Source organism: Melozone crissalis, unplaced genomic scaffold (genome assembly GCF_028551555.1).
Source record: "Melozone crissalis strain CALT ecotype California unplaced genomic scaffold, PUWL_Pcris_2 ptg000057l_1, whole genome shotgun sequence".
NCBI classification, from domain to species: domain Eukaryota; kingdom Metazoa; phylum Chordata; class Aves; order Passeriformes; family Passerellidae; genus Melozone; species Melozone crissalis.
Window position 1 is genome coordinate 847,467 of NW_026535835.1, and position 278,193 is coordinate 1,125,659.

A 278,193-nucleotide genomic window follows, 5' to 3' on the forward strand; every position below is an offset into this window, starting at 1 on the left:
CTGTATCCTGAAACAGAGGTATTCTGAAACAAATGCTAACTGTTCCCAGTTAAGGACAGAACTTGGATACTTATCAGCACATGGTACCAGCCCTAATGATTTTCCCAAGATGGCTGGGAATGGGAGCAGTGGAGCTGGGGAAGGCTCCTGCTGTTGGCATCTGCCCCAAGAGGGGAGATTTGTGTCTATACTGCTTCCAGGGAAAGGGAAAACATGCTTTGGGCTCCCCTGGGCTTTCATAACAGCTCTTCAAGGGATGGAGCAGAGGTGTGGAGGTCCCCAGGGACCCCAGTGCTCCACAGCAATAGAGCAAGACCTGGCCCAGTGTCCCCCCCACCTCCCCCCACTGGATTGGCTGTCTTAGGGTATCCCAAAAGTAGCTGGGGCCAGGGCTGAGAGCACAACCCCACAGCAGCCCCAGCATGAGATATTCCCAGCTGGGCTGAGGACATTGAGTGAGGACACTGGGGGCTGCATGGCCCTGCAAAACCACCCAAATATGGCAAACAACTGAACCCAGAGCTTGGCTGGGCTGTGAGTGCCCTTCAAGGAACTCAGACAAGAGGAAAGCAGAGATGTTTCCCCTGGATCCCCAAGGCTGAGCCAGGCTGGATGCTCTGCATGTGATGCCACCCTCACTGCATCTGCAGCTCACAGAATTTTCAAAGAGATTTTCTCAAAGCTGGAGGAAAAAGCCTTATGGAAGCTGCAAAGTCATGAAGAGCAGCAACACAAGATGGCAATATGGGGGTCCAGTGGCACCCAATGCCCTCAAACCCACTCAAGAGAGAGCAAGCTGCCAAAACCTGACAGATGCTGGAAACGCTTTCAGCACACATGGGAATCCCTGGGGCTGGGTCCCAACTCTGCTAGAGGGGTTTGCACCTGGAAACACCAGCTGAGGGCACTGGGAGCCCCTGCTCTGCTTGGGGGGATCCCCTTGGTGACCACATTGCTGGGGAGGTGAGGTACCCCAAATCACCCTGTAAGCAACAGCCGCTTCTTCCATTACCCAGCCAGCAGTGCCAGCACACTGGGGAAGAAAGGAATTTCTGTGTAAATCCCATTTACTGTCGGGTTTCTCACTTCCCACCCGGTAGACAATCCCAGCCCTCAGAGTAGCACTGCATGAAGGGGCAGTTTGATGTATTTTTGGAAGGAGAGGAAAAAAAAAGCCCTGTCTGAAAAGAGCCTCTTTCAGCCAATAATGAAGTGAATATTATATTAAGAGTGAAAACATATTCAGGGGAACTTACAGAGGGAGACAGAAAACCTTTTCATAACACCCTGGCCACAAACACAACTGCCAATTAAAGCGGCTTCGCTCTCCGGCTGGTGCCAACACAAACGAGGGGCCAGGAGCGGAGCGTGGAGCTGGCGCGGTCTGGGGCCGGCTGGGCTCGCCTGCGGCTGGCAGCACCAAGGAGCTCCTGCTTCCATGACTTCCAGGGCCAGCCGTTGGAACAAAAAGATCCGAGTCCCTTGTCCTTACCTGGGGGAACGGGTGCCCAGTGCGGCAAGGGACTCCGGTGCCATGGGGGTCCTTGGTCCTTGTCCCAGCCCAGGGGCTCCAGTGCCATGGGAGTTCCTGGTTCCTGCCCCAGCCCAGAACAGGGTGCCCAGTGACTCAAGGGGCTCCAGAATCCCAGGGAGTCCTCTGCCCCTATACCAATCCAGGGGATCCAGTGCCACAGGGCTCCTTGGTCCCTGCCTGCAGCCTCCTCTCTGCCCTGTCAGCAGCACAGGGATGGTGGCAGGAGCCTGAGCCCCCAAGTCCCCCCCAAGATCAGCAGGATTGCTCCTGGCCCAGGGGAGGGTACTGAGCACCCACCCAGGCTGAGCTGATAGGACCAGCATCCCCACGCATACCAGGAAAGTTTGGGGGGATGCTGCATTTCCCAGTGCAGCACTTTGTGCCTTGGAGGAAACCTGTGACCAGCCTGCATCATAACAGGACGTGCCACAACGTGGAGCACCTTCCAGCACTCCTATTTCACATGTCCTGGATGTCTCAGCACAGGTTTAGCACAGCCATTTCATGTGTTTTGGTTGCTTGCCAGCAGTCTCATCTCACCCTTGCCCTGGCAGAGCACAGCCCACACCAGAGGGGCCACAAGGACACCCATCCACAGTCTCCAGGCTTTCTGCACCAGGTGCCAGTGGAGGAAACAGGCTTGGAGCGGGATCTCACTGCCCTTATGTGCTCTTGGGGGTCAGTGGTGTGCAGGGGAGGACAACATGATGGGAGATGCTCAGGTGACACACAGGGGTTGTGATTCACACTTCGAAGAGGCTTTATCTTTGCAGCCCAAGGATCTGCTGGATTGGCGGGTTGAGGGTGCATGACATTTCAGGTTTGGATTAACAGCCATGCCAGGAAAACTTCACCTGAGATCAGATAATCTTGGAATTGAGCAAACCCAGCACAGCTGCAGAGCTGCAGGTTAACATGTGATAAACCCAAACTGGAAATACAAGACCACTGCTGAGCTGGGACCAACGTTTGGAACAGCTTGTCCAGGGAATACATTGAAGATGTTTGTCAAAAACTATTTCATGGAGGGGGGCAAAGGGAAACATTTTGGCCAAAATTAAAAATTCCAGTAGGAAACTTTTCTCTGATTCAGTGTTTTTTGACTACCACCCTAAAAGCGTGGCTCTCTGTCGAGATTTTTGTCTCTTTTGCTCAAGGACTAGTATTTTGGCTTTAATGCCAAGTCAGGATCCAAACACACCTGATTTTGCCCAGGGGCTAAGAGATTGTATTTCCTCCCTTAATAATGAAAAAGAAGGAAGGAAGGGAGAAAGGAAGGGAGAAAGGAGGGGAATAAAAAGGGGAAAAAAAGGAAAAAAAAATAAAGTAGTTTTTCGACATTATTTGGTAAAGAAAAATGCACTTCAGCAAGATCTACCTCACCGTGGGAAGTCTCCAACAGCAACAAACTGCCTGTCAACAGACTCTGGGTGAAGTACAATTAACCAGCATGGCCTGGGTGGCAGGGAAGGGTGGCTGCTGTTCCTACCGTGTGTGCTGCTAGCAGCAGGACTGGAGTGGCTCTTCCAGAGGCTTGGAAAGCTTCTCACTGTGCCACAGCAGTCACACCCCTCCTACACTTCAGATTTAGCAGATGAAACATCTTTCTCAATGGGGTCTGTCCCCACAGTTTGGGGTCCAGGAGATCTTGCCTTTCCAAGGTCATTAGTGGACAGCCATGTGCCAAGTCTCCACTCGGGGATCCAGCTGCCCACAGTCTTTTGACCCAAGGGCTGGCAGGGAAGTGCCAGCACAGCCCTTTCAGGGAACTCCTGGGAGGCACAGCTGTCCCATTCTAGGAAACTTGCTGTGTTTATGTCTTCAGAACTATCTTATCCCAGGAAGCCCAAAGTTCTCTGCTTCTTGTAGGGAAGAGGCATCAACTCCCACTCAGAGTTACTATGAAATTTACACAGAGAAAGACAGATATCCAGATTTAAAGGCCCTCAGAAAGGAGTCCCAAACACCGCTGGGAAGGAGGCATTGCCATCTAGTGTCAGGCTAAGAAAGGGCTCAGGGAGACACTGGCCCTGCAGCAGGAGCTGAACTGGATAATCCCAGTGGGTCCCTTCAGTTTAGGATATTCCATGCTTCTGCAATTCTTCTCTTAGTGCCAGCCCAACCTCTGCTGACTGGAGATATGGTTTTAGACCCTTCTGCAAAAGAGCAAGGCCAAGAAGATGGACAGATGAGGCCATCTGTGATACATGGATGGCTGGGAAGCCCTGGCTGATATGGCTGTGGAAGTCAGAATCATGGAATAGTTTGGGTTGGGAGGGACCTTAAAGTTCATCTTGTTTCACCCCCTGCCATGGGCAGAGACACCTTTCACTAGAGCAGGGTGCTATTAGCCCCAGCCAACCCAGCCTTGGACACTTCCAGGGATCCAGGGGCAGCCACAGCTGCTCTGGGCACCCTGTGCCAGGGCCTCAATGTTCACAGGGAGGAATTTCTTTGCACTATCCCATCTAACCCTGCCCTCTGTCAGCAGGAAGCCATTGCCCCTTGTCTTGTTACTCCAGCCGCTTGTCCAAAGTCCTTGTCCAGCTCTCTTGGAGCCCCTTTACACAGAGGAATGGGCTCTAAGGTCTTCCTGGAGCCTTCTCCAGGTGAACACTCCCAGGTCTCCCAGCCTGGCTCCAGAGCAGAGGGACTCCAGCTCTCAGAGCATCTCTGACTCTGCATTTATTCAATCCCAGCCACAGCCCCATGTGAGCACACGGAGTTCTGGAGTTTGCTCCAAAGCTGGTATTATTCAGCAATTTTAGATCTAGCATCAACATTTACCGGAACGTTCAGCCAGAACAAAGAGCACAGCAACCAGTCACCCATGAAGGGAGCCAGCTCTACAGACCCCATTCCGAATTCCAGCTCCTTTCAGGCATTAATCACTCTTGCAATCACTTTTATTTGTGCAATACATTGCCACAAGTCCTGCCAGCTTTAATGTTCAAGTTGGTTTACTTCCTCAGAACAAAAATATCAAACATATTTTTTAAGAACAACCTGTGTAAATAGAAAACTTCATGGCATCCTCCTCCCTCTTGAAATTTCCTGAACGCAGCCTGGCATCTATCTGCAAGAGGGAGGACATCAGGAAAGAGTTTTCTTCAAACAGTGTGCATGGGAGAAGAGAAGGAATTTACACAGACCCAGTCCTCTCTTCAACAGCACGGATTTAATTATTCTGGAAACTGCCTCAAAACATAGCAAACAAACCAAACTTCAGGAAAATCAGGTTGTGTATAAACACTGAACCTTCACTTCAGTCTCTTGAAGTAATGCAGTGCTCCTGCCCCTTTTCCCAAAACTTGTATGTGATGCTGAGATCTCCATGTGCCAAAAGGCAGACAGCTGCAACAGTCCTAGGATGACAAAGCATCACAGTCAGTGTTTCCCCAGCATCACCTGCACAGTTTATTGAATGTCAGCTCTCAATGATCCATGGTTACCAGCACAGACCTCCAGTGACCCTGAAAGAAACACCTAGAATTCCACAGATTAGCACAAATAGAACAAACACAGTAAAATCCCCTTAAATCCATTCAACTTCCTCATGAAAGACTTGGAGAAAACAGAGTATTAAGTGACAAGAACTAAAAACAATCCAGGCCCCTCAGGCAAAGCCCCAAAGCACTCCTTGGGCCACCTCCCTTCCTATGCAGGGTCATCCATGCTTCCCATCACTTAGACTTTTCCTGCTGCTGGGAAACTGAAGCCTGGATACTTACTCTGCCTTTGGGAGAAAGGTGAATCTTGTATGACACATAGGAATTTCTTCTCAACCCAGATTTCTATTGTTTTTCCCCATATTTCCCTGCTCCCAGCCCCTTCCTGTTGCAGGACAGGAACACTGGAAGGCTTGGCCATCTGGTTGCATCCCAGCAATGGATCACGGAGCACCCCCAGCACTTTGGGCAATTGTTTACCTCACCCCATCACTTGCAAGTTGGGTCCTTAACAGTCTTGAAGCCCTGGCAAGGGAAATGACAATTTCCACATCCAGCAAAACCTCTTTATTTCATCTCAGCCTCCACCCATACCTCCCCCTTCTTTAGGGTAACCAGAAGGAAATTCATATCTTGGTGCAGCATCAGCTTGGTCTGGGTAAGAACCAGGACTGTTTTGAAGTGGTGATTCCTCCCTCCTCAGCTCTAAATTTGAAAGGGGAGCCTCTGGTTACTGATCAGGACTTGGCTCACCTACCTCACCTTCTAATGTCTTCACTGACCTTGTTGCCAAAAGCTCACCTGCTCCTCCAGTGCCTCTCCCAGGTGGGCTTTCCCTCTGCTCCTACAGAAGCAGCACCTTCCTCTCCCTGATCCTCAGACAGAATCAGCACCTTCCCCTGTGTCTGGTGCCACAGGTCACATCCTGCTCTCCTTGATGTAGCTGCAAGTGGCTCCTCTCAAATACCAACACAGAAAAACTCCTACTGGAAGTAGGAAGTATTTCCCCAATTTGTGAGCACAAAAGACACCAAAATACTGTTGGAACATAAGCCTTATCTCACTCTTATCCACAGGATTACCAGCAGAAGGAAAAACAGAATAAATGAAAACCAAAGAAAATCCTTAGAAACCTTTCCCCACAACAACCCAGTATCTGTCTCCTACAGCAGCTCTGAGTGTCAAAGGATACCACCCAAAAGGTGCATGACCTGCTCACAGCTCAGGAATACCAGGAGCCCAAACCCATTTTTATTCTCTTCCAGCATCTGCATGCCACCACAGCAGACCCAGCCAGCTCAGCTGGGTCCCATTCCTGTTCCCATTCCCAGCACGGAGCCATTCCCATTCCTGTTCCCATTCCCATTCAGCTGCAGTGGCTATTCCAGCACATGTAAATCAAATTAAACTGCTGGTAGCAAAATAGGAAAGCCTGTTCCTTAGAGGATATTGAGTTACAGGCTCCTAACCAGGAGGAAAAAAAAAAAAAAAGAAAAGAAAACCAAACCAAGAACTGTGAGGGAAATAGCTTCTTTACATTCTTTACAGACTAAAAGAGGAAAAGATGAAGCATCACATGATGCTCAAAATCCACACCCCATTCATTATACATCCTTGAAAGGCACCACAGGATCACAGGACAACTGGGGCTTTGAGGAACATCAAGACTCTCCAGCCCACCCCTAATGACTAATCTCCCTCTGATGACCCTGGAGTAGTGGGATCATCAGCCCATGGGCTCAGAGCCACACAGAACCTATGACCAAGGGCCACCCTGCCAGAAAACTGGGCCTGAGTCAGCACAATGTGCCTCCTACAAGGGTTGTCCCAAATTTAAAGTTAAGGATAATAAAAGCATAAATGAGTTGAGGAATTTTTAATACTGTCAGAAACACAGGAATGAGACTTCCAGTCTACCACAAACGGGGAGTTAGTGCACTGACCAAATCCCATGCTACAGCCTTGTTTAATAGGCCCCTTTGTACTGCCAAACCTTCCAAAACTTTGGGGGTACACGAGGTTCCTGACACACAAAGATATCAGCTGTCAGTCCAGGCTGGCAGCACTGTCCAGGAAAAGAGGGAAAGGAAGCCCATAAAGGACACTTCAGCTGATCTTCTCTTTGAAAATGAATTAGAGGGAGAAAAACAAATAATTTCTCCAGTTCACAGCAGAAAGTTCTTTCAACCAGGAGAAGGAAAGAAAGGCTTCAAGTGGTAAAAAGGAATCCTTATTCTTGGATGTGCTACAGTGTTCTCTGTATTGTTCAACTAAAGCACCCTTGCTCCTCCTAAAATACAACTGACCTCCACTCTGCTCCTTGTCAGTCTAATCCCAACCCCACACAGCAGTTCCTCCACATGTTCCCAACAGGAATACTTCAAAGCTGATCACTTGGTGTTCCCACCAGCATTTACCTGGGGTTTGGGGTGTCCAATTTGGAATGAGCCTACAGCTAACTGAAGCTTCTTGTACACCAGGAAAAAAAAAGGATCAGACCAAGAGGTTTCTGGTTTCATGGCTGCTATTTGAAGTAATTAAGTCTTTACATGCAGCTAATTAAAAAAAATATTCAAACTGAAATCCTAAAGCCATTTCAGGGAGTGTTTGATCAGTTTGTCTCTTTCATTTCCACCAAATGGCTCCACAATCAGAAGAGAAGTAGAGGGGAATCACAGGACCCTGCAGACAGAGCAGCTGGATAGGGTTCAATACCAGTGCTGCTCCTGCATGGAGGAGAACAGCTCACTCCAACCAGAGCCCTGCTCCAAGGTTTTTTTCCTTCACTACAGCAGGTTGGCAGCAACTCAGCCATGAAATCCAGCAAGGCACATTCAGATTTCAAAGGTCACACACAAGCCTGTTGGTCTCAGCTATTTTAACTCATCCTTTGGAACTACAAAGCTGATCATCAATTCATAGGGAGTAACACACCAGGTCACGGGTCATTTATAATCATAATTATATCACCTTTACTCTGCATTAAAGCCACAATTAACAGTTAATGCTTAAGTAAGGCTTTACAATTTTTTAAGCTGCTTTTCTGCATAAAAAACTGCAGGTGCATCTTCCCCAGTTCCCCCTTTTCTGCCTCCATCTGTAGAAAGGCTGCAGGGAGGTACCAAACACAGCAGATAAAGTTTCTGTCAAAACATGAGGAAACTGGAAAACTCAGAATTGTGCACTTAACCATGGTTTCTGCCAGTTCAGCCCTCACTGCCCCCATGCCTTGAGGCAGTAGCTCCCAGAGTGCTGCACTTGGACAACCCTCAGTGAGAAGAATGCTCTTCAAGGCAAGTATCCAAGAAATCGGGTTGGTGGTGGCAGTCTGGAAAGCTTTCGCATCGCAGAAAAGTGACCTCAAGCGATATTCATAGAAATGCAGCCTCCCCTCGTAGGGGAAACAGAACATCTCCTCTTCAGTGCTTCTGTTCAGATCTAAATGGGATTCACAACTGAGCACGGAGAAGAAAGGAAGGGAAGTTGTGACTCAGTAGCCAGAAGGATAAAGCACATCCTAACACTGCAGCTCCACATGAGCCTGGCTGGGAAAGCAGATGTTATGTGCACACATCAGCAAAGAGCCAAAACCATGAACAGCAACTGCCTGAGAAGTGCTCTTCACTCAGAGCCTGACCAGTCCCACAGGCACTGACACTCGGGAGAAAAACCACTGCAACCAGGAGGGAACAATCTCATGGACTCCACGAGAGGTTCCTAATGCTGCAGTGCTCTAGAGTGCTAAGATGAAATTCCAGCAGCACCAGTGTGCTCTCAGCAGCTGATAACATTATGTGCTGGGCAATCCACCCTGACACCAGGAGACAGCTATTTACGACACCAGCCTGTCCTGATTTATCTGGGCATGAGGCATTGCCATCCTAGGGAGTTTTCTCTGAGCAGGTGACATGCCTCAGGGAGAAAATTCCCTAATTAGGGACCGTTGATATGCTCTCTGTGGAAGTGGCTCTGCAGTCAGCCATGCCCTCCTCTTTTCTCTGTAAGTGCTCTTTAGGGATGTCCAGCTGTGAGGGCTTCAAGCAGCCACTCCAATGGTGGAGGTGGCTGTGGATATAGTCCCAGAGCATGGCAGCACACAAGCACAGATACCCACCCTTCCCACATCCAAAGTCAGAGTCCTATCACAGATGCCCAAATCCACAGAAGAAAGTGGAAGGAACAGATATGCTGCTCCTCTTTTCTAAAGCCAAGCCACATAAACGTCAATTGCCATCTCAAGATCTGCACTTACACACATTTTTTCCTCTGGACTTTTTTTCCAAGTCAATTTACAAAGATTCTCAGCTCTGCAAAAGATCCACAGTGAGTTCGAAGAGCTGCATGTATGCTAGAGAGACACTCTGTGGCAGGAGGAATTCTCCAGAGATCTGTAACAAGTCCTGACTCCAAAGGCCCTGAATGCTGATGACATGCACTACCATCCTGAACTTAAAGTGATGGAAGGAAGAGCTGTGAAGTCTGCTTAGATCTGGGATAAGACAAGAATACATAAAGCAAAAAGGAAGAACATAAAGCAGAGCTCTTTCCCAAGCATACCTTTAAAAAAAAAAAAAAAAACAAAAAACAAACCCTTAAAACAGCACCCAGCCAAAGCAACAAAAGTTCTTGTTCAGAGAACAAGAGGTCCCGTAAGAGGAACGATTATGGGAAGGTGAAAGAAGTGATGAACTCATCAACACACACTTGTGACTCACGAAGGACTTCACCCAGCAAGTGGGGGCTGAAACTGATCCTCAGAGCAGCTCCCAGTCCTTCAAGTGCTCAGATAACCTCTACGACAATAAATGTTCAGCATTCTATGGAATCAACAGCCCCTGATAAAGCAGGGTGGGCTGCACAAGAGGCACATTAAGGTCATGTCTATCCTTACTGGAAGTAACTCTTGAGCTCTGCAAACCAACTCTCAATAATGCCAAGACACTCCCTGCATCTGAGGCAAAAAGACTTTCCAAAAGCTCATTCCCTAAATATGGAGCCCTTGGGGGGACTTCCTGGTGCTCACAGCCAAAACCATCACCTGCTTGCAAAGTGCTCTGCCACTGTGTCAGACACACCTGCTAGTGCCCAGATGCTGTTCCAGCAGGGATGCAGCCCCCAATTCCATCAGCTGCTCTGTGCTGCTGATGATGAAAAAGACACTCCGATATGGAGCAGCTGAAGGAGCTGGGAAGGGGCTCAGCCTGGAGAAAAGGAGGCTCAGGGGGGCCCTTCTGGCTCGACACAGCTGCCTGAAAGGAGGGGGCAGCCAGGTGGGGGTTGGGCTCTGTCCCTAAGGAACAAGGGACAGAACAAGAGGGAAGAGCCTCAAGCTGTGCCAGGGTAGGTTTAGTTTGGATATTCTTGAAATTTTTTTCACAAGATGGCTGGTCAGGCACTGACCAAACTGCCCAGGTCAGTAGAGTGTCCATCCCTGGAGGGGTTTAAGAGATGTGTAGATGTGACACTTGGGGACATGGGTTAGTGGTGGCCTTGGCAGTGCTGGGGGAACAGGTGGACTCTGATCTTAGAGGGCTTTTCCAACCTTAACAACTCTGTGATTCAGTGATTCCATGCACAAGTGAACAAGGGTGAACAAGGCTTAGGAGCTCACAAGCAGACAAGTGTTTCTCAAAACCACAATGAACACTTATGAGGGCCCTCAGCACTCATCACATTAACCTCAGCTGCTCCTGTATCATCACAGCTACTGCAATGCCCAATTAGAGCATTTAAAACTCTACTCAAGTTTGTTGGTGTTTCACTGCTCACTAAAGCAGAGAGCTGGCAGGTCTCAGGACTCAGACTAGCACAACACCCTCTCATAACCAGGAGAGCACTTCCCCTGGAGGGCATCAGGACAGTAATAAGCATCCATGACCATTAAAAATCCCTGGATTAAAAACTAAGAAAAAAAGGAGAAAGACATCTCTTCTGTTAGTTCAAAGGAAAAGTCTGGAGCCTCTAAAGCAGCAGGACTGGTGCTCAAACAGAGCAAGTTGAGGAGAGAAAGGAGGTCTGAAAAATTATAAGTCAGAGAAAAACTTAGGATAATCATGTGCCTCCTTGCTGCAGGAAGTGAGGGATAGTGACCCTGAGTGCTCTGCAAAGCTAAAACTTCATAAAGAAATTCCCATCTTACACATAGCCAAGTCTGTTTAAACTCTACCTGCATGATAAACCAGCTGTTTTCATGGGAATGGAAAGAGCCCAGCAGCTTTTTCATGTTCTACTGATTTGTAACACCACAATATTTTATATTAGAGCTGCTGGCAAAGGCTCTGAGAAGTAAAACCTCACACAGGGATATCCCCTGGGATCTCAGCCTGGTCTTCCCAGGACTAGTGCCAGGTGACCTTTAACAGGCAGGAGCTGGAGGAGAACAGAATCACAGAAGGTTGGACAAACCCTCTAAGATCAAGTCCAACCATCAATCCAGCACCACCAGGTTCACCACTAAACCGTGTCCTGAAGTTCCACATCCATGCATTTCTGGAACACTTACAGGAAAGGTGACTCCACTACTGCTCTGGGCAGTCTATTCTAATGCTTTACAACCCTTTCCATGAAATTTCCCCAAATATCCAATCTAAATCTGGTACAACTTGAGGCTGTTTCCCCATGTCCTGTCACTTACCACCTGAGAGCAGAGCCCAACCCCACCTGGCCCCAATCTCCTGCCAGCAAAGTTTCCTTTCAGCACTGTAGCCAGGAATCTGCTCCTGCCTCACCTGGGAGCCTTGTGTTTGAGCACAAAAGGAAATTACAGGCTTTAGGCACTTCCTAAATCAGAGAGAACAGCGGAGGGCCCATCTTTGGATAAGGCTGGGGACAAATACTTCACCACAGCCTTGAAGGACAGGCACAGTGGGACACTGGGATATTGCACACGTCTCTGTCCTTTCCATTTCACATCATCTTGTGGTTTCTAAGTCCTGGCCAGTGCTCCCAGCCTAGGCAAAGCCAGCCCAAGTGCATCCAGACCCACACCCAGTGTGTCCCCTACAGGGATCCCTAAAACCAGGCGCCACAGTAATTTCTTCAGTTTCCAGAAGAGATCAGAGCCCAAGATCCTTCCACAGAGGTATCACAGGTACTACTGCAGGCAGGAACTGAAGAAATCCTCAGAAAAAAAGTGCAAAATGCTAGAAGAGGAGAGAGCTGGAAGGAAAACAGAACTCAACAACCTCATTAAAGCCTTTCTTCTTCCTTTGCTTAACAAGGAGAATGCTTAATTAAGTCTTCCTTCAAGCCTTCCCCCTCACCTGGCAAGGCTCAGCAGAAAGCAGAGACTTAACAATTTCCTCTGCAGCACAGGACACCTCAGTGGGACAGGAATTTGCATATTCTAAAGGAGCAGTGAATCGCTGGTTCTCTGTTGTTCAGCCGCAGTGGGGAGGGACAAAATCAGCAGGAGGTACATTTCAGCTCTGCTCAGGAATAAGAGAGAGCAGGAGGGAAAGGAATAAATAGCAACTTGCTCCAAGTCTGGAGCTTTCCCAAGGCAGAAGTTTGATTGTGTTATACACAGACTTCTCAGTTTATTTGCACGTCTCCTGCAGCTTAGTAGGTCAGTTCAACTGGCAACTGCTGCTGATTTTAAGCCCAATTATAGCCACTTCTACCTGGTGACAAAGCCTCAGTTCTGCAGCCAATTCTCACCCATTAATGCCTCCAGAATTGACAGAACTTGCTATTCATGCTAATCACCAGTTTGACCTCACAGTTACTGTTTCCTGTCATAATTTCAGTCTTGTTTGTTTTCACTGGAACATCTCCCTGTGTATTCCCAACTCCTGGGACCACTTCTCCTGTGTGGGGAGCTGAGATACATACAAGCTTTCAACACTGGCTCACCTATAACCAAAAATAAGAGCACAGAGATTCATCCTCCTGGGACAGAACTATCACCAAGGACCCTCTACTAGAATCCAGACATTCTTAGGGAAGTTGTCCCCAGTCCTCATGATTTAGTTCTCTTATGAGAGAGAGTCCACAGCAACACAACAACGGGAAAGTTCTTTTTTTTTTTCTTTTTTCTGATAGGTCTTTCAATCAAAACATAACAAAAAGCTCCAAAAAGCCAGAGGCCTCAGCCGACCATTCTGCAGTTTAGGGAACACCAAGGAGGACTTCAAGCTCTGCACATCCCAGGAAACTGGGCTCTACATACCTGCATCACACAAAGTGAACGGAGACAGGTAAATAAACCAAACCCTCAGAGGGGCCAGCTTGAGACCCAAGAGATTTAGAAGGAACTGCAGCAGGATGGATTTAAAAAGGAGTTTGTGCCTTTGTTTCCCTCTGAGTACTTCCCAATTCCCCCAAGAAGCACCACAAGCAGCCTTGCATTTTGCCAAAGGGAGATCTATTCTGACCCAAAATTCCATTGAAAAAGGTAGGAAATGTGTTCTGAGCAAGATGCTTGTGGCAATTGGAAGAACTGGGCTCTACAGCTGCCAGGGGATACAGAAATCATGGAATAGTCTGGGTTGGAAAGGACCTTAAAACCCATTGGTTTCACTCCCTGCCATGGACAGAGGCATTTTCCACTAGACCAGGGTACTCAGAGCCACATCCAGCCTGGCCTTGAACACTTCCAGAGATGGCGCAGCTCCAGTTTCTCTGAGCAACCTGTGCCAGGCTCTCACCAACCTCACAGGAAAGAATTTCCTCCCTATTTCAAATTTGAATCTTCCCTCTTGAAGTCCTTAAAGCTTAAAGTCATTCTCCTCTGTCCTATCATTACAAAATCTGTTGCAAAAATATCAGGCAGAAGGAAGATGCTCAGATGCATCAAACTGGGTTTGAGTGTAATTATACAAAACAGCCCTGGATTACTTAGTACAGAGAAATGAACTTTGTTCCTGGAACACAGCAGGGTTCAGCAAAGGCATAGCAGTCTCAGCTTGGAAAGAGCTGTGAAGCAAGGGATGGATGCAGCAATGTTCAGGAGGGAAGAGATACTACAACTGAGCCATTCAGGAGCTGGACCACGGGTCAGCTCAGGGCTCCACAAGCACCTGTCAGCTGATATATAGGAAGGTTTTCTATAACTTTTGTGATTCCACTGGTCCATTAACCATGGACTGTAGACAGCATTCCCAGCCCATCTCCTCACTCAGTGTCTAAGAGAACGGATTAAGCTGCCCTGCCAAAGCGCCCCAGTACAGCCTGTACTCTAAACTTAACTGCTACAAAGCTGTTGGAAAACACTAAAGAATGTTCTGCCTCAATTCTGACCAATTCCCAGTGTCTTTGATAGGGAGGAGGAGCTCCTGCTGGAACTGCTTTACTCCTCTCTGAATGTATAATGATGTTTTAAAGCAGCAGCACAACCTTCAGCTTGCACATGGCCCTGCAGGAACTTCCTCCAGCAAAGGACTTCTTTTCCCATGAATGAACAGTAGATTTTTGTTTGGGTCTCAGTGACTTATGTTCATCTGGGAGACTTAGTTTCCTTTTAATACTGCAACAAAAATCAACTTCAAGGAAGCCTGGAAATATTTTTGACTGACAGCTACCCATCAGCTGTGTAAGGTGGGAGAACTCCACACACAGAAGTCAGTGGATAAATTGGCTGATAAGCAGTTCAGCCCAGCACTTAAGCTTGCCTACAGGACAGAATTTTCACCCTTTTCCTCTGCACTTCTCAGTCTCCTCTTACCAAAATCACTGGTTTTACTTACACCAGATGTGTGGAAATCAGCATCTTCACAAGATGCTTTGTGGGAAACGAGAAGCCACACAACCTTCCTGGGGAAGACCTGTCTGGTGCCCCAGCAGATCACTACAATCATCCTGACTCCCACCACAAACCAGGCCCAGGTGATCCCAGACCCCCACAAGAGCTTCCCAGGTCAGACACCACCAGGGATGAGACCCAAGATAGATCCTATATGCTTCCAAACTGCAACTTCCTGAAACGCAGCAAGTGGAAAATCAGGGCCTTTTGCCAACTCTAGAGCCACAGACTTTCTGCACAAGACCCCATCAGTCTTACATCCCCTTTCAGAACTCCTCTCCTGGGGGCAGGCACCTGCTAACACACTTACTAAAGTCTCATCCCAAACCCAGGGCAAGATGACTTGTGCTCTGAGATCACATGCCCAGCTTGGACCAGAGCAAGGAGCAGCGGAAGAGTAAAGGCAAGGAGATGTCCAGATGATGTCCAGATGTCCAAAGAGATAAGGAATCATGTCCAGTCAGGAGAAGGTTGTGCTCCTTTAGGAAGGAGCATTCAATCCAACCTCTTCCTCAAACACTCCCTTAGCTTCCTCACAAGCACAAAGAGACAACCTTAAAACACCAGAGCTGTTGGAAAGGCTGCCAATATTCATTTTCTGCTAGCGAAGAGGTATTGTCTGTATTGCAGGAGAGACAACAGCAGCAAACTGATGGCCCTGAGCTGGGGATGGTTCATGACAGGATTTTGTCATTTTCCAGAATTCTCTCCCTAGGGTTTCCCCCAAAGCAAGAGACCGGAAAAGATTTCTGCTCCTGCTTGCACCTCCCCCTGAAGATTTCAAGGAAAAAAAGATGGATCAAAGAGCCTTTTTGCATTTATAAACCTGTCAATTTTTCTAGAAGATTTAAGGCTTTAAAGAGTTCAAAACATTTACTTGAAGTTTTCTATCCAAACAGACCTCTTTTAATACTTAAAAAAACCCCCAGAAATAAAATATTTAGATTTTTCTGAAGTAAGGCATTCCGACAGCTCCAGACAGAAGTGCTGGAGAGGAGGAGGAAATCCAATTTTTAAGTTTGACAGTAACTTTTCTTTTTTTTCCTTTTCTTTTGACTGGCAGAGAAACAAGACTACAGAGCTATTTCAGCCCCTGGCTCTGACCAGGAATAGCTGGGATGAGCAGCACAGGAAACAGCAAACCAAACTTGCTCAAGTGCCGCCATTTCCAGGTCCCTGTCCCACACATGCTTTGCCTCACAAGAAAGATTCTTCAAGGTGATGATATAGCAGTATTCCACCCCACCATCCTGCCCTTCCTCTCCACACACTCCCACCACTTTCCATTTTGCATCCAAAAGCCTATCCCACAGAAGAGAAGCAAGTTCCCCACCTGAGAACACTACAGGCATGACATGTTTTGGGAGAGTTCAGCCCTTTTCAAAACCTGGTTACCTTGATTTCTTCTCAGCCATAAGAATTGAGAGGGTCAAACATCTGGCAGCACATTTCTTTCTCCACTTTCATATACTCCTTGTAGTATCTGCAAAGTAGAGCACAGGATGGCGTCAGGGGCTGGAGACTGTCTGTGCCACCCTCAGTGTCACAACCTGAAAATAATGTTATTTTCTGGATATAAATAAATTAACACAATGGAAAATTGTGCCAGCAGCACAGACACAGCTCCTCTAAGCCTTTCTTTCTGCAATGTCAAGGAAAGAGAGCTGGAAATGTGATGTCTCACCCCCAGACCTTGGATCTCTGCTTGGGACTAATTAGATCATTTGCCTCCTGTGAGACAGGTGCTCTCTACACTAATCCTGGAAAGAAGGGACAGTGCAGAGGAACCCCACCTGTGTGCTGTGGGATACTTTTGTGAGTCCTTATGCAAGTTCTTTTAGCACCCAGGAGACACTGTCCGACTACCATACAACAGGATATCTACATTGGATATATGATATGGGCAGAGGATGGGAAGGAGACAGCGGGGATTTGTGTCTGGACTAAGTGGATGACAAGCAGATGTATCTCCCTCTGCTCTCTCTTCCTTGCCAGTGTGACAGGATGGCAAAAGCTTCGCAGCCTGCTCCATTTGAACTTTTCCAAGCACAGCATCCTCTGCTCTCTGTGCTCTCACCTCACTGGTAAGGAATCCCTGAGCTGCAGGCTGACTCAGTGTGGGAACACTGTTCCAGGGATCAGTGGCTGCCCACGAGTTCGGCTTTCCTGCATCTACTGCCATATAAGGCCAAAAGCAAAGGGTTTTGTGCAACAAACTAGAACCAGCCTGAGGGAGAGGCTGGCTCAGGTTCTCTCAGCCCCAGCCCTCAGCACCCTTGGGGCCCAGAACCTCAGAGGGTACAAAATCCCAGCACAACAAATCTCTCCTGGTAAGTCTCACACAGAAGTTGCTGACCAACGATGCCCACCTGTAGCTGGCACATTCCCACACCTATGACAGCAGGAAATCCAAGAGCCCTTGTTTGGAGGAACAGATTAATACCAGATATTGGAAGAACCTAAATTCATTCTGGTTTTGATACAATGCAAGCCTTCCAATAGAATTCCTAGATTCAGCAGCAGAATTTGCACCAAATCCACCACAGCTAGTACCAGACACATTCTACATACCTCTCATCCTGGATTCTGCCTGTTGTTCTCCAGGGGATTTTGCCAAGAATCTGTTTCAGCCAGTAAACAGATGCATTCCAAAGCTTTGTTTTAGACAGCAAAAGGGAGCTTGCTGATTACCACACAACATTGCTTTTAACAAAGTACTCAGTAAGGAAGTGAAAAGCCACTAAGAACAAGATTTTGATTCATATTCCATTTCTGAAGCATTTGTCAGATCACACTACAAGTTCTCAGGCAAGGGCAGGCTGGCAACTTTACATATCTAGTCAGAGGTAAGGCCTCATTAACAACACCCAGTAGCACTTGCTTCATATGCTTCACACTAATTCCACTCTTTGTCAGAGGCAAAAGACATCTCCTGCAGTGCTGCCTCCAGCATCAGAAACACATACAGCTGCTGGAGCAAGTTCAGAGGAGGCCATGGAGATGGCTCCAAAGGCTGGAGCCCCTCTGCTCTGAAGACAGGCTGGAAGAGCAAAGGTCTTTACATGGAAAGAACTCCAGAAAGACCTCAGAATCCCTTCCTTTGCCTAAAGGGGCTCCAGGAGAGCTGGAGATGGACTTTAGACAAGGACAACAGGGAATGACTTCCTGCTGCCAGAAGGCAAGGGTAGATGGGATACTGGGAAGAAATTCTTCCCTGTGAGAGTGGGGAGGCCCTGGCACAGGTTGCACAGAAAAGCTGTGGCTGCCCCATCCCTGAAGTGCTAAAGGCCAGGTTGGACAGGGCTTAGAGCACCCTGGTATGGTGAAAAGAGTCTTTGCCCATGACAGTGGAATGAGCTTTAGGACCCCTTCCAACCCAAAGCATTGCATGGTTAAAAGCAAAAAGTACACCAGTTTTAACAGGCAGCAAAGCAGGAACTCCAGGACAAGAGTTTAAGGTGCACTCAATTCTGACACACGCACACTCACTGAACGTGCTGCTCTCTACAGAGCTGGAGCTGACAAAGACAGAAATGTCTTGTTGCTTTCCAGTCACACCACCTAAACACCATTAGCAAAATTTCCCTTTTATCTACCAAAATATTTCAAACAAATCTAAGTGAATACATGAGGCTACTAGAATCAGACCTTCTAGCATTATACATATACTAGCCTCCAAGAGCAGTCAGCCAGATCTAGTTTAGAACTCCCCAATCTCAGTGGACAATTTGGTAGCTCCATACCCAGTGGGAGATCAGGATGAATACAAGAGATTAATTTAAAATTTCCAGACCAGCAGCTAATACTACTTTCAAGCTCTTTGTTCTTTGGAAGTAACAAAACCAATATGCAGACTCAGTGTTATGACAGACTATTTAAAGACAACATGAATACACAGGACAGAACAGCCCTCCACCGACATATTCCCTGGCAAAAGGCACTCAGCCAGACTGGCTTTTCCAGCAGCACCAACCACTCTTTTTAGGTGTTACTGCTGCCTTTCTGCAAGTGCCTGGCACTGACACACAGAAGAGAGTTCATATTCAAGGGCTGCTTTGTGAGCTCCAGAGCTGAGGACAGCATCACTCCTGCCTCAGTACACAGTGCCAGGAGGACAGCATACACTTTTGGGAAAAATCTAATGCTTCTGGCAGTTTCAAAGGAAGAGCATCATGAGGGCATAGACAAGCATTAGTCATGTTTTGGTGGGGTGGGGGCATGACTAAAAGCTGGCAGGATAGTCCTGAACTCAGCCTGTGGGGAAAGGGAGAGTTCATCTTCAGGGCCGTTCATTTATTATCTCCAAGATGGCAAGAAATTCACTTTCAATGAATATTAGTATTGTGCATTGAAGCACATGCAGCTTGCTGAAAATAACCAACACATCTTAAAGGGAATGAAAATCATACTTATTGAGAACATTACCAGCTGGATCATCAGTCAACTGTATTTCACTGGATTTGAGGTATTTTAGTAGCCCCCACATCCCTGTTCTCACCCTGATCTGCTCACAAGTCAGGACACATACACCAAAGAAATACATGGAAAGGGTGGATGCTTTGAGCTCCTCACTTGCAGCTTCTGGGCCTGAAAAATGTTTCAAGCTGTTTTCTCCACATGCGTTTTCCCAAGTCACTTATTAACCCAATAGTTTGGGGTTTTTTTGAGTATTTTAAATATTTTGGAATGGGCATTACAGCCTGTCCAAACACTCTCTCTTCCCCAGGTATAGAAAGGAGGGCTCTCACCTTGCTAACTTCTTCAGCTCATTGTTGATATCACGGTTGAAGGGTTGGATGCACTGAGCTCTGGCCAGGAAATCCCGGGATTTGCTGTACTCCCTCATGTAGAGACAAGCCTATCATGGAAAGAAGTTAGATGCATCACAAGATAAATACAGACCTGCTGCCCTTCTTCAGGCCTCGTGCCAAAACAAACTTTCCTGCAACAGAGAAAAGTAATTCAGGAACACTCCAGGAAAAGCTCCATGTGACACATTTCCAGAGAGCCAGACTTTCCAAAAGGGCAGATGCAGACAAACCACCTTGACTACTGCAGCAGCCCAGAATTCAGAGATTCCCCTCAGCTCATTCTGGGCTCCCTCTACAGCCCGGCCAGGATGTTCCATGATGATTTATTTGCCCACCTGGCCACACCTGAAGAGCGCTTTGGCATTTCCTTGGTCCATCTCCAAGGCCAACTCCCCGTATTTCAAAGCTCGGTCAGCACGTTCCAGTTTCAGGTAAGTGAGTGAGAGATTCAGGAACAGCAGCAGTTTGGAAGCGTTGATCTGGCTCTGCTCTGCCTTACTGGAAGAGCTGCAACCCAGGATGGAGAGTGCCTGAGCAGAGAGGGAAAATCAGCCAGTGCACAACAAATCCATCATGGAAAGTGAGAAATCCATCTCATCCAACAGCTACACCCATATTTCTGGTCACCTAGGTCACTAAAATGTAGTAACAATCAAAACTCTAAATACAGGGCATGGCATTCTCAGCATGACTAGTCATGCTGACCATATGACCACAGGCTTAGAAACTCACCATGGAAAGCAGAAGAATAAAAAAAAAGAACCCAGAACTCAGATTTAATATGGATATCTTACAGGATAAATATGGATATCTTACTGGGAAGAAGGCAAGTCAAATTACTTTAGTTTCAAAAATCCAAGCAAAAGCAACTTTGAATCATCTCTACCTCTGAAAAAATAGCAGATGCCTTCCAGTTTGAGAATAACTGAGCATTTACCCTGCCAGGAGAGGGAGCTAAAGAGGCTCAGACCAGGAAAAAGGATTAGGGGGGATCACCTTCTCACTCTCTACAATTCCTGGACAAGAAGGTGCAGCCAGATAGGGGTCAAGCTCTGCCCACAGGTAGCTGGACAAGACAAACAGCCTCAAGTTGCAGCACAGGAGGTTCAGGTTGGATACTGGGGAAAATTTCTCACTGAAAGCGTTGTGCAGCCCTTGCACAGAGGCTATTCAGGGCAGTGGTGGAATCCCCATCCCCAGAGGGACTTAACAGCCCTGTGGATGCGGCACTTGTGGACGTGGATTAGTGGTGGCCTTGGCAGCTCTGGGAACAGTTGGACTTGGTGGTCTCAGAGAGCTTTTCCAGCCAAAATGATTCCGTGACTATTCCTTAATTTACCACTGCTGCTCACACAAAACCAGGTGTGCAAGCCCTGTTCTGAAGTAACAAACTATACCTGGAAAAATACCATAAAGTTATTTGATCTCTAGCCTGTACCTGTTGTGGTGAGCTAAAATAATCCCTTCTTCCAAAGCTTTCCCAAAGCACACCCCACATTTTCCTGGTGCCATACCCTCTTGTATCTGTCCTTGGCAATCTTGAAGCACTGCTTATAGAAGAAGTAGTTGCCAAACTCTCTTTCTGTGGCTGCCACTTTCAACACCTTTTCCAGAGGAAGTCTATCCCGCTGTTCCTGTGTGAAGAAATATCTGAATTTCAGCTCAAACTAAAGAAAACAGGCAGAGAACTCAGACAGGACAGTCCTGAACAGCTCCTTCCTATTCACAGAGCAGAAGCCAGGTCCCTTACCAAGGCCAGGCCACCACCATGTGGTATCTCCCCAGCCAGGCTGAAACATTACAGTGTTCTTGTGCTGATTATTCCACTAAAGAAGTCAGGAAGCTCCTCAGGCCTAAAGGGGGACTGAAAAAAAGCAGGAATGTGTTCTTAAAACCTGCCCAACTCCTTCAGCACACAGCTGAGTTAACACAAATGCTGACACTGGCACAAAGCTGCTCGAAACATTCCATTGCTCTAATTGCTCTCAGGCCAGCTCTGGGACAGCCTGACACTCCCAAAGACAGCAAACAGCAAAACAAAAATCCCAATAATCATTAAAAAAAAGATAAAAATGGAGGGACAGGTTTTCTTCTGGGTCTGCAAGTTGGAACCAGCTCATAGAGAGGGGTCAGTCAGACAAAATGGGTAGGCAAGGAGGGAGAACAACAAGTCTGGTTTGCTCACAGGGCTTTGGGGGAAAATTTACCTGTGCAGGGGCTGGAGGAGCTCCCCCATTAGCTTCTGCCTCCACTCACTGACCCACAACCACAGCCCAAAGCCCTTGACATGGAAAGGTGAATTAACAATAGCACTGTAACTCACCAGGAAGGAAAGAGGGAGCACTTGGGAGAGGAGCCAAGAGGCAGAGACAAAGGTTGGGGGCTGGTGGGGCACTGGGACACTGCAGACTGAAGAGGATTGTAACAGTCAGCTCCTTACTGTTCCCTGAAGAAATTCCTGGAAGCTGCTGCCCTCTAGTGCAACCATGAGGTTTCTGGTAAAACTAAAAATAAATGGGAGCCATTCCAGCACAGAGGAGCAAACAAAGGCAGATCCCGCCTTCTCCCTCTGCACGGGAGGGCAAACAGAGAGAGACATGGAGAGACACAAAAGGCAGGCATGTGGATCAGAGCAGAGCTGGGAGCCCAGGGACTAGATACTTGCAGCAGCACCCACGTGAACACGTGTAACACAGAAGCCACAGCCACTGTGAGACAGGACAATGGTGGTTCACCCTCCAGATTTCGGTCTCAAGCCTTATTAAAAGAACTCACACAAGTCAACTCAAAGAAGGTGTCGCACTCCTCTGAGTCTATGAAGTCCAACACCTCCACCTTGAAGAGGACCGTGGTGTTTGGGGGGATGGAGGGAGGACAGCCCCGCTGGCCATAGGCGTATTCCGGAGTGAGGACGAAGAGCGCAGCCTCTCCTTTGGTCATGGACAGCAGCCCGATCTCCAGCCCCCACAGGGTGATGTCTGTCACAACGAGGGGTGGGACATTGTGAGCTTCACCAACACCAACACCCTCACACACCAAACAATGACTGCTCCTTAAGCCTGATGGAAAAAAAATCCCTGGGAGCTCCTGTCTCAGCAACTACAACAGCCAGTTGCTCCAGAAAGGATTATCAGGGGTACTGCTGCTGTGGGACTGAGCACGTGGCATTGCAAATCCACAGCGGGATGAATTGGAAGGGGCTTTAGAGATGATCCAGTCCAAGCCCTGCCACAGTCAGGAACACCTTTCCCTAGACCAGCATGCTAAAAGGCCTGTCCAGCCTGGAAAACATCATCTCCTCTCAAGAGACTTAAAACTACCTGAGGGCAGGTGGGAAACACCTCCCTACCATTCCCAGGCAGAGGGTGAGCAGGTCCAGATTCCATCTCCCACGTGAACCAGGAGGATTTTGGACTCCATAAACAAGCGTTAAAGGTTTCAAACAACCCAAAGACACCAAACAGCATTTAAACTGAAATGCTTTAATAAAACCCCAGGGCCCAAAATGCCTTAATACAATCCCAAGCCCCAGGACAAAGTTTGTGGCTCAAACCTACCTTTTCCAAGTTTCATCAGCCTCGGATACTTGCTGTTCCCATTTGAACAGAAGAGCTTATTCCAATTTCCTAGGTACCCAGAGTACCTCACTGTACAGCCCAAAGCGAGGAGTGGGTAGAAAGGAAAAGCAAGAGGTTGATTTCATATCCCATAACAGCAACATCAGGAGCACACTAAGAGTTGTAACCACCCAGTTATCCTGCTTCTCCTTTTCTGTTCTGCTATAGAACGGCAGAGGCAGCAAAACCCCTTCTGTTTTACACCAAAAACCTGGTCACATCCAAGCAGTCAACTGCTGTGTGTTTTAGCATCATTCCCAGACAAAGCAGCTGCTTCACAGTCCTGATCTATTTAAGAGATGTGATTTTGCATTTTTAAGAACTGGAAACTTCAGCCAAGCAAATTAAAATGCCCCAATTATATGCAGAAATATTTAAAAATAATTCCCTAACCAAAGCTGGAGCTCTGGAAAGAGGAACAAGAGGAAAAATGTACCACTACCCCAAGCTCTGCATCTGTAACTACAGTTCTGCCTCAGAAAATACACTGTAATGGGCTCTCTTGACACAGCACCAGGGCCCTGCACTTCAGGAACTGCTTCCAACTTCAAACTTCTCTGTGAGCACAGGTGGGCCCTAGAAATCCTTCATTCCTCAAGGTCAAGATGCCTTTTCATTTAGTGTGTCAGCCACAAGAAGTTAAACAGGGTATCCCAAGTGTTAAAACACTGGTAAGGAGAGGAGACAGTCTCTGAAACAGAGACACGGCACAGTACAATATCAGCATTTTTAAGTCCTTGTTGTGGTTTTTGCCAGCCACCAGCATGTCAACATTACAGCCTTGGGGGATTTTCCGCCACAGGCTCTGCCCTGTTTCCCTCAGCACCCACTTCAGGTCCAGCCACACAGACCAAACCTCACACGGAGACACAGCTGACAGAGATGATCCTCACCAGAGGATCTACACCAGATCCTCACTCCAGCCCACACTTCCACATGGATTTTCATGTTCTTAGTCCTGCTGAACTTAGGCTAAAGGAAACAATTCCTATTTAAAAGCTGCTCAGGAGATGGTTACTGGTGCCTGAACTACCAGTGAATTCAGGCTCAACATTACTGCAGAGCACCCTGAACCTCCCCAGGCAGCCAGGCCGAGCACAGACAGCCTCACTCCAGGACACCAGCCCTGGAGAGACTGCAAGAATCGTGGAATGGTTTGGGTTGGAAAGGACCTTGAAGATCATCCAGTCCAACCTCCTACCCATGAGCAGGGACACCTTCAAGTAGAGCAGGTAGCTTCAGCATGGCCCTTAACATTTGCAGGAATGGGGCAACCTCGGCTTCCTTGGGCATCCTGTGCCAGAGAGTTGGGACATCCCTAACAGGGGTGCCCGGCCCTGCCCACGGGACCTCTCAGGGCCCACAGGAGGCTCCGGAGGCCCCAGGCCCGGCTCTACCTGCCACGGAGGCGGATGGGGGCACGGGCTGCCCGGTGCCGGGGCGCAGCTGCTCCTTGCGCACCCCTCCATCGCCGGTCAGGTCCTGCAGGGGTTGGAGAGACTCCGAGGCCAGAGATAAAGAGGGTGTCGAGGCCGGGGTCGGTGCTGGGGTCGGCGCCAGAGCCCACGCCGGAGCTGAAGCCGGGTCCGGGTCCGGGTCCAGGTCTCGCCCCCCGGCCCCGAGCCCCTCCCGGCCCGCGCCGCCCGCCATCATGACCGCGGCGCCTCCAGCCAATCACGCTCCGAACAGCGGCCCCGGCCCAACGCGCGGCTTTAGAGCCACGCGGGAATGGACATGCGCCTGCGCAGCACCAACGGAAGGCGGAACGGCACGGAGCGCCGCGGTGCACGCTGGGGGATGTAGTCCGCGGTCTGCACTGCCCTACGCATTTCGTTAGAACAAAAACCCCAAACCAACCCAAAACTCAAAACCCAAACCCGACCCCTACAAAAACAGCCGATCAAAAAACCCAACCAAACAACTATACGAAAAAAAACCAAGCAAAAAAACCCCAAAACCCAAACCACAACCCAATCAAACAAAAATCCAAACCAAAGGGAAAACAAAACCAAAACCACCCTCACCACCACCCACTCACCCACCCACCCAACCAACCAACCAACCAACCAACCAACCAACCAACCAATCAAAACCAAAAACCAAAACAAAACAAAAACAAACCACCCCTAAAGCCCAAAACAAACCAAACAAAAAACAAACCAAAACAACAAACAAACCAAAAACCATCACAGGCAAAAAATCCAACGGCTTTGGAACAAGTTGGTAAGTTTGGCCTTCTTCAGGCACTTGAAAGGGTATAAATGCAAAACTAATGAGAATGCAAAATAGTTGCAGAAATAAGCACACATTCTTGAGAATTTTTGAGATCAGTACAAAAGAACATAAACCCAAGTTTTTTATTCACAGAAGGTGGGAGGGAGGGAGGTGCCCACAGCCTGTCCCCAGTCCCCCTTTGGAGAGAAGGTGCTTCATCCTCTGCTTTGCTGCATCTCGAAGACCTTCAGTGCAAGGGTGGCTGACAGCCCCAGGGTGATCCTTCCACCACCACATTCCCGAAGTTGGACATTCCTCAAGGAGAAGCCAGGACCATCCCCAGCTCCCCAGGAGATGCTAAGAGGGAAGCCAGGGGATGGGATCATTATGGGATTTGTATGAGGGATGCTCATAAGCCAAATACATCGATAAACCCAGAGTTATTATATGAGAAACTATATTTTTTCACAATCAGACAAAATAATTCCTTGTGCCTTGCCCCACGCAGTTAGAGCACTGTTTGGTTTCCTTCTGTTTTTTTTCCAAAAGCATGACAGGTTTTCACCACATCACGAAAAAAACCCACCAAAAAAAAAAAAAGAAATTGTAATTAATAGCAAAGTTAACCTAGTGCTTGGCTATTGTGAGATGCAAAGCTGTGCTTCGTGTCAGGTACAAACAGGCGACGTGTGTATTTGTGAATGCGAAATGTGTGGACCCCGACAATGGGAGAGCTGTGAATTCTAATAATAACTGAGGAAATTAAAGCATGGAAAAAGGCCTTTGAACCTATCTTTTGTTTGCAATTAACCCTAGTTGATTCAGAAGCATTGGAATTAAGGTGTTAAAGATGTTGCTTTTTGCTTGCATTTAATCCATAAAAAGCTCTGCAATAATAACATTTTGAAGTATAATTTTAGAATATTACTTGTATCGTTGAAACTACAGCTTTGGAATATATATAAAGGAAACATGCTTATCTCACGCATTATTGAACCAGAGAAAAACAGCTTGAGAAAGGAAGATGAACATCACCTCAAGGATTTATGGTTTCCAAAGGGAAGCTGGACATCACTGTTATGAGATTTAGAGTCTCTGCAATTAAAAGGTGGACACACATCTGGGGAGCTGGACCCCACCAGATGAGATTCGTCTTTCTTCTTTCGGAAACTGGACCGTCACCATCTGGGGATACTCCTTTGAGATACATCCTGAGAAATTAAAATCACAATAGGGTATAGAATTGTGATGTAATAATTTGGAATAAAAATTGCTGATGAGTAAAAGACTGGAAATAGAAACTGCTGAAAAAACCTGATGAGTACCCCTATAAATACCTGTAACCATCAATTATCGGTGTGCAGTTGGAGGGAAAACTTCCCCCACTGTACCCAGTGCTGTATTGCTCATACTTTACCATATTAAATAATAAATTGATTGCTGCTTGAATATTGGCCTAGTCAAGCTTCTTATTCATAACACTATCATTTGGGTCTCTGGGAGGTGTTTCTCTGTGAGCACCTGAGGCTGGTCCCTCTGCTTGTGCTCCTGGGATATCTCGTGGACACCTGAGCTTCCCTCGGTTCAACCACAGCAATGGTGACACCAGCCCCGCTCAGGCACAGCCTCCCCTTTCCCTGGGGAAGCAATCAAGTTCCTCACTTCAAGTTCATTTTCTTCAGTTTCAAGGCCACATGTTTGACTTGCCCAGGAGTCTGGTAGTTCTGTCCCAACTGCAAACAGCAGGAAAGGCAGTGCTGTGAGGCTTACAGCTTGGAAACACACTGCCTTCTGCTCCCTGGGGCTGATGGGAGAGGCTGGGATTTCAGCTCACATCTTTTGGGGCAGAGCATGGAACATGGAGACAAGTTTCAAGGGGGTGAGCTGCGCCTCAGCTTCCCAAATCCAGACCCGTGTCTCCAAGACAAATGTGCTTTTCATGTTTTCCTTCTGCTTCTTAGACGTATCTCTTGAGTGATGCCAGTCTTTCTGAGGATGTCCATGGGCTGAGATAACCCCAAAGAGATCTGTGGGAATTCATACCGGGTCAAGACTGGGATTTTTCAGCGGAAAATCTCTCCTGGCTGTGTCTGAGCCCTGGCACACAGGCAGGACCCCACTGCAGTCTGACATCCCTGCCCAGGCCAAGGTGGGAACAGCTTAGGGGTGACTGCTGACACCTTGGGCAGACCCAGGACACATGTCCAGGTGTGGGCCAGTTGTAGCCACAAAATCATTATGGGTTAAAATCACCATCTGAGACTTTGTTTCGAGTTTTAAGGATGGGTTTGCAACTGTCTGTGCTGCTGATCTTGTTCTTAGAACAGGACTGATCTCCCACCAGTGTTTCCCAGCCCAGACCTTTGTGGGAAGGTGGCAGGATGGCTGAGAGGATGAGCATTGACAAGCTGGAGGAGCAGCTGCTCTGTCCCCTCTGCCTGGGGGTGTTCAAGGAGCCCCTGATGCTGCAGTGTGGGCACTTGTCCTGTCAGCCCAGCATGCTGTCCCTGCCCAGGCTGCTGGAAGGGCAGCTCCTGTGCCCCGTGTGCTGCCAAGTGCATGCAGTCCCCTGGCACCCAGCACTGTGCTGGCCCGTGAGGGCAGAGCCCACCTCAGAGTCTTGCCCAATGCACCCCACAGATGCACAGGCATAGAATCATGGTATGCCTGGGCTTGAAAGGGACCTTAAAGATAATGTCATTCCACCCCCTTTCATGGGCAGGGACATCTTTCACTGTCCCAGGCTGCTTCAAACTCCAGTCAACCTGGCCTTGGGCACTGCCAGGGATGGGCCAGCCCCAGCTTCTTTGGGCATCCTGTGCCAGGGCCTTTTCACCCTCACAGGGAAAAATCTCTTCCATTTATCTAACCTAAATTTCCTCTTTTTCAATTTGAATGCATTTCCTCCTGATCTATCTGTAGGGAAAAGGGGGTCTGGGATCAAGAAGTGGCTCAATATGAGGTATACATCTTGTTCTCTTTATTGCTAATTGGCATGCTCTTATATACCATTGCCAGCTATTCACGTGGCTTAAGCTTATATATTATTGGTTACAAGTGGCTGTTCAGGTGCCCTAACCAGTGCTATGATTGGTACAGGCCAGCTCTTCATGCTCCTGCTTATTTCTGCAATATTTCTGCCTTGTGGTTTACAGATATCCTGCTGGCACATCCTGCTATCATGGTGCAACCAGCCAACTTCCTCTTATCTCGTGGTCCAAGGGCAATTCAAGGACTCTCTGCTAGCTTCAGGCCTGGGTTATGCACCCCCTGCAGAAGCCTGTGTCCTTTCTCCTGCAGCCAAGCCTCTACATCTATCCAGTTCCTGATGAAAAGTTCAGTTCCTGAGCTTCCTTGTAGCCCCCTTCAGATACTGAAACTTTCTCTTTACCAGACTGAACAGTCCCAGCTCTCTCAGCTTATCTCAGTTAAGGCTGTGGCAGAGTTGGCCTCCTGTGGAAACCGTGGTGCTGCACAACAAACTCCATCAGTACAGGAGAGTCCTTTCCTCTAAGGGCATAAAATGTCAGCCTTAACCTCAGCATCCCCATCCCCAGTCTACCACACTGAAACACAGCTTACCTGCCAGGATGTCCCTGCAGGAAAAGTCCGTATGCCTGAAGAGGGTGAGCAGTGAGTGTTCAGGGTCTTTGTGGCTCATCCTTCCAAGAGAGTTTGAGGTGGACGGGTTGGTTGCTGGCTGACACAGGGACCCTCTCTGAGAGAACAGCACAGCCAGAGCCGAGCAGGCAGCTGTGGTGAGAGGCTGCTGGAGAGGGAAATGGGAGTACAACAAGCAGCTGAAGACCTTTGTGCAGGCAGCAGGTCAGCCCTGGTCTTTCCAGCTGCCCAGGGCTGTGAGCTGGCATGGGGGACTGTGTGCCCAGTCTGCTAGGGAGGGACACTGCCCAGGACCAAGGGGAGCAAGGAACCTGAAGGGCTCAGCCACTCTGCACACAGCCCAGCAGTGGCTCCTGAAAACTGCAAACGGTCACCAGGGACCCACTCCTTGGGCCTGTCACCAAAATGCACAACCAGCCTATGCCAGTCAGAAGTCAGGGAATAAAACACCACCACCAAGGTAAATGTTTGCTCCTGCATTCCTGCCAAACTGGGGCTCCTGAATGTGCCTTTCCACAGGTTCAAGTATTGTAGAATTATGGAATATCCTGAGTTGGAAGGGACCTACAGGGATCATCAAGTCCAGCTCCTGGCCCTGCACAGACACCCCAATAATCTCACCTTGAGCCTGAGAGCGTTGAACAGTGCTGCTGGAGCTCTGGCAGCCCCGGGGCTATGAGCATTCCCTGAGGAGTCATTCAGTGCCCCAGCACCCTCTGGAGGAAGAACCTTTTTCTGATATCAAACTAAACCTTCCCTGACAGTGACAGAGCTCGAGCCATTCCCCCAGATCCTGTGACTAGAATGAGATTCTTACACCTTTTGATTGTTCAGGTACAAGATGATTGATCCCCAGCACCCACTGCTAACCCTTCAGACCCTGCAAAGCAGCTCTCGCCTGTTCCCGGATCCAGGTGTCCCTGGAGCTGGTCGTGCTGGAGTGACTGATCCATCGCACCAGATGGCTCAGGGACAGTTTCAAAGCCATGTCCAGGTTGCTGGGACACTGCCTTATGGCTGTTCTGGGCTATCCTTTACCTTCCATATATAGCTTTGAGCTTCCCTGTCTTCCCTGTCTGAGCAGATCCGTCTTTCTCAGAGCAGATCTCTTTCCTGGAGCAGACCCCTCTTTCCAGGGCTGGGCATTCTTTGCTCTGTTTGAGTGCAGCATGAGCACCACCAAAGTCTGCAGCAAATCCCCACCAACCCATCACCCACAGGCTACCACAGGGTCTAACAATCAGTAGTAATGTCAGTGTGCTTCCACACGCAGGGGCCGGATGGGGTGTCCGGGCCTGGTGACCAAGGTCACTGGGGTGGTAGAGGTGGCTGGCATGGCCGGGGTAACCAGGATGGTCAGGGTGATTCGTTGGTCAGGGTGGCTGGGATCACCAGGGTGAACAGGGAGGGCGACGGGGATCACTGGTGTCACTGGGCTGGCCAAAGTCACCGATGATGGGGTGGCCGGGATGATGGGGATGACCGGGGTCATTGGCTGGCCGGGGCGACCAGAGTGGCCGAGGTCATTGTGATGATGGGGTGATCGGGGTGGCCAGGCTGGGATCACTGGGGTGACCGCGTTGGCCGGGTCACTGCGATGATGGCGTAGCCCGGGTGGGCCGGGCCCTTCCGCCCGCGCTGCCCTCCGAGCAGCGCCCGCACGGTGCCCGCCCCGCCCCGCGCCCCCTGCCCGCTCTGCCCCGGGCACCGAGCCCGGAGCGGGGCCGCGCTCGCCCCCTGCGGCCCGGAGGCCCCGGCGGAAGCGGCGCGGGGCGCACATGGCGCTGTACAGCGCGGCGGCCGCGGTGCTGGCGGGGCTGGAGCGCGGCGAGGGCGGCCTGAAGAGCCTCGTGTACAACAGCGGCTTCCCGGTGCGCCCGGAGGGAGCGGGGGTGCGGGGCGGCCGGGGAAGTCGCACCCGGGAGGGCGGGGGGAGCCCGGAGCCCGGAGCCCGGCGCGGGCCCGGCAGCGCTCATCGCTGGCTGCTCCGCAGCATGTCCGGCAGCTGTACGCGCTGGTGTCCGAGACCCTCCGCTACGCGTCGGTGCTGGAGAAGCTGCTGGATGGAGCCGCGCTGCTGCAGGCCGAGAAGAAGCTGCCGCCGCAGCTGGCGAAGGTACGGCCGTCCGCGGAATCCCTGGGCCGCGGGGCCGTGTGCTGCAGCCGCGCCGTCCCGGGTGCGCAGAATCCCCGGGTCGCGGTGTCCCGGAGCCGCGGTGGCCTGGGGCGGCGGGGCCGGGCTCACCTCGTCCCCTCCCCGCAGGTCTTGGTGTATGACCTGCTCTTCGGCAAGGGGCTGAAGTGCGGGGGCCGGTGGAAGGCCCTGGCCCGGCGGCACCGGGCGCGGCTGGAGGCCGAGCTGGCGCGCATGAAGGTGCGGCACAAGGTGAGCCGCAACGAGGACCTGCTGGCCCCGGAGAAGGCGGTAAGCGCCGCAGGTGAGTGGGCTCGGGCTGGGTGGGCACCCTGTGCTGGGAACAGTGGGGTCTGTGTCTGACCTGTCCGGCCCCTTGCAGCCTCCCAGGTCCCACGCTACGTCCGGATCAACACCCTGAAGACTTGTGTGGACGATGTGATCGAGTTCTTCAAGCGCCAGGGATATGCCTATCTGGGCAAGGCAGCCAGGTGAGTGTTTCTTTCTGCTATCCCACCTTTCCCGGAATGTCAGCAAGTGGGATGAGGTCTGGTGGGTTGAAGGGTTGCTGAGCTTGGTGCTCAGAGTGGTTGGGTTGGGGTCTCTGTCACTCCCCACTCTTAGATGCTGCCTATCTTGGTGCTGGTGAGGAGCTGTGGGATGAAGGGATTTCTCAGCCTGGGCTCTGCTGTGAGCAGTGGGATTAGGACTTTGTATTCATGCTCCCTGCGTGTCTTGGACAGTGTGGAGGAGATGAAGGCCCTTTCTGGAAAAAAATTCATGTTGGATCTGCATCTTCCGGAGCTGTTGGTTTTCCCTTCACAGACAGACCTCCATGACAACCTGCTGTATACTTCAGGACACATAATTCTGCAGGACAAGGTGGGGGAACTGGGGAGCAGAAAGTTGCAGGGGCAGGGAAAACTACTGACAGGGATGTAGGGTGAGCTCCTTTCCACAGTGGCTCGGCTTGCTGCAGCATTTAAGTCAAAGCAGAAACTGGGACACCCCTGGTGCTTTGCTTCTGTTCTTTGATGGTTCAAGATGAAATTCTGGGGTGTAAAATCCCTGTGGGAGTTGGGAGGAGCAGGGGGCTGTGGGTTGGGCAAGGCTTTTAGTGGAGCGTGGTGATGGCCTTGGCCCTATGTCATGGTGGTCCTTGTGACTCCACAGCATCGGCCCTGCCTCCTGAGGAGGGGGCAGGTGTTTCTGCCCACCCATCTGATGGTCTTTACCCTCTTGCAGGCCAGCTGCCTCCCTGCCTTCCTCCTTGGCCCTGTTGCTGGCTCCCATGTCATCGATGCCTGTGCTGCCCCTGGGAACAAGACAAGCCACCTGGCTGCCATCCTGAAGAACAAGGGGTGAGGGCAGAGTTGTGTGCAGGGCTGGAGGGAAGGGGGGAGGTGGCCCTGGTCCCCCTGAGCCCACAAGAAGGTGGCAGGAGGAGCTACAACCTGTCATCAGCTCAGGTGAGCTGGTCACTTCTGGGCCACTGGAAGGACCTGAGGGGACATGAAGTCTCATAGGGGTTCACTCCCAGCCCCCAGCCCTGGTCCCGTTCCATACCCCTGCCAGAGGGGAGGCAGCTCTCAAGGTCTGCCTGCCCAGTATTTGAGTGTTCCTGGAGGCCAGGTGGTCTGTTCACGGCTTGTCTTGGGCGCTTGGCTCTGCCTTCAGACAGATCTTTGCCTTTGATGTGGACCCCAAGCGCGTGGCCACCATGAACACACTGCTGACACGGGCAGGGGTCACTGGCTGTCAGCTGGTCCAGCAGGACTTCCTGACCGTGGACCCCAGAGACTGCAAATACAGCAGGGTAACCCACATCCTTCTCGACCCATCCTGCAGTGGCTCAGGTAATGTGTGGGGCCCCAGCTGCTCCCCTGGAACTGGGCTGTGGGTGTGCAAACCCCGGGTGACAGCTCCCATCCCGCAGGGATGGTGACGCGGGGGCCAGGGGAGGAGGTGGCCCCGAGTGCTGAGCGCTTGCAGGCGCTGGCTGGCTTCCAGCGCCGCGTCCTCAGCCATGCCCTGAGCTTCCCAGCTCTCCAGCGCCTGGTCTACTCCACTTGCTCCCTGCACCAGGAAGAGAACGAGGATGTGGTGCAGGCTGTACTGCAGGAGTGGGGCTCGGCCTTCAGGTGGGTCTGGCTTAGGGAGCCTGGGGGGCTGCAGGGCAGGGTTGGTGCTGAGCCCTTTTCCATGCCGCAGGCTGGTGACTGCCTTCCCGTCGTGGCCCTGCCGAGGGCTCGCGGCCTTCTCCGGAGCAGAGAGCTGCCTCCGTGCTTCCCCTGCAGAGACCCTCACCCACGGCTTCTTCGTGGCTGTGCTGGAGCGGTGCAGGGAAGGGGCTGCTGCCCCCAGGTGAGGGGGGCTGTGGGGGCTCTTCTGGGGGGCGCCCTGGGGAGGGTGTTAGGGGGTGTTTGTGGCTCAGGCCGTTTGCTCTTGTCTGCAGCTCCCTGCCTGCAGCAGCCAAGGAGAGCCCGCAGCCAGGAGAGGGAACAGAGCCAGGAGCAGCTCCCAAGAAGAGGAAAAAGAAAAAGCAGCTGGTGAAAGAATAAAACAACATTTTCTGGACAAACCCCTGCACAGCTGTGGCTGTGGGGAACACATACTGGCCTGAACACAAGTCAAGCTCTGTGCTAACTGCAGTCATAGCGAGAATTCTGTAATGCTGGGGACTGAGTGCTGGGACCACCCTGGTGCCAGGAAGGGGCAACTGCTCACCCAGGGCTGCCCCTTGCAGCCAGCCCCTGCCCCAGGTTTGCTCCCAAGGCAATCCCCACTCTGCACCCTGCAAGGCTGGGGTCCTCCAGCTGGATTAAGGGTAGTTTATCATGTTACCTCCTGAAAAAAATTCACTGTAGGGATGAAGCAGATTAAAAGTTTCTCTCTTTTTGCCATTTTTTTCCAGTGTGTTTGTGTAGTCCTGCCCTGAAACTGCCACTGCTCATAGTAGAGGCATAGTGGGAGGGAAAAAGGTGAAATAATAATAATAATAATCCTCTCTTTGAACTGGGGGAAGTAAGGACATGAGCCAGAGGGTGCTCCACCTGAGCCCCACTAGCACCACCCTGCCCTGGGAATCCCAGCCCCAGGAAACACACATGGGCACAGCCAAGTGAACACAGTTCATTTTATTTTAAACCGGAGACATAAGCAGGGAAACAAAAATTGCACCTTCACACTAAAATCCTCATCAGCCACACCAGGAATGATCCAAGTCTTCAGTCAGTTAAAACCCTTCTCCCCAAGCACAAGGGGCTCTCCCAGCAGGGCCTGTGTGGCAGGGAAGGGACAGCCTGGCTCCTCACGGGTGCGTGGGACTACATGGGGCAGCTACCTGGGGGCAGGACCCAGAGTCAGGGTGGTCTCAACCTTGTCCCAGCTCATCCCCATCTTCTCAGAGCTGACCTGGCCAAACCCTGGCACCTCAAGGACGAGGAGCAGGTGCTCTCCTGGCCCAGAATCCTAATGGGCACAGGGAAGGACACCCAAGGTCAGTCTTTGCAGGCAATAGCCCCTTGCCCTCTGCTTCCTCCAACCCCAAGGACACATTTTCCCAGCTTGGCTGCTCTTGGTCCACTGCACCCACAGCCATGTTGGTGGATGATGGCCAGAACATTCCCATCAGGACCTGGAGGTCCTCTATGTCCCCTTACTACAGGGCTGTGTCCCCTCTGTGCCACATAGAGCCCATCAACTGCCCTTTCTGCTGGGAGAGATGTCTTGACCCTGGCACTCAGCACCATAACATCAGAGCTCTTGCTCCCCACCCTCAGAGAAATAATTAAAAACTTTAAAAAATGAACAAAAAAAGGTTTAGTCACATCCACATACGTCACATTTAAAAGGAAGGGGATGATGAACAGTGGGGGGAGCATGGCAGAGCCTGCAGGATGCAGCTGCCTTTCCCAGCACAGTGCATTCCCACAGGCACAGGCAGGGTGGGAATAGCTAAACACTAACGGCTGCAGGGTAGGCAACTTCACTGAACCAAGCTTGAAGGAATTTGAAGGCAATTTAGCTTAAATATAAAAATAAATTTTTATTTTGCTAAAAAATGTTTAAATATTTGTGATTTTTTTATTTTTTTTTTCTTTTTTTTTAATTTAGACCCCAGCAAACACACACACTCACACGGCTCGGAGAGTAAAAACCCAGCAGCAAAGCACTCCTGGGAATGGAGTGCCCATCCCTCACCAGGGACAGGGCAGGGGGTGGCTCTTTGGTGACCCCCAGCTCTGGCAGTCTCTTCCCACAGAAACTCCAAGGCAGGGAAGGGTGGGAATCCCACTCCTGGCTGGATGGAGACAAGTGAAGCAGCACCACAGTTCCTAAGAGCTAGTAAAATCCACTGGGATGAAAAATGAAAAACAACTTGGATTTGGGATGGAGGGGAAAATGCATCTGCTGTGGCCTCCTTCTGTGAGCAATTCCAGAGCCCCCTGAAATGTGGAAGAGAGGAGAAAGAGAGAGGAAAAGGGAGTGGAGAGACTGCCATAGTTGGAATCCCCTGTCCTAGCTGCCTTTTAGTCACGACATAGAAGGGACAACTCCCCAGCACGAGCAGCCACGCAGTGATGCTACTGTCAACACCCAATTAGCCGGGGCACGTCTCCCCCCAAGGACTGGTGCCCCCGAAAAAGAAACTCCAAACAGCAAATCCGGCATAACCAACATGCCGCCACACACACGGTTTAGCTCTTCCTCCAAACTCGATTCAGTGAGTGCAGGGACAGGAGCACGGATAAAGCAGAACTGGGGAGCAGGGTGGGGGCAGCCCACAGCCCCACGAAGCAGCGGAGATGGGAGAGGGGTGGGGGGACCCCCATCCTCACCCCGTGCCTCCAGCGCAGGTCCCAGGCTCTGGCATGTCCTCAGCTGGAGGTAGCAGGACATCAGGTCCCAGGGGTGTCACCCAGCTGCACCCATGCCAGTCAGCTGTGGCACCGAAACAGAGCCAGGCTGGACCTCACCCTGGCTGCAGGCATGGGACCATGTTCACCAGGCCACAGGATGAACAATGGGAAAGATTTTGAGACCTGGTGAAGACGGTGTCTGACAGGAACTCGGAACCACAGCCTGTCGCCAGCCAAGCTCTGAGTGGGACAAGGCCTTGGGGCTGGCTGAGGGCTGGGGAGGGGCATGGAAACAGCTACAAGAAGCAAATGGGGAGAAATGTACACATTATTAAACAAAGCAAAATAAATTGAGGGAAAGAACATTGTGGATATGTACAGAGATTTGTCCAGTCTTGGGTCTGGAACTGTTCAAGTAACAAGAGTTTGGCTTATCCTTGCATGGTATATCCAGTGGGTGTCAGGGACAGGGCCTGGTCCCACCACAGGGACAGCTCCAGTCCAGAGGCCCCCACTCGTGAGCCAGTGGAGCCCAGCAGCACCAGGGCTACTTTTTGCGGGTGTGCTGCCTCCGTGCCTGCAGCCGTTGGCGAGTGCCCATCTTGGATCCTGCCCCGATGGAGAAGGTGGGAGTGGACGAACCTGGAAGCAGAAAGGTTGCTCAGGTTGCTAGCTTTGGAATCAGTGCAATCCTCACCCTGGGAGGAATGGAAGACTTGGCAAGAGTCCAGCATGTACTCCCTGAGCCGTCTCCCAGAGAACACCTGGCCCTACCACTGTCCCCAGCCTAAGGGGACACCGTGACCCACGAGCTCCCCAAGGCTGTAGCATCAACTCCCTCCTTACCAAAGGAAGTGCCGACTCCTCCAAAGCTTGAGGCAGGAGTGCTGGGTGTCCTGAAGGAAAGGGTGCTGCTTCCACTGCCCACAGCTCCAGGGACAGGCGTGCCCTGCCCAAAGGTGGGCACTGAAGCTCCTGGAAAGCAACAGGTCACTGTGAGACAGGGTTAGCAAAGGAGAAAGAGCTTTTGGGAGCTGGTGGCACCCAGAGGAGGCACAAGATGCTCTATGGTTCTTAAGGACTCAGATGACCTCGGCTCCTGCAGGATACTTGGATGGGCAAAGTTGGGGAGCTGGTGCCTTCAGAGGGGCCAATGAGCAGAGTTTAGGGATTCCCCTCCCCAGAGGAGCTGGATCACTACAGGGAGTGATGGGAGTGCCTTCCCTTTGTACAGCAAGGCTCTGCGTAGCAGGAGCACTGGCCTCACCAGGGCTGTGGACCCTGGGCACCTTGGCAAGGTCCATCAGAAATATTCCTGCCCAACTCTAGATCCTCAAGCTGGCCTGTCTGCCCCCATCCCATCCTGGAAATGTTCAAGGCCACGTTGGACAGGGCCAGAGACACTATCTTAAAGGCCCCCTCCAGCATGACCCATTCCACGGCTCCATAATGACTCACCTCCAAATGCAGGCTTGCTGTTGGGAGTGCTGGTCATGGTGAAGGCGAAGGGCGTGCTCTGGCCCTGCGCTCCCAGCGCACTCTGCGGCAGAGATGAGCCGAAGGGCGCTGCTGCCGGGGCTGCCCCACTCTGCCCAGCCCCGAAGCTGAAGGCCACAGCTGGGGACCCACTGCTGAGGCCCGGTGTACCCATCCCAAAGGCGCTGGTGGAGGGGCCTGGCTGGGTGCTGGCCCCAAAAGTGAATGGAGATGGAGTGGTGCCAAAGACACTGGCACCGGTGCTGCTGCTTGTGGTCTGGGTGGTGGCACCAAAGCTGGATGTGGTGGAGGTGGCTGTTCCAAAAGAAAACACGGAGGTGGTGGTCCCAAATGCTGCCTGGGTGCTGCTGGTGCCAAAGGAGCCCTGGGCACTGGTTGTGCCAAAGGCTGGCTGGGCACCGCTGCCAAATGCTGGCTGAGCCACCGACTGTGCTGGGGAGGCTCCGAAATTGAACGAGGGGGTGAAGCTGATGGGGCCAGCAGCAGGCTTGCTGGTGGGCACCTGGCTCTCAGCAGCCCCAGTGCTGAAGGTGAGCTGGCTCCCGGTGCCAGGGTACGGTGGCGGTGGCTTTGCGCTGGCTGAAAAGCTGCCAAAAGCTGAAAGTGAGGAGCCGAATGTCGGTGGCGCTTGAGCTGTGGTGGCTGGGGCAGAGGTGGTCAGTGTAGTGCTCCCAAATATGCTAAAGCCCACGGTGGTGGCAGCAACCGTTGAGTTTGAAGGTACCTGGCCAAAGGCAGGGCCTCCTGGGACACTGCTGGTGGCAGTGACTGCAGCTGGAGGTGCCTTCCCAAACTGGAACACAGGCCCTGAGGGGGTAAAGCTGGTTTCTGTGCTGGGAGCAGAGCTGGAGAGGCCTCCAAACAGGAAGGGCTGTGTTGTGCTGGTGGAGGTGGCAGCAGTGACAGTCACACTAGCAGCAGGGCCAGCGGAAGCAGGCGGGTTCGGTCCAAAGCTGAAGACAGGTTTAATGGTGGCATCCGTGGAGGAACTCTGGGTGGTGGCAGTTGTAGCTGCAGTGGTGAAGATGACGTTGGGAAGACCCGTGATTCCTGCCAGAGCAGCTGTGGAGGCAGTTGTCGGCTCTGAAGCCGGCTGTGCCGCAGGTTTGAAGGCAAAAGGAGAAACTTTTGCTGGAGATGAAGCTGCAGTGATGCTGCCAAAGATGGGCTTGAATATGGAGGATGTGGAGGACGTGGAGGCAGGGCCTGAGCTTACGGGCATGGTGGCTGTGGTGGAAGTGACAGCCGTGCAGACTGCTGCGTTCTCACTCTTTGGCACAGCACCGAAGATGGGTTTGAAGATGGGGGTTGTGGTGGGCACGGCAGTGGCTGGGGTGGGCACAGCAGTGGATGCAGTGGGTGTAGCAGTGGCCGTGGTGGGCACGGTAGCGGCCACAGTCACTGCTGGCTGGCTGGCTGGCGGGGTGTTCAGCATCCCAAACAGGATGCTTGGCTTTTGGAAGGAGGGAGGCTTGCTGGGCGTCTGGCCCAGCTCAGTGAACACAGGAGAGGCCAGGCTGCTGGGGGGTTGCACCACCAGGGCAGTGGGAGCACTGGGGGAAGGTGTGCTCAATACAGGCACAGGCTTGGTGTCAGCAGAGATGGCAGGCAGAGAGCTTGACTCCAATGACACAGCAGGAGCAGATGGCTGTGCAGCTGACGGAGGTGGCTGGGATGCTGCCACAGTTCCAGTGGAATCTGGAAAGGGGAAAGAGCTTATTTATGGACAAGGGGACACCTTTAGAAGCCCACCTTTCGGCCATGGTACTGACCTACGGCTGCAAAGGCTCCCAAAGCTCCCATCATACCTAGCCCTCCATGGTTACCATAGCTTCCAGCACGACCAGGGGCTCAGCATCCCCAAAGGTGTCCCCTCAAGCCCTGAATGCTAGCTCAGCTGCCAGCAGAGCATTTGAACAGATGGTTTTTGTCAGCTGCTTCATGCAGAGACAACGAGGAGTTCCTGCTGCACCTGCCTGACTCTGCTGGCATTCCACTGTGCCAACTCTCCTCCTCCGTCTCACCTGGTGTTGTGGATACAGCCTGGCTGCTCTGCATCTTCTTCAGACTGTCCAGAAGTGAGGAGCTGGCCGGGGCAGGAGCTGTGGAGGCAGGCATAGGCCCAGCAGAGGTCACAACAAACACCGGCGGCTTGGACACAGGCATTGTCTCTGCAGTGGTGCTGGGGACTGCATCTACAGGGAAACAGCAAGATATCAGGACCCACAACTGGCTGTGAGGAACAAACCCTTAGCAGAGTTTTCCAGCAGGTAGGGGAGCTGCACCTACACCCTACAGCCCTGGGCAACCTCACCCAGCACAACAAAGCATGAGCTTTCTTCAGCTGGAAGGCATCAAGAGCACCCCCAGACCCAAGCTTGCTCCTACTCCTCCGCATTTCCAGCCCATCCTTACCAGCCTTATCCTCCAAGACACTGTTGAACCACTGCAGCACTGCCTTCTTCTCTGCATCCAGGTCCTCTGAGGTGACGGAGTAGCCCAGCTGAGGTGGTGGGGGCTGCCAAGAGAGAGCAGCAGCAGCTTAGCTCCTTCCCAGGGAAGCGGGCAGAGCCTCTCTGAAGGCGTGCTGGCGACTGTCTGTGGTGAGCCCTGTGAAGCAGGTGGTCCTGCCGCAGCTACTCGGGTCCCGGACACTGGTGGGCCCCCGGCGTGGCACTGAGGGCATGGCAGGCCCTCCCCAGGCCATTACCTGGTCCGGCAGCAGGCAGCACAACCACGCACAGCCCACCAGACACTGGGGCTGGGGAGAGCGTCACTTCCCACTCGACCAAGGACGGGGCCTCCTTCCTGAGGGCAGGCAGGTCAGTGCGCCCCCAGCCCTGCAGAAATTGCAGTGAGCACATTCTATTGCCAGAGCGGGACCAAAAAAGCTGTGAGACAGCAACATACCAGCACTAGCTGGTCCCCACGGAAAGATGACAGCAATGGGATCTTCCGCTTGCGCTTCCCACTGCTCCCCGAAGCAGATGGTGGGCTCAAGGAATTCTGCTTCTTCCACACCGGTGACTCCACACCTACAGAAGGAGACAAGTTAGGCTGAGCTCTGGGCAGAGAAGTGTTTGGTTGTAGTGATGGGTCTGTCCCTTCTGACCCCACTCTGGGTGGCCCGACTCAGAGGGCAGGGGCATGGTTTTAAGCTGAGGACAAGGTTGTGATACCCTGAAGAGCAGCTTCACGTCCAGGAGGTCTGTGACATGAGGCTGGTGGGCTCTGTGGGGCAGTGGCTCCTTCCAAGCTCCATGGATTGTGCCAACACGCTGCCTTACCCAAACCACATGCCACAGCTGGCACTGTATTATGGGGCCCATCTGCCATGGGCACAGAGGATTTCCTCTCCATTTTAGCTGAGGAAGCATTGGCATAAGCTCAGACTGGAATTCGGTCAGAGTACTACTCATGCCACTGCAGTTTGCGGACCAAGGCTGACACCTGACCCATGCTGGGTTGGGAGCTGGAGCTCGCTCTTGCAAGCCAGTTCCCAGGCATCTGCTAGCACCCCAACACTGTCAGCACTCCCTTGTCACCTGGAAATCCCACTAGGGCAGTCACTGAGGGCAGAAGTGCCACTGCCTTGGGACCAGCACATGCCAAGTTTCCAGGTGACCCCTCAAGCCAATCCCACTGCAGACCTCAACTGCCTCCTGTCCTGCTCTCTTGCTTGCACTGGTGACCTGGGTGCAGTGTCGGGGCACACCTACACTTACCTTTCTCTGTCTGCAGCTCCTTGTCTGATTTCACTGGGGTGGAAGCGTTGGAATGCTGTGACTCTTCTTCCCTGTGTAAGCAGGAGGGACAGTTACGGTCAACCCTGGGCCCAGCCAGCCCTGTCTGCAGGGAGCAGGTTGAGACTGAACAGGCTGAAGACTTGCAGGAGTATCCCTGGTGTTTATCTGCCTCCTGCAAACAGATCTCAAGACAAAAGCTTTGCCCAACTCCAGGCAGAGGAATTGCTTCCTCCTCCAGACTCAGCTTGGTTGAGCCTGTGCACCCTCCACAAGATGAGTCAGCCTCAGGAGGGCAGATGGCAGTCACCGCCCCCTGCAGGTTGGGCCCATCCAGGTGGTTGTGCCAGTTTTACTTCTGACATAAGTTCAGACTCCTCTGATTTCGGAAAGAGGAGAACACAGGCTGTGCTCCAAGGCAGGCACTAAAATACAGATCCTGGGCCTGTCTCCTCCTAATGATCTGGCAATCCTGGCCAGGCCAATGCCACCAAGCACCATCACTACTGTGGCAACCTGTGCCCTTAAATCTCTGACCTTAATGGGGAGTGGGCCAGGGGTGACACAGCTTAGACACACCACAGCATGACAAGGTGACAGGGAGACCAATTGACACAAGTGGGTTTCTACACCACTGTGTGTAGGAGAGGGGCCTGGACTGTCCCAGCTCCAGTGGAAAGTGGGATTTGCATGCTGAGATGGCTGGGAAACACTGCTGTCTTGCTGGCTGGCCATCAGCTCATTACCTGGCTTTCTTGAGAGGCCACTCTGGTGTCTGGGGGCGGGAGGACGCTGGGCTGGACAGAGGGGACACGCTCACACCTCTTCTCTTCCACAGCTGGAATGCAGAGAGATACCAGCAGTAACTTGGCATGGGTCTGGCAGAGAGTACAGGCCCCCTGCTCTCCCACAATAAGCCCCACTGCCCAGGGCCATGGTTGTTGAGCCCAATGAGCTCAGAGCTTCTCCTGCTTCACCACCACTTAAACTCCCCTCCACATTTTAGGGAGCACAAAATCTGGCCACCCTAAGCTGAACCCACATAAGGGAAAAGCAGCCTCCAGGGCCTTTACTGCCCTGACTGAGCCCAGGGAGGGAGTACACTTCTGGGCACTTGCCTTTGTGTGACACAGGTGTGTGACACAGGTGGTCTCTCTCAACTGCTTTGAACACCCTTGTGTGTGGGGCTGCTCTGGCAGGAGGCAGCACCTCCTTGCCAGGGGTTCAAAGCAGATAGATTCCAATGCAAGGGTGAGACTCTCTGCAGTCCCAGCAAACCCTTCTCTCCCTCCGCCTGGAGCAAACCTTTCCCCACACAGACAAAGCTCCAGTAGCCATGGCTATCTGTCCCTGGCACACCTGCAAGCCCAGCCAGGCCACAAGCAGTGCTCCATCACCGTCAGCAGGTGGGAACTGGGTCAGAATGGGAACACATGGCTCCCACACTGCTGATTCCTACTGAAAAGATGTCAGCACATCAACACCATTTTTTCCTTCACCTGGATCTATCCAGTCTAGCAGACTGACCAAGAGGCAGGAGAGAGGAGAAAACAGTCTCTTTCTTGGTTTGGTGTAAAAGCAGCAGTACAGCTCAACCTGGGACTCCTCCAAAAATGAAATAATTGCTGCTTGGCCCACGGCCCACAGCTCACCTGCTCTCTGAGGTGGTGAGACTGCCAGGCTGAGCCACACTGGGTCCAGACACCCTGCCACACCGCTGTCTCCTCACGAGCCCAGAGCTGGGATTACACGGGTGATCCCAAAAGAATGCCAAGATCCAGTGTCCCTACCTGTGAGAGGCCCCGGCTGGAGCTGTAGGAGCTGGCGATGGCATTGCGGATGGAGCTGGGGATCCCGCCGGCGTAGGTGTTGCTGAGGGAGCTCATGGAGGAGGTGCGAGACCTCTTGTTGGAGCAGTCATCTGGGTACTGGGAGATGAGGCCCCTCTTCAGAGAGCCTGGCCTGGAGGGGGATGAAGGTTTGATGAGCTCCTCACCGCTCCTGCCCATTGGTCCTTTTCATACAGGGCAGGTGGAGGAAGGAAATCCTGCTTAGAAACAACTCTCAGCAGCAGCACAGCCTTGCTGTCACAGGTGACAGACTCAAGCCACAGTCACAATCTCTCTTGCTCTGCAAGCAAAACCCAAGCCCACTTTTCCAGATCCCACAGACATTTGCTCCCTCCCATTCCAGGAGCTGCTTTTGGCTGTTGGGCACTTACTTGGGTATAAGAGAAGCAGGGGCACCATTAGCTATCAGTGGCTCAAATGCTGACTGCCCACTTCCACTGCTGTCGTGGCGCCTGTGGGAAGAGAGTGTGAAAGCCTATGACAGTGTGGACGCCTCTCCCAGCCTAGGGAAAGGCAGGCTGAGCACCCAGGGAGAGATCAAACCTTGCTTTTTTCCTGGCACCCAATACTCAGGACAGAGCTTTTCCCCACCTACACCCTGCTGCAGATTTTCTCTGCCCATAGGCCTGTCCTCACTGATTCTCACCCCAAACACCAGGAGCTCATCCAGCTGCCTGCTTGGCACAGTAGTCCCATGTAAAAAAAAATTGCTTAAATCCATTACTCTAAGCCAAAATACTTCTAGAAATGAGCTGCTCAGTTTTTCTGAACAGACTTGAGCTCTGACCTCTTCCTAACCAATGCCTTGGACAGTTCAAGTAAAAAACTGAGTTCTCCTTCCCATTATGATTTCATGAGGATCTGAAGTGTCAAAAGACACCCTGCTGTAAAGTGGAACTGGAGGTGTAGGACAGCCCTGTCACTTGGCCAAAAGCTCCCCTCAAGCCCAGGGCAAGCTGACTCCAAGGCACAGGTGGTCCCACACTCTCCAGCTGACACAGCTCCTTTCTGTCCACCAAGTACACAAAATTTTCTATCCACAACCATTCCTTGTGCTTGCCAAACATTAATGCCTTCAGAATTGGCTTTTGTGGCAGAGCTGTGTATCGACATGTTACAAAAACAGTTTAGAGAAAAATACACTGAACTGATTTTGTCTGCGTACACATTCTGTTGTCCTGATTGGCTCCTGTGGGGCTCAGATCCAATGAACCAAGCATTCAGAGATGGGAATTCAGTGCTGGAAGAGGACAGTGTGCCCTGCTTTACCCTGCTCTGCTCCTTGGGCCACCTACAGCAGCAGCCCCAGGGCAGGACAATGCCCCAGTCTCAGCCCCCATCCCAGCCCAGATGGAAGAGCCTCCATGGACATAACTAGGAAGGACAAGGCAACTTTTGGAGCAAGTCCAGAAAAGAGCAACGAATTCAGTAAGGGGACTAGAGCACCTTCCCTGTGGAAACAGGCTGAGACATCAGGGGCTGCTCAGCCTGAAGCAGAGAAGGTTGTGTGGAGATCCCAGCAGCCTTTCAGGATCTGAAGGGGTTTGCAAGGAAACTGGAGAAGGACTGCATCAAGAAGTGCCATCATAGGACAAGGAGGAAAGGCTTCAAATTGAAAGCAGGGTAATTTAGGCTGGATATACAGAATAAATACTTCACTCTGAGTGGTGATGCCCTGGAACAGGCTGTCCAGACAAAGCGTGGCTGCCTCATCCCTGGAAGTGTTCAAGGCAAGGTTGGACAGGGCTTGGAGCACCCCAGTCTAGTGGAGCATGTCCCTGCCTATTACAGAGGGTGGCACTGGATGACCTTTAAGGTCCCTTCCAACCCAAATCATCCTGTGATTCTAGGAAAAAAAGCAGGAGGGTGGGATAGCAAGACAGTGCTGTGGCTGGGTGGTTAGAAAGGCTTTGGCAGATCATGGTTCTCAGGATTTGCTCCTTGTCCTTCCTATGGACACTGGCAAAAACATAGCACCCTCCCTCCTTCCAACTCGGGGATGGAAGTTGCTGGCCTTGAGTAACAAAAGCAGCAGTGTCTCACTTTCTCTCTTGTTTTACCTCCCACTGCTAGATCAGCTCACAAGGGAAGTGCTTGGAGCTCTCCAAGTGCAATGCTTCCACCTGGTAATCCTATCTCTCCTGGGAGCCTGGGGTTGACGGAAGGACAGAGCCCACAGCAGACACCAACATTTCCCACCATGCTTTCTCAGTCTTCAAACCCCTGTGAGGAGACAAGCCTGTTCCCATCTAGGCTTCCCAAAACACATTCCAGCCAGGCAGGGGAACACACTGGACCCACACCTAAACCACATTCCTTCGACTGCAAAGGAGGACTTTCAGATGCAGCACGAAGGACTGGGTGATGGATGGGGTGTGCTTCCTCTCTGCAGTTAACTTCTCACAGTACTTTTCCAGCCCTGACTCGAGGTCTCATGGGGCCTGGCATACTCTGGGACACATCCCATTGGTCACCTCTGGAGCAAGAATCCCAATTGTGACCTTCCCAACACACTGTCTGCAACTTGAACAGCTCCCTTTTTACCTTCTTTTGGTCTCCTGATCATTCTCAAAAGTCTGGTCCTCCTCCTCCTCCACAGCCCTTTTCCTGCTCTCCCTGATGGCATTCAGCACAGTCTCCTTTGCACATGGGTCAGGGCTGCTGGTGGCTGGGAAGGCCAGAGGCGAGACCAGCTGTTCTAGACTGTGGAACAGAGCACAGTGAGGTGTGAGACAGGCTTGGGTCCCGGTCTGATCCCCCCACAGAAGGGAGGACACAGCTCTGCCCTGCAGCCCTTCCCGGAGGTTTGGACAGCACCATCCCCCCAGGCACATGGCAGCGCTCAGGATGGGATGCTGCTCCCGGGCACAGCACAGGGGACTGAGCGTTCCCCACAGGGTGTCCTGGTCCCCACCGCAGCAGACAAGCGGGCTCCCCCAGGTGTGTCCCGGTCTCCCCCGTACTCACGCTGGGGATCGGGCGATGCTGACGGCTGGCGGGGCGATTCTCACGGTGACGGGGCTGCGGAGCGGCCCGGCCCGGCGGGCCCAAGGCGTGCTGCGGGGGGAGCCGCCCTCCCAGCGGGCGGCGGGCAAGCACAGCGGCACGGCCGGCCGGGCCTCAGGCAGCGGGTACCGGCGGCGCGGGGCCTGCGGCCGGCAGCGCGGCACCCTGTGGGGACAGAGCGCGGTCAGCACCTCCGACGCGGTCTGGGGCTTCCCCGCCCGCTCTACTCCGATCTTCCCCTTGCTTACCCGGGCTGCGGGCGACGCGACGCGGCCCTGGCGGCCGGGCCCCCGTTGGCGGCGGCTTTGCCGGGCGGACGCGGCGCGGGCGGGCCGGGCCGCATGGCACACCAGGCGCCCGCCGCGCCCAGCGCCGCCGCGCCCAGCAGCGCGCCCCGCAGCAGCAGGCAGGCCAAGGCGAGCGCCAGCGCGGCGGCCACGGCCAGCGCGGCCCTCACGGCCCCATCCCGCCCCCCGCCCGGCCCCGCGCCCGCCATCGCCGCGCGCCCGCCGCTCCCGGCGTGCTCTGCGGGGCGGGGGGCGGAGGGCGGGCGGGGCGGGGCTTAACAGAAGGGCGGAAGCTTCCCGAGTGGGCGGAGCTTAGGGTGAGCGCGTACCGCGGAGGCGGGGCTTAGGTGGAGGGACACGCCCGGTAGGCGGGGGCTTCCAGTCCCAGGGCGACGAGTCCTGCCGGCGTGCACGGAGGGACCGGGACACCATGGGCAGGCGGAGCTTAACGAGAGAGGCGGGGCGAGCGGGGCCGGCCCTCTTGCGTCAACGTGGGGGCCGTAGCTCTATGGGGCGGAGCTTCTGGGGAGAGTGGCGCTTCCAGGTTCGCGGGGTAGGCGGGGGCCGAAGTAGGCGGGGCTAAATGGGCGGGAGCACGGCCAGCCCTGTCTCCGCGGGCTCCCGGCATGCTGTGCGCGGCGCGGGCGGGGCTCAGCCCGGGACCCTTCATGGCGCTCCCGTCCTGCCTTCTCGTTCCCCCGCCGGGGGCTCTCCCCTGTCATCCATCTCCCCTGTTCCCACCGGGATCTCTGGGCTTGCCCCAGCCCCATCCCTTCCCCACCGCGTCTCCCCCCACCGAGCTTCCAATCTCCCCATCTCCAATCCACAGTCCTGTTTACCATCCCAATGCCCATGTACTCCCGGTCTCTGTGTTCCTGTCCTGTCTCTAACAACCCCGCAACACCATTCCAGCCTTTGTGTTCCCCCCTCTGCCCCATCCTATGTCTCTCTCCCCACCCTGTGCCCTACAACCCCCCTATACCATTCCAGCCTCTGTGTCCCGCTGTCCCAGTCCCTGTCATATGTCGCCAGTCCCGATCTGACTTTGCGTCCCACGTGCAGGAACCCAGCGACAGGCACATTCCTGCCTCTCCCCAGTCACCACCGTGCCCAGCCTGTCCCCTTGTCCCGGCTGAAGGGTGCCATTGCCACCATCCTGCTCTGGGGACTGTGGGAAATCCTCTCTGGCTGTCTGAGCCCTTGGGCTCCTCAGGAGACACGGCTAACCCTGTGGATATCCCGCCCCACTGCCAGGCAGGGACACCCGCAGGGAAAATGATCGGGACAGTGGCTGCTGGCACAGGGCTTTCTGCATCCCAGGGGTCGAGGTGGCCCCGGCAAGGCTGGAGGAGACTAGGTGCCACCCAGGTGGGTTAACCATGCTTAGGAGGGGACATTCCTCTGAGATCCCTGTCTGTGGACTACGTGGGCTACCTGGCTCTGCTGGGGTGACAGGGTGATCTGCATGGCCTCCCCACTACAGCATCATCCTCCCAGGAAGGGAGGACAAAGCCACTCACGCTCCTCGGGGCTGAGCTGGGACGACATCCTGCTACCCCCCCAGGTAAAAGAGGTGACATGCAGGCTGGCTGTGGGGACATGCAGGTGTGGGACAGTGGGGGCAAAGGCAAGAGGTCATCACCAGAACAACACCTGGGTCACCTCGACACCAAGTGATTTTGGGGGCCACTGAGCACACTGATGAGGGCAGAGCTCACAACCCCCTTGTGACACAGGTCCCCTGTGTCCCCCCTTCAAGCTGCGGGGCTGGGCTGAAGGCTTTATTGAAAAATCCAAAACAAACAACATGGTCATTATCATACAATGACAACCCGAATCGACCTGCCCTGCAGTGAGGGGGCACCCCCACCGTCCCCATCACCAGCTGCCATCACTGGGGACACTGCAGGGACCCTCTGCCCACGCCTGGCTGAGATACAAAAGGGACAAGCAGATTAGGCCGAGAGCAGTGCCGCTGTCCCCAAGCCCCCACTGCCACCGTGACCCCCATGCCGCTCCCGGGCCCCAAGGCCTGAGGTAGTTGGGCGTGCAGGCGAGACTCCCCCAAAAATGCGGGGAGGGTTTTAGGGCTCCCTGCGTCCTGCAGGAACGGGATGGTTGGTATTGCATCCAAGGGGGGCCAGCACGGGCTGAGGACGGGGAAGCAGTAGAAACCCAGGTCCCTCTGGCAGCAGGGCTGGGGGCACACGGGAACAGGGGCTCCCTGCACGCTGGATGGCTGCGTGGAGGGGTGGCAGCTCTGAGGCCATGGCAGTGGCAGGTCCCACTGCTCCAGGTGCCAGCTGGGTGCTGGCGGGGGGCCTTGCTGGGAAAGCACACAGTGACAGCCCAGCCTCTTCCCAAGGGGAGAAAGGCCAAATCCCGTCCTCAGCACCTTGAGTGGAGGGACACTGGCCCCAGCAGGGGCACCAGCAGCACTGTGGGGGATGGGGACATTGCTGCATGGTCTGACCTCACTGTCTCCATGGCAGCGAGATGAGCAGGGGGGCCCAGAGGTGGCTGATGCCCCCTGCCCTCTGAGCCCCCTGCTCAAGGCACAAAGGTTCCCTGGCTGGTGCCAGCTCCATGGCCACCCCTGCCCACAGCCACACTGGCCCTGGTCCCCCTGCACCCAAGAGGGTGGCGATGACACCAGGAGGGCACCTAAGTGAGCAGGGACAGGGAGCTGCTTACTCTGGCTTTGGGGTGCTCTGGTTTTGGGGCACCCTGGCTTCCCCCCAGACCTTCTGTGCTGCTGCCCTAGAGTCACTCCCCCGTCCCCAGGAACTAGGGCTTGTGTGGTGGCACTGTGGTGGCCCCAAAGCCACACCCAGCACCTTGTGGAGGGTTTATTGCTGGCATGAACACAGTGAACTGTCAGGGCAGAGCAGCCCAGCTCAGGGGGATCTGGGAGGCCTTTTGGGGACCTGGAATGAGGGACAGGAGCTCATAGCAGCATCCCTCCTGCTGCTGCCCCTTTCCTAGCTGTTCCTAGCACCCTGTGTCTCCAGCCAGGGTATCCCATGGGAACACCACCTCTCAGCCTGCAGTGGCCAAAGGCACTCAAGTGTCCCGCTGAGGGGGAGCACACTTAGCACCAAGCCCAGCAGCACCCCAAAGGCTGTCCCCCACCTGGTGGCACCCCCGGGGCTGTCAGCATGCTCATTCCCAGGACGGAGGGACATTCATGTCGAGCCAGGGGCTGCATTAAGGCTGGAAAAGCAGCTAGAGGCAAGAGAATCCTGACCGCTCTCACTCAGCCAGAGAAGGCTCTAGGAGTTCCCAGAATCTGTGCAAAAACAAAACTAAAGGGTTAAAGACCCCCGCGTGGACACCTCCCCCCACCCCAGCACTAATAAATACAGGTGCGCTTCATGCCCGCGCCCCAGCCCTGGGGTCTTGCTGGCGGCTCGGCTCTGGTTCTGGAGGCGGCTCCTGGGGGGACACAGGGGATGTGTGCTTCAGGGGGGCTTCTGCACCACTTCCTTGGGGTTCTTCTCAACAGACTGCACCAAGTGGGGTCCCAGGGGTGTTCCCCACAGGGTTCCAGGTGTCCCCTGTGGGCTGCTTCTACCACTGGTGCTAATCTGCAGCTATAAGTGGGAAGACAGGGTCAGGGAGTGCGCTGTCCACTGGCATCCCTCTGCCCCATCCCTCTGGGACCACAAGGCTGCTCTAGTAGCACCTGAACCCCCTGCCTGGGGATGATGTAGATCCCACATGATGGGGTTTTTCCTGTGGAGAGACCCCATAGGACTTGCCCACTATGTGTGCCAACTATCCCCAGGCTTGTGGGGGATGCAGCAAAACCTTCTCATTGCCATGGATGGCAGGCAGGGCTTCTCCATCCCGCCCCACCTTTTCCAGGAGCAGCTGCCCAGCGGGAGCAGGGCTGGCACCACTCACCATCCTCCTCCCAGCCCTCCGCCACGCCAGCCAGCTCGTAGTGCTTCTTGCGCAGCTCCCCCAGCTTCTGCCGCTCCTTCTGCAGCTGGTTCTCCAGCTCCAGCACCCGCACCTGGGGACATGGCCAGGACATGCCCACCCCAGCACAGAGCTGGGCCAAGCACTACCCTTTCACACCCGTTATGCCCCCAACATCAAGTCCAAAGACCACAGAGGTGCATCCCATGAGTGTTCCAATGATGAGTGGACCTGGGGAGGGGATGGAGCTCAGGTGGACACTGCTTGTGCAGACAAGTGAAGGCACAACAATCTGTGTGGGCATCCCAGGCAGGGGAATTCCCCAGAGCTGCCCCATGCCAGGTAGAGGTGGGTGCTGTGGGCAGTACACTGGGGGGCAGGGGTGGCCATGGGCTGCTATGTCACGATGGGAACAGCATCGGGGAAGGATTGAGGACAAAGAGCATGTGACTCCTGGGCAACCCATCTGTTGCCTTCACACCTTGGGCTTCGCCTTTGCTTGTGCTACCTGGGGGCAGCTGGGCATGGTGATTGCAAATTTGATGCCCCACCTCAGGCAGCCCAAGAGAGACTTGACTGGCTGTGTTTCTCAAAACATGGGAATCCCCTACCTGTGAGTCCATCTCCTGACGCTTGATCTGGGTGAGTGTCATGCTGGAGAAGTCCATGCTATCTGTGGAGAATGACACCACCAGCCCCCCTCAAGCTCTGCTCCCCCAGTCAGACTCCCCAGCAGCTCCCATGCTGCTGGCAGGGTCTGGTACCATGGGATATGCAGGGAGGGTGTGATGGGCAGCCATGGGCAGAGACCACAGGGGCACAGCCAACCAAGAGTGGCGAGTGCCAAGAGGAGAGGTTTTGGGGCAGGTTTGTGCTCCAAGCACTAGGACCAGAGAAAACAGCCTCAAGAGGAGGTTTAGGTTGGATAAAAAGGAAAATTTCTTCATGAAAAGGGCTGTTCAGCACTGGTAGAGGCTGCCCAGGGTATAGTGGAGTCACAATTCCTGGAGAGATTTAAAAACCATGTAGATGTGGCACTTGGGGACATGGTTAGTGGTGGGGGAACAGGTAAACTCAATTGTCTTAGAGAGCTTCTCCAACCTTAGTGATTGCATGACTCTAAGATCCCTGAAGCCCAACACTTACCTTTCTCCTCCACTTGAGACCTCCCAGCCTTGGTGGAGGCCACCACACTGGCCGTGGCCTGGTTGACACCCCGGGAGGCTTGCTGGAGCTTGCAGAGGTTGGCGCTGTCTTTGTCTGCCTTCACCTGGCAGGACGGTGAGGAGGGCGTCACACCCCGCCAGGCGAGCAGACCAGCCCCAGGATTTGGGGTGACCACATGGTGCCCCAGCTAGAGGCAAGAGAAGCCTGAACCATGGGAAGGGCAGCAGCCTTGCTCCTACCTTGGAGGCTGCCACCAGCTGAGCGGTGCTGGCCGCGATCTCGCGGGAACAGACCATCAGCTCCTCGAATGTCCCCTTGCCTTGCACTACCAGGTCAGCAGCATCACTGCGGGACAGCAAAGAGGAGCTGGAGCATCATCCTGCCACCCGTGTCCCGTCCCTGTGATGATGGCAGGACTCTGCCATCCTCTCCCTGCTCTGGTGACAGTGGCACTTACACCATGACAGTGGCACCCCAGCCCACTGCCTTGGAAGCAGAGATGAGACCCTCGGTCCAGCGTGAATTCTTGGCATAGAACTCCTTGGGGGATGCTGCACCCTGCCGTTGGTAAAGGCATAATTAGTTACTTATCACCCCCAAACCCCTGCTCTGGGGGGAAAAAGGAGGTCAGGGTGTCATTCAGGTTGTGTGTGGGAGGTGGGAACACTTGGGGGCTGTGGGGTCCCCTGTGTGGGACGGGAGATCAGGGATCACCACGACTCCCCGGGAACCATAACCAGGGTGAGCGCCCCTGGGGTCAGCAAGGAGCTCCTGGCAGCTGGTGGGGAAGTCCCAGCAGGACAACGGTTGGAGCAGCATGTCCCAACAAGTGCATGATGACCTCCGGCTGGACAAGCACCCCCTTGCCCCCACCCCTGTCCCAGCTCACCCGTCCGCTCTCCACGATCTCTCTCTGGAGATCCTTGGAGGCCAGGACCAGGACACGGATGGCCTGCATGAGGCCTGTGCAGGAGCCCAGAATCCTGTGAGACAAACACCACTGAGTGCCCTCTGTGGAGCAGCTGCCCTGCCTGCAGCATCTGTCCCCATCCTGCCTGCCTGGCTCTGTCCAGTGCTCTGATCATCACTCACCTCTCATTAACTTCCAGTTGGACCCCAGTGTCACCAGCCCGTGCCTTGCTCAGCATCTCCTGGTTGAGGGGATAGAGGCTGTACTGAGCCCAGTGTGTCTCCCTGGCCTCTCCAGTGGCCCCAGCAGGCCCCCAGCATCGTGCCTGTGGGCACCTCTCTGCTCGTGGTGACCCTCACCTCAATACGGGCAGATGCGACTTCGATGGCCGCGGCCGTCGCTGCCATCTCCTTGTCCACTAGGTCACCCAGCTCCTCCTGCTTGACGTCCAGACCTCTGGGACGCAGCTCCTGGGGACAAGATGGGATGAAAGAGACCATCCAGGAGCACCACAGTCCCTCTGGCGGTGCCTGCCATGGGGCCTGATCCCATCCCACTAGCCCTGCTGGGCCACCCACCTCCCCAATGGCGCCGATCTGGCCCAGGTAGGCTGTCACCAGGCTGCAGTCAGCACTTGCGACCTTCCCTGGGTCTTGCAGGGCGCTGAGGTAGCTCACAGTCTCACTGCCACACTGCTTGCACAGCTCCAGCAGACCTGCATAGGCAGCATGAGGGGCTGAAGGGGCCACATGTTGGGGGAAGATGTCTGGTTCCTACCCTAGACAGCATCCTGGCTGTGCTGGCCTCTGCCTGCCCTGGTTTCTGCCCACTTCAGCACCCTACTTGCCCCAGCATCCTGCCCACCTTATGCCAGCATCCTGCCATGACCCCTGCTCACCCCAGCCCCTGCTCACCCCAGTGTCCTCTTTGCCCTGGCGCCTTCCCACCTTGACATCTGCTCACCCCAGCCCCTGCTCACACTGATCTCCTGCCCATCTTGGTCCCTGCCCACTGAGTCCCCTGCCCACCCCAGCCCTTGCCCACCCTGACCCCTACCCACCCACCATGTTCACCCCGATCCCCTGCCCATTCTGACCCCTGCTCAGGGGTCATCATCCCCAACCCCTGGCCTGGGGCAGCACTCACGGTCAGCAGGCTCCACAGGGGCCACATGGGAGGTCGCACTGCCCTGCAGGAGGGTGTTGCTGACCAGGTGGGCGAAGAGTGCCAGGTGGGGCAGCAGGGAGCCCACGGCTGCGGCAGGACAGTGGGCACAGGCCTCAGCGCCCATTGCGCTGGCCACCCGCCCCGTGTGGCAGGGCTGTCCCCGTGCCCGGGGCTGCCACCTCTCACCTGCGCCATCCAAAAGGTACTTGCTGTGTGCATCCCTCAGCCGCTCTGCGCACTCGGAGGCTGCCAGCGTCTGGGACAGGAGGCAATCTGCAGGCAGACAGGAGGCAGGGCTCAGCTGGGACCACAGGGAGCAGGCAGCCTGTGATACCACCAATTTGGGAGCAGCAGGGGCATCACCTGCTGAGCCGGTGCAGCTGATATGAGCAGGATCCTCCATGCGAGCCAGGGCATCCTGCACCATGCACTCGGCCTGGCGTGCGGTGCTCTGCAGCAGGGACAGCCGCTCCTCGGCCAGGCGCTGCTGCAGCACCCGCTCCATGCTCTCCTGCTGGGCCAGAGCCGAGCTCAGAGCCCTTGCTGGGCCACCGGGCACTCCCTGCACCTGGCCCACCCAAACCCCCCTGGTCTGGCCAGAAGGGATTGGCAGGACCCTTGTGGTACCTTGTCTCTCAGCTGGGTCTGCAGCATCTCCAGCTCTGTCCTGCTGCTCTCCTGCTCGTGGGTGAGCGTGTCCCGCAGCTGCTGCAGCTCAGCCTGCAGAGCTGCCATCTTGTCCCTGTGCTGCTCTGCTGCTTGGCTCAGCCTGTCCCTCTCCTGCTCCAGGCTGGCAATCCGAGTGTTCTGCTCTGCTCCTGCCTGGTGGGGCATGAAACAGCAGTTAGGGCTGTGCTGAGGATGAACCCTCCAGTTTGGGGACCCATTCTTCATCCAGGCTTGGGCCACCCCAACTGTCCCTGCTGGGTGCAACATGGCCTGCACAAGCACAGCTCCCTACACTAAGCAGCACTGATGATCTTATCTGGTGAAAACCGAGGCTCCTGGGAAGCTTTTTCACTTTTATCAGTGAAAATGCATTTTTATCACAACTGTCACCATCCTGATGGAGGAGTGGATGCAGGGTGCTGCCTCTGCCCCATCCCCATCCTGCTGCCGAGTCTGCCCACCTCATAGTTGGGTGACTGCAATTTCCTGCCAGCTTCTGCCTCCTACAAGCCCAGGCACCCCTGCTGTCTTCCACAGCTCTGTGGGCATGGGTTACCCTCTGGCACATCTTGCAGCGTGATGCTACACTGCTACCTGGACTTACAGCAGAGACAGAGCTGCTGACTGATCCTGTTTTTCCAGGCATTTTTATTCCATGATCCCTGCTGCTGGAGCCCATTACTCCACATACTACCACACTCCGAAGCGTGAAACTCCCCTATGTGACATCAAACCTGCTCAGATGTGGCAAAGATGATGACAGGGAGCTAGTTTTCAGGCCAGTGGTGGGTATCACCTCTCAAATGGTAAAGGCCTAGGTACCCAGCCCAGAAGGGTGCTCTCACCTGTGTGCTGGACTCCAGCGTGCCCTGGAGGACCTGCAACTCTTGTCTGCTGGCTGCCAGCTCTCGCTTCAGTGTCTCCAGCACCTCCGCCTGCTCCTGAGACTGCAGCAAGGGGAGAGGTTGGCGGCACTGGTGCCCCATGGGGAGCCCCTGCTCATCCCTGGTGTGTCCCCCACCATCCCTACTCACCTTCCTCTGTGCCTGCTCGCTCACTCGCTGGAAGGAGTCCTCCAGCTCCTTCTTCTCCCGCTCCACATCCCCCTGGGCCTGCCGGGCCACTGTAATCTGCTTGGTAACCTCCGCATTCTGGCAACATCAGAGAATGAGCTGAGCAGCCGCCGGTATCAGAGGGCACGGCTGGGAGAGGGGATGCTGGGGGGCGGTTTGGGGAGCCCACCTTGCGCAGCAGGTCAGCGTGGTTCTGCACCAGCTCGCTGTACTTCTCCTTCAGTTTGCTGTACCGCTGCTCGTTGGCCTGTGCCCGTCCTGCCATGCACACAGGGACACAGAGCTGAGCACCTGAGACCCCCCTTGCCCGGGGCTCAGCCCCACCCCACGCCAGTGCTGGCACTCCCTGCTCACTCTCAATTTCCGTCAGGCTCCGCTGAGCCTTCTCTGTGTCCTCCCGCTGCTTCTTCAGCTCCTCCAGCTCTGCACGCAGGAACTCACTCTCGTCCTGTGCCTGCTGCTTCAGGTGCTGCTGCTCGGCCAGCTCAGCCTCCAACTCGCTGGCACGGCCACGCAGCTGCACTGCACCCCGTGCGCTCTGCGGGGCGGGTGGCGGCTGATGGTGCTGTTCAGTGCTTGCCAGGACTATTCAATGCCCACTGGTACCATCCAATGCCCACCAGTGCTGGCCAGCAGCCCCCCCCATGGGTATCACCCTGCCGGCCCCCAAGTGCAACTGGGCAAAGCACAAGGATGCTAGGCAGCGGGCCTGAGCCCACCCCCCCGACAGGGATGCAGCCCCCTGGCACACCTGGGGACCCCCTGTACAGGGGAAGCCACTGGGAAGAGGGCAGGACAGAGATCTGGTCACTGTCTTATTCACGCACCTCAGCCTTGAAGTTCTCCAGCTCCTCCTTCAGGGCTGTGATCTCCCCATAAAGCTGCTCAATTAGCCGGTCCCTAGGAAGGAGAGACATGGGATACACTCTCAGTGCCTCGGGGACACAGCCTGGGAGGGGAGGTGTCCCCTGTGTCACCATGGCTGCGATGCCATCCCAGACAGGGAGCTCCTGGTACCATCTTGGCCATTCTGCAGCATCGCCAGGATTGCTTACTTGTCATCCTTGTTCATCCCATTCTGGCTGTTAAAGTTGAAGGGGTCACAGCTGAAGGAGCTGCCAAAGATGTCATCAAACTTGTTGTCAAACAGACTCTGTGGGAAAAGCAGGACAGACCTAGAGTGACCCCACTACCACGTGGGAGTCCTTGTCCCTCTATGTCCCCAGTGTCACTGCCAAGCCAGCCTACGAGCTGCCTGGACACCGGGGCTGGTTCCCCCTGCTTCCAGGACACCGAATGTGACAAACTTGATGAACATGGGCCATCTGTGGTCCATCCCCACTTAACTGCTGGAGAGAGAAGATCCCCAAAGCCATGTCACTGCATGCTCCTTCCTATCCCCACTCAATGCCTGAGGACAACCCTTGGTGGAGAGGAGGGTGAAGACCTAAAGGTCTCCATGGCAATGCTTGAAGACAAATCTCTCCTTTCTCACTGGAGGGCACCACACCACTGAGCAGCACTGGGAGAATTCAGGCTAGCTCAGCCCCAGCAGCACCCAGACAGGACATTCAGCATCCAGATGGGATAAGCAGCACCCAGATGGGACATCCAGCACCCAGACAGTCGCCCAGCACCAACCTATCTCTCTCTAGTGACACTCCCCAGCTCCCAAGGCCATCCCCACTGTCTCAGCCCTCACTGCTGCATGGATTTAGAGAAACACCCCCGGCTCAGAGGCAGAGAGCCCCCACCATCCTCACCTGCGAGGCTGCGTCCATCTCCACCAGGTCTGTGATGGGCTCGCTGTCCGGCGAGGACGCCTCGGCGGGGATCACCACCACAGGGCTGATGTGCTCTGACAGTGCAGAGGCACGCAGGAAATTGGGAGGGTTCTGGGGAGGGAGTGGAGCAGGGCTAAGGTAGAAAGACTGGCACTGCTGCTGGACTGAAGGCACAGTTGGTTAAAATCCTGCCCTGGAGCCCAGCTGGCCATGCCTTGACTCATGAGAATGGAGCCAGGACCCACAGGGATAGAGTCAGGGTGTGGAGGAATAGAATCAGAACTCATAAGGATGGAACCAGGACCCACAGGGATGGAAGCAGGACCCGCAGAGTTGGATCTCAGCAAGGGCAATGGATCAGTGAGAGAGGGGATCCCAGCTTCCAGTCAGAGGGCAGCTACATCCAGTTGGATGCCAGCCAGTGAGGGATAAAAGAATCCTCAAGGCCCAGGAGCCCCACACTGCCACCAGACCTAAGAAGCTGGGAAAGGCAGCAAAAGGCTTTTCTGGGCCTTTTGCCAGTGCCCCCAGTGCTGCCCCTGGGCACAGGGAACATGGGGACTGCAGGGTCTCACCTCTGGCAGCTGCGGGATCTGAATCAGCCGCTTGAAGTACTGCAGGTTGCTGGAGCGGTAGAAAAGGTCCTTGAGCCTGCAAGGAGCAGGGAATGGTTAGAGATGGTTCTTGTTCAACCTGGACAACCTCTTGCCTGGCTCCGGGGGGGTCACCCAGCCACTGTAGTGCTCTAGAAGGGAATGTGATTTGTGCTGCCACCAAACTCAGGGCAGGTCCTGGAAGTCCTCCTGCTGTTGGAGGTTTATCTCATAAATCCCAGGCCTGATGGGCAGGGAGAAGGACCAGGAACTTGAGCGACCTGGTCTAGTGGAATGTGTCCCTGCCCATGGCAGGGGGTAGTACCTGATGACCTACAAAAGTGCCTTCCAACCTAAACCACTTCCTACCTACTCGAAGTTATCAGGAGCAAGGGGGCTTCTTGCCTGGAGCCAACACCCTCACCTTCAGTTCTTGCAGGAGCACCCTCCCCAGAAGCAGGGTACCTCCCTCCAGTTTTGGGGAGGAGGGACAGTGGCCAGCCACACCACTCTTAGCTCCCACCTCTCCCAGTCACCTGAGCATCCCAGTCAGGATCTTGGCACTGTTGATCCCTGTCCCAAGGTTAGTCTCTGTGTGGTCAGAGCATAGTCAGCACTGCTATCTGCTCTTTGAGTTTGTGACCTTGAATCAAGCTGTCTCTCAGCACAATGATATCCTCCCCTGGCACCATGACATCCCCTCCCTGCTCTTGGTGGCCAATTTTTGTTTTGGTTACTCTAAATAATCATGTACCAGAGACCACAGCAAGTCCCTGCTCACCCATTTTTGATCTCAGTGCCTTGGGAGCACTCCCAGAGCACCAATGCTCTGGGTCTGGGCACCTACTTTCGGAACTGCTCCAGGAAGCGATCCCGGTGGCCCTGCAGTGTATCTGCTGGCAGACCTAGAAGAAGCAGAAAGCAGAAATGTCAGCGGGTGTCTTCATGGATCAGGGAACAACCCATCAGCACAGCCACATGGAGACAGCTCTTTCCCAGAGATGGCCACCCTCCTTTGGGGGTCCGACTACTGCACACAGTGTCCTGCTGCAGGAGGGGACCACACCCCACACTCCTCAGGGCAGAGAGAAGTGTGGGCTGGTGGCTGCCACAATTCCAGATCCTGAAGGATATGGCTTTTGCCATGGTGACTCCCTTCACCCCCCAAAAGAGGTGGGGGAAGAGGTGGTAGTAAACAGCCCAGGCTGAGCAGAGTGGGGGACCCAGTGCCTCCCTGTGTGTCCCCCCCATCAAAGGCAGTGGTGCTGGGGACACTCACAGGAGTGGAGCTTGAAGAGCAGCTTGACAGTGTAGTCATAGAGGTGGCTGCAGTCCAGGATCACCTGGATGAGCGGGGCCAGACGGCACTGCCCTGCTGCTGTCACTGACACTGAGCGAGACATGTCCAGAGAGCTGAACACTGCAGGGAAGGAGTGCAGCATCAGATCCAGCAGCAGCAGCACCCCAGGGTGCCACACTGTGTCTGCCAAATCCACAGATGTCATCCAGAACAAGACACCCACTGGCCCTTAGGGACACAGCCTGCCGCCCTGCAGTTTGTGAGCTCAGTGGGAGGCAAAATTCCCACCCAGGTCTCCCACCCAGGCCTGGGAACACTCCAGCCTGGCACCATAGGCCTCCAACCAGGACTGAGCCCCAGCCATGTCCCTGGGCAGAGCTGACACGTGAGCCTGTGCTCTGCCTGTCACTGTTGTCCCACTGGCCACTGGAGTGTGCTGGATGTGCCAGATGGAAGATGCTCCAAAACCAGCTTGGAGCAGCTGAAGACCATCTCATTCCAACACCTTCCACTAGACCAGGGTGCTCTAAACTCTATCCAATCCAGCCTTGAACTCTTCCAGGGATAGGGCAGCCATAGCTTCCCCGGACAACCTGTGCCAGGGTCTCGCCATCCTCACAGCCAAGAATTTCTTCCCAATTTCCCACCTAACCCTGCCCTCTGTCAGTGGGAAGCCATTCCCCCTTGTCCTGTCACTCCATCCCTTGTCTGAAGTCCCTTTGCAGTGCTCTTGGAGCCCCTTTAGGCACTGGAAGAAGCTCTAAGGTCTGCCTGGACCCTTCTGTTCTCCAGCTGGACACCCCCAGCTCTCCCAGCCTGTCTCCAGAGCAGAAGGGCTCCAGCCCTCAGAGCATCTCAGTGGCCTCCTCTGGACTTGCTCCAGTAGCTCCATGTCCTTCCTGTGCTGGGACACCAGGGCTGGAGGCAGCTCTGCAGGTGGGATGTTACTTAAGTGGGGCAGAGGGGCAGAATCGCACCCTCACCTGCTGCCCATGCTGGGGGATCAGCCCAGGGCATGGGGGGTCTTGGAGCACACATGGCTGGGGCATGTTGAACTCCTCATCCTCCAGCACCCCCACGTCCTTCCCAGCAGGGCTGCTCTCCATCCCTCCATCCTTCAGCCTGGATTGATACCAGGGGTTGCCCTGACCCAGGTGCAGCACCTTCCACTTTGCCTTTAACCATAATTCAGGTGAAGTGCCCGTAGAAGAGCTGAGCTGTGATGGCCTCAGCCATCATCCCCGGCCAGAGCCTCATCCAGCTCGGATCAGCCCCACCAAGGGGCTGGACTCCAGCAGATCTCTCACTCCACCATGTCTCAGAGTAATGGAGGCCTTTACCTGTCTGGAAGAGGTTCAGCTCACACTCCAGGTAGTCAAACATCTCCACCGTCAGCTGAAAACTAGGAAACAGGGTTGAGGATGGTTGGGGACTGTCTCCAAGGACACCCATGAGGAAGGGTCCTGTCCCTGCTTGGTCATGCTGCTGGTGGGGTTGGGCAGATCGTGCCACCCACCTGCACCCACTCCCTCCCAGACCTTGCCCTGTCCTGCACTCACAAGTTATTGACATCATTCTCCCCAGCCTCATCAAGCTGCCGGTCAGACATCTGCAGATTTCCAGGGAATCGGGGATTCTGTAGGGAAAACAGAGTCAGGAAAGGGTTCCAGAAAATCTCCTGGTCTGGCCACAGCTCTGGGAGCACCAGGGCTGTGATCCTGCAGCCTCAAAGTCAGCTCGTGGATGAGCCAGGGGAGAGATGTGGGGGAAAAGGGAGGCAGCACAGGGTCTCTGAACCCTGGGTGACCACAGCATCCCTAACCCACAGCATCTGTTCTCTTCCCAGCAAGAAAAGCTGATTCTCCCTGGGCTGAGAAACCTGCCTAGCAGGGAGCAGATAGCGCTGCCAGCAGAGAACTGGACAGGATGGAGTGATATCTGCCCCAGAGGGTACCTGCCCTGGCCTTTTGGGGAAGGTCACATCACACTTCCAAAACAGGGTGATGGGCACAGAAAACACCTCTTTCCAGCAGTTTTCCATCTAGGATAGCTGAGGGAGAATGGAGTGTGTGTCTCCTACTACTTGTAATCCACCAACTCCCAGCCCAGCCCAAGGAGCCCTGGGCCACCAGGAATCCTGCCACCCCTGAAGCATTGGTCCTTGGGCCATTTTTGATGGCCACTGGCAGATTTGGGAATATTTCATGGAGGCAGCAGGATATCAATGCTAGTACCTTGCTGTCACCCCAGTGCCCACCCCTTGCTACAGCCTTGGGGACAGGGAGGCTTACCTTGATGTGAAATTCCATCTTGGTTCTCAGCAGTTTGAGGTAGATGCTGCAGAGCTGACCGTAGCCCTCGCTCAGGTGGCCCTGTGGAGACCCCAAAAAGCTGCTGAGATCCAGGGCAGGCTGTGAAAAAGCCTTCTGCTGCAGAATGACTGACCCCTCCCTTATCTCCCCAAAATCACAGCCAAACCCCCCTCACTAGCACCTGGATCCAGACTGGCTGAACTGAAGGGATTTGGTCAGACCTTCTCATCACCTTCTCTGCATGTTTCAATGCTTCATTTCACTGTCAGAGCCGAGTTTTTTTTGGGTTTTGCCATAAAACAGGAAGGAGGCATTTGATTTTGGTGGAAGGGAACACAGAATGCAACTGAAACCCAGCCCAGGTAGGTGATAGCCACAGGTCAGCCATGGCTGTGCTCTGCTTCCTGGGAGAGGGAATCCCCCAAGCGAACACCCCCCCAGCCTGGCCACGGCACCCCCAGGGTCTCCCCACCATGGCTGGCAGGGTTGGTCACCTACCCACATCCTGCTCATGTCACTCAGCTCATTCTTGTATCGCACAGAGTCTTTCAGGACCTGGGGGAATGATGCTGACAGTCAGCAGGCAGAGCACCAGGACACAGTGTTCCATCCTTGGAACCAGGAACTGGGTGATAAATGGGATGTCTTGATGCATTCCCAACCCTTTATTGCCACCACCAGCCCCGGGTGCCTCCAGCTCCCCAAGGAGGATCCTTGCTGACGGCTCCTGCGCGCGCGCCATTGCAGGCGCTGAGCAGCTTCCCCTGGCACTGCAGATGGCACTGGGGTTTGAGGCACTCTGGGTTTTGGGCAGGGAGGGCTCTGGCACCCAGGACTGACCTGCAGGAGGGCACTGACCCTTTGGGAGAGCTCCAGCACTGATGTACCCATAGGATTTACCCACAGGAGGGCACCAACCCTCCAGGAGGGCTCCAGCTCCAGGCCCTGCTCAGGACTGACCCCTGGGAGCCCAATGACCTCTGGGAGGACTCCAGTCCCCACCCCAGGACAGACCCCCCAGACGGACCCTGACCCTCCAGCACCTCCCATCAGCCGGTGCAGCCCTGCAGGGGAAAGGATTTGGCCCCAGGCTGAGCTGTGGGCACTCACATTGGAATGTCCATCCCGGAGGAGCTTGTGGAAGACATGGCAGAACTTCCAGCAGAGCACGGCGTTGCCGGACAGCGGCAGCCGGTTCACCACTGACCAGAAGGTCTGCGCTCCCTTCTCGTGGTGTGTGCCCAGGATGCACGGTGCCAGTGGTCAAGGAAGCACTCCTCTGCCCTTTGCTGATGGAGAATGGCCACCCAAAGACAGCTGCAGCCAGAGTGGCCAGGCCACCACAGGGAGCTAATGATGACAGGCATTCGCTGTCCCCAAAGCGGCACAAACCACCCTCTCCCTGCCACCAGCCCTGCTCTGGGAGCACCATGGCACGTGCAAGGCTGGGGCTGTGCCTCTGCTGAGCCTTCCCAGGTGCCTGCCTGGGATGCTGGGGATCCACTTTTGGTGGCAGCCTACTGTGGGCACCTTCCCCTCCTGCCTCCTCTTGGGATGGCAGTGCTGGGAGCACCAGCCTGGGACCTACCAACATTCAAAGGCTGTGACAGCAGTAGCAGGGATCCCGTGCCATGCTGGTAAAATATCCAATATTGTTAATAGCCCTCAGCCTCCCCCGTGCCCTGGGCACCTCTCCCCACACACCCTCTTGATGCTGCCCCTTTTCCAGGCAGCCCCAGCCTCGCTCCCACAGTCCCATGGCCAGCTTTGAGAAGGATATTCCTGGCATGTTTCTCCTTGACAGCCACTTCCTGTGCATTAATGGCCTTATTGATGCTGACGGTCTGCAAGAGAGAAGTGATGGGGGGGGTGAGAAGGAAAAGGCTGAGGCTCCCTCACGGTCCCCCCCTTGCTCACTGAGACCCTCCAGCTCTGCAGTGGCTGGGTTCCATCCAGGTCCCCAATCCCTGCTTGTGCCAGATGGATGCTGACCTTTCCCAGATGCCTTTCTGGGATGCAGTTGGCATCCACCAGGTTCAGCTGCTGCCAGGACTCATTTACTCAGGATAATAATGAAGCAATTAAAGCAGTGCCCACAAAGAACCCTCTGCTGCCCTCAGAGTGGTGAGACCGGCAGAGGAGGACAAATTCCTCCCCTGCCTTTGGATCGTGGGCAGCAGCTGGCAGCTCCTACCCCACTTTTGGGGTGCTCAATGGGGAGGACAATTTGGGGGGGCACAAAAAATTGGGCAGTAGGATGGCAAGACCACTGCCAGGGCTGCCTGGCAAAGGTCCTGGCTACTCCATGGATTAGAGGGACAGGAGTGAAACCCACAGGCAGCACTTGCCATGCAGGTGTTGAGGACCTTGGGGAGTCCACGCTGAGGAGCCTTGGCACAGCCAGCCACCATTTATCCTATGGAATGCAGTGGCAGCCACTGGAACAACTTTCCAGGCAGGATTTCTCACTCTACCCCATTTCTGATCCTTCATGGGGACACAAAGATGCCAGCTCAGGTTCATCCTCTCCCCAGGCTCCAACATCACCAAGTGCTTCCTTGGCACCTGCTCCAATGAACATCCTGCTGCCAAGGGAAGGAACCGCCTGGCTCAGCACTGCCAGTAGCAGCTCATTACTGATATAAACCAATTAAAGTTGTGAGATTAATTTCAGTGCCTTTCTCACTACAATCATTGCTGCAACCCTGCTTCCTGGTGCTCTCCTGGTGGCCCCACGTGGCTTCATCTATATGGACTCCAGTGAGTCTGTGCTGAGCAGGGCTGGAGGGGCCCACAGGAGCCCGAAATGTGGTGGAGTACAGCCCAAATCCCCCAGGAAGTCCCTGTGCCACCAAAGCATGTGCCAGCTGGAGCAGGAATGATGACAGCCTGAGACAGACGAGACCCCACCCACAGCTGCAACCCAGCCCTGCACCCCAGCCCAGAGCCAAGCACCCCCTCAGCTGAAACTGTGTCAGAAACTGCAGGGAAGCCACTGCTCTGTGGGGTTTGCAGCCCTATCCCTACTGGCTCTGGGTGGTGACCGTGGAGGTGACCAGTAAGGACCATGGAGGTGACAGAGGAGGTCACCAGCAAGATGCAGGAGGCTCCTGTTGAGGTGTCAGGGGACCCAAATTCTTGTCAGGAAAACCATAAAATTAAATTCAGCATTAAAAAAATGCCAGTCTGGATGACCATGTCCTAGAGGCCTAGAGCAGGATGCCTGCATCTCAACATCCATCTGGGACACGTGTCATGGATCCAGCTCCAGGGGCAGCCTGTCCTCATTCAAAAATCCCAGTCTTCAGCCCCAAAACCCCCAAGACTGTCAGGACAGCTGTGATGAACCAGTTGGCACAGCGACAAGTGCCAGGATAAATGCACATTCCACCTCAGAATGGAGTCCTGGCCCACAAGGAACAAGCCAAATGCAAAGCCAGAGCTGGGGAGCAGAAGCTCATAGCCAGAAGTGGGATGCAGGCCCCACTTTCCCAAAGCTGCTCCTACTGTCCTTGAACGACCAGAACAGGGGTGGTCTCCGGAGGGAAGCTTTGCTGCACCCCTGGGAAAGCTAGAAATGGAGCTCCCAGTTGAACTGCTCCTTCGTGTCAGCTTTTGTCCAAAGGAAGGACACTTTTTTCTAACTAAGGAAGCCCCAGTGACCTCCAAGAGTGAGGGGACACAGTGGGAGGGTGATGGGGGCTGGCAGCCCCTGGTTCCAGGCAGGGACCAGCTGGAGCTTCCATCCCCAAGTTCCTCAACTCCATTTGAAGCACACACATCCATCTGGAAGGCAGAAAGGTTTCGGAGGAAAAGCTGCGTCTCACTTTCTGGGTGTAGCTGTGCACAGCCCACTTTCACACTGCATCCCCAGGAGTGCAGGGCGTGGGTCCCATCCCCAGAGCCACCTGGGGTCTGCCCTAATTGCCATAATCAGCATCTCTAGCAGCGCCCACATCAGCAAACTGGGGGAGCACAGAGCAGTAGCAGGAGACCAAGGCTAGAATTGTCACCTCTGGGGGACAAGTGGGGTCAGGGAGGGTGATTTGGCTGTAAAATTGGGTCAGAGCAGAGGGAAATTCGGGGCTGCCTGGACAGCAAGCCCAGACCCCTTCCCCACAGAGGGTCTTTCACCCTGACTCAGAGATGCCGCTCCCCACCACCATCCCACACCTGCAGCTGATGGAATTTGATTTAATTATGAGCTTCCAACCTATGGAGGTGACTTCTGACCCAGCAGGACACATTTGGGCAGCACAGCCGGCCCTGCTCCAGTTTTGTGAACAGGGCAGGGGACACGGGGCAGCCCCACACCGCACCCTGTTGCTGGGACAGGAAACCCTGGAGTTTCCTCTTGTGCAACGGGCCAGGCAGGAAGCAGGAGGAGTCCAGAGGGGTCTATTGCAGATGGAGATGTGTGAGCGTGACACTGCCATCAGGTCAGCCCTGAAGAGCCACAGGGCCAGGACTGGGCTCAGTGGGGCAGGACGTGGGGCAAGGCTGTGCACGGGGCTCTGCCAGGCTGGGGAGTGGCTCCATGGGTGCTGCAAGGGCTGGGAAGGCTGCAATGGAATGCTGCAAGCACTGTTAGCTTTCCAAGAGTCACTAGAGCAGGGTGAGGAAAGCCCACCGACACGTGCATGGGAAGGCACAGGCCATTTGGGAGAGGAGCAGTCTGGGACTATCTATCCCCAAGCAATGACATCTTTCCAATAGTCTTTTCCTCCCTCTGCAACATCAAGGGGATTCCCAGAAACCTGTGGAAGGTCTACTGCCTGACAGGCCACCATATGGCTTGACAGGCCACCACAGCTTTGTCCCACAGGAATTCCCAACCCCTGATCTGGCCCAGACCTTCTCACACGGAGATGCCACAGCAGGGCAGAGCCATCAACAGCTCCGCACGAGGGTGACCCATGGACCAGCTCTCATGTCACCTCTCCAGGCATGTATCTGCGGACTGCAGACACAGAAGCCCAAAACTCCATGGAGGAAGAGGGTCAGCATGACAGAGGCTTTCTGAGCCCTGACACGCACTTCCCTCTGCCACACGCACCCTCACTCCCCGCCAGCTCTTCCCAGATTGCTCTGTGAATGCAAAATTTCCCATTTGAAGGCAACGAGCCAAGCTTGGCTCAGGAGCAGCACAACGCCTTCCTGTTTCTTTCATTTCCAGAAGGAAACGAGTGTTGATTAAAGAATCCAGAGCTACTGCAAATTATTTGGACAAACTGAGTAAGTCGCAGTGCAAATCCTCTTAGTAATGCTCCCTCATTTCTTCTTAATTCCTTTCTATAAATGGAGAGCCGGGATGGAGTCTACCTCTGGAAAACTGCTCACAAGCCCTGCAGTCACAGGAGCTTCGGAGAAGGGAGCGAGCAGGAAGACCTGACTCCAACAAGCCTGGAAGAAAAATCCATGGGCTTAATTAAAATGCAAATCCCAGTAAAGCAAAGCTTAGCTCAGGCTCTGGAGGGTGTACAGAACATGAGAGCCAGGCAAGCTCTTCCAAGGGCACATCTTAAGCTGCGCCAAGGGAAATGTAAGTTGGATATTAGGAAAAAGTTTTGTACGGAAAGAGTGATAAAGTTCTGGAATGGCTGCCCGGGGAGGTGGTGGAGTCCCCATCCCTGGGTGTGTTTAAAACAAGACTGGATGTGGCACTGGGTGCCAGGGTTTAGTTGAGGTGTTGGGGCATGGGTTTGACTCGATGACCTTGAAGGTCTCTTCCAACCTAGTCATTCTGTGAATCTCTTTAAATATCACCCAAGGAATAGTTTTGTCCAGCAAAATCCTGGAAAAAAGCCAGCTGGGAAACACCTGGGGTAGACAATGCTCCACTGAGGACTGGCAAGAGCTCCTGGGGACAGCTGGGGTGGCTGCGGTCCCCCCGTGCTGGGCACCTGTGGCCTGAAGCAGCAGCAGGAGCAGGAAACAAGCCTGGTTTTGTGCCTGAGAGCAGCTGGAGGGAAAGGGAGGCAGGAAGGCAGGAAAGCAATGCTGGCAGGCCTGGCTGGCCACATGGGATGTAAAACCCAGGGATATATTTCTATGTATTGGACACTATTGGAATACTTCTTCCACTGGAGGCTCTTCCAGAGCATTCCAACTGCCTTTCCACTCAGTCCGATAGGCTTCTTGAGAGCAGGGAGTCAGGAGATGTGAAAAATACCTTCCCACCACTTAATCCAGGCTATTTGGCTGCATCTGCTGCTGAATCCATGAGTGTGGAAAGCAAGTGCTCCTCTCCTGGCTGGCTACATCGTGGAGCTGCTCTGGGGATGAAGCCCTTTGTCCAGGCTGTGTGAGCATATTCCAGAATACGCTGCTGTTCTCCTTACCTCCTGCTCCCTCCAGATGAGAATACCTCCCAAAATGACACAAGCCTCAGATTTTGCAATGCTGAGGCCATAAAATCAACTCTTTTCCTCAAACTAACAACATATTTCAGTGACAGAGACCTCAAAAACTCACTGCATCCACTGGGGTCACTCCCACTGGTGGTGACTTCAGATGTCCCTCTCCAGGAGGAGATGCTGATGCCACCAGCCCAGATGCCAGCAGGAGGAGGATGAAGGTATCCAGAGACAGCCCTGAACCCCAAGTGATACCAGTGCAGGTGTCTGGGGTCACCTTGTCCCACAGTCTGCACATGGAGCACCCCAAAACAGAGTCACCCGAAGATGGCAACAAACCCCATGAGCCACGCTGGAATCCAATGCATCGCCACGATGCTCTTCTGGCAGATACCTTGCTCTGGCATTGCTGCCTCCAGCTCTGCTCTCTCCCCTGAGGCCAGGAGGATGATGACTTCAGATCAATGACACCACCAGCCCTGGCAGCACTCAGCAATGCCTGATAAAGGAGTGTTATGGAGCTCTTCCAGCACAGGTGGGGTTTCCTGGGAAAAAAACACCTAGGCCAGGAAATGGAGTGGTGGTGTGAGGTTCAGAGGTCTCTGACCACAAGCAGACATGCAAGGCGTGAAGCTGACGCCCAGCTTGTAGCATGCCTTTGCCTTGAGGGCTGTAGTGCTGCTATCCCAGCAGCAAAACCAAAATAAAGTTGTAGGATGCCCATTATGTCCATTTGGAACGTGCCTGGACAGCCCACTCCACCAGCTCCCAGTTCCTCCTGAGGGCAGCAGAGGTTGGGATCCACAAGAGGATGCACCCATGAGCTGTGTGCAAGCACTTGACCCACCACTGGCTCTTCCAGAGCCTCCAGTGAGAATTCCAAGTTGCACACCATCAGGAGGGATGGGGTAGGATGAAACAGTGTGATCCAATTGCTCCTCCACCTTGGAGGCAAAGGAAAGAAGGGAATAGCCAGCCAACCAATCTGTGGCGGATCCTAAGAGTCCCAGTGAGACACTCGATGCCAGCAGGGGAGAGCTGGAATGATCACAGGGAGAGTTTGGCTCCCAGAAACGAGAGTTTACCACAGTGATCACATCACTGCCCACCACAAGGAACCAGCACCCGGAGTGGTGGGCAACTAGCTTCCTCCAGCCATAAATAACTTATGTAGTTTAATTACTTGGACACGGAATTTTAAAATCCAGTTAAGGGAACGTGGACTTTTCTTTTACACAGATAAACCTTAGGGGGAAAAATGATGGTAAGAAGAAATTTTGGGGAGAATAGCTGACAAAAAGCAAGGCTACAAAATCCAGATCTCAGAGGGAACAGCTGGGGAAGCTGACACTGTAAAGTTCAGAGCCCAGGCTGCCTGGCACTTCCAGAGCACAACCAGAGCCCATCACAGGGAGCTGGATCTGAGGAGAGGCAGAAATCCAGGGGGACCCCCAGGATCCCCATCCCTCCATTACAACATGCACATTTGCTCATTACTCTTCTCACTTAATTACTGCTCAGGGCAGTCAATCCGTGCCCAGCTGGCTCAGCTGCAGCCAGAGCCTTTCCCATGAGCTGCCCCAATAGCCAGGCTTTTAATTTTAAAAGGGGATTTTATGCAAGGATAATCTCTTCCAGCAGTGGTCATTTCTGTCTGGGGAGGGAGTGTGGCCATGTCCGACAGGGTCAGTCCAGGAAGGTCTACCACCACCTTCAAAAATTCCTGAAACATTCCCAGTCATGCTGACCAGTGTCTTCTGCTTCCCAGCAGATGCAAATATTTAGGCATTTTTTGGAACAGGAAGAGATAAAGGAGGGAGGATGAAGGATTTGGGGAGCAGATGCAAGGATCTCATCCAGATATGCATTTCTATGATCAACTACCACCCAGGACCCACCTTTCTTGAGAAGCATCACCCCAGCAAGAACACAGCAGCTCTTATTGTCCTAGCAGGATATTCTGAAATTAAGCTCAGATCTAGTGTTGGTGGAAATTGTTCCCTGCAATGCTTCTGGGTGAGCAGCAGCTCCCAGGAGCAGGATGGGGCATCCCTCTCCCGTTATCCCCCCAGGATGTCTGGATCTTGCAAGGGTGCCAAGAGCAGCCATGAGCACGTGGACCGAGTGTGGCATCTGAGGGACATGCTGGAGCACCGGGAAAAGCCAAATCCCTCTTCCCAGGAGAGCAGCACAGCGGTGAACATGCTCCCTGTAGGAGCAGTCCCTAAAAACCCACTTCTTGCCTCCAATTTGTTTTCGTTCCTTCTGCCAGGGCGAGGGGCAGTCCCCATGGGCCAGAGGAGCTGTGACACTGGGCACAGGGACACAGGTGCATGGAGATACAGGTGTGTGGGGACACGGGTGCTCCTGGGGCCATGGCAACATGGATGCATGGGGAGTGCTGGTGGGGACACAGATGTATGGGGACACGAACGCTCGTGGGGACACAGGTGCATGGGGACACCAACACTAGTGGGGACACGAACGCTCGTGGGGACACAGATGCACGGGGACACGAACGCTCGTGGGGACGCGGGTGTTGGTGGCACGGCCTGAGCCTGGCCGAGCCGGGGCCTGGGGGAAGCCGCCTCACACGGACGTGCGGGAGCGAGCCCAGCCCGGCCGCAGCCGCACGGGAGGCTTCGCATCCCCACGGATTCGAGCCCCCTACACCCGCCGGCGGGTCCCGCTGCCACACGAACCATCCCCGCTCCCCGTGATGCTCCTCCGGGAACCGCCGGTACCGAGGGGAAAGAACTTCCCCGGGAAGGAGCTTCCCTGGATGCGAACCGTGATTCCAGGAATGAGCCCGGGAGGGGCGCGAGGGTCCCGGGGGGGCGGCCGCGGCCCGGCACTTACCACCTTGCCCAGCTCCATGGCGGGGGCTCGGGGCTCGGGGCGGGCTCAGCGCGGCGCGGCGGCGGCGCCCATGGCGGCGGCCCCGCGGGGCGGCGGCGCTCGAAGCTTCTGCCGGGCGGCGGCGGCGGCGGCGGCGGCGGAGCGGGCGGGGCGGGGGCGCGCTCCCGTGAGGGGCGGCACGGCCGAGGCGGGGGCGCGGCCGCGGCGCTCGGCCGGAATAACAAAGGAGCGCTCGGGGGGCGGGCGGTGCTGCGGGACGCCCCCGAGCGTGCCGCCCCCCGCGCCCGCCCACCCCGGGGCAGCGGCAGAGCGCAGGGGAGGATGATGGCCACAGGGCTCGCGGGTGGGGAGCTTCGCATCCCTCGGCGCGACCCCCGCCCGAAGCCCTGCCCCACTGCCAGATCTGCTGCCCCACCCCTGGCCTCCTGCCCCATCCCCTGCCCCGCTGCCCGACCCCTCTCTTACTCCCTGTCAGACTCCCTACCCCGTTGCCTGCCCCCTCATCCATTCCCTGTCCTGCTCCATCCCCTGCCCCATCTCTGTGCCTGGGGGTGAGGCTACACCGGTGGGTCTGTCTGGCACCTCCGCAGAGTTCCCTTGTTCCAGAGCCTATTTGGCTGCTAGCATCTTGTTTCCAACAACCAGAGCAATTAAACCAGCGTAGTAATAAGCCCTTGGCCAGAGTCACTCCCTCGGGCAGGCAGGAACAGCTCGTTGACCACCATGACCACCCCACCAGGGGACAGGAAAGCATCCAGGCAGGAGGATTTTGGTTTTTCCCAGCTCCCCCTTGTGCTCAAGGAATATTTTCTGATGGGAAGGCACAAAAGAAACCGAAACCATTCTTCTGTCACTCAGTGAATTTCCTAAAAGCAACCCCAAAGCACTGCCAGGGGCCTTGGCTTGCCAGTGGAGGAGATGCTTCAGGGCCCGAAGAACAAAGTGCTGCTGTGGGGCCAGCCCGACCAACACACTAATCCAACACACTAATCCCTCGGGATTACTGCAGTCTAGTCACGGCTCAGCCACTTACTCTGGGATGATGGTTTGGCCTCTCTTAATGAGATAATAGGATCCCACATCCCCAAGCAGACAGAGCCCTACCACGCCTGCACTCTCCCAACACCCAGCTCCACAACCACCCGGTTCATCCCAGGGTTGGGGGAGCTTTTAGGGTGAAATCCAGGTCATGTTTTCATCAGGTGGTTGTGAAAGGCGTGTGAGATCCCTGGGATGGACAGATGGATGGAGCACTGCTCGTCTTGGAGCACACAGCTCACAGGTTTTTTGCTGGACTAAATGTGTTTTGCTAGAGCAGATGGTTTCAAGCAGCAGCCAAGTTCCTTTGGGAGCAGAGTCTGGATGCTGCTCTGAGCCTGGGAATGAGCCCGGATCAGTGCTCTGCAATCAGGGCAGGCACCTGCCCCTGTGAGGGGCACCTGCTCCTGTCACAGGTGCCATCATGGGCCCGGCTTTGTGCCCTTCCCCCAGCGAAGCCCCACAGCGAGTGACTCTCAGCTGTGTTCTCAACATGAAAAGTGAGAGCTTGGATCCTCACTAGCAGCCCACCTCCCAGCATAGTGTTCCCCCAGCTTAAAGGGATTGTGGAATTAATTGATTTCCCCTTAGCTGGGTTTAGCATCGCTCTGAACTCAGTGCCACGACCCCTGCTGCCTGCTGCCCCAGGATATGCTGGAGGTGCAGCCCAGAATTTCCAGGGCAGCATCTCCAAAGTCACCAAGAAGCCAAGCCACAGCTTTCAGAGGCCACAGTGCTGCAATTAGCACTTGGTCATTAAGTATTAATGCCTCATTTGCATGAAGAGACCTTAAGGCAGGTATGCAAAGAGCACAGCCAAAACCAAAGAGGATCTAGACTAAACCCAGTCCCTCCCACATGCACAGGATAGATGGGACTTTCTCTACAATGCCGTCTGCATGAAAAATAGCCTCTGAAATAATAAGTGGGATACATCCAGTTTTTCATAGCTACTGGTGACATGCTGCAATGCCACTGGAACCTGGTTGCAACCATGCCAGACTGCCCACCCCCCACTCACAGGCTTTGTGCTCCCAGCACTCCTGCTCAATCCCCCAAATTAAAATCAGCTGATCATCACTAACCTTATTCTTCCAAATCAAGCTTTCAGACCAGCTGCCCTCTGAACAAAGTGCTCAGCTCAAGGGGAAGGTATCCAGGGCCTCCTGCAGAGCCAGGACAACCAAGTATTTGAGGCCACAGCTGCAGTGTGGTTCCTCATGGCTGAGCTGCTCCAGCTGGCAAAGCCCAGAGCTTGGAGACCACCAGGAGGCACTTTGGGCAAAGCCAGAGAGCTCCAAATCCACCTGGCTTCACAGCATGGGAGGGGCTTCAGCCAGGGAGCAAAAATCAGAGCCAAGGCAGCTCGAGGAGAAAATCTGAAAATTAACTTAAAAGCAATTTTGGGGGGGTCCTCAGAGCAAAGGGAAACCCCAGTTTCAGAGAAGCCAGGAAAGCTGGAAGCACCAAGCAGGAATGACAGCACCCAAGCAATCCAGGGCTCAAGAAAGGCTGGTGCAGCCTATGGGGATAAATCCCACTTCAGGGATCCACTGAGGTGGAAGGAATTTCATGCTCTTCCCAAGGGAGTTCCTTGCTGTAGTTCACTGCATCACTGTGAGGACACAAGGGTGAAGAGGCATTCCTGGCCCCAGGGTGCTCTTGGGTTATTCCCAGGTGCTCTCATGAAGAGCAGGGGATACACAGAGTATCCCAGCCAGATGTGCAAACCCACACACTTCACCCCAGGCTCCAGCAAATCTCTCCAGGGCTGCATCCTATATGAACAATTTGGGATCCACTTGCAGAGGCCCTAGCAAGTCTCTCCAGGTGGGAGGGAATTAGGAGGGATGCACTGATGGGGCTGCTGCACAACTGCAGGGCATCACAGGCACTGCCTCCACCGGGTAGGAGGGAGCCTTTCCCACAGGGAAGAGGGAAGGCAAAGTGAGGGCTGCTTCCCTGAAGAACCAGGGGAGGCAGCTCCTTGCTTCACCCTGTCCTCTGAGGGCCTTCATTCATCATCCTCCAGTCTGATCTGGAGAGCTGCAGGTGCTTCCTCTCCCCCTGGCAGTGCTGAATCTCCCTGGGTGCTTCACTGCAAGTCCCTTTTCCCCACCCTGGAAGCACCCTCCACCCTCCTGCAGCTCTGTGACTCTCCTGCCAGCTTCCAGGATGGGATGTGTGGCTCGATCACGATGGATGAAAAAAGAAGAGACATTCAGCATTTTCCCCCACCTACTGGAGGCTCTGCAAGCAGTTTTTTAAACTCCATTTCAGCAATCACCTCTCATTGAAATGATGGGAATTAGGGTAAAATGTCTCAGCAAGTGTGGCCTTTTGTCATTGCAGCCTAGAGAGGCTCCTCAGAATGCTCCCCAAGGCTTTGGGTTTTACAGCTCTGATTTCTGTTGGAGCAAATCTCTGCCTGAGCTGATGCTCAGGATAAGAGTGGGAAGCCTGGGCCAAGCGGCTCCAGGGAGCATTTACGTGCCTCTCAAAGGTCTCCTTCCCTCTTTTTTCCTCTCCTTCTGTTCATTTTACCAGGTCTAAAAATACTCTACTAAAAACCATCTTCCTCTGCAGCCGCCTCCCTCCTAGATGACTAATAATATCTGTTGCTCCTTCTTGATCTCTCTGTATTTCCCAAGTCTTCCCCAAGGGAAGGAACCAAATCAGGGCTCAACCAACTCCTTGGATTCAGACTCCTAAATTCATTTACCTCAGAGAATGGTATTTTTCCCCATTTCTTCCAGTATAGCAGCAGTTTAAACCACCTCCCCAGCTCACAATACACTAATCCTGCTCCACGGCTTACACCTGCCCAGTGCTGCTGAAGCATTGTTGTGATATGGGAGCTCCAGGATCCTGGCATTTTCAGGCCTCTAGGGAGACTAGCAGGGTCACTGGGAAAACCACCAAGCACTTGGAAAACTATTTATTGTCTGGTTTTTTTTCAGGTTTCAGTTTTTTCCAGCAGCTTTCCAGCCCTGGAGCACTCCCTGTGGTGGCTGGGTTAGGCTGGGTTTGGTGTCTGGTCCTTGGAGCTGGATGACCAGCACTGGCTGTGCAAGGAGCTTCCATTTTAGGAGCAGGGGGTGAATGGTGGGCACTGGGGGTGTTTGGGATAGTGGGACTTAGTGGGGAAAAAAGCCATTGCACCAATGTGGTGACAGCAAGTTTTTTCCCTCTGAGTGGGATGTCAGAACACTGTAACAGGGATTTGCTTTCCTGCACTGTTCCAGGTCTTTTCAAAACAGAGCCAAGACCTGCACCAGGCATGCTCCCTACTGCCAGCACCACATCATGGATTAGTCAGGACGCAGGGATGGAACAGTACTGGCAGGAGCTGGAGGTGTGATGAGCTTCTCCCGACTCAGATACTGCAGTACAGCCAGATCCCTCAGGGCTCAGCCCACTGTGATTTTCCAAAGAGATTCATCAATGAACAAACTTTGGAAAACCCTCATGCTGACACTGCTGATGTAAAAAATGTCCCCAAATGGTCACAGTCTTGGTGAACCTGCTATTTCCAGCCCCAACCCTGCACTGCATGGAGGCAGATTTAAAGGGTATTTGGCTGCTCCAACACTTCTGGAAATCCCCCTGGCCAGCTAATGCCCAAATACCTTTGCAAATCCTTATTTAGGAAAAATATCTGCTTGGGAGCAGTGCTTAAAAAGCTCAAGGCCATTTTCAAATCCATGTAATGCTGTAGTTTCCTGGACATGTGAAAGTGAGAGGAAAAAGCAGATCAGGCTGAAGCAGGCACAGGGCCAGGGCCGTTGGCTGTGCCCAGGGCTGTGCTGGCATGGAGTGCCAGGGGTTATTTCAGCACCAAGCTCCCCCAGCTGCTCACCACAACTAGACCAGCATGGAAAGCAGGGAGGAGAGCAGTCCTTCCACATCCCCCCAGGCAGGAGATCCAGAAGGGCTCCCAGGGCCATGGACAGAGAGGTGTGGGTGAAGCTGCTGCTAGCCCAGCAGGGAGCCAAGCTCCATTATCCCTCCTGCCTTTACAGGAAGCTGCTTGGTTGAGCTGTCAATATAGAGATTTTCTTGAAAAAACACAAACAAACAAACAAAAAAACCCCAACCCCCCTCCCCCCTCCCAAAAAAACCAACCAACCAAACAAAAAAGCCAGGTTCATGGTGCCATTATTGATCATTTGGTATTTTTAGCTCCCTGTTCAATCCATCCTTGTTGGTGTTACAGCAATCACACAGCCCTCTGGAACACGGCTCAGTGGGGCTGCTACAAGGTAAGCAGAAGCTCAGAGAGCAGCAATACAATGCCAACAGGATTAAAAATGCAAGAGGGAAAGAGAGAGGTGGGATGGGATAAGCAACATCCTCCCCCCTTGCTGCTTCCAGCTCCTGACAATGCTGCAAAACCAGAGGCAGATGAAACTCCTGTTTCCTTCCTGGTGTGTAGGGCTGGGAACCCATAGAAAGGATGAGACTGATCTGAGTGGTGCCATCAATGGGCTGGAGGGAAGGGAGGGCCTCAGAGGGAGCCAGACAGGCTGGAGCAGTAGGTCCATGGCAGCCTCATGAGGTTCAGTCAGGCCAAGGCCAAGATCATGGACCTGGGCCAGGGCGATCCCCAGTGCCAGCATAGACTAGGGAGCTCTGCAGGGACCCCAGAAGTCTGGGAGGATAAACACCCTCAGCATCTCTCTCCACCCACGGGGCCATTAACTTCCATCAATGGCCCCCAACATGGTCCTCTCGTCTCTGGTTGCAGGACTTCCATATCCTGGATCCACTGATTCCATAGTGATTCAGTGTATTCTGCCATCATTGATTTCATGGATGGATGGATGGTTGATGGATGGATGATGGATGGATGGATGGATGGATGGATGGATGGATGGATGGATGATGGATGGATGGATGGATGGATGGATGGATGGATGGATGGAGATGACCCTGTAGAGGACTAGGGGATTCTGGTAGGTGACAAATGGGACATGATCCAGCTGTGTGTGCTGGCAGCCCAAAAAGCCAAGCATCTTCTGAGATCCCCCTGGAGCTGCCTGCACCTCTGGGGTCCCAGCACAGGACAATGATGTTAAACTGAAGAAGGATGAGGTCAGGTTAGAGATGGAGAAGGAATGCTCAACCATGAGGGAGGTAAAGGGCTGGCACAGGTGAATCATGCAGTGGGATGTAAACCTGCACACTCCAGCTCTATGTGACAACTTGCTCCCCGTTGCAGATGTCTCCTGGGTCCCCTGCAGCCCCATCCCTACATGCAGGTTATCTGGGAACCCTCCTAGGAACCCCAGGCTGGCTCTTCCTTTGCACACACACATTGCTCTGCTGTGGTGCCACTTCCTTCTCGCCTCACACTGGCACCACAGAGATGAGCCAACGCCCAAAAGAAGGAAGCAGGGTCAGCAAAGAAGAGAGCTGCAGCAGGAACTGGCTCATCCTGCCACATCTGACCCTCAGGGCTCCCTGGGCTCCAGTGGACTGGAGCTCCAATATCACCCACCACCCTGCAAGCCCCAAAGGTTACAGATCTCCCCATCCACGGGGATGTCTACCCCCCAGCCATGAGTCCACCCATCAACAACGCCCAACTTTGTCCTCCTTTCTCTAATTGCAGCCCTTCCATACTTGGATCAGTGTCACCAGTGACTCAGAAGATGGTTGATAAATCACAGAATCCCAGAGGGATTTGGGTTGGAAGGGACCTTAAAGCCCATTTCATTCCAGCCCTGCCACAGGCAGGGACACTTTCCACTGTCCCAGGCTGCTCCAAGCCACGTCCAACCTGGTCTTGGACACTTCCAGGGATGGGGCAGCCACAGCTTCACTGGGCAACCACCCCTGCAAGGAAGAATTCCTCCCTAATACCCAATCCAAACCTACTCTCTTTCAGTCTGAAGCCATAAAACACATCTCCCACTCATTTCCTTTTAAAGTTGCCAAGTTCTGCCCTGGAGACTTCATAAACGGGGAGCTGAGGCTTCACATGAAGCACAGTGCCAAAACACATTCAGTGTCTGCCCTCAGGTGCCTTCCTCCCTCCCCCAAAGCATAGTGAGCCCCTTGTGAATCTCCAAACATTTGCCTTAGGTGATCCCTCCATTGCCCCATCAGAGGAATCACTTTAATTATCTGCTTTTGCTTGCCCCTTGAATTGAGACAGCAGAGCCTGGCAATGCCAAGTGTGGTGCTCAGCTCAGTGCCCAGCCCATAACCACTTCCCAGGAGCTTCCTCCACCTTCTGCTGAGCTTTATATCCCTGTGAACCCTGACAAGGGAGCAGGAGGCTGTGTGCATGCTCCAATACAGGCACACACACCTCAGCATCTCTCACAAGTCCTAAATGTGAGCGGTTTTGTTGCAGATGCGTAGCAAAAGGGGAACAAACTCGCCTGAAGTAAAACCACTGGATGCAATAGGTTGGGAAAGGCCACAGCACGTGTTTTCCCTGCACCAGACCACGTCCTACAAGGCCAGCCCCTGGCCAGCCCCTGCCTGCAGCCCCCTCAGCAGTGCTGGGGCTATGGGGGGGATGTGGGTGCTGGGCCTGCCTCTGGCTAATAGGCAGCAGTCGAGGTATTTATAGGAAATATGCAACATACATCTAGCCTGGGGACACTTTCCAGCCCTGAGCTTGTTCCTATTTATGTGCTGTGTGGTTGCAGGGGGAGGTCAGAGCAGAGCAAGCAATGCTGGCTCACAGCAATGCTGCCTCCTCCTAGTGCTCCCACAGGTTTGGCTTCTTGCTTTGGCACCAGAGGCCACTTCCCAGCTCTCTCCCCCCACTCCATTACCGAGACCCCGTCCAACATCTCGTGTCCCAACCAGCTCCTCCCCAAAAGGCCGTGGAGCCATGGGCTCTGGAGAGCTGTGGGTTTGCAGAGGGGCCAAGAGCTGCTCTCCCTTCCAGCAGACCCAGTTCAGGCCAAGGGGGAAATGTTGGAGCAAATAGGTGCCCAAATGACAGCTAAAAATGACACAGTAAATTCCCTGCCCGGCATCCCCTCATATGCACCAGCGCCAGGATGAAACCCCATGGGTGAACCTTGAGGGCTGAAGTCCCTCTGCTTTGGAGCCAGGCTAGAATACCTTGGGATGTTCACTTGCAGAAGGCTCTAGGGAGACCTTAGAGCCCCTTCCTTTGCCTAAAGGGGCTCCAAGAGAGCTGGAGAAGGACTTTGGACAAAGGCCTGGAGTGACAAGACAAGGGGGAATGGCTTCCCACTACCAGAGGGCAGGGATAGATGGGATATTGGGAAGAAATTCTTCCCTGTGAGCGTGTTGAGGCCCTGCCACTCATTGCCCAGAGAAGCTGTGTCTGCCCCACTCCTGGCAGTGTCCAGGGCCAGGCTGGGTAGAGATTGGAGCAACCTGCTCTAGTGGAAGGTGTCCCTGCCCATGGCAAGGAGTGGGGTGAGATGGTCTTTAAGGTTCCTTTCAACCCAAACCACTCCAGGATGCTCTGGTATGCAAGTTCAAGCATTCCTTGCACTCTTTTAGTAGTCCCTGCTCCCACATCCAACATCTCTGCAGTGCCTGTGGCTGCTCCTGCACAGGTGATGCTCCCGCAAGAGGCCCATAACTGAGAGCACCTGGCAAGCTGCCTGCCCCCTGGTAGAAGGTTCAGAAGAGCCTGGGGAGCTGGCAGGGCTGGAGCAAGGATCTCTGCTGCAACCCGGGTGGAGCCCAAGGTGGAAAAAACCTGACACATAAAGGAAACCGTGTTTCATGTGTAATTGCTGCCTGTGCGAGATGATTGAGGAGGGAATAGCAGGCACGATTCCATGAAAAAGGCTGCAAAATCCCTTCCTGACATATAAATATTTCATTTTCCTTGTGTGGAAGTAAACACCACTGGCTGGAGCACTGCCAGCATACCCTTAGGCTCACCCAGCCCAAGGAGAAGGGTTGCACTGTTCTGCTCCGGCCAGCCCCAGTGCCGAGGCTGGAGGGGCACTAAGAGCATGAAACCCAGCCCTGGGTGTGGAAAACATGCCTGTGCCTACTGGAAGCATTGGGAAAATGGATGGGAGGCACTTGGAACAAGCAGAGATGACAAGAAGCAGCTCTGCCGGGAGCTTTTCTGGCAGCAGGGGATGGCCCCTGTGCTGGGAGCCACTGGTTCCCTGTGGCATGGGGGGCACCCCATGTGTAATTCCACAGTGGAATGGGCTGGGCACGCATGGCTGTGCCTGCCACTCCGTTCCCTGCCTCCTCTGGCCCTTATGAGCAGGATCTTCCACACAAGGATGCAGGTGGGAAGAGGGGCTCTGCACCTCAGGGATGCCCTTGCTAGAGTTCATCAGGGCAGAGGGAAGGGCAGCCCCAGGATTTCCATGTCGTTCCAGGAAAACAGGGGGTTTAATGTGGGAGGGAAATCTCTGCTCTGGAATGCAAATCACAGGAGCACACACAATACCATTGACACCGGCAGAGGCGCATATGGGACACACAAACACGAGGAATTGGCTCTGAGAGACACTAAACAGACCCAATTTCCATCTTTTCCAGCAATTCAGCAGCTGTCAGGCACTGCAAGGTGAGGCCAGCCCAGCCCAGGACACCCTGTGCTCACATCCAGCCCAGTGCCCACCCACCCTGGCACATCCTCCTGCTGGACACACACTGCACAGGGAGGTGACGGGGTTGGGCGCAGTGACACAGGGACACGGCTCCCGGGACACAAAAGCCACGGGAAGGTGATGGATGGCTAAGCCAGGCACCAGCCCCAGCACTGTGGGAACTGCACCCAGTAATGCAGTAGTTTCTTCTGTGGAGAAAATCCTTCGTGCTCCGATGACGTTCAGGGAATCAGGACTTTTTTTTTTTTTTTTTTCACATTTCAAGATAAATTAAGAAAAACGTGCAAGAAATCTGCTGTATGATATTATCAGAAACAACCCAGAGACATCCAGGTCCTGAAACACCCAGGCTGTGGGACCAGCTGGGGATTACTGTGGAAGGAGCTGAGCACCATCCTTCCCTCCAGGGCTGGGAAAGATGGAAATACCCACGGGAAGAAGAAGCAGAAGACTTCAACCATGGCTACACACCCTGTTCATGAGATGCTTGCTATTTCCCCAAGCAGAAATCACAGCACTTCCTGCTGCACCTGGAAAGAAAGAATCCCTTTGTGGTGCTGGGAATGGGTACCCAAAATTTGCTTATTATCCAGTGAAAGGGCCTGACGGACTTTACCCCTCTGATAGGAATCCATAGTTCTTAGTATTCCCACCATGTGAAAATTTTCTTTTTCCTGCTGATGGGAAGAGAAGTTGGATTGCAACTACTCCCAGAGTTAGTAAATGCCACAGAAAAGGAGGGAAAAGGGTTAAAACGATAAAAGATCTAATGGGGACACTGGCTAATTGTCTTTTCCATGTGATGGCTGATTAGAAAAAGGATTGGTTTCAGACTTGATCCCAGATCTATTTTTCCCTGGCATACCCCATTCCCAGCTCACAGAGACGCTGGTGCACACACATGGCACTCTGGAGGCTGACAGACAAGGGGCAGCAGGCAACCAAAGTGGTTCTGTGCTAAAAGAACTCTCAAAGGGGAGACTGCAGCTAGGGTGTGCCCCACATTGGTATCCAGATATTAAGGGATTAATGGAAAAGTCTAGATGTGACACAGTTAATTATACCCTGCTGCTATGGGAGAGAGGAGCCGACCCCAGGATGCTGGGGATGCTGTGCCAGGACAGCTCTGTCCACGTGCCCCTGCCCTAGCATAGCACCACAGCAAAAATCCCAGACAATAATGGGCTGGAAACCACAGGTTTTGTCCAACAATTTCTCCTCTTTCATTTTCTCTGGTTTATTTGTGTCTGTGCTGCTGCCAAAGCTTTGCTTCCCTCCCCATAGGCAGAAATTGCTGGATATTTAGTCTGAGCTCTTTGCTCACCACTCAGAAGCTTTGGCTGGTACCTGATTGCTCCTCCACCCCCCAGACACTACTAATTCCTCAGGGAGCTCTCCTGCCAAACCAGCTGTGTTGAAAGGAAAAATCTGGGGGTTACAGAAAACACAGTCAGGGATGACAGACCCCATTTGCTGGGAAAATCATCCCGAGGGGGCTCAGTGGCTGGTGTGAGGGCACTGGAAATAAGGCAAGGGAGAAAGAGGATCCAGTGTGAATGGAAAAAATGTGGATGGTTCCCAGTTCTCTGCCTGTGGCAATGGGACTCTTCAAATTTGGACATTTCAGCTAAAAAAATAAAAAATCTGGAATGCAGGAGCAGAGAGCAGCCCTATTTCCAGCTGCAACTCCTCCCTGTGTGCTCGGCCTCCAAGACGACTCAGAAATTCAAGGCACTTCTTCTCGAGCTATAAAAAGAGCTGGAGTGGGACTGCAAGAGCCAGGACAACAAACAAGGGAGCAGTTTGCCCTCCTGTTGAGGACATGGGTAAAGCCAGGAGAGGGTCTTGCTCAACCTGCCTCTTGAGGCGCCCCCAAGGAAGGAAAGCTGTGGGGCACAGCAGAAATGCCAGGCTGGATCCCACCCACCAAAATGTTGTCTGTGCCGTGTCCCAAGGCACCCCACCACCTGTCACTCCTCCTGTGTGAGGAGAAGGTCTAGGACTGGCCCCATCCATCACCCCAACACAATTCTGTGTTCCTTGTGCTTGGGAAGGATCAAAGGTACCGTGGTGAGCAGGGACAGAGCATGGAGTGTCCCCTGGGATCACAAGGTGGAAGGAGCTCCACCAAAACACAGCTCCCCTTTCCCCAGGCTGCTGAAAGGGTTAACAGCCCCACCTGCTCCATGAATCCCAGCAGGACAGGAGGGACTGTGTGAGTTCCAGGGGACCATAAAATTCAGCAGACTCAGGAATACCCACCTTTGCCTTCTCCAGACAAGTATTTACCTCTGCAGAAGCAGCCAAACCTTGCAGACTGTTGGAACATTTCATTCCCATTAGTGAAGTGCACAAAACATTCCTGGCTGGAAAAACACCATCAGGTCACTGACTGGGAACAGTACCACCCTAAGAGATGAGTTCTTCAGTGGCTTCACTGACATAGTGCATAAGAAGCACCTCTTCTGGCATAGCCATTCCCAGCCTACACTGACTTCTTCAACACCCAGAAAGTCAAAGTCTTCCTCTGCCAATACTTCAGCATTCCCTTAAGACCTCAGAAGATGTCCTCACACCACTAATTGGTGCTGTGGGACCTTCCTCCTGAGCAGTTCCAAGGGCTGTAGAGCTGGACTGGGTAGTCCATATGGAGCAACCTAAAGCTGGCACACTTGGTAACCATGGTTCAGGATGAGAGGGACAACAGAGGGGACAAGAGGGCATTGCCTCAAGCTGAACCAGGGGAGGTTCAGGTTGGACATCAGAAGGAATTTCTTCACAGAAAGCATCGTCCAGCATTGGAAAGGGCTTCCCAGAGAGGTGGTGGAGTACCCAGCCCTGGAGGTGTCTAAGGAATGACTGGATATGGCATGCAGAGCTCTGGGTTGGGTGACAAAGTAGGAATCAGTCACAGGCTGCACTTGATGACCTTGGAGGTGTTTCCCAATCCAAAGGATTCTGTGATGCCCATGGATCAGCAAGATGAGGGCCAGCATCAGTATGGCATGTTGCCAAGCCCATGGAGATGCCAGAGTGCTGATCCATGCTTTATTCAGTGGGATGCAGAGGTTGCATTTAGTCCATTTAGAGGTAGAATGCAGAGGTTGTGGATGAACTGTGACTCCACCAGGATCAGGCTGGGGATCTAAGGGCCATATCTGGCTTGTGCTGAAGATGCCAATTGCTCTTTTCAGCAGCTACGAGAGCCTTCCTGTGCCCAGGTGCCTGATCCTGGAGAAAGATGTCTCTGCCCACGGCAGGGGATTGGGACCAGAAGATCTTTAAAGATCTTCCAGCCTAACTCTAATGTTTTAGAACAGTCTCTTAGCACAAGGAGCTGCCTTTTCAAACTGCAGAATCTCAGTCCCTTTTTGGTGGACACTGCTCCAGCCTGCCAAGCCTCACCCCAATGGAGAACCTGCCCTAAGGGTTGGTTGTGGCTGTTGCTGTGCGATGACGATGGGACTAGCTCTGGATCTGCTGCAGAATCAGACCCTGGCCACGGCTTCCAACAACATCCTCAGGCCAACACAGGGTGTCAGTCCCAACCATGGGCTGGGCTGGGAATGTCCATCAGCTTTGTCCTGCAGCCTGTGCCCTCCACATGCTCGGCACTCACTCATCAACCCCCTCCTGCCCCTTGGTTGTGCAAGTTTGGTGCTCCAACAAAGAGGTACATTTGTTCCCACCAATGCAGAAAGTACCAGTCCAGGGGCTGGGAACATTGTGGACTGAGGAATCAGGCAGCTCCAGAGTTGCTCTAGCTGTACTCAGCTCATAGGGAGGTTGCCAGACTGGTTTGAGGGTTTGGCCATGAAACTCAGGTTCAAGGGGACCTGGCTTGCCCCAATGTGCCATACTCAAGTCTTGAGGTGAAGAAGATCCTTTGTTGCTTGGCAGTGGAGCAAACTAATAAAACTCTGCTGAGCTGTAGGTACTTTATTCCAAGACTTCCACAGTTTTAGATGCTATTTTTACCTAGTCTGACTGGTAGCCAGCTTTGTGTGTAATATAGGGGTGTTTTCAAGCCAGGTCTTGTAAGCTCTTGGAGATCTATATCACACTCAAGATAGCTCAGCTACTTCAGATGGCATAAAATTAGCAGGATGGCTTCTGTGGCAGTGTTGAAAACAAAAAAGTTTTAATAAAAAGCAAAATAACGAAATTTTTACAAAAAAAAAAACTTAAGACAAAAAGCTCTTACTCCTAATAAAACACCTCATAATAACAATTATTTCTTTTTGTTATCTTCTTTTTCTAATAAATTACTTAAGTGAGACTTTTTCTGTTTCTCAGTTTCTGTCCCATTAACTATCCTTAAGTTTGAAGTAAAGACCCTAAAGCTTTATGAAGTATCTTTTTACCTAATTAAAAAGAAAAACTTTAAAACTTTTTTCCTTTTTTAAAAAACAAAAAATAATTTTATCACTCCATCAACAAAAACCACATTCCTACATGTGTGATGACACTAAATCCCAGTTTAACACTATCAGCCTGTGCCCCTCCCCGGTGGGTGTTCAGTCCTCTTGTGCTAAGTGCTTGCCATGCAGGAAAGAGGAAGCTTCCATCAGAGAAAGGGACCCTTTGGGAGAAGTGGCTTCTTTCAGCAGGGCCAGCCTGGAGACTTGCTGCTTATTGTCACCATTTGTCTCTTTTATTGGAATAAAAGACAGATGTGAGCGGCTCAGCACTCTTGAGAGAGCCTGTGGCATTGTGCTTTATTTGAATTAGTAGATGCTGGTTGGAAAATAGTTTTTTTCCATGTTGTCATGGAAGTGAACAAGAACACAGGGTTTCGTAAGCGCAAACTGCGTTACAAGGTGCTTGGGCCAGAACCCCAGGGAGACCCAGGAATTGGGCCCTCTCCTCCTAAGAGCCCAGAAAACAGGGGATGGCACCAGCGGGGAGAGCTCAGCAGTCATGGCCCACTGGGCCTAAAGAGCACAAGGAAAGTGTGAACTCACACAGCACAGAATGCTGGAGTGGTTTGGGTTGGAGAGGACCTTAAAGATCACCCAGTTCTACCCCCAGCCATGGGCAGGGACACCTTCCACTAGAAAGACGACCAGGCTGCTCCAAGTGCCATCCAACCTGGCCTTAGACACTTCCAGGGATGGGGCAGACACAGCTTCTCTGGGCAACCTGTGCCAAGGCCTCAGCACCCTCACAGCCAGGAATTCTTCCCAGAATCCCATATCCATCCACTCTCTGTCTTTCTGAAGCCATTCCCCCTGTCCTGTCACTCCAGCCCCTTCTCCAAAGTCTCTCTGCAGCTCTCCTGGAGATCCTTTAGGCACTGGAGAGCCTCTAACATCTCCCCAGAGCCTTCTTTTCTCCAGATGAACACTCTCATCTGTCTCAGCCTGTCTCCAGTGCAGAGGGGCTCCAGGCCCCAGCACATCTTTGTGGCTTCCTCTGGACTCACTCCAACAGCTCGACTTTAATTTCTGGAATTGTCCAAAGCCAAGCTGGACTGGACTTGGAGCAACCTGGTCTCTCTCTTGGAGCACCTGCTCTAGGAAGGTGTCCCTGCCCACGGAGGAAGTGGAACAAGTTGAACTTTAGAGGTGCCTTCCAATCCAACCCTCTCAGTGAGTCCATAATAAACTATTCAGTGTCTGTGTACACCTTTGAGAGAATAATTCACCTTTCTACTGTGCACTGGGATCATTTAGTCTGCCCTGTGATTAGCCTGGAACAGCACACCATGTATCCCAGCCATGGGCTGGACTTGCACATCCGGGCTAAAGCACCGGCTGTGCCGCCTATTTCTGCTATTTCCCCTATTTCACCCAGGGAACAGGCTGTCCCCAGAAAGTTTTCTTATTTGGTGACCGCAAAATAAATCAGCCAAGCTGGTGGCAGGGATGAGGGCCAGGATCCAGCCCTACCTCCAGCCCTCACGCTGCTGTATGAGTCCCAGCTGCTGACCCTCTGTCCCAGGTTCAGAGGGTGAAGAGCCAGCAGAGGGTGATGGGATGAGCATGAGCACAGAACCCAGGTGCTGGGCTGGTGCTGCAGTGCCATGTGCCAGACAGTGCTGGAGCAGGTGATGCTCACCCTGGCCACATGGCACGTACATGGGATGATGCAATGGGCTGCAATGGGCACCTTTTCCCCATCCTTGGATTCTCAATCTTTCAGCCAAAATTGTCCCTCGTGCAGCTCCAGCCCCTATTCAGAGGGTTTTTCTCCTGGGAGAGCAAAGCTGGCATGAGTCACCCCCTCCTCATGATGGCAGATGCCCACATCCCACATGCCCTTCCCGACTTGGGTCACGGCCAGGGGCAGCACAGGGCACCACACTCAGTCCAGAGTCCTCTGATAGGGAATTTAGTGAAAACTCTGCTTTCCTGGCTGTTTCTCCTCAGCTCTGCAGATGGATGGAGTTAAACTGGATACATTTCAGAGGGCAAGAAACCCCCTGCACCCCTAGCACAGGACATCCTTGGTGGGGAAGTACATGTTGAATGAGAGGCAAAGGGGTTTTTGGGGCAGCAACATGCCCCAGCATCCCCGTCTTCCAACTCAGCCTCTGGTGCAATTCAGGGCAAGGTCCCCCCTTGCCACCTGGTGGTCCAAAACCATCATGTTTTCCCAGCTACAGAAGCTCCTGGACTCGGTGGCAGTGCTTTCAGCACCAAATCTATTCATCCTCCTGACGCTTAGCTCCTTCTGGAGTCAATCCCCACATTAAAAAACTCAGATATTTCTGCATCTAAAATAGATGTTTCTATATCTAAAAAAAACCTCCTAAACTCCTCCATCCCTGCATGTACTAATGAGAAAAGCAGCCCCATATCTGGTACAAGGCAAACTATTTTCTTTCCCTGGGGATGGAAATAAGTTTCTAAGAGGGACTCTCTGAAAAGAGACGAGATGACTCATTACCTCACTGCTGAAGTTGCATTCAATCCCCAGCACCTCTAGCTCCTAGTAAAAGCCAGGAGACCAAAAGCACGGGGGTTCACACAGCACCAACCCCAGGAGTTCCTTTTCCTGGAGATGAAAGGGCCATGAATGAATTCCCTGCACCACCCACTCCCTCAGGATGGGCTCAGCTGCCATCAGCCCTCACTCCCCACAGTCAGGAGCTATTTTTTCCTGTTCTTGCTAGTGTCAATATGTTTCTTTAAATATCTTTTCAGAGAGGCTGTATATATATAGCCCCACTCTGGTGCTTTGAAAGGAGACTCATTTCCTGTGTAAGAACTGAATTTCTTGGCAAAGCTGCTGGTGGTTGCAGCATCTGAACCACAAAAATTGGGGTTTTTTTCAGTAGTAAATGGTATTTCCTTTGCAACTGTGAGTTGGACCGAGCTGGGTCTGATCTGAAATCAGCTGGGTTGCTGTGTTTGGAAGACACAGGACCATATTCCCACTTATAAGAATGATGGGAAAAAAGGATGAATTGCATTAATGGGGCTGTGATGGCAGTCCAGAGGTGGCACAGCCCATGGCAGGGACACGATGGGCACAAAGCTGCTTTTAACCTGCATTTGGCTGTGAAAAAGTTGGGATCACATATCAAAAGGATTTATTAACTGACACTGAGGGAGGAAAAAAAAATCCATTTTATTTGCACCTAATACTTTTTCTTTTGCATCATCTCTCTGCATCTGGTTTTAGAGAAGGCTCCTCCAGCAGCAAGGTAGGGAGCAAACCAGCTTTGCAGTGCCTGAGGGATGGCTCATACTAAGGACATTAAAACCTTCCTGAGGAGATGTAGCATCAGCTGCATTCAGAGTTTTGCATTTCCCTGACATGGAAATGCCACACTTTCCCACTGGGAAATCCTGAGCAGGAGGGTCTGATATCCCCAGCACCACCCTGGGGACTCTGATGGCAGGAGAGGAGATGTTGCCAGCAATCACTTTCTGCTGCAAATATGTCTTTGCAGGGTAATTTCTGAGTCATCAATTGCTTTTATTGTTGCACACAGTCCTAAGGACCCAGTGTGTAAATGTGCCAGAGGTAGTGGCAGCTGTGGGCAGTCCAAGTGGTCCCTGTTCCCCTTTGCTACTCCCTGAATTTCCCAGAAAAAAAACTGCAGCCAAAGAACCTAAAATGTAAGATGTTTAGATTTTCTGCAGACATTTTAAAGAAGTGTCTCCTCCCAACCCTCACCCTTGTCAGGATGGACCACCCTTGGAATTGTCCCTGTGGCAGGGACCATGCTGGCCATGCAGCCCCATTGGCTGGTACAAAGCTGCAGCAGCCACGAGCTCTGGGAAACAAACATGGAATTTCTGCAGCTCCTCCACAGCCCCAGGCACCGTCCCCACCTCATGTCCTCATCCCTGGGGCACAGCACGGACTCAGGACAGGGCAGCCTGCAGTGGTGTGGGACATGATGGCTCCTGATGGAGCACAGCTGGGCACTGGAGCAGTGCTCAGGATGGGGGACACAAGAGAATTATTTGGCTCCTTTGCAGCCCAGGAGATGATAACACACCACCACAATATGCTGCCTCCCTTCCACCCAAAACCCACAGGGCAGGGACAAGGACAAAAGATGGACAGGGCATGTCCTGCTGCAACTTCAAGGGCACTTCTCTCAATTTTGATGTCAGAGCATTTTTGCCCCATCCAGTGATGGGTTTACAAAAAGAAGGAACAGGTTGGTGCAGGAAGAGCTGAGCTGTGTAAGGATCTTTCCACACCTCCAGCCTTCCAGGAGTCAGCTGCTGCTTTGCTTGGGAATGTCATGTACCACCTCTGGGAGTCTGCAGTTGCACCTGCACTGATGCCCTGCTGGGAATGAAGGGAAATATCCCATGGCAGTCCAAAACATCAGTGAAGGAGCAGGAGAGCCTGGGACATCACCCCTGGAGCATCATCCCTGCCCTGCCCAAGTCCTGTGTCCTTCCATCTCTGATTTCACCCTCAACACTTCAGCTCATCTGATTGTTGAACATCCAGTCTTTGCCAACTGGTTAAGCACAGAAGGAATTTCAATCCTTGGCTCCATGATGGCACAAGGATATCTGCTGTGGACAATTACAGCGTGGAAAGAGGAAGAAGGAGTGAAGGTCCCAAGGAGGGAAGATCCCAAGCACTACGCCAAACGAAGAAGACCTTTCCTGCAGAGCTCCAGCTCCAGGACATGCCCCTTAATCCAACCAGGAGAACTTGGAGGGAACGCAAACATTAGACACCATATGAAACACAAACATTTATCTTAAAATATGGCAGAATTTTCACTTTCTGTGTTTTTTCTCCTCTGTTGGTGACCTTTGCTGTGCCCAAAGATTTGTGCCGAGGTTGAGGTGATGAATGGTGAATCACCACGTGAAATACCAGCAAAGGGGGAACAGTCACTGCAACACTCATACTCCCATGGCAGGGCTGCACCCAGCTCATCCTGATGGCAGCAGAACTGCAAGATTTGGTGTTCCCATTGCTCAAATTCCTAAGAAAACCATCAGCATTAACAGAAAAGGAAGACTGGAGTCCTTGGCTGTGTCTTGTTCTCCCTGAGCTCCTCTTGCCCAGCAGGCAGCAAGGACAGCATGAAAGGAACAGCACATCTGGGCATGTCCTCAGGTTTCCCACATTTTCATTCCCAGGAAAATCAAGATACTTGAACAACTGTAGGAGCAGAAGAGACGCCACCAGGAAATTTATTCCTGTTTGTCTGCAAGCCAACAGATGAAGGTTGTCAGGGCAGAGTCGCTGTGCAATGTAATGACCATCATGGAAGCTTTCCACCATCAAAATATCCCCTCACCATGGAAGCACTCCAGCACCTGTTTACCACCACCACAGGAACATCCCACCACCACAGGAACATCCCACCACCAGACCTCCCCACTACTGGGGTGTCCTACCACCACCACAGCTTCGTAGGGTGCTCTTGTTCTTCCAGACTGAGCTCAGACCACAGAAATTGGGTGCTGCCAACCCAAGCAGGTGTTCCTCAGGCTCCCCAAAGACCCATTTGGACACACTTTCTGCCTGTTTGGGCCCTTTTAGCCCAAAATAGGCTTTGCAATGCATGTGCTGCTGCCCTGAGACAGCCAGGATTGGCAGGGAGGGAAGGTATCTGTACCTGCTGAAAACACAGGGAAATTTTTCATTTTAAAGCCATTAAACAGATGAAAGTTTTCTTAAAAGAAGTCACTTTCAAAAAGAAAAAACCCCAAACCCACAAAGTTTTTCTTAAAAAAACCTCAGAAAGAAGAAGTTGGACAAAAACTGTAGGACGAAGACCTAAGGGGTGCCTGGCAAGTTCTCTAAACTGCAGAGAGAGAATTATGGGAAAAAAACCAAAAAACACGAGGAAAAGAAAATGAGTTAGAAAGGGAATTGCGTGGAGCTGAAGCACAGAAGAAGGAAAAGCCAGACAAGGCCATGCTGTGTCATCAGTCTGGAAATCGGATGAGGAAGATGAAATCCAGCTCGTAGCGATGTGGGGAGCGGCGCAGCCCCACCGCCCCCTCCACTCGGCCCCTCCCGGGAAACCACGAGTGCAGGGGGAGCCTGGAAGAGCTCCAGGCCCACGGGGCTGCTGCTGACACAAGGAGCCAGCAGGTTCCAGGATCAAACCAGTTCCATTCCTACCTTCAGCAGCATGAGTAAATAATTGATGTCTGAGGTAACATGAGCAGGAAGGTGAGCAGAGCCCTGCACACGATCCTGCATCCAACTTCAAAGCCTGGTGGGTTTTCTTCCTGCAAAACCTCCTCAGACATGATCCCTGATGTTTATTCCATCCCTAAGCCATCTCTCATGTGCTGTTCCCACTCTGGGCTCATCTGGTCCCACTTCTACAAGTCTGCTCTCACTGGTCCCACTTCTACCCTTGCTTCTGCCTCAGTTTCCCTTCCTCTCCTGCAGTAGGTCTGGACAGCTCTGCTTCACTGGTACTTTCCATCCCTGGTCATGGAGCACGGCCAAGCTGTCCCTATCTCCCTCTGCTGCCATCCCTCTTCACTTCCCCCATGCCTTGTCCAGGCGTATCCCCAGCTGCTCCAAGCACATCCTTTCCCCAAATCACCAGCTTTTTCCACCAAAGCACTCCTGCCACCCCTCCAGCTTGGCTGCCACCTTTCCTTTGTGCAGGACACCAATCCATCACCTACAATCTGAGTGAAGGGCCCCATCCAGATACTCTGGATGCTGCTGAGGAGCAAATTCTGTCTGCCTTTCAACATATCAGTGCCTCTTCCCAGGAGCCACCTGCAGGGACAGACCCTGTCCACACCTGGGGTCCCTGAGTGACACCAGTGCAGAACCCAGTGGGGTGACTGGCCAAAGAGCCACTCCATGTCCCCTCCAGCCAGTGAAGACACAGGCTATGCGTGCCCAGGATGGTTCCAAGGACAGGGTGGCACTGTCTTGGGCATGATGCCCGCCTGTGGCTGGGCTTGGAGACCCAGCAGCTCAGGCCAGCGGGTGAGTGTTCCCCAGCCCCGCTGGTGGGGCGGCCAGGCTGAGCGGACACTGCTGGGCTGGGGCACCCCGGGTGCCACCGCACCCTGATGTCCCCGGGTGTTCTTCTAAGGCCAGGATTCAGCCCCAGCCACGGGGCCCGGGGGCTCCCCATCCCTATCCCCCCATTGCGACCCACGGCCCCCCCGGGAGGGTGGGGCCAGCCCCGCCCCGCCCCGCCCCGCCCCGCCCCGCCCCGCCCGTCAATCTCCTCCCACCTGGCCGGCCCTGCCCACTGGCGGCAGCCCAGCCCGCCCGGCCCGGCCGCGCCCACCCGCCCAAGCTCCGCCCCCTGTGCCAGCACCAACCCGCTGGGCAACGGGAGCTGTCCCCGCCCCGGCTCACCTGGCTGACCCCGCCCGCCCGGCACAGCCGCGCCCCGCTGTACCCACCCCAGGTACCCGGCGGGCCGTTCCCATCGCACCGCGCCCCAGCCTGGCCCGGCCCCCTCAGCTGCCACCTTCCATTCCTCGCCGCTCGCATCCCCCGCCCCGCCCTGTCCCGCCCGCACCTGGGCGCGCTCGAAGCTCTCCCGCTCCGCCTCCAGGCCGCCGCCGCCCGCCCGCCGGCTCAGCACCTTGGGCAGCGGGTTGGACACCTGCTTCATAGTGCTGCTCACGCGGTCCATGGCTGCCCCGGGCCCGCCACCGCCCCGGCCCCGCCGTCCCGCGCAGCGCCGCCGCCGCGCGGGCCCCGCGCCATTGGCCCGCCCACCTGCCACTCACGCTGAGGCACGCCCCGCGGGCGCCACCCTTCCACCCGCAGCTCCGCCCGCAGGTCCGATTCCTCGCTCTCATTGGTTCCCGGCGTCGCCCCTGGGGAGGAGCGGCCGGGAGACCCAGCCCCTGCGTGGCAACCGCCAAGCTCATTGGTTTATCTGGGCGCCAGTCAACGCTAGCTCCCGTCCCCCAAGAGTCCCCTGCCCATTGCTCCGCCTTAAGGGGCCGCGCTCTTAGCACCGCCCACCCAAGCTCTGCGGCCACGCCTTCGCGCGGTCCCCTGCTGTAATTGGCTCAAGACCCTGCCGCTCAGACGTCGGTGTCCCGCCCCGCCCCTCACCGGTGCGGGGCGCGGCGCCCCCTGGCGGCGCTGGCGATGCCGCTGATGCCGGGCCCTCGGGGAGATCGGGCCGCGCTCGGGGCTCGCCGGGAAGGGCTCGGCCGTGTACGGGGCACCGCCGCGGGGTCCGCCGGGCCCGGGCCGCCGCTGTCCAACGGCTCTGAGCCGCGGCAGAGCCATTCGGGTCCGCAGGCCGCGGGGGTCCTTACAGGTTGTCCGTGCGGCCTGCGAGGCTGCGGCCCCTCAGCCGAGGCTAGAGTGTGACCACGGGGGTGACCCGGCACCGCTGTCCCCTCCCTGCTGCCCGTCTCAGGTGCAGCCCGGCCCCTCTCGGAGCTGAGCCCCGGGCAGTGGCACTCGGGGTGTTCGTGGCTTCCCAGCCCTGCCTGGGGCCGGCGGTGGGGAGGCGGCTCCCCCGGCAGCCTGCGGAAGGGCTGTGTGAGGCATTGCCTTGGTGGAACCGGGCTGTGGGTGGGAGCTCTGGAGGGGGGTGCTGCAGGCACAGCTGGCAGAGCCCAGCAGGAAGAGTGTAGCATTGACAGAGGGGCAAAATGAGGTTGCAGGTGTCTGAAAAAGAAGAGAGCAGAGGTGACAGAAGGATTTTGCTTCCCCTGAACAGCTGGACTGTGTTTTATTATAACCTGAACCGAGCCTGTGTCTCTGGTGCTGTCACTTGGATCAGAGATTTTTGTAGAATTAGACTGGATATTGGGAAGGAGTTCTTGGCTGTAAGGGTGGTTGAAGCCCTGGCACAGGTTGCCCAGAGAAGCTGTGGCTGCCCCATCCTGAATATTCAGGCCACATTGCACGGGGCTTGGAGCAAGCTGGTGTAGTAGAAGGTGTGCCCATGGCAGGGGGTGGAACAGGATTGTTGGAAACGATACAACTTCTAAGTTTTTAAACTAACTTTTTTTTAATCAGGGGTTTTGTTCATCTTTGCCCAGGAAGGAAATGGAAGTTTCTTTTCAAGAGACTGTTCCCTGGGCAAGACCCGATGAGCTTAACATCTCGAGGGACTGGGAGCCACCAGAGGATGCACAAGAGGTAAGCGACTATTAATGAACATCCACACCTGAACATCCTTCCTGGTGTGTTGGAGACACTTGGTCTGGAAAAAGATCATAAGAGAAGAAAGAGGACCTGATTAGCAGCTAAGGTGAAGGGATCAATAACCAATAGGAAACCAAATTCTAAGATCTGTGTAACTTGGGACCAATAAACATTGAACCAATTAATCTCTCTGAGTTTTGACTGTATAAGTATGTGAAAAGTCTAGAAAAGAGACGTGTGATGGAATTATTTTCTTTGCACAACCCAGTGTGTGGATGAAATTACTTCTGTTGCACAATCTGGCCAGAATATCATCCTGGACAGAATAAAATAATGCTTGAGTTCTCTAACATTAAAATTTGTTGGAAAGGTTGTGTTTTTCCTGCTGTTTCAGTGACAGGATGAGCTTTAAGTTTCTTCCAACCCAAACCATTCTGGGATTCTCTCAACCTGGTGAATTGATGACTCCTGTAATTTTGACCAGGACTACCATCCTATTCCAGAGGTGAATTTCTCACTTGGAACATTTCTGCAATACTGGGAGAAATTACTTTTTTTTTTTTTTTTGTGAAGAGACTGAAAACTGAATCCCCAGGTACGGCAAATGGGCTGTGCTGGGGTTGTGCCAGCTGGGTTCCTGTATCCTTAAAAGCAGATCATAACAAATCAATGACTTTGCTCCAGGTGGGGAGGAGCTGTGCTGGGATGATGGGGCAATCTGGAAACAGCTTTTTAGCATGTGGGCTGTCAGGGGCTCTTGTATAAGCAATTCTCCCAGCATATCTCTCTATTGTGGCTTTTCAGCTGAAATAATTGCCACACCAGGACCTTCCTGGAGCTGCCCAGCAGGGTATGTGACAGGCTGTTTGCATCACAGGCCTTCCCAGTTCCTGTGCATTGGATATCAAATCCCAGCTGATGGGAAATGGCCTGCATAGAGCAGCAAGGCCGTTCCTCCCACTGTGGCTTGTCTCGACTGCCTGTCTGCATTGTCCTTAATGTGCTTTCTGGAAACCTGCCTCCTTCCTTGGGGCTGCTCCCAGGGGAGGTTTAATGGGTTTGATTCATCCACTGTTGCAGCAAGATGATTAATAATTGAAGAAATTACGTCATTCCTGAATAGAGATGGAGGAAAGGAAGAGCAAAGGAGAGCACTGGACAAAGGACAGCGATATCCTTGTGACCTCTGCCACCCTCCACCTCGCTCGGAACATCCTGCTCCTGGAGCCCATGGCAAGGGACCACTAGGCTGAGGCCTGCTGTAGCTACGCCCTCCTACTGAAGAGCAGAGCCACAACCTCTTCTTCCCTAGCCAGGGCTCAGTGCTGACTCTGGGACCTGGGCAGGAGCAGAGGATGGTGCTTGGATATGGGACAGAACAGGCTGATTCTACTGGCTGCTCCTGCCTCCCCCAGGAATGGGCTGTAACAGGATGGAACTGGGATCCAGCCCATGAGCGGCTGGTCAGACCACCCTGGGCTGGCCCATTCATGCAGCATCACTGCTGGAATGTGCTGTGGGGCTTTGCAGGGATTTGAGAGGCTCCTTTGCAGTGGGAGAGGATGCCTTGTTTTCAGGTAGTTGAGAGGGGAAGGCACAGAGCTGTTCTTGTGAAGTGTCTGTTCCTCTGTCTCAGGTTCCACGGGGAGATAATGGGGAAGGGCTGAAACTGAGCAGGGTATGGAGGTAGAGCAGGTTGGGCTCTTCCTCCCCAGCAGGTCATTTTGGAAGCCATGGCTGGGGTTCACCTGCTCTGAATGCTCTGTCCTCACTCCTGTCCAAGAGGCTGGACTGAAGGGTGATGGCAGAGCCCTTCATAGGAGTGTCTGGCCTGTATGGGGACAGACATTGTCTGGACATGGAGAGGACAATGTGTGCCCTCTCTTTTTTCTTGCTGAGCAGTATGTGGCACCCATCAAGTGCTGCACAGGCCAGGCAGGTGGGACTGGAGCTCATCCTTGCCCTGTTGCAGGGCTCTGTAGGGCAGTTTCCTTTTCCTGCTCCATGCCCAGAGGCTCCTGTCCACAGGACCCTAAAGGGTCTGCTCCCATTCTGTCAGGACATTCTTAACCCAAAGGGGAAGGACGAGTGGCAGGAGAGGGGCCAGAAGGGACTGTAGGGGCTATGGGCCCTGTCCAGGGCTCAGGGATGCTCCTTTTGCAGGGGCTGGGAGCTGGAGTCTGTTTTTACAATTCCCTCCCCAGCCAGAGCTGGAGAGTCCCAGGGTACTGCTGCAACACACATCATCCTCCCGTGGCCTGGCCTGGCCTCAGGGAGAGCACAGATCCCCCTTGTTTCAACAGGAAAACAGAATCACAGAGCTCCACAATCCTTCCTCTGTTATCTCGCTGGCTGTGCCAGAGTGGGCTGTGCTAAGATCCTGCTGTTTCACCCTTGGAGGTGGGAAAAATGGATCCCAAATGGATCCCCTTCAGTAGGCCCTTTACACATTCCAAGGCACACCATCCTGATCGCACCCAAGCAGACGAGCAATTCCTGGGGCCATGTCTTGAAAGGGCAGTGGCTATGTCAGGCCTTCCATAAACCAAATCCTGCAGCCCCAGATGCAGCTCTGCCCTGGTGATGGGATAATTTGCTCAGACTCTGGGATAAAAACTTGTGAGCCAAAGTACCCAGCTGGAAAGGGCAGGGTAGTGGCGCAGACCCAGCAGGAGGGTCCTTGGGGAGCAAAGATTGTGCCAGGAGGAGCAGGCGTGGGAGCATGGGGAGAATTTTCATCTTTTGATCCCATGTTTTGAATGCTTTGGCAAACAGATGTTGCTGCTGAGTCTTTGCTTGTGCTCCCAAAGAGACCCTGGGCTGCTATGTGGGGCAGGGACAGTCTTGGTGCAGTGTTGCGGTGTGTCCAATAGTTTCCAATAGTGCAGGACCTGGGAGAGCATTGGAGAGCATTGGAGTCTTGGGAGAGCATTGCAGGTGAACAGTCTGGGACTGGGAGAGGGTCTTGGAGAGGACTGCTTGGCTAAGGTGCTTGAGGTCCAGTGGGGCCCTCACCTCTGTCCTGTCTAGGCTTCCTACTTGCCCAGGTTACAAGGAGGGCTGTAACCCCAAAACATCATCTGCTGTGTTTTCTGCACAGAAGCCTCAGCAACTGCCTCTGCTTGCCCAAGAATTCAAAAGCAAAGCTGAAGAGGTTTCCAGATGGATCTGCAGGAGAAGACCTGAACTCCACAGGGACACTGGGCTGCAGGGGCAAATGCTTAGGTGAGAAACCAGCTCATGAGCAGGACCTGGAGGTGGGAAGTGTTTTTGCCACTTGCTGGACAGTGTCCCCTTGGCATGGCCAGCAGGTCCAGCTGGAGCACCCCACCAAGCCCAGGTCTCTTCCAAGGCAGGATGTGGCAAGCCTGATTTCACAGAATCAATTGGTTGGAAAAGACGTCTGAGATCATCAAGTCCAACCATGACTGAATGCCGATTAGACCATGGCACTGAGTGTCACATCCAGTCATCTCCAGAGATGATGACTCCACCACCTCCCTGGGCAGCCCATTCCAACGTCTGATAACCCTTTCTGTGAATAAATTCTTCCTAATTCTTCCTTTATTTCTGTATTGGGAGCTTTGGCTGCCAGAGTTGGATTACTGAGGAAAGGATTTCTGTGTGAGACTTGGGGTGTGCAGAGTTGAGTATGGGAACTGTGTGCTCATTGCAGAGCAGTCTTGGGAGAGCACAAGGCAGGTACTGCAGCAGGGCATGAGCATGAATGTGGAGAGCCAGTATATCCCTGTCTTCCCTTTATGATACAGGAAACATTCTGGCTCCCTACAACTCCCTGGCAGGAGGGTGAAGTGGGGGTGGGAGTCAGGCTCTGCTCCTAGGGAACGAGTGATATGACAAGGGGAAACACCTCAAGTTGAACCAAGAGAGGCTCAGGATGGATATTAAGGAAAATTTCTTCACTGAAAGAGTGGTCAAGCATTGGAATGGGCTGCCCAGGGCAGTGGTGGAGTCACCATCCCTGGAGTGATTTAACAGAAATAGAGATGTGATGCTTAGGGCTACACATCTCTAGTTAGTGGTGGCCTTGGCAGTGCTGTACTCAATGATGTTAGAGGTCTTTTCCAGCCTGAATGACTCCATGATTTCTATGTTTTTCCATGATCCAACATCGACCAGTACTCTTGTCAAATGTTGTTCTCAGGATTCCTGCAACTCTATGGCCTAACTTGGAGATGTCCCCTGTACCTCCAGCTGCTGACAACAGGCGGCAGAGTGTGCAAGGACAATGCAGCTGTCACTCTGGTTACAACAAAACCCAACACCAAATGGTTTTTTTTTCCTTTCTCTGAACTGTGGCTAAACCTGTCATGTTGTGCTGCAGCTGCTGGACAAGTCCTGATCTGCTCCAGGCCAGTTGCTGCTCAGTACTGAGGACATTGTTGGGGAAACAAAGGAGTTGTGGCAGAGGCATCATTTGGCTGTCCTGGGAAGTACCACCACATTTCTGTGAGGGTCACATTCCAACATGGCATCCAGCCACATCCTGCTCTTTTAGACTCCTGGTCACAAAGTGAAGCTTTTATAGGTGCCCCAAATTTGTCTTGGAAAATTGCATGGACTGCAGCAATTTATTTCTGCCTTGTTGTGTGCTTAGAAACTGTTGGAGTCTTTCTGCTGACATTTACCAAAAATATTTCTCTGGAGGCATATCCTGGTGTGCCTGTAGATTTCTGCCCAGGGATTTCAATGCAATTTCGTAAGCTGCTGTGTAGCCCTGATGGTTTTGTTGGACCAATTGTCCTGGAGAATCAAAGATGAGCAGTCACAGAGGATGTAGACTAAGGATCCATCTACATCAGCCTTGATACCTCTAGATGTGGTCACAGCAGACCCCTTGAAGAGACCGATCAATATTTGTACTGCACCCTGGAGTGTGCTCCCAGCTTCCAACCATTCTCATTTTCCAAATCTTCTCAAGCTTATCACCCTGAAATCCAAGCTCAGACTCAAGAAAATGTCCTTGTCCTCACCATGTCCCTTGGCAAGGAGCTCCTCATGTGAAGAGCTGCCTCCTTCTGTTCCTTTTGAACCTTCCTCTTGCCCACTCCATTGAATAATCCGTGGCTCCTGCTCTGGGGCAGCGAGTATTTGCGTTATCTCTCTTTCTAGGCCACTTATCATCTTGCAGACTTCAATGTGGAAAGTCTCAATTCTTCTTGAAAATACTTCTTCTCATCTGAGATCTTGCTTGGAGCTGCACCACCCTGGGATCTCTGGCCCCAGTCATTTTCTTTCTGTTTCCAACTGGTTTGCTCACAGTTAAATCCAGTTTCCCACATTAGTGACCCAGCAGTTCCCAGGAGCACTGTGATAAAGTGATCCCCCAGACATGGTCCAGCCAGGAGGTAGTGTGGTGGAGCAGGCTACCCTCAGGGCTGAGCAGAGGTTTCCTCCCACATCCCCAACCTGTCCTGGTGATGGATCCAAACATACTGTGTTTGGTTTCTATCTATAGCTGAAGCACACCATAAGACGGAGGTTTTATAGACTCCATAAATAGCCACTATTTAGGATGAATAATATGGAGGAGGTTTTAGAAATCAAAATATTTAGAGGTTTGCATTATTTTCTTGGTAGGAAGGAGCAAGAATACAGAATCAGAAGGAACAAAGTTGAGGAAAACAGTGAATAGGGGAAATAACAGAGGTGTCGAAACCTCCAAAAAATCCTTTTGGTTGAATGGAAGCAGGAAATACAGCAAGGTGTATCTGAAAGGAGAGAGAATTCATTGACAATGTTGAGGCACAATGGTTATATTCCTGCTATAAAATACTGATTTTTCAAAACAAATCTTGACATTTCGATCAAACCTGTAGCTGAATGTTGTGGAACATCCCAAACACTCAACTAAAGCTGCTCTGAGCTGGGCTGTGTTTGTGTGAGCCATCAGCGAGGAGGCTCCAGCTCATTCCTCAGTCTGTTCTCCTCCTCTCAGTTTTATTCTGGTCCCTGTGTGGAGATGTGTCAGAACGGTGTAGGGTTGGTCTCAATGGGAATTTGTGCAAGTTTGTTTCTGAATGTATTGGCAGAAATGGAAAGAGCAGGGGATGGAAGGAGTAGATGTTGGTGACACCTGATCTTGGAGGACTTTTCCAACATTAATTATTCTGTCGTTCTGTGATTCTGTGACTCACACTGAGCAGTTTATTAGCACTGCTCAGAGAAGACTGTGACAGGTTTAGAGGTTGCCACTGACAGTAACTGACCGCAAAAATGTTGGAGTCTCTTGACCTCCCTCCCCACTTCAGCCATATTTATAATATTTTCTTGGGAAAAGATAAAAGTTACAGTTGATGTCATTTACAGATTCGGTGGGATTTGATTGAATTTAGTTAGTAGCATAAATAGAGGTGAGAAACATAATATGTATTTCTGAGTTAAGCAAAGTTCAGCTTTTGGTTTCTATCTAGATCATTCCTTTGACTTAGTTCTCATTAGCTGCATTGTTTTCCATGGAGTCCATCCACAACACTGCTGTGTCACTCCATCTTTTGTTTTATATTTGCTTTGATTTCAACAGAGAATTACTGCAGTGCCTCTGTGTTGCTCCATCCTTTGTTCCATGTGTCCCTTGGAGTGGCACACCAAGCTCCATCAGCATTCCTGCTTCTAAGGTATGCAGGCAGTTTGTCCCTGTCCTTGCACTCTTTATTGCTTAGCTTTGGCTTTCGGTCTCCTCACACCTTTGTCCCACTCTGTGCAGTGTGGGGGAGAGTGGATCCATGATGGTGGTAGGACTTCAGGCCCTTGGAGGTACCAGGTTTCATCCCAGTATCTGAATGGGCTTTGGAACAGAGAACAAGGCAAGTCATGGAGCAGGAAGGATCCCAGAAGAATCCTGCATTCGTCAGCTGTTTGGAGCAGGATATTCTGAGTCTTCTTCACAAGTAAAACCTCAGCCGTGAATCTGACTGTCTCAACTGACTCTCATTCTGGGAGTTTGGCCCCTTAGCAGGAGCTGGGATGAAAGCAAGCCAATCCATGGAGAAAGAGCTTCAGAGAAGAGAACAGGTGTGCCCAAGCTGGGGACTGGGCTGTGATGGCTGCAGAGAATCCATGGGCTGTATGGAGCCTGCCTGCCTGCCGTGGGAAGGGGCAGGTATGTCTCTGCTAAGGAAGTGTCTTTCCAGGAACCCAGCAACATGCCCTGTGCTCCCAGGGCTCAGGGGCAGGTCCTCCTCAGCTGCCCACTCCCCAGGCTTGTAGCTGCATCTCCCTAGCACCAAGGCATCATGTATGGTGTCACCCAGGCTCAGTTTTGTTCATGCTTAGTACAGGGTGTTGTAGTGAGAGAAAAAGCTTTGTGTAAAACAAACCCTGCCATGGCACAGCACCCTGCACCCTCCAATAAGTGTGCCTCACTTTTCCATGGAGTTCAGTCTCCTGAGATGTGCTGATTATCTATCACATGCCCTGGAGCACTTGGGAGCCCCAGGCCTGCAATCCACCCTTCCAGGCAATATCTTAATTTCCCTTTGATTTCCTCTTCTGGCTTCCTACAAGGAAACCCACTTTGGGTGGGGGATTCTATTATGTGATCATCCTCCTCCATAGAGGAGCAAGACGCCTTTTGTTACTGGACCATGAGGAAAGGCAGCCTGCTCCTGTGGCTTTCCCATTGTGGCTGTGGTTGCCCAGCACCCAGACACATTTCCTAGCACCGTGGAGACTTCGCTCTTCCTCCACTCTCTTGAGGCTTTGTCCACAAACCTTTGCCTGGAAAACAGCAGAGCCCTTCTGGAGGGATGTAACATTTCCAACAGTTTTTCTGACAGTGCAGAGACACCATTCCCATCCTTAGCAACATGTGCTAAATCAACCAGTCTTTTCTCTGTGTATGTTTGGCAGCTGGGACAATGACAGAGGAGTGTCAGGAGGATGCTAGTGCTACACTGCTGGAATCAAATAACCATCTTTGTCAGCTTTGCTTTGCTAACATAGTCATCAGCTCCTAAAGTTCACTGTGGGCATCAGTGGCCAATTCCCATGTGCATGAAGAACTGAATACTATTTTAGCTGTCACTAGTATTTGAGAAGTTGTGATGTAGCAGAACTGGTTCCCCAAAGACTTGTTGCAAGGGATGCTCAAGGACATAAGAGGAGCCCAGATCTGGAATTGCACCGTGCTCCACCCTCTGCTCTGCACATTTATGCACCAATGGCCTCCAGAGTCCCATGGAGGAAGCCCCCAGTGCAAGTGGGACCCAGCATGGCTGGGTGGCCACATGGGTGGTCAGCCTGACTCTCAGACTTTCCCCGCTCTAGTTGCTGTGGCAGAGGTGAGATCTCCTGTTTGTCCATTATGCAGATGTTCTGGGAAACAAGGGTGTGACAACCATGGTTGACCTTCATCCACTGCCGTGACTTCTAGGCAAGAGGTCCACCTACTGATCTTCCAAATTACCAATTCTACGTTTTCTGCAGAACCCTTAGGTCACGGGAAATGAAATGACAGGTCATATCCTGTTCTGTGTCCACTCATGGTATCTGATGGTATCGTACCCTGTGCCATGTCAGGACACTGCTGTCATCAGGGCTCTGGACGGTTTCCTCTGCAAGGCTGTGTGGTATCCTTGACACTGCACTTTTTCCATTGTGTCATGGCTTTCAGCAATGTTTCCATCCTTGGTTGCTGTCTGCCTATATAAGAGGGCAGAACCCAGGGATCCCACACCAGGAACAGTGAGGGACACTCTGCGACAGTCCAGCCTCACTCCTACAATTCACCTCTACCCAAGAGGACCATGAAGACCTTCACAGCAGCCCTTTCTGTACTTTTTGTGGTTGTCTTCTGCTACCAGGCCACCTCCTCTCCAAGTGAGTCCAATCTCTCCTCTCCAAGGAGCTGTCTCCTCTTTCTGTGTGCTGTATAAGGTCTAGTAATGCTTGGCAGCTCTCTCTTACTAGCATCTGCTGTAGGAAAAGAGAAGCCTGTCTTACCTTGGCTCCCTGATGGGAAGATGGCTATGGTGGGAGCCCACTGTGGGAGCAGCACTTCCTCCAGCGGGAATCTTCTCATCTTCTCACCCTACTTCTCCCCACTGGCACTTTTCCTGGTCTGATGTAACAGAAAACTTCTCTTCCAGTTTCTCTCCACTCTGGTCCCTGCTGTGTTGTGTACAACCTTGGACCATTGCCCTTGAGCCATGTGAAGAATTATGTGCCCACGGGGGGCCACTGCTCCAAGCCAGCTGTGATGTAAGTACATCTTCTGCCCTGCTTGTCCTGACAGTGTGGCGGAACCCCACATCATACTTCATCCTGACATGGAAAAGCACTGGGCAAGGCTCTCCCATGTGAGAACTGCCTGGGAACATGTCAGAGGGCAATCCCACATCCTAGACAGCGAGTTTGTGAACCTCCTTATTAGATTTGAGCTAATAGAGCTTTTGCTGGTCACTCCCCTCACCCCAGATAGGGGGACCTAGCCAGGACGGTGTCCCAGATGTAGAGATGCTGGGGACAAAGCAGTTTAAGTGCAGAGAGCAGGACACCTGTAAGGACATGGAGTCACTCCCACCCCATTTCCCTAGGGCGGTTTTGCAGCCTGTAGAGGTGTCTGGTGGGTGTCACTGTTGGCGTGGAGCAGGTGGTCTCACTCTTCTCTCCGTCTTCCTTTCCTTTGCCTCTCCTCACTGGATTTCCTTTTCCAGATTTACCACAATCAAGAACAAGCTGGTCTGTGCCCACCCTGATGAGAAGTGGGTCAAGGACATAATGAATCAATTAAAGGACAAGAAGCACAGTGGATAAGCAATACCCTGCTCTCTCCAAGCACCACTTCTGCAGGAATGTGCTCTCATGGACACCTCCAAGACATAATCTATTTTCTCATTGCCTGGGAATTTGGCAGGGTATTCAACTCAGTGTTTAGCTCTTTTATGGAAGCCTGTGCAATGCCGGTCTTAATTTATTTGACATTTTCAGTGAAACTTTTAATTCTCCATTGTACTGAAGGTGTTGAAGTTATTTTTGTATAATAAAAAGGAGCAAAACTTGCAACTTCTCCCAGTGGTTCTTGGGATGCTCCACGGAGACTGGGGTGTGTAGCAATGGTTGGAAGGGGGTCAGGGTTGACACTCGAAGGTCTGTGGGTGATGGGGTGACACCTGGCTGTCCCCCAGCCTCTCTGTGCATGCAAGGGAGAGCACTTCTCATCCTGCCTGTCCCGCCTGCCTCCTTGCCGCGGCACATTTCCAAACTCCTGGCTCTTTGCAGTGGGTGGGTATCACGGGGGATGTTTTGGCACAATTGTTGGTGGGGCAAGTGGTCCTTTACCTCGGCCAACATCTCTGGTCAGCGGGCAGGTGCCTCAGGGGCTCCTCGGGCTGCTGAGCTCAGCCATCACCAGACCCAACCCCATCTCCACCACCGTCCCGGCCCGGGGCTGTCTCTGGCCACGGGTTAGTTCCGGTGCTTCCAAATGTGTCCCGCTCTCCCCGCGGGGTTTTTCTCTGGCTTTGCCCCGCCGGGCTGGAGGCAGTCCCAGCCTTTGGGGCTGGCTGCAGCTGTCCCGGCCGGTGCCAGCTCCTCCCCCCGGCAGCACGGAGGCTCCGGGGCCGGTACTATCCGGTAGCGAGGCCGGCTCGTCCGGCAGGCTTTCATGGCACTGCCCGTTCTTCCTCTCCGTGGGGCTGTGCCGGCCATGCCTGCCTGGGAGCCCGCCTTTGCTGGCTGACGAGGGCCGAGGGAAGCGCCCGTGGAGACCAGCGGGCCACCATGGCGCTGGCAGGTGCTCTGGAGCGGCTGCAGGAGGAGGCCATCTGCCCCATCTGCCTGGAGTACATGAGCGAGCCGGTCAGCATCGACTGCGGCCACAACTTCTGCCGAGGCTGCATCGCCAAGCACTGCCAGGACAAGGGGCTGTGGGCCGACGGGCCCTTCTCCTGCCCGCAGTGCCGGGCCTCCTGCCACCGCAGCGGCTTCCGACCCAACCGGCAGCTGGCCAACATCGTGGAGAGCATCCGCCAGCTGGGGCTGCGGGGCGGCCTGGGGCCCGAGCTGGAGCCGGGGACCCCCCTGTGCCCCCAGCACGACGAGCGGCTGAAGCTGTTCTGCGAGGAGGACGAGGAGCCCATCTGCGTGGTGTGTCGGGAGTCGCTGCAGCACCGCCCGCACACCGTGTACCCCATCGAGGAGGCGGCGCACGTCTACAAGGTACGGCAGGGTGAGGCACCGGGCCCCTGCCCTGCCCGAGGCGCTCTGGCACGGGGCTGTGCGGCCACCGGGACCCCAGCAAGCTCAGTGGCATCGCTGGCAAAGCAGAAGGAGGGGTAGCGCAGACGGTCACCTCCCCCCCCAGCTGCCCTCGCTGCAGGGATAAAGCTAGACCTGCCTTATCTTCCAAATTGTTGGTGGAGCTAGGCTCACACCGTCCATCCAGCTCAGGGACGCAGCCTGGCTCCCTGCCCATTCACAACCCCTGGAGAAGCTGAGCTGGTGGGTCCCAGAGGACATTTTGCCCCGGTGGAAGGATGCTGGCACCCAAATCACACATCCCAGCTATGATCCTGACAGTGCCACCATCCACCCTTCACCCCAGCGTTGAAAGAGGGCTGTCGCTTTGGTCTCCAGAACCTTAATAGTGAGGAAAAACACAGGGGAAATCTGCGGAGCATGGGGAGGGTTAACACTGAGCTGAGTGAAGAGCGCAGCTGCTTTGTTTGGGTGCCAGTGCCTGGCACCGCCTGGCACTGGGTCAGTGTCTCCCCCCACCAGGCAGGGGAGACCCAGCCAACTTGCAGTGCTCAGTGGGTGCTGTTGGGGTGAGTTGAGCCCATTTTTTCTCTTTCCAGGTCAAACTCCAGAAATCCCTGGAGAGTCTTTTAAAGGAAGTGGAGGAGGTGAAGAAGCATGAGTCAGCAGAAAGGATGAAAACCCAGGAGTGCAAGGCAGGTGCCTGTCTTAATTCTTAAAGAATGAGCTTCAGAGATATCAGGATTTAAGAAAAAAACACCCTGAATGATCTTGTCTGGGGATACAGATTTATCATTGTCTCCAGGCTGTGTTCTGCTGTCACATGTATGAGCAATGCTGGAAGCCAGGCTCAGTAGCTGTGTGCAGCTCTATAAAAAGATTTGCAAGGAGCAGCATGCCAGATTCCCTGGAATAATGAGAAATTTATGCTGGTTAACAATTAGACATGGGCTATTTTTTATTGCCTTTAGTTTTACAACATGTGCTTCAGTTCCAAGCCAGACGTGAGCTGTGTGGTGAGCTCCACTCCACAGCAACAGGAACCAGAAGTGTTTTCATAAGAAAAAAAAACCACTGAATTATTGCAACTCTATCCCACTCCAGACAGTTCTGGGAAGAACAGACACCAGCAAACAGCTGGACTTCAAATCTCTTAGAGTGAAAGATGGAAAGTAAAAGTAAATGCAGAAAAGGAAATGAAACTGCTGGATGAGTTATCCAGCCCTGATTTTGAGCAGATGGTTAATCAGCTCTGGCAGGGAAGACAGGTTTCTCTGAATTCCCCTAGTTTTTCGCTCAGCTCCCTTGCCTGTGGCAGTCCAGACAAATGGTGGTGGGTTTCAAGGATGTCCCTATGAGCCCTCTGTCCCCACGGGGGGAGAAGGACAGAGACTGTGAGAGCTGTGTCACTGTCCTCCCATCTGCCTGAGTCACGGCTCAGGGTCGTGGCTCAGCTGCCTCCAGTTTCCTTTGGTTGTGCTTTTATAGCAAAAAGAACAAAGATTCCCCTGTGAGTGGTAGGGGGAAGAAGCTGTCCTGGCTTATCAAGTCTTCATGACTCAGGTTCAAGTACTTGGATGGGGAAAAAAAAGAAGTTAAATTTCCTTTCCTTTATCTTCTTAATTCTGAGATTTCCTGACCCAAGCCCACTGCAGAGTTTTTCTGCAGCTCCAGGTTTCCAGCCAGCTTTTAGGGATGAGGTGAAAAGCCCTAAGGCACTGGCAGACCATGCCAATTGCTGGTTCTTCACCTTGTAGTGAAACCTGGGGAGCCTTCTGGGCTCTGCCTTTCCATCCTCCACAGCCCCAGGGCTTCCTTTACATGGCAGATAGAGAGAGGATATGAGGGAACTGTCTTAAACTAAGAAAGGAGAGATTTAGTTTGGTTATAAGGAAGAAATTCCTCCATGTGAGAGTGCTGAAGCCATGGCTTCTTGCCCAAAGAAGCTTTGACTGCCCCATTCCTGAAAATGTCAAAGGCCAGGCTGCATTGGGCTTGGAGCAACCTTGTCTAGTGCAAGGTGTCCCTGCCCATGGCAGGGGGTGGAAGCAGATGGTCTTAAAGATCCCTTCCAGCTGAAACCATTCCATGATTTTGTGACTGTTCTACCTCTTGCTCTTAACTGGGGATTTTCCCAGCATTGTCCACCTGCCCAAGCTGTTTATTAGCCTGGATTTGGCTGGAGGTTTGAGTTGTAATAAAAACCTACCCTGACACCTGAGGGCACCTCCTTGCAGCCCAACACACCCCAGACCTCTGGGGTCCAGCTGAGCAGAAATGCCCCAGGCAAATTCCTGCTGCTGATAAACCAAGGATGCACAGCAGGAATTACAGTGAGGTGGAAGCACAAGTTTGCCTCTGGCTGTTTTTGAATTCATGCACTTTTCACAAAAATGCAGTATTTTCCCAGGGCCTGATGCCGGGCGTGGATGCCGGAGCATCTGGCTCTGTCTTGGCTGCCTGGATAACGTTCACCCCATGAATCTTCTTATCCCAAGGAGACAGTAAAGAAAAAGCGGGAGAGGATTGTGAGTGAGTTTGGGAAGCTGCATCGGCTGCTGGCTGATGAGGAGAAGCTACTGCTCCAGAAGCTGGAGGAGGAAGAGAAGCAGATTCTGCTGCTGATCAATGAAAACTTGGCCAGGCTGGTGGAGGAGAAGTGCTTGCTGGAGGAGCTGATCCTGGAGATAAAAGGGAAGAGCCAGCAGCCAGCTGATGGGCTGCTCAAGGTTAGGCTTTGCCACCAGCACCACTAACTCAGCCCTGGTGCCTTTGTCACCTGGGTGGGTGGCTTGGCCCAGACAAACCCAGAGTCGTTTTTGTCTTCTTCTAGGACATGAAAAGCATCCTGAGTAGGTGGGTGATTTTTCCTGATAGGTGCCATCATTATTCCTGGTAGGTACCATGATTATTCCTGGCAGGTACCCGTGGTTATTCTTGGCAGGTACCATGGCTGTTCCTCCTACTGTCCTGGATGCCTCCAGGCTTTGAGGCAGATGTTTGCATCTGTTCCACAACAGCCACCCCATCCTCCCTGCCCAGCATCTGCTTTGGTCCTCCTGGGGTAGACGCAGGAGGGACTGAGACAATCCCTCAGAGGTTTTCCAGGGGCCCAGAGCCAGGGCCTTGCATGGCTTGTGACATGAGCTGCATCCCCTCCTAAGGGATGTGCTGCCCAGTGGCTTTGTTCCTTCCTTCCCCAGGCCTGGCATTGCTGCTCCCTGTATCATTTAGTTCTGATCTCATTTGGATTGCCAATATGCAAGTAATTATCCCTAGTGCTCTTCCCAGCCAGAGCTCCAGGGAGGCAAAGGGCAGCACAAGGGCATTGAGCCCCTTCCCAGCTGGAGAGGGGCCATGGTGCAGGCTGTGGATACAGCCTAAGGGCATCCCTTCCTTCTCAGGTGTGAAGGGGTAAAATTCCAGTCCCCCAAGGCTGTGTCTGTGACCCTGAAGGAAAACTACAGCATTCCTGAGCGCTGCCTGGGCATGAGGGACATGCTGAAGAAGTTCAAAGGTGAGGGCGCAGCTCCTGGCACATTTGGGTTCTGGTTTTCCCCAGTACCCTGGGGCACAGGGAGGTTTTTCTAATAAGCTTTGTCCAGCCGCTCCAGGTTTGTGCACTGATGAGTTCAGGATGGTTTCATGGTGGGAAGACCTTTGTTGTGGTCTTGGATGGATTATGAGGGGACCCTGAAGCCCAGGATGTCCCTCGGGGGTTTCAAGCGCCATGCTGCCCATGACGTCTGGCTTTCAGACCTCTTTCTGAAGCTGTGGAATGGCCCTCCTTGGCTTGGCTCTGCAGCCTGACACCAAGTATTTTGATGAGGCTCATTTTCTATGTTACATTTCCCCACTGGCAGGCAGTGCTGGGAGCTGTGCAAAACCACGAGCAAATAATTGTGGGATGGTTTGGGAGAGCTCAGCATTCAGGTCATAGGCACCTGTTTGTGTCTGTGCCTGCAGATGCCTGAAGCCTTGTCCATCCTTCCATCCTTCTCTCTGTTCAGTGGACGTGATTCTGGACCCAGAGACAGCACACCCAGACCTCTCTGTGTCTGAGGACCGCAAGAGCGTCCGGCGTGGGAGCAAGAAGCTGCTCCTGTCGCTCTTTGACAGCCCCAGGAGGTTCGGCAGCGCCCCGGCCGTGCTGGGCAGCCCCGGCTTCTTCTCGGGCCGCCACTACTGGGAGGTGCAGGTGGGAGACAAGCCCGAGTGGGGCCTGGGGCTGTGCCGGGAGGCGGCCGGCCGCAAAGGCTCTGTGCTCTTCTCCCCCAACAATGGTTACTGGGTGCTGCGGCTGCAAAACGGGGGCACCTACGAGGCCCTGACCGTGCCCGTGTCCCCCGTGCCCCTGAGCGTGAGGCCCCGGCGCATCGGGATTTTCCTGGACTACGAGGCGGGAGAGATCTCCTTCTACAACGTCAGCGACCGCTCCCACATTTACACCTTCACTGACAAGTTCTCAGGCAATCTCCGGCCTCTCTTTTTCTTGGGTGCCTTTTTGGGGGGCAGAAATGCAGAGCCCTTGGTGATCTCCTGGGTCAGGGACCCACAGGGGACCGGATGCGTCATCTTGTGAGAGTGGCTGCCCTGGTTTGTCACTGGTGGGCAGAGACCTGGGAGCCCAACCAGCTTCTCCTGGTGAGTGGGGCAGCACTAGGGGAAAACCTCAGTGCCCTGGTGAATGTCCTGACAGGATTCTCACATAGTTCTGGCTGCTGGGCTGACCTGCCATGCGTGACACCCACTGTGTGCCATGTATTGGGAAGGCACTTTGCAGCAGGAATGTGCCATAACCCTCTGTGCCACTAGTGGGGACAGGGGAGTCCCCTGATCACTGATGTCCTGATACTCATCTCACAGGCTGCTGGAGCAGTGTGTGTGCTCAGCCTGCCATGTAGTGCTGACTTTGTTGTGAATTGTATTGGAATAAAATAATAAAGGCTTGATTTGGGGAACCTTGTGTGGTTAATGGTACGACTGCTGCTACTCTGAAATATCTCATAAGGTAAAGGGTGCTGCTGGACCTGATCCTCTCCAGCCCAGAGGATCCTTGAGAGATCCCATTGTGGCATCTGTGGGACACAGCAGCACTCTCCAGGCAGGGATTTGGGAGTGGCAGATGCCTGTGTGGTGGCTTCACCCCAACCTTGTGGTACTGGGGCCTGGGGTGAAGAGAGAGGACATCTGTTTGGATGTGGGTGGTCCCTGTGCTGCTGTCTCTGGTCCCCTGCTCAGGAGATCCCTCCAGGTCTGTCAGCTCCAGCCCCTCCACCCCCCTCAAAACCCCATGAGTGGGAAAGCTCCAAGTGTGGGGAGTTGCCCATCGCAGGGCAGGAGTACTTCAGGGCTGCAAGATCCAGGGAAAGAAAAATAGCCCAAAGTCTGTCTTCAGTGTTCACCCTTGGTCTGTCCATCCCCTGGTACATCCCTTCTCCTCCAAGGCTCTTGCCAGGCTGCCAGTGTGTCACTGGAGGAAAAGCTCGTCTGAACCTGAGTGGAGCCGTGGTCTCTTTGCACAGGGCCAGGAGGAGGAGACACTGCCCTGGGTGCACAAGGCACTGCCCCATGGCACATGGGGTGCCAGCAGTGCCACCAGCCCTGGACTACCAGCTGGAGTAGCTATGCAGTGTGTCCTTCAGACAGGAATCAAGATGCTGCCTAATTTGAAGTCCGATTCAATGCAAATAAAATGAGATTTGGTAAAATGTAATCTGAAATGCTCAGCACAATTTATCATAGAGTCCTGGACTGGTTTGGGTTGGAAAGGACTTTAAAGCTCATGTTGTTCCACCCCCTGCCATGAGCAGGGACACCTTGCACTATCCCAGGTTGTTCCAAGCCCTGTCCAACCTGGCCTTGGACCTTCCCAGGGCTGGGGCAGCGACAGCTTCCCTGGGCAACCTGTGCCAGGGCCTGCCCACCCTCAGAGGGAAGAACTCTTTCCCATATCCCATCTAACCCTGCCCTCTGGCACTGGGCAGACATTCCCCCTTGTCCTGCCACTCCAGGCCCTTGTAAATTGTCTCTCTCCAATTCTCTGCAGATGTCCTGGATGATGCTTTAGGAGTCTTCTAGTGAATAAATTGTCTGGACTGGGAGAGCAGTTCCCCTTGACTGAGTTTTGCTGTGTTTTGGGGAGTCCCACACTCCTTCAGGATCTTTCTTTTGGTGGCTACACAACAGAGAGAACAGACTAGTGAGACAAACTCAGCCACAGCTTTGCCACACCCCAGGGAGGAGAAGGATGATAGGTCCCAGTGAGTCCTGCAGTGCACTGACACCCTGAAGATATTACATGGAGATTATGATCTTACAGTCACTCCATGGAGAAGTTTATGGAGCCTGAGGAGATAAGAAAGGACATAAACTTCAAGGCCTTAACAAAGAGCTGAAAGCAGAGGCAGTTGGTGGAGGGAGTGGTGAGGACAGCCACAGAAAGCTGTTGTGCAGGGAAGGAACCAGGGTAAATGTCACTGAACCAGGAGTGGGAGGAGGTGATGGAATAGAAACTGTCCAGAGCAACCTGATCCTGGCAGGGGATGGACAAGTGGCACTTGCTGCAGGCCTGGGTGGGTAAAGAGTTTCCAGAAGGAGCAGAAGGAAGTGCAACAATTCAGAGATCTTGCAAGCAGGGGAAGAAATGAATGAGTAGAAAGGATGTGAGCTCACCCCAATGCAGCATCCAAAGTGTTTCTAGCAATCATGAATCTGCCTCCCCCGAGAAGGACAGTGGAGGTCAAAGGTATGAGCTAGTTCTGAGTAGGCGCCCAGATTGTCCATCTGGTGGACTCTGCATCACGTGCTTCTAAGGAACTGCTTGGGAGCTCCCTGCTCCCTGAAACTGATCCTGGGGTGATTTGCAAGCAGGATTTCTCTCTGAGCCATGGCAAGTGGAGTTTGTCCCTGTCCTCGATGGCAGTGCATTGATGTCTGGCTGTGGCCTCCACACAGACCTTGTCCTGCAAGGGCCAGATCCTGCTCAGCCTCGTCCGGAGGGAATGGCTGCACAGCACAGCAGAGAATCACAGAATCATGGAATTGTTCAGGTTGGGAAACACCTCTAAGGTCATGGAGTCCATCCATTACCCCAGCCAAGGACTGTTCTGCTCAAGGGGTGTGGTTTGGCTGAAGGCAGGAATCCCTTGAGATACCAAACCCGGCAGAGGGACCATGGATTGGGTGTTACTGTTTTTCTGAGCAATCGGTAGATTAAAGTAGCACTTTAGGCATTGGCTCCCGGGGCAGTTTCCTCACTCCCAGGCACTGGCAGTGTCCCTTGTTATGATTCAGCACAGTTAACAGACCTGCAGATTTAGAAATGTGCTTTCTTAAAAATGTTGCACCCTTCTCTTCTAGAAGAAAATGCTTCATCATCTCAGAGGGATGTGAGTCATCGTCTGCGTCTTTCTAAGAACTCAGCAGAAATGTTCTTTTGGGTTTTCCTGGCCACTTCTGCCTTTTGTCACCCATCACAGGGAAGGCAACAGCCAGGCACAATTTCTTCTGTAATACTTAAGTGTCTTCCTTAGCCCTGGGAGTCTGGGATATTGCACCACTTTAGGAACACTACTTTTGTATGCAGCTTACAAACCCATCCCCTTTTACATTACATTTTTGGATTCTGGTGCCTCAGAAGTGGCACACCCCCTGCTCAGGGTGTCTCTGGGAAGAGCTGTTCTGGAGACTGAGCCTCCCGTCCCTGTGGCAAACCAGGGCCCTGGGGATGGGGAGGAAGGTACAGAATTGGCACTTCTGGATGCATTTTGCCTTCAGAGTGTCTAATTCCTCTCTGAAAAGTGGAGATGTAAAAGCTCAGACCATGAACATTGACTGGCTTCAATCCACACCCCATCAGCACAGCCCTGCTCCTCCTTCTGTGAGAATCTGGACTCCAGCCTCCAATTCCTCTGGTATTTGGTGTGGCTCAAAATGCCTACAGACACACTAGAGTGACGTAAACAGCAAATATGGAGACATATGCACATATAATAATAATATTCTTATCATAGTAATGATTGAATTTTTGTTCACAGCTAGGCTTGCCCAGGACTTTTGTCAAAAAAAAAAAAAAAAAAGACCAACAAAAAAGAACTTTACCAAACAAACCAACCTCCACAAAACCAAAAAAAGAGAATTATTTTTATATACATTGTACAAAACATTCAGTAAATTCCACACTCTGATTTCAGGATGGATAGTTTACAAATTCCAAACCCCTTTAACAACATTGTTCTTGTTTTGATCTGAATCCAGAGAAAGTTCTGCAGAAAACCACCGTCCTCTTGGTCCCAACTCCACTTTTCTCTTCATCTGTTAAGCTTAAGGATCCCTTCCAGTTCAGCATGTTCTGTGATTCAGGTGTCCACCTGCTTGAGCACCCCATGAGAGTGTTCATGGGAGGGATGAGCACCACAATTGCCTGAGCCCCGGGCATGAACTTCCTGGGGAGACAAAGCTCTTTACCATGAGGGTGGGCAGGCCCTGGCACAGGGTGCCCAGAGCAGCTTTGCTGCCCCAGCCCTGGCAGGGTCCAAGGCCAGGCTGGATGGGGCTTGAAGCAAGCTGGGATAGTGGAAGGCTGTGGCAGCAGCTCTGTGGCCACAGAGAGCAGCACAGCTGGCCCAGGCATTGTGCTGGGAAAGGCTGTGGGAAGATCAGAGAAAAGAATGATAAATAATTCTTATCTTCACTTGCTGCCCCTGTTGTTGTGAACATGTGGAATGTGTTATGGAGGTTTGTCTACCAAAGGGTGGTTTCTTGATTGGCCAATGGTGATGGTGTTTGAAGGACCAGTTGGGTCCACCTGCATTGTAACTGTCTATAAAAGCAATGGGTTTCTTAATGAGTATAGTTTAATAAAGTGATTGATCAGCCTTCTGTGAATCATGGACTCAATGCTAATTATTAACCAGGCTGGGGGCCTGCAATGACAGAAGGTGTCCCTGCCCATGGCAGGGGGTGACACAGGATGAGCTTTGAGGTCCCTTCAAACTGAAGCTATTCCGTGATTTTATGATTCCATGATTCTGTGACCCAAGGATTGCATGGTGTGAGGGTGCCCCTGCATGCTTCAGCTCTAGCAGCAAAATCAGCCTCAAGCAGCTGCACAACCACAAATACATCCGGGGCCCATGGCAGGGTGACCCCTGGGTGAGGATCTAAGCTGATGGTGCCATGGGTAGTGCAGCCCTTGCTGCTCCTGAGCCACTCCTCATGCTCTGCAGAAGGTGCTCATTCTCACCTCTCTGCTGGGGGTGTGCAGCTGCAGCTCCTCACGCTTTTCTGAGCTGTCACACGCAGGCGGGTGCAAGAGCAAGAAAGGCATGAGTAATTCTGGGCTCCTGCAGGCTCCCAGAACAGCAGTGAGGAGCCAGCTGAGGTACCCCGGGGTGGAGGGGGAGGGCTGTGGGAGGCTGGAATGGCCCTGGGTGCTTTGGGACACTGCCCAAGGCAGACAGCCTGTGTGCCGCATTGCCCGGCTGGATGGCACTCACTGCATCACCCTGTGCCCTTCCCCGAGGAACCTGGGGCTGTGGGACTGCCCCCAGTGCCACAGAGGCAGGCAGGGCTTGTGTCCAAGAGGGACTGTGGAGGCTCAAGTGATTTTGGATAATCCCATCACAGCTCTTCCCCCTCTTGTCTCCTGTTCCTGCTGTTCCCTGGATGAGGGCAGCTCTGGGCACTAGGCTTTGTGCCAATCTCAGTCCTCAGGGTGAATCTATCCAGCAGCACCCAGGGTGGCTGGTACTCAGTGGCCAAGATGAGCCTGCCTGGGGTGTGCAGGGTCTGGTGAGTGCAGGCTTTCACCAAAGCCAGCCCCTTCACATGCTGGTGGCAATGTCCGTCTAAACCTCCCAGCCATGGGCTCCCTGCTCTCCCAGCAGCGTCTCAGGGAAGGGGGCTCTGGTCCTGCTCTCTACCTCACTTCCCTCCTGTCAGGGTGCTATTTTAAGCTGGATGCTGTCAGCACTGGGGTGGGATGACAGATGGGATCCACAGGGCCCCGTGGGCTGAGGAGCCGGGGGCTGCAGCTCCCCGAGTGAGGAGTGATGTGTTCCTTCCTCCCTCAGACACACCCATGGCCCCCTGATCCCTCAGCCCCCCCCGATCCTCCTCTCTCTGCTCACCACCCACCCTCTGATCAAGGTCCCCCTCCCCAGGGCTGCCTCTGCCCTGCTGGCCTGTGTCCCACTGGTGTTCGTGTTTGAAACCCCAAATCCAGCATGGGAACACAGTGTGTTAAACTGAGCATTGTTCCGTGGAGTGCACCAGAGATCCAGGCAGGAGGAACTCAAATACTCTTTGCTGATCCAGCAGATCCTGTCCAGAGCTGATCAGAGCGTCCCAAACACCATCAGTGGTGTGGGAAATGCCATTAAGGACGTGGGAAATACCTTCACTGAGGGGAGCTCCATTTCCTTCAGCTCCAGGGGGGCACCAGGGGAGATGTTTCCTTGCAGGGGCAGGTCCTGCCCTGGGCTGGGGTCTGCCATGGTCATCTCTGGACAGGCATCTCCAGAGATGAGAAGGTTTTGGAGTCAAAGTATTACTAAGGGAATATTTGCCAAGCTTCATGTCCCAGATAAATGAGAGCTTAATGAAATAATTCTAAAATTCTTGCAGTGAAACATATTTTTTCCACCCTTGTGTCTGGAAATAACTGGTCCATTTTATCTGTGGCTCTCAGAAAGCTTTCCCTAAAACAGCCAATATGTTAAACTTCAGCCCCTAAAGGTAATATATTGATTGATTGTAATGGGGCCAGAAATGGAATTTAATGAGCTTCCAATTGTCATAATGAATGGAAATTAAATACCTTAGAGAAGGCTTAAGACAAGTTACCTGAATGTAATCCCTGTCTTTCTCACAACTCCTCCTTCATGGCTTTTCTTGTTACTATTTTGCAAAATAAGATGTTCAGACACAGAAAGCTTGTAGGAGTTTTGACAATGTGGAAAAGGAAATAAAGAAGCTGCTGTCACTATTTTAATTTCAGCTATTGTCACCCCAAAGGATTGTAACAGAGGCAAACACAGAAGATTCTTACAAAAATATTTATTTATTGGCATCTGAATTTAATTTTATGTAAAAAATATAGTTACTTAAATACAGAAATTATAATCTGAGTCTACAGGCAAAAAAAAACCAACCAAAAACATATTAAATAAATTTTTTTTTTATCTCAGAGTTATTGCACCTGATCCCTCCCCTATAAAAAAATTAAATAGCACAACATTAAGTTGTGTTTTGGAATGTTTTCAGTTTCTCAGCTAGCTCTAAGTGACATTGAAGCCCTTCCAGTGGACCCCAGCTGGTGACGCCTGTCCCTCCCGGCAGTGGGGACGTGGAGCAGCTGGCTCTGCGCAGGGGCTCAGTCCAGCTCCAGCTCGTTCACGTACTGCTGGACCCAGTCCTCCCTGGGGTTGGCACAGACCTCCCGGCCCTTCCTGGTGATGAACCTGTGGGGCGCAAGGAGGTCAGGTTTTGGTGGGAGAGCACTGAATGGAGGATCACAGGATCATAGAGTTATGGAATGGTTTGCTTTGGAAGGCACCCTAAAGCTTATTCAGTTCCACCCCCTGCCATGGGCACGGACATCTTCCACTAGGTTGTTTCAAGCCCATCCAACCCGGCCTTGGATACTTCCAGGGCCAGGACAAGAGCCCTGCCCAAGTCCTGCCTCTCCCAAAGATGAGCAGCTCCATGCCTTGCCCATCCTATCCGGCAGCCGCCAGTTTTATCTGCAAAGGGGTAGAGCAGGAGCAGCATATGGCTTTTGTGCTCCAAGCATCACCTTGTTCTTCTTGTCTATCCCAGCTTTCCTTCCCTGTCTTTGGAAAAGGGCCTTTCCCTGCCTGGCTCCTCAGCCCCAAACCACCCTGCCCCGGAGGAGGGACTCACACGACAGCAGGCTGGGAGCACTGGCTGTTGGTTTCGTAGTAATCCTTCACAAAGGTGCGGGGCAGCTGCCGCGAGACGTAGGAGAAGCAGCAGGAGGTTGGTGGGTCGGAGCCAACTGTGAAGGGCAAAGACAGTCATGAGCAGCGGCAAGGGATGGGGGACAAGGCAGGGAGCTGGGATTACCCATCCCTGGGTCTAGGGGGCAGGGATTATGTGGAGGAGGAAGAGAAAAGATGGGGTCTTTTTTCTTCTTCCTTCAGTTATTTCCCTGTTGGGTTCACCCGGAGCTGGCATTGACACAGCCCATGCCACCAGGCAACACCTCCCAGCCCAAACCTGGCCAGCCCTAGCCTTCCTCAGGGTGCCCACATTTGATCCCTGTAGCAGGGGTGGGGGGCATGGCTGTGCTTTTACCCTAAAAAGGGTAGCAAACCTTTAGCTTTTATGCTAATGGTCTTTGAGCTCTTCTTGTCCCATAACCCTGGAGCACCTGCCAGAAGATGCTGGGACAGAGGGAGGGACCCTGAGTGGAATTGCTATCAGAAGGGGCTGTCCCAGCAGGACATCTCTCCTGTCCCCACTTAGGGAAGGTGAGAAGACCCTGGACTTACGTGGAGCAGCAGAGGTCTGGCAGCAGAAGGCAACGATGAGGATGGTGAGGGCAACCACAAACACCTTCATGTTGCTGGAGAAGTGGTGGCCGGAGCTGGAGCAGGCAAGGGTAGCTTGGAAGCCTCTTTGCTGTCTGATGCTGAGACCATCAGCAGCCCCTCAATTTATGGAGCGAGAGGCGTGTGCAGAGCTTGCGTAGGCATGGTGGAATTTCCACCAGAGTCCACTTGTGCTGCAGTCCCGTGATGGAACAGGGCAGCCCCAGCTCCGGAAGAGTGAAGCTCCCTGCTCGATTCAGTGCCTCCCCAGTGACACAGGATATGAAACAGTCACTGTGGCTATTTCTGCTTCTCTCATGCCTGTCCCTTAGTAAGAAGTTCCTCTGTGGAGGTTCCTGCATTTGTTAAGTCTCCTGTTACCCAACCTTCCTGGCAGCTTGGAGGAGAGAGTGTATCCATGAAAGAACTGTGCTGGAGGGCCCAGAAGCATTAGTGGGATGAGGCTGGTTAGGGAGAAAGAGACTGAAGTCTCCTTTACCAAGGATTCTCCCATATTTGCAAAGCCCCTGGTGTCCCAGGAGCAGGAGGTGGGAGCTGTCACCAGTGTCCTGCAGGTGCTGCCATGGCTGGAGGTGCCTCAGGGCATGTCCTGCAGCTGTGACAGCACTGCAGGCACTGGCATAGGGGGTGGTGGGCATGAAAGAGGAATCTGAGAAGCTGAAACTCTCAAGTTTCCTCCTTAATTTAAAGGAAAGGAGTGCTGAGATGGGCTACTTGTTATCTCCTGGAACTGCCTGATGTACCCCAGGTCCTATAAGGAGACATTAAATTGCAATTTAATCAAACCGTTGCTTTTTTAAAATAAAGATTATACAGTTACATTTCAAGAGTTACTGGTAGTCTGGGGATGCAGAGAGCTGGAAGAAGTGTGGATATTTGTAACCCTGAAGATGAGGCAGAAAGAGTTCCAGGAGCAGGGTGAGGAAGGAAACGGTGATTGTGAAAAAGAAGAGCAGATTAACTGTGTGGTGAGAGCATGGACAGAAACCAGGATGGTGGGAAGAAAAGGTTATCCTGTCTGAGCTGATGAGGGAAAATGACCACAGACTGGAGAAGCAGTACAGTGTGTCAGAGAGAGGAGCAGCTCTGTGAAGGCTGGGCAAGGGCTGAGACAGGGATGGGTCACTGGGAAGAAGCCAGCAGCCTCCACACAGAGAGCCATGGAGCTCTGACAGACTCCTGAGGAGGAGAGGGAAGGCTGGGCAGGGAGGCCATGAGTGCTCTGGGAAGAGCTGAGGGCTGTCCAGCTGTAGTGAGATGTTCTCAGAAGGATTTCCTGTTCTCTAGAGGAAAGCAGACATTCCTGGGGAAGGTCTCCATTTTGTGATTTGGGGTGGTGCTGTTTTGATAGACACTTCCTAAATAACAGTGGAAGGTTTATAATGTAAATGGAGCAATCCAACCTCACCCTGGCACCTCTGCACTCCCCCCAGCAGCGCTGGGTACTGACTCATCCTCTTTCTATTAAAGGTTTCCAGTTACTGCCCCAGGAACTTTCTGTAAATAACCTGGTGTTTTCTCAATATCCTTCAGCTCTCCACCAGCCGTGCTGAGTTAGCTCCGTGCTCCAGGTGGACAGGGAGGGCTCCAGAGGACCAGGCACAGGAGATGCGCCAGACTTGTCCCCAGCCTCAGGGAGGCTCCTGCTCGGAGCTGTGTCTCTCAGTCAGGCTGGGGAGGGCAGATCTACCCCATGAAGCAGATATGGCTCTTGCCAAGCTGAACATCCCCTTCCATAGCTGATCTGGCCCATTTCCACATTTCCCTTTGCAGAGAGGCACCTTGCAGGCTCACTCATCAGTCTATATCCCATTGCCTCACTCTGTTTGTCATCTTGCTTGTCTCCAAACATCCTGGGAGGAAGAGGAGAGTCTGCCTCCACATGCAGGGTGCCCAGCCAGGCAGGAGGTGGGACCCTGGTGTTCCGAGGGACCCAGCTGGGCCAGGAGGGAGGGAGCATCAGCTCCCCTGGATCCTGTCTGGCTGCTCAGGGAACAGAACTCGTACATGGATGTAGGAGCGTGGTTTGCCTCTGAGCTGTCCCCTCTGACTGTGCCCTCAAGCATCTGTGGGCTGCTCCTGGAGATCCGGAGCCTCCAGCCAAGCGCTCCCTGAGGTGCACAGTGCCAAAATGTGGAGAATGTTCTAATAAAATATGAGTTTCATGAAAACAGAAGAATTAGTTTGGGATCTGATTTGAATATTCTAATGTTTTCAATGAGAGAGTTTTCCTTTCAGGCAGCTGGACACCTCTGTGCCTTAATCCCTTTGTCAGCAAGCACATACCAATTATTTTAGACTCTCAGGGGCTATTTTGAAATTAATAAAAGCAAAAAAATTCCTAAGTCAGTTTAGGATCAGCTTAGTTTAGGTAATGTGTCTTATAGGGGACTGGGAAGGGCTGAAACTTTTCTACTGCTGAGAGCCAAAAATAACCCCAAAGCCAAATTGCTTGGTTTCTAGGAATCTAATTCTTCCTTAGAAATCTGATAAAAGATCCTGCTCTGCCAGCTCATGGCCAGCTGGATGGAGGTGGGAGGTTACAGTCATGCCAGTGATGCCTGGGATGCAACATCCTCCTAAAAAATGTTTTCTTACCCATTTCCCACATTCCAATGATGATGAAAAGAGAAAGTCATCTCTTCCAGCTCTTACCCCTTTTAGGAAGGGAGGTTGAGTGTGTCTCAGATGAGGAACCATCTTCCCTGGAAGTTGCCTTGAGACATGAAGATGGCCATGGAAGAGTGGGGAAAAATGGGCTGGAGCATCTCTGGGGGGATTAATTTAATTACACAGCAAAGTGGTGGTGTAATGAGGAATTTTCCCATGAAGTGGTTTCAGAATTCCTGACCCAGCAGGCAGTGCTTGGAGTCAGTGGGATCTGCCATCTGGAGGAGTCTGGTTGATGTTGCCCTGTTTTACAGAGGGATATGATTGAGGTTTTCTACAAGTCCCCCAAAAAATCCCAGGAGAAAGTGCTAAGTAAAGCAAATGCCCAAAATAAGTTCTGTCAGAAATAGGGAAATTCTCTGTCTTGAATGAAAGGAGAACCTGGAAAAAAACTGGTGAGACTGGGTGATGTAAGTTGCTATTTATAGCAGGGTTTAATGCTGAGGAATTGGGATTCACTCAGAAAAGGAAGTCATTAAAGATGTCCTGAGTTCAGAAATTGCCCCTAAGCCAAGGTCCACCAGCCCCTGCAGCAGCTCCATCCTGCCCTGCTCCAGCTCCAGCACTGATGGCATTCCACCAGCATCCAGAAATTTCACCCCCGCCATCCTTGACACTGCTGGAGAAATGTTGGAATTTTTCAGATGATGTCACATCCTGGAACTGACTGCAGTAAGGGGCTGTGCCTGTGGGAGTGCCTGGGGAGCATCTGTCTCCAGTGTGGGGGCTCCAGGGGAGCCGCCTCGGCTGCTCACCTCTGGCTGGTGCACAGAAAACACTTGGTTTCCCCTAAGTCATGTCAGGACAGGAAGCTGGTCATAGCTGAAAAGAAATGTGTATCTTGTAAAGGTCCCATTCTTACTCCAACAAAGGCATTTTACAAAATAAAATATTCTAGGGAATATATTACAGCGACCTGAGGAGGTCTCCAGGGTGAGAGAAGGATGAGAATCTTGTTTCATGATCAGAAGGCTGGATTTATTGATATATGATATAAAATACATTATAACTATACTAAAAAGAATAAAGAGAGAAGTTGCAGAGCTGCTAAGCTAAGAATAGCATAGAAAAGAATCTAAAGCAAAGGTCTGTGTCCAGGGAATCTTTCCCCGAGCTTGCTCCTGTGATTGGCCCTTAATTGTACACATGGAACATGAACCAATCACAGGTGCATCCTATTGCATTCCACAGCAGCTGATAACAATTGTTTACATTCTTCTTCTGGGGCCTCAGCTTCCCAGAAGATGCACAAATCCCAAAGAAAGGATTTCTGTGAAAAAATGTCTGTGACAGGAATACTCTGCTTTCTAATGGCTGATGCCTCTGATTTTTCCTGGCCTTTCTTTTGAAGCAGAGCAAACCAAAGAAGATGAACTGTACAGTATTTCAAAGAAAATTAAGGTGAAATAAAAAAAAGGTCTTTGCTCCACAACCCTCTCCATTCTTGGCATGAAAAGAAAAGAAATAAACAGGGAAAACCGGAGGTTTTGCAATTTTTGAGCCTTAGGGAGGTGACTGTGGGGCTGTGTCCCTGGTTCACCCTGACTGCTGGCTCCAGGGGCTGGGACATACCCAACACACCCCCTTCAGCATCCCTCAAACCCCAAATGTCTGGGATGAGCAGAAAAAGTGTCTCTGCTGGGGCTGCATCCTCTGCCCACCTTGCTCAGATCATTGTTGAGTCCCCCAGAAAAAAGCAGAGAGGGCCTGGCTGAAAATTCAGAGCTCTGCTGGGATGGAAGCTAGAAAATGGTAGAGTTAGAATGGATATGAGGAAGGAATTCTTCTTTGTGAGGGTGGGCAGGCCCTGGCACAGGGTGCCCAGAGCAGCTGTGGCTGCCCCTGGATCCCTGGCAGTGCCCAAGGCCAGGCTGGACGTTGGGAGCACCTGGGACAGTGGGAGGGGTGCCTGGGGTGGAACAAGGTGCTCTTTAAGGTCCCTTCCAACTCAAACCACTCTTTGATTCTATGAATGCCAAACCCACTTTTGATGAACCCAGTGGGCCTTGCCTGCTTGTTATATGCAAGGAAAAATAAAAATAAACAAGACACAAATAGTTTTCATTTTCATTGTTGCTCCTGCTGTGCAGCATTCTAGGCATTTTTGGGTGGGATGGGTGAAGGTGGCCCCAGGGATGTCTGGCTGATCCCCACAGGTTATAACCACAACCTCCCCTAAGAGCAGGGATAACCTTCAAACTTGTGTCAGGGCTGTTGCTGCAGCTGGAGGACATCCCTGATCATAGAATCATGGAATCATTTAGGCTGTAAAAGCCCTCTGAGGTCATTGAGTCCAACCATCCTCCAAGCATTACCAGAGCCACCAGTAATGCAGGTCCCCAGTGCCACATCCACACATCTGTTAAACCCCCCCAGGGCTGGGGACTGATGGCCCCTGGCCTCCCTTGCCCGGTGCTGGCCGCCCTCTGCAGGGTCCTGGCAGGGCTGTGTCACTGTGGGGAGCTGTGAGCCCCAGTCCCACAGCGAGGTGTGAGCTCTGCAGCTGCCAGTGAGCAGCCGTGCTCAGGCCCTGCTCTTTACTGGCATCACGATTCACTCAGAGCTGTCAAACCACTTCCCACGTGTGGGCTGTTTGATGGTAGGGGCGCTCAGCAGTGTTTCTCTGAAGTGCAGGTCCTATCCTCCCTAATATGGAGGGTTTTTCCACCCCAGCTGGGTTGGTGCCCTTCAAAGGGGATATTGTCCAGCTGGCCCAGCTGGCATGGGATGTGCCTGGCACCCGCATCCCTGGGAGAGAGGGGAGGGTTTGGGGAGTTTTGGCACTGCTTACTGATTGTGCTGCAGCTCCACAGCCTCTCCTGCATCCCTTCATGGCCCTGCAGCCTCCCCCTGTGGGCCCCTGCATCCTTCCACAACCCCCACGGCCTCTCCTGCATCCCCCCAGCACCTCCACAGCCACAGCATCCCCATCCCTCCATTGCCCCAGGGTTCCTGCATCCCATGGGCACCACGCAGGGATGTGCAGCCACTCCTTGGGGCTTGGTGGGTCAGTCTGTGAGTGGGAGTAGAGGGACCTGGGCTCAGTCAGGGATCACCTGAGGGACAGTCCTTTGACCCCCTTTGACACCTCACCTCTGCCCCAGCTGAAGCCACCAGCATCTCCCAAATGGATCATCCCCCTCCCCAGAGCTTGCATCCACTTGTGGACCTACAGAAAGAGAGAAAAGGCTACAGGAAGTAACAGGAGTGGAATAATAATCCTTCCTGTGCTCCAAGGTCCTTCAGTGCCAGGGCTGGGATAGTGCAGCCCCCACGGGTGAGCTGTGCCCCAGGGGAGAGCCCTCACTATCACCCATGGGAAAAGTACCCCCATTCCCCTGCCCTGGCTTCTTGGCTTTGTGACCTGTGTCTCTAGGCAAGGGCAGGATTTCAGGGCAGCTTGAAGGAGTTTGAAAGCTTCTGGGCTAATTCTTGTCACTGTTTATACCCCAGGGTGAAGACTCAGCAGCCCCATGACAGCCTTTCCTACACGTTTCTCCTTTGAATAATTTTAGCTTTCTATTTCTACCCTGCTTGCACCAAAACAAACCTCATACCCCAGTCGAGTGAGGCAAAAGTGGTAAACAATGGCTTTTTTCCAGGAATAATAAAGGAAACTTGGGAGGGGTCAGCTAATGACACTTAAACTGCAGGAACTGCAATAGCTGAGAGCTCTGGGATTTGCCAGAGAAGCGAAAACCAGTGGACAGAGCAGAAAACCGAAACCAGAAACCAGAAGCTGGGCCCAGAGGTCAGCAAGGGCGGCTGGTTTGGGCCGGCCGTGCCGAGCTCCAGGGTGGCAGCCGGTGACCCACAGCAGAGCCCTGGGGCGGGGGCACGGCGAGGGCAGGAGCTGCCCCTGTCCCGGAGCCTTCCCGGCATTCCGGGCAGCGACATTCCAGCTGACAGAGCGGCTCTGAGGCACCCGCTGGTGACATAACCTCCTCCTCCTCCTCCTCCTCACATTCCGTTGTGCTTTCTTTCCTCTCAGAGCTTCCAGGTGAGAGACAGAGCTGCAGGTCCCATGGCAGCCACCACACCTCCCCATCCCTCTGTGCCCCATGCACATCATCAGCCTCATGGCTGGTGCCTTGCAGGCAGCAGCTGGTGAGCAGAAGGTGCGAAGTTGCCATGAGCAAAGCTGTCACCTGCTGGTGACGGGGTGGTGCCAGCCACAGGGCGCCTTTCTGCAGCCACAGCCTTTGTCACTGCTCCGTTCGGCGCTGGCGTTTGTCACACCCGAATGTGACTTGCAGGAACAGAGGAACATAAAACTCCCACTGTTGGTTTCTGAATGAATTATTTCCGTGGCAATAAGCCATAATTTGGGGTTTTTTCAGCAGCAATTCAGCCGCAGGCTGGAGCCACTTCTTGTTCTGTGCCGAGCTGATCAGACTTGCCAAGGGAGCAAAGAGCTGATCGTGCCAGACTTGCTTCTGGCAAAATCCACCACCTTCCCTGATATCCTTGTCAGGACTTAAAGAGACTTTGCTCCCTCTAAAAGCACATCCTTGGCCTCTCTGGTAAGGTCCCTGCCAGGATGAGGATGTGCCACAACCAGCAGCACCAGGGATGTCATGCAGGACCAGAGGGAAAGGAGGGATGCAAAACCAACCCTCCCCATGGAATAAGCATGGGAAGGAGCAGACCAGTCTAAGGAACCTCCAAGCTTCTCCTTTCAGTCCCTGCCAGGGAGACAAGCCAGCTGGTGAAGGACAGTGCCTCCATTGCTCTCATGTGCAGCTCCAGGGTAGCCAAGCAGGGGGTTTAGAGTTCTGGGAGAGAAAATCCAGGCTCAGGAACACAACCAGAGAGGCCTGAGTAGCCTCTCTGCAGTGGGGGGTGACAGAATGTGGCAGGAGATCAGAAGCCCAGGTTAGCCCTCTTCCTGCTCCCCAGGCAGCTGCCCTGAGCTGTTGGCCTGCTGAGACTTGGTCTCTCCCACGTCAGGCTGGTTGTCCCCCACTTTCATCTCACCTCTTTAGCCAGGAAATCCGTCTTCTACCCAATGCATCTCTTGGACGGAGTGGCTGAGGCTGGCAAAATGTCTCAGGAGTGACAAACCCCTTCTGCTAGGGAACTCCCTGCTCTCAGGTGAAATCCTGCCCTTTGGGATGCCTGTGACTGCTAAGGGCAAAGTGATAACGGGTGGATTAGTGAAGCAGCAGTGAGAGAGGCTGAGAATGGGCTCGACACTGTCCTTGGAGGGTTGTGATCTATTGCACAAAGCTGGAGCCAGTCAGCAGCAGGGAAACCCAGGGATCGACACTGGCTAGTCCTTAATATGTTTGTCCTGGCCGATGGGACAAAGGTCACCCTCAGCGAGCTGGCAGGTGAATACACACAGCTGGGAGGGTGGCTTGTCACGTGAGAGGGACATGCTGCCATCATAGAATCATGGAATGTTTTGGGATGAAAGAGACCTTAAAACCCACACAGGTCTGTCCCCCCTGCCATGGGCAGGGACACTTTCCACTGTCCCAGGCTGCTCCAAGTCCTGTCCAACCTGGCCTTGGGCACTTCCAGGGAGGGGGCAGCCACTGCTTCTCCCTGGAAGCAAGCTGCTCCAGGGTCTCACTACCCTCACAGAGAAGAATTTCTTGCTAATATTTAATCTCCCTTTTTTTTTTTTTGTTTTTTTTTCAGTTTAAAGCTGTTCCCTCTTGTCTTATCACTTTTGGCCTGTGTGAAATCCATGGAGACCTCATCAGGATGGAGAACCTCATGAAGCTCAAAAAGAAGTGCCAAGTCCTGACCCTGTGAAGGAACATCCCCAGGCATCAGTACATGGCAGTGCTGACCAGCAGGACCTGGGGCTCCTGGTGGGCACCAGGCTGGACATGAGCAGCAATATTCCCTTGCCACCAAAATTCCATCAGGCTCCTGGGCTGCATGAGGAGGAACATTGACAGCAGGTTGAAGGAGGGGACCCTTCCCCTGTACTAAGCATTGGCGAGTCTGTTCCTCAAGAGCTGAGTCCAGTTCTGGACTCCCCAGGATTAGAGATGTATGGACATACTGAGACAGTCCAGCAAAGGGCCATGGAGATGAAAAAGAGACAGTAGCATTTTTCCAGGGAGGAGATGCTGGTACAGTTCAGGATGGAGAGGGCTCAGAGGATTCTTACCAATGTGTGTGGAGCAAAGTAGATGCAGCCCAACTCTCAGTGGTGGCCACTAACAGGACAAGAGACAACAAGAAATTCTAATTAAACACCAGATAAAGCTTTATTGCACTCTGAAGCAGGCTGTCCAGAGAGGCTGTGGAGTCTCATGGCCCACGGGACACGGTCCTGGGCAGCATCTCCAGGGACTGGGCCGGATGAATTCCAGCCCTGCGGCTGTGGGGAGGCAGGCTGAGTGCTGTGGGTGGCACAGAGCCCTCAGTGCAGCCACCCCTGAGCTCTGGGACAGCAGCTCAGCAGTCTCTGGCAAACATCCAGCTCACAACGGCACGAGAGCACTTCTGTGCTGCCTGCTGGGGTTTTTTCCAGAGCTGCGTAATCCTAGGCAAACATTGTCTTTCCCTACATAGCCTCATAGGGAAAACCTCCTCTGGAGTCCAGTGGGACCATTATCCTTTTTGTGGCCAGGTCACTTGGCACATTTTAGTTTCCTTTTCATTTGAATAAAGCAAAAATGAATGCTGAGTCACTTGGCATTGTGAGGGACCATATTCCATTCGACCTCGCTTTTTTCTGTTCCCTCTAATTCCCTTCAACTGTTTCACTTTCGTGTCATCCTTTATCATCATCCTGGAATTTCCATTTCGGCTGCTCCCAGCTGCCTCCAGGACTCCCTTTTAAAAGAGGGCTGAATCCAGCTGTTGCACACTGAGCCGCATCGTTCAGAGCTTCTGCTCCTGCCCTGACAGCCCTCACCCGACGGAAAGATGAAGGTCTCTGCAGCTGGATTGGCTCTTCTCCTCATTTCAGCCTCCTTCTCCCAAACTTTCTCTGGACCAGGTGAGTCCTGCTTTTTCATTGGTGAAGGGAGAACAGATATGAACCTTCCATATTATTTCTCCATTAAGCTCCCATGACAGATAAGTGGGAATTTTTCAGCATTTTTGCCATTCTTCACTCTGCCCAGAGATCAACTGCATGTAGGAACCCTGGAATCAGAAAATCCTCCATCCGTCCATCTATCCATCCATCCATCCATCCATCCATCCATCCATCCATCCATCCATCCATCCAACCTGGGCTCAAAGTACTTATTCCTGGTTAGAATTGAGAGATTTCAGCCTCTGCCCTGGGGCTGGAGGAGTTGTGGAAGTGAAGCTCTGAGCAATGGCAGAGTGAGAATCTCACAGCACCTTGATACTGCTTGGGGCATTGGACCAGATGATCCCCAATGTCCATTTCAACCTTAATTATTCTGTAATTTCTCACTACCTTCCCTGCCAGCACAGGTCCCAGAGCTCACATTGTCTTCCTTTGCCCCTTCTAGCTGGACTGGAGATCCCAACCTGCTGTTTCACATACAGCCAGCACAAGCTGCCACGGAGGCTCATCCAGCACCATTACAGCACCAGCAGCAACTGCCCCCAGCCAGGCATCGTGTGAGTGCCAGCTTGGGACGGGGACAGCACTGGGGGTGAGGGTGACCAGCTCTGCACTGCAGGGGCTGTAGGAGCAGAGCAGGGAGAGGGGAACACCGAGGAGAAGGGGCTCTCACAGGGATTGCTGGGGATGCTCGTGGGGGGGTTCCCAGGGATGCTCCTGGGAAGGGATGTGGGAAGGGATGGAGTGGGGAGCATCGCTGCCAGCTGCTGCCCTCAGCATCAGCACAGGGGAAATCTTCTTGCAATGCTCAGAGCTGGGATCCAGGCTCTCCTGGGAAGCAGGTGTGAGCAGAGCTCTAACATGTCCCATCCCTGTTCCACAGGTTTGTCACAAAGGAAGGCCGCCAGGTCTGTGCCAATCCTGAAAACAACTGGGTCCGAAGCTACCTGAGAATTTTGGGGCAGAACTGAGCGAAGCAGTGTGGCAAGAGTAGCTACTGCCATGGACAAGTCATGTTATCCTGAGCTCCGGCCATGGAGCAGGACCTTGGGACAAGAGGAGCCACAGGAGCATCTGCAGGTGTCCCCAAGGGACTGCTGGAAGGGCACCTTGTGTTGGGGGCTGCTGCTCATCCTTGCTTGCACAGACCAGGCTTCAGCCTCATCCCTCTGCCCAACCCCAGGCCCGTGGAACTGCACCTTGGCTGTTGGATTATTTGAAGTTATTTAAGAAATCATCATGTGGGGCCATCAGTCCTTTTTTTTTTTATGTGAATAATTATATTATTTATAGGGGGGTGACAGGGAAGGTATTTCTAGGAGGGTGATCCAATGTTGGATGATGGGAAACCCTGGTTTATACATGTCAACCCGTGATTCCGGAGAATAAAGAATTTGGAGAAAACCTTTGCTTTTTCCCTTTTACGTGCCTCTGTGTGGTGTTCACCAGCACACACAGAACAAACCTCTGAGCCATCCGAGCCTCTACAGGACACGTGAAGATGGGAAATGGTTTGAGGCAAACCCATAAAGTTTCCATACTGCAGACTCAGGAACAGCCTCCAAAACCTCATTCCCCCCCAGCACACACCCCCAGTCCCCACATCCTCTACAGAATTAGAAGTGTTTATACCCACATGGGGGACTTTTGCATTCATGAATCTGCTCTCTACACTTCCAGGCACGTCGCACACATTTGCTGCTCCCAGCCCCACACACCCCACATCAAACTGATACTTGGGTGTGCAGCATTGAGACCAGCAGTGCTGGAGAGGGACAGGGACCCCACCTTTCATTCTGACCACCCCAATGAAGGTTGTTCCTCACTTTCCCACCTGTAGAACAGGGGGAAAGGTCCAGCTCTTGCTGTAGGGGTAAAACAACCAGCAGATTGTTCAGTTGTTCTGCAGTTGTTCTCCGGATGCAGCTTTCCATGGGAACATGAATGGGAAGGAGCAGGAAAGGCACGGTGCTGGGCACACCTTGTCCATGGAGATCATGCTCAGAGTTCCTTGACATCTGCACTCCGTGAAGAAATCCCAAAAGGATTTGGGTATAAAGGAACTTAAAGCTCATCTCATTCCACCCCTCCTGTGGGCAGGGACTCCTTCTACTGGACCCTCATGGTCCAAGCCCTGTCCAACCTGGCCTTGGACACTTCCAGGGCTGGGGCAGCCACAGCTGCTCTGGGTGCCCGGGCCTCACCACCCTCACAGGGGAGAATTTCTTCCCAATGCCCATTCTAAACAGACCTCCTTCAGTGTAATACCACTCCTCTTTGACCTACAGCAGCAGGCTCTGCTAAAAGTTTTGTTCCCATTCTTCTTACAGACCCTCTTCCACTGCCCCCACAGCATAGTCCAGAGCTGGCCTAGCCTTGCCCACATCTTATTCTTCCTAAAGCAAAAAAACAAGCTTTCTCTTAGTGTTTATTTTTTTCCCCTGCAGTTATAGGTCAGATTTGGCAACTCTGAGGCTGGGAAAGCACCTCTGTATTGTCTTGTGATTTCTCTCTAGTCTTGTGTTTTCTGGGCAGGAAAGCTGGCTGTAGTCAAGAGGGTGATGAACACCCAAGGAGCAGCATCCCAGGCAAGGGCAGCCCAGCCCAGGAGCATTCTGTGCCCCAGGATTTGGTGCTGGGGCCATACATGGAGAGGTGCAAATCTGCAGGGGGTGTATCCTGAGTGTGGCTGCCTCACTGTGCTGTGAAACCGTGGGGCAGAGTGGTTGGTGGATGGACAGGAGCAGGTGAAGATCCCAGGAATGGGGTGCTGGATGTCTCCCCTACCCCTGAGGACATCCCAACCCCAAGTTTGGCACTGCAGAGCAATACAGGAGCCCCAAATTGTCCCTGCTCTGAGACTGAGCTGAGGGAGGATGGAGGATGGATGTTTTCGAGAAAGGGAAGCTGAGGGGAGTACTGGGGTTTATCCCATGCCCAGGATGCGGGGACAGGCTGGAGAGGCTGGATCATCCAGTGCTGCAGCTGCCTCCCCTCAGGACAGTCCCTGGCTGTGTGCCCAGGCACTTGTGGGAATTTCCCTCTCAAGCCTTTCTGGTTTCAGTTTCCTGTTGCTGGACTTAGGGAATGTTTCCTTCCCTGCCTGCAGCGGCAGAAGGCATCTGGAGATCAGAAGACCTTCATGGTCCCATGGGCAAAACACTGGATAGCCTGGTTTTCTCTGGCCTTTTTGAGAGCATGAACCCTGTGGCTGTTCCCTCTCTCCCAGCTTCACTTGAAGAAGCCCTGGGAGGAGAAAGGTGCCAGGGACACCCTCAGTCCCAGTGCCCACCTTTTCTCCCGGCTGGTCACTGCTCCCAAACCCATAATGAACATCCTGGCATGGCATCTCCCTGCTACTCCTGGAGAACTGATAGCTGGATCTTGGTCTCACATCTCAGCCTCTGCAATTTCTGTCTTTTCAACTTGCACTGGCCACTTCGTCCAAGAATCCTTTCTCCTAAACCCACCCATTTATACATCCCATTCTTGGTGCTGCCCTGTGGAAAGTGGGGGCTGGATGGATCAGGCTGAGTACAAACATGGTCTGTGTATCTGCCCAAGTCCTGGTGGGAAGTCGAAGGTCTCTCTGCTTGAGCCTTGTTCCTCTCCTTGTTTCTGCTTTTCTTTCCCAATCCTGCTCTGCTCCAGTTGAGTCCACCCACCCAGACCCACAGAATCACTAAGGCTGGAAAAGACCTCCAGGATGGTGGCTCCAGCCATTCCCCAGCACTGCCAAGACCACCCACGTCCCTAAGTGCCACATCCACACATCTGTTCAATTCCTCCAGGGATGGAGACTCTGCCCCTGCCCTGGGCAGAGGTGATGGTGAGCAAGGAGAAGTCAGGAGACGACCTGAGCATCTGCAGAGCACTGTGGCACCAGCGGGGCTTGGGGCTGCTTTACAGACAGTTTACTCACACTGGTTTTCCGTCCCTCATAACCAGTTCTGAGGGACACAGCCCGAATTGTTCCCATCCTCTGCAGAGCTCCAGCAGGGAGGTGGGACCAGCAGTCTCATTTTCTGCCCACAAAGTTACCCGACAGTTTTAAGTGTCAACCGCAGGCTGATAAAATGCTTTTGTTGGTTTTACTTTGTGCTTTTTAAAACAAAATCTTGTTTCCTGCCCCAGGAAGCTGCAGAACAACAGTGAATTGGTGCTTGTCTTGCAATAAACATTAACAGAGCATCCCAAGAGTTTACCCTGGCTCAGGCTACATTCCAAGGGAGCCTGTGCCAGGGATGTAGTCCTGGCCATCCCCCTTTCCTCTCACCACAGGGACACCCCTGAATCCCCACCCTGAGATTTCCAGGCATTTCTTTGCCAAATCTGCAGTGGCACAGCCCCACTAGCTCCCAGCCTTAGCTATTATGTGATGGGGGAAAGGGCTGGGAAGAAGTTCTGGCTCCACGTAAGTGCAGGGACTGGGAAGGGCTGGGAGGTGCTGGGGCTGGTGCTGCTGTGGTGCTGGGATCAGGGAGGCCAAGCAGAAGGGAAGGCTTTTAGGACTAAGAAGGCTGGGGCACTTCCAGCTGAGAAGTTGGGTTTTTCCCCTACATCCCCAAAAATAGTTTTAGTGGGGTCCCCGTTATCCAAACAGCAGGGGAACAACCAGTGATGACACAGAGAGAAAACAGCTTTATTCATTGGCACCAGCACAAAACAGCAATTTGAGAATAAGGCTGAACACTGTGGTTCCACAACAAGCATCCTGTAAGTAACCAGGGTACCACTTCCTTCTCTAGGGACAGATCTTACTCACAGCATCTATTGCACCGTTACAAAATTCAGTAGGAAAATTAATCCTGGGCTCATAAAACAGCACTCAGAGCTAATTCCAACCCACCGATATCTCTGGGATGAAATGCCCCTCCCATTCTAGCAGTGGAGGCACAAGGTGGGGCTCAGTTTAGCCACATCACACAGCAGGGCACCCCAAGATGGGTCTGCAAGGCCAAGAGGTCTTCAGCATCATGTCTGCCCAAAGTGTAGCTGAATTATTGTGGACAAATGACACCTTTGCAAGGCAAAACAAACTTCCAGGGTCCTAAGGTGGCTCAGCAGGTCCTGGTGCTTGGCAGTAGCATTTCTAGGTCTGTGCCAAACTCTCCTGGGTGGTCTGGCAGGACTTCTCAGCTTCCAGTGCTCACTGCAGCTCCAGGCTGTTCACGTATTCCTTCACCCACCTGGCATCAGGGTTAGCACAGATCTCCCGCTTCTTCCTGGTCACAAACCTGGCAAGTCATGAGTTCAGGGGGAAAAGGGGCATCAGGGACTGGGGTCCTGTTATTGGGTCATCTCTCACAAACTCTCAAGCATCCTTGAGCTGCAGAGTGTGCTAAAACCCAGGGGGAGATCAGGGTCCCTTGGGAGACCCTGCCATGCTCAGATATCTGTCCCCTTGTCCTGTGCACAGGGTGAGCCCGGGTGCAGTGTGGAATGTTGTGTGCATTGAGTTCATCAAGCTCTGGAAGGCCCTGCTGTCTCCTTCCCATGCCTTACTCCCAGCATCAGGACAGTCCAAGCAGAGCAAGGGACATTTATTTCTCAGCTGAGGAGGGTGCACATGGGACCTGGGTGGCTGCTCCCTTCCCCAGGTGTGGTGCCTCACAGCATCCTGGCCCTGTTGGATGTGGAGCCAGGAGCCCGGAGGCTGGCAGAGCCTCCCCTCAGGGCCCGGGCTGGTACTTACACGACTGCTGGCTGGGAGCACTTGCTGCTGGTGTAGAAATACTCCTGCACATGACTCTGAGGCAGCTTTCGTGAGATGTAGCTGAAGCAGCACAAACCCATGTCAGACCCCACTGGAAGAGATCAGGAAATCCAGCCTGAGACCATTACTCAATAAATTGTACTTTCCTGGCTGAGAGCACAGCCAACCACCTCCTTAATCAGCTGAATTGTCCCTTCTCCTCCTGTTTTCCCTAAAAATCAGCAAGAAATTGCTGTGAACAGAGAAACTTGATAAAAAAAATATTGCTCGGATTGTTTGTTAAATGTTTTGCAATAACATCCAGGGTAAAAAATCGCTATTGTTACCCTCCACTCCTAAGGGCCAGCAAGAAAATGAGGGGAGAGGAAACCTGAAAACTTTTATACCAGTAAAATTCATCCCTAAAATAAAAGGATATTATAAAGGAAGACCAGTTGAAATAAATCAGGAGAAGTTTTTCAAACAGGTTTCCAACATTTGCAGCTGACTTTTGTGAGTTCTGCTCCAAATTACAGGCAGTCAGAGCAAAAGTCCACCCCAGGAGAGCAGAGGGATGCTGTACTCACATGGAGCAGGAAGGGCCTGAGAAAAGAGGTGAGCAACCAGGATGATGGAGAGGCAGAGTGTGGAGATGTTCATCCTGGACAGGGATAAGCAGAGGCAGGATCAGAGCAGGTTCCTCCTGTGCCTTTTGTGAGGTGCTGGCTTAGTCCTTGCTCTTTATAGGGACAGTGGCCAGTCAGTCAGAATTGAAAGCAAACGTGGAATTTCCAAAACATAATAGAGCTGATGTCATGGCACCTTTGCCTCAGAAATACTGAAAAAAAAAAAAAAAAAAAAGAAACAGCTGACTGAGGAAGTAGCAGAATAGCCTTTGTGTGAAGGGAGGTAAGTGTGAGCAAATCAGCCTCCAGTGACCAAGACAGGATATGAAACCACCCTTGAGCAGCAGGTTCACATGCATCATCCAAAACAACTCGGCTTATCAAAGTCACCTCAGCATCCCCACAAAAGCACCAGGAGGACCCAGCTCAGTCTCATCTTCAAGGAACCAGGTCTGGGGGTTAGAGGTGCTCAGAACCTCAAATGGAAGGTGCAGGGTCCACCAAGGGGTCCCTTCTCCAGTGCTGGGTCTGGGAAGTGTCCAGGGTGGATACAGGGGTCAGTGAGGGCAGCGTGGACAGCAGGAACACTCAGTCTGGAGACTGGCTGTAGGTCCAGGTTGGCAGCCTTGGCACCATCGAGCACAGAATTCTCAGTGCTGTGCTTCCAGTGTGGGGCTGTGCCCTCCAAACCCCTCCCAACAATCCCAGCAGGGGCTGGGCTGGACTGGGAGTCCTGCCTGGATGGGCTAACTCTGCAAAGAGCATCTTCTCCAAGCGCCAGTGGGTTTGTTCAAGGTGGGATGCAGAGGGCAGAGCAGGAGCTTTCCCAGCCCAGGGAGCTGAGAGGGACCAAGAGACCCCAGCCCTTGGTGCCCACCTGCAGTCATGGAGGTTACGGCAGGGACTGCACAGAGGCCCCTGGCACTGCCCTGGCCCTGACATGACGGGTTCCCCAGGATGTTCCAGGGAGCATTTCCCTTTTTCCATCTCTCTACTTTGTGACTGGCCCCCATTTTGCCAGCTCACAGCCTGTGGTTCCTCTGGATGTTTCCCAGCCCAGCTGCTGCTCACAAGGTGCCACGAGCTCGTGTTTCCCAGATTTCCTCACTGACCCTCATGCCCAGGGCTGCAGAGAAGGGCTGCTCTGCTGCCATTCTCCTTCTCCCCCCCTGGCCTCATGGGTCTGTGGGGGCACTCAGAACCTTCCCAGTGTCCCCTCCACCACAATGCCCCATGGTGGGGACCAGGGCTGCAGGAGGGTCTCCAGGGCTGTGCCAGGGACCCTGCTGGGGTGGGCAGGAGCCCATGTTTTTTCCCAGTCATCCTCCCAGGAGGCATCCAGGTGCTGTCCTGAGGACCCTGAGGACTCTTCATGAGCAGGAGCTGGAGCTGAACCAAGTGCCTGACATCATGGGGTTGTCACAGACACTTAGTGCTGGCATTTTGGGGCAGCACAGCAATGTGCTGCAGGTATTCAGGCTTTGCAAAGGACACAACCTCAGCTGGAATTTGCCAAGGGACTCTTCCTGTCAGAGATGGGGAGACGGATTATTTATGGCTACTGCCATATTGTATTCCAGAATTGGTCTGGCTAATTGATGTGAGCATTTCTTATGCCCCAGATCCATGTAGGGTGTAAAGTAAGGCAGTGGGACTCACCCTCATCTTCTCAGCACAACAACAACTGCATTTTGTGCTGAGCCTCATCCCCACTGCCCCAAGGCTGATCCTGGGGCTGGGATTTCTCTTTCCAAGGAGCAGTGCCTGTAGAAATATCTATTTTCATGTCCCCCACCTGCCTTGCCACATGGCCCTGCAAAGGGCTCCAAAAAGCAGCTGCCGTGCTGTGTCACCTCCCTGTCACCTGTGGCAGGTGGCAGAGATGGAGACTGTCCTGCCTTGGGGTGTGCAAATGAACTGTTTGGTGTTCCCAGATCTGCTGCCAGGTGAAGGAACTGTTACTGCCTGTGACATGATGTGTGACAGGGCCAGATCAAGATCTCAGAAACCACAGAAAGATTCTGATCTCCCAACCGCAAGGCAGCCAGAGCTCACGCTCTGTCATGGCTGGTAAAGGCAACCGCAACCATGACATCTGACTATTGCTCTCACAGCGAGGTGTGACTTCTCAGCCCTGCACAGCCTCCCCCTTCCCTGCCCCAGACATGCCCAAGGACTGGCACAGTCCTATAGGATCGTCACATAACCCAGCCTCGCCCCTCGCTCGGGGGCTTTGCCCTGTGCAGGGTTTCTGAAGGTGCATTCTGCAGCCCTGGCCCTCAGAGCAGAGATGTCAGAGGTTTGGAAAGATGCCAAGTCATTTGTTGTAGCCCCATCCTTTCTCCAGGCCACATTCCCCAAAGCTGCCTTCCTTTGCCTTCTCCTCCATGAAGGGCAGCTCCCCAAGGAAAGGTGTTGGCAAAGGTGGCAGCTGGGATCCACCCGGCTCTGCCGAGGAACCTGGGGGGAGATGGTGGCACCACAGGGACCGGGGCTGGGGGATGCCCAGAGCCCCCCTGGGACCCTCTGACCAGGCCATGGAAGGGCTGTGGAGGGGCACCACGGTGGGGTCAGGCCTCAGATATAGACGGGAGCTGCACTGGCCATTTTTTGGAGCTGCATGGCACAAGGCAAAGCACGGGGAGGTTTCTGCAATCTGTGTGCCTCGATACCTGAAAACCAGGGAGGTTTTCTCTCTGTCCATTCACCTCCCCTCCCAACCACACGCGAGCATCCAAGGACCGCTGGGCCCTCTGCTGTCCTCCACGGGAAGCGTTCCTGGAGCCCTCCCACTCCCCTCCGCCTCAGCCCCGGGTCACCCCTCAGCCGAGGAGCCCTGGAGAGGCCCCCATGCTCCCCTCGCGGGGTCTCCTCCCTGCACACAGCCCAGCAACTCCATCCCCTGTGTCAGTACTCCTTCCCCTTGAATCAGAGCCCCGCTGTGCTGGCAGCTGCAGGCACAGGTGACACTTGTACTTTCTCCTGGAGCCCTGGGCTCTCCCTTGTGCTTTTTGTCCTGGGCGGGGGTCTGCAGCTCTGCAATGCCCTGTCTTTGCTGGTAGTAAATCCTTGGGGAGTGGGGGGACCATTTCCTGCCCCTCTCCATCTCCCTGTTCATCAGGAAGCCACTTTTTGTGCCCCTTCCGTGGGACAAAGGAAGACAGAAGTCTCTACTCCCCCTAATGACTCTGTAAAAGAGAATCAATTACTGGTTACCTGCTCTTCACAGCTCCAGATTAGGTTCCAAAAGCTGGCCCCAACCAGCTGTTTTCTCAAGACAAACAGGATGACGAGGTTACTGTAAAACTGGCAGGAATGGGGCTCCAGACACACTCCCTGCCCAGCACCAGGGCTCAGATCATTTTCCCTTGCCCGGGAAAGGCCGTGCTGACACTCAGCCTGTCCCTGCACTGCTGTTCTCCCAGGTGACTCTGGGGAAGCTCGGGCTGTGCACTGGGGGTCAGTATTGTTGTGTCCATGACACTGTGCCCAGGGTGGTGTGTGTCACATGAGCCTGGCAGTGCACAGGGGGCAATGATCCAGTAGCAGCAGGAAAACCTCCCTGGTGAACCTCCAGAGGATGCTACACTTTTTTCTGAACCATGTGCTGTCACTGCCTTCCCCAAACCTGCCTTCAGGGGTGGTCAGTCATGGCACTACCATCTCCTGCTTCCCTGGCCTACAGAGGTGGGGTCCCCCTGCACAGAGGGGCTTCCCAAAGCCACAGGCATCCCTGCCAATTCTCCCAGAAAGGCTGTGACATCCATCCTCTCTGGTGCTCTCCTTTAACTGCGGGGAGCAAGTGTCCCTGTCCCTTCACGGCTTGGTTGATGCCAGCAGCAGGTCATCCTAGTGCTGGCCACTCATCTCTGGTGGTCACCAAGGAGTGACCCTGGTGGTCCCATGGTCAGGGTTTGGCACTCTCGCTGCTGCGGCCTGGGTTCAATTCCCAGCCAGGGAAGGGGTTCCTGCAGCCACCACAGGTCCCAGTCTTTTCCTGGGTGGCTGTGCTGTCCTGGAACAGCTCCTGGAGCTCAGTTCAGGGTTCAAAAGCTCCCAGTGTGTGGGGCTGGGTCAGGGTGGCACGGATTTTGGGGGGTGGCAGCAGCCTCCCGTCCTCGCAGCGCCATCAGGCAGCAGCTGCCAGTGGGGCAATGCCCCTGTGGTGGGGTGTAGGGAGCAGGGTGTGACAGGGATGTGGGGGCTCACAGCCAATGCCCCCATGCTGACCCGGGGAGGGGTTTTACACTGTCTGATGCAATACTGGGCACTGGGGTGGTTTATGTCCCCTTCTAACGCCATGGCCACGGCTCGGCCCCATTCCTCCCAAATCTCCCAAATGCTTTGTTGTGCCAGTCAGGAATCGTTGGAAGGGAGGGAATTGGCATGATAAACAACATTACCCTGCCCCTCCAGGATCTGCTTCTTATCAGCCTTTGCCCTTATCTCTTTAAAACATTTGACGCATTAGTCTCTGGCTGTCAGTGCCACAATAAATCCCCGGGCTGTAACAAAGTTCAGTCTGTCACTGCAGAGGGATGGCTGTAGGGAGCAGGGTGATGGGCTTTTGGGAGCAGGGGGACACGGCTGCAGGGAGCTGGGCAAAGGGTGGCAGAAGGCAGGGGACACATTTATAGAAAGCAAGGTGACACCTCTGTAGGGAGCAGGGTGACAGCAGGTGGAAAGCAGGGTGACACATCCACAGGAAACAGTATCACACAGCTGTTGGGAGCAGGGTGACAAGGCTGTATGGGGAGGGGACATGCTGTTGCAGGATTTCTTCCTGTGATAAGAAGAGCTGCAGGGCTGCTCCTCTGAACACCCTCCTGACCACCTCCTAAAGGTAAAGAGTCCCTGGAGATCGGGGCCAGAGGCAGGATGGGAGCACAGGGTCCCCTCGAGGGAGTGTGACTGCCCTGTGTCTGTCTGTCCCTCCTGGGGCCAGGGGCACAGGGACTGACAGTAAAACTCCTTCTGTGAGCAGGACTTGAACCCATGTGGGGAAACCCCAGAGGATTTCAAGCCCATTTTAAGCCTTCACCACTCAGCCATCACAGCAGCTTGCCCAGGCTGTATCTGCAGAGCCTCTGGCTGAAACCCTGCCCAGGGGCACAGCAGGACCTGCTCCCATCCTGGACATGGATGCTGCCATCCCTGCTTCACATCCAGCCCAGGGACTGCTGATCATGCTGCCACCTGCCCTGCACAGAGCACCCCAGCACTGCTGGGAATGGGAGCTGGGCACTGGCCACGGCCTCAGGGGAGATGGCACGGGGGATGGACATGGTGGGAGGTCTGTGTCCTGTCTTATCTCCTTGTATCCAACAGGAAACTTGTCCCAGGACAACTGCTCCAAATCTCCTTTTGTAGCCTGGAAATATCCCAGCCTTCTCCACCCCCTCTTCCCTCAATGTCCCTTTTTTGCCTCTGTGACAACATGTCCAGATGTGGCTCTTGGAGGCAGCCTGAGCCATGGACCTGGCAGGTTCTGTCCTGCAGCTGGGAGGAGATGTTCCAGGCTTCTGTGGTTCTCACCAGGTTTCTGCCTGCATTTGGGCTTTTGGAACAGGGGATTTGGAGAAAGGAGGAAAAGGTGGCTGTCAAGAGGAAATGATTGCTGAGCAAGGTTTGGTAGTGACCTGGCCTCTCCTTTGGAGCATAAATCCAATTTGGAGGGCAGTCCTAGAAGCACTGTCCTTGGTTTGGGTGGGAGCTGGCTTTGGTGACTCATCCTGAGACATCCAAAGCCCTCCCTGAGTTCCTGGAGTTATGTCCAAGAGCTGTACAAGAGCTTCCCTGTGTCACTGGCACTCCATGCCCCTCACATGGGGATTTATCAGCAGAGACTTGCACATTACCAGATCCCAAAATGGAGTCTGGAGTGGTCCACCATGATATCGAAAGGATGGGAGGGTCCAGACCACAGTGGAAGGACCTGGAGATGACCAAAGTGGGAGCAGAGGGTCCTGGAGAGCAGTGGCACCCTGTCAGAGGAGGTTGAAGGAGACTGGACCTGAAGAAAAGAGGTCTGAGTGGGTTAAGGAGGTTGAAAGGTGTGGTCTGGAGAGCTCCAGCAGAAGCATCTGGGGGAGACTGGAGGACACCATGGTGCCCAACTGTTTTTGCAGCCTGGCTGGACTCACACTTTGGTTGCACTGATCGGAATTGCCCCAATATTCCTCTGAGTCTTTCATCTTATTGACTTTTTTCTTTATCTAATCTTGTGTCGTTGGCAGTGAACAGCTATTTTCAACTACAATTCTTGTCATATTTACAGACAAAACAATCTTGCCTGGTTAAAAGAACAGGATGTGTTTACAGAAAAGTCTGAGTTCAACAGAAGAGCTGACAGCTCTTCTCTTGTAACAAATGGCACTTTGCAGTATTATGCAATAGAGAAAACCACAGGGTGTGTCATGAGACAGAGCTTCTAAATCAAGGAAATGTTCAGACTCTCATTTTCACCCTTTAATCTTCCAAGTTTCAGAAAACAGTGACAGCCCTGCCTGAGTATCGACTTTGCTGGACACAGCACACAGCTCTCACCATTCCTGAGGACAGGGAATGGCCTCAAGCTGTGCCAGGGCAGGTTTAGGTTGATATTAACAAACATTCCTTCACTGAAAGGGTGGTCAGGCACTAGAACAAGTTGCCCAGTGCAGTGGTGGAATCACCATCCCTGGAATTGCTCAAAAAGCACTCACATGTCTCTTGGGCACATGGGTTAGTGGGTGGCCTTGCCAGTGCTGGAGGAATGGTTGGATTCGATTGTCTCAAAGGGCTTTTCCAATCTAAATGATTTTGTGATTCCTTGATTCACTGTTCCCTCCCATCCCTTGATGCAATGTTAAAGATGCTGCTCTCACCATGAACTGGTGTGTCACTGGTTGCAATGTGTGGGTATAGGATGATCCAGAGGAGCCTTGGAATGCCAGGGAAGCCCTGCAAGCTCTGGCTATACAGACATTCCCTCATAGGGTTAAACGTTGAATCAAGACACAAAATCTGTGATCCTTTTTTGCTTCTATTCACATATTCAGCCTCTTAAGAATTTAAGCTGCAGTCCAGAAAAAATCATCCATGGCTGTGGATGACTCCCATATTTCCCAGCTGTGGGGCACAATGAAAACTGCAGCGGGACCTAAAGGCTCTTCCACTCTCTTGCTAAACATCTGGAGTGTTTGAAGCCATGTGTTCTCCTAGGGTGTTCTCCAGGCTTTCCAGGGGCCTGACAGCTGCTTCTGCTGTTCCCATATTTCCAGATAAGATAGGAACTGATTCCAGAGCAGGAAGACCCATGGAAAATGGAGAAACCATTCTCCTGCATTCTGTCTTTACTCCTGCCAGCCCCATCTCCAGAGGAGCCATCTCCCACCTTCCTGCCTGAGCATGGCATCACAGTCTGGAAGAGAAGAGGAAGGGATGGAAGAAAGGTTTGCTAAAGGATGGGGCAGGAAGAAGTTTGGTTCCTGAGGGGGAGCTGAAGGTTTTATTCAGGGAGTTTGGTCCACGGGAAGGGAAACAAAGCTTCAGCCCCTGGGGAAGGATTGTTGTTCTTGTGGAAGAAGTGTTCTAGCTGCTGCTCAGCACTGGGGTCCCATTTAGGCCCTGCAAGATAAGCATTTTCTGTGCATGGATGTGCTGTAGCTTGTTTTGGTGTCTGTGGTGGGTGGGTCCTACCACTGCTCTGGAAAGTCACAGGTGCCTCTTCAAGGCTTTCCAGCCCTGGGCACTGCGCCTCCTGCTTGAGGGAGGTCTCGAAGGAGCCCCCAAGCAGCCTGTCCTCACTGGTGTCTCCCCAGACCCTTGGGCTCACCTGGAGCACCTCCCAGGGCCATGAAGTATCTCCATGGCAGGTGGGGAGATGCACCAAGGAGGCTTCATAGCCTTGGGTGTTGAGTCTTTAAAGGAGAGCTTCCAGAAGAGATGACAATGTCACCCCTGGGCATCACACAGCTGAAGATACCCCTGAACACCTCTGTGGTGCCACCTCTTGAACATCCCTGGCTGTTGCTGTCACTTATCCATACAAGGTTAAAGTTCCCTCTTGGATTTCAGCCTTTCTATTTTTAAAGCTGGACAATCTCATTTTATTAAACATCACCACTATGCTGCTGGGAAGTTTTTCTCCTCTAGTTGCCCTACAATTTCTGTGCTGTAACCTATTACTCCTCACTTTTATCTGTGTTATTCTGCTCACTACATCCCTTTATAAGCACTGCCCTTCATCTATTGGAGCAGAAGATGCACTGGATACAGTTACGTAAACCTGTGCCCTGGACAAGGACAGATTGGCTTGTACGGGCTATCTGCTCTCAGTTTGTAAATAAATCCACGGTTTGAAATATAGGAAAAATACACCATTGGTGGGTGAAGAGGAAACTTTGTACATTTGAAGTTGTACCCAATTTAAGTCTTTAATCATTATTAAACTTGAGGCCTCATGGTTCACACCTAGGATTTAAATGTGTCTCTGTCACCTAAGGCCAGGTCAAATGGGGCTTGGAGCAATCTGGTCTAGTAGAAAGTGTACCTGTGCATGGGATGGGGTGGAATGAGATGACCTTTAAGGTTCCTTCCATCTCAAACCAGTCTGGGATTCTGTGATTCTATGATTTCTATGAAAACAAAGCTGAAGGAACTTGCAGGAATATCAGAGGTGTCAAATGAGAAAGGGTAGAATGTTGCCTTTTGCTGTTGGGATGGGAGTTAGGAATGCAGTAATAAGCTCCTTCTTTCGTTTCTGTTGCTGGAGTTTAAGGAACATTTGTTCCTACAGCTACTTTTTTAGCAAACAACACCAATGGTTTACATAGCTCTGGGGTGAAGATCTGCATCCTGAACAGGACCAAGAAATAATGCTAGCAATACCAAGAGTCTGAGAGAAAAGAAATCTGCATCTTCTCAAGATAAAGGAGATCTGCTGCTTGGTCAAATAAGTAATGGGTAATTATTACCCTGGTTACCTGATGTCTTGTAAACTGCTGAATGTACATTGGTCTTGGTGAGCAGGATCCCCTGGGTTTTCTGGAGGCTCCAAAGATTGCACTGGAGCACTACAAACCCCAGCTGGAGGTGACAGGGGAGTGCTCACCTTGGGAGCTGCCCTTGGGCCAGCAATGGACGGGATGTGAGCGCGGCCTTTGCCTCGCAGGGCGCTGGGGCCAGGGCAGCAGCACGGGGCTGCCTGCCCTCCAGGGCCTGTGTCCTCCAGGGTGGACAGTGCTCCTGGCCAAGGGCAGTGAGATGTAAAGGAAGATTCCTTGTCTGGCCTGGCCATTCCTTGCCTTCGGCCTGGCAGTCTCACTGGCACCCCCTGAGCTGGGACTGAGGGCCCTTCCCGGCAGTGGCACCAGCGACCCTGCCAGGCTCCCACACCCCTCACCAGCTCAGCCCCAGTTCCCCACAGCAGAGTCACTAATGCCTGGATGCTCAAGATGATTTAATCTTGGTGTAACAACAGAATAACAGCATGAGTTGGTGCCTCTGAGCAGGGATCCAAACAAAGGAAGCCCAGGCCTTTAAACTCCCCCAGTGCAAGCAAGGACAGTCTGCAGCCATCAGCTCCAGCCCTGTCTCTGTGCCTCTCACCCGGCTCTGCACGGGTCCCTGCTCCCCGGCTGGTGCCACTGGGACTGCCTGGGTAGGCAGACAGGGAAGGTTCCTTAGGAGTCACTATGGAAAAGATACTTGTCACAAACACAAAGAAAGTAGCAAAGCCACCCAGCAGGTACCTGGACTTCTGCCTATGCACGTTTTGCAAGGAAAGCTGGATAGATAACGTGGAGCACCTAGTAGGGTGACCACAGTCCCTCTGGTACTGGGGGCCACCTGCTTTAGATTCAGATTTCTCTTTAGGGGAGAAATATTGACTTTGCATTTTCAGTTTCTGAAAATCTGGCCATCATATTTCTTTTTTTTTCTTTTTTCCCCCTGACAGATTTACAACAACATATTTTTGGTAGCAGTTTCCTTTATCATATATGCTTTTCTTTTATTTATTTTGGTTAATAGGAGCTGTGAAAATATTTGAACAGTAGGAAGGATTGGCTCCCTAATCCTGGGAGGTTTAAAAGGCTGATTGATGGCAAGAAAATTCAGCATTGTCTTTTGTTATCAGCGTCACCAATGTTCAAAGGATTAAATTATTTCTACAACCTTGGTCCACTGAAGTACAGTCCTTTTCCCTCCTGCATATCATGGAATCATGGAATGATTTCTGTTGGAAGGGACCCTAATGTTCCTCCCATTCTGCCCCTGCCGTGGCAGGGACACCTCCCACTGTCCCAGGCTGCTCCCAGCCCTGTCCAGCCTGGCCTTGGGCACTGCCAGGGATCCAGGGGCAGCCCCAGCTGCTCTGGGCACCCTGTGCCAGGGCCTGCCCACCCTCACAGGGAGGAATTTCCTCCTAACCCTCTGTCATAATTCACATTGAAATGAATGACATCACTTGGCCCAAGACTGTGTTCCTTTCTGAGCATTGGCACATCTATAACTTTGGGATTGTCCATACTTCTGTCCATGTAATTTTGCTGGAGACAGCTTGACCCTACTCTGTACTACTGCCTCATTCCTTGTCCACTTTGTGTCATCCCTAATAATCAGCAATAATTTTATAGGAATTTCCAAATCCCTGATGGGACACAACTTTGTTTTGCCTGGACACAAATAGTGGCAGGCCCACCATTCACACATGCTGCATGTGAACCTTGGGATGCCCCACAAATGCATTGGCAAAATGATCCATTTCTGTCTTCCCAAACCTTCACAAATTCAACCAACAAGGAAAAAGAAGCCAAATTCCACCATGGTCTTTAACCGTCATAAAGTTAAGCTGACCTCTTTCACGTGCAGGAAAGAAATATGTGTCTTCATTCCTTTCTAAACTGATTTTTCAAGAAGGAAATCAGAAGGAATGGAGAAGTGTACACTTTCTAGATCCTTCCAGGAAAGCAAACCAGCAGATATTTCCTCTTGGCTCAATCTGGTCCCATTTTTTTGGCCACACCCATCTTAGACCCGGGAAATTTCTGCCCTGGTGCAGGTGTATAAAGAACTGACTTCTCTCCCAGCCCTGCCAGTGCTGCAGAGATGGCAGGTAAGATCAGTGCATTTTCATTCTATATCTGCATTTGATATTTCTGTTGTGGATATTGGTGCATTCCACAGGTGCATTGAGAATGCATTGGTGCATTCTCCTCCCAAGGAGATGGGAGGCAGAGCAGAGTGTTGGGACCTGGTGGTGCTTCATTCCTCCTTCTGCCCTGATGTGTATTTAATTTATTGTGAGAAGTGAGCAAAGACAGCCTGATTTATTTCTCGTGCAGAAAATTCCTGCAATACATATTTGCAAGGAATAAGCAGCTTTCAATCCCCAGGAACATGATCCAAAAATTCTCATGGATTGTAAATGCAAGATAACTTCTCCCACTGTAAGAAATCTATTAGTTCTTCCAAATTTTGTCTTTGTCCTGTTCTTAACAATTTGAAAGTTGACTAAATTACTTAAATCTATTTACAACCTTTGGGCTAAAAATCTCCTTTCAGGGAAGGTGCTGTGCCACAGTGAGAGATACTGATTTTATTCCTGGATCCTGAAAAAGATATTGAAACCAAACATCTCAATCTGCTCTGAGCCCTCAATGAAGCCCTGCCCATTGAGGATTTATGTTGCATTTCTCCCTAGGCACAAATCCAAGGATGACTCTCCTGGGATCCCTCATCACTCTCTGTGCAGTTGGAGCAATGGGCTCCTCGGGCAATAGTAGGTTCCTGTTTGTCCTTTGGCTGCTGCTGTACTGGAAAGGGTGTGAATCAAAACTCAGCTGGAGTTCCCAATTAGACACAGCTCCAATAAAAAACTGAAATATCCTATAGATGGATCCACTAAAAATGAAGTTGATACCTGAGAGATTCGGCTAAGGAAACTCCCTATTTAACCAACAGCTCATCTGAGCAAATCATAATTTTATGACAGGAAACTTGGGGCAGAGACTGTATCTTTGATTTCTTCTGTGCACTTTCCCTGGGGAAAGGTCTGGAGCCCCAGGAGCAGCTGAGGGAGCTGAGAAAGCTCCTTTTCCCAGCCTGGAGCAAAGGAGGCTCAGGGGGCCCTTGTGGCTCTGCACAGCTCCTGACAGGAGGGGACAGCCAGGTGCTCTGCTCCAGGGAACACGGACAGGAGGAGAGGACATGGCATCAAATTGTGCCAGAGATTTAGATTGGATATTGGGGAAAATTTCTTCAAGGAAAGGATTGGGAAGCATTGAAACAGGCTTTCCACAGCAGTGATGGTGTCACCATCCCTGAAAATGTTAAAAAAACTTTGGTATGTGGCAGCTTGGGGACACAGTTTGGTTGAAAACAAAGCTTTTGGTGTATAATTGAGTATCCTACATTTCTGCTTCTTCTTCTTTTATTTTGTGGAGCAGAGGTCTCAGAGGTGCTGTCAGATTCATCTCTCCAGAGCATCATTACTGAGGCCAGGCAGTTGGTAGATGCTACATATTTACAGGCCCGAAAAAGGTGAGTTCTTCCTGCATGACAGCCCAAATATTTTAAGGTAGCAAGATTAAAGACATGTGTGTTTTTTCTGTTTTCCAATGCATATTTATGATGGAGAAGCCTTAGCACCAGAGATCTCTTTGTCATGGCAAAAGGATCCCTCCGATCCTTTTGCCCAGTTTGGCTGGATTCTGGTCCCAGAACCACCAACCATGACCTCCAAGTATTGTTTCCTCACCTACACTGCCATAAGCACCTCTCACTCGTCCATAATGGTTCAGACATGCTGGACAGTGTGAGACCTCTCCTGGCAGCAGGAGTTCTGCCCCTCTTCAGAAGGACACCCTGCCCCAGACAGATGTCAGTGGAAGTCAAACCCCACGGATTCTCTGTGATTGTTCCAAAAGGCTGATCTGGCAGTGGGATGATTTTGGAAGGCATCTCTCTCTACTCATCCTACAAAAGTAGCAAGACAGAACCTTGAGACCAGAAAGAGATGGAACAGTGTGGGATCTCAGTCTCTCAGAACTGGGGTGCAGGGTGAACAAGACCCCCCCTGGGGGGCTCGGGAGTCCTGGAATGCTGCCAGAAATGTCTGGTGGCTGGACTTTGATCCCACATGGGAGATGACATCAGTATGAGGACGGGAGGATTTCACTGGGGTGAATGGTGAAGGGACAAGTTAATTGGAGTGTGAGATACAGGGCTTAAGATTTCTGTACAGGGGGGTCTAGAGAAGTAAGATGGAGAAATTGGGGCGTGCCCTTCTCCTTCTTCTTCTTCCTCTAGACCTCCATCTTCTGTGGTGATGTTGGCACTCCGGGATTGGACCTTACTAGGGGAACACTGGTTAATAAGGGCAGAGGGTATTGGAGAAAAATGATAAATATTGTATACGTAACTCCGGGTATAAAGATAGGTGACCGCCCCAGGGGCTTTCAGTGTGTGCCCATGGCTGACTGCTGAGCAGAACTCTGTCAGGCCAAGAGAAAATCTTTTAGATAAGCAATTAATAAACACCGAGACCGAGAACAAATCCGAAGCTTCCTCTCGTCCTTTCGAACCCGGGGGCCCAAGGCCATCTTTGGGCTTTTCCCCAGACCATCTGAACAGCCCAGAAATCCCACAGAACAGGAGCAAGGTTGTCCCTCTGTTCACAGAATACACCTTGCAACATAATACATGTAAAATTTTATCCAGACATAGTTAATTGATCTGGATTTCCACATGATAGAACAAAGTTTATTGTGACAAGGAAGTATGACTGCAAACTTGAAGTAGGGGATTACAGTGCTTTGCTTGCCAAAACCATCTGAGCTGACATGCTAACGTGCAGACAGCCGGTCCTACTGGGCAGGGCCTGCGTGTGACCCTGCAGTGGTGTCACAGATAATTACACCCAGTCCAGCATGACAGAACAGCGCTGATTTCAGAGAAGAACTCTTTCATAGAACTCTTCTATGTTCAGCTTAAAGAGAAAACTGGAGGAGAAGATTGTTAACCCGATGGATTTCCTGAAGCACCTAAAGGACCCCATAGGAAGAACCAGATCTGCAGTCCGTGCCGCTGATTATTTGGAAACTACTTTGAAACTTCTCAAAAGGAACCTGCATCTCTCTGGAGAACAGAGTTTCAATGTCACAGGTAATGTGATTTAGACCAAAATGTCTTACAAAGAGCAGGAAATGTGCCACAGCAGGTAGCAGGGAGCAGCTCTGCCATGGCCCAAATAACCAGGGATGAAACCCTTCCCCAACAGGAGAATAGATTTGAAGGTTTCTCAGAGACAGAGCAGACACCCAGGTGTTTTATTCATCATCTTGGAGAGTGCATCTCTCCTATCCTTGTAAAACCAGCTTAACAATACCTGTAACAAACCTGGGACAAAGCCCACTGGAGACTGTAATCCCTGAAAACCCTCCATCTTCCACTTCTGCTCTGCACACCTAGGTCGTACCACTCTGCAAACTCATAGTTTTGCTCCCAGCTGGGGTAAAACCTTCCTGGTGATGATGCTGTCCACACTCCCCTGAAAAATTGCTTTATGCCCACCCAGTTTCCCTAGTCCAGAGGGGAAGGCTGATCCACAAAAGGATTTAGGCACCAAATTAATAATTCCAATCCAGATGTCTTATATCCACAGCTCCAATTCAGTGGGCTCAAATGTTGACCTAGAACACTGAGAAGCTGAAACAACAAAAGAAGAGTAGGATCAGATGTCACTCTACAGGGTTTTTCTTGCAGACCTGCTGAGCAGGAGACAGAAGGAGATGATTTCCAAGGGCACTGGCTGTGACTATCAGACTCGTTCCATTAAATGCCCAGAGAGGGACTTTTACCGGACCATCACTGGGGAGTGCAACAACAGGTAGGATTTCTGTGTGGACAAGGTGAGTCTCTTTATTCTGACCCAGGGTAGGTGATTTGTGAAAGTGCCTTTCGAAAGGGCAAGAAGACTGAAATGCTCAGTTTAATGAGCCTATAACAGAGGATTCATTTCTACCTGTGCCTGTCAGGAAAAATATGTAACTTCTTTAAAATCTCTTTAAAACTTCTTTAAAAAAAGATTTGTGCCCACTTGCCCTTTAGATGCTGCTTTAGATGAAGGAAAGGATCTTGGGGTGGGGGCAGGTAAGAAGTTAGGAAAATTTTGAGGCTATGACTCAGCCTCTCATTTTGCTGGAGGCTACAGGAAATCATCCCTCCACTCTTCTGTAGGGACAATACTAATTTCCCCAGCTGATTTAGATTATAATATTCAGCTGTTGATGTATCTCTGTGATGAGTAAGGGTGGCAATCAAATAAGACTTTAATTCTTGGTCCTTCCAACTTTGTTTATTGTACATCGTTTATCTGAGAAAATTAGTTCTTCAGGGGTTTTTTTGCACAATTTTCCTCCAGGTTCAAAGCTGGGATCATTTATTTCCTGTTGTGCTTTTTAATTATTTTTTTTTTACCAGAAAATGACCAAATTTCTACACTGACAATAACAGTCAAGGCTCCTTGTCCTGCTGTGTCAGTGCCAGACCCCAAATCTGAGTTGGACTTGCATCCATTGTGCACCTGGCATGAAACAGATGTGCCAGATGTGATGACACAGCACAGCTCTGCAGTGGTGTGCGGGGAGCTCACACTCACTGGGGTTTTCCAGTCTGCTGCCCTGGAACCCGGAGCCTCCACCCCTACAGGGACAGCATTGTCTGTCTGCCCAGGAAGGGTATGGAGCCTCTTCCACCGGGGACATTCCAGAACTGTCTAGACACAGCCCTGTGCCATGTGGTCTGAGCTGACCCTGCCTGAGCAGGGACATGGGACCAGTGACTCCATTGTGGTCTGTTCCAGCTGACCCATTGTGGGGTTTTGTGTCCATGCTGATTTGAGGCCCAGGGTAGGCTTGTCCTTGACCTTGTTGGGCTGTCAGAGAGAAGGAGGGAGGCTTGAGGAATCCCTGTGGTGTTAATATTTTCCCAAGGATCTTGCTCAGCTTGAGGTGCACACCATGAAAATAATTTGCTTTCAAGGACAGTAATAACAATCAGAACAAGACCCTGGTGGTTCTGAGTCCTTAATATTTGATGGAATTGCTTCAGCTCTGGCACAGTCATTTTCCTAGGACATGCTTTTATTTCACAGCACATTGCTGTGAGCACTAGCTGCTTGTCTCCTTTTCCAGTGCAGAATCATAGAATCATTTAGGTTGGAAAAGGCGCCCAGGACCATCAAGCCCAACCTTTGACTCATTCCCACCTTATCAACTAGACCAGAACCCTGAGTGCCACATCATATAGACGTTGCCTGAGTTTTGTGCCCACAGGGCCACAGATCATTGGCTCAATCAGAATTCTTTTTCTTCTCAACACAAAATGCTGACTTTAGTAATTCAAACTTTTCAGAGCAGTGCAAGGCAACAACACAATGGCCACAGCTGCAGGCTGAAAGGGTCTGTGCAAAAACTTCCCCAAGGGGCAGCCTTGGCACAGATCCCCACAGAAGTGGAGAATCTTCATCTTTGCAAGCTTCCAGCCCCCAGCTGGACAAGACGTGGCCACCCTCACCATGCTGATGGCGCTGCTGTGAGTCTGATTTTGAGAGGGCAGTGAAGACAGAGGTGGTAGAGAGATTTAAATGCCAGGTAAAATTAATGCAGGTTTAACTGACAGACACAATAAATAGAGTGACAAAAAACGCCTTTTTTTAAAAAGTTTATTTTTCTCCACAGTCATAACCTTGGTACAATTTGCATTTTGGTGTTTTGCCAGTCTCATCCCTGTTACCAGCGTGTTCAGGCAAGGAATAAAGGGCTGTGAAATGTTGGTCTGTGCAAGGCTGCTGATGTTTGAAAAAATAACAGAAGTTGTTTTTCTGGTGATGCTGCAGAAATCACTCCCACCTGGGGTCCTCCAACCGCGCCTTCGTGCGCTGGCTCCCAGCCGTGTACGAAGATGGAGTGTCTGTTCCCAGAGGAGCAAGTGAAGGAAAGCGCTACAATGGATTCCCACTCCCGCTGGTGAGAGTTGTTATCCTAATCCAGCCATGAGGAAGGACACTGCCCTCAGTGCACCCATCAGGAAGGAAGCAGTGGCAATATCTGAAGTGTAAATTGCTTGATCTTAGGCAGCTTTTCCACAACTGAGTTATTGCTCAGGTTAATATTTTTTGTTGGAGACAGACATGAGAAAAAGGTTATGGACGCTTTCCTAAGCAGTCTCCAAAGTGTACATCCCAAGGATTGCTGCAGCCTGTGCTCAAGAACACCAGGTTTGTATAAAATACAAGGCTTGGGAGCTCCTCAGCCATGTCCTTGACTTTCTGGTGTTCGCAAACAAGTTTCAGCTGGAACGGGCTTTCCATGAAGCCAGGTTTGGTTGAAGGACTGTGTAGTCTAGTTTTACACTTGATTGGATGGAGCTGAGGAATGACATGGAGCTGTGTAATGCCATAACTCTTAGTAATTTATCTAAAATAATCTTGTGCATAATCTACCACTACCTGAAAGAACTAGTTGTGGGTTGGCCTCTTCTCCAAGGGAACAAGTGACAGGACAAGAGGAAATAGCTTCAAATTGTACTAGAGGAGGTTTAGGATATTAGGAAAGATGTGTCCAATGACATAGTGGTTAAGCATTGGAGCAGGATTTCCAGGGTAGTGGAGGAGTCAATCCCTGAAGGTGTTCAAAAACGGGTAGACGTGGTAATTCTCCATATGGTTTAGAGGGAGTGAGGATAATCGGTCAAAGGTTGATGATCTCAGAGGTCTTTTCTGACCTTCATGATTCTGTGATTCCAAGATGTCTCAGTGGGAGTTCAAGTGAGAGGCAACCCCTCCACCATGGCAGAGACAGTCACATTTTCATTTTGGTTTCCTGCAGGTTCGAAAAGTATCCAATGAGATTGCTCACACGGCTAACGAGAACATCACTGCAGACCGGCAGCTCTCGCTGGTCTTCATGCAATGGGGCCAGTGGGTCAACCACGACATAGACTTGGCCCCTGCCAGTGGGGAAGGAGCCAGCCTGGAGCTCCAGTGCCACACCAGCTGTGCCTTCAAGCCCCCCTGCTTCCCCATTAAGGTACCCTGACTCTCACCCGTCCCACCCCCTCTTACAGCAGCAAAAATGAAACCACTTTGGAAACCACTCAGGGCTTTCTGAGGCATCACTTGGCTTGTTCACTTTAGTTCCCCCCTGATGACCCGCGGGCACTGAGCCCTGACACCTGCATGCCGTTCGTGCAGTCGGCCTCCGCGTGCAGCCCCGGCGCGTTCCGGCGGGAGCAGCTCAACGCTGCCACGTCCTTCATCGACGCCAGCACCGTCTACGGCAGCGACGACGCCCTGGCCAGGAGCCTGAGGAACCTCAGCAGCCAGCTGGGCCTCATGGCCGTGAACCAGCTCTTCTGGGACGCGGGGCTGGAGCTGCTGCCCTTCGAGAACACGACGCACAGCGTTTGTGCGCTCACCAACAGGAGCGCCAACATCCCCTGCTTTAAAGCAGGTAAGGTGCAGCTGGGGGGGTTTCAGTGGGTCATGATGTTATGAATATGAACAAGGCCAAAGTTTCTCCACAGAAAGAGGTTCTCGTTTATTAAAATAGCTACAAGGAACGGAGTGCCCAGGATAAGCCCAGGCACCCACACAGCGAGCCAAAAACGAAACAGTGCGCTCACCCCAAGTGCACTGGGTTCTCCCAAACAAAAAGTATCCAAAAAGAAAAAGAACCCTGACCCATCTGACCGCCCCACATTTATAGTCCCCCTCGAGTCCAGGATTGGTGCATTTTGGATCCCCATGACGATTGGTCCATTTCCAGGCTTCTCATTGGTCTTTACCGCCGTTCATTCTGGACCAATCGTTTCTGCAGGGCTTCGAATGATTGGTCAGATGTTCCATCCAATCTCTCTTCGACCTTGCCTTGCCCCATCAGACCCCTGTTTCACCAAACCCTGGACCCTTCTAGCACATTCTAATAAGCCCCTCCCCTTTAACATAATACAAATAATATAACATAATTAATAAAATATAATTGAACTATATCCTATTTTAACTTAACTTAACTTTTACCTATAACAATGAAGTCAAAAAGGGACAAATATCTCTGTATGGAATCCTTGTAGGTCCCTTCCAACAGAGGATATTCTGTGATTCTGTGATATTTGAATGAGGCGCTTCAAGACATGACTACGTAAGGGAATCCTCCCCCCAGTTAGAAAAGAAAAATAATCAAGCAATAGTCGATTAATAAACATAAACATTATATTAACTTCCCAAAAAATTATAGCAATTTGTTCTTCCTTAATAGTCTTTTCAAAAACATGAGAAATTTTCACCAGAATAGCCACCAGTGTTTAAAACTCCTCTGAAGCTTTTTTTCATCCACCTAGAGTTCACCATTCACTTGAATGCCAATTGTCAGGTTGTCAGTGCTGACTGAGAAAGCTGGGGCTGTTCAGCCTGGAGAAGAGTGGGTTGTGTGGAGACCTCACAGCACCCTCCCGGATCTGGAGGGACTACAGGGAGCCTGGAGAGGGACTGCATTAGTAACTGTAGTGGGAGGACAAAGGGGTATGGCTTCACATTGAAAGAGAATAGATTAAATTAGATATACAGAAGAAATTCTTCCCTGTGAGGGTGGTGAAGCCTTGGCAAAAGTTGCCCAGAGCAGCTGTGGCTGCCCCATCCCTGGAAGTGTCCAGGGTGAGGCTGAATGGGGCTTGGAGCAACCTGGGGTACTGGAAGGTTGAAATGGGATGGGCTTTAAAGTCCCTTCCACTCTGTGATTCTATGATTCAGTTTTCACCCCAATCAAGACTAACAACTAAACACTCTTAAGAAATCTAGTTAATCAATTAAATAACTAACCCACTCTACATCAGAAGAAAAGTCTAGACTAGTATGAAATTAAAAAAAACTAAAGACAAACACAGAACTTATTCAAATTTGAAGTGATCCATCACAGGAATAACATTTAAAAAACATTATAAATATGAAGCTTGCAAAATCAATCATAAGGGTACAGAGTGTTCTCATTTCCTCATTCTCTGCCTGTGAGAAGGGCTCCTTGCTGAGTGAGGAGATGCTCAGTGCTTCTTCCATCATCTCACAGAGGGTCTTCAGTGAGTGCCCTCCAGTTTTCATAGAATCACAGAAGGGTTTGGCATGGAAGAGAACTTAGAGACCATCTTGTTCCACCTCCTGTCATGGGCAGGGACACCTTTCACTGTCCCAGGTTGCTCCAAGCCCCATCCAGCCTGGCCTTGTGCACCTCCAGGGATGGGGCAGACACAGCATTATTGCCAGAAACATCACCACTTGTTACTTGACTGTCCTAACACAAAAACTTGCTGCTGAAATTGAAAGCAATGTACAAAATTCATAAAATATTTTCATTTTAGGTGACAAACGGGTGACAGAAAACCTGGGACTCTCTGCAATGCACACTCTCTTTGTCCGAGAGCACAATCACCTGGCTAGGGAGCTGAGGAAATTAAATCCTCACTGGGATGGGGAAAAGCTTTACCAGGAGAGTCGAAAGATTGTGATTGCCATAAACCAGGTACTGATTACTCTTAACTGTTTATCATCCACAAACTTAGAAATGGTTTTTCCGTCAGGCAAAAGGATGAAAATGTTTTGCCAAATCAGTGGAGTTATTTGTGGAAGTTGGAAACTGTGAATGAGGACAGTCCATCTGAGACAGCATGGATATCCAGAGCTTTTTTATGAGCCATGCTACTGATCTATCAATTATATATTATATTATTATATTAATGCATAAATTAATTATTAGGTAAAATAATTTCACATTTTAAAATAATTTCTATCCATTATACCAAACTTATTCCATTGCTACAGCTCTTTTTTCTGAAGATTTTAATGAATTCTGCTGCAGAGTGTCCATGTTCATTCTCTGCAGTTGACTTCTGATCCCATTTCTGTTGCAGCTGCTGGTAACTTGCTGTGCTATTGTGGTTTTTCAGATCATAACATACAGAGATTACCTCCCACTCCTGCTGGCTGAGGAGACCAGCAGGTGGATCCCTTTGTACAGTGGTTACAATGAAAAGGTGGATCCGAGGGCCTCAAATGTTTTCTCCCTGGCTTTCCGATTCGGCCACACGTCTGTGCAGCCTTTTGTGTCTCGTTTGAATGAGAGCTTTCAGCCTTTGTGCTCCTCCTCCCACGTCCCTCTGCATTTGACCTTCTGTGCTCCATGGAGAATTGTAATGGAAGGTAAGAACACGGAGCAGTGGTTCTGGTCTGGTCCTGGGGTGGAGATCAGCTGGTCATGCACACGGAATCACAGAATCCCAGAATCATTTAGGTTGGAAAAGATTTACAAGACCATCAAGTCCAACCTGTGACCCCCGCCTTGTCACCCAGCCCAGAGCCCTGAGCAGCATTTCAGTCACTCCTTGGACCCCTCCCTCCCAACTCAGCAAGACACGACAGTGGAGCGTTGGACATCCACTCGGACGGTGCAGCTGCTCCCGTGCTCCAGGAGGCAGGAGACTCCCTGTGCCAAATGTCCATCCACCAAAGTCAATGCCAATCAAAGCTCTTATATCCCCCTATAACCAGGAGACATGGACAGAGGGTGATGCATCCAGTTTAACTGAACTAAAGCAGCATCATTCCTTCCTAGAGGTGCCCATCCCTCTTCCTTGCTCTTACTGGCGTTATGGGGTCCTGCTATTACACAGCTGAGATCTCCAGATAAGTCTTTCTGAGGAAGACTGAGATCTCTTCCAAAATGGGTTAACTAGTCATGAGAAATATAATTACAGTAGTGCAGCCAATTTTCCTGGTTTTGCTCATACTGTCTCCTTAATTGTTATGAAAAAGATGTGGACTGTCAGACATTATGCTATCACTACATTTAATGTTCTAATAAATGTCTGTCAACTAATAGTGAATTACAAGCAAAATTCATTGCAAAACCTAAAACCTTGGACAGACCCCGAAGCACCAGGACATAATGGAGCCTGGCAGGCTGAGGAGCAGACTTAGAAAGGGACTGGTGGATGGCAAGTGGATTTAGGAGTGTGGAAGGAAAGCTAAGGGATGGGGGGGGATAAGGAATTTAGTTACTATGTGGGGCTTTATTTACTGGCACCTGCAGACATGTACAGGTTCATACAGGTAGCCCTGTGAGGGTGCCCAGAGCAGCTGTGGCTGCCCCAGCCCTGGAAGTGTCCAGGGCCAGGCTGGACAGGGCTTGGAGCAACCAAGCTGGGACAGTGGAAGGTGTTCCTGCCCATGGCACGGGTGGAATGAGAGGGGCTTTAAGGTCCTTTCCAACCCAAACCACTGTGTGATTCTATGATTCTGTGATTCCATATACATATGGTGAAATGAAAATGTGAAGCTGAAAACCCCACCCAGCCCATAGTAGACTGTTTCAGCTGCATGAAAGAGATCACCAAAGCTGCACCTTGGCACAAAAAATCTTTCCTTGCTTTGAAATGGCTGCAGGAGGCATCGACCCCCTGATCCGAGGCATGGTTGTGGACCATGCAAAACTGATGAAACAGAACCAGCTGCTCATTGAGGAGCTCCAGGACCACCTCTTTGAACAGACAGAGGTGATGGGTCTGGATCTAGGAGCCATGAACATGCAACGGGGGAGAGACCATGGCCTTCCAGGTAAGGAGACACAAGTCCACACCTCCTGTGAATAAGACCTTTTTTCCTTGTTCTGCTTATTCCATGAATGAATTAAGCTTTTTCTATACTAATGGGAAGAACCCATTGATTTGAGGGTGAAGGATGGACAGACAGTCAAGCTCAGGGAATAAGAGGTTTCTGTATGATAAAAATCTTTTTGTAAGACATACGACAAGGAGAAAAGGCTTAGAAATCAAAGATGATATTGGGGATAATGTAAGAAAGTGGGTGAGAGACTGAACGTAGAGACACAAGTGACCAAATTAGGCTTTCACATGGGCTTGGACACCTGCCCTGTGATTTGTTGTTTGCCCACAACCTTGTCTTGTGTCCCAGACAAGCCAGAGTCCTGAGCAGAAGCGACTTGCACCCACACGTGGGACTGCCCGAGGTGCTAGAGAAGAACAGGTGCTTTTGGATTAAACACAACCAAATTTCTTCTTTTCTAAGAATTTGATCCTAGAAATTTTGCCTCCCAAAGCTGCAAGGACTGATGCATTCACCCACAGCAGTAGAAAGATTTAACCAACAGGATGAGGTGTAGTCACAAAGATGACCCAAACTGTTTGTTTAGTGTACATATGAGAAAATATTTGAAAATGTGACATTTGTTGGGACTGCCCAGACAATAGTGCCTTCCAGATCCTTTAATACAATGAGAAGAAGCAGGCAGTTCTCATGGGCCAAGAAAGGTGCTGTGGAGATGTGGTGGTGAGTCCTGGTCATCTGCTGCTCCTGCTTTTGCAGGTTACAATGCCTGGAGGGGCTTCTGTGGGCTATCCCAACCCCAAACTGTAGAAGAACTATCTGAGGTACTGGGCAATCCCAAACTGGCCAAGAAGTTCATGAATGTGTATGGGACACCGCACAATATTGACCTGTGGATTGGGGCAGTTGCAGAGCCCGTGGTTCCCCAGGGCAGAGTGGGGCCCCTCCTGTCCTGCATTATTGGCACCCAGTTCAGGAACCTGCGAGATGGGGACAGGTGAGAGATACATTCCTGTGGCGTTTTTTAGGGGGTAAATGCTAACATTTCCTGTGACACACTAATCCAACCCATTCACAGCACTCCAGGGAGTGCTCCCAGCCAGGCTCATCCCTTAATTTCAGCCCAGTTGCCAAAGGACTGTTTTTGTCAGCCTGTTTCTCTAGATTCATGTGGCTGGGGAGTACCAGCTCCAGATCATGGGGGATCTGCTGTGGCCTCTGCCTGAGGTTTTTTTTGCTCTCAGGGCATAAATCCCTGCATCCCAGCAGTCTGGTGATGCTGTGTGGAAGAGGCAGGCTCTCTGTACTGGCAGAACCCAGATCTGCCTACACTGGAGATGCCTTTTCTAAAGTGGTGTTCCTAGGGAAAATGGATTAATGACCATTCAGACTCACCTTGGTCAGGTTCTCAGCAAGTAGCCAGAGATTATAAACTGCTTCTGAAAATTTCATTGCAGATTCTGGTGGGAAAACCCAGGAGTTTTCACTCCACAACAGTTGCAAGCATTGAGAAAAATCTCAGTGTCAAGGGTGATCTGTGACAATACTCATATCAAAAAGATACCCAGGGATGTGTTCAAGATCAACACTTATCCTGAGGACTTCACTGATTGCCAAGAGATTGATGTGCTCGACCTCTCATCCTGGAAAGATGAGCCTGAGAGTGCCACAAAAGGTACCAGTGGTCTAAGACCTGTCAAAAATAATAAATGCACTATTAGGTCTTTTCCACACCTAAAAAATTGAAAGAATTAAGGTTTCCACAATGATTCTACCCCCAAAAGACGATGACTGTCCTTTTAGCTACACTCAGACAGCACTGGAGGCAGAGGTGCTGTTAACTGGTTTTCCAGGCAATCCATCACTTTCATCACACCTTATTCCCTGCCTCTTCCTTTCAAGCAGATGGGAAATCCCTCAAAATCCAGACTGTTCTGGACCTTGGGAATGTGTCCTCTAAAGACCTTATTTCATAGTCATTTCTGACAGGAAAGGTGTTGATGAAAAAGCAACTAGAATTAGCCAACCTGCTCCCAAGTCTTACTGTGCTGCTCCAAGCTCCTGCTCTCTCCTCATCTTCCCCAAACCTTTAAATCAGTTTAAGGTATATCTGGAGTAGTTTTGATACTGTATGGCCTCACACACCAATAGCTGAACAAAGCTGATCAAAGGTGTGCCACAGTAAAACAATGTCTTTGTCAGAGATGTGGACACTCAGGGTCCTACTAAAACACTCTTGACTATGGGTCTCCCAACTGAAATGATGTGGAGAGGCTTGAAGAATGCACTGTACTGGATTGGATTATTTTTCCTTCTGACAACCCATTTATAGATGATCACAATACCTAGGGATCACCTACACTGTCCTTCTGCAAGGCACAGACAACAAAGCATCTCCATGCAGTTCCTGTATTGAGTTTGAGTAACTATTTGAGGGAAACACTGTTGTTTAAGACAGATATTTGCACTTAAAGGCTAAATCATGGTGGCTTCACCTCATTCTTTAGGATATGAGTCCAGCTTACCTTCCCTCTATACAACAGAGTTTTTTTCATTTCTTTTTTTATCATATTTTTATGGTCACTAAAATGTGCTGAGCTGCTTCCAGTGGCTCTTTTCTCATCAGGCTTGGGGGAAGTCAAAGTGTTTGTGTAACCCAGAGAGAGTTAAATTCCAGGGCTAACAGCAGTTGTTAGAAGTTTAACCTTTTGAAATGTCAAGAAATTCTCCCAAACCACTCATTCTAAGGCTGGAAGGACCACAATGTCTCAGAGGCGCAAGGATACAGGGATGAGAAAAAGGTGGAAAAAACTAGTAGTGTATCCAGGAAAGACTTTGTGCCTCTCAGCAGCTTTTTCTTGCTTTATTTTTCTTGCTTTTTATTTTCTTGCTTTATTTTTCTTGTAGTTTCTAATCCTACTCATCAGACCAGCGTTGGAAACCCCTGATGGTGGCACTGAGCTGCTCCTGGGAAACTCCTGCCTGGACATCACGCTCCAGTGGCTGCTGCTGACTGAACATCAGCACATGGTTTCCCAGAGGGAAGCTCAAGACTATGCATTCTGTTTTATTTACTGTAATGTGATTTTTAAAAAAATATAATTTCTTTGAAAAAAACTTCCAGTAATGTAAGTCTTCAGATGAAAGGGCAATGATATTTTATTTTCTGTTGCCCTAAAGAATTGATCAGAGGCTTTCTGACTCTCTAAAAGTGTAATTATGACAAGATTTTTTACTTTCCATCCTGAATGGGCGTCAAACCTGCATGCTGGCATGCTTGCATTGCAAAATCAAACTCCTTATCCTTTTACCTGCTCAGAAATTAGCACATTCATGTAATCTTCACCAAAACTTTTCCAATCTCCTGGTTTTGCACAAGAGAAGGAGCTGTTTAGGCTGCTTCTAATCAGCAGTGAGATTTCAGCATTTGAAGTCACTGAAGCATGGCAGGTGCATCTTGAAGCTTTGAAACAAGTTTTATTAAAATCCTGCAGTGAATCTGTGTGGTTTGGGTATTCTGGGCAGTAATAAAACACATCCTTGTGCACTCACCTACAGTTGGCATCAATGACAGGCTGGGGACAGAGGGGTTGGAAATCCTTCTATCAGAAAAGGGCCTGGGGGAGCTGGTTGACAGTGGCTGAACAAGATCCCAAGTGTGTCCAGGTGGGCAAGAGCCCAATGGCACCTGGGCTGTGCCAGACACACTGTGACCAGCATGACCAGGGCAGTGCCTGTCCCCATCTGGCACTGCTGAGACCTCACCTCAAATTCTGCGTTCAGTTTTGGGCCTCTCACTGCAGAGAGGACATTGAGGGGCTGGAGCATGGCCATGGCAGGGAATGAAGCTGGGAAAGGTCTGGAGCCCCAGGAGGGGCTGAGGGAGCTGGGCAGGGGCTCAGCCTGGAGCAAAGGAGGCTCAGGGGGCCCTTGTGGCTCTGCACAGCTCCTGACAGGAGGGGACAGCCGGGGGGGTCGGGCTGTGCTCCAGGGAACAGGGACAGGAGCAGAGGGAACGGCCTCAGGCTGGGCCAGGGCAGCTCAGGGGGGACAGCAGCAGGAATTTCCCCATGGAAAGGGGGCTCAGCACTGCCAGGGGCTGCCCAGGGAGGTCTGGAGTGCCCATCCCTGGAGGGGTCCAAGGAAGGGCTGGAGGTGGCACTCAGAGCTCTGGGCTGGTTGAGAAGGTGAGGATCAGTCACAGGTTTGACTCCATTGATCCTAGAGGGCTTTTCCAACCTTAATGATTCTGTGAATATGTGTGTGATTCTGTGTAAGTCACAACTGTGCCCAAAACAGTCTTTGGCTATGGTTCATAGCAGCACAAAAAAAGCAAATCACATCGTGGCTGGTGGGCATCCTCTGACAGAGAAAACAGAAGGTTGGACTCAGAAATCAGGAGCTGCAGTTCCCAGTGTGTGTTTGAAAGATATAAAGATTGTGCTAAAAGTCATGAGGTTATCATAGAATCATCACAGAATTGCAGAATCAGTAAGGCTGGAAAAGCACTCCAAGATCATCGAGTCCATTAACCCAGCACAGCCAGGTCAACAGCTAAACCATGTCCCTAAGCACCAGATACACACATCTTTTGAACAGTTCCAGGGAATAGAACAGGGAACAGTTCCAGTTCCATCTGGGTATAGCAAGGATATTAGGCAGCATACTCCTGCAATTTGCCTCTGGTTTCTGAGCCCCCAGACATGTCCCTCTTGCACTTTGAAGATGTGCTCAGCCCTGAAAGCAAAATCTTCCACAGCTTAAAAGGAAAGCTAAATATGCCAAAGAAACCACCAAGCCCTGTAGACACATGTAAGGTCTTTAATTCCCCTCTCCCAAAGCTGCCTTGGTTTCTGTCTCTCATGGCAGAGGCACCTCTCAAATCCTCCCCATGGAAGAAGAAGAAAACAGCACCATCTCCTGAGTGTATTCCAGGGCAATGTGGGCAAACCTCAAACCCCAGAACAGCCACTTCCCAGGCAGCATGGTCACAGGCTTAGGATCAGTGCTTCCACCTTGTTGGATCTGAACAGGGAAAGGTGGTTATAAGCAGGCAGCAATGATGACAGGAAGGGCCCAGCTCTGCCTGGGGTCCAGCTGGTGGGACATTCTCAGCAATATGATTACACAGAAATGTCCAGCTGTCCACTGTGTGTCTGTCTCACTGGGTGGCAGCGAGAGTGGTGTTCTCTAGGAGGAACTAAGAACATTCCCGTTGGAAGCTTCTCTTCTTGGTGAAGAAGGCTCTTCTTTACCTGTCTCTGGTTTGTCAGTGTTGCAATCCACAATTGTCTCTGTTGCCAGACCTTCCTGTGGTTGTCATGGCCTCCCCTCCACTGCAGCACACACAGCTGGAGCTGGAAGATGGGATTGCTAATGGGAAGCTCCATTGGTCATTCCCGATATGCCCTGGTAGGCAGAGAGCATGGAGTCACGGACCTGCTCCGTCAGCTTGGGAACATCGTCTGGGCCCAGGCCCAGCGTCTCCACTTCGGGCAGGATCTGGATGATCATCTTTCCTGGAAGAACATGAGATGGAGAAAAAAAACCCCACGAGTGGTATGGATGAGCCAGAGGCAGCACAGCAGGAGGGTTGGTGCCAACCAAGGAAATGCTCTCATTCCCACCCCAGTGGTGTGGGAGCCCAGTCACATCCCAAATGTACACAGCAAAAACCCAGCCTGGGCTTTTCCCATCCACTGAGAGCATACAAATCATAAATATGGAAAGAGGTGAATCTCTCCTCCAACACAATGCAGTATAGGATGGGTTTCATATAGGATAGGTTTTCACAGTGTCTGTTCATATAGGATAGGTCACAGAGTCTGTCTAGATCATGAGCAAAGAGAAGATGTTTAATACAACACATCCAAACTGGCTGTGCTCTCTCTATGTATACCAAATCTAGCATGGTCCCTCCTTCTAGAAACACACTTTGGGATGGGAGAAATTGTGGCCAGGATTCCATGGTATGTTAGATTTCTCTGGGGAAGCACCTAAGCAATGGACTGGTGTAAACTGGAAGAACATACTGGGGAGCTGCCACCATGCTCTTCTGTTCTGGCACCGAGAGTTCCCACTTTGGGCCAGTGGAGACAAGACAGTGCCTGCACAGACAGGAACCTGGGGATCTGGGGAGAGCCTGTGATGTGTTATAATGTTCTTGCATGGCTTAACACGTGTGCCTGGAAAGAGATCCAGCAGTCCTGTCAGCAGAACTGTGGGAAGGAGGCAAAACAAGCGTAGAGAACTTCACAAAAGAAAATGGTTTGTCATGTTGGATGGGGCTTGGAGCAATCTGGTCTAGTGGAAGATGGTAAGGTGTGGAATGAAATGAGCATCAAGTCCCTTCCAACATAAACCCTTTTGTGATTACATGATTCTGTGTTACCTGCCTGCACACCTTACACCCAAAGCCAGGCTGGTACTTCACTTCACTTGCTCCTGCTAAAAGATCAGAGTGATGACAAGGCTGTGCTAAAAATTCAGGTCTCTTGGGAGCAGACTGCCAGCAAGCACCAGACACGTTCCATGAATGACAGTGTCCAACACAGGCACAGAGCCAGGCCTTCAGTGCAGCCAGAGCACTGCAGCACAGGGAGCTGTCCTGACCCACGGAGCTGCTCGGCTTGCAGGAATCTTGACCACCATCTTCAGAATCAGCTCTGGCAAAACTTCCAGATGGGAAAAGTGGAAAAGTACAAGGATTCTTTCTTCAGCAGTTCAGGTCCTGACTGTTTAACAGCCATTTGGAAAATGGCTCAGAGATCTGCTGATAGTGGAATTAGCTAACCATGAATTTCCAGGGTGACTGAAGTTGTATAGAAGCAAATATACATGTGGCTGCAGAAAGTCTTTCTTAAATACCTCAGGAAATTCTTGGAATCTCCATCCTTGGAGTAAATACATTTTCTGGACTGGTCACAAAGCTAACTCATCTGTCTTTAGACCTGGCCTTGCTTAAAGCAAAATGTTCAGCTTCTTCCAAGATCCCTCTGCCCGAGGTTATCCTCTGATTTCCCAGAGCATGGATGTGAAGGAAAAGGAGGAGTCTGGCAGAATCCCTGGTCATGGTCCTATTGACTCTCAAGTGGGGGAACACTTCCAGATCGAAAAGACTTTTGCGTGTGAACAGGGAGAGGATAAACCCAGCAGATGAAAGATGACCGGAAACGCAATTCCATATTTATCATTTGCACCACTCTGTCTTTCCAGGTGTCTGCCTGCCAGGGAATGACTACACCCAGGCCCAACAATGGGAGGAATGAGAATTTCAGATATAGATCCTCCCCTTAAGGAACACCAGGGATGGCCTGGGAAAGAGTGGCAAGTGGCAGAAGTCCATTTTAAGATGGGTGGTAGCTAAGGGAGAGAAGGAACATGATGGGTTACTTTTCTCTGTTGGTATTTGTACCATATTTTTCTGCATTTTCCTTCTGAAGTCCAAGACCTGTGTTATTTTTCCCCCTAAAATTTTATCAGTGGCCAGTTGAAATTTTTGTTACTATAAATGTTTCCTAGCTCTCCATGCACCTGCAGATCCAAGGGCAGTCGGGGGGGGGGGGGGTCAGGGGCAGGACTCTGCTGCTTCTCCAAGTTCTCTTGGACAGGTATTGGACAAGCAGTGAGAAATCCAAGGGGAGAGGAAAAAGTGATGCCTGAAATGTCCCATTTCACCCCAAGAAGACAGAAACTGCTGTTTTCTGGGTGCCATCTCCATATTAAATGTGGTCCTCTGCCCACCCTAGTCATGGCTCTAAGGACTGAGCTTACATGACCACTCCATTCTTTGCCCCAGGTCATCCTCACCTGGTGTAAATTTCTTCTCCTTCTGGTTGTAGAAGTTGTTGTAGGACGACAACACTACAGGAATAATGGGGACCTGGAGGGGAGGCAGTCTACAGTGAATATGCACATCTCCTTATCCTTTCTCCAAAATTCAACTAATGTTTTCAGGGCAATTCTGCACCTTGTTGATAATTATCACCATCAGTGTCACAGCAGACACTCAGAGGATTATTTGAATATTTAGATCATTTAACTGTATCATCCCATGTCCTTGCCACTGGATTTTGAATTTTCATCTCTGCATTTAGGCCAACAACAGTGGATTGTCAAATTTCTATCTGCAGAGGCCAGCTCAGCAGAAACTTCCCTATGGAAGTCCAGGGCTCTTGTCAAGGTCCCCCCACTTTTATCCCAAGCTGTAACAGAGGTTTTTCACTTGTCTCTCTGTTTCTGAAACAGACCCCTCCTGTGCCACCTGCAAACCCCGAGGGCTTCTGGATATGTACACAATCCATAGGGAAGCCAGGGACCAGTACCCTGGTTTGCTGGTGGACCACAGGAGGCAAATCACACTCCAGGGGCAGAAGGAAGGTGGGTCTCACCTGGGCTTTCACAGCCAGCTGGAAGGCCCCACGTTTGAAGGGCAACATGGAGCCACCATGGTTGCGAGTTCCTTCAGGGAAGATCAAGACACGCAACTGCAGGAAGGAGAAGACATTAGGGCAGAAGGACCTCCAGGTACAATTCTAAGCCACTGCAGAGGGTCGGTGCCCTGGGGCTCATCTCTGTACCCCTGACCTCCCTTAATGGGCACAGAGCACACTGATGCTCTCACTCTGTTCTGCTCAGTGCCCAGCCCAGAGACAAAGATCTCTTTCCACCCACATTCAGATTCCTGTTTTCCAGTGGCTCCTCATTGGACTCCTCCCCACTCACATTGTCCTTGTGCAGGGAGTGTGCCACCTCTGTCAGGGTGCCAATGGACTCTTCCCTCCTCTTGCGGTCAATGAAGATGACCCCTGAGAGCCAGCAGGCCAGGCCGAACGTGCCCATGTACAGGATCTCCTTCTTTGCAATGGGCACACAGCGCCTGGGCAGTATCTCCATCATCACTGCAAGGGGACAGCCAGAGCAGAACAAATCATCACCTGCACTCAGGACTCCTCTAGATTCTGGGCAACAGCCCTCTGCTCTAGGGAGTGCCATGCCTGAAGCTTCATAGAATCCCTGGGGAATTTTGGGGTGCTCCCGACCATCCACTCAGGACTGGCACTGAAGGAGAGCAGCTATGAGAGGGCTGTGGTCAGCTGAGAGCCTTGTCCCCATTCCCTTGGAGAGGGTGAAGCTGATGTAGCTTGAAAATGCCTCTGGTACCCTGGAGACCAGCCCTGGCTTGGGGCTGGCTGGTGAAGGGCTCTGTAGCAGCCACTCCTGCCCTTCTGCCTGCCTGGAGCAGGAGGCAGGATCACCACATACCCAGGATGTCAAGGGAGGTCTGGTGATTCAGCACCAGGACAAAAGGTTTCTTTGTCCTGAGGTTCTCCTTGCCCTTCACCACTATCTGAATGCCAAAGATGTATTTGAGTGGCATGGTCAATATGCGCAAAAACCTGGAAAAGAGGAGTGGAAATTAGCCAAAGAGATGTTGAAATTTGGGACCAAACTTTGCATCCAAGCCAGCCCACCTCACACTCTGCTTCTGCTGGTTTCCCACTGACATGCATTTGACCATGACTTGGAGAACAATTAGTGTCCCTCTGCAGCTAATTATTTAATTACAGAAGACAAATACACCTTGCAGGTTTCCCTCAAGCCACATGACCCACAAATGACCCAGCAACTACAGCTTCAGAAGTTCCACAGATCAACCAAATATTAGATAATGCCCAGATTCACAGCACACCTTCGCACTCTGCTTTTCTCCCCACCTTGCTGGTTTGGGAATAGGGCTGCAGTAAACATGTGCCTAACCTTGCTGGCTGTGGAAAGAGAGGGATTTGCCTTTAGATGACATTAGCCTGCAATATTGGAGTCTTATTTGAAGAGATATTGCTAAAATAATATAAAAATAATCAGGCACCAAAGTTAAGAGGTAAACAAAATTTCTCAAAGCAAAAGGCTGATGCTCAGTTTGGAGATATGAATTCCCTCTGAAGCATAAATGGAATAGCAAGTCCTGCTTCTGCAGTACTTCAGGAGGGTTCAAGCACTGTGGTACCATGTAGCAGAGTCATCTTTTTATCCTCACTCAGCCCAGGTTCCTGATTGCCACCACTGATCACTCCTGCTCATGCAGTCTCCAGGTGAGAGCACATCTTAGAGAGTCTGAATAGAATCTGGAGAGATAGGATGGGCAGCTATGGGATGGGCTGGGGGACCGCCAGACCTGGGACACCAGGCTGTCACTGAGCTGATGGGAACACCAGTGCCCATGCAGGGGCCAGCACTGCACCATGGTGATGTCTCAGGTGTGCACTGGCCCAGAGTAGAAAATGGGAAGAGCCCCTGGCGTGGCTTTCACAACACAAGTTAGTAATAGAGTGCTTAGCCATGGGGAAGAGGGAAATATAGCTCCAAAGACCAGATGAGAGAGCTCTAGTAAAAACAGCAATATGTATTCCATCCAGGTTGTTGGCATTACCTGCTTTGGCAAATCTATGTCACCTTTTACATCCTTTCTTTCCCTAATTTGTTATTATTTTTATCAACCCCAAACCACTATTAAAACCCACACCCCTTCTCTGAATTACAGAGTCTCTCATCTCCCCAGAACATTACAAAACTGATCCCTCCCCTCCCCAGCACACCCCCAGGACCCTCCAAATCAAAGCACTGGACAGAGTGGACTCTATCCATGCTCAGGGCAGAAACGAGCCACAGACAACTTACATCATGTTTTCCACGTTACGTCCACGAGGAATACTGAGGATGGCAACTGCAATGCCTATGGTGAAGAGCCACAACTTATAAAAGGTCGCCTTGCAGAAGAATCTGAATGCAGGTTTCACCTGGTAGAGGACTAAAAAGGCAATGAGTAGACAGGTAAAGGGGTAGTGAAGGAAGAAAAGCTCCATCCTTCCAGCCCAGAGCGTGTTGAGCAGAGCAGTGAATGAGTCACAAGCAGCTGGTGATGTAGAGCAGAGGTGAGACTCCCTCCATCAGCTGTGTGTGGGTGGTGCAAAGCTGGAATGAGGTTTGGGAGTGAGGCACAGCCAGGCTGTGCTCTCTGCACTCACCGTGGGAAGCTGGTTTAGCAACTGCACTGCAAGAGCTCCGGGAGGGCTGGACGGCAACAGGGCAAACACACCAGCAAAGCTGTCTGTGTGCAGGGGCTGGCAGCGCTTGGAGAGCCCCTTCAGGGGGCTCTGGGAATAGAAACCCGGAGGAATTGTAAGAAAATCTTTAGTGGGGAAGAGCAGGATGTATTGGACAGCACAAACCCTGCCCAGAGAAGCTGTGGCCGCCTCATCTCTGGAAATGTCAAAGACCAGGTTGGGGCAAGGAGCAACCCGGGATAGTGGAGGATAGTGGAAGGTGTCCCTGCCCATGGCATGGGTGGAACTAGATGATATTTAAGTCCATTCCAGCCCAAACTGTTCCATGATTCCATGATTCTATGACTCCAGGCTGTCTCACTTTGTGCAAACATTGGTCTTCACCAAGCAAGATGGCTGCAAGGTGTCCAGGAAATCAGAAATCAGTATTTTCAGGGGAGAAAAACAGTCATCTGAGCAGTCAGACCCTGCTCTATGCATCTAGGCACTGGAGGGACCAAACTGAGCAGCTGGACATTCCACATGCACAGTGGGAAAAGTGGGAAAAGTGCCACAAGTCTAGAGAAAAAAAAAAGCAAGAGCAGTGACTCCCAATGTTTTCCTGACAAGAGGCAGATGCATGTTCAGACAGCATCTGCATAAGCAAGGAGTAAATCAGGAAAATACAGGTATAACCTGGGACAGCTCCAACTGCATTTCATCTCCTAAAACAACTGCATGAAAAGGAACTTTGCAATAGCCAGAATGACTGGGCTGAAAAACAAATGTTTCATGATTTATCATCTGCACACCAGGCTTTGCTCTAGGAGCTGGCACTTGAAAGGAGCAATAATTCTCAATTCCAGCCAGGTCTGAGAGCTGCAGATTCTCAAAAGGGAATAGCCCAAGGACCCATAAAACCACAATGACCATCGCCTAAAACCGAAAAAACAAAGTCAAATCCTTCACATCAGTAAAATGGGCAAGACTCAGTGATATTTCCTGAAGAAACTGAGGAAAGACATAATAATATAGAAAGACATTGCCTGTGCTCCCTGTTCCTCTGTCTTAGCCATGGACCCTTCTTCTCCTGATTTTCATTGGAAAACTGAAGAGAGGTGACTGCAGCCTCTCCTCTCAGCTCTCCCAAGGCTTCCCTGCAACCACAGGAGAGGCAGCCAAAGCAAAGAGCTTCTCCACAGCCTCTGAACTGTCCCTGCACCAGCACATGGACACTACAAGAGCCCCATGTGTGCACACTGGGACCCTCTGAACTGGTGCTTGGAGAGACCAGGTCCCTGGGGGAGCCAGTGCTTAGAGAAAAACCATGGCTTCTTTCAGCTTCTCCAAGGTTTGATCCAGAAAACAGTTCCCTTTCTATGTCTGTCAACCTTTCCTGTATCTCATCTGCACAAAACTGTGGCCTTTTGCAACTGGGAGGAGGTTGATTTGATGCACAACTGGTTCATCCTGACCTACCAGAAAGAGGTTCCTAAAATGTAATGCCAGTGAAAGGAGTGGAATGGCTGTCTTGCACTAATGGCAGTGGTTTCCAAAGCAGGGTGCTGTTGTGAGGCTCCTGCTGTAGAAGAAACCTTTGACACAACTCTGCACATAGAAACCCACCCATAATGTCAGGTACAAGGAAGTCTGCAAGTTCACAACAGCTCACAGACCACTGAAAAGGTTTATTTTAAGTCACTGTCAGCAATTTTCAATGACTTCACAGGAACACTGAGGTTGGAAAATACCTCCAAGATCACTGAACCCACCGTGTGCCTGATCCCCACCTTGTCCCCAGCCCAGAGCACCGAGTGCCACCTCCAGCCCTTCCCTGGGCACCTCCAGGGATGGGGACTCCAAACCTCCCTGTGCAGCTGTGCCAGTGCTGAGCCCCCTTTCCATGGGGAAATTCCTGCTGCTGTCCCCCCTGAGCTGCCCTGGCCCAGCCTGAGGCCGTTCCCTCTGCTCCTGTCCCTGTTCCCTGGGAGCAGAGCCCAAATTCCCCCTGGCTCCCCCCTCCTGTCAGGAGCTGTGCAGAGTAAGGAGGTTTTTGATTCCAACAGCTGGTAATTGTCTCTGATGAGCACGGAGAAAGCCAAGGACGTTCCCAATTCACCATGGACAGACACGCAGCTCAGATCTAACACAACATTCAGGCTCCAAACCCACAGATAGCAAAGTCTGCAGCTGTAATTTTCTCCTGTTGCAAGGATCCCCAGCACCTGGATCCATCCTGCTCCCATTTCAGAAGAAGTCAGCTCTAGCCTAACCTGCAAGGTGTTTTCAGAAACTGCAGCTCCAACGAAGATCCTAGTCTCCAGACCAAGTGTGTCCATGCCCAGCTGACTCCTTTCTGCCCTGGGTCTTTGCACCTTTTCCAGGACCTGGCTTAATTTAAGTGAATCTCAGATAGGGAGATGAGGGACTTGCTCACGGCGTGAGCTTTTGTCACTGAATTTTAATGACTCTCCCGCTCCCCAGATCTGCTCAGCCACACATTGGCCAGAAGAGAGAGGGGAGGCAGGGAAAGTGATCCTTTTTGGGAAAATGTGGTGGGAAAAGGCCAAGAAAATTGTCTTGTTCACCATATGAAGGCTCAGAAGAGGATGGACTGTTGTCAGCACATGAATGTATGAGACAGAGGAGTTGGTGAAGCTGAAGATCACAATGACTTCCAAATGCAAAGCAATGGGTCCAACACAAAATATGAGGACTGGATTTTGAAATGGGAGTGATTCCCACTGAAAATTGCTGGCATAAATACCTACTCTGAAACAGACTGGAACAAGCAGAGGGGCAGACACCAACCTCTTGTGTCTGGTAACCAAGGCCAGGACCCAAGGGAACAGCTGGAGCTGTGTTGGGGGCTTTAGCTGGATATCAGGAAAGGTTCTTCCCCCAGAGGGTGCTGGGGCACTGAACAGGCTCCTCAGGGAATGGACATGGCCCCAAGGCTGCCAGAGCTCCAGGGCAATGCTCTCTGGCACAGGAGTCTGTGCAGAGCCAGAAGTTGGACTTTGCAACTCAGAATATTCCATGTTTCTATGATAAGTTATCAAAGGGCAGTGTTTGGTCTGGCCAAGGACAGCAGCCTCCAAAGTGTGAACAGGTCAAAGGGAATTCATTCCTTACTCCTCACTTAGAGGCATTAAGGTTGATACTAAAACCTTCAGAGGGATTCCAGGGTAAAGATATTAGACAAAGGTCATCAAGACTGAGGAAACTGCTTAGGATGCTCTGGCTGCAGCTCCACAACGAATCCATATAACCCTCAGTTTTACAAGGCACAGATTCCCTTCAGAGACCAATTTATGAGCAAAGGCATGGCTGGAAGTGCTTGTAATGACAAGAGAAGAGGTTTTACAAGAAAAGGTGTTCTGGCTCATCAAGATTTCTGTGGTATCAAGACAGGTCTGACAGAAAAGAATGCAACAGCATGGAACAGCCTGGGCTGCAGGACTTGCATACATAGGATAGCTTGGAGCCCAGCCAGGTGAACTCTGGCTAGGAAGTACAACAGTTTACCACTGTAAATCACAGGAAGGACTGTAAATCATGGAGAAGGACATCAGGAGGTTTGCAGGTCAACCAGCTACTCACAGCAGGGTTAACTGAAAATCCAGGGAGTTTGCTCAAGGCCTAGATACTTTGGAAGAGTACCCAAGATTGGAGATCCCAAGATTTCTCTCATCCCTGTGTCTGCATCACATCACTATCACAGGGAATAATGTTTGTCTTTGTCTGAAGGTTACTTCCTTTGGTGTAACCTGCATCTGTTACCTCTTGTCCTTTCCCTGTGAGCCCCTTCACAGCTACTCCTTAGAGAGACATAAATCACTCCCCCTCTCATTCTTCAGACTGAGCAGATCCAGCTTTCTCAGCCTGTCTCTGCACCCCACTGACCACCTTGGCGGGCATCCACTGAGGAATAATGTAGTTGGCACTGGGAGAAGGACCTGACAGGATGAACTTGGGACGGACATCCAGCTGGGGGAGGCTGCTGGTGAGAAAGAAAGTGAATGAGGCCTCAGCAGAGCTGGGAGGGAGAGATGCCGTCCTGAAACCAGCAGCAGAGGTTGATCAAGGCAAACCATCCCATCCCAGCTCCTGCAGGAGGTAGCCCCCACCTCAGGAGCTCCACATGCCAGGCACCCTGTGTCTGGTACAGTCCCCATGTTGCTGTACCAGCATTGTATATCTTTGATCAAGTTGATAAATAAGTCAAATTGTCCAAATTTCAGCTTGGCTAGAAAGAAAAAATCATCTGTCTGTGCTCAGTGCACACAGAGGGGCTGCAGGTGCTTTTGAGCCAGTCACATCCTGCCCCAGAGGGGAACTGCTGAATTTGACAGGTATTGAATGATACTCTGTCCCAGGTGGGCTGAGCAGACACACAGCTATGCCACAATTAGACAACCAGGATGGCAAACCAGAGCTGGAGACACTGGGACACCCCAGCCAGTACCTCCCACCCATCAGTGCTGACTTTCACACAGGAGTTGGGGTCAGAGGCTTCAGCAAGAAATACCTTCTTTCATGAACAACACACAGCTTCTGGAACTGCCCTTTCCCAATATTCCCACAGAAAACCTACCACCATCCCCCACTCACGTATGGTTGCTGCACCTTTTATGAAATGTAAAGAACATTTTGGCCTCAGCCCAAAATTGCAATTTATTAAGCAAAACTAGGAATATAGCAGATTACAGAGGAAGGAGAAAGTGGGTTTGATCCCTTTCAGGAAAAGGCAAAAAGCTGGATTGAAATCAGAATAGTTACTACTTTCTTGTATGTTCAGATTGTTTTTATCTTTGCCAGCTGTACAGGCCAGTGCTGAGTCACTCTGGCTCATGCCAGGCCTCAGGAATAATTTGTCACAGGTTTCTGTCACATCAGAGGATGTTTTGGGCATTCTGGACTATGAGAAATAATAGTGAGAAAACTCTCACCCATATGGCAAATTTCTTCCTTCCATATTGGAGCAAAACCTGACACAGGGGATTTTAGGACAGTGTGTTTGGGGTGCAGGACAGCTATTTCTTCTTCTGTCAGAGGCATCCTACCATTAGTACATTTTCTCTGAAAACTGATGAATTTATTTCTTTCAAACAAAAAAATTGGAGAACAAAAAATCTACTGTTGTTCCAATGCCTTGATCTGTCTTTGGGGGTTGAAAATTTTAAAAGAAAGGTCGAAAACATGTTTGATGGTAAATCTTGGTGAAGCATTGTGTGGTTCCATGGCCTAAGCCAGCAGCTGGTGTGACTTGGGATCAGCCTCTGGACAACTCATTTCACTTGGCTTTGTGATACTGAGTGATTTCACAGATCTGGGATATCCCTTCACTAAGTTCTTTTATTCCTGGGCTGCATCCCACTTCAGGCTTCATGCAAATCAAGCTGAGCAAATGACAGAACTGTGCCCAAACATTGCAGGCAGTGAAAGCATAAACACAGTAAAAATTAATAATCCACCTCAGCAGCTTCCCAAGTCTGGACATCTGGGAAATCCTCAGCATTCAGCATTTAAAGTCACCAGAATCTTTTTCTAGAGGAGATAAAAAGCATTGTGTTAATAGATAAGAACCTGCCATATCTCCCTGATACCTTGTGGAATTTGTTTCCACAGTTTAGGCTGGAAAGGAGGGATCAAAATTTGGTATTATGAGAGTGTGGCAGGACCTGACTGTCAGGGGAAAGCAAGGATGTTTTGCTTGGAAAATACACAGGAACAGCTTGCACTTCTCCAGGGAGAGCCACTCTTCCCTACATCTACTTCCCAGGGATTTCAGGGAGCATTTTGGAAGAAGTTAGATCTTAAGAATTTCACAAATCTTAAAGGCACGTAAGAGAAATAGTGTAAAAATAGGTGACAACTGTACAAGCAGAGATCAAAACCAGAAGCCCTTCTATAGACTGGGAATTCATTTTCAAATGCTGAGTTGCTTTTGGCCTTACAAGGATGTGCTGACAAACAGCATCTTGACTGACAGACAGACAGACAGAGCACCCTTCCCAGTGTGGGCATTGTTTCCCATGGAGTAAACCCTGGCATCACTAGTGAAGAACTAAATGGAAAGTCTATTAATCAGAAAAAAGTCCCAGAATTCCAGAACGGTTCAGGCTGGGCGGGGTCCCAGAGGGTCCCTGGTGGCACCTCCGTGCTCAGGCAGGGCCATCCCAGAGCACAGGGCACAGCATTGTGTGCACAGGGCTCTGCAGGATCCCCAGTGCTGAGGGAGACTCCAGCCCCTCCCTGGGCAGCCTGCTCAGGGCTGGGCACTGCCCAGGGCACAAGTTGTGCCTCCTGGGCAGGGGCAGTGCTGGGCTCAGGCCCTGCCCGTGGCTCTGGTGCCGCTGCTGGGCCTGGAGCAGAGCCTGGGCCCTGCTCTGCCCCTCCCTGCACACAGGGACAGCCAGGCCTGAGGGCCCCTCTCAGCTGGGGCTCCTCTCCAGCCTGAGCAGCCCCAGCTCCCTCAGCCTTTCCTTGTTAGAAAAAAAATCTCAGAATAGGGCACTTGGCTTGCTCTGCCAGAAAATCTGCATTTTGTAGGAGCCACTCTAAGTACACCTAGTGAACTGGAGCATCTAAAGCTGTGCCTGGCACACAGGTCCAGCTCCATGTTAGGGAGCTCAGTTTTAAACCACAGGGTCTGGCTTTCACAGGTGTCTGCAGGCATGACCTGCTGCGGTTTGCAGATCGTACCTTGCTCCTCGGTGCTCTTTGACTTCCAGGGTCTGAGGTCCAGCTTTGGGATCTGACTGCAGCTCACAAAGCCATGGGGGTATCTGTTAGCCTGGAAGATATTCCTTGATACTTTAGTGATGTGGGTATTGTCACATATTATTCGTGACAAGGAGATTTTGGCCAGTGAACGGCGCTGGCAAGGAGTGAAAACTCCGGGGTTCTGCCACCAAAACCTGAAGGAGAAAGAAGACACAACAGATTTTTGCCTTCTGCCTTCTTCACACTGATGACTCCACAATATTAATTCCCATTAACACTAATTTCTTCTGCCAAGAACAAATTTGAATTTATATTATTTAAATCAAGAGCCCTGACTCGACAATTGGATAATTGTCAGTCTCACAACCTGAAGGTCATGAGTTTGATGCTCCATTTATCGTCGGCCGGGGTCTGAGCACAAATCACAAACAGGATGGGACTGCTGGGGACGGCATCTCAAGCTGTTGTATTTTCTAGCATCAGTCTCATTACATGGTGATGACAATGGGAAGATGCCAGCAGCAGACAAAGAACTTAAGGTTACAACTTACTTTAGAAGTTTTTTGACCAATCACACAAAGCAAAAGCAGATTGACAGCAGTTCTATCCAATCGCTATAAACACATGTACCTGTGGTTAAAACAATGCTCGCTTCTTTCGAATAAAAGACCTGCTTGTAAGCCTTAAGAGACAATGCACAGAGCTCCATTATTAAGGTTAGAACTTCCTAACATCTGGCTAGATGTACTTTGCTGTAGCTTAATGAGTTATTCTATTCAAGCGTTAATACACAGACCATTGTTCTATTTGTCCTTACTTTTCTACTTCTCATATAATTTTTCTGCGATATAGAAAATCCTAGTAGACAAATCCTATGACTACTGCTTAGCTCCAATCACAGTTCTGCTGTCTCTGAGGTCTGCCTTTTGCAGCTTTCCCAAAACCCTCTGATTTTAAGATTCCCACAATTACCTTGCTTTTCTTTTGGCCATGGACAGGTAACAAAGCTGCAATTTAATTAATTGTCCTCAGATGAGGCACAGGTACCCTCTTTCAAATAGGAAAGTTTGCACAGACTGTACACAGGCTGTGGCCACAGCCAAATGAGTGTCATGTTGGAACAAGCCCTGTAATTATTCAATTTTTTAGAAAAGGGTTTGTTTCCAGCCATAAGAACAGGATTTCTAGATGTGCAACAGACTGACCCTAAGTTCCTCATCCTGGAGTTTCAGCTTGTACTAAGTCTTTCTCAGCAGAAGTGTTTCCCAGAAACATGGGTTGTGATCCCATTTTCAGGCAATATTGCTGGCAGGTACAGGGATCTTGCTTCAGAATTCCAGCATAAAATGGGGAATGTAACTCACTGCTGCACCTGAAGCCCCTGAGCAACCTCAAGGAGGAGGAGGAGGAGCTCAGGTGTGTTGAAACCTCAGCACTGCAGAAGTGATTTTGGCTGACAAGAAAACCCCAACCCACCACATCCATCACAAGCAAAGATCAAACACTGCCACGTATCAGAGCTGAGGGTTCCAGTTCAGAACTGGGGGAGGGAAGAAGAAATAGTGAGATAGCACTTTGCTGGGAAGGGATCTCAGCCCAGGACCACAACCATCCGACAGGGAATAAGAACATGACTACAAAAAGAATGAAACTTTTGAAGGAGTATTAAAAAATAAGCAACAAACAACCGGAGTAGTTTTCAGATCTGTGTGAAGAAATCTGCATAAACTCCAGCCTCCCTGTGCTCTGGGGTTGGGACACCCAGCTCTCCTCTCACCTGTCCCCATCACGAATGTTCCTGAACTGGGTGCCAATGAGACAGGCCATGAGAGGCCCCACCCGGCCTCCTTTCACAAAGGGCTCTGCAAGGGCCCCAATCCAGATGTCAATATTCTTTGGTGTCCCATAGAGCTTCAGGAATTTCCTTGCCAGGTTCTGATTCCTCAACACGTGCCCGAGTGACTCCACTCCAGAGGGCTGTGAGAGCCCACAGAATTTTCTCCAGGACTTGTAACCTGCAAGCAGTTGAATGTCAGAGCAGATAGAGCAGTGATGCACTACCTCCCCGAAAAGATTTTTCCCTCTCCTTCTCAAAACTGGGACACCAGTAAAGCACCAAAATGTTTAAAACATTTTTCTATATTTCTGTTAAAGCTACTGCCTTCCCACTCCTCCAGAGCCAGCTCCCCCTGCCTGTTTTTGGAGTGCCACATATTTGCAGGTGGGAGCTGTACCACCACCATCCACCTCCACTCAGCAGGGATGCAACTGATGCTGACTTCACTGAAAGAGAACCTGGACAAATTTTGATGGCCCCTCTCTCTGTACAACAGGAGAATGACCAAGTCCTTCTCCACAGCTCGTCCCTGTCCAGCCATGAGGACAAGCCACCCACTCCACACAGCCCAAGTTACTTCAGCCACCAGACTTTGCCAGTCGGACTATTTTTTCTGGACTGTAAACAGCCAAAAATCCACTGTGCCACAAGTGGTGCATAATTCTGCATCTTGGTGGAGGAGATGAGATGATGCTGCAGCAAACACCTCTGCTGTAAGCAGGATGTCATGGAATCACGGAACAATTTGGATTGGAAGGGATAATAAAGTTCATCTCATTCCACCCACTGCCATGAGCAGGGACACCTTCCACTATCCCAGGTGGCTCCAAGCCCTGTTCAGCCTGGCCTTGAGCACTTGCAGGATTGGAGCTCCCACAGCTTCTCTGGGCAACCTGTGCCAGGGTCTCACCAACCTGACAGGAAAAATTTTTCCTGATATCCATTCCAAACCTACTGTCTTATGTCTAAAAATCATGGAGCATTGGGAGCAAAAGGCACAGCATATGGTGCCTAGATGACACTACTATCAAACAATTCCAGGACACTGAGAATTTGCTCAATCAGAAAATTAATTAGGGAGGGATTTTGACCTTGCTATGCCATCACCACCTTCGTGGATGTCTAATATAAAGGGGTGCAGAGCTCATAGGTGGGTTGAGACCTAAAGCTAAGCCCAAATTCACTAGAAACACATGTCACTCCCACCATGTCAGGTCTGGAAACCCAGGATTTGTGGTTCTGATCAGGTCTGCATGATGGTGTTTCTCAATAAAGCATGGAAAAATCACAACCTTATGTTGTGGCCAAGGCAGAGCAATCCTGTGAGCTGATGATGCCTCTGGATGTACTGCAAAGCCTCTGACTGGGCTTAAAACCCATGGATCCAGCTCAGTTTTCATCCCAGTTTCAAACAGGAGCCCTATTGCATCTCTCAGGATGTTGCTTACACAGCAGCTCTGGGCTCTTACCTCAGCATAATGACACTGTTGTGTAAGGACCCACTAAGGAGCCAGCTCTGAAGTGCTATCAACAATCTATTTCTCAAGACCATCTTGCAATGCCATTACACTGGTTTTGCACCTTGAAGAGCCCTGAGAGTGGTTCTGACCATGCTTAGTTGTTTTTTTTTTCCTCTGGGACACAGATTTAGTAAAGAAATTATGAAGAGATTTTCTTTACATATTGGAAACTGCTCATCCAGTCATGCGTGGCTGGGCTGGACCCTACAGATGGTTGCAGAGAAGTCACAGGGGACTTACAGCCCTAATTCCACTCCTGAAAACTTGTTGCAGAATTATTTTACCATTTTTTTCACTTGGACAATAGAAACACGTCAATCACTGAACACCAAGCTCTGGTCTGTGCAATGAGCTATGTTCTGCCTCCATGTCTCTCATGCAGGTTCAGCCAGGCTTTGCCTTCAGTGCTCAACCTCCACCCACTTACCTGTGGTGGTTCAGAAACAAGGAAAAAGTTTGGGAAAGAGCATCATAGAATCACTGAATATCCTGCACTGGGAGAGATACATAAGGATTACTGAATCCAACTCCTGAGTGATTTCAGCCAAGCATGGGTTGGAGAAGCTTCTCAATGTTTAATCACAAAAATGCCTGATTTCCATTTGTTTTTCTTTGTAAGCTCTGCTCCCACAGCTGACTTACCTGGAAGGCCATGATCTCGGCTGCGCTGCATGTTGAGTGCAGCTAAATCAAACCCAATCCTCTCGACCTGCTCAAAGAGCCGGTCCCGGAGCTCGCCCACCACCATCTGCTGCTGCGTCATCAGCTTGGCCTGGTTGGCCATGAGGCTCCGGAGATAGGGATCAATCCCACCTGCAGAGGTGGCACAGGGAAACTGGGATCAATTCCACCTGAAGCAGGGACATGTGAGCAGTGCAGGGAGGACAGTGTGTGGCTAAGAGGCCCCAGAGAGGGGAGCACAGCTCATATTTAATTATAAGCTACTACATGAGAATCAGTTTCCCTGCACTTTAAAGGATTAAGAAGAAAATACTTTGAATAATGTTCTTCAAGGCCACAGCAATGAAGTGATCAGACCACTTTGGAACATGATGGGCTGCCCTCATCTACAGGGGACAGCTCTGTTGGGACAACTCTGGCTGGTAGTGTTTTGTGTTAATACATTGAACACAAAACACTTTTAAATTTGGCTGAAGCAGAAGTTCATCCAGAGAAGGCAAAAAAGACAAATGAAATAAACCCACACTGCAGAAAAGGATTTACCTTCTTGAATGATTCTCCAAACAGCAAAGAAGGAGGTTCTGAGCTGAATTTCAGGAGTTATGGGTCTGTAATATTCATCTAGGCGGCCAACAGTTGGAGGGATTGAGGCATGAGCAAAGCGAAAAGCCAAGGTGAAGACATTGGATATCCGAGGATCCACAGACTCATTGTAGCCCCGGTAGCGAGGAATGAGCCTGTGGAACTTGGATCCCAACAGGAGAGGCAGGTAGTCCCTGTAAGTTATGATCTAGGGGGAAACAAGGAAAGGGTGAACTGTTAATGTCTTGGCCATCAGTTTCTGTGGAAGCAAAGATGATTTTCATGTTCCCTCTGTCACAGCACTCTGGCAGGTCAGAGCAACATAATAATAGGTTGGACTCAATGATCTCAGAAGTCTTTTCTAATCTAATTGGTTCTGTGATTTTGTGAAGATAAAAGCCTGCCAAATCCTCCCAATATTGGCTCCTTGTAACCACACCACTCCCATCAGGCAGGCAGAACTGCACCCTTCGTGCCTCAGATAGCAAAGATAACATTGGCAGATAACGGGGGTAGCACCACCCACAGGCAGCTCCCTGAGTCCTCCCACAGCAGAGATTTCCAGTCGTGCTCTCTTGTCTCTCTGGGATATTGAGGAGGCAGCACAATATAATTTAAAAAAGAAAAATCAAATTCTGTGTCAGTAGGAGAAAATGGACTAATTGTCTGAATACTGCATGAAGATGGAACCATTGATGTAAACACAATGATGGAGATGATGCTTTTTGGACAATCCTTTGAATGTTTGCCTTGCCCAACATGTTTTTTCAACAATACAATAATATTTAAATGGGCAGCATTTAAACATAAACATTTTGATATTCCTGTTTTTTATTTTTGTTAAACCAGCTCAGAAGACAGGCTTCAAAGGAGGTGCAGTGCCTTTGAAACCCCATGTCCCTTTCTCTCATAGGATCCAGGCTTTCTTGCCAGCTGTAAAACCTCATCTGGCTTTGAGGCCATTCCTGCTTGAAACTGGAGGCTGGACAAGGGACTTTGGGAGGGCTCTCCCAAGCACAGAGGTGCTTGTGTGACCCCAGGATCCCATTCAGGGTCAAGTCTGGAGTAGTGTGTCAAGCTAGTCAAGATTGTGTGGGGTGGTCAAAGGGTGCAACCCTGTCCCAAGGAGACACCATGATTGGCTCCACCAGCACATGGGGCTTCTTCATAGAATCCCAGAATGATCTGGATTGGAAAGGACCTTTAAGATCATTCCCATAGGCAGGGAATCATCGAGAGGAAGGGATTCACAACCTGAGGAATTTTAATCCAAATTTCCAGGACCGTTTTTTTCAGGTACAAAACAGCGGTTAGAAAAGCTTTTCCTCTGACTTTTCTGTCTGTTCCTCAAACAAAAATGTGCCATTAAAAACCTCATCAAGCACTTTGTAAATTTAACAGTAGAGGTACATAAAACATTCAGGGGCCCCCTCTGTGCTTGTCATTTCAGGTATCTCTGTGTGATTTTGCTTTGGTCAAAAGGGGCTGGAGGAAAGAATTTGGTCCTCTCACCCCTGAATCCTGCACCCTTTGGCCACCCTGCACGAGCAAAATCTAACACGTGAACCCTGTGAGACTGCGGGCAGAGCCAGGACAGGTGGGATGATGGCTGGTACCTGGATCATGGCTCCCAGGATCTTTCGTGCCTCCTGGTAGAGCTTCTCATCATTCCAGTGGGGGTTGAGGCTCCTCAGCTTTCCAGCCAGGCGGTTGTGCTCCCGCACAAAGAGCGTGTGCATGCAGGCCAGCTCCAGCATCTCACTGGCACGGGTGTCACCTGGGAGGGGCACACATGACACTGGAGCGGGAAAGTCACATTGGGAAGCACACACAGAGGAATTTTTAGATGTCTCAATATTTGTGTTGTGAAGAAAGTGGGTAAGAAACACAGAGGAGGAGAGGGAAACCGAGGATCAGACAGCACCAGACAAAAGCTGAATTTCTGCTGAGGCAACAAAAGCCAGGTGTTGTCCTGGCTGTGCTGAGAATAACAGAGAGCTGGGGAAAGTTTCAGTGAAGGGCTGGGAGCATTAACTTAAAAAGTTAAATACAAGTAGGTGTTCTCCAGGCTCCCATATCAGAGATGTTTGGTCTCACGGCTCGAGAGAGAAATGCAAATGGGCAAAGGGAAGTCAAGATGGCCAAGGAAGCTCTGAAACTCAGCAGGTCTCCTTCAAACCAGCTGAAACTGTCGCCAAAGCAAGGTGAAAGTCACAAACAGGCTCTCTGGGGAGTAAAAGGAAAAGCAAAATGAGTCAACTTGGAGGAATAAAAAACAAACAGCATCACAATAAAATATCAAATCCTTCTTCAAACATCTGGGGCAGGAAATGCAAGAGCAAGCAGGTGATGAGAGCATTGGCAAGCACTCAGAGAAAAGTAAACATGTCACATTTAGTCCCCTTGTCCCACAGCAAATGGAGGCATTTGCTCCTGCACTTGGCACAGAGCCCTTTTCATCCACTCTCAAAGGCTGCCTGTGAGGGACTGCGGAAGGAGGAACAAATGCAGCACTGTGAGGTTTCCCTGAGCAGAATGCATCCAGACAGAGCTTCCAACAGAGCTCTGGGAGGAAACGTTGAGCCCTGGGAGGCAACTGCTCGTGTAAAACTCGCCCAGTTCTCAGGGACCGGAAAAGTCACAAATAAGACACTGAATTTTCAAAGGCGCTTCTGATACAGCCTGAACTGATAAACTTTCCCATAAAAGAACTGATGGGTCTGTTCCAGCCACGGAACAGGAACTGCTCCTTGCTGAGAGTCTGCAGGGGCCAGAAGCCCCTCCTGGGAATTATCTGATGCTCCTGCCCACTCTGCTTCTCACTGAGCACCTGCCTTTGGCCACAGGTCCTGCATGGCTCTCACCAAGGAGAGACCTGCACAGAACTGGGAGACCAGGTGAACGCATGGAACAACGTGTGGGACAGGTGGAATGCTGTGGGAGCCTGGAGGGAGAGTGAAACACCATGATCTTTAAAGGAGAGATCTGATGGATTCCAAGGACCATGGGGATGTTCAGAGGAACTTTGGCCAGATATGAAAGGGGCCAAGGGAATAGAAAGCAACTCCACAGCTGATGAGACCTGTTGTGCCCTGAAGCTTTCTCCAGCACTGCCACAAGCATCCTGGTGTGGCCAGAGCCAGCAAGAGTCAGTTGAGAAGTCCTGCTCTCCAAAAGAAATAGGCCATGGAGACACTAATTCATGAGGTATATGAGAAGCATCCCTCTCTGGGGTCCCACAGGCTTGTGGAAAGTGCTCCAATACTCCCTCAGCCTTCACAGTGGTGGGAACACACCTTAAAAGGCCATCTTGGTCAGGTATTGGCCTCATCCTCATTCCAGCTGGGATCCGAGCTCCTCTCAAAGTGCAGCAGGGACATGCAAATGTTTCCTGCTGTGGTCCAGTACAGTAGTTGCACATCTGTTCCCATCCTGGTGGGATGGAGACAGCCATGGAAGGACAAGGACAGACCAACCATTGCCTCCAGGCCAGGCTGCCATTGCTGTGCCTGCTTGGGCACTCTGGGCCCTGCACCACAGCTGCTGAGCATGGATGAGACGCCTTCACTCCAGGTTTATCCTCACAAACAAGACTTGCAGAGGGTGAAGACCTTCCTCCTACCTAGCACAGCCTGTCCCAGTCTTTCATGATTTGCTCCATTCCATTTTCTATTTAAATAAGAAAAACAAACAACTGAAGAAGTGAGCTGGAGATGGTGGAATTGCCTGCTCTAGATTCCAGGTTTGGGGTGCAAGCACCCAACTCACCTGCAAGAAAACAAGGGATCCGAGCCGGCCCGCTGGCCTTGAGGCAGGGCTCCTTCCTCATGGGGCCGAAGGGCATGTAGGCCCTGCCCCTGTCGGTGAAGTTGCGGTTCACAGCCAGGAGGCCGCTCTGGCTGCCGCGGTCCCGCAGCCGCTCGGCCAGGGCGGGCTCGCTGCCGTACACGACACTGCCGTCCAGGAAGGAGGTGAGGGCGTTGATCTGCTCCCGCACCGCCCGGGCCCGCGGGCAGGCCGCCGCCGAGCGGAAGAAAGGGAGGCAATCCCTCCTGTTGGTGATCCGGGGGTCGTTGGGTGGGATCTGCAGATGGAGAAAAGGAAAATTCATGGAGATGGAGCCAGGCAGGAGCCCTCTCACAGGGCATAAGGGTCAGATTGACAGCAGAGAGGCTGCTTTAGGAGCCCAAGTCCCAAACAGCCTGGAGCCTAAAGTCCTATGGATTCCTAAAGACTTTCCCCTGAAAATAAGTATATTGGATTGCATCTTTAACGCTCAGTTTTCTTATCTCCCTATCTACACCACACAGAATTGTCATCCAGTATTTGTGACCCCTCCTTCCAGCACTCTCAAATGTATGTCAGGGAAACACTCAGTGATGTTCCATCCCATCACAGTTTTCATTCAGAGGAATTAGGAGGACATGTAGAAGCCAGAGCTGTAGCAGAACTTTAAAGGTGGGAGAGCAGGGCTGCAGGAGGGACATGGACAGGGTTTGGTGAAAAGGAGGCTCAGGGGGCCCTTGTGGCTCTGCACAGCTCCTGACAGGAGGGGACAGCCGGGGGAACAGGGACAGGAGCAGAGGGAACGGCCTCAGGCTGGGCCAGGGCAGCTCAGGGGGGACAGCAGCAGGAATTTCCCCATGGAAAGGGGGCTCAGCACTGCCAGGGGCTGCCCAGGGAGGTCTGGAGTGCCCATCCCTGGAGGTGCCCAAGGAAGGGCTGGAGGTGGCACTCGGTGCTCTGGGCTGGGGACAAGGTGGGGGTGAGGCACAGCTTGGACTGGATGATCCTGGAGGGCTTTTCCAACCCCAATGCTTCTGTGATCTGCTGGAGCAGGGACCAGGATGTGACTTCTGATAATGCCACAGGCACTGCTGGGAGATCTCAGCACTCCCTTGTCCTGTGCAAAGAACACTGAAGCCCCGTGGATTTTCTGGGGTGTTGACACTCCCCAGTGTCTGTCTGTGACATTTCCTGTTTTCCTGGCATCAACTGTGCTACCTTTGCACAACAGCTCCAAAGAAAATCCACCTTGCTGAGGGAGATGGCCAAATGCCTGGAAACCTGGCAAGTCTGTGCCTGTGCCTGAACCCAGGGCCTGCCCCTGGAACACAGCACTGCCACCACACAGAGTGCTCTGACCTCCTTGGCCTGTTCTGGGAGGATATTCCTCCATGGCCAAGGAGCGTGAGAGCCACCAACATCTGGTTGGAAAGCAGATTCCCTCTCCCTTCCTCCCCTGGAAGAAGGAGGCTGCCTGTACCTGGATGGGAAAGCAGGGAGGCTCCTTGGCACAGCTGGTGTCACAGTCTGTCCCACCACTGAAGGGGACTCTGGCTGGGGTTTCTGGGCTGAAATCCAGGTCGTGGTCAATAAACTGGCCCCACTGCATGAACATGAGGGATCTCTGCTGGTCCATCCGCAGCAGCTCTGGGGGGAAGCGGACAATCTCGTTGGACACTTGTCGGACCTGCAGGGGTGGAGGCAGAACACAGTGGTGGGAAATGACGTGTGTGAATGGGTGCACCCAGCTACGGGGTCAGCAGCAAAAATTCCCAGGGCACTTCTTGTGCTTTGCAGACAAAAAACCCCAAATTTGTCTGTGCAGGAAGGTGTCATGATCACCAAGTGCCCTTCGCTGAGCACAGTGCTGTTCTGGCTCTAGGCAGGATTCTGAACCTCCAGGCCAAGACTGTCCCTTGATGGAATTGGGGCAATAGCTAAGCAGGCCTGGGAAAGGGAGACAAAACAAATTTTAAAATATATATTTTTTTTTTAATAGAAGTGTAGAAAAAACAGCCCCAGGGAATTTCTGAAAATTATCTTGAAGTCCTCCTCCCTTCTCATCCCTTACTCAGCAATCACAGTTCTCCCACCTCCATGTATTACTGCAGAAAAAGTGGACACAGTGCTGTGGAAGGAGGTTAGGAAGTACAAGAAATCCATGAACACAACCCCAGCTCCTCCTCATCAGAGCTGTTGCACCAAGCTCAAGTGACCAAAAGCCACCTTACAGTGTCCCTGCTCACATCCAGGTGCCATGAGAGCCACAACCCCTGCACTTCACCCACACAGGGACCCCCACATAGCATTTCTGGTCACACATTTTTTGTTCTGGGGATTCCCTGGCTCACTTTATCCTCTGGCATAATTGCTTTTCAGAAACAACTGCCACAGACCAAATAAAAAAATGTAAGTAAAATAATTTGGCTTAAATGCACTCAATTTAAAAGAACATATTGTGTAATTTTGTATTCCTCCTGTGATTCTGCAGCAATCAGATTAATTTTCCTTTGCTTTTCCTGAAGACATGGGACTTAGAAAGCATTCCTAATAGATCCGCCTGGATATCCTCAGACCATCACCCTGCAGCTGGTGAATCTAAGCCCCTCTCACCTGATCCACAATTCCAGGTAGTGGATGAGCACTTTGATGCCTGCACTCTGTCCTAGAACTGACAATCCCTATGTCTGACACTGTGTTCTGAGACTGTTACAAACTTTACCAGTGGAAGGGGGAACCCAGAGAAACGTTTTCCTTCCGTCCACCCGCGAGGCACCGACACGCCATCCTCATATTCCGCTGGCAGCCACCTGGCCAGGGCTCTGTTGGAAGCTCCTAGGGATGGGTTCCTCCTGTCAGAGGCAATGGAAAAACAGCAAACAGTTGGAGCCAAGAGCTTTTGGATATGGAGAAACATGGACCTTGGAATGGGAGCACACCATGGTTGGGGAACTGCTGCAGCTCTGTAGGTTTGTTGCTATCAGTAAACCTCAGGATTAATAACAACAACAACAACAATCATAGAATTGTTTAGGTTGGAAAAGACCTTTAATAATCTGCTCCAACTCTCAGTTTCTCCCAGGCAAGAACTCAGGTGCCCCTGATGTCATCCAGCCTGAAAAAAGGCCCTCGGACTGTGGCTGGAAAACAAAGTTGGAAGCTGAACACCATGGAAAAGGGGAGGAGCCTTTGAATGGAATTACCTATGGTCTTGAACATAAATTGGGGGGTTTAGACTGTGAGGTTATTGTGCTGGGTGATTTTTTAAAGGTCATTAATGAAGAGTCCCTGCCCATTGCAGGGGGTTGAACTAGATGACCTTTAAACCTTTTCAAAATCACTTCCAATGCAAACAATTCTGTAACTCTATGATTGTTGTTTGATTAGATGTCCTAGAGTGACTTTATGATGCTCGTGTCCCCATTAACCTGTTTAGCCCAGAAATAAGTTTTGCACCTTTCAGATTGGTTCTGAGAGCGAAGTGGTGGGGAGAGAAGCAGCAGCAGTTTGTTTTCAGACACTGCACTCGCTCCTCCACATTCCTGCTCCTGGACTGTTGTCTGCAGCACAGAGAGACACTGGCACAACTGCTTTTTAGTCAGTTTTTAGCTAGCTGAGGCAGAGAAGTTCTCTGATCTGTAGTTTTTCTTTTTCTTTGGAGCTGTTCAAACCTGCTCTGGCCTGAACACCGAGGGGAGCACCGGCAGCTCCACCTGAGGCCCACTAGGCCGGGCCTGGCCTGCGACATTTCCAGCACTGACCAGAGCCTGAGTGAGCTGAGCTGCAACCCGGGGAGGGACTTTCTCAGTTTGTCATCTCTTTTGGAGCAGCAAGGGGTTCTATTGTTTAATATTGTTTTTTTGGTTTGTTTTTTTTTTTTTTTTTTTTTTTTTTTTTTTTTTTTTTTGTGCTGGTGAATGCTTTGCCTGTTAAATTAAGGGGAGGGGCAGCTTGAATCTGCTTTCTAGAGGAACCCCTTTGGAGGTTCTCTCCCAAATTTTCTCTAAACCAGGACAAACACACCATTAAATCCTTAATCAGAGTAGTAACGTACCTTCTTTGGAGTGCATGTCCAAAGTGTGTTCTGTGGTGGCCTCTCACCCACAGGGGGTATAGCACTGCCCCAGGCAGTGGAGAAACAGAGCACAGCTGAGCCCACTTTCCCCAGGCCTTCAGGTCTGGATCAGGTGTAATGGACCCATCCTTATTCCCCCCCCTGAAGTGGAAGGAGGCAGGAAGGTCTCTCCTTTGTTCTTATACAATCCCCTGAAGGCTAAAGCACCCTGGAGCAGGCAGAGCTGGCTGAGCTCCTTCCTCTGCCTCAGCTGCTTCCAGGAGCTTCCCAGCTCTGTTTTTACAGGGAATGTTTCTGAACTGTCCCTGTCAAACACCCCATGCTCAGCAATTTCCCATGTCTCCCACATTCCCATTCCAGCCATAGGAGGTGCTCTCCCAGCCTATATGCCCAGATTTCCTCCCACACAGAGTGGAGCAAAGAGATGGCTGGATTATGCCCAGTGTGGATTTAGGTCAGGAAACCCTTGGAGACCCTGCCTAGGGGCAGGGCTAGACAAAGAGTCTGTCCCCAACACGGAGCTCCTCCTGTTTTGGCAAAGAGCTGGTTCAGGTACAACACCAGGAACCTTCCCAACAGGACTGGAATTAACAGCTCCACACATTACTAGGAAATACTAGAGTGTGAAACTCCAAAACAAGGTGCCTGTGTGAATCTTCCCTGGAGAAGAGCGTCTACTTCTACTTATGGAGGATGCCTGACATCCATCTATAGAAAAATTTAGGTTAACCACCAGCCCAGATCACTGAGTGCCACATGCAGTCCTTCCTTGGACACCTCCAGGAATGGGGACTCCACCAGCCCCCTGAGCAATTCTAATACCTGACCACCCTTTCCAGGAAGAAATTCCCCTTGATGTCCAACCTGAGCCTCCCCTGGTGCAATTGAGTCCATTTCTTCTCCTCCTGTCCCATCCATCCATCCATCCATCCATCCATCCATCCTCCTGCTGACACAGCCCCTCACCTGTTGTTGCACTCTCCAGTAATGGTTCTGTAGCCAGAAGATGCACAATTTATTTTCTTATCCTGCTGGTCACATCCAGTGGCCTTGAAAATCACCTCCACCTGAGCTGGAGTCAGCAAGTCTGGCAAGGAATAAGGGAGAAAAAATCCATGCAGGAACACCGGCCCTGCAAAGGTTTTCCTGTACCTAGTACCTGTGCCTAGCACCATCTGCACAACCACAGTGTGCTGCCGTTTAACTCTTCCTGCTCGAAGACATGCCAAGGATGTTCTTTGAGCAGCAGATGCTTTTACTGGTTTGGAATGCATCAAACCCAGCAAAGCTATGGTCAGATCTTATGTGTAATCACATGTTAGGCTCATGCAGCAGCAGAATGGTTTTCTAGTATTGGCTCTCCTCTCCTCTCCTCTCCCTTTCTATCCCCCATAAAATGCAGTCACAGCTATCCTAGGGGCTGTTACAAGTTTTTCCCCTTGGAAGCAGCTCCCAGTGTGAGTCACCTACTCGGAGCTGCCTGGAAAAGAACCGTCCTGTGGCTGGGCTCACCGAGGGCATTGTGTTTTGCTGTGCACATTTCCCTTTGTAGGGAAGTTAAGTGGCAGAGTTTAACAAGAAAGGTCTTACAGAATCACAGAATTATGGAATGGTTTGGGTTGGAGAGACCTTAAAGACCATCTTGCTCCAACTCCCTTCCCTTGGGAAGGATAGGGACACCTTCCCAAGTTGCTGCAGCCTGGCCTCGGACACTTCCAAGAGGCAGCCACAGCTTCTCTGGACAGCCTGTGCCAAGGCCTCAGCACACTCTCAGCCAGCAATTTCTTCCTGACATAATCCAAATCTCTCCTTTCTTATTTTAAAACCATTCCCTCTTTTCCTGTCACTATCTACCCGTGTAAAAAGTCCCTCCCTCTTTTTTATAAGCCTTTTTAGGAAGGGGCTCTGATATCTCCCCAGAGCTTTCTCTTCTCCAGGCTCACCCTCAGCTCTCCCAGGGAAGATGCTCCTTCTTGGCTTTTGCTGCTCACTCCATGTCCCAGCGCTTTGAGGTTTCCTGGTCACTGCTGCCACCAACAGTCTGGGTCACAGCATGGTTTAAAAAGCCACTGGGCAGGTGGGTGAGAGGCGGCAGCCAGGGGGCCCTGGCAGGGCTCTGTAGTGGCACTGGAGCATCAGTCCTGGATGGAGAGGCTGGAGCTTTGCACAGCCAGTTCTGCCATCACCTTCCAACCCATCCTGTCCCAGAGCAAAGCCAGGGCACCCCATGATGTGCCCTATCCTGCCAGTGCTTTACTGTAACGTTGGTAAAGTGTTTGAGGCCAGGCTAGATGAGGCTTGGAGCAGTCTGGAACAGTGGAAGGTGTCCCTACCCATGGCAGGGGTGGCACTGAATGGGCTTCAAGGTCCCTTCCCATCCAAACCATTCCATAATCCCCATATGTATATGGCAGGAGTCCTCCGTGTGTGTCCCTGAGCTGCTCCTTTCACTGACCCTGATCTGCCTCCTCTCAGCAGCCTGGCCTTGCCTGACTCCATCTCACAGAGGATGTTGCTCCTCCAGATACACGCTGAAATGTCCTCTCACATCTCCCCATTCTCTATTTGGACAGTGTTGTGTCTGAGATGTGACTGCAGTGCTGTCTGAGGTCTGGCTGAAGAACTGCCCTCCTTGGGGCCAAGCTGCTGGGAGCCATCTCTGGGTTGCTCATTCCCTGCTCAAGCAGCAGAATATCCACCAAAGCCTTCCAGGCTTTGACCAATTGGAACTTGAACCTCCACACAGCAGAAGGAACCAGGGAAGTGCACAAAACACTTTCACTAACTGAAAAACCTCCAAATAATATTTAAAATGAAAAAAGAGCACAGAAAAATAACTCAGCTTTGCTTCAGTGCAGCCACACGGGAAAGATTTGTCACAGCTCACCACAACCCCCTTTCCTTCACTCCTCCCAAGCCCCAGGGACCAAGCCCTGTGTCTTCCTCCTCTGCCTTCCTCCCAGCAGAGGGGGATCCTACCTGTAACGTTGAAGTCCCCCCTCACAGCCCCTTGCATTCTCTCTTTGAGCAGGCTCAGGGTGGTCTGCAGGTAATCTGCTGCCCGGACAGCCTCTCGTGTCCCTCCCACGGGCTGCTTGAAATATCTCAGGAGCTCTGCTGGGGTCAAGGCATTGTTCTGCAGGCTCTTCTTTATGCTGCAAGGGACAGGAAACCAAAATCTGAAACGGAGCAGGGGCAGGGATGCTGCAGTTGCACACCTGAGCATCAGGCACAGCATGTCCTAAGTCTGAGCTGTTGGGGAGAGTCACTGTGAGAGGCCAGGGCTGCTCCTGGCACCCTCCACAGAGCAGCAGAGAGACCTGCAGGAAGGGAGGGAGCTCCTGAAACTGCCCAGCTCCACCTGCCAGAAGGCAAATGACACCCATGAGGCACCAAACCCCCCTCAGCTGTTATCCACATCATCAATATCTCTCACTGTCTGGAGGCCTCAAATGTCTCCAGGCCGCCCTGTCCTAAGGCTGCTGGAGCTTCCTCTCAGCTGGAGGAGTCCCCAAGCCAGGGAGGGGATTCAGAATGTGGCTGCTGGCAGACAACAGGTATGGGCTGGTAGGAAGCTGGACACTCCCAAAGCATGGCTGGGAGCCCCACAAAATGTCCTCACTGCAGCACCCAGCTGTTTGCTGCATCCCTTGGAGGGAATCACTGGAAATATGCAGGAGCCTGTTATGGTCTCAACTGAGAGCCCTGAGGGGTGCAACAGAGCCCAGCAATACCATCAGGTGCCGCTGTGAAGATGGGGAGGCCCTGGCACAGGGTGCCAAGAGGAGCTGGAAGTGTCCAAGACCAGGCTGGATGGGGCTTGGAGCACCCTGAGATAGTGGGAGGTGTCCCTGCCCATGGCTGGGGCTGGAAAGAGATGAGCTTTAAGATCTCCTCCAACCCAAACCGTCCAGGATTCTGCAATTCTTTGAAAACCGAGACAGAGGGGGTCACATTCCCAGTGACCTGACAGACTGCTGTAAAATCAGGGTGAGCAGCCAAAAGCTGGATGAGAACCCACTGTGCTCCCAGGGCTCCCCACCCCACTGTCGCTGGGCTGCGGGGAGCAGGAGAGGCAGGGGAAGCTGCAGGAGAGGGCAGGGACAGGGACAGGGGACTGGGACAGGGATGGGACAGGGACAGGGGACAGGGGATAGGGGACAGGGGATAGGGGACAGGGGACAGGGACGCGCCACCCCAGCCCGGCTCTTACCGCTCCCGTGTGCGCCTGTAGGCAGCATCCACCAGGTGCCGGGCCTCAGCCACGCTGCTGAGCAGGGCCGTGTCCGACAGCTGCAGCGGCACATCTGGGCAGGGACAGGGAGGAGCAGAGGTGAGGGTGCCGGCAGGAGCATCCCTGCGCCTCCTGCACCGGGGAATTACACACAGCAGCGCTGGAGGCAATGCTGCTCGCTCTCCAGAGATCTGCATGTAAACGTATCCCTCAGGGGAGTTTGAGAGTCTCTCCTGGGCATGAAGAGAATCCCTCCATCCGTGGAGGCTTCAAACAGCCCCAAACAGTGAGAGGTGCAGGCACCATCTGTGCTGCCCTTCCCCAGCAGAGCATTGAACAGGGTGCCCAGAGCAGCTGTGGCTGTCCCAACCCCTGGCAGTGCCTGGATGGGGCTTGGAGCAGCCTGGAATAGTGAAAAGTGTCCCTGCCCATGGCAGGAGGGAATGGGATGAACTCTGAGCTCCCTTCCAACCCAAACCATGCTGGGATTCTCTGATTCTATGAGCAGGGAAACACCCCACATCTTTCCCCAGTCCTTCCTGCAACCTCCTGCCATTTTCACTACTCCCCTTCCTGCCCTGCCGGAGCTCCCAAAATGAATTTCATCTCTCATCTGCTGGCTGTGGGTCACAGAAAGGAAGGGGACAGGCCCCAAGGGCTTCTCTGAGTGACAGCACTTTCCTACAGCTTCTGGGAAAGAGGAAAACTTCAGAAAATAGTAGAAAGGGATAAACATCTCCCAAATCTCTCCAGTTTCTTTTAAATACCTTCCCAGATCAGCCCAGAGCTCACCTCTTGGACAATCCTGATGAGAAAAATTACTGCCTGGACCACCATTTGAGGCAAATGAAAAGCCAGGCATGTGCTTTTCATAAGGATTTGACATTGTAAATTAACAGATGGAGGTCTCCATATATTTTGGAGCAGTGATTCAGGGCTGGAAGAGGGAGAGTAAATGCCCCATCCCTACACTCCACAGGCCCTGGCAGCCTCTCAGGTGCTGGCACAGGGAGGGAGATCCTGGTTCCATGGGCATGGACAAGTGCTGGGAACTGATCTCCTTTACCTGATTTCAAGGAATCAGGCAGAATCTGGACTGGTAAAACCCTGAACGAGGCACAGGAGGTACAAACTGTGCCCCTTCTGGCACCTTTTCAGGGCTGTGCTGCTGAATGACAGTCTATTCCAGACACAGCCTGATCTTTCCCCCTCAGAAAATCCCCTGATCTGCAAACCCTGAGGGAAGGACAATACCGTAGGAAGAGGATACAGATGCCTGGAACAGGCTGAGGATCACCAGCAGCCCCAGGAAGGTTTCTGCCTTCATTCCTGCAAAGAAATGTAGGTGAAGACGACCAAGAACATATGGATGCATCAGGAAGGTCCGTGCCAAGGTGGAGGGTGGCACAGGAGCTCATGGAGCATCCCTTGCCCAATGCAACGCTTCTAGGAGGGAGTGCACTGCCCCAGAGCTCTGTCAGTGCCATGTGGAAAAGGAGCAGCCTCCTGTCCCAGGGATGCCAGCACTGCTGGGAACTGGGAATGTGCTGCTTGGGACCTCGGGGGCACCACAAAGGGACCAGAACCTGCTGCCAGCACAGCACCCAGAGGGTGCAAGGGAGAGCTGCTGGGGAAGAGGAAAGAGCCAGGATAGCACAGCAGGTCCTCTACACCGCTGCTTCTCTGCCTTTAGATTCCAAGAGTCCTCCTTGCAAGTAGTCATGCCACATACAATGTCACATAAAAACATATAAGGACTGTATTCTCTTTATTCCTGATTAGCCTGGGATTGAGGATATTCATATTAAAAGTTACACCAAAAATTTGGAGGAAATAACACTTCAATATTTAGAATGTTGCTACAATAATCACTATGAGTGAACTGTTTGTGTTCCTCAATAGAACCAGAGTGAAGCCAGCCATGAGCTGGGTATCATTCTATCCCCATAATTATAAAATATGGCATTTATATTTGTGTTTTAATGAGAATTTATTCCGTTATTACCTATCTGTTCCTCTAACATGGGCTGCAAAAGGAGTGGGAAGTATTTAATAGCCATTTAATAGATGTTTGGCATGTTTTTCCCAAAGCTGACCCACTCACCTCCCAGGGCTGCTCCAAGCAATCAGCTCCCAGAATGAGCCCAGAGCTGTGGGCTGAGCAGCCACCGTGAAGCTGCCCCAAAGGCACCCGGACTGCCTGGCTGAAGGCAAAGGCATCCGGACTGCCCGGCTCAAAGGCACCCAGCCTGCCCGGCTCGGCCCCGTCCCTGTGCAGCCGCCCTGGCCGCAGCCACCGCCCCCGCTCCCGGCGCTTCCCCGCTGCGCTCCCGCCGTTCCCGGCGCCGGCCGAGGGTGGGAGCAGCGGGAGCCGCCGCGCTCAGCCCCAGAGCTCAGCCCCAGAGCTCAGCCCCCGGCTCAGCCCCAGAGCTCAGCCCCAGAGCTCAGCCCCAGAGCTCAGCCCCCGGCTCAGCCCCAGGGCTCAGCCCCAGGGCTCAGCCCCCGGCTCAGCCCCAGAGCTCAGCCCCAGAGCTCAGCCCCCGGCTCAGCCCCAGGGCTCAGCCCCAGAGCTCAGCCCCCGGCTCAGCCCCAGGGCTCAGCCCCAGAGCTCAGCCCCAGTCTCAGCCCCCGGCTCAGCCCCAGGCTCAGCCCCAGAGCTCAGCCCCAGGCTCAGCCCCCGGCTCAGCCCCAGAGCTCAGCCCCAGAGCTCAGCCCCCGGCTCAGCCCCAGAGCTCAGCCCCAGTCTCAGCCCCAGTCTCAGCCCCAGAGCTCAGCCCCCGGCTCAGCCCCAGAGCTCAGCCCCAGGCTCAGCCCCAGGCTCAGTCCCAGGGCTCAGCCCCAGAGCTCAGCCCCAGTCTCAGCCCCCGGCTCAGCCCCAGGCTCAGCCCCAGAGCTCAGCCCCAGTCTCAGCCCCAGAGCTCAGCCCCCGGCTCAGCCCCAGGCTCAGCCCCAGAGCTCAGCCCCCGGCTCAGCCCCAGAGCTCAGCCCCCGCCTCAGCCCCCAGCTCAGCCCCAGCTCCCCGGTGCCGCCCCCGGCACAGGAACAAACCCTCCGCAAGAGCAAAGCGCCGGTGCCCGGGCCAGGCTCCCACCTGCGATCCGCCGCCTCTGCCCGGCCCGCGGCCCCTCCGCGCCCGCTTTTATCGGCCCGGCCTTATCAGCAGCGGCTGCCCCGGGCACTCCCCTGGCGTGGGGGCCCGGCCAGGCCAGCGCCCACCTCACCTGCCACCCTCTGCCCGCCGGGAGGCTCCTTTGCTCGCAGCCGGATACACAGCCTGATGCTTCGCCGGAGCTTTCCCGGGACTTTTGAAGGTGATGTGACCACTTCATGGTGGTTCGAGAGCCCTGAGCCCTGCTGGGCGCGCCTTCCAGGGACAACGTTCCTTTCCCCGTGCTGCTCTTCATCCTCTGCCGCTTTTAAAGGTCAAAGCAAGGATTTCACATCCACCCCCAGAGACACCTGCAGTGCCCAGCACTGCCCATCCCTCCTCCGGACGGGCTCTGCCCCACATCCCCCGGGGCTCCACGGGAGCTGCTCCTTCCTCCTGCCCAGGAGAAGGCCCTGGGATGATGGTTTGAACAGGCATCACCCTCCAGCTGCCGGTCTGGAGCATCTGGTCTGCCCCAAGTGCCACTGCACCAGGAGCTCAGCTGGCAAAACATCTCCCCTGCCACGGGCAAAGCCCCTCTCCCTGTCCCAGAGCAAAAGCACCTGATGGACAAATGCTGACAGGGCATGCTGCTGGATCAGTGAGGGATGTGTTTGAGCATGGAAGTGCACTGTGCATTGCAGTTGTGTTTGCCCTCATGGATCAGAATTCCTTGGATCAGCAGCACAGACTGGGAGCAACCAAGTTCCTGCCAGGGCTCCCCAGGGCTGGTTGGATGAAGGTCTTCACCTCGACTGTCCTGCATAGACACCCCAGGACCGCCAGTGGCTGCAGAATGGTCCAGGTGGTGCAGTGCCTCTGGCAGTGACTCTGCAGGTGTGTCCATCCCCAAAGCTGGGATCCACCATCCCCAAAACTGCCTCCATGTAAGTGGAGCCATGAACTGATGATGGTCCTGGTCCTTTAATACTTTAAAGAAAATCAGCAAAACAAATTACAAATCTTGCAGTGAGGCCCAGTGAGGCTGGTCCTGTTTGCAGACTGGTTTTGACAACCTGGAGGGAACCCACCTGAGCCCAGGAGAAAGCTGGGTTTGGTCAGCCTGGAGGGAAGAAGGCTCTGGAAGCCTTACTCTTGACTTGGACTGTCTCATGGAAGGGCTGCAGAGCAGACAGAGCTGTTCAGAGTGCCAGGGATGGGACAAGAGGCAATGACACCTGGTACTGCCAAGAAAATTCCCAACAGATGTACAAAACCACCCAGGAGAGTGGTGAGTGCTAGGACAGGACCCAGAGCAGGGGGGGGCCTGCATCCCTGGGGACAATGCTTCCTTAAATGAGACCCCGAGCCTTCAGGGAACCCTAACCCAAGAGACTCAGGAGGTCTCCAGCCCACCCCTTTCAGAGTGTGACACAGAAGCAGAACATCTGCCCGAGGTCCCAACTTCAGCACCAGCTCCAGCACCAGAACCAGCTCCAGTACCAGAAACAGATCCAGCAGTAGCTCCAGAACCAGCAGTTTGCACAACAGAGACCACAGCACAGCTCTTGTGCAAAGGGGCAGAGATGGTGGATTTGCAAAGCTCTGAGTCCCTCCCCTGCTGCATCAGCACCAGATAGAGGAGGAGGATGAGGACATTTCAGAGGCTGTGGACAGTTAGTGCATGACAGTGCCGGGAAATGTGTTTCACAATGAGGAACTTAATTCAGAGAGTCACAGAAGGGTTGGGCTTGGGACAGACCTTACAGGCCATCTTGTTCTACTCCCTGCTTTTGGTAGGGAAACCTTGCACCATCCCAGGCTGCTCCAAGCCCTGTCCAACCTGGCCTTGGACACTGCCAGGGCTCAGGGAGCCACAGCTGCTCTGGGCACCCTGTGCCAGGGAAGCCATTTCTTGCTCACAGGGAACAATTCCTCCCCAGTATTCCAACCATCCCTGCCCTCTGGCAGTGGGAAGTCATTCCCCCTTGTCCTGTCACTCCACACCCCTATCCAAAGTCCCTCTCCAACTCCCCTGGAGCCCCTTCAGGCCCTGCCAGGGGCTCTGAGCTCTCCCTGGAGCCTTCTCCTCTCCAGGTGAGCTCCCCCAGCTCTCCCAGCCTGGCTCCAGAGCAGAGGGGCTCCAGGCCAGGAGCAGCTCCATGGCCTTCTATGGACTCGTTCCAGCAGCTCCAGGTCCTTCTGCAGTTTGCCACAGGGCTGGGGCAGCTCTGCAGGTGGGGTCTCACCTGAGCAAGGCAGAGGGGCAGAATCTCCCCTTCCCCTTCTGCCCAGAGTGGGACATCAGCCCAGGGCATGGGGGGTTTCTGACAAACGTGGCTGGGGCACATCCATGGCAGGGGTTTGGAACCCGATGACCTTAATGTCCCTCCTAGCGCTGGCCATTCCATGATTTTGTGTTGAGCTTCTCATCCACCAGCACGTCCAAGTCCTTCTCAAGGCAGCTTTCCTTCCATCCATCCATCCATCCATCCATCCATCCATCCATCCATCCTCTTCCCAGCCTGTGCTTGGACTTAAGATTGCCCCAACTCCATGTAGGACCTTTTACTTGGCCTGGTTAAGTGTCATGAGTTTTGCACAGCTCCACCTCTCCAGGCTGTCCAGATTGTTTTCATGGATGCCCAGTCCCTGCCCTGCAGTGTGTGAGGAGGGCACCTCCCACCAACACAGCTTGGTGTCACCAGGACACTGCCCAGCTGCCCATGAGCATCTTTATCACTGGGAAAGATGTTAAACACACACACTCCTACATCAACCCCTGAGAGACACCACACCAAACTGCTCTCAAAAAAAAAAAATTGTTCTCCAACTGCTTCAGAAACCATGGAAGTGGTGGGTTGCAGGATGCTTTGCCTCTTGAGTGTTTACTTTCCTTGGGGACTGTGACCCTGCTCCCAGATCAGGGTGAATGGGAAAGGCCACGGGCCTGGCTGAGCCCTCCAGCGAGCACCAGCATCAAACCCCTGCACTCAGTACATGCTGCTTGTCTGGAGAATGGAAACAGGAATGTGTTGGTGCCACAGCAGTTCCCCCGGGCAGAGAGGTGCCATCCACACCTGGGCCGTGGCACAGGATGAGAGGCAGAGGATGCAAAGCAGAACATCTGGATTATATCTTTATTTTGCCCCTTTTTTTTGTTTATTGTCGTTTTTCATGTTTATCTATAACAGCTTAAAGATCTTAATCTTAAAATCTTTTTCATGGAGACTTCTCTGAGCTTTGCTGTACAGCCTGTCTGGTGTTGGGGAACGAGCTGAACTAGGGAGACTGCTGAATGCTGGCTCTGGGCCTATCCCAGCAAAATTTACAGGAGGTAGAGACACAACACACACGTCGTGGTCCCAGAGACTCAGCTGGGTGGGGAGGATGGAAGCAGCAGGAGCAAGGGAGCCAGGCAGGCACTGGCTCCACTGGGCCTCTGGCTCTGGGCCCACCCCAGAATGTTCCAGTGGCTGCTTTTCAGCCTGAAAGTTTTGTTCTTCAATTCACCCCCAGAGGAACTGATAAAAGCAATGACAGTTTCTTTCAAAAGACCTTCAACAACTCACTTAAGAAACTCTGGTTGGTGAATTCAGTTAGAACAGCAACGACTTCCTCCATGGGGGGACAGGCTGCAGATAAAGCTCTGGGTTGCTGATGAGTTTCATCACTGAGGCTGCTCCAGAAGCTGCGGAAACTCCAGCAGAGCTGCAGCACCTCATCCTTTCAAAGCTCTGCTGTGTCCTTGCCCTGACTCCCATCCACCACAGGACACTGTGCCTTACTGTGCTATCAGGATCCTCATGGAATATTTCTCTCTAGGGAGCAGCAGCTTCCCAAACAAGTCCCTCCTGTCAGGGGAACCCTGCAGAATCCCCCCAAATTCCCGCAGTGACTTCTGGCACCTTGGCTGGATTCTCAGAGGCTGCAGGTGCAGGCCCACACCCCTGACAGAGCTGGGAGTGCAGGGATCCAGCCCAGGCACTCTGGGCAGCCTCATGCCCACAGCCCTCCCTGGTGCCCTGCATCCCCAGGGCTGCCACCTCAGCCCCTGCCCTCACCTCACACCTGCAGCATCCACAGCCCCATCTGTCCCTCTGAGAGGTGACACAGAAGGTGCACAACACCCTCAAAGTGCATGGGGTTGGTATAATTTCCTCACCCACCCCCCCAAAGAAGCATCACTGAATCTTTGTCTTTTTTAAGGAAAATGTATTTTTGTGAAAATAGAATTTATTGTCATAAAATTTGATATTAAATAAAAACATACCATACCACCACCACCACTCACGGCCGCTGTGCTGGCACCACTCACGGAGCTCACGGAACTGCCCTGCTCAGAACAAGGACCCACTGGAACATGCAGAGAAAGAAACACGGGGAGGGACAGAAACCATGGCATACAAAACCCTCCGTGCTTGGACAGGGCAGCATCTCAACTGCAGGAACACATCCTCTCCTACAGGAACAGTGCAAGCTGCCCAGCCCCAGCGCTGCTCTCCCAGCACTGGCTCAGGAGCAGCTCACAGACACAGCTCAACGGAACCGTGGAGAGGCAGATGGACAAATAAATAAATAAATAGGTAGATAAATTAATCAATTGATAAATAAATTGATAAATAAATCATAAGGCGGAGTCCCCAGCCAGTGCATGGTCAAGGTGAACCAGGCAAGAGCAGCTGACAGCAGCCCAGCCCCACCAGGGCATCGCTCCTTCCTCCCGGCGATCCTCGTGCTGGAAGCTGACTGAGGCAGTGTGGGATGCTCCGAGGCACAGCTGCATATTTACAGGGTTACAGTACAAATAAGAACTCACTCATCAGCCCAGAGACAGCGAAAGGAAGTCACAGGAACAGAAAAGTGCAAATTTTCTTTGCAGGAAGTGAAGGAGTTGACACAACCTCCTTTGGAGCAGAGAAATACCAAGGTATGGAGTACAAGGGATCTCTCCTAAGGGGCTGGGGCTTTGCTGGGAAAAGCCAGTTAGCTAACTTACAGCCAGAATATAATCATTAAATTAAAATATTTACAGGGAACCAGTGCACCAAGGGCTGCATGGAGCAGGACATGCTGGATCCCAGAGCTAAGCCCTCACACCTCACGCTTTTGCCCCAGGGGCTCTCAGCTCCCACGCTCTCCAGTTTTCTCTATTCAACACATACTTCTTCCCTACGAAAATAATCAGCTTATTGCAGAGGGCTTCTCCGGAACTCTCGGTCTCTGGGGCTGTGTTGGCAGCCTGGATGGAATAAACAAACCCCTTGTCAGTTTTTTTTATTGGACCCAAGTCTTTTGAAGAGATTTTTCCCTTTGAAGAAGAAGCCTCTCTTCTTTTTCCTCTGCCCAGGTGCATCACTGCAGGCGAGGAGGGCCAGCGGTGCCTGCTCTGGCCTCTGCTCGCCTGGGACAAGGCAGGAAGGTGCAGGCAGAGGAGGAGATGGAGAGGAGTCGCTCTGATCAACACACCCATCTGCATTTAGCTAGGTGGGAAAGAGAGAACACAAAAGACAAAAGCACAAGTTAGAGCTGCTGAAGATCACACCAACATAAACCTCAGCCAGAGAACATGGCCTTCTCCCCTCTATGCAGGTCCACTCAGGAAGTTTCCAGTGGATTTAAATTTTTACTTACAACTCAAACCCTTCCTTAGCTAAGAATTCCTGAAATTCCTGAACTTTGGGCTAAGAACAGGACAGCACAAAAGACCCACTAAGTACATGGTGAAAGATGCTGCTCCACAGCTAAGTAAGTGAAGCAGCTCCTGAGAGCATGGATGGGGACAGGTACTGATGAGTCCACGAGTCCTCAGCCATGGAGCCTGCTGGGCTCCAGCACACTCTGGGACAGAAACCAGGACATTAACAAAGCCAAATTTCCTAAGAGCAAGTGCTCTGCAAGACCTCCACAAGATCAAGGAGACTGGCTAAGCCCTGAGGCTTCTCAATAGCAGCCATGGTAGTAAAAGGAATTGAGGGTCCTGCAAGGCTGCTCAGCATCCAGCAGATCTAGAGGCAGGAGGGGCAGAAAGCCAAGTCTGGTGCTCTGCAGTGGCACCAATGGAGCGGGACAAGGAGAAGCCTTGGAGCAAGTGGCACACAGGAATGTTCCTGAGTGTTTGAGATGGTTAATTGGGACCCACCAGTCTCAAACAGTGCTGTTTCCTTTGGAAATCACAATGTGCCCTAGTCCTGGGCTCTGTTTCCTCTTCACAAAGCACTGAGAGATCAGTTCCTGTCAGCAGCCTTCCTTCCATAACCTCCTCTCGCTAGGCTTGGCTGTCCAGACAGTGACAATTACAATCTGGCAGGTCAACCTTTCCCAACAGGCTGTGAAGCTCCCCAGGGAAGAGGCTCTGGGTTTCTGAGGCCTAGGAAAGCCTTAACCTCACTGCCTTCTCTTCCACACAGCTTTCACAAACCAGCTGCTTCCAAGCTCCAGCTGTACATCCTGTCTTGGCATTCCCCAAAACACAAGGTGAGAGTGGCTGGACCTGTGCCAGGGAAGAGGAACATCACACCCTCAGCATCCCTCTACCTGGGTCTCACTGAGTCCCTCACAGGTCTGCAGGAGCCAAAGCCCCCAGAGGGAATGTGAGATGGTGACAGTGCCAGCAGGACTCTCTGCCTGAGTGGAAGCACTCCTGAAGATCAGACTCCAGCCAGGAACTGTGTGCAGATCTCAGCAGCAGCCCCTGGGCAGGACTGGATGTGCCTGGTCCTGGTCCCACTCTCTGTGCAGGGCAAGCAGCTGAATGAGGCAGAAGCAGAGCCCAGAGCACTGCTGCCCCACTCCAGCACAGCCACGCTCATGCCCTGTGGGGACTTTATTTAAAGCTTCCCAAGGTGGAAAGTCAAAGCAGCTCTGCTCTGGCACCCTAGTGCTGGTTCAGCACCCACCTCCTTTGGGACCAGTGGCTGTGCCCTCTCCTCCCTCACAGGTGGGAGCTGTGCTGGTCGGGGCTGCTGCAGGCAGGAAGCACCTCTGGCCCAGGACGAGCACAAACCTCTGCTCTGGGTGAGACTCAGCACCTACAACACCCATGGAGTCAGTCCTGAGTGGGCAGAGCACTGGGAGCTCCATCCTGGAGTGAATTTGTGACCCCTTCAACTCCACAAAGCTGAGAGTCAACTTCTGCCTCACAGCAATCACTCAGCTGTGCCAGTGCCATCAGACTCTCCCTTGCCTGAATTACAGGACAGAGCTGGAACTCCTCTCTGCCTCTCCCCATGATAGTAACCAATCCCACAGCTGACTTTTCCTGAGCTCACACTCTGTTCACCTGAAGATGTGGCTTTCCAAGGCACTCCAGGTGTGCAGCACTGTGCCCTAAGGCCAGCTGCTGCCCAGGACATGCTGCAGGATGTCACACATGCTGATGGATGGCCCAGGCTGGCCTTTAGGAAAGCTGCACTCTGCCTGGAAGGACCACTCCAACCAATGATGCAGCAACAGCTGCAACCTCTGTCTGTCCTGGCAGCTCCACTGTGCAAAGAACAGCACTTGGTGCTGATAAGCCCAGGGTTAGTCCAGTCTGAGGAGTCCAGGAGCAAATCCACATAAATCCAGATGAACCATATGCAGCCAGAAATGCAAGATTTATGGAGGCAAAGAGAAAAGAAAGCCAAGTGGGCTAAATTGGAGCCCACTCTCTCAGCTGGGAGCAAAAGAATCCCCAAGTTCTACTCCAGAAACTGTGATTTGTGCAACAAAGAATCCCTTGGATAAAATGCCCAAAAGCACTGGGCTAGCATCAGAAGAGGCTCACCAACACTTAGGGAGTGATGCAGGAGGGATGTAAAGGCCCCTGTGCAGCCAGGGCAGTGAAGGCTCTGTCCATGCACCATTGGAAAACACTTTTTTGGTAAAGATGGAACAGTTTCAGGACAGACCTGAAGTGGCCCCACAAACAATTTCTCCTCTTCTCAGAGGTCTCTATGTGGCATGAAAGCAACAGAACCAGCTCACAGATTCATGTGGTAAGAGAAAAATCATACAAAAATTGGGGGTTCTTCTCTAAGAGAAACAAAGGAAAAACTGCTCTGTCAAAATTCTCATACAAGATAAACACAAGAGTGATATCAGTTTTCAGGGATGGTTTTAGTACTCTCTCAGGTGTTACTGATTAACACAATTTCTGAAAAACAAACATTTGAAACTAAGGAAAACAAAGACTGCTCCCACTGGTCCCCAAAATGAGGGGTCTCACCCACCCAGCCCCAGAACAATTATCCACACAAGGTTGGTTTTAGGGCCTCAGTGTTACTATTTTCTTAAATGGATGGTGGGCAGGGGTTTTTCAAGACTATTCTCAGGAAGGAGTAAAATCCAGAGGGGAAAAAACCCCAGGCTGAACATGAAGTGAGCTCAGACTGAGGAGGGCCTTGCAAAGGCCAAACAACGCTTTGGCTGTTGATTGGAACAGAAGGGCCAAGCTGAGTTACCAAAGCAGCTCCTTCCCAAACCTGAATATCCAGCAAAATCCCATCCTGGTCCCCAAAACCACCAGATAATTGTTCCAGCCAACTGCACGTCATGTGCTGAATGGTTTGTCTTTTCCACAGAACCCAGGTGGCAGTGAAAGGTCCGACATCAGACCTGAAGGTGGATTTGCCACCACAGCCCCAAACCAGCCTGCCAAATACAAACAAGAATAGAAGCCAACTGCAGGTGCAGGAGCCCTTGAGGTGCTGGGCTGGGTGGGAGGTTGAAGGTCTCACACACTTACATGGTTGCTCTCTCTATGTATCACTCATATCTATCACTGGACTCTTCTCTTCCTCATTCTCTGAAGAAAAGAACCGTCCCGGGTGCGTAACACAGGCAGAAATAAATACATGAAATCAGTTAGAATCAAACACTTTCTGAAGGTGCTTTACAATCAGTCTTTGACAGAAACCACATGTTAGCAATGGAAAAATATTCCATCAACAGAACAGTGTTAAAGCAGCTGCTCTGAGCCGGTAAGCATTGAGTGTTTTGGGCCCTGGCTGTGACCAGAACTTCTTGGATCCTCCCCTTTATGCTGTTTTTGTTTGTTTATTCTAATCCCCAAATGTTGTCAGTTTGTAAGTTCAATTGCTTCACCTTTTCAGTTGCCAGCATTTTAAGATTTATTCAGAAATAATTAAAAATGATCCACCTTCCCCAGTTCAATTTGGAAATAAATTGTCCTTATTCTCAGGCCTTTGGTAGGGCAGCAGGGAGAAGGGAAGTGTGAAGAACAGGTAAGGTAGGAACATCACATCCAAGAAATTACAAGTGATTTAAAAATCACTCATGGAGAAGCTTCTGTTGCAACTGGAACAAGCTGTAACCAAGCCCAAAGCTCTGCCATGGTACACACACATCCCCCCTGAGGTGCCAGGGCTCAGGCTGGGACTGGGAATTTGCAGGGAGCCTGCTCTGCTAACAGCAAGTTGAACAAGCAAGTTTTCCTTAACTCCATGGGGTGAAAGTGCTACAGGAATTTGGAAAGGCTCAGGCATGACTGTATCACTGGGAGAGTTTATTCCAGCTCAGGGATGGATATGGAATATGTCTGTTGTATAAGAGGTATTTCTTTCTTCTGCCTTTCCCATGAGGTTTTCTGCCCACAGGTTGGGATGCTGTGATTGGTGTGACAGCCAAAACCACTGTGGGGTCAGGTTCTGTCTTTTCAGGAATCATTAAACACACTTAAATGCAGTTAATTAATTCTACTTTGTCTCTGAGGAGGGTGAATATACCACTTTTAACAGGGGGCAAACGTGCCCTTCTTGTTTGGAAGCTTTTTAGACAGGTCTGGATTGCAAAGCACAAATGGGAGGAGTGCTGGGGGTGCTGAGCCAGGATCCCCTGGGACAGGTGTCCAGGAGAAGCAGGGAGGCAGCAGGACAGGAGCCAGGCTGGCACAATGCAGAAGCAGCCACAGTCATGCCTAGAGAGCTCAAGCTGATTCCCACTAAAATAAAATTGGTTTAATCATAATTATCTGAATTTTCCAGTCCTCCAACTACAGAGAACAGCAGATCATGGATCAGGAGAGTAACAAAACTACCAAACCCAACAGGTTCCTGCTCTGTGCACCCAAAAGTCAGAGCCAGTGTAAGGGGAGGCTCTCTTGGATCTCAGGCACAAAGGACTAGAGACAAATGGAAAGGTTTGAAGGGCAGGCAAACCTGAAACCTGTCTATTTTATATGGGTTGTCTTTAACACACCTGAAAGGTGCTTGTATTTAACAAAATGTCATGAAACATAGGAAAAGGTGTATGTTTGGCCCACATACCCTTCAGCATGCAAGGGTATGTGGGCCAAAGTGCTGTGCAGGGCATCAGTCACCCACTGAACTCAGCAGCAGAGAACACAGAGGAAAGTGGGTTTGGCTTTGCAAACACTTCACACCTGCCAGTGGCAGACAAAGTTACCTGAACTCTCCCTGGTCCCTGGGAGGATGTGGGCTGGGGCTAGAATAACAACCCCTGGAATCTGAAACAGGCCCTGTAGCTGCTAGTTGATGCCAGAGGGAAGATCTGCACTAAATTACACTTAGAATTCCACCTTTATTTTACTGGTTGAGGTCTCCTTTGGCACCCTCTATTTCAACAGATGAGTCATTTGGTAAGAGTAAATAACTTTGAGAGGGAAACTGAAGAAAGAATCCCACTCTGCATCCTTGTTAACCCCCAGGGAGGTTACCCTAGCAGTAACAGCTGATTAACCCGCGATTCCCCAGCAAGGACCAGTGTCCCCAGCAGGACAGGACCCCAGAGAGCTGCTGAGGTCAGCAGATGATCCAACAAACTGCCCACAAACCTCACTGTCTGAGCCAGGCTGCTCTGCCTGAAAAGACATCAAGGCTGGAGTGCAAATCCTGTACCCACAAAGCCTGGAATGCCAGGAAGCAAGGGATAGGGCTGAGGTGAAGGAAGACCAGGCAGCATTTGAAGATAGAGATATAGATACAGAGAACAGGAAGAGCTGAGCATGAAAAAAAGCCCAAGAAATTCTGCAGAGAGCAGAAAGCTGGGATGGCACCAGTGGGGAATTCAACAAAGCAGGATTCAGGGATTTAGGGCCACCTACTTCCCTAGGGATGGCTCAAAGCCAACCTGCTCTGACACCACATGACAGTGCCAACAACCTCCCAAGAAGGACTGAAGGTTGAGCCCATGTGAGGTGGGACCAAGCTGGGCCCCTCCTGCCTCCCTCTCCACAGTGAGACAGCACTGGGGATCCAGGAATGACAAAGGAGCTGCTGCACTTTCAGCCTCAGCCCCTGACATGACCCCAGTCTCCCACTTAAGCCTTTATTCCAAGAGTCTCAGCAATACAATGCAAGGGGTTAATTTAACCTTTGAATTCTTTGACTCTGGGGAATGCTTTTGAAACCATAGGATCCATCCCCTAGATCTGCTTGGGAAACTCCTCAGTGTGTTCTGAATTTATCCAGAAGCACCTCAGCCTGGATTAAGATATATCTAACTTGGGGTGGATGGAAAAACATTGGTGTTTGGGTGTTGCTAATTCCAGAACTCACTGGCATGGATACAGTAATATTTAAGGAATTTCATGTGGCTGGGGAGCTGTTTGAACCTTTCCTTCCAGCAGAATTTTCCCACTGACCTTTCAGTGGATCTAAACAATTTGCTGGTAGGATTTGAATACTCCTTGAGCACACTGAGGCCCCAGCAGGGGTTGTTTTGTGTCACTTTCTGCACTACAAGTAAGTCCTTGGGAAGAGCTCCTGGCACTCCCTTGGGATGAACAGGCTGCATGCAGTGAGTTCAGTGATCCCATGGGTGCTGCATGCCATGCAATGCCCAGGCTGCAGCCACAGCCAGCCTGGCTGGCAGTGCCATGCAGTCACACATCTCACCTGGCTCTCAGCACTCAGTGGAGAGGCTTCTTTCTCTTTGGAATGGAATTCCTTGGCCGTGCTGCCATCCAAAGGAACAGCTTCCAGGAAGTTGGACGGGACAAGCCCTCTCTGTTGGTTCAGCTCTCCCTGCAAGATCAACATTCAATTCTCACATCAGCTTTCCTAGAGACATAAATAACAACTTGAGGTGCAGTGCCCTGCAGAGAAGGTTGGGCTGTAGGCTGAGACAAGTCCAGAACACACCCACATAGGGAGGATCCTCAGAAAATTCCAGAACTCACATCCTTGCTTAGTTGTGGAACAATTCAGAGCACAGAAACACAGAAGAGAGTAAAGGAAGGAGAGATGACAGCAAGTTGTGACAAAGGTTATTTATACAAACTCAAAATCTCCACTACCATACTGCAATGTGACTGTGCCACAGGTGCCCTAGAGGCCTTTGATTTGCCCTGGTATTTACCGATGTCTTTAAAGAATGAGGCAGTACTACAGTGTCCTGTAGGCACTGCATCCATGATCACAGAGGCCCAGAGCTGCAGTATGGTACTCCTACAAATATTTATCCAGTTCAACAGGAGGTGGTTGGGTGAGACAAAACACACCCCAGCGTTGCTGCTTGTCCAACACTATAAAAGGATCAAACAAAACATTCTCAGTGATGCCCTCAGACTTAACGTGGAGCTCAACCTTAAGTGAGATGTGTGAAGGCACAGTGTTTCCCATGCAGGAAAAGGTGGATGATCCAAGGGCCAAGGCTCAAGTTTGGCACACAGCTGGAGGGCAGGCACAGCCCCAGGAACGTGTGTGCTAACTTGGATCACCATTCCAGCCTCTGACCCAAGTGTCCAAGTGCCTGGTGGAATGTTAGCTCAGAGCTGGTGCTGGTTCAGCAGGTGTGTGCATGGAAAAATGCAGGCAAGGCTTTGGGAAACCTGCTGGCAATTGATACCAAAAAATAAACTCAGAACCACTGGGATGTTTAAAGACCACAGTGATGCTCTCAGGGCTGGAGCCCCTCTGCTCTGGAGCCAGGCTGGGATACCCTGGGACTCCCCTGGACGAGAAAAGGTTCCAAGGGAGACCTCAGAGCCCCTTCCAGGGCCTAAAGGAGCTCCAGGAGAGCTGGAGACAGACTGGGGACAAGGGACAGAGACAGGACAAGGGACAATGGCTTCCCACTGCCAGAGGGCAGGAATAGATGGGATACTGGGAAGGAATTCCTGGCTGTGAGTGTGCTGAGGCCGTGGTACAGGGTGCCCAGAGCAGCTGTGGCTACCCCTGGATCCATGGAAGCATCCAAGGCCAGGCTGGACAGGGCTTGGAGCAACCTGGGACAGTAGAACTTGTCCCTGCCCATGGCAGGGGGTGGAACAGGATGAGCTTTAAGGTCCCTTGCCCAAACCATTCCAAGACTCTGTAATAATGGATTTACAGCAGGAGAAATGATCTCTAGAAACAGGCTTCCCTGCACTAAGTAGAGAGGGGTTTATGTTTTTCTCAAGAGCAGGATATGTTGTGCCCTGATTTCTGCTACCCTGCCACTCCATGAACTCCAACAATTTCCAGTGTAACCACAGGACCTTCCCAAGCCCTGCACTTACATAGTAGAATCCATCATCATCCATGGACCCAAAGACAGTGATAATGTCCCCAGCACTGAAGGTCAGCTCAGCCTGCAAAGAGCCAGAGAACAGAGGTGACAGGAGAAGCAGTGCCTGGAATCACTCACCAGGAACACAGGCTCCCCTCAGCTTCCTGCCCAAACTCACTCCAGGGGAGGGAGCCCACGGTGTTTGGTCCTGCAGGACCAGATGCAGGAGGGAAACTGAAGTGGATAACTCTGGAATTCATTGCTAGGGAAGCATTTCATAAATTTAGACAAGAGCAAAGCCCATTTTAAAACCAATTGTAATAAGGTTTCAAAATAGTACCTACCACCTGCTCTGGAAAGGTGCACTGAGGACAGGCTCAGCAAGCACCAGGAATACTGTCAATTTCTTTAAATATAATTACAAATCCTCCTCCCTTGGATGAGCCTGTTTTGTATGCAGCACTTAGGGACTAGTCACTAGCAGGAATGCATACAAACAGGGTGGTTTAGCCTGGACACGGAACAGGAGCACAGCACACAGTGACCCTTTGCTGTCACACCCTCTGTTCTGTCAGACACCACAGCACACGCTCCATGGGGCATAAGGCTAAAGAAAAAGGTGTCACCAGTCTCTTTTAATGGAAAAAGCTGCCCAGTGGAGGCTCCAAACAGGCTGAGTCCCACTTAAGACACTCTGGCACTTCACAAGTGTCAGCTGGAAGGGATCTACTTCCAATACATTTACAATAATATATCCCTAGTCCTCAATTTAATCTCTTGAGGCTGCAGGTTGCTCCTGTGGAGTATCTCCCACAGAACTCTACCAGCTTGTTTCAGAAATGTAAGCTCTTGTCCAAAAGAGTTCTACAAGAGCAAATCACTGCAAAAAGCACAGTCACCTCCTCAGTGACAAGGGTTCAAAAGTGTTGGGTGGCTGGATACATGCTCACATTGTGTCTCTCCCAAGATATTCCACCATCCTAAAACACTCTGTCCTCAGCTGTGTCTCTCTGGGCAGGAGACACAGCTTGGGAGGCAAGCATTCCCTGAGCTGTGCCCTCTGTTGGCCAGACGCTCCTTCGTGGGTGAAGGGAAAGGATGGGAATCCAAACCCCATGTTTATGTTTGCTCAGAGAGCAAACACAGCTTGGAGGAACAGAGAACAGATCATGTGCTCATCTCTTTTTGCAGAAAGGATTCTGCATTGCCACCTTTCTACCTGGAACTGATTTATCCACAAAATGACTGTTTGGATTGTATCCTTCCCTGTTTAGATTATACCCCTTCCCATCCCTGGAAGTGTCCAAGGCCAGGCTGGAAGGAGCAGCCTGGTCTAGTGGAAGGTGTCCCTGCTCATGCTAGGGGGTGGGATGAGATGGGCTTTAAGACCTCCTCCAACCCATCCCATTCCATGATTCTGTGATTCTATATGTAGGAATTGTTTGAAAAGAAGAACTTTGCAAACTAGTATATTAAACTGGAGCTAAATCTTTTTGCTTGAACAAAGAACTACACAGATTGTTAACACTGAAGTCATGCTCAAATTAAGTGTCAAAAGTGCTTTCAAACACTTAGGCAGGTTTTTCCTTTTCCTAGAGTGTTTCCTGGATCAGTTGCTACCAGTAGGAGCTGCTTCCTCCTGCCCCAGATCTGCTCAGTCCTGTCTGATCACTAAAGGATGCAATGAATACTCACACAGTTTCACTGAGACTCTGGTTGGACCAAAGTGCTGCATGTCTTGAGAGAGAAGGAAAAAAGAGACAGGAAGAAGAAACCTCTGAAAAGGGGGGAGCAGCTGGTGGTTACCTCCACATCCGTGTTAGGAGAGCTCTCCTTTGGGTTGTAGTCAAAGGCAGCCACCATCCTGCGAGGAGTCAGCAGCTCTGCTTCAATGTCTTTATGTTTCTGCCCTGCAGGAGAAAAATAAAATATTCTTAGATGGAAATACTAGGACAAAATCCCAAATCACAGCAACTCCTTCACCATTCTTATAGTGGTCTGTGCAAAAAGGGGGGAACTGAGTGGAGAGAGACTTTATAGCCATTTGGTAAAACAGTTTTCTGATCTTCTTCATTGCCTCATAAGCACAAAAGTGGGGGCATCCATCCATCCCCTCATCCTGGTGCTGTTTATATGTACAGGAATGTTTTATTTTACATTTTCTATTTACTCACACACACACACAGAGGACAGCTGTCTCTTTACAGTGTCTTGAAACGACATTTCTCCTCCCACTACACAATGTTCTGCTATTAAGCTACAAAATTTATCCTCCAAGAGCCAGGAACCAGCACACAGGGAAGTCCAGGCCTTGCCATCCCAAATCTCCTGCCTGCTCAAACCCATTACCTACAGACCTGCCCTGAGCCTACCAAAGCCAAGTCTGGTGCTACAGAAAACACACGTTCGTGGATTTAAACTCTCCTTTGGGTCAGCACCAGATGGGCTGGAAAGGGTTTGCACACTTGGCTTCTCTGGATATAAACAGATGATGCACCTCAGAAGAGGGAGCACCCTCTCAGTGTCTCTTGGATCACAGCATGTGATGAGTGAGAGACTGCCCTGCTCCTCCCACAGCAAAACAACTGGTGCTCTCCCCCTGCTCACCCAAACCATTCTGCACCCGCCACTAAACAAAAAGAACTAAAACCTTTTTGTTACAGTGCTCAGAAGCAGCACCACAGGGTGTCACACTGGCCCTTGACCACAAAACACATCTGTAATTCTATCATGCATTACCTACTCCCCAGTAAAAGCACTTCTCACCTGGCTGAGACTTGCATTCCTGTTTGTCCAGCCCTGCTGGAGGAAGAAAATGCCTCATCAGTAAGAGCTCATCTCCAACAGTGACCACATGGCACAACTGATAAACAGCAAAAAAGAGCACCAATACAGCAAACAACAGAAGCAAACTGTTCATGCAACTCAAAGTCTACACCAGTAACCAGGACTCAGGAACGTAACAAGAAGCACAGGTCAAGCTCCAAACTATGAAAGACATCACTGTTGTTAAAAACTTAACACCAGCACAGGGATGGGCTCTCTTTCCACTTCCTAGCAGTCATATAAACATCTGAGGGTCCTGAAAGCAAGTAGTAAAAATTCAATGCAGTCTGTAATCCTACAGCAAAAACCAAAGAGGAAGCAGTGGGTGACACAGACCTTTCTTGGAGCGTCTGGGCTTTGGAGGAGGGACAGTTTGGCGGCGTGGAGGTGGAGAAAATGTGCCATTTCCTTAATAAAAACACCAAAAAAGCAAATAAATAGACAAGAGAAACAGACGGTGAATGGAAAGTGAGAAGCATCTTGAATAGTGAACAGGGGACAGAGATGACATGCCTCCCCTGGGAGGCTGACAACAGGATTTCTGTGGCCAAAGCCCTCTGGGCTTCATATGTGGACTCAGATGAGCTGTGATCCACATCCCAAATACACAGAGAAATTCACAATGTACTTACACCTTTTAGGCACTCCACAGCTCAGAGCACACAGACTTTGCTGCTCCTTAGCTTTCAGAAGCAGCACCATAAGGACAAAATAAAACCTTGTACTATTAACACCTAGCTAAAGCTTCTGCACTGAGCAGGGTCAGGACAGGATGAAATCCCAAATGAACCTGAGGAGTGCCCAGACCAACCCCTCCAAGGCATTTCCTTAGTTACAAGGGTGTAACAGCCTTATTATGGCAGCAGGGAAACAGCAGAGGTACAGTCAGCCCAACTGCCAAGGAATCAAAGAACCACTACAGTTAGAAAAAGATCATCAGGCCCAACCTACACCCGCTGCCCCCTCCTGTCAGGGAGTTGTGCAGAGCCAGAAGATCCCCTCTGAGCCTCCTTTTCTCCCACCTGAGCCTTTTTCCCAGCTCCCTCAGCTGCTCCTGGGGCTCTCTGTTCCCTTTCCTGGACGTGCTCCAGCCCCTCAGTGTCCTTACCAAGAGGGGCCCAGAACTGCCCCTAGGATCTGAGGTGTGTCCCCACCAGTGCCAAACCTACAGTCCCTCCCTCCACACACAACTTACTGACTACCACCACCACCTTCCTCAAAACTTTCAAACCTGTCATGTTTAATGAAGTCTCAGAACTATTAAAATCCTTTACTCTTCCAAGACTATGCAGTGGGGCAGGGCAGAGTATCCCTTGTGTATCCACTGAGAGACACAGGCCACCATAGGCATCCAGCCATCTCTGGCATGCACACAAGAGAAAGAGTATGGATGTGAAAAACACCTTACTCAAATCTCCTCTCCTCAGACATGGGAGAGACCGAATATGTTTGTCCTTTAAAAACATATTCAAGAAATCACACAGTGAAAACATCAGGCTCCTTCAGTCCCTGTGCTGCTCAGCACCAACTTTCCAGGGACTAACATTTAGGAGCTGAGCACTGTCAGTCCCTCCGAATTATGGAATGGTTTGGGTGAGAAAGGACCTTAAGGGTCTGTTAGAGTCTCCCTCCACAGAAATAAGAACAAGTTGGATTTCTCCTTTTTTTTTTTTTTTCCCTTGAGTTTTCTTATTTTTAAGTTGATTTGGGCTTTTTTCCCAGCTCAGGCAATGTCAGGGCTTACCTTTGCCATGACCAACACTTGTGCTATTTTTCACTGCTGAACTGGCAGGGAAACAGGGACCAGCCAAAGCAGGAATATCCTGGTGTTTTAACAAGTGGAGCAGATCCAACAACTGGCACTGGCAATAGGGTGCACAGAGGAGTGCATGACGAGAGGTGGCAGGCATGAGGGAGAGGCACAGGGACACTGGGATTCCCAGCAGGGGCAGCTCACAGCCCTGAGCCTGGCTCAGCCTGAGCTGCACATCCCAGGGCTGCTCCCTCTCCTCTCTGAGTCCATGAGAGGGAAGGAACAGGAAAGCCTCTGCAGGGCACAAGGCACTGACCACATACTTCAGGGGGTGAGTAAGGAGGAACCCAACCACCAGATCTGCTCTTTGTATACTCCTGCCTGCCTATCTTGCTGTCTCACACCTTTCCTCCCCCTTTCACATCTCCAGTCCCAAGTCACAGATTCTCTCACCCAAGTGCAGGGTCATCCCAAGAGTTCCATTCACAAACAAAACAAAGGAGGGAACAGAGTGAAAACTCTTATTCACATACTTCAGCTGCTCTTCAAATGCTTCTGTTTCCCTGTCCCTAGCAAGGTTCAGCCGCACTTTGTGCTGAATTCACACACCTCAAGCCCAGGAGCAGCTGCAAATGCTGGAGCCAGGGATGAACTGAGAGCTCAGAACACCCACATCCAGCCAGATGCCCCTGCTAAGGAGCAGCCACTAAATCAGGCTGCAGATCCAGGGACAGCCCTCCAGATGGGTTTGGTGGCTGCACTGGCCACACATGATAGCAGGACTGAGCTTCCAACATTGCAGCAAAGAGCCACAGGAGCATGGCACACACATACACACACATAATACCTGGGCTCTCCGTGTCCGCAGGCAGGAATCCCTGCTTTAGCAGCTGCTGCTTGAGCTCACTACTCTCCACAGGGACTTCTGACACCATGTTGCATGGAATGTATCCCTCCCTTCCAGCACATTCTCCCCTGTAAAAACCATCAGCATCCTTGTCTCCACAAACCTGCAAAGGGAAATAGACTGTTTATGCTGCAGGGACTGAGCTAAACAGAGAAAGAATCATGGAATATCCTGAGTTGGAAGGTGTCGGAGAATGACTTAAAGAAAAGGCCATGAGACATACAATTGAGAGAAAAGTATAGGGGAAAAGTAAAGCAGTTTCTAACAGTTCTCAGCCTTCTGATTTGTATAAACAATTAGACTCTCTCAGGCATCATTCTATAAACAATGGAGTTCTCAGATTGTCTTCCCATAATAAGCAGAACACCGTCTCTGGGAAGGCCTGCCATCCTGAGAACAGATGTAGAAGTTTTGGGAACACTGGTTTCTGTTTTAGTTTCTGGTTTCTGTTTTGGTTTCTGTTTTTAATAAACAATTGTAGGTATTCTAAAACAAGAGGAGTGGTTAGAAGTTTCTCTGTTAGCCTATCATGAAATTGGATTACAGAATATGCATGAAGTTCGTTAACTTTGTTATTTAAGGTGATTGATTGATCAATAAAGTTGGAGTTCGATGCATTACCAGGATGGTCGTTCTCCCCTTCACTTCAATAGGAAGGGACCCACAAGGATCATCCATCCAGTCCAGCCCCTGTCCCTGCACAGACATCCCAACAATCCCACCCTGTGCATCCCTGGGAGCAGTGTCCAAAGGCTCCTGGAGCTCTGGCAGCCTCGGGGCCCTGCCCATTCCCTAGGGAGCCTGGGCAGTGCCCAGCACCCTCTGGGGGAAGAACCTTTCCCTGAGATCCAACCTAACCCTCCCTGACACAGCTCCAGTCATTCCATAAGGTCACCAGAGAAAAAATATGAGCATCTGCCCCTCTACTTCCCCCATGAGGAAACTGCAGACCTCCCACTCTGTCTCCTCCCCTGGAACACCAGACAGATCTACAGAGTAGGAGATGTTCACTAAGTTCTTACTTTCAGGATCTGCCCCTCCTTAAATGGGAGCTCCTCTTCTGCTGCATCAGGGTTAGGGGACATGGAGACAGGATCGTAGTCAAAGAGAGCCACAAAGATCCGAATGCCATCGTCTTTGCCAGAGCTCTCAGGAGCAGTGCTCCTTGGAAGGCCTGTGCACAGGGGGAACACAGCAGAGAGAACATCAGCCCTGCCCCAGCAGTGCATGGGCCAGGCACTGCCTGCCAGCCTCTCCCCAGCCATTTCCAGGACCTTCCATCTCTCCTGCTGCCCACCTCTCTCCCCGTTCCTGCTCACCTGGACTAGAGAGCAAAGGTTTCTGCATTTGGCTTCTTCTCTCACTCCTGCTCCGTCTTCGGCTAGGAGCCTGCCAGGCGCCTGTGCCCGGCGGCTCTGGGCCCCTGGAATCTTTATGACTGGGTGCCTGCAATTGGAACCAGCAGAGAATTAGTAGCAGCCTCTGCCTTCCAACTCCCTGAACAGCGCTCAGCCCAAACGCACTCCACAAAGAGCAGTGCATCCAAATGCAACATTCCTCTTCAGGGACACTCTAGAGCTGGAAAGACCAAGGGAGTTGGAAAACAGAACTGAGGACAGGCAGGCACTCTGCCAGGCACCAGTGACGATCCCCTTGGAGAGGGTGAAGATGCAGGAAAGGGCATTTCAAGGGGAGGCAATGACATTACAGTCAGCATCTACACAAAGCTTTCACCAATCAGCTTATTGCACCAGGGATTTTCACTTGGGTCCCACAGCCTCCTGCCGCGGGGAGGAAGACCCAGCGTGAAAAGGAATACTGCATCGGTGACACTTGGTCAGGGAGCAGGAAAAGCAGAAGCAGCTACTACAAGAAAAGCCATGGAGCAGCACAGAACTACAGAATCTCTCAGATATCCTTCCAGGCAATCCTAGAGGAGGGTTCTTTCTCTGGACAACACTGAACAAAGCAAGATACAGGCAGGCCAGGGAAGCAGAGGGAAGCCAGCACCACTGCAAGCTGCTTCAAAGCCAGAATAGGAAAAGTCACCCAACCCTTTTGTGCAAGGAGGTGCTACGTATCCCCTTCGAAGAATGTTCGAGCCTCCTTCTCCAGCCAGGTGACTTACAGTCCAGCTCCCAGCCCTGCTCCTCAGAACTGCTCTCACACCTTGCAGCTTCCTTCTCCCGGCAGAAGAATCGTAGGTGCCAGCTCGGAGACCCGGCCCACTCCATACCCTGCTCTTCCATCATCTCCAGCCTGGTCAGGTCCCTTCTGCCACCCAGGTGGGCAACCTCAGACTGACTGGAGCAATCACTCCAGTCCCCCTGGCAGCTCTGGGACCTCTCTGGCCACAGCCTGCTCTCCAGGGAGGATGCACACGTTGAATCCTGCTCATCTTCGGAGTCATACTCGATGTCTATTTCCAGGCTCCTGGGGCTGGGGCAGTGCGTTGCTATCACGGCTGGTTCTGCCCCCCCTGATCCCACTGCTCTTGGGGCTTTTTTCCGTAAGGTGCCTTGCCTGGCCCGGCTGTACAAATCCAACCCCTCCTTTCCACCAGCACTGCTGACAACATTCAGCTCCTCCCTGAGACTGGGAGCTCTGTATAACCCGCTCCCCATCTGGCTGCAGCTGCCCAGCAGACGACTGCAGTGCTCTGTTAGATCACTCTGTCTCTTCCTACTTATCTCAGGCCGACTCCGGATCTTCTCCCGATAATTATTTCCCTTCTTCTTGTTCCAAGAGGGACTTGTCCCAGTCCCAGACTTTGGATCATTCTCCTGATAGCCCCAGTTCCAGTGTGCCTTCTTCTGACTGCAAGACAGCTGGCCAAAGGCAGGATTTGCACGGTCAGCCTCCACTCTGCTCTCCCTAGCACTGTGCACCCCCTGAGGAGTCTGAGCAGAGACCTTCATGGAGGTGTTACTCCCATCTTCCTTTAGAAATGGCTCCTTACTGTTGGGTGGTTTCTCTGTTCTTCCTGAATGGTAGGTTTGTGTTTCCAAGGAGTCTTGAGGGTCTGTCTTTTCTTCTGTAACACCCTTCTCATCCTCATCTTCATCCTCATCCTCAGTCACTTCAGGGATGCTGAACAACTTCTTGCTGTGGTTCTTCTGAAGCGGGAGCTCCAGGATCCTCTCCAGAATCTCCTCATCGCTGTCAGTATCACAAAGATCCATCTGTACCCAGACCCCGAGAAAAGCCACAGCCAGGACAAGCAAAGGAAAAAAGAGAGGAAATAAACATTAAAACAAGAGGCAAAGTGACCCTGATACCCTCCCAGCAGAGCAGGATGGAGCTGTGGCTGCAGCAAAGCAAGGGCAGGGGGCAGAGGGAGTGATGGATCTTCTGGCAAAAGCAATCAGATGAACCAGCAATGCGGCAGGAAGCGAGGAAGGCAAATGCATGGAAGAGCTCCCTCCCAGCCTCTCCTGTACACACACAGCTCTACCTGCAGCACCTCTCATCCCACCACAGCAACGATTCCTCTCAGCTTGGCACCTTTGGCAGGGATGGGGGCAGGAGAGGCACCATCCCTCCACAGCAAAGCTGAGTGGGCTCTTCTGTCCACAGGGCTCGCCCACAGAGCCATGGGTCCCCCTTAGCTGTCCTCTCCCTGGAGCACAGGGAATGGCCCTGTAGGACACCCCTTGGAGATGTTGCTGCCTGGGCCCTTCTCATCTCCTAGCAAAGTGCAGCCCTACTGCAGGTTCCTGTCTGCAAATCCAGGAGCAGAGTTCCCACAAGAACAAAGGAAAACCCTTTACCTCAGAGGGCCACACAGATGTGAGTTTCACCTGCAGATGAGTGAGAGCCTACCAGGTTACAGAAAATTTTGGGGAAAACACTGCTGAATTTTAAAATTTGTTGTGGACCAACTGTAGAATTTACAGGTTTATTTCTTATCACATTAACAGTAACATAAAAGGTAAAATCCCCAGGTGCATTATGCCATTTTGGTATGAAGAGATACCTCTGGAGGTCTCTTGTTCACCTTCCCTGACAAGTTATATTATTAATGTGTTCCGAAGGCATTTACAAATAGATTACACAAAGCATGTGCAGCTACTTTAAACTACAGCCATATGCAGGTCTGTTCAGAGATAATTAAAAACTGAACCAGAGTGAGCAAAAAACAAAGGCAGTTGCAAGCTGTCTACTGATAGTTCCAATCTCTATAGCTTTTTCCAAGCAAAACTTGGTCTTGAATTATATTTAGAATTGGTTGAAGGGGCCTTGAGGTCTCCAGTTTAGTCTCCTAATTACAGCAGGACTGTTGCCAATAATAAATTCATGTCTTTGCTTAGATGAGGTTTGAAAACACCAAAGAATGGAGATCCTGAACCTTCTGGGGACTGATCCCAAGGCTGCGCTGTCCTCTACGGTAAGAGGCTTGAACACATCTCCAACATGAACATCCCAAACAGCAGCTCATGATTTCTGCCTCCTTTAATGCATCATCTCCCAGAAACAAGACTACTTTGGCTCTCATCCTTTTAACCATTATGCAAATAGGTGGGTACAAAATCTCCCACTCAACTCCTCTAGATCAAAAACCCCTCAAATTTTCTCAAACTCTCCTTACAGAACATTGCTCAAGGCTCTTGCCTTGTTAGCACCAATTAGGAATATGGAGAATTCATAAATACACCAAAAAAAAAAGTTCAGTAAGACTTCTTTTAGCTGTTTGCAAAGTTGTGGCTTCTGCTTTTGAGTTTTAATATAATAAATGGTTTCAGTGATTAAACAACTTGTTTGAGGATAAACATTTTTAAAGCACCACCCCTCTGTGTTTTCATCCTCTGGATCCTGGAAGAGTTGGCTGAGCAGTCTTAAGGTAACAGAAAATGTAGTTAAAATGCAGAATCCTAGAAAACAGCCCTATTCCAGTCCAATCCCCTTCAATCCATAAGGCAGTAATGGGAGGTCTGTGCCCCAAAACTTCCTGCCCCTCACATCCTCTCCCAATTCAGCATCTTGTCACCCTCACTCTGTTACTGCCAGCACAGAAAATAATCACTTTATCCAGTCAATAAAACACCCAGGGGAAAAAAAAAATAGACAAAGAATAGAGCATTCTTGATTGCTCTTATTTCCTTCTTTCTCTTTCCAGGAAACTTGTTTTTCTTCCATTTTTTCCCAGTCCAATCCCAACAACTGGAAGCCCTTCCAAAACCTTGAGAGGCAGCCCCAGCCCTTCCAGCCACCAGGCTCTCCTGGGGCTCCTGATGTGCTTCACTGCAGGTTCAATCCCTCACCTGGGAAGCAGAAGACCCTTCAGAAGGAGAAAAGGAAATTTAATTCAGAGTCACTACATTGTCTGCTACCATTCAGTGCTCACCAGCCCCATCCCTACAGACCAGCAGCCACACAGGGCACCATCAACTACAGATGTTCTCTGGTCATGTGAAAAACCAAAGAGAAGGTGCTTTCATGCCATCCAGGCATATCACATTTCCTGCAAAGCTTTTTAATTTTCCAGTCTCTCACCCTCAGTGTTTTTCCTCGTGGATATTCATGCCAACTGCTGTAATCTGTATGGTTACATACCAGTTCCAGGCCATGCAGTTGGAATCACATTCCCACAGGTGCATTCAGACCAGATTTAATTCTTTGAGCATGAATTAAGCTGGACACTTACAGCTCAGCTCAGGTAGGATTTCATCCCTTGCAGCATTTGAACTACAAAGCCACAACTCTCCTCCTACATGCCATCCCTGGCAACAGAAAGCATCAAGACCTAAGCCAAATAATCACAGAATCAAGGACCATCCTGAGCTGGAAGGGATGCACAAGGATTGAGGCCAGCTCCTGGCCCTGCATATGACACCCCAAAAACCACACCCTGTGCCTGAGAGCGTTGCCTGCTCCTTGTTTACTGTCTGTGTTAAGAACTCAAATCACCCCCCATTGATTTTAAACACCACATCACACTGTGTGTTTTTCCAACTAATTAAACCCTGGCTCCATTTATTACAAACAAACACCCTTCCCTCTCCCAAAGAACCTGTGTTTTTACTACCTTGAGCCAACACTGGGAGTAAAAGCAGAGCAGCAGGACCTTGGGAAAGGCTCAGCCCAGCCCCTCCTCCTGTGAGCTGATGGCATGGGATGGCTGTACCGGCGCTCCCCGCAAGCAGCACTCAGAACAGGTTACCTTTTCCCCATTCTCCTGGGAACATGGCTCTCTCTGGTCCCATTTCTTCTCTTCCAGAGCTTCAGAAGACAGCTCATCTTCCTCCTCCTCTTCCAAAATATCTGAAAGGTCAGAACTCCGGTTGTGCTCACTGAAAAGGGTCAACTGTCGGCGGCCCATTTCTGACAGTTTTTCTTCTTGCTGTTGAAAAGCAAAACACATTTTCTCAGTTCCCCCAGACTCTATTTCAGCAACAAAGGAGCATTTTTCCTTTCTCTGAGCACACACACAGCTCAGGTGTGGTAGGAAAGAAAGGAGGCAGCACCCAAGGGAGTGACTGGCACATTTGGACACACACAACCATCAGCCTCACTTCAAAGCCTGCAGAACAGCACTGTCTAAGGCTGGAAAACTCAGAAGGCCAAGTACAGTTCACATCCCTCCATGGACACAAGCCAAGGTTAAACAAACCTCTCTATTCACTCTGGACATTTCTTTCTTCACCTCCTTGCCAGGAGACAACCTCAGAAAGTCCTGGCAGCTGCTCCCATCTTGGAAGGTGCCCTGCATTTCCCCAGCCTGGCTGGGGGAGGACGGAGGCTCTGGGCTCAGATGCTTCTCTGCCTCTCTCTCCATGTCAGCACTGGGACCTTTGGGTGCCTCCTGCACAGAGCACACGTGGCAGGTTTCTGTTTGGAGCTTCACCCCACTGTCCGTCGGGCTTCCCTGCTCCGCTGCTTTCGTTCTTGGTTGCTCCATCTGGGAAACAAACCAACAGTGAAAGGGGAGGTGTCTCAGACTACTTATGCACCAAAATGGAGTCTTATCACCCCAAACTCTTTGACCCTTTGACATGTTCTTTGCTCTAGGCATATGAGTATTTTGGCAGGCAACTTGCAGCTTGGGAATCTTGGCCAGGCCTGGAACAAAGCCCGCCCTGTCCTCAGGTGCCAGGTGACACATGGTGCCCCCAGTGCTGCAGCTCAGCAAGGCCCACAAGGGCATGGAGAGTAACAAGTTTCAGGGCTGCAAGAAGAGCCCAAGCTATACAACAAGGCTATTTCCCACAGTCATCTGCCAGAGGAATGGCCTAGACATCAGCACATTGGGTTGAACTGGAGATGAGAACACTACTCCAGGATTTCCTGGGGCGTGAAGAAAAGGAGAATTAATGAAGAACAATAAACACAGAGAGTGCAACAAGTTTCTGATTAGATCACCTAATGAGAATTAAAGAAAATCTTTATCTGTATTCCAACCAGTCCAAGAAAACCTCTGGGAGATGGAGGAATGGAACTCCAGAAACAAGAAAGATTAAGGCAGGTGGGCCTTATCAATCACCTCTTTTTCTTACTCTGACCAAGGGAACCTCCCTGCATTTTGCAGTGGAGCAAAACCTTGTCCTTATGTACCAGGCACTATGAAAACACTGAAGGATCAGACCCCAGGGACATTGAGACATTGCAGTGTCAAGCTTCTCAATGTCCCCTGGACAAAAGCCAGGCAGGTCCTGATCTCATGTCTAATCTCACAGCTCAGATTTCCTGCCCTGATTCCCTTTACTGACAGCCAAGTGAAGAGACACACCTCAAGTGAGAAAGATGATTTGCATCCTGGGAGCACTCATTTCACTCCTCTCCACAAAGGAGGCAAAGCAACCACCACAAGTGCAGCCATCTACACCAGACACCTGAATGTCCAGAGGCAACATTGCTGGGAACACGTGAAGTGCAGTAAGAGTCTCACAAAAAAACAAGGAAATCTGGGCTGGTACTGAATCCACTGGCTGAGATATCACTCTCACAGAAATCTCCTGGCACACCACAAACATCTGAATCTGGGACAAATCCACCATGACACTCCTCATCCCTGGAAGTGTTCAAGACCAGGCTGGATGAGGCTAGGAGCAGCCTGGCCTAGTGGAAGGTGTCCCTGTCAGGCACCAGATGATCTATAATGTGCCTTGAAACCCCATGATTCCATGAAATGTGGGTAAATGAATCCAGCAGTTGACCCAAGGTACTGTGAGCTGCAAATGATCAGGCACTGACCTCTGAAATTTTGGACTCAACATCTCAGTTCTTCTGGGTACTGAGCTGGCCTTTGGGCTTGGGCCCATCATGCTGCTCTTGCTTCAGCAATTTGCAGAAGTCTCAGCCCAACTCTGACCCTTCACAAGGTCACACTGCCATGATTAATAAAGTTGTGCTAAATTTAACAGTTTGAAGCACTCCTATGAGTTCTGATGTTAAAAGTCAGAATGGGAAATAGATCCTTTTCCCTGATGTAATACATCCCACAACAGGAGGGCCCACTTCCCCATCGTCACAGAACAATCATTCACCATCATTATACAGCTCTCAGACATCCTCACCACTGTCCTAAAAGAACTCTGAAAGCACACACTCACCCCACTGGGAATTTCACTCACCCACTGGGAACCCTAAATAGCCAGTGTCAGAACAGTTTGCCAGTTCTGCAGCCATGGCTGCCTTGCTCTACCACTGTCTCGTACAAACCCACCAGACTGGAGAAGGTCCCTTCAAGTCAGGGAGCACAGCAATGCCAGACTAACATGGGAACATCCTTTTAACCTTTTAACTCTGCAAAATTTCCTTTTCTCACTCTGTTCCTCATATGCTAGCAAACAGAATCAAGAGGTGAGCTGCATCTTCCAGGTACACAACAGCAGCCAAAACTCTGACAGTTTGCCACTGCTGGATGATGGCGCAGAGGTGACGCTGTGTCACAGAAAGGTGCTCAGTGGCATTTTGTCCCACTCCCCAAAAAGGATCCACTGCCCTTCCCTGCACACCTGGCACTGGGCAGGAGATGTAAGCACTTACCTGCACCTCCATCCCTCCACCCAGCTGTTGCACTCCCTGTTTCTGGGAAGGCCCAGGCTCCGTGCCAGGCCCTGGGAGCACTGTGCCAGCCTGTTGGGGAGGCACACTCAGGCATGTCTTGTCTCCTTCAATGTCCAAGCCCTGCGGGGAAGTGCCTGGAGCCTGCACCGAGGAAGCACCACAGGAGGGGAGGTGTGCTGGGGAAGAGGCTTCTTCTGTCAGAGGCTGTGCTGAGCCAGCAGGGCTGGAGGAGGGATCAGTCAATTTGGCATCTGAGCTCTCAGCAGGCATTTTCTGTTGGAGCGTGTGCTGTGGGCTGCGGGGAGGCAGCAAGGCCCTGGGGGCCCAGCGGGGCAGTCTGGGGGGGACAGTGGTGCACACAGAGGAAGGGCAGTGGGAGGATTGCAGCAGGACCGAAGAAATCTGGGCTGGAACTGAATCCACGGACTCCCCGTACTGAGACATCGTCCTCACAGAAACCTCACGGCACACCTGGAACATCTGAAGCTGGGACAAGTCCACCAGGACACTCCCAGCAGTCGGAGAAGTAACTTCTATCACCTGTAAGCAAAAGAAGAGGAAGGAATTATTTATTGTGCACAGCTCAGCCCTTCAATTCCCAACCCAAAGTTGATAGAACCCACAGTTCTGGAGAGCAGCTGTGCACAATTCCCACCCTTCTGCACACTATCTGGGAAGAATGAATGTTAAAGAGAAATTTGAGAAACTGAACAGTCTACAAAATATGAATATATCCTCTCCTACTCCAGATTTTAACCCTCCTTGTTTCCTAAGCTTTAAGGAGCTTTTCCCTTTTTTAGGCTGCTCTTTCAACCACCTTCCCAGACTCTTCCTTTTGTTCACCTGTGAAGAGGAAAAAGCATTTCCACAACAAAAGAGCAATTATCCAACACAGCATCATTCTGTTTTGCACTGTGCTCCTCAAACAACATCATGTGTGCATAAGACCACAGGACATTTTCAATACAGAATGTCCTTGGATGTACTGTATCAGTAACAGTACTGAACAAACAGAACCCTGGGGTGTTTGTATGTTAAAATGACAGAATGGTTTGGTTTGGAAGGAACTTTAAAAACCATCTCATTCCAGCCCCCGCCACGGGCAGGGACACCTTCCACTTGGAGCACCCAGGATGCTCCAAGCCCCGTCCAACCTGGCCTTGGACACCACCAGGGCTGGGGCAGTCAAAGCTTCTCTGGACAATTTGTGCCTGGGCGTCTTTACCCTCACAGGGAACAGTTTCTTCCCAGTATCCCAGCTAACCCTGACTTCTGGCTGTGGGAAGCCATTCCCTGTGTCCTGTCCCTCCATCCCTTGCCCTCAGTCCTTCTCCAGCTCTCCTGAAGCCCCTTTAGGCCCTGGAACAAGCTCTGAGATCCCCCTGGAGCCTTCTCTTCTCCAGGTGAACACCCTCAGCTCTCCCAGCCTGGCTCCAGAGCAGAGGGGCTCCAACCCTTGAAGCATCTCCATGGCCTCGTCTGACTCGCTCCAGCAGCTCCACATCCCTCTGATGTTGGGGGCCCCAGAGCTGGAGGCAGCTCTGCAGGTGGGGTCTCACCTAAGCATGGCAGAGGGGCAGATTCCCCCCCCCCCACACTCTTCTGCCCATGCTGTGAGGATGCCAACTTTATGCTGGAGCACTACACCTCAGTCCTCACATTTGCAAGAAAGCCCCAGTGGTGGCTGTGTACTTGTCCTTGTGCTCTGTCCACACCCTGGGGACTGTTTGCCAAAGGATCAGGCCAGTGCCTGGGCTGAGCAGAGGAGGCTGTTTTGCTGCTGGAGGGTCCTGCTCCAGGAGCACCTCCAAAACCCAGACAGATGTCTTTTGCAGTGTGCATCACACAGCCCAAGCAGCGTCCCTTCTCTGATGTCACTCCTTTCTGGGCCAAGGACTGCCACTGCCTTTTCAAGACCCTTCTTGGATCAAGCTTTCCATGTCTTAAGGTCTGATACCTCATGCTCCCCCTGCAACAGCCCCAGCCCCCTGCACAGCCAGTACCTTCTGCCCATCTGCGTACACGGCATAGCCAGTGACCCGCACCCCATTGGAAGATCCTTCAGCATCAATGGTGACAGGTAACCAGCTGATAACCAGGATACCTGGAGAGGGACCAGCTTCCACCTGGACATCCAAAGGAGCATCAGGTGTGCCTGTGAGAGACCAAACACAATTTCCTCTTGCTTATCTGGCTACAGCATAAATCTCAATCCTGGTTAGAAGCAAAGAGCAAACTCCCAACCAGACTTGCCCCTGCAGAACTGAACTACAACAGCCAGGCCAGTATTGGGAAATGTCAGACAGAACCAGAGAAAATAAGGTGCTCTTGTTCCGTGAAAGCTTTAATGCACAGAAAACAGAACTTTGCAAAAGTAGCTGAGGCCAAGATGCAGCAATCCTAGGATCAAAGTCATGGTAAACCATCTCTTCCCTGCCCAACCAGCACAGAGGATGTCTTCCCAGAGCAAATGAAAACAAAAGGGCTAATCAAATTTTAAAATAAAGTAAGAAAAACATTAAGACAAAACAGTGCAGCACCTCAGGCTTTGGGGACCTAATCAACCTTGCTTCCCTCTGTCCTATGGCTTCCCAGCAAAGGGCCAGCTAAGCACAGTCTCTCCATGTGCAGAGGCCTCAGTACCTGCTAGAGGGGTAGTGAAGTGTATCACGGCTGAGTCCTGCTCCTGCCCCTTGGGCACCTCTTCCCAAGGACTTTTCATGGGCCGGGCCTCCAGCATGGCCACGTACTGGGTGCTGGGCTGCAGGTTGCGGAAGGTGTACCAGTACACGCCCGGCTTGGTGACATCGCACTCCTGCCCATTGAGATACACCCCGTGGCTGTAGTTGCTGTTGCAGGGAAGCCACGTGACCTCTGCTGACGTGGCTGTGACGCTTCTGACTTTCAGCATCGTCGGTGCCATGCCAAAATCCTGCCCCACAAAGAAAGTGCAGCGCAGTTTATCCGAGCTGCCGTGCTCCGTCACCGTCTGCACGGACACGCGGTAAGCCCTGCTGTGTAAATCCAGCTTCTCTATCACTGCTTTGGTCTGAAGGCCACTCTTCACGTTCTGACGTAGCTCTTCATCCACATAGATGTTGTAGCTTTGTATGTCTGGGCAGCCAGCTGGCAAAAGAGGTGGTTCCCAGCCTACAACTATGCTTCTGGCAAGCTGCTTGATAAGAGTCAGTTTTCTTGGGTAAGGCACTGCTGTGTGACTAACGGGCTCCTCCTGGTCTCCTTCTGCTCTGCTGGCCAACGGACTGGCGCTACTCTCTTCAATGGAAAACTCACTCTTATCTCCACTGCTGGTGCTTGTACTGACCAAACTTTTCTCCTGGTATGAGCTATGGGTGAGATCATTCAGCTCCGGAGGCAGAAACATCATGAGGTCATCATCTGAAACTCGCTCAACAAAATTGGAGGGGACCAGCCCTCGCCGGCCATCCATCAGCTCCCCTAAACAAAAAACAGGACACCTGTTACCACTGCTCCTGCCATTGACCTTCCAACTCAGCTGCCAGAACTATGGGACAACATCTTTGCCAGGGTACAACAGCTCAGCAGTCAAGAGTGGAAAAGATCTCGGGGAGGTTATTCCTGGCAATGCTTCCTGATTTCCTAGGGCTTCCCTTGTTAGGTCCCACAGGACACAGTGAGGAAATTCACTGCTTCACACATCTCAAAACCAACTAAGTAAAAAGTTGGGTTGTGTAACTAGCTAAAGGCTTTCTCCTTCTTCATTATCCCATTCCTCCTCATCACAGCTCTTTCACTAACTTTTTTAGCCTTCCCAAACTACCCAGCTGGATGATTTTACGTCTTCTCCCAGCCATACAGATTTGGTGTTTGCAGTATTTCCTCCAGAAAGTCCATCTTCCCAGCTCTGTATTCAGCTCTGGCCTTCCTTTTAGCTCCCTTCTTTCTTAATTAACTCCTCCACTAAAGATGTCCCAAAAAGACTTGTGGGGACAACATAAACAGCACTTGGTCTGTGCAAACCCATCAAACCACAGATGAGCAGCACACAGGGACTGCACTGCCTTCTCCCTTCCAAACTCTACCTACAGCAAATCAAGTGAAAGCAGGGAAAGCAGAAAAGGTTAGTAAAGAATAATCTTTTTAAACAATAAACAAACAAATAAATGATAAGCTTGGGAATAGAAAGAAAGAAAAATGAGGCAGAGCAGTCACAGAGGAAGCAGTGCAACACACATGCATTTGTCTCAGCTCTTGCAAAGCACCTCAGGAAATCAGTAATTTATCACTCCTCAAGCAAGTGCCTCCACAAAAAAACCTCAACACAAATTTACAGCCCACAAATCTTGGTTTCAATTCCATCCACCTTTTAGTCAACCAGGATCATGTTTGCAAAGGGACCAGAACAGCAACACTGTGTAACACCAGCAAAGGTCACAATTGTAGTCTGGGTTGATTAATGTATCCCCTCTTTGCCAAAAGAGCACGAGGCAATGGAGCCCATTACCTGCTGCAGTCCCTGGCTCACTACAGGCACTGGAAAGAGGGAAACAGCCCATCTGCAAAAGAGGCTGAACATGTTCCTCTCCATGGTGAGGGAGGAACCATATGGGAGCTGAAACCATTGGGGATGAAACCTGGAACTTGCTGAAAGTAGTGGCAAAATTTCCACTGAAATCAATAGACAAAGATTTCATGGCTTAGACTTAATTTATTCATATCATAAATAAAGCAGTTTCCAACAAGATCTGCTCACCCAACAAACTAACTTTGGGTAGAAACCCTTTACCTTGAGGTCTCAAGATTTGCTAAATTTCTCTCTCATTTTCTGGAGAGAAACCAATGCTCCATAGCAGTTCGGTCACATTTCATTTTACTAAAACACACCTTCAAAGAAGCCATCTTCATCCATGTCTCCATAGATGTAAATATATTCTCCAGCAGTCAGTGGAAGTTCTGCCTCTGGATTTTCATTAGGTCCATCAAAAGGATTGTAGCTGAAATATTTACAATTGGAAGACTTAATTTGCATAGGAACCTTCCCAGCAACACCTTACAGCTGTGATGCTGATAAGCTTTCAATTCATTGGGAATGTCTCCACTTTGGCAAGCAGCAAAACCCACAGACACAGGTTTACATGTAAACTGTAGTTTACATATGAAAATATTTAATAACAGGTAATTTCTGAGGAGCAGAAGAGATGACTTGTTACATCCAAAGAAACAGGGATATAAGGATGCTGAAGGGACTGGAGCATCTCTCTGAGGACAGGCTGAGGGAGCTGGGCCTATTCAGCCTGGAGAAAAGTCAACAGAAAGGGGATTTTATCAATGCACAGGTATATTTGGGGTGGGTGTCAAGAGGAGGGGGCCAGATGCTTTCCACTGGTGCCCAGCAACAGGACAAGGGGTAGTGGGCACAAACAAAGAGGAAATTTCACCAGAACCTGAGGAAAAACTTTTTTGAGGTTGAGCAAACACTGAAAAAGGCTGCACAAAGAGGCTGTGGTGTCTCCTCCTGCTCTAACCTCACATTTTAAACAGCACTCCAAAAACTTCACCAGCAAGAAAATTAGACATAAATTGGTGATATGGCTTGGACTCTAGGCAGTTCTAACCTGCCTACCCAGGGATCCTCAGACTAATCAGAGAGTCTCATTTCACAGGAAAATGCCTCATGAAAAATCTTTATCTTTACAAACACCTACTGCCAATTCCTGTTCTTTACCCCTTAAAAGGGTTTTCATCATGCCAAAGCAATGTTTATCTCTCTGTGATCTGACTGAGACCTTATGGGCCCAAGACTTGCATGAAGACACAGACCACATCTGATGTGCTCCTCACAAGCACAGAACCATCCCTGTTCTCTTCCTCCCAATGGAAAAGCTGAAGGACAGGTAATACACTGAACTGCAGCAAGGTGGGCTTGACCATGATGGCTCAGTGAATGGCAACAAACAAAACATCTGCCTTTTTTTTTTCTCTTTAAAAATTACAGCCAGAAGCATTTTGGCCAAAAATTTCATAAATTCTAAGTTGAAATTTTCTTAATTGTTGAAACAAGATTTCTTGGAGAAGAATTCTTACACTATTCTGAAAAAACCAGACAATTCAATGAATATGTCAGTTGAACTAATTTTCAACAGAGACCAATATTTAAAGTTTCACACAGTGCTGTTCACTGAACAGCTACTGAGCTTAATGTGCTTTTGTTGAGCTAAGCCTGGATTGTGCAGGAAGTTACAGGTCTCAAATCATTCAATCATGGAATGGTTTGAGTTGGAAGGCACCCAAAATCTCATCTCATTCCACTCCCTGCCATGGGCAGGGACACCTCCCACTGTCCCAGGCTGCTCCAAGCCCTGTCCAGCCTGGCCTTGGGCACTGCCAGGGATCCAGGGGCAGCCACAGCTGCTCTGGGCACCCAGGGCCTGCCCACCCTCACAGGGAACAATTCCATTCCAATATCCCAACCATCCCTGCCCTCTGGCAGTGGGAGCCATTCCCTTGTCCTGTCACTCCAGGTATTTGTCCCCTGTCCCTCTCCAGCTCCCCTGGAGCCCCTTTAGGCCCTGGAAAGAGCTCTAAGGTCTCCCCAGAGCCTTCTCTTCCTCAGGCTAGACACTCTCAGCTCTTCCAGTGTGAAAATCCCATGGAGAAATAAGATAAAAGGTCTAACCTATGATTATCCACTCCTAACAGTGTGAATCCTAGAGAAGATTGTGAAGTAGGGAACTGTGGATAACTGTGTAACTTCACAGAGCACAGGCAATGAGCACTCAGTACCTGTATCGAGCTAAGAACACCTGGAGCTTTGCAGGGCCTTGGCTGCTTGGCTCTGGCATGAGGGAGATGCTGTCAACATCCAGTTCTTCCATTTCACTCGCAGTGTCCACCTAAAAATGTTAAAGATGAGGAGTAAAAGAATACTCAGAGTGTTTGTACATAGTGAACACATCCTCTAATCTCATGGCTGGTGTCAGTCTGGCTCCTGGGCTAAGGACCATCTCTAAGAATGACTTTTTGACTTTTTAGGTGAGGAAGTAGTAATAAGAGGCAACAGCCCCAAGTTGGAGCTTCAGAGCTTCCAGTCAGACATCAACAAAAACTCCTTGCCCAGGTGGGTGATACAGCCTTGGGAACAGTTCCAAAGACTGGGAGGATCTCTATTCTTGAAGAACCCGTAGCCTGAGCTCAGCAGAGCCATGGTCACACTGATCTAAAGCTGGTGACAATCCCACCGGAGCAGGAGATTTGACTAGAGGCTCTGGAAACCTCTTCCACCCCACACATCCATAATTCAGTATATTGGTTTCTTGCTACCTCTAAATGGTAGCTGTGCCTGTATGCAACAGAAATGTCAACCTGAACAAAGGAGCTCTGTTGGATGTTGGGGTCTTTAACTGCTTCTGTCCTCTCCAATACCTGTAAATTTTCTGTAGGATGTCTATGTACTTTAGACAGAGCTTTGATTGAAACTTTTGGTTTTAGCTGACTCTGCTAACAGCACATGCTGAATGAAAGTCAGGGCAGGAAGCCCCCATTCCTGTTACAACCTCTCCCTTTCTAGCCAGCAGCTCCTTCTGCACTTCCTAAGCTGAAGGCTGCACCTTCAGGGCTTTTGGTGCATACTGGCAAAGTACCTTTGGGAAATTTCCCTCAGTTGTTTTGATCCCGGTGAAATGTTGGGATTTTACATCCAGTGGCAAGGGGTTATGTAATGCAACCCTTCTTGAGGCAGTGCACTCCCAGGGGTTTGTGTGAACTTGTGCCAATGAACCAATTCAAGCTGCCTTTTTAAAACAGACCTCAAGGCAAACGTATTTTTGATGAAGACCCATTGCAGGCACCAGAACACTGTCGCGGACATCTTTTGTGAAAAATCTTTTCTTAGGATTTTTCTCACTTCTGAGAAGCTGTGGCCTCGGAGACAAATGTAAACAATGCTGTAGAATGTATCAGGTAAATCCATGATGGGTCTCCTGTAGATGTTTAGATTTACTGACCAGTCACGGCAGAGCTGGCTCTCACTCTCTGTCTGAGCCAGCTGCCTTTGTTGTCATTCTTTCTTTTCTATTCTTAGCTTAGCTAAGTTCTGAGGAAACCTTTTCCTTTCCTTTTCTTTTTAGTATAGTTATAATGTAATATATATGTATCATAAAATAATAAATCAAGCCTTCTGAACATGAAGTCAACATTCTCGTCTCTCCTCTCATCCAAAAACCCCTGTGAACACAGTCACAGAACACAAAGTATTTTTTTTTAACACATGAAGAGCCAATCTCAGGAGGAGTTCAGAGCATCTTTTCAAGGTACTGTACTCCTTGTAATGCAATCCTACCCCATGTCCTTGGAGAACAAAAATCTGTAACACCCAAATGAAGGGGCTTAGCCTGGAATGTTCCCACAGTTATGTGCTGTGGAAGGCAAACACTTCAGGCACTGGCTCTTTTCCAAGGGTCCCACACTGACCTCTGCAGCCATCTATCTCTCCAGGGAGGCAGGCTGGCTTCCAAGCTTTTTCTTGAATTAAAAAGTAGGCTTTTTTCCTGCTATAGAATTGCTAACAGTCCCATACCTGTTCCTCCCCAGGTGTGACCTTCACTTTGTCTCTGAACGTGGCACTTCCTTGACCTCTTACACACTGGGAGGCTCTGCCTGGCACTGAAGCAGCCCTTTGTTGTGGCTGTCCTGAGCTGAGCACCTCAGCACTTCAGTAGCTTTAGTACTCAGGAAAAAAAGAGCAAAAGGTGCCTCTCAGGCCATCACACCCAGCCCTGCTCACAGCACTTCTCTGCCCTAAAGTCTGCCCCCTCCAGTGATGCACAGGAGAGAGCATCAACCCCTGCTCAAGGGAACCCCACACCACCACAAAAGGGCTCCTGGGGAGAAGAAGCAACAACCATCAAGGAGATGTTGGTGACACAAACATGAAAAGCCTGTTAGCTCCATCCCTCTTAGCACACTCTCATGGTTTCTTTCACCAATATCTTTGTAACTAAAAACACCACACAAGAAGTTTGAGTTCCTCATTCACAGCTCAAGGCGAAAAATAGTCTGGACACAGTTTCTCCTCATGCTAAAAATTCTAGTTTGTAGCCTTTGTATGTCTTAGTGGCAGCTGAGATGCCACAAGGAAGCTTAGCAAGAGCTACTTCACATATCCCATCCCATTCCTCCAAGCTCCCAGGCACTGTCTATCCAGCTGTTTCCTTCATGGAACACAGCAATACATTCAAATAAGCATTAAAGATATGACATCTGAACTAATTTCAGTATTTTCCTATCGTTTTCCTCCTGTTTATTCTATTTTCTTCAGGCAGCCAGAAGGGAATAAATGCAACTTTACTGGTGCTCTCAGCAATGCATGTATTCCCTTCTGGCTGGAAAGCACAGGCAGCAGAGGGGACTCCCATACTGACCTCTGGAGTTGGGCAGGATTTTGGGCTGTTCTGCATGGATTCAGATTTTGAAGAGCTGGACTGAGACTCCCCTTTCTTGGATTGTTTCTGAGCACTGCTGGGAGCAGCTGGGGAGCCCATGGTGGTGCTTGGCCCTCGCTGCGACAGCTCCAGCTCCTCACTCCCTTCATTGTGAACCTTCTTTGTGCTCTGATGGGGGAGCAACCCAGGAACAGCTGACTCTGCAACAAAATCAGCTCTCCATTAGTTACAGCCACAGGCAGGATACAGGATCAGCAATGAGCACCCCAGGGAGCAGCCCAAGTCTCTCCAAATGTGCCTCGTTCAACAGACTGGACACCTCAGCTCTCCCTGGCCACAGACATGCCAACTTCTCTTTACAAAATGAACCAAAAGTATTTACAGTAGGGACAGAGATGCCAAAATTACACTAAATATTTGCATTAACTCCTTTAGCCCTTTTCATTTACATAGATATCAACCCATTGGTCAAAGGCCTCTCAGGCTGTCCAGCAATTACCCTTCTCCCAGCGGGGCTGCGGGGTGGAGCTGCACAGAGCAAGGGGCAGCTCTGAAGTCACCAGGGTGGAGGTGAGAAGGTCGATTTTTCCTGTTTGAAGTCGGAATTGTTGGAGTTCCTGTGACAGGAGGCTGAATTGCTCTGTTTGGCTGCGACACTGGTCCTCCAGATCCTTCACCCGGGCCTGCCAGGAGAGAACGAGGTTAGGAACAAACCCCTGACAAAACACTGAGGTTCCAAACAGCATTTGCCTTTGCTGCACCTTTTCCCAGATTCCAAGGAGCTAAAGGATGCTTTTAAATGCCCTGCCTAGGAACAGTCTTTGGAAACTGGCAGCCTCACACCTCTACTTATTTTAGAAAAGCTGAGGCTCATCATCTCTGAGGATGCTGACTACAAACTCCATTAGCACTTATCCCTAAAATTCTGCATTTGAACTTCAATATCCTCTCTCAGCCCTGCACAAGACCAGATGAGATACGTCAGAGATAAATAAACCTTAAAAATATTCAAAAGGCTTTGCATGGTTTTTGGAGCATTAAAATCCTGTCTCCAAACCCAGTTTCGTCCATCACTCCAGAGGCCCCAGCAAGCTCCCAAAACCTTAATGTGACTTCCCCACCATTCCAGGCAGGACTGCCAACTGTCCCTCTGGACCTTGGCACTAGGAAGGGCAGAGAGCACGTGGGCCCATGTTACAGAACTCTCCCTTGATGTGGGAAGCACTTTTCCCCCTGGTCCTACAGAGCTGATTTACTCCAGGGAAACACATGCTGAGGGCAAGGAAGCTACAACTCAGCAAGATGAGGTGCCAAGGAACCTTGGGAAACACTATGGAGAGGGAGGGACACATTCCTGCTAGAGAACCATTTGTATTTTCCCATATTCTCTTTTTACCATCCCTAGAACTTCCCCTTACTAAACACTGCTGATTCCTGGCTGTCTACACATCCCCACGTTCCCCCAGGTTGAAGGCAGATTAATTCCCAGGTGATTCCAACTGCTCCTTTCCCTCCTCTCACTGTTTCTTGTAGGTAAGAAGCACCAAAAGAGATGACTGCACTGCACTCTTCAAAATCTTCCATTCTACCAAATGTATATGAAGTGTTTTTTCTCCTTTCAACTCAAAAAATAAATGATGCCTTGAAATATTATGTGAGTCAGAAAGCCCAAGATTTTAAGCAGCTCTAAAAATAACATTTCTGACCTGGATAAAGCTCTCTCTGTGGTCTCAGAGTAACACAAAACCTTTGTAGCCACTCCCTAAGGATTTAGGAGGGTCATGCATTTTTATTTGACTGTGACATATCTGTTTTAGGCATTTCAGTTTATTACTTGTTCCCTCCACAAGTCTAAAGGTGCTCTCATGCTCTAAGGAAAGCCTGGTGAAGTCTCTCAAGTTTGGCAAGAGCTATCTCTGAACTGAATTCAGATGCCAGGAACAACTTCCAGAAGTGCCTGTGTTATCCACTTGCTCAGAGTCAACTCCCTGTTTACTAAGTCATGGTGCACAGGATTCCTCTGCCTATATGAGTGTTTGAATTTACTTACAGTTTGGATTTTTCTCACAAAGACTTCTCCCCTACAACATTACATCTCAACAGAGAAAAGAAACCCTCAACAGTAAGAACAGTTGCACTGCATCAAAGGAGGGCTTCTTCAAGTCCAACATCCATCCCTGATCCCACCTTGGGACAGAGCCTACAACAACAGACAGGTTCAGAATGACTGCAGGACCAGAGGGGGATTTCCTGTCTTCTCTGCCAGCAGATGCATCTGGATATTGTGTTTAATAGTATCATAATAGTACCCTGTCCTGTAAATTCATAAACCACAGTCTAAATCCATTTATACTGGTGGCCAAGCCAATAACCTGGATCATTCAGTTTAATTCTAAGACACCTAATTAGTCAAGTGTCTTTTCAATCTGTTACTCCAAACAACATACAAACATGCTTTAAGTACTACTGCCACATCATACACAAGGTGTACTTCTAGTAGCTACTTTGTAGGGGACTGCAGGGCAGCTGGGAAGCAGCAGGTTTCCAGGACAGTGCTGGGAGACAGGAAGATGAGGCCCAAGGACATGGCCAGGAGGTTCAGGGAACCAGCAGGAATCAAGCTCCAGACATAGAAAAGACTTCTGTGTCTGTGCCCAACCCAAAATGGGGAGAAAGAGGAGTCTCCCACAACAGGGACTGGACTTCCAGAAGAGGCTGCAAGAGAAGGAGCAGAGCTATGTGGGGTCAGTTTAACCACCAACTCAGGAACTGATTCTCCCCACCCAACCACCACCACTTCAGCCCCATCCTCTAAGACACTCTCATTAATGGCAGGTCTGTTCCACTTCTCCAGCTCATGCTCTCCTTTCAGATGTGCCTTGCTCCCCTTCTCCATATCTTCTGCTATTACTTTTCAGATCAGAGAATTCCCATTTTGCTAGAAGGGAATTCTGCAGTTGTGCAGTCCAAGCTCTTGCTAAAAGCAGGGCTGATGCCAAAGGAATTAAAGGAACATCCACAACTCCACATCAGTGTGGGTGCAACTTCTACAGGATGTGAGCATAACCCAATAAAGTCCTTTCCTGAGAATTCCCACCACTTTGCTGCTTTTTTGACAAACTTGTGGCTGGCATTTTTTTTTAAAATCCCCTACCTCTAACCCTGCACCTCCTGTGCCAGCAAGGAATTATGAGCCCACCACCGGGCATGTTTAGTCTCTACTCTCTCCTCCACGTGCCTTTGCACACCTGCATTTTATCTCCCCACTCCTCCTGAGATTTCTGCCAGATGGGAAGGTTTTAAAGAAGTTTTCTATCAGCTACAAACCCTAGCACTTCTGTACCAGCCTTCTTTCGAAACCACCTGTGAACAGGCCAGCTAGCACAGCTCCCAGGCTGGAATTTCATTAGTACCACCTCTTCTGGGAAAACTTTTATCCACAATCTCTACTTCCCATCTTCCACTCAGTTACAAAGCCAGCAGGACCCATCTTCTCCATGATGCTCATTTGCAATGTTGTCACCACTGCTTTTGGAATTTGAAGGAAACACTTCACTCTTGTACTGCAAAGACACTTAAATGTGGAGAAGGAGCACAGTTGGGCAATTCTAAAAATCTGAAAGTGCCAAAAAAAGTAAGCTCCTAATTCTAATTTTCTAATTGGTCAAGAAAGCAAGGCACTTAAAGAGAAACACAGCTGCCCCATCATACTCATAGTGGGAGCTCCTTTAATTACACTTATTTCTTGGCAGTAACACTCTTGCAATCTTTTCCAGAGTATAGTTAAAACAAGAATACCAAGCAACTGTCAAAGTCAGAACAGATGGAAAAACGTCCTGTTTGACAGCATCAGAGCAGTACCTGCATGCAATCCAAAGTACTCTGGGAGCAAGAAGAAAAGCAAAAAGAGATATCAAACCACATCAGCAGTTACACTACAACACTCTGCCGAAGATAATCCAACCCTCAGTCTGAATGAAATTGTTTTCTCACCAAATTACAGTGTCTGCCTTGTTCCATACTGAGATTCCCACCTCATTCCCAGAAGCTAAATCCTACACACTAAATGCATGAATAAGATAACCAGCGCTTTTTGAGGGCCTCCAAATCCCAGTGTGCTTTGAGATAAATGACAATATACTTAGAGTGGCTGCTAAATTTCAAGGCCCCTTTTCCCAGCACATTGTACCCACTCAAAAATGAATGGAATGGATATTTTGTACTCAGATCTTTCCCCAGGTCTGAGATCATGGAGTTCTGGGAGTGAAAGCACAGCTCAGAGCCTGGCTGTGACAGGCTCTTAAGCAGCTGACAGCCTGCTCAGTCCTGCATCCTGCTCCTAGGTCAGGGAAAGCAAGCAAAGTTGAGCTCTGGTCCCCTCATTTCGCACCAAAACTGGATTCCTGGAAGGAGGCTGTCTCCTTTTGTACCTATGCAGTGCCAAAGGCAGTTGAAATCTTGTCTCATGTACTTTGGAACCACTGAACTCCCTCATTCCCATGACCTTAACCCTCAAGCTTTTCTTCCTAAGCTGAGAGGGTGCTTTTCTCCATGGCATTTCTCCACACAGCCCATTGCATTCTCCTTACCCCTGTCACTGCTTTATCCCAGAACTACAGAACACCTAAGGCTGAAGGAGATCTCCTGGAGCACTGGCATCACCTGATACAAGCCCTCAGCTCAGAGCAGGGTTGGCTGCCGAGAGCTCTGTCCAGTTCTGAACATCTCCAGGGGCAGAGACTCCCCTTATGACAATCATGGGACAGAACTCTTCAAACAGGAAAATGGACTACACTCATTCTTCATTTATATCACATCAAAAAGCAATTCAAGCACATGTGAAAATGACAATAGATAGCAAAGACATCTCAAACCCCCTAATTATGCCATACATTGATGTTCTGGAATAACTATGATTATAGTTAAGTAATTTAAATGACTGTTGCTCTGCATTAAACTGGCTTTTAATGACAGTTCCTCTTTCTTTGTACTACTTTACAAATTCAAGATCAGGTTGAATCAGGCTCTGAGAAACCTGGTCTAGTTGAAGGTGTCCCTGCCTATGGCAGGAGGTAGAACTGCATGAACTTCAAGGTCCCTTCCAACCCAAACCATTTGATGATTCTGTGATCTCTGTACTAGTAACATGAAAGCAAGAACATTTAACTGGTAAGGCCCTTGCAGAAGAACATTACCTTCAAACCCAGAACAAGAGGACTGTCTGTTTCTTCCTTTGCACAGGAAGATGTCTGGTTCAAACCTAATTGAGTTAGTTTAGAAAACGTTTGGCAAACATCATAGAATCATCAAATTCCAGAACAGCTTGGAGGGGACCTTAAAGCTCATCTTGTTCCATGGGCAGGGACACTTTTCACTATTCCAGGTTGTTCCAATGGCCTTGAAACAGAACCACAGTAACCCTCCCTCTCCCTAAAAGCTGCTCAGAACCCAGCTAAACACCAGGTCATGCAGAGCAGCACCCGTATCAGCTGATCCTATCCTTGCAGCCAAATGCAGAGGTCCCCAAAGGGGTGTGGCAAGGGCACAAGATGTAATGTCACATCCCCCGATACTCACCCAACCTATAACACTTCAATCCTGCTCAGCAGAAGCCCAGCACTCTTGGGCTCTACTGGCCAGGCCCCATCCAAAGCTGGTGCTATTTGCAGTCATGGAGCAATCTCCACCAAGGATTATTCCCACCTGCATCAACAGTCCTGGGCTTCCAAAAGCCACAGAGCTGCACAGCAGTGGGCACAGGGAGGTCACTCTGACAGCCCTGACTGTTTGTCACCACTGGAGACAGGAGCACAGCCCCAAGAGATCCTACTGTCTGGGGGTACAGCAAGGCAACCTGCTCACCTCAGATGTTTCAGTGCTCAGAAAACCTCTGAGAGAGCAGAAGATGCTCCCCTTGCCATACACCCAACCCAACCCTCCAATAGTCACTAAATTGTCACATCAAGTTCCAGGGTTTGGCACTGTGCCTTTGCAGCCCCAGGAATCCAATGTTTTCTCCAAAGTCACCCTTACAGACAATGAGCTCATGCCCATCAACCCCAAAGCAGTGCTCAGCACATCTCCAGGCTGCACCAGTACACTGTCAGCCACCAGGCAAAGCACATTCCCAGTGTGCAATCAGAGCAAATGGAACAAGGCTTCACCACTCTTTATGCTCAGGTTTTCCTGCTTTTACCTAATAAACTTTTCTTATTTTTCCTTAATAAAACAAATAGAGCACACATACACAAGAGAAATTTTGAATCTCACGGACACAAGTATTCTCCTTTCACATGATGCTGGAAAATGGAACAGGCAGATCTGAGTTTGATTACTAAATGTACCCCTAAGAGTTTTTAGGCACAATCTGAATGAGGTAACCAATCTAATGACTGAGCAGGCTAGGATATAATTCCCTGAACTTTAACCAAAATATTACTTTCACTGCAGCAACATGCTGCATCCAATCAAGCACTACAATATTTTGCAGAACAAAACCCAGGGCATCCAAACTGATATTATAAATAATCAGCCACTAATCCCTCCTGTTTCTTTTGTCTTACCTCTAGAAGCTGTACTGCTCCCTCATGTTCCCTTCTTGCCTCTGCCTGCGCCTAAGGAAAAATAAGGAAGGGAGTAAATCAGAAAGCAGCCAACTTGAGTTCACTTCTACTGTTATCCTATCTTGGCAGTCCATTGTAGACTGGAGCACAGGTCTGGTGCCCCAGGAGCAGCTGAGGGAGCTGGGAAAGGGCTCAGCCTGGAGAAAAGGAGGCTCAGGGGGGCCCTTCTGGCTCTGCAAAACTCCCTGACAGGAGGGGACAGCTGGGCTCTGCTCCCAGAGAGCAAGGGACAGCACAAGGGGAAATGGCATCAAGTTGTGCCAGGGCAGGGTCAGGTTGAATACTGAGAAAATTTCTTCACAGTCCCTGGCACAGACCACCCAGCACACTGCTGAAGTCACCATCCCTGGGGCAGTTTTAACCGCTGTGTAGATGTGGCTCTGGGGAACAGGAGTCAGTAGATGCCTTTCAGTGCTGGGGGAAGAGATGAACTCGGTCCTGGAGGGCTTTTCCGAACTTAATGATTCCATGATTTTATGATTTAAATCACTGTACAGTCTGGAAACATCTCTGGGCTCCGGACATAGAGCAGTGAGAGGTCAGAACTGACACTCATAAGCAAAGCCCTCTATTGGAATATGATCCCAATATTACCAGGCAGATTGTGCCTGGGCTTTGTCTGACCCTTGCTGCTGGGCCAAAGGTGGCAGCTGTGGTGTTTCACCTCAGAGACACTTTTGGCTGGCTGGATGTTGCAGCTGGGCACTGAAACAAGTCCAGGCTTGTAGAAACTCAGTTTACCTTTGGTGGAAAGGCTTCACGCTAGGGTGAAGAGGAAAAGGAGACGGATTCTGCAGAGGGTTTAATCCAGAGTTTTATTCCATGGTCACAGACATCTGAATCTTGGTAACAGCTCCAACAGAATACTGACCACATGGTCCTGGCTCAATTTAAGCCCAGGAACAGAGGGAGGGGAAGGGACAAGTGAGCACCAACCAGGTGGGAGGAGGACGGTCTCAGGGGACGAGGGACACACAGACAGGCCAATGACCCCAGGCCTGAATTGCATCCTTTGAACTTGACCAACCACACGATGGCCTTGCTGGAATGTTTAAGACTGATTGACAGCCCAGCAGGGGGCGAGGGGGAAGGGGAAGAGAGGTATTGCCACATCTGGGAAGGGACTGGGAAGTTTAAAACAGGAAATTGCAACACACTGCAACAGCCCTCCACTTTGCTCAGGTACCAGAGTTCACCTGGACTCAGACACGTACCCTGTAAACTCACATCTACCTCCCCCATGCACACCTCCAAAGGAAACAAGGTGCAGGATTCCATTCAGAGAGAAAATTGTCCCCATCCCACAGCACACACCTGCTGCAACCGCCGGACCTCCTCCTGCTTCTCCTGCAGGACTAGCAGAGCTTCCTTGTGCTCCACCTCCAGCTGCTGCCTCCGCTCTGCCACATTTCTCATGTGCTGCAGGAGAAGACACACACACCTGAGGGGTGACACTACTGAAACCCTGCCCTGTGTTCTACCAATGGCCACAAAGCCAAACCAGGGCCTGTATTTCATGTCATCACTGCACAAAGAAAGAAATTCCCATCACAAGGCAGAGCAACATTGTCAGAGAAAACCCTCAAATCAGTGATATCCACCTTATCTCCCACCCAAATCCCTGAAGCTCCCTTTCCAAAGCATCTCTGTCCACTTTGGAAAGCCATGTTTCAGGATCCTGTGGAAGCAGAATTCCCAGTGAAAGCAGAGAGACAAAAGAATGGTCAGAAAAGGCAAACAGACAACCTGTGCCATTCAAAGGAAGCAGCAGGTATTTGGACAGTCCTTCCAGCCATGTGGATGCTACTGACCTTCAGCACCTGCTCTAGATTCTCCAGCTTGGTTTGGAGTCCTTGATTCGTCTGAATTACTGAATCCCGTTCCTTAGTCACTAAAACAACCTGCAGCTTCAGGTCAGCATTCTCAGATTCAACCTGAAAAAGGATTTTCAGTGAGCACAAGCAGCCATAGGTGTTCCTTGTAAAAATAACAGAGACCAGTTTATTTCTGTGCTTTCTGCTGGCAATGACACCAAAATCAGGAACCTCCTCTGCCTCAGGTTTTCACTTAAATATATGAGCATTTGTACCAGGCCTCAATGTGTAACAATTTATTTGCACACTGCTTCTCTCCCTAGATTCACCCTCCTTTTGCAAGGAGGAAGAGACTGGGATAGGAACAGGCATCATAATGAAGAGATAAAAAAACAAGCACAAGGTCTATAAGCATTTTTAATCCCACACTGTAGGATTAGACACAGAGAACAGGACAGAAAACTCAGTAGCCTGCTGAAATCATCTTTGCCTCCTTCACTTACCACAAGGAACTTTTGGTTCCAGGGTGTACTAGGGCTTGACAACTACCAGCAATGCAAGGAAAGAAACATTTCCACTTACAGCTGTTACTAAATATGTAGGAATCCTTATTCATGGTGGTAAATTGACACATGGGACTGACAAATGACTTTCTAACTCTTGTGCATTAGATTTGTTCAGAGAAGAAGCTGAGAACAGAAGCCCAGATCAGCACACAACCATTACTGACCTGGAAACTTAAGAACAGCATGTTCTTCTCAGCAGTTTTGCAGAAGCCAATGCTGCCAACCTGACAAAAATACTGCTTTTACCTGTCCTGCCCACCCAGCCTTCTCATTCAGCTGCAAGTTCTCTTCAGCCAGTCGTGCATTTTCACTCTGTACCTCCTGCAGCTGGATCTCCTGTCCAGAAAGAGCAGGAATTACACCAAGGCCCTCTGACTAATTCCCCCAGATTCTCCTGCAGAGCAGCTCCATTGCTCCTGTTTTCTGATGGTGCAGGATGCTGGTGGGATGCTGCTCAAGGTCTGGGAAGCAACAGTGAGCAGCACTGCACAAACAGAACCCAGGGCTGGATGATGGGGTTGATCTGGATGACCTTTAAGGTCTCTTTCAACTCAAATCAGTCTTTGATCTCTTGAGCAAAGCAAAGCAGAAACAGAAGGGAGAAATCCACATGTTCTGCTATGAGCTGCAAAACTTCCCTGGAATTAAACAGGATTTCAGCCAACAAAAAGCACAAGAAAAAGACAGTGGGATGGTGTTGTTACCATTTCAATACCTATCTGGAGTGCCTGTGAAAATGGTTTAAGTATTTCCCCAAATTAGCAAAGGCCATGGAATTTCATACAGTGATTTGTGTAGCTGTATTCAGCTACACAAAGTCTTTATTTAGCTGAAAGACTAAATAAACAATCCCAGTCTTAAGGGCTGGAGCCCCAAATTTGTGACACTGTTCAAATGAACAGAAACATTGGTGATTCCTTATTAAGAATAACTGAAGAGAATCCAAGAGAGGCACACAACAACTTAGCTCCTCTTCTCTCATTATGCTCATAAACTAGGCAACAAGAACACTTACTAGTTCTTTGCATCTTTTATGCTTTTTCCTCACTTCATGCTCAAGGTTTTCACATTTTTTGCGTTTTTTCTTGAGTTCAGCTTCCTGCACAAAACAAGCAGAAGTAGATCAGGAAGCCCACACTCTTATAATGCATATGAAATTCAAGCCCAGCCTCTCAGACCCAGTGCTGCATTAGTTACTTTTATTTTCTTACGAAAATCTCTTTGTGACAAAGTTAAACAATGTAGAACCCAAGGGAGATTTTTCTGAAAGTTAGGAAAATCAAAAGGAAAACCCCACTATTCCGCTCTTCCCTGAACCTTCCATCTGGAAATAATTCTGCTCCCACATGCATGGACTGTTCCTGTTTATACAGAACAGTAGAGAGGACAAGGTGTGGGGGACAAAACAACAGATTTTCTGTATAAAATTTTCATCTTTAAACACCAGCTGTGCTATTTTAGCTCCTATTCTAATTCCAGTGACACCTAACAGAGCACAGACATCCTCTTGATCTGTAGCTACTCACTACACATGGACAGGAGCTGCTAAACCTCCCTGTGCACTGTCTTAATTGCTGGAATAATTCACAAGGGGCACATTCCTCATCCACATCTGTCCCCAGTTCAGGTAAGTCTAAACCAAACACAGCACAGAACCTACAGGCATGTTTCCCTCCCATCTGAGTGTGACATATTCCCCTGCCCATCTGAGTGTGACATATTCCCCTGCCAGCCCGGACCTGGCACCCAGCAACACTCTGCATGCACATGGCCTGTGTTTTTCTTCCAGTTCCCCAAGCTTCCCACTTTTGCAGGGCAGCTGCACCTAAAAGGACCTCAGCCCCCAAAATCTCTACCTGGACTGCACATATGAAACCCCCAACAAAAATAAGAAAGTAGCACACTCCTTCCCCCAAACCAGGCTCACAACTCACCAGCTGCTGTATCTGTTTGCTGCTCTCCTGGTTTGTTACTGCATTTTTGGGAGGAAAATTTTCATGTCCTTCAGATGCAGGTCCCAGTGGTTGCACACCTGGTTCCACCTGAAAGCAGAAGAGATGCCAGAAAGCTCAGGGACATCCTGAGACTATAGAGCATGCTAAGGGAAGAGGGACTTTCCTGGCAGTACCACCCAGGAGAACAGCACTCCACAGGAACTCCTGATCTCAGAGCCGCACCACTTGACATGGAGAAAGCTGGACAGCCCACCAGGGATCTCTGTGCTGGCAATCTCCTGGAGCCCAGTGCCAACCAGCCCAGCTTGACTGGAGCATCTCTGAGGAACAGTGGGCTCCTGGAAGCTCTGAGATCCAAGCTCCCATTTGTGCCTCACCTAATGACCCAATGAGAGGCAGCAGCAACACCTTTCATGGCCCTCCCCAAAGCAACACAGAGGGGAGAAGGGAGGACACAGCCCATAAAGGGCAGAAATAAGCGGAGATGTCAGAATCTAAGGGCAGGGAAGAGCAGACAAACTCTAGCAACAAATGCAGCATCCCACCTCTGCTGTAGCTGGGAAGGGCTAAAATGGCAGCAGTGCCATGGCTTTTGTGCACCACTAAACCAGATGAAAGGAGACACTTTCTATACACATTTGTACACAAGTTTCTAACAAAATGCCTTTTCATTTGGGTCACAGACAAACACACGTTAATCCTCTGAATTTTTCCTCTTGGCTGATACTTGACTTGACATTGTCTGCCTAGAATAAGCCCTGACTGCAGGGCAAGGACTGAGACACACAGATGAAAAAGGGTCTTGATAAGGTTTTAAACATTAACTGTGAAGTTATTTTTGATAAACAGATTTTAGGGACAGATCTTTATGAACATCAAAGCAAACCTGTACTGTGAGGAAGCAGCAGGACTTTATGAATCCATCTCAGCCTTAGCTTTAGCTGACCTCTCCTCAGACATGGGATTCCTCATTTCACTCTGAACACCTTCAGTGCTGAGGGATCCATGGGATGAGGTCTGAGCTCCCTGTACACCCAGCCATTAGGGCAGTGTCTAAGCACTATACCTAGGATGTGGTTTTTAACCTGTTTTTGACTTGAGAAACATAGGTTTTATCTCCATCTATATTTCATGGCTCTTATGCTGAAAAACTGAGAGCCCCAAGAGCTCATCACTCTCAAGCCCAGGCTACCAAGGATTCCTCATTTTTTGCTAAAAAAAACCAAATCTGAAATCACCTTCTATGTGAACCTTGTTCCCTATCATCCATGAAATAAGGTTCACTGCAGAGTCCAACAGTCTGTGCATCCACCAACACATGGAAATCCTGGGATCTTCCACCCAACCCACGGCACCTCAAGGGCCCCAGTGCTTGGAAGCTTTCAGGTCTGCTGTGAAACCCATATTTAACTGTGCAATAGCCCTGTGGAAATATTTCTGAGACTTTTTTTGCTTTTCAGTCACCTTTCTCATACTAAGTACCAAACTTGTATTTCAGAGAATCCCAGAATCACTGAGTTTGGAAAAGACCTCCAAGTCCATCCAGTCCAAGCTGTGCCCAATCCCCACCTTGTCCCCAGCCCAGAGCACTGAGTGCCACATCCAGCCCTTCCTTGGACTTCTCTGAGGATGGGGACTCCAGACCTCCCCTGGCAGTGCTGAGCCCCCTTTCCATGGGGAAATTCCTGCTGCTGTCCCCCCTGAGCTGCCCTGGCCCAGCCTGAGGCCGTTCCCTCTGCTCCTGTCCCTGTTCCCTGGAGCACAGCCCGACCCCCCCGGCTGTGCCCTCCTGTCAGGAGCTGTGCAGAGCCACAAGGGCCCCCTGAGCCTCCTTTGCTCCAGGCTGAGCCCCTGCCCAGCTCCCTCAGCTGCTCCTGGGGCTCCAGCCTGGGGTGCTCCATATTACAGGGTTCAGCCAAGGGACGGGCAATAGCCTCCTCCCTTCATCAGTACTGTCAGATTTACCCTTGCTGACTTATTTGTCAGCCAGAAAATCTTCTGGCAGTGAGGACAGGCTCTTCTGAGTCAGAGAAACAAAACACATGCATGACAAAAGCCATCTTGTCTGACAAAACCTGCAGGATCAGGTGAAAATCAAGGTATAGAAGGGTCATTCAAGGAAGGTAAGGGCAGGGCAGAGGGAAAGAAAATATCTGTGCATCCCTCTTCATCACAGCCAAATCTGGGGGGAAATGTGGGCTGAAATCTCAAACTATGAAGAACAAGGCTGAGAACCTCTCTGAAAGTGAACTGTCTATAAGAACTACGGAAGCTAAGAAAATAAATAGTAACAAACCACCAAGATTATGTAGCATTGACCCCAGGGTTTAAAACCCCCTTTGGCATGAACTGAATCAGTCCATGCAGCAAGTCACTTCTCCAACATTGCCTCAACACAAAATATCTGGAAGATGGCAAATGCCATGCTTCAAGAGTATTCCAGAGTCTTAAGCATATTGCAGTAGACATCTGTACAAAGACAGACCAGTACATTTGACACCATTTCTGGGCAAATTGATAGAAACTGCAAAAAAATGCAAATACTTTAAAAAATCCAAACAAATTACATTGCGGCAGGGGGAAACATATTCACAGATGTATAAAGAGGTTTTTTTTAAAGATGTCAGCAAGTAAGTGGGTGAGGGAGACCCAGTAGGAACCTGCTTGGGTGCTCAGAAGACATTCAGCTGCAGTCCTTCAGCAGGTGTCTGCAGACATGAGCCAGCACAGGGCAAGGGGAGGGTTTCTCTTGGCTAAATATTCAGTAACAATAAGAGGGAGGAATAAGAGAGAGCAGGAACTGTGCTCTGCAAGCACTGATGCAGCAGAGACAGTGATGAGGGCCTCATGACACTGAGTGATTACAGAGACTAATGACGGTTTAATAAAGAGTGCTTAGACAAAAAGGTAAAGAGATCTTCTGGGAAAGGGAAAGAAAACTTCATTATGCTGTCATATAAATCAATGCCACAGTCCGGGATGCTGCTGCACGCTGCTTCCCCAACACCAAACTGACAGAAAACACACAAAGGAGGGAGACAAAGATGATGAACACTGAATAACGGAAGAGGCTGGAAAGAAACAAACAAACAAAAAACAAACAAAAAACCCCAAAAAAATAAAAAACAAAAAACCCCAACACAACAACAGCTGAAGAAGAGGGATTTATAAATCCAGGAGTGACTTGGAGAAGACGGACAAGGAATTAATATTCAGTGCATCTGCTGTAAGAGCCGGGGGCAATAAACGAGAGCAGCTGGCGGGAAGGTGGGAGGAAGATGCGCAGCCCGATCTCCCACCGGGGGATATGGGATTGTATCACACTGAAAACACGGCAGGAAACCGGCAGAGCCCCTGGGAGCCACATCCTCCGGAGCCCGGGCTCGGGCACCCCTGACCCGCCGCCCCGGGGACTGCGGAGCACAACGGCACCCGCGGCCCGGCCCCGCGGAGGGCCCGGCCCGACGGGCCGCGCTCGGCGAAGCCGCTCCCCGGCGGGGCCCCGGAGCCGCCCGGCGCAGCCCGGCCTTACCTGGCGGCGGCGCAGCCCCGTCCGAGCCCCCGCGGCACGCCCGGCCCAGCGCAGCCCCGCTGGGGCCCGGCCCGGCCTTACCTGGCGGCTGCGCGGCCGCGGCGGGGGCGGCGCCCTGAGGCTGCCCCGGATCTGCCGGGCTGAACCACTGCGGGCGGAGGGGCCGCGGCGCCGGGCCAGGCCCTGTGCGGTGGTGACAGCCTCCGGAGCTGCCTCCGGCTGGGGCCCCGATGCTGGACCGAGCCCAGAGGAGGCCCCGGAGCTGCTCCAAGGGCCGGAGCCCCTCTGCTCTGGAGCCAGGCTGGGAAAGCTGGGGGTGCTCACCTCCAGAAGGCTCCAGGGAGACAAGGGATGGAAGGACAGGACACAGGGAATGGTTCCCACTGCCAGAGGGCAGGCATGGATGGGATGTTGGGAAGGAATTCCTGCCTGGGAGGGGTGGGAGGCCCTGGCACAGGTTGCCCAGTGAAGCTGTGGCTGCCCCATCCCAGAAGGCATCCAAGGCCAGGTTGGACAGGGCTTGGAGCAACTTGGGATAGTGGAAGGTGTCGCTGCCCATGGCAGGGGGTGGAATGAGATGCACTTTTAAGATCCCTCCAATCCAAACCATTCTATGATTATCTAAAGAAGAAACATTACCTGCTTTCCTAGGCTGAAAAACACAGCATGGGAGCCCTGTGCTAGGGAAAAGGAGCAGGACTGAGCTCCTGGCATGGCTCAGCATTCCGGTGCTGGTGTGGGCTGCCAGCAGCATCCACATTCCTCCTCACCCTGAGACCTGGTGCTGGAATGTGTCCCTTTGGAAACCAGCACTGCACCTATTTGCATTGGATATGAACCACAGCCCTCACCTTCTCCAAGTGAAGTTCCCTAAGAACAGCAATTAACTGAGTCATTAAATAGCCAGACTTTCCGATCGCTGACCCACTCGTCTCACCTCCCTGCGAGCTCTCCCTCCCAGCACTGAGTCTCCCAAGGCCTCCTTCGGTTGAGGTGCATCTTTGAGGCAGGAATTGGTTGGTCCTGGACGTGCGGCAGCACTGGGCATGGCACTGCCTGAGCTCATTTTGGAGGAACGCAGACACTCCTTGAAATTCTTGAGCGCGATCTGCCTCTGGAGCCGCAGCACCTCTCGCTGGGATTCCCGCAGCAGGCGGTCGAACTCGATGATGTTCAGGCAGCGAGGGTCATCCTGTGGGAAACCAACCATGGCACACCATGGCACTGACAAGCTCCAAAAGGTGGGACATCTCACATTTAACATGCAAACTCCAAAAGAGGAGAGACTGGGAAAACCCGGCCTCAACCCACCCAGGTTGTGTGGCACACACGCACGGCTGATTCCTGGGTCTCCAAAGCCTCAAAACTTGCTTTACATCCTTTATGCAAAAATGTTATTCCTTGTCAAGATGAAACCTGGTCTGTAATGCTCCTGCAGCTCTCCCAGCATGATGTGCAGGGCTTTTCCAAGCATGGGCCATCTCATCACATGCCAGCAGGGAGCGTGGCAGGACAATGTAATTTCACAGCCCAGCCAAACCAGAGCTCTTGCTGTTTTCTTTACTCCTTGGTGTGGGTGCTGGCAAGCACTTGGCTTTGAGAGGTTGCAGGAATGAAGAACATCTGGGATTTGGTCAGTTCTTTCTCAGGATAATATTTGGTTTCCTAACATTCTTGATTTCTCTCAAGATAGTACGTGTGATGGACACCTGTCTATAGCACAAAGGGTCACTCCCATCCACACACGACCCAAACACAGCAGCTTTTGAAAGGAACTAGCACAATCTGACTCTCATAAAACTGGGGAGAATATGTCACCAGCTTGTTTGATTCTTCAAAGGTTTCCTGATTTCAGGAAGCTGAAGAAACGTGTCCCTGCATGTCCAGACGTACAAAATCAGGTTATGAAAAACCTGTCTTTAAAAATCTGCTGCTGAGGAGACATTGTTCATTCCCCTGGTAAGCTCCTAAACCAGAGAGTTCCAGACATAACTGGTATCCAGAACAAATTTAATCTGCTTCCCTGTTTGATTCTTCTTTGCTCTAAAAATAGTGTGTGCTTTATAAATTCAATTTGTGGAGAGAACCATGGTTACTCTCACGCTGCAATGGGGAAACTGAGGCAGCATTAATGGGAACTGATTATAGATTCAAGAAGTGAGCAGCTGGGCCCCCTCTCTGCCAGCTCCATGTTCAGGCTATCAGGGTAGTAGTTCTTTAAACAAAATTGGCTGGGGCTATGTATAAAATCTCCCTTCCCCCACCACAAAAAGGCAGCTATTCCCAACAGACGGCCTCTGAAGCCTGGGGGAATAAGGGAGTAGAAAAAAGCTGAGTCTTCCCCTCGGTTTCTATTATACCAATCCCCTGCAGCTGTTCCCCTCAGTCCTGCACTTCCAAGAACCCATGCTGTAAGAAATTGCAGCCTGGATTTAGCTGGAGCTGGGTTTGGTTGGAAGCAGATCACGGAGTATGATCTCAGGAAATTATTTTATTCCATCCTAAGATCCCTGGCTTTGCAAAACAAGGCCAATGCATTTGCAGCCCAGGGTGCAAGTTGTGAGTTCTGCTGCTGCCAGGGAACTGAGTGTATCCGTTTCATAGCTACTGAAAAATTTCTACTGATTTAAATACCCAAGATTAAAATTGATTTGGTTACAAACTCTTGAGTGTGCACATCATATCTCTGCATAAAACACCCTTCATTGGCATAATGCATTTTGCATGCTGCAGACAGATTAGGGGAATTTGGAATTTTAAGTAGCTGGAAATTAAAATTTAATGAGCGGTTTGCCTGGAAGAGAAATGGGAAAAACTAGATGAGACAGAATGATCTATATTGCTCTCTTTTCTGTGGATTCCCTGCTCAGGCATCAATGTCCTGGTTGCTGGTGCCACAGACAGGGTCAGCAGGGACAGGGTGTTCACCCAGGTCAGCCTAGGAAGGCAATGACTGAATTTGTCAGCCCTGGGAGTTGCATCCATGTGCTTTGCCTTGGCCAGGAATGAATCTTGCTCACCCATTTCTGTCGCATTCCTTTGGAATCTGTCACACCTGTCCCTAGCAGGTTCAGGTTGCCCAGCACACTCTGCTGGGAAAATCAGAGTGCTTTGAAAAGGGTCTGTTCCCCTTTCTGTGGGGACCTGAGCTGAGAAATCAAAGGAATAGGAAGGAAACTTCTTGCTGACACTGTAGAACACAGAAAGACCTGGATAGGTTTGTCCTTTGGTTTAATGCCAGGAAAGATCAATGGGGCAGCTCTGTACAAACACCAAATACACCCCATTGTTCTAATCCTGACTAGATCTACATTAGGGAAAGATTGAGAATCCACCTTCAAATCTGTAGTTAAACTGAACATATGGGGAGGTCAGGGACAAAAATAAAGCTATTTTCAGTGAGGAAGTATTTGTCACCTAAATGCCACTTAAGGAGGACAGGTAGAAGTGCAAGGGTTCAGCTCAGCTGGGGGCAGGGAGATAGGGTGTCACTTGACCACATTTGCATTAGCAAAACGGGGAAACCAGCATAGGCCCAAATGTTACTGAGATCCTTTGGAGATCTGAACTGACCTAAACTGCAAGCATCCATTTTGGAATTCAAAGATGCAACTCAGATGCAACTTAGAACAGGTTGCTTTAGTCACCTTGAGTGGGAACAACCTCACTCAGCTCCAGCTCCCTGCAGAAGCTCCTTTCAGAACTGTCACAGAGAAGAGCTCTGACCAGTCCTAGATCTTGGGATGAGCTGAATTACCACTTTATCCCACCATTTATATTGGCATGGCCTGTGCTGGTACTGAGGGGAATGCAGATCACCAGCTCAGGAGCAGACACTAGCACTGCAGATGGTTTCATGAACACCCAGCCCTGCCTGGTGATTTGTAGCCATCATAATAAACATGTCAGGAGGCACTGAGTTATCCCCAGTCCCGTGGTGGCTGTGACCCCTCACAAAGCTGCAGCTCAAAGCTTGAGATCTAGACTGGTTTTTGGGAATGTGCTTCTCAAAGAACCACTTTGAAAGGAGGCCTTGCTTCTACAGCTTGCTTGCAGCTCAGCCCTTTGAAAAGTCACCCTGTGTCTGTGGCTTCTTGGGGGTTTCCAGAGAAGGAGTTTTAGTCACTGCTGGAAATGGCAGCTCAGATCCATGAACTGATGGAGAGACAAGCAGGGTGTCCCCCAATGCACTCTTCTGGAGAGATATGGACAGTCTGTGCCACACACTCCCCCAAGTGTCCCCACTCAGCTTACACATCAAATCCCCTCCCCTGTTTTCAGCCTCCACTTGAGACCAACTCCCCCCCACCACTTCCCAGAGCTTGGTTTCCATCACCGCTGTTGCGCTTGCGCCCAGTGGAGTGATGTCCCACAAAGTGTCTCACCTTCCCTGCCAGGAGTTTAGCCTGCAGTTCCCGGCATTCCTGCTGCAGAGCTTCAATCTGCTTGTCTTTTGCCAGGAGAGCACTGGCTTGCTCTGTCAGGTCCTTGGCACGCTGGCGGGCAAATGCCTTTTTGCACAGTTCCAGGCTGGAGCCCTTCAGAGGCATCGGAGCCGTTACCTGCACCAGAGAGCAGTGAGGTGTGTTCGTGTGTGATAACCATCACCCCATCACCCTTTGGTGTTCCTTAACCACCACCCCATCACCCTTTGGTGTTCCTTAACCACCACCCCATCACCCAGCACAGGGAGCACTGTCAAAAAATGCAGCCTGGCCCCACAGGACAGACAAACAGACAGAGGAGCGGGACAGACCTATGGAAAAGTAGAAAAGGAAAGGCTGGATGGAGAAGTGGCTCAAAGAATAGGTGGGAAGGACAAGGTACTCAATAGGTACAGCCAGCATGGGGGCTGCAGGCAGGGCAGAAGTGGGTAGGGGAAGGAGAGAAAACCAGGATGAGGTAAAAAAGACAAGAGAAGACAGCAGAGGAGGGGAGAATGGTAAGAAAGATGAGCATGGGATCAAATATAGCATGGGATCAAGGGCAGAGGTGGCCAAACCAGGAAGAGAAACAGATTCTATGGGTTTCTAGTAGGAAAGAGCTTCTGCATGGGTGGGCAGAAGATAGAGGGAGAGGCAGAGGCTAAAGAAAGCCCAGCCAGGGCCAGTGCAGCCAGGGAGGACTGGGAGAAAAGCAGGACTGGAGGAAAAGTAGTTGAGGTTCACATGTTCCCTGGGAGGGAGGAAAGCATAAGAGGGGGATGGCAGTGTGTTTAGGGAGAGCGGGGCAGGCAGGGACAGGCAGATGGCTGAGTAAAGGCTCTGCCCAGGCAGAGTCCCTGGGATGTCCCCATCCCTGGAGTTGGCTTTCCCACTGGGTACCAGCACCACAGACTTGGAGGAAGGCGCAGCTCAAGCCCTCTGTTCATCCTAGCCTTATGGGCAGTGAGGATACATCCAGTTCCTGGGTTTATCCAACCCTGCCTCTCTCTGCCCTTTTTCATCTGCACAAAGCCTGACAGTCTGGGAAGGGGATCCTCTGCTGCCAGATCAGGCACACAGAATCCTCTGTGCAAAGTTTTCTTCCCCAGGTCTTCCCAAGCATCTCATGCATGTGCAGAAGCTGTGTGACCATGGCTCCACAGGACCTGGGTACCAAGCACAGGAGGGACCTGGTGCCAAATTAACCCCAGCTCCTCAGGGCCCCTTCTCTGGCCGTACCTCCAGCCCACTCTCCAAAAGGCACAGCCAAGTAGTCAGTTGTCCAGGACTTGCACAGGCCCTAAACTGCCCCCACCCCAAAGTTTCACTGGGGAAACAAATAAAACAACATTTGTATAGGTGCTGGAGGATCTGCATAGTATGTCAAATGGTTTCTCTCAACATAGTATCTGACAACTCCATCTGTTGCCCTGCAAGTACCAAAACCCTGTGACAGACGAGTGACACAGTGCCTGGGGACAGAGAGGGCAGCAGTGCCAGGAAATCCCCCTACCTTTTCTCCAGCACAGCTTTCACTTCCTCCTTTCTACCCCAAATGGCTTGAATTCCCTATCACAATCCCTGCTTTCCTTCAGGAAGGTGTGGCCAAGATCCCATACCCTACAGCCACCTCCCACTGCTGCTGCACCATGTCACACACCCAGGGATCACAACAAGCTGCTGTTGGGTTGGAAAAGGCAGAAGCCCTGTGGCTTGCGCAGCATTTCCAGCGAGGTGTAGATGGGACAGAGCTGCCTCTCACCCCTTCCTGTTTTGCTTCACCGCACTCCTTTTCTAATTCAAATCCTTCCTGTTTCTTTTTGATGAAGTCAGATGAAATATTTTCATGACTTGCCCAAAGAAAGCTGAGTTAATTACCTTAAACTATGACCTTACAGTAAGAAACGAAGCAGGAAGAAATTCCTCAAACCAGCCCCCAAGAGGAGTAGAGAAGCTGGCGATAGCTGGGGTTGGTGATTCTTGCTCTGCTATGACATGCAAAGCATGTTTGCTGTAGGTTTAGGAAAAAGGGAAAGGAAAGGCCTTTCTAGCTCAATGGAAGCAGAAAACCAAAGGTCCTGGTGGTGAGGTGCTCCCCCAGCCCAGGTGCCAGCACCCACCACTTTGAGGTTTGCCTCCTGGAGCTTCCGGGCCCTCTCCTCCAGGCGCTTGGCGATCACTGCCAGCTCCGCGTTCTTCCTCTTCAGGTGCTTCACCTTCTCCTCTGTCTGGGGGAAGCAGCTCCTGCGCTGGAGAGCAGAAGGACAGCTTGGAGGTGAAGCCTTTGCTCAGGAGCCAACATCTTGGCCTCTACCTGACCTATGGAGAGCACAGAGGCCTTTTCCTGGCCAGGGCTTGGCCTGTTCTCCTGGAACTATCCCAACCATTGAACACCAATCTCTGTTGCCTCTCCAGTCCCTGAAAACTGTGCTTTCCTGGTATTTTTGTTAATGTAACCTCTTAGTCCCCATAAGATGCCCTTCACCCCACCCCAGACCATCCCACATGGTCCCTCTCCATTTCACATCTCTGTTGCAGGCCCTGCTAGGACTCAACGTGACTCCAGCATCAGGGTATCCTGGCCACCCACCCTTTGGGCTTTCTCTTCCAGAGTCTTCTCAGTTTATTTCCTCAGGATTATTGGACTCAACACATTCCTGAGGATTTGTACTGCACCACCACAGCAAGCTTATCTGTGTCCTTTCTGTCTTGACACCAAAGCATGAGCAGGAGAAGGTAACAAAGGACTTTATGATATTTGCAAAGCAAATTTCCCTTTTCTTCCTATTGATTCTGTTCACTCTTAATCCCTTTTTATTTGTTATCTGTCTGTTCCAATAAGCTGCCTCTTGCCAATGGCTCCTTCTCCCAAGGTCAAACCCACATGTGTTATGCTGTCTTTTCACATCAGCAGAAACGTCAGGTTGACTGATCCTCACGATTATTTCCCTCCCTGCCCCTGTGAGAGTGCACCATGGGTGCTTGGGCTGGGTGGCTGAGGCTGATTTTTGAGAGTCAAAATTTGACACACAGGCTTGTGCTTCACTAAAATACAGATGACTGACAAGGGGTAACTCCTTGGGGTGCAGGTCATGCTGAATTTATGCTTTTAGTGTAAGAAAATTATCTAAAATAAGCATTTTGAATGGGGTGATATGAATCTGAAATGCTGAGCAATCAAATTTACCCAGCATGGCTGGGCTGCACCCCCACACTGCAGGACTGGGGTGCAGCTCTCCAGGGAGGATGCAGGAGAGGAATATCCCCTTTTTCCTGAGAGTCCTGGCTAGCCCACCTGGGGAGTCAGGGATGAGGGCGGGGGCAGAAGTCAGACGGCCCAGGCTGTGGCAGCCTGGCTCGGCTTTGGGGTGCAGCTGAGGACGACCTTGGTGCTGGGCTCTCATGGGAGCAGGGGGCAGTGCTGCACTGTCACCCACAGACAAGGCTGAGTGAATCAGTATTTCTGCTTTTCCAGTTAAAGAGGAAACAGGAGTGACTTCCCCTCCTCAGCCCAGCCCTGCTCAGCACTGCAGGGAAAGCTCCAGCTCCAGCTAACGGCTGCAGCATGAAGGCACCCAGGGGACTCATAGCACCAGACCTTCTTTGTCCTCTGGCCCTGTCCAGATTATCCCATGAGCTCAAGAAGCATTTGGATAATAGTCCTGCACATGGTGTGACTCTTGGGGATGGCTCTGTGCAGGGCCAGGAGCTGGACTCGATGATTCTTGTGGGTGCCTTCCCATCCAGCATGTTCTGTGATTCTGTGATCTCTTAGAGTTGGCAGCAGACAGCAGCTCTCTGTGTCCAGCAGCACTCCCTCCCCACAGAGCATCCCATGCCAGCATCTCCTGCTCACCAGCAAGCTGTTCTCCTCGGCCAGGCTGGAGCAGCGGTGCCGCAGGTCCTCCAGCGCACTCAGGAGCTTTGTGTTCTGGCTCACAAGGAAGCTGTAGTCAGCCCCACTCTGCAAAACAGTATGGAAAGGCAAGACAGGGCTTCACTGCCTGGGGCAGCTCCTGCAGGGCCACAGGGCTTCACCTGCCTGAGGCACATCCTGCAGGGCCACAGGGATTCACTGCCTGGGGCAGCTCCTGCAGGGCCACAGGGATTCACTGCCTGGGGCAGCTCCTGCAGGGCCACAGGGCTTCACCAGGGGCAGTGGCAGAGGGGCCGCAGCCTCACACCAGCCCCAGCCCTGTGGTGAGCCTGGCCTGGCTGTGCCAGTGGCTGCCAGGGTCAGGGTGCTGGTGCCAAAGGGTGGGATGTGGGGGCTGATTTTAAGAGGAGGCAAGGAGCTGCATGTCCACTGGGGGACAACTGGCCCTTGAGGCCACCCTGAGGGTGACAGCTGCCATCTCCATAGCTTTAAGAATTCTTTCAACTTCCAGCCAGGAAAAAAGCCCAGACCCTTCTGTTGCCCTGAGCCATGGCACCATCCAAACTGGCTCAGGTGAAACTCGAGCAGAGCCAGCAAGACCCAGGCAGGCAGAATGCAACCCCTGGCACCCCAGGAATGTGTGCTTCTCCCCACGGCTAAAGGATGCAGTGGCCTCCAGTACCACATGGCTTTGGAGGCAACCAGACTTCCTCGCCCTCTTCTCCACACCAGCACTCGTGTTTGGCCCAGGAGCCAGACCCCAGATCATCCTCTCTGTGTCAGCCTTGGCTCCAAAAGAAGGTGACATGCAAGATTCTTTGCGAACACCACTTTCATTTTGCCGCCTCAAAAGCAGCAGCAGCAGCAGCAGCTCTGCCAGGACCTGTATATAGAATTTTGTGGTTGCTGCTTCCTGCCCAGAGCAGCTCGCCACACGCTCTCTACCAGAGCCAGCTCCCAGCAAAGATTTCTGGGCCTTAGCAAAGCTCAGAGCCGAGCTGCTGCTTCACAGCTGCCACATGGCCGTGCCTTAGGAAGGTCCAGCAGGTTTTCCCAGCAGCCAGGCAGGTCTTGCAAGACCCACTCCAAGAGCCCAACAAGTCTCTGCTGAATGGCCGCGACCTTCTCAGTGCACATAGCTCTCTGCCCTGCAGTTTTCCAGCCAAAGCTACTGGGGAAACATCTGTCACTCCCAAAGGAATGCTGCCCAAGCTTTCTTGGTAGCAAGACCTCAGACCGGAGTTCAGCTCTAGGAGGTCTGAGACTGGCTAACTTTGGAACAATTCTGGTTTCTCCATTGTGTCCATTGTAGAGACAGGGCAGGAGACCAGTGCCACAAAGTCCTTCCCACTGAATTCCCCAGCGTGGTGCCATGTTCATGGCTCTCCCAACCTCTCACACCTGTATGGAAATGCCTTGACAAAGCAGGGAGGGAAAACACAGCTGAAAGAGGTTGAAAACAACAACTACCAAAAAAAAAAAAAAAAAAAAAATCAGAAGACAACACCCAGCCCTTCCCATCAGCCTCACGTGGTGTCCCCAGTCCCATCAACCACTTGAGACACCAGGATATGACATGCCACAAGCTGACAGACTTTTGACAGAGTGGTTTGTAGATGCCCACCCTCCCCACAGATATCTCAGGTTTGTGAAAACTGGAGTGAAATGCCCCATAGAAGGAGACTGTACTGCTACCCACAGGTTGCAAAGCAAGAATACATCTTCCTCTATCTGTTCCTAGAGACACCACCCTGCAGCACTTGGGTGCCCTCTCCTGCTCTCCAACAACTTTGGGCCACTTCCAGAGATGATTAGGCCCAGGAACAAAGGAAATCCCTGAACCCAGCATCACAGGGATGCCAGGAAGTTCCCCTGGGAGCCACGTGCAACACCACTGTGCCCAGTACCAGCTCCTGCAACATCAGTCCTATCCCTGTAGCTTTACAGGTACAGTGAGGTGTCCCAGAGACCATTTCTTCCATCACCAGCTCCATGAACAACAAAGCACTTCCTCGGCCTGGGAATCCACACAGGGGGCGCTGCAGATGACAAAGAGGACAAAACAGGGCAGGTTCATGAAGAGAGGGGTCCTACCAGGATCTCCTGTCCTGTGCATGCCAGCTCCTCAGGCTGGTCCCCTGCTGCCACCCCCAGAGCCAAGCAGGCAGCCCTGCAATGAAGTCAAAGTGCATTATTTCCATCTCTTTGCCACAGCCAAGAGACCTCAAAATTCTTGTCTGTGGTTGCCCTGAGACAGGGCGAGCACCATGAGCCAGCAGCCTCAGTGCTGGGATGGGAGCAGGAGAGCTTTTGAGGAGGAGCTGATGTGTTCCTGCCTCCCCCACCAGCCGGCCAGGACTTCTGACATCAGCAGCATGGGGCTTCAGTAGGGGACAATCAGCACCTCCAGCACAGCATGAGGATATTTTGGGGAAATTTGACTTTAGTCAAATTTCTGCATTTGAAATCCCATTTCTGCAGCCATAAACCATTTCATTAGGGCAAGATAGAAGGGCTCATAACCCCTCACCCCCACCGTGCCAGGCTGTCCCCAGCTCAGCCCAGGTTTCGTGTCACGACTCCAAAGCCCATGACGTGGCAAAGGCTGGCATGTGCCTTCCCATTCTGTGGATGTGGCAGCCTCCCCAGGCAAAGTGCCACGGAGCAGTGTGGCTGTGTGCTCCAGGCTGGGGCCAGGCACGGGGCCAAGTGTCCCCTGTGCCAGCACGTCCCTCTGCGGCCGCAGCTCCTTGGGGCTTTGCCCAGAGAGGCACAAGGGACAGCAGCAGCAAGAAGACATGGAGGCAGGAGATCCTTGCTGTGCCAGGACGTCTGTCCCGCGCGGGGACCTCACTGCCACAAAAGCTGTGCCAAACCTTCCTGCTGGCTCTGAGCCAGCGCTGGCTGCGTCAGCTGAGCCCTCCTCCAAGACCACGGAGAGCCTGGAACCGAAGGGCTGTCTAGACGTCATCCCACTCTCATTAAACATTCATTTCCTATAATGAAATGGCTTTTAATTTATCAACCGCTCTGCAGTTCCTTGAGGATCCCGCGCTGCACGGCGCAGCCTCGCTGCTGCCTGCACTCAGGGCTCCCATGGTGCCTTTCATGGGGAGCTGGAAGAAATCATTAGGTAGGAGAGACACAGAGGCTCCCCCCAAAGTGACTCATCCAGATGAAGACATACAGAAGTGTCAGCAGGAGCTGGAATCCAAATGCATTCCTTGGTCAAGGAGGTTTTGTATGAGCCAAGGCAGAGCTGACACCATGGGGCAGCAGAGAGGGTCTCTGGGCAGCCACATTCCCCAGATCAGAAGCATCCTTGGCCACTAAAAAATTAACCTAAAAATTAACACAAGTGACATGGTCTTTTGCCAGAGGGAAAGTTTCTAAAATGAGAGGAAGGCAGGAGCAGAACAGCAGGGATGCTGAGGGAGGAGAGCAGCAGGCATGTGGCTTTGAAGCCTGCGTTTAATCTGTCATCTCTTTTGGCAGGTAGAGCCCAAAGTTTCTCCAAGATGCATTGAAAACAGCAAAGAAAGAAAAGCCTCAGCATGGCAGCTGCCAGAAAACTGCTGCTTTTTCACCTGAAAGCTTCAAATGGACTGGAGAGCTGCAGCAGCTTTTGCAGGGAGAGGTGCCCAGCCAGGATGTTAAATGGGTCATGCAGGCAAAATCCCTCTGGAGCACATGCATTCAGCACAGCCCTTGAAGTCCTGCAGAAAACTTGCAGGAGGCCATTGGGGGACAGTAAATCAGGCAGGCACTGCCTGCAGCCACGCTCTGCAATGCGGCTGGGGCAGCGCTGGCACCGCAGCACGGCCTGGCACCCACCCGCCCAGGGCTGCCCAGCCAGCCCCGGGGAACAGCCAGAGTCTAAACCCAGCCAGGCTCTGAAATCCCTGCTGAAAGCCAGACAGGGAGGAGGAATTTACCAGGTAGCCCCATGAACAGGAGGTCTCAGGTGGCCTTAGGAAACAGGCAGGCACACAGCTGATTTGAAAACATACCTAATTTGAGGGTGTAGAAACCACGCACAATTTAAAGGTGTACAAACCACTGACAATTTCAAGATGTCCTGATTTCTCCATCTGCAGCCGATTCAGGGTCCAGTTCCTAGGTTTGCTGTGCAGGAGCCATCTCTGAATAAAACCCCCCTCTGCAGACACCTTGCAGAGTGACCCAGGTGAAGTCCCCAAGCCTCCACCATGCCAAAGCCCTTTAGCTGTTCATTCCACCTGACTTTAGTAATTAATTCCCTTAACTTCTCAATCCTCTTCACTTGGAAATGAAGCCTGTCATTGCCAATCCATTTTCTTCTCTTCCAGACAGTTTCAAGGGAATCAGCCACCTCACAGGACAAAATTATTTTCCACAGGCTGCTCTTTTGCAGTGCTCTCACTGCATGTCAAAAGCAAGACAAAAATAGCCTCACCTCTTGTTGGGTCAGCGAGCAGAGCCAGCCCAGAGCTGCAGCACAGCGAGCAGCCAGCACATCCCCACCCAGGGAACAGGGACAGTGCTGCAAAGCCATGGGAGAAGTAAGAGACATGCCTGGGATGAAGCTTGATTATCCTGCCACTCTGGCAGGCAGTGTGTCCCACTGTGCTTGTCCTGCTTCCTTCCTGCATTTTGCACCGTTCCTGGTTTCAGACACAAACATCTCTGTTGTGCCTTTGCCTTTAGGGCACTTCCCCACAGCCCTGTGTGCTGCCAGCTCCCCTTTCCATCAGTCAGCATTTTCTCCTGCTGCCCATCCCTCTTCCAGACTACTACTTGCCCTTATTTATGTGACTTCCTCATTTATCTGATTTTTATCACCCCATGTAACAAATTCATGGAAGAAAAAATCCATCCAAGGCTATTAACTTCAAAAATCCTGCCTCCAGCATGAGGAGTGCTGGAGCCATGAATTGGAAGATATTGAGGGAATATTCAGGGGAGCAGTCACTATACATTTGCTGTTTCTCTGCATTTCCCCAGGCATCCTCTCCTGCACACCCTCTGACCACTGCCAGCTCTTCAGATGCTTCTGACTGGATGTTTAAAATGAGATGCAGCTGAAATTGGAGTCTTGAAAAACCAGGTTTTCTCTATCTTAAAACCCTCTCTGGAAGCACCAATATGAATCCCAGGAACACAAATTGAGCTATTCCAGGAGAATAATCAGCTCAATAGGCCTGATGGACCTGGCTCACTGTCCTTTGATGAGCTCAGCTTCTCCAGCCTCCCAACCAGGGAGAAATTAATGTTCCTGCAAAACTGAGACAGGGAAGAGTGTGAATGGAAAAAAAACTCCCAAGGCAGAGGATCAGCTCTCCAAAATCCAAGGCTGCAGCTGGGTCCAGAGTGCAATGCGACAATTCCTCACGTTTGACAGCAAATCCAAAAGGCATGAGGATTTGCAAGGAGATGAGAGAAAATGACACTGAAATACCTCATGGCTGCTGGGAAGGTGGTTCTGAAATGCTCCTGAGGTGCTGCACATGTGATTCTTCATCCTTCACCATCAGACAGAAAAAAGGGCAGGGAATTGTGAGGAATGAGGGTTTGGAGAAGTCATGGGCAGCACTGGCAAGGGACAGGTGCTCCTCAGGGTGCAGGTTCTCATCTGGCTGGACACTGCTGGTGTTGCCAGTTCTTTTGTGTGGCCAGTTTGCTCCTGGTCGTGCTCTCCAGTGGCTATGGAGACGTGTCCCTGCTTCCAGATGGCCATGACCCACCTGAAGCAGAGGCATGACAAGGTCTGTGTGGCCCTGGACAGGCTTTCCCCAGCTGTGACCCAGCTCTCTCCGTGTTAAGCACAGTGTTTTGCAATCCCAGTCTGTGTGCAGCCACAAACTGCAGCTGATCCATCAGATAACCTGCAGCAGCACCGGGTTGTGCAACACTCCGCAAGTACAGGAACATCACCCTCCTACTCTTGGGCCACTGTGCGACCCCTGGCCATCCCTGTGGTCCCCTGCAGGGTCTTTGCCCCCTACACACCTTGTAAGAAAGATATCTGCATTTTGTAAGGTGAAAAAGAGGTACAAAGCCTGTTCTCCCGACTACCCTTTAAACACTGGTGTACAAGTGTCTCCCTTGTCTCTTACCAGCTTCCAGAAAGATTTGGCCAAGCTCCACTCTTGGTAAAGCAGGACTGTGCTCATCCCCACTGCACTCAGGGGATGTTGCTGTTTCACTGCCCGCCTGGGGAACATGTGGAACACAGGCTGTGCACCACAAAACCTGGTCAGGCTACAACATTCTGAAGCCAAGACAGCCAAGCTGTCTTTTTCCCCCACTGCAGAATTTTCTGGGTACTGCTGAACAAATAATTGAATCTGCAGAGAAGTAGCTCATGCAACACTATTTCCACTATATTAAAAAAACTCAAAATGTAGAAGATGTGGGAAGCAATGTGTGAAAAACTTCAGTGAAAACACAGAAAGACTTCGCAACCTCCGCTGCTGTGTACTCATGCACATTGCAAATTATTTGAGCTAAAACATGGGTACTGGCTTACTATAAGACATTTTTGTTGCTTAGCTCTAAGCAGAGGTCAGTCTGCAGCTCCCAGCACTGCAGGCTCAAGCCCAGACCAGCCTGAGGTCTTTGCTAAGCATCTGGACTCTTTCTGGATGCCATGGGTCAGATAATTCTATTTTGTGAACATGAAAAATACCCCAAAGCCCCTGGTGAAGAATGATAAAATTTTGTTCTTTCCAGGTTTGGTGTTTGATGGCTGGAGTAGGGAAGATTGTTCTCTGATATCTCATCTTTCCTGTAACAGAAACTCTAATCCAGAGAAACACTCCCAAGAAAGGCATGAGGAGACTTCTGCCTTCACCCTGGGAAGCCCCTGAGCTGCAGCTCAGTCAATCCCCTGCCCATACAGAAGAGCCACAGCCCTCTAAGAGGATCATGGCTTGCAAAGTCAACACCAACTCTCCTCACCACAGAGCCTCAGCAGCAACATCCTGATCACAGGTGTGCTTTGATTAAGTGAAATACTTGATTCCTCAACATATGCAGCTCTGAAGAGGTGTATTTGCTCTTCCACCTCGCAGAGTACATCAGGGAGCCAAGGGGCAGATTTTGTATGTACAAGTCAGTTTTTGCCCAGAAATCTGCACTGCAGTGTCTCACCCTCTTCTTCCCATTTTCCAAATCACTGGAAGCTTCCCAGGGGCCAAGAACACATTTTATTTTGGGTCACATTGGCTAAAATCCTGCTCCAGTTGCCCAGGCTATGGCATGATTACATAGGAAGGAATTGTTCCCTGTGAGGGTGGGCAGGCCCTGGCACAGGTGCCCAGAGCAGCTGGGGCTGCCCCTGGATCCCTGGCAGTGCCCAAGGCCAGGCTGGACATTGGGAGCAGCCTGGAACAGTGGGGTGGGACTGGATAAGCTTTAAGGGTCAACCCAACCACTTTGGGATTTTGTGACTCGAGGTTGGGATCAGTGTTCTTGCTCACCTTGGTCATGGTCTGGCAATGGCCAACAGCAAGATGGTGTGACAGCCCTGTCCCAAATCCAGTTGATCTCCACCAGCCCAGAGGAGCCAAGGACACAGCAAGGAAGCACTGCTCGGTGTCACTCACCCTCCACATCCCACACAAGTGACCTGGCCAAACCATTTGGACATGTCTTTGCACACAAGGCATGAGCTTAATCAAAAAAAGAGCTAAAATGAGCATAGTGTCACTTTGCCTTGTTTTCCATTCATTCCTACAAATAGAGAGGCACTGGCTCTTCCTGGCAGGCAGCTGCCTGAGATGGCCATGCATCCATAGTGCTGCAGCAAACAGCACTAAGGCATTTGCATGAGGCTGTGCACTGCCAAGCCAAGGAAAATTAATTTACTCAGATTTTGAGCATGATGGAATACAGGCTTTTAATTGGCATTGCAAGAGGTGGCAAGAACCAGCTCCATGGCCCAAGTTCTCCTGTCCTACTGCCATCTTTCATCCTGCTGACCTCCCCTTCCCAGTCAAGGGTGCAGCTCTACACACCCTCAGACACTAAATGAACAGCTTTCCAGCTTTGCCAATGAAAAATTTGAAGCTCTTGAAAGACCACAAATTCCTGCAAAAGGCACTGAGCTTATCATTAAATGCAGCTTGACCTGAGCACTTGATGTGGAGGATATTTACCAGTATTTTACAATTCTTCCTGTGTCTCTGCTTTGTTTTATTAGGCCCCACTGGGACCAACACATTTTTGGTGGTGTTTTTTTTTTTTGGTTTTTTGGGGTTTTTTTTTGCAGCTATTTAAATTCTTACTCACTGGAAGGCTTCTTGAGTTAAGCATTTTCAATTGGGCTTACAGATTTATTGAATATTCTCAGCTCCACATGACCTCAAGGGAAGCTGAGGCTAAGATTTTAAGAAATTCAAATCCAAAGCAACCTCTTGTGATTGAGAAGAAATCACAGGAACCAGTTCAGAGCACCCTAACTGTGCCCCTTGCCTGTGTGGTTCTGGGATGGGAACAGGGAATGGTCAGCTGCTGAGCTCATCCCTTCCATGAGTGATCTGGGGAGCTTGGAGAGATGAGTAATCTGGAAGGGAAGGATGCAGGGAATATGCAGAAAGTGAACAGCTTTGATCCTCTTCCCTTGTCCAGTGTAGGGCACCAGGAGGGAGCCTTCCCTTCAGCAACCCACTCCCAAATTCTGAATTCTCCCTAATTCCCAACTCTGAATTTTCCAGGGCCAAAGCAGATCCTGCTGGAGCAGCAACCCCTGGGAGATGCAGGCAACTGAGCTCTTGTGGGAAGTGCTCTAAAATCCATCTGACAGCATTCTGGGAGCTTTCCAATTTCCAGACAGACTGTATCTGTGCCACTTTAACCCCATTCTTCCTACACAGACAATGTTTTTCTCCTCTGATATTCATTATTTGGATTGGGATCCCACCCCTGCAGTGCCTGGAGATTCTCAGCAGCAAAGTAATTTCTTATGTCTCATGTCCACACAGAAATTTTGGGAAGCAGGACCAGAGCAATTCCAAAGGCCTAGGAAGAAGGATACACTTGTGATAACCCCCAGACAGCATTATTCAGTGGGGCCATGGTGGGACACACTGCTCTGCCGAGGAGCCTGCAGTGCCTTGCAGAAGGTAGGGACATGTGACAAATGGATGGAGAGATGTGAGCACAAACCTCAACAAGGAAAACTCCCACCAGGCTGTGAAGAATATTTCTCTGGTGGGATCCCAGCCCCTGGAGATATTCAACACTTGCCTGGTCAGGGCATGATCAGCCTCTTCCATCTCTGGAGCCTTCTAGGGGCTGGATGGGAGGCTCCAGGTGTGTCCCCTCATCCCACCTCCCAAACTCCAGAGTTCCTCTGCCATCTGCCTGATGGGAGAAGGGCAACAGCTCCACACTCTGCACTCAGGAGAGACGCAGGCAAGGACACCAAGATTAACTTGACCTACAGACAGTCTTAATGCCTCTCTGAATGCCTCTCCACAGCCTGGCCCCCAGGGAATGGCTGAGCAGTGGTGCCAGAAGCTGGGACACACAGCAAGAGCTTCATCATAAAATCAACATCTTTAATCAACTCTGTCAGCAATGAGCCCTCAGGAGGCTCTTCCCCACACCAGGAGAGGACTCCCTGGAGGCAGCTGTCCTGTTCACACAATGCAGCTCTGACATCCCAAGGACACACGTCCTAGAGGAAGCTCGGCTCTGGCAGCGCAACACACAGGGCGTGTCCCAGCCTGGCCAGGAGCAGCCAAGCTTTGGAAGGGAACTGTGCAAGCCTGAGTTGGCCCAAGCTCTAACAGAGCACCTTGTCCTGCGGTTGGAGGGTTGCTGCCCCACAGCCCAGCAGCACCAGCACTGGGGACAGCAGCACTGAGCTCCCTCCTGGGGCTGAACTGGAAGCCTTTCAGATCCCTAAAGCCACTTGACTCCAGGAGAAACTGCTGGATTTTTTTTTTCCTAGGAAAACACAAGGTAACCTTTCTGGATATCAACATCAATATTAAAGATGGTACTGCCATGGCACCACCAGCACCACCCCAATGACATCACAGTGCCACTGTGGCACTGCCATGATGCAGCAGAGTAACACCGGTCCCACAGCACCATCAGTCTGGCACCAGAGCACATCCCAGCACCACCAGTCCCACCACAGTACATGGTTACCTGATGGTACTACTATGGTGCTGCCAGAATGCCATGGGAAGGCTCCCACCCAGCCAGGAGCCTCCAGGATGGCAGGAAAACACTCAGTGCAGCCCAAGGACCAAGGCAAACTGGATGGCAGGTGCTCAGCAGTCACCTCCACAGAGACCAATGGGGGGGACCCACTGCAGGGATCAGCAAGAACCAGTGCACTGCTCCCACCACACAGGTGCAGTTCAGCTGCTGGAGCACCCACAAACACCCCTCTGCACCAGCCACCTGCCCTCCTTCCAACCCCAGCCTTCCCACCCGGGCTCCCACCAGGACAGAGCACCCACTCCCTCCCTTGCCAGCCGGCTCTCCCAAAGGAAAGTGCTCCAGGACACACTGGGCAGGGCTTGTGCCAAGCTGGTCTAGTGGAACGAGATGGCCTGTAAGGTCCCTTCCAACCCAAACCACTCCAGGATTCTCTGAAGACAGTAAGTCTGGCACAACTGACTGGACTCCTGGGATACAAAAGAGGGGTGGGAGCAGAAATCCATCCCATTCTGCTGCCCCATATTTTGACTGTGGCACTTTTGGCACAGCCAGGGCTGGGGTCAGAGTCCGACCAAGGTTCAATGTGGTTTTTCCCTATTATCACAATAAACTGCCTTTCAGAACAGACCCTTTACAAACTGGGCTGCCGTGAAATCATGTTCTCCCCCGGAGGGTTTCCAGGGGCGCCGTTCCTCCCGAGGCTGCTCCAGGTTGCTCTCCAGCTGGGCTCAGCAGCACAGCCCAGCCTTGCTCAAAACACCCCTGCTGAACCCCGACCAGCACTGGGCAGCTCCTCTCCCCTGCGCTCAATAAGAAAAAGTCAAGAGCCATTTTCTCCCCTATTTTAAAAGCACCACAGAGCTTCCCCAGATTCCAGGAGACCCCAAGAAGATGGCTGATGTTCCCCATGGGAAAGGGTGGCAAGCTGTCCTAAACAGGGTGAGCTGATGAACTTCTGTGACCCAGATCAAGGCGGTGAGATCCTGAGGAAGCCTTTTGGGCTGTTTTTAGGGAGATGCTGCAGGGCCGGGCATTGCACTGCCCCGAGGTGCCTGGGTGCTCCTGCAGGGGCTGGTTACTCTTGCAGTGGAGGTGCCCCAAGCCCTCCAGGGCTCCCCAGAGAGGAGAGGGGATGCTCTGGAAGAGGGCGGCACTGAATCATGTCCCTGACACTGCCTGCAGAGCCATTGATGCTGCCGGAACGGGAACATGCTGCAAGGATGGCTCAGCCTCGGCTGGTGCAGGGCTGTGCCTGTTCCAGGTGGGCTCCGGCAAGACCCCGCACCAGCTCCAGCGTCTTCCAGGGCAGACGCAGCTGGAAATCCCTGCTGAAGGGCAGCAAAGCCTCCTTTCTCTGGCGCGGGTGTGTGGCAGCGGCTGTGGCAGGTGCCGGCCCCACGGGGATGGTTTTGGGGATGGCTCAGCCGCAGCCCCGCGCCCCCAATTCCCCGTTCCCGTCTCGTACCGAGGTGACATCCTCCCGCGTCTCCCCCAGGATGAGCAAACACAGCCCGACCCCCGCCTTACCTTGGGGGCTCTGTCTGTCCGCTCCATCGCTCGCAGCGGCCTGACGAGCTCCGGTGCGGAGTGAACCCGCTGCGCGTCCGGCGGAGGGACGCGGGGGGTTCCCGAGGACTCTTCCCGGGGCTGGGGTGCTCCGTCCTGCTCCGAGCCCGGGGACAGCTGGCAGCCGGCCGTGTCACCCCCCGCGCCTTCACGCGTGTCCGGGTCCGGGCGGGCGGAGGCGGCGGGGACCCCGCTGTGCCCCGGGGCCGCGCCGGGCACGCCGCGCCCCGGCTCCTGCATGGCTGGGGCAGCGCTGGGCTCACTCCGCTGCCCGGCACGTCGGGACACGGCGAGGGAAAGCCGAAGGCATCAGAGCGGCGGCGGGAGCAGCCCGGGCCGCGCTCCTCCGCGGCGGGACCGGGGTCGGGGGCGGCCGCAGCAGCAACATCCCCGCACCGGGGCTGGCTCCGTCCCGCACCGGGAATGGCTCCGTCCCCGCCCGGATCCGCGGCTCCCCGTGCGGAGGCTGCTCCCGCCGCCCTCAGGCCCCCGCCGCCCCCGGCCCCATGACGTAGCGGAGGGGCCGGGGGAGCTGCCAGCCCCTCGCCGCGGCCCCGGGCAGCCCCCGGCGCAGCCGCTGCCGAGTCATCAATACGGAGCCGGGCCGGGCACCGGGGGGGCCGCGCCGCGCCCCGGGCCGCCAATGGCGGCGGCTCCGCCCGTTTCCACGGCAACGCTGCGGAGCAGGGTCTGGTGCCTATTGATGAGGCGGCGGCGGGGGGGGAGCCGTGCTGAGCCGCGTCCCCTGCACCGCATCACCCTGTACCGCATCCCCCTGCACCGCATCCCCCCCTGCCCCGCATCCCCCTGCACCGCATCCCCCTGTACCGCATCCCCTGCACCGCATCCCCCTGTACCGCATCCCCTGCACCGCATCCCCTGCACCGCATCCCCCTGCACCGCATCCCCTGCACTGCATCCCCTGCACCGCATCCCCCGCACCGCATCCCCTGCACTGCATCCCCTGCACCGCATCCCCCGCACCGCATCCCCTGCACTGCATCCCCCCCTCACCGGGGCCGGGGAGCCGCCGCCATGGGGGCTTGGGGACAGCAACGGCCCGAGCCCCTGCTCGGCTCTGCCCCAGGGCTGCTCAGCTCTGGCCCTGGACACCCGACTCAGGCCAGGATACCTAGCTGTGCCCCAGAGATGCTCAGCTCTGACCCGGAATGCTCAGCTCTACCCCAGGATGCCCTGTTCTCCCCCAGGGATGCCCATCTCTGCCTCAAGAATGCTCAGCTCTGCCCCAGGATGCCTGATTTCCTGCAAGGATGCCCACCTCTGCCCCCGGCTGATGCCCGACTTTGCCCTGGGGATGCCCTCAGCTCTGCCCAGGATGCCTGGTTCTTTCCCAGGCTTGGCTTGCACACCTTTCTACAGCGTGAGCTAAACCTCAGAACCTCCCGGACACACCGTGCTGGAAACAACCCTCTTCTGAAAAGGGCTGGGACAAGTGGCAGAGCCGTGGTGCGGGCAGGCAGGGAGAGGATGGGTGATGTGATCCCTGGTGACAGGAGTTCGCAGCCAAGCGGGCCCCGCCATCCCCCCGAACACGGAGCAGGCAGGCGTGTGCTCTGTCTCTCCCTGCCTCCTCCCGCCGTGCTGTGTCTTTGATGGAGATCACATCATACATCGGGCTGCACAGTGCTAGTGATGCTCAGGGGAAAACCACTGGGCCAGCCTGGGGGACATCTGTTTGGCCCTGTCCCCAGCCCCACTCAATGCCTGACCCACTGCAGAGCAAGGTTTGCCAATCCCAAAACCCGAGGGGGATTGGTGATCCCCAAACCCCTGAGCAGCTGGGAGAGGTCCTGCCTCCCTCCCCATGTCCCTGTGTGTGGTAACAGCTCTCAGTCCCACTGCTGGTCCCTCCCTGCTGCAGCGTGGGGGTGGCTTTTGGCATCTCACACGTGCTGCTCCCTTTGTGGCAGTGGAGCCACCAGGAGAACCTGCCTGGGGCCACCTTCTCCAGAAGAGGTACCGGGGGGACCTTCTGTGCCCCTGTCAGACACCACTCTGTAGGCGCCTCCTTTGAGCAGCCTCTCCAGCCCATCCAGATGAGCACGTGTCACCTCTTGAGCCCAACGCCACCAGCTGTGTGTCACATCTGCCTGAGCCCAGGCACCACCTAGGCAGTAAATTCACTGCAGACTGCCACGGGTGTAGGACCCACTTGGATGGGTCCTGTGTGTAGGGAGTTATCACTGGGTCTGGCAGGGTCTCTCTCACATCTGGGTGTGGCTACAAGGCATCTCTCACAGCGTGCAGGACTCTGCCATCCCACCTGAATCCTCTATCTCCAAGCCCGTTCGTAAGGGGTGTTTGTGTATGGTGGAGGGAAGCCCCAAGCTTGTAATGAGGAGAAAATGCAGCCAACAGACCAAAGGGAAGATTCCAGAAAACTGATCCCACCTTCCTCTGCCTTCTGGTAATCATGTACCCTGAAACCACCAGCTCATGTGGCTCCTTGTGCTGCAGGAACAGGTCAGGGTAGATCTCACCATCTCCCACCACTCAGATCCCCTCAGTTCCTGCCCATAGCTGTTCCCCCTGGCAAGGTACCAGGCAGGCTCTGCAGGTGCTGAACCAGAGTGGAAGAACAGCCAGGCACAGCTCAGCTCCCCAGTGAGACACAACGAGCAGGTTTCATTAGGCGGAGGCAGCAGCAGTGGGAGGAGAAATGCACCCTGATAAGATCTCCTGTGGCTGTCAGCCTTCTCAGAACCCCCACTTGCTTCGTGCTTCCACTGCCCTGTGCTGCTCAGGCTCTGCTTGGCTCAGCTGGAACATGCTGCCCCCGCTGACCCACTGACCCTGAGCACCTTTCCCCTGTCCCACAGATGTGTGCCAGACCCACCTGGCCCCACAGCACTGCTGGGGCTGCCCTGGAGAAAGAGGGACCAGGGACCCCCAGGCACAAGTCTGGATCCACCCACAGCCTTCAGGAAAAGCCCCAGTTAGGTGACATGAAGGACAGGGTGTCCTAACCCAAACTAACCCTAACCCCAACCCCACACCATTCCTGGGGAGAGGATATCTCCTGAGGCCCTGAGCTTGGGAAGCTGGAGATGATCTTTCACATCTTGGCCAGCCTACAGCTGGGTAAGTCCTTATTAAGTCTACTTTAAAGGGTTAGAGGAAAAATTTATCTGGGCTATTGAAGACTCGGTGGGTTATGAGGTCCCTGAGCTCCGAGTCACAAAGTTCTCATGAGGGATACGGGGATGGGGTGCTCCAGGTCCCCTTGGTCCTCCAAGTTACCCAGGGATCTGCTGTGGGGCTGTGCTCCCTGCAGAGGAGACCCAGAAAGATCCTTGAAACTCTCCAGGACAGGGGAAGCCACAGGCTCAGGGAAAGGAGGTGATAATATAGAGGAAATTAAGAGCAACAGTGACACTGGAGAGCTCAAGATCAACAGCTCAAATGTGGGGAGATGACAAAGGATCCCAGGAGAGCCCTCCAGCAGTTCCCACTGCTCTCCAAAGGCCTCCAGGGAGCCGGATCTGTGCCTGGCCCTGCAGGGACAGGGATCCAGTGCATGGTGTCCCTGTGCTCTCCAGCAGACAGCAGCAAGGACAGGGCTGCTCCACAGTGAGCAGCAAAGGGAAACCCAGGTGTGATCCAGAACACTCAGCATCCTCAAGCCCCAGGGGCCACCCCAGAACTGAGCAGGACAGTGCTAATGGGGTCCCTGGACAGCCCCAGACAAGATCAGATGAGCCAGGACAGGGACCCCAGCCAGGATCAGGAGGAGACAGAGCTGGAGCTGGAGATAAGGCTCCAACAAAGGTGCATCCAGCCGGGTACAGGGCCAGACACAAACTGGTTGGTTTAGGCTCCAGCCAGCACATGTGACTGAGACAGGATTCTTACAGTGGTGATCCAGGGCCTGCTGAGGAGATCAGAGCCAACAGAGCTTTACTTACAAAAGCCCAGCCAAGGCCTGAGGAACCAGGGCTGAGCCTCACTGATGCTCCTGGCCCAGCACCTGCAGGCCCTAGAGGCAGTTATGTCCAGTGAGTGCCTGACGGGTCCTGCCCTGGTTTTGGGCATACCAGCAGGGACTGGTGTCCCGTCTCGGCTGTTCTAATGGCCTGGAAAGGCTCAGGATGGCCTTGAGGCAGCCCGTGCTCCAAAGGACGAAAGGAGTCTTCAGGTTTTTCAGTTCTTCAGTGTTGTTTATTAATTCTTATCTACAATATTTTCTCCCGGTCTGACAGAGGTCCGCACAGCAAGCCAGCCATGAGCACACTGACCTCCCTCGGGGCGGTCGTTTATTTTTATACCAAAAACTACGTGTAAGATATTTACCTTTTCCTCCCAATACCTTTCACCCTTATTGACAAGTGCACATTCAGTAAGAACCAATCTCAAAGTGCCACCATCACCATCAAAGATGGATGACAAGAAGAAGAAGAAGAAGAAGAAGGACAGGACACGCCCCAATTCCTCCATCTTGTCTCCTAGAACCCCCCTGGTACCGAGATTCCAAAACCTGTGTTTTCACTCTATAATTATTCTATCCCTTCACCACTTATCCCCGTGTGATCCTCCCATCCTCATACAGGTGTTGCTTCCTGTGCAGGATCAAAGTCCAGCCACCAAACACTTCTGGCAACGTTCCAGGACTTCTGAGCCCCCCAAGGGTTGTCTTGGCGACTCTGGACATCAGGAATGATGTGCTGAGTTCCCACAGACTGGAGTGGGCAGTGTTAGCTCTGCTGTGGTTTTGGCTGGGAAAGAAGCACAAGAATGAGCATGAGGGGCCAAGGCAGCCCTGAGGGAGGTCCCCAGGGTGTGGGGACAGTGATGTGTGTCAGCTTTCAGGGCACCTCCAGGCTGAGGTGACTGGCACCCCATTCCCACCCTCCTTCTGGCAGTGCCCTGGGAACGGCTGCAGCACATGATCCCTCCTGTCTCTGTTCATGAGCCATGCTGGTGGCTGCAGGGACATGCAGGGACACAAGTGGGCACCTGCTGTGCCAGCAGAGCCCTCCAGCTCCCAATCCCTCTTCCTGAGCCTGAGGTCTGATGCGTCCTGGAGCAGCTCCAAGGAGGATGCACATGGCCCCATTCCCCTGATCCTGCCATGCCCAGCAGCACACGGACACTGGCAGGGAACTGGAGCCGCACTGGGATGGAACCTCTGTTAAAAATAACCTAGAAAAGGAATGTGCTGCTGGGCTGGCCCTGCCAGGGCTCACAGTGAGCCCCAGCCCTGGCAGCTGCAGCGCGCTGTGGTGTGGCAACACCAGCTCAGGCACCGGGGCTGCCCAGAGAGCCTGGCTGGGCTCTGTCGGTCCCCACAGCCCTTCCAGAGCCATCCTGAGAGCTCTGGGATGGACACCCACACCCCCCTGCCCCCAGAGGGGTCTCAGCCCCAAACCCTGCCCTGCGTGGGGCATTCCTGGGGCAGCGAGGTCCTGTGGGGACTGGGAGCTCACCCCAACAGGGACAGGACCCGTTTCCTTGCAGTAACCTGCTAAAATGCCTTCAGGATGGAGGGAGGGCTTGAAAAAATGGAGGGTTTTATTTAAAAAAAAAACAGGAAAAAAGTAGCAGTTTCTGTTTTGCTACTCTCAGCATGAACCACCTTTCCAAATTGTCTCTCCTAGCAGTGACCACTGAGTAGTATCTGTAACCCCAACAGACCTTGGGCATGAAGATTGGATATTTATCCTTCCTAATACCTGAATGCACATTATTAAGAGGCAAATTTTCAAAGCTTTTGCATGTTAAAAATGTGAATTTGCTTTTCCCTCCCAGTGCTCACAAACTGAAAGCTGTTCAGGGCAGTCCGCAGTGGCTGCTTGGGGTTTTTTTTAGCCCTTTTTCGTTTTTACTGTTTAAAAACTTGTCTCCTTGTGACCATGACGACAGTTTTGATTTGATTTTTTTTTTCCTTCCACATCCCCTTTGAACAGCCACAAAGCCAGGGAACATGGGAAAGCTGGGACAGCAAGAAGTAAAACACCCCAGTCATTTCTGGACAGCTCAGTGAAAGAAAAATACCACAAACTCAGTAAGCCCCCCCAAATGATCCCGAGACCAGCATAAGAAGTTTTACAAAATGTAAAAACTTTCCAGTGGCATTTGCGTTTAAAAAAAAAAGTATTTTTAATATTTTTTCCTACTATTTTTAGATGCTGTCTTCCACAGGCAGGACATGGGGAGTCAAAGACAAAGGGACAATGCTTGAAGGGATATTGGCAGCTGACATTTGGGAACAAGGACAAAACCTCCTCTGTGGAAGGTGGGTTGGTTTTAGACCCCCAGGAAACAGGGGCAGGGACATGTGGATGGAAGGAGACTGGGATTGTAGGAGGAGTTTTTGGCTTCACATGGCCTTGTGACCATGGCCGGGGCTGCCATGGGGCACAGCAGCTGTGCTGGTGACCCTCAGGGGACTGAAGGAGACAGTCCTGTGCCAATGGGCTGAGATTTGCCAGCCACCACCCTCAGCCACGAAGTCTCCCAGGCTCCCCAAAGCTCCAAATCCGGAATGGCCCCACCGCACGTGGCCCTGGGCACAGCAAAGAGCTTCTCCCCAGTTCTCAGGAATTGCATTAAAAAATCCACAAGTCAATACCAAAAAAGTTTTATTTAGCAGCCCCTCACCCTGCTGAACCCAGTAATCACCAGGAACCCCACTCTGCCTCCCACGCTCCACGTGGCTGCCACTGCCCAGCTCTCCCCAGGGCTTCACCACGTGGAAAAAGAAGGTGGGGGGAAAAAGTGTGCACAGGAGGCTTTGCTGCCCACCTGGCCTCTCAGTGCGAGGCTCATGCCAATGGGATGGCTCCTTCCAGTGCCACCCATGGGACACTGCGTTGGCCTCTCCCACCCACGTGGCCATGCCAGTGCCAGGGGGACAAGTGGGGACAAGCAGAGCAGCCCCAGGGGGTGCTGGAGCTCTGCGTGGGTGCTGTGGGCCAGGCAGGGCCCGGCGGCGCTCGATGGGCTCGTGGCTCCGCGCTGCTCCGTGCTCTCTTCTCCGTAGCCCACAGTACACTCATCCATAAAGTAGGAAACACTACACCCTGCAGTGCTGTTTAGTAGTGCTTTCTACTTTATGGGTGACTGCACTGTCTCTCAGTCGCTGTCGGCGGCCGCTGTCCTCCGGCGTGCAGCTCCTTCCCCACACGGGGCCGTGCCACCCCCACGTGGCCATGGGCGCCTCGGCCACAGACACCAGTGGCAGCTCTGCTGCGGCCCCGGGACAGAGCCCCTGTGGCAGTGTCACCTTCTGGGAGCCATGCCGAGCATGGGGGACATCCTTATCCTGGGGGGAGATCCTGCCTTGGCCTCCCTTGTCCCCCCAAACCCCCCAGCCCGAGCACAGGGAACAGCCTCACCTTTTACACATGGGTGAGACCCTACCTCATATCCCACAGCCCCACCTCCAGCCCTGGCGTGGGCACAGGGGACACCCTAACTTTTTCCCCAAGGCAGGGAGGTCACTTAATATCTCATCCTGGTCGAAGGGGACAGTTTTGACTCATTCTCAAAGGAAGGACCCCACATCAGATCCCATCTTGGTCACAGAGAACCCAAATGCCCTGTCCCTGCTTTTAATGCCTGGTCCACATTGCAAACCCCATCATCCCCTCTCAAACCTCATCCTAGGCACAGAGGGTGCGTTTGCTTTGACCCCATGGGGACACCTCCAGCTCCCATCGCATTCCCAGAGGATCCCCTTGCCTTGTCCCATAGGGGAGATTCCACCTTGAGCTCCATTGCTGCCCTTCAGACCCCACCCCAGTCTCAGAGGACCCCCCATGTGGGGACACCAAGGGTGAGATCCCACCTCAAACTCCATTCTTGTCCCTCAAATCCCACCTGCATCACAGAGGGCCCAACTGTGCCATGTCCCCACGAGGGGACCCCACCTAAATGGCATCCTGGCCACAGAGGGCTCCCTGACCTTGTCCCCGTGGTGGTGAGCCCACGGCAAAACGCCATCTGCGTGACAGGGGCCCCGGCAGCGCCTTGTCCCTGTGGCAGAGATCCATGGCAATGGGTCCCTCTTGAAATGTCCTCATGGGGACCCTCCTTGCTCTCCCATCCTTTACTGAAGTCCCCTTTGCCCCATCCCTGCCCGGAGGTCACAGGACCTCACTGTCCTGCTGCTCCGCCTGGGCCCCCCTCGCCCCATCTGCCAGACACACGGAGATCCTTCGGATGTCCCCGCTGCCCTCTGGGGTCACCCCCACGTCCCCACCATTGAGACCACCCAGCCCCAAGAGCCTCACCTGCCACACCAGCCTCCGCGTCCACCCGGTTCCGTCCTGGCTGCCACCAAAATCCCCGTGGGCGCCACTTCTGCTTTGGGCACTTCCCGCTCTGCCCGCCTCTGCCCAGCGCGGCACCTCCTCCCCTGCCACCCACTGTGCCCCCTTACCTGTCATGGGGCCCGGCCCCCCGTGCCCCGCTGGCGGTGGCACCGGGGCCCCCGGGCACCCCGTGCCGCCCCCGGGCCCGGCTCCGTTACCGGCTGGGCGTGGGCGGCTCTCGCCGGGCGTGGGTGACCCCCGCGGGTGCCGGTGGCCCGCACCGGGCACGGAGGTGAGCGCCAGGCGCTGGTGGCCCAGGGCAGGCGCTGGTGGCCCAGGGCAGGTGCTGGTGGCCCAGGGCAGGCGCTGGTGGCCCGTGCCGGGTGCCGCTGCCGGGGTCGCGGGGTGCTCATGGGGCGCTGCCTGGGGAGCAATGGGCCCCCGTGGGGCGCGGGGCTGCTTTTAACCCCATCCTGCCCACGTGGCCCCGCACAGGAAGAGCCGCGGCTGCCGAGCAGATAACGGTGCCGCTCCCACCCAGCGCCGCCCCGCAGCCCAACCGCAGCCGGCCCAGCACCGGGCCAGGAAGCACCAGCCGGTTACGCTCTCGTGGGCTTTGCTGCTGACAGCGACAAACATGTTTGTACAAAAAAAAAAAAAAAAAAAAAAAAAAAAAAAAAAAAAAGAGAGAGAGAAAAAAAAGAAAGAAAGGGGGGAAAAAGGTGTTTGTACAGGGTGATAGTAACTGAATCCACCTCCCACGGCTGCTCGGCTGCACTGCGGCCCCTCGCCCCATCCCAGTGGTGGGACCTGCGTGGGGGCAGTTCCTGCCCGTGGAGGGTCCCCGTGGCAGGGGCTGCAGGATTCAGGGGCTGCCCGGTCAGTGGGGTGCAGCAGTGGGGACACAGAGGCCAGCGAGTCACATCCCCAAGCCTTGCTTTAGGAAACGCGTGGTGCAAGTGGCTTCCTGCAGCCTCCCACCCCCGGGGCTCGGCAGCTCCAAACTTCCCCCGGCCCCGGGCAGCTGCAGCGACCAACAGGGATGTGAGGCCCGGGAAGAAAACCGAAAGCTGGGTTTGGAGGTTGTCACAGCCATGCCCCAATGGCCCTGGTGATGGCACTGGGATGGTGCTGGGACACAGAGCAGGCGGATTTTGCACAGCTAGCACCACCCCATCCCAGCGCCACGGTAAGCCCACCACTAAACTAGATCAAAACCTACAAACTAAATCCCCAAAAGTGACCATAAATGGGGCCATGTCTGTCCCTGCACTGGTTTTCATGTGCCTCTGCCAAAGGCTTCTTTTTAGGCCAATGCAATTCACTCTCAGCATTGATAATCTGGACAGAAATGTATTTAAAAACTGTGCTGGTGAGGTTTGCAAGAGGCAGGGAAAGAGCAAAGCCAAAAAGAACCAAGCAGCAGCACAGGCAGAAGTGATTTGACTTGAGCTGCATGTGTGCTGATGGCAGCAGGTAACGGAGGCTTTAGGAGAGAGGCAATTGGTTGGGAAGCCCTTTCCAAACCAAGGCTGGTGGGAGTTTCAGTGGAAAAAAACCAATCAGAACCTCGTGCCTTGGGCCACCAACAGCTGCCCTGTCTCCCACCCTTCCCTGGCCCTGTGCCCATCTCCATCCCTTATGGTCATGGGGCTGGGGACACTGTGTTCCCTGTGCTGCAGAGAAATGCAGCAAGGAATGCAAGTGCTGTTGGTGATGTCTCCCAGGGCCCTTCTGGCAGCTCTGAGCCCAGGAGCATCGTGCTGCCTCTCCAGGGCCTGTGCTAGACAGGCATTCATCCATGGCAGAGGCCATCACCTGCAGGCTGGGTCCATGGGGCAGCCCCCTGATGCCAGGTGACTTCAGATGCCTCCCAGACTGGCCCTCATGGGGACCTAAAGCATGTAAATATAATTTTTGATGTGAACCACAGAATATCCTCATTTGGAAGGGATCCACAAAGATCATCCAGTCCTGCACAGGACACCAAAACAATCCCACCCTGTGCCTGAGAGCACATTGTTGCCAACCCAGAGACCATCCTGGAGACATCCCCCAGTGCCATCAGCCACCTCAGTGCCATGGGACACTCCCCAGCAGTGGTGGGTGCTATCACAAGGGGTGAAAACTGCACAGGGTACAGGCAACCACACTCTCAGAGCAGAGAAAGGAGCCTTTTGGGGGGCAACCAGAGAGATTTGGCCCCTGGTGCTGCTGAGGGACTTTCCCCCTGTGACCCAGGGTCAAGGCCATGCTTCTGGCTGATGACAAGCTGGTCCCTGGTAAATACTGCAGGCTGGGAGGAGGGCACAGGCTGAGAAGTTGGGCCCAGTGAAGAAACCTGAGTTTGAGCTGACCATGGGGCAAAGTAAGTTGAAGATATTTCTGAACAGAGGCAGCTGGAGGAGACTGCACCCAAGGACAAAATGTCAGGGGAGAGTGAAGCATGTGGCCAGAGCTGGGGATGTGCAGGATGACAGCAGGGAGGAAGCTGTGCCTTCCCAAAATGGGGTCCCTACAAGCAGAGCCCTGCCCAGCACCTGCCTGTGCTGCTGAGGGGCCACGGAGAGGGGCCACAGGCACTTTCCCAGCAGAGAAGTGGGGGGAGGCGACACTTCCTCTTTCCCCAGCCCAGCACAGATGGGGGATATGACATTTTGGGTCCTGGGCTGGTTTCCTTCTGCCTGCTTGAGTATCAGAAAGGAAGAAATCAGCAGATCTGGTTCCTTGGGCTCTGACGAGGTCTCTGAAAGTCTCCAGCTGATGATGAACTTACCACATTCCCCAGCCATTGGTTAATTTTACTGGCTGGCAAACTAGGCTGTGGGAATTCCTACTCCAGCCCTTGGCTCTGCCCCATTTGGTCCTGCTCCACTCGTGTCTGTCTGAAGGAGCTCCAGGAGCTTTTTGGGGTTGGGAGAGGCTGAAACAGCTGCATTTCCTTCCCTGGGAACCTCATGACAAGATCTGGTCCCCAGCTTTCCCCAAGCCCCTCTCCACACTCTGCCCACCTGCTCAGTGTCTCCCAGGGGCTCCCTGAGACAAACCCTGACCCCCCAGGCACCAATCCCCCACTCTGCCTTCCCCTGCCCTCGTCCGTGGCACCGGGAGGCAGCTCAGACATTGCCATGCACCCCGAAATTTCCTGTGCATGGAGCCCCGCGGGTACCTCGCTGCCACCCCGCAGCGCCGAGCTCCCCAGGGCTGTTCCTTTTCCAGTAACTCCGCAGTATCGGGGAGCGCAGGGGAGCAGCAGCGCGGGGCCCGGACAGCGGCGCCGGGCAGGGGGAAGGGCCCTTGTCGGGCTGCGCAGCCCGGGCGCTGCGAAAGCGCTGATAGTTCTTATCGGCCTCGCAGCAACTTCCCCTCCTCGCCTGCGGTCGCGGCGCTCGCTGCCGGCAGGGGAAGTGCTGCCCTCAGCCCGGGGCTGGGAGACGAGCTGAGCTCCTGCCGGCGCCCCAGCCGGCCTGTGAACCTGCTCTGTGGTGGGGACAGGCAGCTGCCCCGCCACGCTCGTGTGATTGCCATCCCTCCAGCACCCCATGGCTGCATCCCTTCATCCAGCACCCCATGGCTGCATCCATTCATCCATCTAGCACCCCATGGCTGCATCCATCCATCCATCCATCCATCCATCCATCCATCCATCCATCCATCCATTCATCCATCCATTCATCCAGCACCCCACAGCTCCATTCATCCATCCATCCATCACCCCGTGGCTTCCATCCAACTGGTGCCTTGAGAAGGAAGAGGAAGAGGAGAAGGAGGAACAGGAGGAGGAGGAGGAGAAGGAGGAACAGGAGGGTCTCACCCAAACCCTCCCTGAGCCATCTCCACTGCCCTGGGGCCAGCAGGAAAGTGGCCAGGTGAGCCACTGGATGCACAGCCAAGCCGTAGCATCTCCTGGCCAGGCCCCAAAGGAGCCACAGTGTTTCAGTCAGGCCACCATTCACACTGAAGCCTAATGACACCACATCCCTCTAACACAGGACAGAGGCACGGGGTGGGGGATGGCTCTCTCCACTTGGCAGTGCAAAGCGTGACCTCCTAAAACCCCTGGGACAGAGGGCTCTGAGCCCTCTTTCTCCGGGAGAACAGATGCTAGGGACACCTGCAGCACCAAAAAGCCAGGAGTGCCAAGCACTGCCCCCGAGAGCTTTTTGGATGGGAAGAGCATTGTCTGCCACCATCGTGGAGCATTGTCTGCCACCATCATGGCAACCCTTCAAGGAAGAGCAGCAGCCCCTGTGGCACGGCTGAGAGGCCACCCCTGCACCCCAGAGAGGGGCTGTGGTCCCGGCGCGGGCCCCTTTCGCCCCCGGCCCCGGGAAGAGGCCCTGGGCGGGATGCGCGGGGCTCTCCCGGTTGCTCCC

General features: G+C 51.8%; 13 protein-coding genes across 20 annotated transcripts; 5 read left to right on the forward strand and 8 right to left on the reverse strand.

Annotated features, from left to right (window-relative positions):
* Positions 1-4,811: 4,811 nt before the first annotated feature.
* On the reverse strand, positions 4,812-24,803 carry FKBP6 (FKBP prolyl isomerase family member 6 (inactive)). Its single transcript, XM_054287489.1, has 8 exons — positions 24,551-24,803; positions 23,094-23,183; positions 22,312-22,514; positions 21,051-21,170; positions 19,872-20,066; positions 19,474-19,583; positions 16,121-16,208; positions 4,812-4,899 (listed from the first exon to the last, which is right to left on the reverse strand). Exons 1-7 carry the CDS (start codon positions 24,801-24,803, stop codon positions 16,133-16,135), a joined length of 1,047 nt encoding a protein of 348 aa, XP_054143464.1. The 3' UTR covers positions 4,812-4,899; positions 16,121-16,132.
* Positions 24,804-30,746: 5,943 nt separating this feature from the next.
* NSUN5 (NOP2/Sun RNA methyltransferase 5) lies at positions 30,747-34,036 on the forward strand. Its single transcript, XM_054287339.1, has 10 exons — positions 30,747-30,859; positions 30,982-31,104; positions 31,252-31,426; positions 31,505-31,613; positions 31,866-32,004; positions 32,368-32,483; positions 32,800-32,978; positions 33,059-33,263; positions 33,334-33,486; positions 33,578-34,036. The coding sequence occupies exons 1-10, from the start codon at positions 30,767-30,769 to the stop codon at positions 33,681-33,683; spliced, it is 1,398 nt and encodes a 465-aa protein (XP_054143314.1). The 5' UTR covers positions 30,747-30,766; the 3' UTR covers positions 33,684-34,036.
* A 2,402-nt stretch (positions 34,037-36,438) lies between these two features.
* Positions 36,439-46,576, reverse strand: POM121 (POM121 transmembrane nucleoporin). The gene is made up of 13 exons (XM_054287490.1): positions 46,390-46,576; positions 46,042-46,333; positions 45,619-45,777; positions 43,446-43,526; positions 43,015-43,186; positions 41,971-42,062; positions 41,207-41,277; positions 40,392-40,516; positions 39,897-39,999; positions 39,506-39,676; positions 37,443-39,179; positions 36,831-36,959; positions 36,439-36,626 (listed from the first exon to the last, which is right to left on the reverse strand). Exons 1-13 carry the CDS (start codon positions 46,574-46,576, stop codon positions 36,532-36,534), a joined length of 3,414 nt encoding a protein of 1,137 aa, XP_054143465.1. The 3' UTR covers positions 36,439-36,531.
* Positions 46,577-49,750: 3,174 nt separating this feature from the next.
* HIP1 (huntingtin interacting protein 1) lies at positions 49,751-92,175 on the reverse strand. 2 transcript variants are annotated; one of them, XM_054287337.1, is made up of 31 exons: positions 92,043-92,175; positions 63,047-63,110; positions 62,377-62,519; positions 61,765-61,821; positions 61,246-61,326; positions 60,514-60,590; positions 60,295-60,356; positions 58,934-59,074; positions 58,502-58,559; positions 57,637-57,712; positions 57,041-57,172; positions 56,333-56,430; positions 56,105-56,177; positions 55,632-55,815; positions 55,447-55,535; positions 55,239-55,355; positions 55,050-55,151; positions 54,163-54,357; positions 53,899-54,046; positions 53,722-53,808; positions 53,515-53,622; positions 52,947-53,083; positions 52,728-52,838; positions 52,551-52,609; positions 52,348-52,441; positions 51,916-52,016; positions 51,698-51,803; positions 51,438-51,561; positions 50,903-50,964; positions 50,274-50,385; positions 49,751-49,960 (listed from the first exon to the last, which is right to left on the reverse strand). In XM_054287337.1, exons 1-31 carry the CDS (start codon positions 92,157-92,159, stop codon positions 49,950-49,952), a joined length of 3,126 nt encoding a protein of 1,041 aa, XP_054143312.1. In that variant the 5' UTR covers positions 92,160-92,175; the 3' UTR covers positions 49,751-49,949. The 2 variants fall into 2 exon arrangements, with proteins under 2 accessions (XP_054143312.1, XP_054143313.1); XM_054287338.1 differs by lacking the exon at positions 92,043-92,175 and adding an exon at positions 70,482-70,567.
* A 492-nt stretch (positions 92,176-92,667) lies between these two features.
* Positions 92,668-103,666, forward strand: LOC128944188 (C-C motif chemokine 5-like). 2 transcript variants are annotated; one of them, XM_054287340.1, is made up of 4 exons: positions 92,668-93,634; positions 96,741-96,865; positions 100,185-100,278; positions 100,368-100,443. In XM_054287340.1, exons 1-4 carry the CDS (start codon positions 93,585-93,587, stop codon positions 100,441-100,443), a joined length of 345 nt encoding a protein of 114 aa, XP_054143315.1. In that variant the 5' UTR covers positions 92,668-93,584. The 2 variants fall into 2 exon arrangements, with proteins under 2 accessions (XP_054143315.1, XP_054143316.1); XM_054287341.1 differs by lacking the exons at positions 92,668-93,634; positions 96,741-96,865; positions 100,185-100,278; positions 100,368-100,443 and adding exons at positions 101,012-102,481; positions 102,751-102,862; positions 103,318-103,666.
* A 588-nt stretch (positions 103,667-104,254) lies between these two features.
* Positions 104,255-109,812, forward strand: LOC128944189 (E3 ubiquitin-protein ligase TRIM39-like). Its single transcript, XM_054287343.1, has 6 exons — positions 104,255-104,821; positions 105,460-105,555; positions 107,359-107,589; positions 107,694-107,716; positions 108,265-108,377; positions 108,871-109,812. The coding sequence occupies exons 1-6, from the start codon at positions 104,384-104,386 to the stop codon at positions 109,440-109,442; spliced, it is 1,473 nt and encodes a 490-aa protein (XP_054143318.1). The 5' UTR covers positions 104,255-104,383; the 3' UTR covers positions 109,443-109,812.
* A 6,425-nt stretch (positions 109,813-116,237) lies between these two features.
* LOC128944108 (C-C motif chemokine 4 homolog) lies at positions 116,238-117,448 on the reverse strand. The gene is made up of 3 exons (XM_054287219.1): positions 117,379-117,448; positions 116,768-116,882; positions 116,238-116,325 (listed from the first exon to the last, which is right to left on the reverse strand). The coding sequence occupies exons 1-3, from the start codon at positions 117,446-117,448 to the stop codon at positions 116,238-116,240; spliced, it is 273 nt and encodes a 90-aa protein (XP_054143194.1).
* A 9,551-nt stretch (positions 117,449-126,999) lies between these two features.
* Positions 127,000-128,085, forward strand: LOC128944110 (C-C motif chemokine 4 homolog). The gene is made up of 3 exons (XM_054287222.1): positions 127,000-127,072; positions 127,560-127,671; positions 127,998-128,085. The coding sequence occupies exons 1-3, from the start codon at positions 127,000-127,002 to the stop codon at positions 128,083-128,085; spliced, it is 273 nt and encodes a 90-aa protein (XP_054143197.1).
* Positions 128,086-132,263: 4,178 nt separating this feature from the next.
* Positions 132,264-133,469, reverse strand: LOC128944109 (C-C motif chemokine 5-like). Its single transcript, XM_054287220.1, has 3 exons — positions 133,397-133,469; positions 132,810-132,921; positions 132,264-132,351 (listed from the first exon to the last, which is right to left on the reverse strand). Exons 1-3 carry the CDS (start codon positions 133,467-133,469, stop codon positions 132,264-132,266), a joined length of 273 nt encoding a protein of 90 aa, XP_054143195.1.
* A 14,686-nt stretch (positions 133,470-148,155) lies between these two features.
* On the forward strand, positions 148,156-159,037 carry LOC128944147 (myeloperoxidase-like). The gene is made up of 10 exons (XM_054287278.1): positions 148,156-148,307; positions 150,318-150,447; positions 151,309-151,509; positions 151,617-151,932; positions 153,830-153,990; positions 154,415-154,667; positions 155,910-156,080; positions 156,849-157,086; positions 157,547-157,764; positions 158,997-159,037. Exons 1-10 carry the CDS (start codon positions 148,156-148,158, stop codon positions 159,035-159,037), a joined length of 1,881 nt encoding a protein of 626 aa, XP_054143253.1.
* Positions 159,038-161,462: 2,425 nt separating this feature from the next.
* Positions 161,463-166,951, reverse strand: LOC128944239 (1-acyl-sn-glycerol-3-phosphate acyltransferase alpha-like). Its single transcript, XM_054287421.1, has 6 exons — positions 166,767-166,951; positions 165,354-165,487; positions 164,814-164,989; positions 164,480-164,575; positions 163,899-163,971; positions 161,463-161,608 (listed from the first exon to the last, which is right to left on the reverse strand). Exons 1-6 carry the CDS (start codon positions 166,949-166,951, stop codon positions 161,463-161,465), a joined length of 810 nt encoding a protein of 269 aa, XP_054143396.1.
* Positions 166,952-172,652: 5,701 nt separating this feature from the next.
* Positions 172,653-191,906, reverse strand: LOC128944116 (eosinophil peroxidase-like). Its single transcript, XM_054287234.1, has 13 exons — positions 191,830-191,906; positions 190,555-190,648; positions 189,321-189,496; positions 187,308-187,428; positions 184,989-185,118; positions 183,747-183,953; positions 182,249-182,564; positions 180,097-180,257; positions 178,442-178,688; positions 177,860-178,030; positions 175,638-175,875; positions 173,840-174,054; positions 172,653-172,681 (listed from the first exon to the last, which is right to left on the reverse strand). The coding sequence occupies exons 1-13, from the start codon at positions 191,900-191,902 to the stop codon at positions 172,653-172,655; spliced, it is 2,178 nt and encodes a 725-aa protein (XP_054143209.1). The 5' UTR covers positions 191,903-191,906.
* A 5,942-nt stretch (positions 191,907-197,848) lies between these two features.
* Positions 197,849-266,003, reverse strand: TSPOAP1 (TSPO associated protein 1). 6 transcript variants are annotated; one of them, XM_054287328.1, is made up of 31 exons: positions 265,506-266,002; positions 253,800-253,907; positions 252,064-252,192; positions 249,905-250,081; positions 246,457-246,711; positions 241,967-242,074; positions 241,048-241,131; positions 240,279-240,368; positions 239,464-239,586; positions 238,967-239,071; positions 237,593-237,643; positions 231,529-231,712; positions 231,009-231,229; positions 228,373-228,482; positions 226,474-226,583; positions 224,251-225,066; positions 223,611-223,762; positions 221,587-222,147; positions 219,212-219,499; positions 218,762-218,941; positions 214,656-215,783; positions 213,921-214,047; positions 213,624-213,775; positions 212,542-212,704; positions 210,278-210,349; positions 209,882-209,914; positions 208,922-209,025; positions 207,126-207,197; positions 205,522-205,650; positions 202,392-202,451; positions 199,058-199,146 (listed from the first exon to the last, which is right to left on the reverse strand). In XM_054287328.1, exons 1-30 carry the CDS (start codon positions 265,782-265,784, stop codon positions 202,425-202,427), a joined length of 6,138 nt encoding a protein of 2,045 aa, XP_054143303.1. In that variant the 5' UTR covers positions 265,785-266,002; the 3' UTR covers positions 199,058-199,146; positions 202,392-202,424. The 6 variants fall into 6 exon arrangements, with proteins under 6 accessions (XP_054143300.1, XP_054143304.1, XP_054143302.1 ...); XM_054287325.1 differs by lacking the exon at positions 202,392-202,451 and having other exon boundaries at positions 197,849-199,146; XM_054287329.1 differs by lacking the exons at positions 202,392-202,451; positions 219,212-219,499 and having other exon boundaries at positions 197,849-199,146; positions 265,506-266,003.
* Positions 266,004-278,193: the final 12,190 nt, after the last annotated feature.

Bases quoted from the DNA above. Each gene is read 5' to 3' on its own strand.
- FKBP6 (XM_054287489.1), bottom strand. From the start codon at position 24,803: ATGGCGGGCGGCGCGGGCCGGGAGGGGCTCGGGGCCGGGGGGCGAGAC. The intron at 21,171-22,311 runs GTGAGTTCTTTT...TTCTTCACACAG, and splicing joins CCTTCTTTGAGTTGACTTGT to GAACAGCGGGATAGACTTCC. The intron at 16,209-19,473 runs GTGAGAGCCCTC...TCTACTTTGCAG, and splicing joins GAGCTGAAGAAGTTAGCAAG to ATACTACAAGGAGTATATGA.
- NSUN5 (XM_054287339.1), top strand. From the start codon at position 30,767: ATGGCGCTGTACAGCGCGGCGGCCGCGGTGCTGGCGGGGCTGGAGCGC. The intron at 31,105-31,251 runs GTACGGCCGTCC...CCCTCCCCGCAG, and splicing joins TGCCGCCGCAGCTGGCGAAG to GTCTTGGTGTATGACCTGCT. The intron at 31,614-31,865 runs GTGAGTGTTTCT...TGTCTTGGACAG, and splicing joins TATCTGGGCAAGGCAGCCAG to TGTGGAGGAGATGAAGGCCC.
- POM121 (XM_054287490.1), bottom strand. From the start codon at position 46,576: ATGGCGGGCGCGGGGCCGGGCGGGGGGCGGGATGGGGCCGTGAGGGCC. The intron at 43,527-45,618 runs GTAAAAAGGGAG...CTCTTCCCACAG, and splicing joins GATCAGGAGACCAAAAGAAG to GCGCCACGACAGCAGTGGAA. The intron at 40,517-41,206 runs GTAAGTGTAGGT...CTCCTTCTGTAG, and splicing joins GGAGCTGCAGACAGAGAAAG to GTGTGGAGTCACCGGTGTGG.
- HIP1 (XM_054287337.1), bottom strand. From the start codon at position 92,159: ATGGACCGCGTGAGCAGCACTATGAAGCAGGTGTCCAACCCGCTGCCC. The intron at 55,536-55,631 runs GTGAGCAGGGAG...TGTGCATGGCAG, and splicing joins GAGCCTGACGGAAATTGAGA to GACGGGCACAGGCCAACGAG. The intron at 53,623-53,721 runs GTGAGAGGTGGC...GTCCTGCCGCAG, and splicing joins GTACCTTTTGGATGGCGCAG to CCGTGGGCTCCCTGCTGCCC.
- LOC128944188 (XM_054287340.1), top strand. From the start codon at position 93,585: ATGAGCTTAACATCTCGAGGGACTGGGAGCCACCAGAGGATGCACAAG. The intron at 96,866-100,184 runs GTGAGAAACCAG...TGATTTCAACAG, and splicing joins CTGCAGGGGCAAATGCTTAG to AGAATTACTGCAGTGCCTCT. The intron at 100,279-100,367 runs GTATGCAGGCAG...CACTCTGTGCAG, and splicing joins TCAGCATTCCTGCTTCTAAG to TGTGGGGGAGAGTGGATCCA.
- LOC128944189 (XM_054287343.1), top strand. From the start codon at position 104,384: ATGGCGCTGGCAGGTGCTCTGGAGCGGCTGCAGGAGGAGGCCATCTGC. The intron at 104,822-105,459 runs GTACGGCAGGGT...TTCTCTTTCCAG, and splicing joins AGGCGGCGCACGTCTACAAG to GTCAAACTCCAGAAATCCCT. The intron at 105,556-107,358 runs GCAGGTGCCTGT...TCTTATCCCAAG, and splicing joins TGAAAACCCAGGAGTGCAAG to GAGACAGTAAAGAAAAAGCG.
- LOC128944108 (XM_054287219.1), bottom strand. From the start codon at position 117,448: ATGAAGGTGTTTGTGGTTGCCCTCACCATCCTCATCGTTGCCTTCTGC. The intron at 116,883-117,378 runs GTAAGTCCAGGG...TGCCCTTCACAG, and splicing joins CCAGACCTCTGCTGCTCCAC to TTGGCTCCGACCCACCAACC. The intron at 116,326-116,767 runs GTGAGTCCCTCC...TGCGCCCCACAG, and splicing joins TGCTCCCAGCCTGCTGTCGT to GTTCATCACCAGGAAGGGCC.
- LOC128944110 (XM_054287222.1), top strand. From the start codon at position 127,000: ATGAAGGTCTCTGCAGCTGGATTGGCTCTTCTCCTCATTTCAGCCTCC. The intron at 127,073-127,559 runs GTGAGTCCTGCT...TGCCCCTTCTAG, and splicing joins CCAAACTTTCTCTGGACCAG to CTGGACTGGAGATCCCAACC. The intron at 127,672-127,997 runs GTGAGTGCCAGC...CCTGTTCCACAG, and splicing joins TGCCCCCAGCCAGGCATCGT to GTTTGTCACAAAGGAAGGCC.
- LOC128944109 (XM_054287220.1), bottom strand. From the start codon at position 133,469: ATGAACATCTCCACACTCTGCCTCTCCATCATCCTGGTTGCTCACCTC. The intron at 132,922-133,396 runs GTGAGTACAGCA...GATCTCTTCCAG, and splicing joins TCAGGCCCTTCCTGCTCCAT to TGGGGTCTGACATGGGTTTG. The intron at 132,352-132,809 runs GTAAGTACCAGC...ATGACTTGCCAG, and splicing joins TGCTCCCAGCCAGCAGTCGT to GTTTGTGACCAGGAAGAAGC.
- LOC128944147 (XM_054287278.1), top strand. From the start codon at position 148,156: ATGTCACTCTACAGGGTTTTTCTTGCAGACCTGCTGAGCAGGAGACAG. The intron at 150,448-151,308 runs GTGAGAGTTGTT...GGTTTCCTGCAG, and splicing joins ATGGATTCCCACTCCCGCTG to GTTCGAAAAGTATCCAATGA. The intron at 151,510-151,616 runs GTACCCTGACTC...TGTTCACTTTAG, and splicing joins CCCCCTGCTTCCCCATTAAG to TTCCCCCCTGATGACCCGCG.
- LOC128944239 (XM_054287421.1), bottom strand. From the start codon at position 166,951: ATGGAGCTTTTCTTCCTTCACTACCCCTTTACCTGTCTACTCATTGCC. The intron at 164,576-164,813 runs GTGAGTGGGGAG...TCCTTCCTGCAG, and splicing joins ACTCCCTGCACAAGGACAAT to TTGCGTGTCTTGATCTTCCC. The intron at 163,972-164,479 runs GTGAGACCCACC...CCTCCCCTCCAG, and splicing joins AGCTGGCTGTGAAAGCCCAG to GTCCCCATTATTCCTGTAGT.
- LOC128944116 (XM_054287234.1), bottom strand. From the start codon at position 191,902: ATGAAGGCAGAAACCTTCCTGGGGCTGCTGGTGATCCTCAGCCTGTTC. The intron at 189,497-190,554 runs GTAAGAGCCGGG...TGTCCCTTGCAG, and splicing joins TACAGGCGCACACGGGAGCG to CATAAAGAAGAGCCTGCAGA. The intron at 187,429-189,320 runs GTAGGATCCCCC...ATTCCTTGCCAG, and splicing joins GGGGGACTTCAACGTTACAG to ACTTGCTGACTCCAGCTCAG.
- TSPOAP1 (XM_054287325.1), bottom strand. From the start codon at position 265,784: ATGCAGGAGCCGGGGCGCGGCGTGCCCGGCGCGGCCCCGGGGCACAGC. The intron at 218,942-219,211 runs GTTTGTTTAACC...GCTTTTCAACAG, and splicing joins TGTCCAGAGTGAATAGAGAG to CAAGAAGAAAAACTGTCAGA. The intron at 213,776-213,920 runs GTGAGCAGGAAC...CCCTGTGCACAG, and splicing joins ACCTTTGCTCTCTAGTCCAG to GCCTTCCAAGGAGCACTGCT.